Genomic DNA, 212,870 nt, shown 5'->3' on the forward strand with positions numbered 1-212,870 from the left:
AGAGAGACAGAGTCTTGACTAGAGTGCCATGGCCTTTCAGTGTGGACAAGTCCTATCCCAGTATAGCCTGCCTATGACTAGAGGCACAAGTGTTCATAAATGTTGTTCTTACCATCTATTCTATGGCAATGAGGAGAGGGTCTTTGCTCTCATAGGCTGTCTTTTGAGGTGGCCTTTTGGTCTGAGGACACCTCTTACATCCATGTTAAAAATTTATTCTAGGGGTGGCGCCTGTGGCTCAAGGAGTAGGGCGCCGGTCCCATATGCCGGAGGTGGCAGGTTCAAACCTAGCCCCGGCCAAAAACCACACACACACACAAAAATTTATTCTATGGGCGCCAAGCCCATAGCTCAGTGGTTAGAGCGCTGGCCACATACACCTGGGGCTGCTGGGTTTGAACCTGGCCAGGGCCTGCTAAAAACAACAGCGACAACTACAACAAAAAATAGCCGGGCGTTGTGGCAAGCACCTATAGTCCCAGCTACTTGGGAGGCTAAGGCAAGAGAGGTTGCTGTGAGCTGTGACGCTATAGCACTCTACTGAGGGTGACATAGTGAGACTCTGTCTCAAAAAAAAAAAAAAAATTTCTCCATGATGTAGCTCAGGCCTGTAATCGTAGCACTCTGGGAGGCCCAGGTGAGTGAATTGCTTAAGCTCACAAGTTTAAGACTAGCCTGAGCAAGAGAAAGACCCCATCTCTAAAAAATAGCAGGGTGTTCTGGTGGGCACCTTATAGTCCCAGCTACTTAGGAGGCTGAGGCAAGAGGATCGCTAAGCCCAAGGGTTTGAGGTTGCTGTGAGCTATGATGCCATAGCATTCTACTGAGGGCGACAAAGTGAAACTCTGTCTCAAAAAAAAGAAAGAAGGAAAATCCCTAGAAAATCCCTTCCCCAAGAAAGGAAGGAAAGAAGGAAGGCAGGCTTATTGGTTGAGATAAACCTCTTTACAATGACAAAAATGGTGACATTTTATAAATTTAAAAAAGAAAGGCTTATTGGATTGAATTGCTACTGGAATGAACATACTTTGAAGATTCCACTTGTCAGTAGCCAGACAGTAGGTCGTTTGATTTGAAAAAACGTTTATATTTGGGCCGGGAGCGGTGGCTCACACATGTAATCCTAGCACTCCGGGAGGCTGAGGTGGGTGGATTGCCTGAGCTCGCAGGTTTGAGACCAGCCCAAGACACAGAGAGACCCCATCTCTAAAAATAGCTGGGTATTGTGGTGGGCACCTGTAGTCCCAGCTACTTGGGAGGCTGAGACAAGAGAATCGCTTGAGCCCAAGTTTGAGGTTGCTGTGAGCTAGGACGCCATGGCACTGTATCAAGGGCAACAAAGTGAGACTCTGTCTCAAAAAAAAAAAAGAAAAGAAAGAAAGAAAAGAAGAAACTTTTATATTTGAAAAGGAAGTTAGAAATCTCTCATCCTGGGTGGCGCCTGTGGCTCAGTGAGTAGGGCGCCGGCCCCATATGCCGAGGGTGGGGGGTTCAAACCCAGCCCCAGCCAAATTGCAACAAAAAAATAGCCGGGCGTTGTGGCGGGCGCCTGTAGTACCAGCTGCTCGGGAGGCTGAGGCAAGAGAATCGCGGAAGCCCAAGAGTTAGAGGTTGCTGTGAGCCGTGTGACGCCACGGCACTCTACCCGAGGGCGGTACAGTGAGACTCTGTCTCTACAAAAAAAAAAAGAAAAGAAATCTCTCATCCGGACTCGGCGCCTGTAGCACAGTGGTTATGGCACCAATCACATACACTGAGGATGGTGGATTCGAACCCGGCCTGGGCCAGCTAAACCACTGCAACAAAAACATAGCCAGGCATTGTAGCGGGTGCCTGTAGTCCCACCTACTTGAAGGCTGAGGCAAGAAAATTGCTTAAGCCCAAGAGATGGAGGTTGCTGTGAGCTGTGACACCATAGCACTCTACCGAGGGGGACAAAGTGAAACTCTGTCAAAAAAATAAAAAAGAAAGGAAAGAAATCTCTCATCCTAAACAACTGTCCTGTTGTATCCATGGGAAGATCAAATAGAAAGAAGAATATAAAAAAGCCTTTTGGCTAGCCTTAGGAATGCCCTTAACAAGATTAAAAAGTAGAAAATCAGGCCTGGAACCAAAGTTAAAATCTACATCCCTCCATAAAGTCCCCCTTTTCACCCTCTTATACTCTACTTTACCCCAAATCCATGTTCTGAGCTGGTACAGTAGCTCACATCCTAGCCTTGTGGGAGGCTGAGGCAGGCGGATTGCTTGAGCTCAGGAGTTGGAGACCAGCCTGAGCCAGAGTGAGACCCTGTGTTTAAAACATAGCGGGGCATGGTGGAAGGCACCTGTAGTCCCAGCTACTTGGGAGGCTGAGGCAAGAGGATCATTTGAGCCTAAGAGTTTGAAGTTGCTGTGAGGTATGACGCCATGGCACTCTACCCAGGGTGACAGATTGAAACTCTGTCTCAAAAAAAAAAAAAAAAAAAGCCCATGCTCTGACCTGCTAGACGATCTTTTAGATCTCTGGGCCCCTAACATCCCTCCCCCAAATATGGCAAATTACTCAGCAAATTTCCTTAAATCCCTAAAACTCCTGACTTCCCCCAGAAAATCCCTTCAATGTCCACCTGCCTGCTATAACTTCCCTTTCTATGCAAGAAGTTTAGAGAGCAGCTTAGCCTGATATACAGGCTATAAAGGTTGCTTATGTAATTGCCAATAGCCAGGAAGAAAATTTGGCAGAGGCTCCAAGAACATGCAGTGAGGCTGGCTTTGCTGTCCCTTACAACTTGTACTTCTCAGGGTTCTGGAATCAAAACACGCTAGCTCAGGCCTTCCCTTGCAATGCTCTTTGTGAATGTATCTGGAACCTCCACCCAAAAGGATTCATGTCCCCTGGCCAGTCACAGATCTTTTGAACCACAAGGCCCTTTTATCTCTACTTTCAGAAGATCCTACCAAATTTAGAGAGGACCTTGAAAGATCCTCTCTATTCATAGCTATTCATAACCCCATTCATCTGACTCTCAACTGGCTTTTAAGGGTGTTCTTCCCACTTATGACTGTATTGTAGTTATATGCCAAGCCAGACAGCCTCATAGGGAAAATTCCTACACTGGGAACTGGTGGCCAGAAGCCCTCCTGGGCCTTCCTGCAAAGGGCCAGGAAGTGACACAGCCAGAAGCACACATTCCTGGTCCAAAAGGAACCAATGTACGATAGATGAACTGGTCTAAAGTTAACTTGTGCACTCAAAGGCAGCAAAAATTCCAAAGACTTTATGGAATGCTTCATACTGACTTTTCAAAGAGACACAGTATTAAGCCCCAGAACACAGAATTCTTTCGATTTCCACTTTTGTTAGAAATTTTCTTCTTGATATGAAGAGGCAAAATAGTGTGTTAGGCTGGGCTTATAATCTCTTAGCATTATTATAAAAGCAACTACTCCATTCTTTAATGCAAAAAGCAGAAGGAAAAAGGAATTAAAATCAACAATCCTGCTTTGCAAGTTGAGTTTTTATAAAAATAGAAGTTTGGGGCGGCACCTGTGGCTCAGCCGGTAAGGCGCCGGCCCCATATACCAAGGGTGGCGGGTTCAAACCTGGCCCCGGCCAAACTACAACCAAAAAATAGCCGGGCGTTGTGGCGGGCGCCTGTAGTCCCAGCTACTCGGGAGGCTGAGGCAAGAGAATTGCTTAAGCCCAGGAGTTGAGGGTTGCTGTGAGCTGTGTGAGGCCACGGCACTCTACCGAGGGCCATAAAGTGAGACTCTGTCTCTACAAAAAAAAAAAAGAAAAAATAGAAGTTTGACTTTCGGAGTAATTCAAAGTTCACCCATTTTTCTCACCAAGCACATAACATTCCCTATTTATCTCAAGAAGTTTGTAGATAGTGTAAAATGCCAGGATATCAGGTGAACAATTGTCCTGCACTTAAAGGAAAGGAAATCTTTGATTGATTGATTGATTGATTGTCTCACTCCGTCGCCTTGGGTAGAATGCTGTGGCATCAGCATGGCTCACAGCAACCTCAAACTCCTGGTCAGCTTCCCAAGTAGCTGGGACTACAGGTGCCCACCATAATGCCTGGCTAATTTTTCTATTTTTAGTGGATACAAGGTCTTGCTATTGCTCAGGCTGGTCTCAAACTCCTGAGCTCAAAGGATCCTCCTGCCTTGGCCTCCAAGGTGGTAAGATTCCAGGCATGACATTAAAAAAAAATGGAGACTTTACATCCTTCATATTAACCTGGATGGAAGTGGAAGACATGACATTAAAAAAAAATGGAGACTTTACATCCTTCATATTAACCTGGATGGAAGTGGAAGACATTATTCTTAGTAAAGCATCACAAGAATGGAGAAGCATGAATCCCATGTACTCAATTTTGATATGAGGACAATTAATGACAATTAAGGTCACGGTGGGGGTGGGGAAAGGGGAGAACAGAGAGAGAAAGAAGGAGGGAGGGGTGGGGAAAGGAAGAGCAGAGAGAGGGAAGGAGGGAGGGGGTGGGGCCTTGGTGTGTGTCACGCCTTTGGGGGGCAAGACACGATTGCAAGAGGGACTTTGCTAAACAAATGCAATCAGTGTAACCTGGCTTATTGTACCCTCAATGAATCCCCAACAATAAAAAAAAAAAATGATTATAGGCATGAGCCACGGAGCCAGGCCAGGGAAGCTTAATGAACAATCTCCTAGGACCCAAACATGCTCAGAGGGTCTCTTTCTGCCACTGATTGACCAGGTCAACACATCCTCTGTCATATCTAGAACGGACCTTACTTATTATTTTTTGAGATAGTCTCACTCTGTGCCTTGGGTAGAGTGCCCTGGCATCATAGCTCACAGCAACCTCAAACTCTTGAGTTTGAGCAATCCTCTTGCCTCAGCCTCTCAAGTAGCTGGGGCTACAGGCAACCACCACCACACACGGCCAATTTTTCTATTTTTAGTAGAGCTTCAGTTTGGCTGTAGCTCAGGCTGGTCTCGAACTCCTGAGCTCAGGAGATCCACCCTCCTCAGTCTCCCACAGAGCTAGGATTACAGGTGTGAGCCACCATGCCCTCCCTCCAAATAGAGGATTTGGAACTGGCTTTCTTCACTGGCATGATTTTTTCTACCATCTGCTTGGAGGACTTATCTTTACCCCTCACCTGTAGCTCCATTTAATCTGTCAGTCTCTGGGCAGCCTATTTGCTCTCTCTCTCTCCCTCTTTCGTTTTTTTTTTTTTTTTGAGACAGAGTCTCACTATGTCGCCCTCTATAGAGTGCTCTAGCATCACAGCTCACAGCAACCTCAAACTCTTGCTTGGGCTTAAGTGATTCTCTTGCCTCCACCTCCCAAGTAGCTGGGACTACAGGCGCCCGCCACAACACCTGGCTATTTTTGTTGTTTTTGTTATTCTTGTCGATGTTGTTTAGCAGGCCCTGGCAGGGTTCAAACTCACCAGCCCCAGTGCATGTGGCTGGCGCCTTAACCACTGAAAACGGGCACTGAACCAATTTACTTATTTATTTTACAGTCTTACTTTGTCACCCTTGGTAGAGTTCTGTGGCGTCCTAGCTCACAGCAACTTCAGACTTGGGCTCAAGTGATTCTTTTGTCTCAGCCTCCCGAGTAGCTGGGTCTACAAGCACCTAAAATGCCTGGCTAGTTTTGGAGATGGGGACTAGCTCTTGCTCAGGTTGGTCTCTATTTGCTCTCTTAACACCTATTATGCCTTTCTTGTTTGTGATTTCTCACACCCAAATCTTAGGTAGAAATTTGTTATATAAAATAAATGCCACTGGACTTGGCGGGTTCAAAACCAGCCCAGGCCAGCTAACCAACAGTGGCAACTGCAACAAAAAATAGCCGGGCATTGTGTCAGGTGCCTATAGTCCCAGAGTTTGAGGTTGCTGTGAGCTGTGATATCACAGCTCTATTGAGGGTGACATAGTGAGACTGTCTCAAAAAAAAAAAAAAAACATTAGGGGCGGTGCCTGTGGCTCAGTGGGTAGGGCACCAGCCCCATATACTGAGGGCGGCGGGTTCAAACGTGGCCCCTGCCAGACTGGAACCAAAAATAACCGGGCACTGTGGCGGGTGCCTGTAGTCCCAGCTACTCAGGAGGCTGAGGCAAGAGAATCACCTAAGCCCAGGTGTTGGAAGTTGCTGTGAGCTGTGACGTCACGGCACTCTACCGAGGGCAATAAAGTGAGACTCTGTCTCTACAAAAAAAAAAAAAAAAAAAATTAAGGCCGCTGTATGCTGGAGTAAAAAGGCAATTTAATTTCTTTGTCCTCAGATGAAACCTCAACTTCCTATGTTCCCTAATGGAGGCCTACCTGAATATAAATTCCTCCGAAAAGAACACAGCCTAAGATATGCCCCTGATTAGTCCTTGGGCCTCACATGAAATGAAGTTGGATTATACTGAGTGTATAACCTGTAAACTTTGCCCAGAGAAGTAGTAAACCTTTCCCATCAGTACCCAGTACCCTCTTCAGATGCAAAGTGAGGACAGACTCTCTTTTATAAGAGAATGTTCTTGCCTTTACTTAATCACCCTGAAATACTCCAATCAAATCCGTTAAAAAAAATGGGAGTCAGGAGTTGGATTCAGAAAATAATGAAATCTACCAATTTGCAGAAAATCCAAGGCCCCAAAGTGGGTCTTTTGTAATTGTTCACACCCCTCTAGCCAATGTTTTCACCCCGATTTCTGCTGACACGGCTGGCTCACAGTCACTGACCTCTCTGCTCAGCTTTCTTTTGGAACCTGTTATGCTCCAATTCACAGTTGCTCTTGGCATTTCTGTTTAGAGGAAAACAATGAACATGGACTTACACAGCTCAGGGGTCCTGTGAATCCCCCTCCAGTGGTGCCCGACCTTTTTTCTTCTCCGCCACACTTTGGAAAAAGAATTGTCTTGGGCCACACATTAAATCTAAAGACACTAAGGAAAGCTGATGTGGAAAAGAAAAGAAGAGAAAAGAAAGGGAAAGGGCCTGTGGCTTAAGAGGCTAAGGCGCCAGCCACATACACCTGAGCTGGCGGGTTTGAATCCAGCCCGGGCCCGCCAAACAACAATGACGGCTGCAACCAAAAAATAGCCGGGCATTGTGGCGGGCCACTGTAGGCCCAGCTACTTGGGAGGTGGAGGCAGGAGAATCGCTTGAGCCCAGGAGTTGGAGGTTGCTGTGAGCTGTGACGCCATGGCATTCTACCCAGGGCAACAGCTTGAGGTCCTGTCTCAAAAAAAAAAAGAAAGAAAGCAAAGAAAAGAGAAAGAAAATGTCCGTGCATAATTTCCGTGATATCTGCTACCACAGATTAACAAAAAAATTCCTCACATAATCCTCCTGTAGCCCATAGGTGGCAGGTTGGACAGCCCGGCTGACTAAACTTCAGTAGATGCAAATAGCTGTTACTTCCTAAGGACATGAACTATCTTGGGGCACTCAAAAACTTACCCCCAAAATGCCTTGAGTCACTTTTGTGTATCCCTGTCCCCCAAACAAAAAAACAGCTATGTTGGTCCCGAGGGCAGCTAGCTCTTGCCACCCTCAGATTTATTTTGCTACCCTTGCTAAGTCTCCACCTGCCCCATCCAATATCCTATCTCAGTGTTCACATCCTGGCTGTCAGAGGTATTAACTGCCTTTGAAGCCTTAATACTAGCATTTTCCATGCCCTCTGCTCTCACCTAATTTTCACAAACCTGTGAAAGTTGATCATGAATTGGGTCATAAATCAGAGTAGCTGCTCCAAAATTTGAGTTCACAAGCCCAGCTGCTGACACAGGCTGACATTAACACTGAGGCCAAGTTTACCTTTCAGCAGCTGCTAAAACTACCTAACTGGCAGGGACTCCAAGGCTTGGTTTGCCCACCACTGTCCTCACTGATCAGAGCTGCCTATCTGCTCTAGGGCCAATGATAATCTTCCTTTCCTTCCTTTTTCTTTTTCTTTCTTTCTTTCTTTCTTTCTTTCTTTCTTTCTTTTTCTTTCTTTCTCTCTTTCTCTCTTTCTCTCTTTCTCTCTCTCTCTCTCTCTCTCTCTCTCTCCCTCCCTCCCTCCCTCCCTCCTTCCTTCCTTCCTCCCTTCCTTCTTTCTTTCTTGGAAGAAAACAGCATTTTCTTTCTCTCTCTCTCTCCTTCCTTCCTCCCTTCTTTTCCTTTCCTTTCCTTTCCTTCTTTTTTTCTTGGAAGAAAACAGCATTTTCTTTCTCTCTCTTTCTCTCTCCTTCCTCCCTTCCTTCCTGTGCCCTGGGTAGAGTGCCATGATATCATCATAGCTCACAGCAACCTCAAACTCTTGGGCTCAAGAGACCCTCTTGCCTCAGTCTCCCAAGTAGCTGGGACTACAGGCATCTATCACAACACCTGGGTCGTTTTTCTATTTTTAGTAGCGATGGGATCTTGCTCTTGCTCAGGCTGGTCTCGAACTCCTGAGCTCAAGCAATCCACCCACCTTGGCCTCCCAGAGGGCTTGGATTACAGGCATGCGCCACCCTGCTTGGCCCTGTGAAGTTTCTTTCAAGACAATATGTAACATTTCTCTTTCTAATAAAACTCCCAACTTTCTCTTTGTTCTGTGGACAGACTGAGGACCCACAAGTCTATGTGCATGCCCCAAATTGCAATTCTGCAATTCCCAAATAAAATGTTTAGAGACTCATCTCTGTATTTTATTTTGCCTTCAACAAACCTTTCTGCCTATGTTAGCATGAAGATTATGGGATTACTGCAGGTATTCTAGGGCAAGCTTTCACCTCCAGACATGTCCTGTAGCCTATTTCTCACATCAGTTGGACCCTGTGGCAGGACAAATCTAGGATTCAACTCTTAGGCCCCCGTCCACCACCAGGCTGCCCATGAGGTATCGGTTCAGGCTTTACATGGTCACGAGAACCCATCTCTTTCCTGAACAACAGACACCTGTCACTGGGCCCTATTAACCAGTCCTGCCCTCAGCTTATATCCGGTCACCACCTTTCTTGTCTGGCTGCTCTACTACCCCTCCGTGGGCATGGGCGCCCCCTCCAGTCCACATGATGCCTTGCAGCTAGAGGGCAGTTTCAAAGGCAGAGAGGACACCCCCTTAGACGACCCTGCCATTTTGTAGCAGCTCCTGAAGGTGAAATTTTAGAGGAAACGTAAAAACTGGCTATGCCTCTCTCCCGTGGAATGCGAGAGGCATGCTCTCTGCCCACTGCGAAGTCGGCACCAGCTGCTGCATCCACAGCTCTCCCCAGGGCTTGCACACTGGCCTCAGGAAGAACCGCCACTGTTTACCCTAACTCCAGATAGGCCTTGGAGTCTGCTACGCAATGGCACAGACTGGGAATCCCACGGATCTTTGTCTCCCTTAGCACTTACTAATGGGGGTGTGCACCAAGGCCACCCTGTTGCAGGTGTCTCACCTCCCTGCTGAAATCACAGGACCAACAAGGCTGCTAAATGCACACTTGAAAACAGACAACCCTAACCTTTCTCCATCCTGTTTTCAACCTGCTGATATTATCATCAGGCAAATGCACCACATTATGAAAAAGACAAATACCAACGGATTTCAAACAGCTATCAGATGAATTATGCTTTGGGAAAAATGGACCTCTTGTGACCCCTTCTTTTGACCTTTGGTTTGCACTTTATCTCCCATTAGATGGGACATACGAGTAACAGGGGACAGTTAAGGAACTAAAAGACAATTGGTCCTGCTCTGGCATGCACAAAATTTCTGACCAAATTACTCCCTGATGCACTGTTTGTGAATGTTACCAAGTTTCTGGAGGAAAACAACACACTTGAGGAAATCCTCCAAGACCCACACGGCCTCTTATGGCACCTCAAATGGATTTATAGATTCAATCCTCTATGGATTAAATCAGACCGAGGAACAGCAGCAATAAATATAAATATTTATGTTATGGAGCCCTGGGCTCACTGTCTAATACACAAGGAAACTAATACTATGGTACTGTCTTTTGAGAAAAGAGAAAGCTTTCTTTTAAGTCAACTGGCAAAGGAGACAGGAGGCAACACTCAGACCTGTCTCCCCAATCTGGAGGTGGGGCAAACCTTCTCGGCATTTCTAATTAGTGCCAGGTGCTGCCAGGGCAGCCAGCCGTGCTGTCAGGCTGATGGTCTCCACACTTAGAACGTTAAAGCTTTTTCCTGTTGCCCATGCTTGGGCTCTGTGGCTTGCAATTTTGGCACTACCCCATCTGAAACACCTTAATCAGATTGAGCTAGTCCTGAGGTTACTTTTATAGCAGAAATATACCACTTACTTCCAAAAACTCTAGGGGCTTATTAAAATGTGGTACCATCCTCAATCATTGGGGCAAACGGAACATAAATTTCTATCAGCTTAGCACCTGCAGCTCAAGCGGCGAAGGCGCCAGCCACATATACCAGAGCTGGCGGGTTCGAATCCAGCCCAGGCCTGCCAAACAACAATGATGACTACAACCAAAAAATAGCCGGGTATTGTGACGGGCGCCTGTAGTCCCAGCTACTTGGGAGGCTGAGACAAGAGAATCACATAAGCCCAGGAGTTGGAGGTTGCTGTGAGCTGTGACGCCACAGTACTCTACCCAGGGTGACGGCTTGAGGCACTGTCTCCAAAAAAAAAAAAAATCTATCTATCTATCTTTTTTTTTTTTTGAGACAGTCTCAAGCTGTCGCCATGGGTAGAGTGCCATGGCATCACAGCTCACAGCAACCTCCAACTCTTGGGCTCAAGCAGTCCTCTTACCTCAGTTTTTTGTATTTTTAGTAGAGACCATATATACACATACACACACACACACACACACACACACACACACATATATTTGAGACAGAGTTTCACTGTGTTGCCCTCAGTAGGGTAACCTCAAACTTCTGGGCTCAAGCAATCCTTTTGCCTCAGCCTCCCAAGTAGCTGGGACTATAGGCACCCACCATGACCCTGACTAGTTTTTAGAGATGGGGTCTTGCTCTTCTCAGGCTGGTCTCTAAAAACATAAAAAATATATATATATTTTTTGAGACAGAGTTTTACTATGTTGCCCTTGATAGAGTACTATGGTGTCAGCTCACAGCAACTTCCAACTTCTGGGTTTAAGTGATTCTCCTGTCTCAGCCTCCCAAGTAGCTGGGACCACAGGCGCCCGCCACAACACCCGGCCATTTTTTTGGTTGCAGTTGTCATTGTTGTTAACCTGGCCCAGGCTGAGTTCAAACCCACCAGCCTCGGTGCATGTGGCTGGCGCCCCAGCCACCAAGCTACGGGTGCTGCCAACATAAAAATTTTTAACATAGGTTATATGTGGGGCTCCTGCCTGTAATCCTAACACTCTGGAAGGTTGAGGTGGGAATACTGTTTAAGCTCAGGAGGTCGAGACCAGCCTGAGCAAGAGTGAGACCCTGTCTTTACTAAAAATAGAAAAACTAGCCTGGCATGGTGGCACATGCCTGTAGTCCCGGCTCCTCGGAAGACTGAGGCAAAAGGATCACTTGAACCCAGGAGTTTGAGGTTGCTATGAGCTACAATGTCACCAAGGCACTCTACCAAGGGTGACAGAGTGAAACTTGATCTCAAAAATAATAATAATAATTAACATAAAAAGAACTTTAGGAAAAAATTGGTCAGGAAAGTGGACTTAAAGGTTAGAAGCATAACCCCCTGCCCTTATGAAAAGTCCAAAATCTGGACTACTCCAAACAGGAGACATGACTTTGGAAACATCGTGAGACATCATAGAAAAACTGCCCCCCAAACTGAGGTTTGGAGTCAAGAGACTAAAGAATGACTCAGACATGTCCAGCTTGGTGAGTTAGGTGAGTTTATTAGAAGTTTCTTTCAAGAGCACTTGCTCCTGGTTAAAACAGGAATCCTCCCAGCACTCACTCCTGGGCAGCTGCAGAAGTTCTCTGGAGAGTGAGATTCGTACCCTGTGGTGTTGCTTTAAATCTCTTCCTGGCGAGTGACTCAGAGCTCTCACGGTGTGGCTCTTGCATGCTCACTTTGAAACAAACCAAGCATGCACAGAACCATCCTCAGGTGCCTTCCCACAACCTCTGTAATGTTAGTGACATAATTCTCCACTCGGTGGAGATTTTAGTATTACGATTAGCTAAAGGGCATTAGAAGTCGCTAAAGTAGTTCCAAAGCAGTCAGAGCTGGTTTCCATCAGTTGCCTCCAACTCAAGAAAGTGCTGAGAGGCTCATCTCTAGTGCCTGGTCACTATCTTTGGGCATTTGTTTGTCTTTGTGTAGTGGGGAACTTATATTTTTTTTCCTCACATGAATTAACCCCTACTTTTCTTTCCTTTTTTTTTTTTTTTTTTTTTTTTTGTAGAGACAGAGTCTCACTGTACTGCCCTCGGTAGAGTGCCGTGGCGTCACACGGCTCACAGCAACCTCTAACTTGGGCTTACGCGATTCTCTTGCCTCAGCCTCCCGAGCAGCTGGGACTACAGGCGCCCGCCACAACGCCCGGCTATTTTTTTTTTTTTTTTTGTTGTTGCAGTTTGGCCGGGGCTGGGTTTGAACCCGCCACCCTCGGCATATGGGGCCGGCGCCCTACTCACTGAGCCACAGGCGCCGCCCTTTTTTTTTTTTTTTTTGAGGCAGAGTCTCATTCTGTCACCCTGGGTAGGGTGCTGTGAGCTATGACCTCACCCAACACCCAACACCCACCTCTTGGACTCAAGGGATCCTCTTGCCTCAGCCTTCAAAGTAGTGGGGACTATAGATCCCCACCACAATGCCGGGCTAGTTTTTCTATTTTTAGTAGAGATGTGGTCTTGCTCTTGCTCAGGTTGGTCTTGAACTCTTGAGCTCAAGCAATTTGTCTGCCTTGACCTCCCAGAGTGCTAGGATGATAGGAGTCAACCTCCTGACCTGGACGAATTAACCCCTTCTCAAATACCCTTTGGGTGCCCTGTGCCTATTTGGTTGAATGAACATGGAGACTTGAGTGAGCATTTTGGTGCCATGACTACCTACTATAGAAAAGAACCCACTCATGTACTTGGAGCACATCGCCAACAGGTAAAAGGGGCATCTCCACGCCAACAAGCCTTGTCCTCTCTTTTGACCAGGAAAATGTGTATACATCAAGGTTTTTAGAAGAAAGCACACGCTGTCACCTCAATGAGAAGGAACTTATAAAGTACTACTGGCCACTTACACTACCATCAAAATAAGATAGATCCTCCTGGACTCCCATGAACTATGCCAAGTTAGACCCAGATAATCATTCTCAGGACACTTGGAAGACTATTCTACGGGAGATCTCAAACTGAGAATTTCCAGAGCCAGTTCCTAGACTCCTGAAGCAGATAAGGCCATGAAATAGACAGGTTTTTCCTAAGACCACAGATCAAGAATTTATCTCCATTTTCGTTTTTCTTTTTCTCTTCGCTTTAAATCCTCCTGCCGGGGCCAAGAGGCGCAAGAAAGGGGGACTCCCTTGACCATTTAACTGAAAGCTCCTTTTCTCTCATTACTGAAAAGGCTAACTGGAGACTGCTTGTTCCATACTCTGTCCTATTTTCTGTCTGATCTTCCACTGTGGACTCTCTTTCAGACTGTAACTTACTTCTACTAATCTTTACTGTTTTTTTCAACAAGTCAAGCACAAACCTTGCACCCCTTTGCACCAGTCTTCCAGAGTCTAGCCATGTCAATGTGATGACTGGTTATGACAGTATCTAATAGGACAAAATAACTTGAGCTAGGTTTTGTTTCTGACAATGTGAGAACTTACTGAACCAACTACAGAAGATGGATCAACCAAAGATGGTATCCACAACCAAAAAAGCAATTATCTCCTTCTAGTGAGTTAATTTGGCCCAGAAAAACTTTTTTGGAAGCTCAAGAACTGTCCCATGGGGGTCAGGCAAGGTGGCTCATGCCTGTAATCCTAGCGCTAGGAGGCCAGGGCAGGTGGATCGCCTGAGCTCACCAGTTTGAGACCTGCTTGAGCAGGAGTGAGATCCTGTCTCTAAAAATAGCCTGGGGTTATGGTGGGCACCTGCTGTAGTCTCAGCTACTTGGGAGGCTGAGACAAGAGAATTTCTTTTTTTTTTTTTTTCATTATTTAGAGAATACTTTATTAGTATCTATAATCAAACCCATGTAGAGAAGACCTTACATATTAAAATAGTGCATTACCCCTATACAAATGGAAAAAAATTAAGTTTAACATTTCTAGACCAATATGGCTGTTAATTTCTGTACAATGCCAACTCAACACAGTAAACTGGGATACTTTTTCTAAAGTTGACAGCACAGCTAAAGTTTCCAAAATTCAAATTACATTTATATGTGTGTGTGTGTGTGTGTGTGTGTGTATATATATATATATAAAGACCAATAATAGCAGTATGTTATGCATCAATAGCAGCAATAGCTTTTCCAGGCTCTGCAGTCATCTGATCAAAATTATAGATATCAGGCTCAGTGCCTGTGGCTCAAGCAGCTAAAGTGCCAGCCACATACACCTAAGCTGGCGGGTTCGAATCCAGCCCGGCCCGCCAAACAACAACAGCTGCAACCAAAAAATAGCCAGGCGTTGTGGTGGGCACCTGTGGTCCAAGCTACTTGGGAGGCAGAGGCAGGAGAATCGCTTGAGCCCAGGAGTTGGAGGTTGCTATGAACTGTGATGCCATGGTACTCTACCCAGGGTGACAGCTTGAGGCTGTGTCTCAAAACAAAAAAAAAAATTATAGAGACAGCAGCACACTCCATTAAAAAAAAACCTCAGAAAACAGCAAAGTTCTGTTACTGTTGTGGTACCTGGCACCATTTGTGTGTGTGTGTGTGTGTGTGTGTGTGTGTGGTTTTTGGCCAGGGCTGGGTTTGAACCCACCGCCTTTGGAATATGGGACCAGCGCTCTACCCCTTTGAGCCACAGGTGCCGCCAGCACCATTTTTTTTTATTAGCTTCTGATCATCATCTGGAAAAAAAAACATTCTAGAATAACATCATTAAAAACAGCTCTGAGGGCGGCGCCTATGGCTCAGTGGGTAGGACGCTGGCCCCATATACCGAGGGTGGCAGGTTCAAACCCGGCCCCGGCCAAACTGCAACCAAAAATAGCTGGGCGTTGTGGCGGGCGCCTGTAGTCCCAGCTACTCGGGAGGCTGAGGCAGGAGAATCGCTTAAGCCCTGGAGTTGGAGGTTTCTGTGAGCTGTGTGAGGCCACGGCACTCTACCGAGGGCCATAAAGTGAGACTCTGTCTCTACAAAAAAAAAAAAAAAGTTTGAGGACCCCTGGCAGGATTTGAACTCCGGTTTAACCAGATGTCGGGAAGTATTTTTTCTTCTTTATCTTTGTTCTAATCTATGTTTTTCTCTCTGTTTTGCACATTTCTTAACTATCAGCTATTAACCCAAATCTTCCCCCCGCCACTCCCCAGCCATTAACTCAACTTTTTTTTTTTTTTTTTTGTAGACATACTGTCATTCTGTTGCCCAGGCCAGAGTGCTGTAGCATCAGACTTGCAACCTCAGACTCCTGAGCTCAAGTGATCTAACTGTCTCAGCCTCCTGAGTAGCTGAGACTATAGGCGCCCACCACAATGCCCAGCTATTTTCAGAGATGGGCTCTCACTCTTGCTCAGACTGGTCTCAAACTCCTGAACTCAAGCAATTCATCTGCCTTGTCCTCCCAGCTTGCTAGGATTATAGGTGTGAGCCATCACGCCTAGCCCTAAAAGTTTGTTTGTGAGCAACTGGGTCTGTTACCTCTTTCTTTGGCCTCTCAGCTCGTTCAGCCTTAGTGAGTGGTTTGCATGGATTTGTTCACCCTGGAACAGAGAACAATGCAGTAGACCAAAACATGCCACTGGAGGGGAGGCGAAATTTTGCCTTAGCCCTCTTAGATTTTTCTTTTTTCTTTTTAGAATACTAAGCCTGAGCACTAAATTGACTTAACAAGAGTCTGGGAGGCCGAGGCTGATGGACTGCTTGAGCTCAGGAGTTTAAGACCACCCTGAGCAAGAGCAAGACCCCCTTCTCTACCAAAAACAGAAAAACTAGCAGGGCATTGTGGCAGGTGCCTGTAATCACAACTACTTGGGAGGCAAGAGAGTCATTTGAGCCCAGGAGTTAGAGATTGCTGTGAGCTATGACACTACAGGGTGACAGCGAGATTCTGTGTAAAAAAAAAAAAAAATTTTTTTTTTTACTTACCAGAGATCAACAGGAGAAAAACACACTTGGGTTCTTTAATGTGGGTTTACGTGGCACAGGAGACTTCATAAGGAAATGAAAGACAAAGGCACAGAGTTGAACACTTACATACTGAACTGGACAAAGAGCAGTAAATTATGGACCTGTGACAAGGAAAAGAGGTTTGGGCTAGAGCAGTTAATTGGGTAGGGAAATGACTAGAAAGATAAGGGTGGTTTCATAAGGTTTGTTTTTACAAGTTTCTCTGGGCCTCAACTTCCCATTCGTAATGATAAGAATGATCCTTTCCTTCTGGTACAGGGCGGGCATCTTTCACATGGGAATTTCATCTCCTTTTAAAAAACAGAAGGAAGGTGCTATGGTTTGAATGTTTATGTCCCCTGCAAAATTCATGTCACGAATCTGACCCAGGTTGGAGTCTGTTGTGTCTCAGGGCCTGTCGTGTTGACATCTGGACACCTCCAGCTTCCATGTGTCCCTGTCAGTCTGTGGGAGCAGAGATGCCTGGGAAATGTCTGATAAGGAGGCCAGTAATTTGGCTTTGGCAGCTGTAAGACTTAGTTACATCATCTGACCAAATTAGTCCAGATTTTCAGTTTACCCATATATAATCTTTGGGTTTTGGCAGCTCAGTTAGGGGAGCAGTTGAGCTACCTCGGTTTGCATAGGGCCAGCTTGGGAGGCAGCTGTTAAATCTGGGGATTTGGCAAGTATTTATACCATGAGAGTCAGTGCCAGGACCATCTGTGACCTTCGTGAGAAGCTTGAGGATGCTGCCTGTAGAATCAAGCCACAGGGTATGATTGCAATATCACCTTGGCCTGCTGCCTAGGAAAGGTCCAGCACCATGCCTGCTTTCAATGTAGAACATTCCCTTCTAACAACTGAGCAAAGGATAGTCCTTGCATTCCCACAGAGCTGTTCTTATGTCCCATTAACTCCCCTACAGTAGAGTAACATTGTGTCCTTGGTTGTGGATGCCATACCCAGGAATCGATCCATTTTCTGGAGTCAATTAGGTGCTCACATTGGCAGGAATAAAAATTAGCTCAGATTATTTTGCATGATCTAGTTGTTGACATAACTGCAATCAGATGATTGGTAATCATAACCAGGATTTAAAAAACTGGTGCAAGGGCATGTTGGGTCTGCACTTGACCTGCTGAGAAAACAATGAGGGTTAAAAAGAGGGAGAGCCTGGGGTAAAGGATCAGAGGGAGGACAGGACAGATTGAGACAAGCGATCTCCAGTCAATCTTTCAATAAAGGGCCAATAAGTGAAGGAAAAGAAGAGAGAACCTCAGTTAAAAGAGAGAGTTTTTGGGGGGGTTTTGAAGTAGGGAGTCTTAAAAGGGTAAGAAAATTGGGAAAACTAAGTCTCTAGATTCAGGATCTTGGGAAAAGCTGTCTATCTTTGATGCATCTATTTCCAGGGACTTGGAATTGACCCTGGAAATCCTTAAGTTGAAGAACACCTGTAGGGATGATCTCTAATTGTCCTGAAAATGCTGCCCTTGGTCTGGTTTGGCATAGCTCATGTGACTCCAGAAGAGTTTTTTTTAATTTTGATGGCAGCACAGGTAATCAGCAGCACTTCCTAAGGTCCTTCCCATAGAGATGACAGGATATATTTTCTTCTAAAACCTTTGATGTACACGAGACCTCCTGGCTGAAAGGGATGACAAGGCTTCCTGGTTGGCAGAGGCCATGCTTCATCTATCTGTTGGTGATATGCTCCACGTATACTAGTTAGTTCCTATATATATCTAGTCTTAGTATCAAATTTTTCACTAACAACATAATGATTCATAACTCACCCACGACTCACCTAAATGTCCATTCAATTCAGGAATGGAAGGTTTAGACCTGTCAGTAGGCCCAGGGCACTCAAAGGGGGTTAATCCATGTTTCCTATTTGAAGTATTCTGGATTTTTATAAGGGCCAAGGGTAATGCTTCTGGCCATTTAGGTCCAGTTTCTTGGCAAACTTTTCCTAAACTTGTTTTATTTCTAAATTTTTACCTTCCATTTGACCTGAGGATTGGTGGTGGTATAGAGCATAAATGTTGTTTGTTTGTTTATTTGCTTAAGGAGGCATCTTGCCATGAAGTTTAGATTCAGAGCCTTCATGGCCATGGTCAGGCCTTTAGGAGAACAAGGAGTCTGTGAGAGTACCCTGCCTAGTCTGGCTACAGAGTGATGGTCATCAACATAGGAAAGTGGAGCCTGTGGGTGAAGGAAGGCTACAGAGTCTAAGTCAGCTTTTAAGGACTTGGGCAAATGTTGAAGGGATATGTAGGAACCCTGAGCTGTGCCAGTCCGGGTTCACTGTTTCCTTCTAAACAGAAATGTCAAGAGTAACTGTCAATCAGGGCGTTAACAAGTTCCAAAAGAAAACTGAGCAGAGGTCAGTGACTGTGAACCAGCATGTCAGCAGAAATTCAGGTGAAAAGGCAGGCTTCCTGGCTCATGCCTATAATCCTAGCACTCTGGGAGGCTCAGGTGGGTGGACTGCCTGAGCTCAGGAGTTCAAGACCAGCCTGAGGAAGAGCAAGACTCCATCTCTAAAAGTAGGTGGGTGTTGTGGCAGACACCTGTAGTCCCAACTACCTGCGAGGCTGAGGTAAGAGGACTGCTTGAGTCCAAGAGTTTGAGGTTGCTGTGAGCTATGATGCCACAGCACTCTACCAGGGTGACAGAGTGAGACTCTGTCTCAAAAAAAAAAAAAAGACAGCCTACTAATGATATTAGGATATTGGGATGGCCTACAGTAGGGGCAATGAAATTGGTTACCCAAAGACTCAAAGCTTGAGTAGAATCCGAGCTGACAGGTAGAGATGAATCCTTTGAGTGAATGAATGATGGAGAAATACTTACCAGTGTCAACAAAAAAGCCCAGTACCTGGGAGGATGGGTGGAGGGAGGGTAATTGGTGGTACCACACCTACATACATTTTACAAGGGTATGAGTTAAATCTACTGAGTGTAGAATATAAATATCTTAACACAATAACAATTATTATTATTTTTTTTATTGTTGGGGATTCATTGAGGGTACAATAAGCCAAGTTACACTGATTGCAATTGTTAGGTAAAGTCCCTCTTGCAATCATGTCTTGCCCACAATAACAATTATTATTATTATTTTATTTAGAGACAGAGTCTCACTTTATTGCTCTCAGTAGAGTGCCATGGCGTCACACAGCTCACAGCAACCTCCAACTCCTGGGCTTAGGTGATTCTCTTGCCTCAGCCTCCCAAGTAGCTGGGACTACAGGCGCCCGCCACAACGCCTGGCTATTTTTTGTTGCCATTTGGCCAGGGCCGGGTTTGAACCCGCCACCCTTGGTATAGGGGGCCAGCGCCCTACTCCCTGAGCCACAGGCACCGCCCTTAACACAATAACTAAGAAAATGGGGTGAAGGTTATGTTAACAAGTTTGATGAAAGTATTTCAAATTGGGGCGACGCTTGTGGTTCAAAGGAGTAGGGCCCCAGCCCCATATACCGGAGGTGGTGGGTTCAAACCCGGTCCTGGCCAAAAACTGAAAAAAAAAAAAAAAAAAGAAAGAAAGTATTCAAATTGTATATAAAACCAGCACATTGTACCCCATAATTGCATTAATGTACACAGCTATGATTTAATTAAAAAAAAAAAAGAAGTCCAATACCTAATCCTTAGTATAAGTTTATCAGTAGGGCCTGGGGTGGAACTGGGGAACCCTTGACCCCATCAGTGGATGAGGTACAATCCCACAGAAGGGGAAAAATGGACTTCCTGTGGGGTCTAGGTTCTTGGGACATTTTTTTATTTTCGAGACAGAGTCCCACTATGTCACCCTCACTAGAGTGTCATGGCATCACAGCTCACAGCAACTTCAAACTCTTGGGCTTGTGCGATTCTCTTGCCTCAGCCTCCCAACTAGCTGGGACTACAGGCACCTTCCACAACGCCCGGCTATTTTTTGTCACAGTTGTCATTGTTGTTTTAGCTGGCCCGGGCTGGGTTCAAACCTGCCAACTTCCGTGTATGTGGCTGGGACCATAACCACTGTGCTACAGGCACCAAGCTGGACATTGTTATATAAGCTTTCCTTTCTTTTGCATGCAAGACAATCGTTTTTTTAATAGTGGGTTTTGAAGTTCCTCAGAGTCCTGCCTTTGTTTTTGCAAGTATGAAATTTGCAAGGCAAATACAGTACAATTGATTTTAATTCTTTTTCTCTGCAAGATGTTTCAAAGAATTGTTAACTGCTTCTACAATGATGCTTGGAGACTGACCTGTCCAGCCCATGACACCCATATTTTGGATTTGCCTCTTTATCTGAAGGTCACTATGACAGTTTTGAGACAGACTATGTTATAGTCCATTGTTTCACTTCTAAGGAACACAGTTGACAGTGTCTTTTCTGATTCACTGGCACAAGTTTCAACTACTTGGCTTATTGGTATTGCTGAAAGGGCTTCATTTGTTTCCATCTGTGTAGATTTTTTCTTCAGAGGACCTAGATTAATGTGACAATCTAGATGTTATATTTCTTGATTTTTGAAAGTTTTCAAAGTTTTCAAAACTTTTGTAATGACCTATGTATCAGGGAGAGGATTTTCTATCAAGGCAGCAATTAAAAGATTTCTATGATATACTTTAAAAAAAAAAAAGATTTCTATGAGGGGATGTCCAACCTTTCTTTTTCTTTGCTACACATTGGAAAAATAAGTTTTGTCTTGGGCCACACATTAAATAGACACACCAATTTGCAAAAAAGGTCCCTGAATACTTTTGTGATATCTTATACCACAGATAAGCAAAAATATGTCCTCACAAAATCAGCATGTGGCCTGTGGGCTGCAGGTTGGACATCCCTGTTAAGGTGTCTGTGTTAACATACTGTACCTTGGGAAATCTTATATAAGGCATCCAAAAGGCCTTAGGCTGTTTACCTTCCTTCTGAATGCAGAATTCAACCTTAGACCAATTCCACCTTAGGGAGAAAGATCTCAGTTATTGCCCCTATCAGGCCCCAAACATCTGCCTTTAGGTGATCTATTTCTTGGTCAATGTAGGATTCCCTGGGAGAAATTGTGGCCACTGGTTCCCCCTTCAGGCCATGCTGATGACTACAGTATGAAGGGCACCTCTTAGTAGCCAGTCAAGATTTCTATGAATGGGGCTGTCAGTGGCCTAATCATTCTAACTCCTCTCCATATTTGGCAGAATCTTCTCAAAGTTGGGGCAAGGGGCTTTGAAATTTTTAAAAATCTGCTGCTGTCCAGGGGACATGAATTCTCTGTGGTGGGGTCCTGGTTACATTTGCAGGCATCAGATAGGCAGGTCTGGAGCTGACAGATTGGATTACTGAGCCCTGGGAAGCAGGAGGTATTGACCTAAGAGGAAGAGGCTGAACCATATTTATCTGGGCCAACTTTGTGGACTGCAGCCCCAGACATCCTTCCAAGATGCCTCGGGGAGTGTTCTGGAGAACAAGAAGTTCAAGTTTTTAAAGAAATATGGACAACCAGGTGCAGTGGCTCATGCCTATAATCCTAGCACTCTGGAAGGCCGAGGTGGGTGGATTGCTTCCACTTAGGAGTTTGAGACTAGCCTAAGCAAGAGCCAGACTCTGTCTGTACCAAAAATAGAAAAAAAAAAGGGGTGGGGGTGGCCAAGGTGGGTAGATGGCCTGAGCTCAGGAGTTTGAAATCAGCCTGAACAAGAGTGAGACCCTGGGGCAGGGCCTATGGCTCAGCGAGTAGGGCCCGGCCCCATATACTAAGGGTGGCGGGTTCAAACCTGGCGCCGGCCAAACTGCAACAAAAAAATAGCCGGGCGTCCTGGCAGGTGCCCATAATCCCAGCTGCTCAGGAGGCTGAGGCAAGAGAATCGCCTAAACTCAAGAGCCAGGTTGTTGCTGTGAGCTGTGACGCCATAGTGCTCTACCGTGGATGACAAAGTGAGACTCTGTCTCTTTTTTTTTTTTTTTTTGTAGAGACAGAGTTTCACTTTATTGCCCTCGGTAGAGTGCCATGGCATCACACAGCTCACAGCAACCTCCAACTCCTGGGCTTAAGCGATTCTCCTGCCTCAGCCTCCCGAGTACCTGGGACTACAGGCGCTCACCATAACGCCCGGCTATTTTTTTGTTGCAGTTTGGCTGGGGCTGGGTTTGAACCCGCCACCCTCGGTATATGGGGCTGGCGCTCTGCTCACTGAGCCACAGACGCCGCCAAGACTCTGTTAAAAAAAAGAAAAAAGAAAAAGGGCGGCGCCTGTGGCTCAGTGAGTAGGGCGCCAGCCCCACATGCCGAGGGTGGTGGGTTCAAACCCAGCCCCGGCCAAACTGCAACCAAAAAATAGCTGGGCGTTGTGGCGGGCGCCTGTAGTCCCAGCTGCTCGGGAGGCTGAGGCAAGAGAATCGTGTAATCCCAAGAGCTGGAGGTTGCTGTGAGTCCTGTGACGTCATGGCACTCTACGGAGGGTGGTAAAGTGAGATTCTGTCTCTACCAAAAAAAAAAGAACAAGACCCTGTCACTAAAAACTAGCTGGGCCTTGTGGCAGGTACCTATAATCCCAGCTACTTTGGCACAGCACTTTACTCAGGGTGACAGAGTGAGACTCTGTCTCAAAAAAAAAAAAATATGGGTGGTGCCTGTGGCTCAGTCGGTAAGGTGCTGGCCCCATATACCGAGGGTGGAGGGTTCAAACCCGACCCCGGCCAAACTGCAACCAAAAAATAGCCGGGCGTTGTGGCGGGCACCTGTAGTCCTAGCTACTCAGGAGGCTGAGGCAAGAGAATCGCTTAAGCCCAGGAGTTGGAGGTTGCTGTGAGCTGTGTGAGGCCACAGCACTCTACCAAGGGCCATAAAGTGAGACTCTGTCTCTACAAAAAAAAAAAAAAAATATATATATATATATATATATATATATGGACAAATCAGGACGGGGTGATTACAAAAGTTGTTTGTCAGAAGTCCCTTTTGGTTTGCAAAAAGAACACTGCTACTTGTTCTTTGGTTTGTAGCAAACATTGTTCATTGTTACTACTTGACATCAGTCTAGAGCCCACATAACACCTGGCTTTAAAAGGTAATTTTTAGGCTTGGCGCCTGTAGCTCAAGCAGCTAAGGCGCCAGCCACATACACCAGAGCTGGAGGGTTCGAATCCACTCTGGGCCTACCAAACAACAATGACAACTACAACCAAAAAAAAAAACAGCCGGGCATTGTGGCAGGCGCCTGTAATCCCAGCTGCTTGGGAGGCTGAGGCAAGAGAATTGCTTAAGCCCAGAAGTTGGAGGTTGCTGTGAGCTGTGATGCCACTGCACTCTACCCAGGGCGACAACTTGAGGCTCTGTCTCAAAAATAAAATAAAAGGTAATTTTTAACTATCAAATGGGAATGATGTTTATATTATTACTTTTTTTTTTTGAGACAGAGTTTCACTCTGTGGCCTAGGCTAGAGTGCCATAGTGTCATCCATCATGGCTCATGGCAACCTCAAATTCTTGGGCTCAAGTGATCCTCCTGTCTCAAGGCTCCCAAGCAGTTGGGACTACAAGCACCCTCCATGATGCTTGAATAATTTTTCTATTTTTAGTAGAGACGTGGTCTCACTCTTGCTCAGGCTGATCTCTGAACTCCTGAGTTCAAGCAATCCACCTGCCTTGGCCTTCTAGAGTGCTAGGATTACAGATATAAGACACTGTACTCAGCCATGACCTTATTTTTAAATAAATTAATATTTTGCCTCCTGTAATTCTAGCACTCTGGGAGGCTAAGGCGGGTAGACGGCTTGGAGCTCAGGAGTTCGAGATCAGCCTAAGCAATAGCAAGACCCCATCTCTACTAAAAATAGAAAAACTGAGGCAAGAGGATCACTTGAGTCCAAGAACTTTAGATTGCTGTGAGCTATGACGCTACAGCACTCTAGTTAGGCCCCTAGAGTGAGACTCTGTCTCAAAATAAAAACAAACAAAACTGGCGGCACCCGTAGTTCAGTGGGTAGGGCACCGGCCACATACACTGAGGCTTTCAGGTTCAAACCCAGCCCAGACCAGCTAAACAACGACAATTGCAACAAAAGAATAGCTGGGCATTGTGGTGGGTGCCTGAAGTCCCAGCTACTTGGGAGGTCGAGACAAGAGAATCGCTTAAGCCCAAGAGTTTGAGGTGCTATGAGCTGTGACACCACATTACTCTACCCAGGGCAACATAGTGAGACTTTGCCTCAAAAAAACAAAACAAAACAAAAACCCACGCAAAAACAAAAAAGTAAAAATTCTGAGGCACCGGGGTTTAGGACTTTTAATAAGAAATTTTTGTGGCCACAATTTAATACCGTAACACCCTGGCCTTCAAGAGTCTGTTCACTACAAAGCAGCAAGCCCTTGTGGCTCTTGTGTCATTCAGGGGATAGGTCAAAGATCAAGGTGGGGGAGATGTGGTTGGCTTGCTCCTTTTATTACCAGGATCTGAGTGGCTGCTGCTCTTTTTTTCTTTTTGAGGTTGCTGTCAGCTGTGACACCATAGCACTCTACCAAGGGTGGCAAAGTGACACTCTGTCTCAAAAAAAAAAAAATCCTTTAGCTGAGTTCTGCTGGAATTTCTCTCCCACAGACTATGGGCATAATGAAGCTCCTTTACACTACTAAGGTGGGTTTGGTTCATTTGTTACAAGGCAACAGGACTCAGAATGCTGTCAGGTCACCTCTGTACCCTCAGGGACTTCTCAACATTTTATGTTACTCCTCAGACCAGGCTTCTTTCTCTCCCACCATCTCTCCAAGTTTGGGTTTTAATGAGAGTTTTACTCCAAGGTTAAACTGAAGGAAGGGAACCAACAAGAGGCCATGTTTGTTCATCACTTTATACTCTTGAGTGCTTTTTAGTTTTAGATTGTGAGCTTAAATTCAGTTGCTCTTAATCTGCTGTAATTTTTTTTTCTTTAGAGACAGAGTCTCCCTTCATCACCCTCGATAGAGTGCTGTAGCATCCCAGCTCACAGCAACCTTCAACTCCCGGGCTTGGACAATTCTCTGGACTCAGCCTCCCGAATAGCTGGGACCACAGGCACTGCTACAACACCTAGCTTTTCGTTGCAGTTTGGCTGGGGCTGGTTTCGAACCTGCCACCCTCGGTATATGGGGCCAGCACTCTACCCATTGAGCCACAGGCACCGCCCATAATTAATTTTTTTTTTTTGTAGAGACAGAGTCTCACTTTATGGCCCTCGATAGAGTGCTGTGGCCTCACACGGCTCACAGCAACCTCCAACTCCTGGGCTTAAGCAATTCTCTTGCCTCAGCCTCCCGAGTAGCTGGGACTACAGGCGCCCGCCACAACGCCCAGCTATTTTTTGGTTGCAGTTTGGCCGGGGCCGGGTTTGAACCCGCCACCCTCAGTATATGGGGCCGGCGCCTTACCGACTGAGCCACAGGCGCCGCCCCCAATTTTTTTTTAAATGGATCTTTGCTCTGTCACCCAGGCTGGTGTGCAGTAGCATCCTGGGCTCAAGCAAAGAAATCCTCCTGCCTCAGCCTTCTGAGTAGCTTAGACTACAGGTGTCGCCCCCAACCTAGCTGACTTTTCTATTTTTTGTAGAGGCAGGGTCCTGTTATGTTGCCCAGGCTTGTCTTGAACTCCTAGCCTCAAGTGATCCTCTGGCCTCAGTGTCCCAAAGGGTTGGGATTGCAAGCACCTCCCACCACTGCACCTGGCCTTAATCCGCTATAATTCTACATGGCCTGAGTTGAACGTGTATTTCCTTGCTTCAGCCAAAACCTGCTCTCAATTCATTTCTATGCTTGGAGTTTCCAGGACCATTCTGCAGGGGCAAATCCAAACCCCCATCAGAAAGCCTGAAGGCAGGCCTGTGGTTATTAATTCTCCAGGGAGACCTCCCCCACCCTGAACCCAGTCTGAGATGGGTAAATTTCCCAGCCATAGTTCTCTGGCATCAACCAGACTTTTTCCTGCCAAATTCTTTCACTGAAAGCGTCAACTTCTAAAGGACCAAGTTTTATGCAGAGACTGGTTTCTTTCCAAACAGTCTGATCAGCTGTGAAAACCCAAGACCCTGCGTGTCTATACTGGCAAATACTGTCAGGACAACTAACTGAAGCTAACTTTGCAGGTTTAGCCCAGGAGGATTCCCATGGTCCTCTCCTTACCTCAGCTGTACATTGAAAAGAAGGAGTTTTGATTTCTGAATTAGTATCTCTGCATATTTTTCAGAGACAACCACATTGCAGAAGCACCAGTCTCAGAATCTCCTTCACAAAACACACATCTAATAACGTCATTCTCCGCTTACTGTTTGCTCAACAAAGACCAAAAAGGATTTTTTCTTTTTCCCCCCAAATTACTTCTCACCTAAGAATCTTCACCTGGCTTACAAGCCCTCCTTCATCGGGCCCATACTTACCTCCCCACCTCCACTGCTCCTTCTGCTTCAGGCACAGCATAAGTCACTTTACATTACTGAAATAGATCATGCTATAACTCAGGGCCTTTGCATATGCTTTCCCTCTACCTGCAACTCTTCTATAGCCCACTCCCATTTTCGCCTACTTACACCTTTCTGGCTCAGCTCCTACATCACTCATTATCTCCCCTGAGAAGCCACCCAACCTTTCCCTCCCCCGCCTAGGTGAGACAGACCCGAGTTACATCTTCATAAAGCTCCTGTACTTCTTCGTGGCTCTAATCACAGTATCAGGAAAATTATATCTACACTATCAATTGTGATTATGAGAAAATTTTATTACTGTCTCCCCCACTGGCTTGTGAGCTCTGTGAGGGCAGAGGTTGGCTTCTGTAGCCCTAGAACCCAGCACAGGCCAGGTACCCCAAACCGTGTGTTGAACTAAAGAAATACAAAAAAAATACAGAACCAGGGCAAAAATCTAGGGGCCCTGATTTCCCGACTGTGACTTCACCTTCAACAGGAGGACTCAGGACCTTCTCTTATAGAGAAATCACCAACCAAACCTTCCCTAGCGTAGATGAGGAGAGAAGAGGAAGTGACCGAAGAGCTAAATGTTTAGGGTTTTAATGAGGCTGCCATGGAGAGCTCTTCCCCACTTCTCCATCCTGGAGGCTCAGGGCTCAGCTTTAGGTTGGGACAGGGGTGTAGGAATACAAGGCTGGGGAGAGGAGAGTGAACATGAATGTGGCTCAGAAACTAGAGCTGGGACCACAGAAAGGAACAACTAAGAAAAAATAGAAAAAGGATGCAAACCCTAGCCCCTGAGTCAAAAACCTCAGGCTTTTAGCATCCAGGAGCCAAGATATTGAAATGGGAACATGTCCTTCTTACCTGCAAAGTGGTGTCAATCTGAGGCCAAAGCACCAGAGGGGGGCTGAATTTTGGCTCTAAGTGCCTTGAAGGTTGCCACTTTAGGTCTGGGGAGTTAGGAGGGGGCAACACCTTGGCCTAGAGCAGTGGTTCTCAACCTTCCTAATGCCACGACCCTGTAATACAGTTCCTGTGGGTCTCGAACCACTGGCCTAGAAAATTGAGAAGGAACATCACCTTGGCCTGGAGGAGGATCCCTTTGGGTCGGGAAGGAGCATCCTTTTGGGCCTGAGAAAGGAAACTTATAGGCAGGGAGTCTGTGGAGTCCAGAATCAGGTAGGTAGCACACAGTATAAGCAGCACAGAAAAAGCAAAACCTACCCTAAGGATGAACTCAGCAAACAATTAGGCTGAGAGAGTGGGGTAAGCCCAAGGAGGAGGAGTTAGGAGAGGCAGAGCAAGAACCAGAACAGGAGACGAAACCACCCTAAGGGAGAAAGTTCTGGAAGTGGAGCTAGGACCAGAAGGGTAGCCAAGGGAGTGAAGGAGAGTCCCATTCAGCGGTTCCTGTAGTAAGAACTAGAAGCCTTTGTGAGCAGAAAACCAAACTCAGAAAGGCAGCACACAGGGAAATGTGCATGGCAAGCCTCTGGGTGCAAACAGATGGAAGAGCACTTATTTACCAAGGGTCAGAGCCAGGCCCCAGTGCCACGTACAGGGTCAAGACCACTTGGAGGAAGCACATGTGAGGGTAGTGGAGAGCTGGTTTCCACAGCAGAGTGTGAACTATATCCAACACACAGTACTATCCAGGAAGTGGGGTTAGGTCCATGGGTGACAGCAAGAGAGTAGCTGGGGGTGACAAAGCCAGGTCCCAGAAGCAGCAAGGCCTAACCCCAAGTGGCAGAGTCAGGTAGGGAAGGAGTCATAGGTAGGCTCGCGGCCCAAGGTCTTGCTCAGGCTCCGTCCCCGGCACTCCGCGGATGTCCGGCAACAGGCGGCAGCCAGCCACAATGTCCAGGCGTTCGGCCAGCGCGCAGAGGTCCCCTCGAGCCAGGCGCACGCTATGGGCCGCAGCTAACCCTGTGGCCTGGGCAGCCGCCAGCCTACTAGCCAAGGCAGCCACATCGCGGCCCGCACGGCGGTACACGCCGCTCACGGCGGCCGCCACATCGTGGTCCAGCCTTGCCTGGCTCTCGGCCAGCCGAATTTGCAGCAGCGAGAGCGCAGGGGCAGGTGCTGGGGTCTCCTCCATGGCCCAGGCCTCCCCCGCCGATTCCCGCTGCACCACAAGCGGAGGCAGGTCCCTGGGCGCGGCCGTGGGCTCCGGGTCCGGGTCTGAGTCGGTTTCTGCGGCCTCCCCAGCCACCCGCAGCCCTGTGGGGCGGCCGCGCGTCGGACCCCAAGACCCCAGGTACAGCTCTTCCTCCGACGAAGACGCGGAGAGTTCCGAATCCGTCTCGGCCGCCTCTCCCGGCACCACAGTCTCTGGCCTCCTCCGCGGCCTCCGACGACTACCCTGGGACGCCATGGTGCCGAGCTAGGGCAGAAGAGGAGCACAGGACAGCATGAGAGACAGGCGCCTTTGGTGGTTAAAAGGCACAAGACTTAGATTCCCTGCTCCTCCCCTGATTTTCTTTTCTTTTTTTTTCTTCAGTTTTTGGCCGGGGCTGGGTTTGAGCCCACCACCTCTGGCATATGGGGCCAGCGCCCTACCCTTTTGAGCCACAGGCGCTCCCCACCCCCTGATTTTTTTTTTTTTTTTTTTTTTTTTTGGTTTTTGGCCGGGGCTAGGTTTGAACCCGCCACCTCCGGCATGTGGGACGGGCGCCCTACTCCTTGAGCCACAGGCACCACCACCCCCTGATTTCCTTAACGATTTGGGGCCAACTGTTAATCCCTGTCTGGGCCTCAGTTTCCTCTTCTATGTAAACTGGGCGATGCAGGGTGGGTACTGGACGCCAGGTTCTTCGTTGTCCAGACCGAGAAACTGAGGACCAGCTCGATCAAGGCTCCGGGGCCCGAGTTCCCAGAGTCCCAAACTGAGTTATTTCCAAATTTGCCCCCTAGCAGATGCCTTACCCTAGTCTACACGGTTCACCAGGCCTGTCTCGGACCCAGAAGTACGTGGGCTGATGAGCTACTAAGGGACCAATGCCAGAGTCACAGAAAGTCCAGCTGGACTCCGGGAGCGGCAGGGGCCGTCGCCGAAAACGTACCGGGTCACCGAAGATCCGAGCCTGGGGGATCCGCTTCCTGGCAGAAGTGCTACGTCTTAACCCTGGGAGGGAGGGTTGCGGTCCCAGCCAATAGTGGAACGGGTTGGGCGGGCTTGGATGGCCCAGTCACCTGGGGTAGTTGGGTTACCAACCCGGAAGCAAGTACTCAAAACCAGATTTGAGGGCGTGCGCTCACAAGAGTCACATGAACGAAGGTATCGCCAGTAGAAAAGTGATTGGGCTGGCTTTTCCGGGTTGTGCCGCCGGGAAAGTCTATAGCGGACTAAAGTTTGAAGTCCCGAGATCGCCTGGGTTACCCATGATTTGGCCAATGGGAATGCTCGAGGACCCGGAAACAGGGCGGTAACAGAGGTGAGGGCGGAAGATGCTGTCACGTGTAGCCAATGAAAGGTGGAGTAGGCCTTCCCCCCTCCCACCACAAGTCTCCAGTGCTCATGCGCACACCGCGTGAGCTCGGAGAGGGAAGGCGGGGTTAGTCTCAAACACCCAAAGAAGCAGGAGTAGGCGGGCTCATGCACAGACACAGAGACGGGGCTTGCCCAACCTGGCCAATGAGAATAGGAAGCGGTGTTTAGGTGCGTGAGGCCGGCGCATGGCGGATGCTACGCTGTTCGAGTTCCTGCACGCGGAGATGGTGGCGGAACTGGGGACTAGCTATCCCGACCCCGACCCCGGTCCGGGGGTGAGCGCCGGGACCCGGGGGGAGGAGGCAGGGGCCGCAAGAGGAAGGCCTCAGGGAAAGCAGAGAGCATGTCTGTCGCCCGGGTTCGAACCCCAGTCCCGCCTGTACCTCGCTAGGCGACCTTCTGGCTCTGGCTTCCTCCTCTGTAATGTGGGGGTCGCTACAGTTCTGGGCTCGCGGGTTCTAGAATTGAGCTAGATGACTCAGGGTAAAGCACCTAGCTCAAGGCATGAGTAAGCGGTTAGTAATTATAATCTATTATTGGACGTGTACTGAGGAGTCGCTTCCACCACTCACTAGGTGTACGACCCAATTGCTTAAATCGTTGTGTGCCTCAGTTTCCTCTTTTGTAAAATGAACATCGTAACAGGTACATAAGCCTCAGGGCGGAACATTTATTCATTCGACACTTACTTAATGAGTATCTATTGTATTCCAGGCCCTGTTCTAAGACGGACAAAATCCGTGTCCTCCTAAAGCTTACATTTGGGAGGAGAGTCAGACACTTAAGTTGAAATATGCTATCAGCTAATGAGACGTTCTATAAAGAAAACTTGTAGAGTCAGGGAAAAAAGAGGGATAGGGTAGTCGATGATGGGGAAAAGCCATTCTGCCAAAGAGAAGGAGCAACAAGTCCCATAGATAAGTAGGGTGAAGGGCACACCAGGAAGAGAGAACAGTAGTGCAAATCCCTAAGGTGGGAGCATGTTTGGTATTTTAGAACTTGGTCCTTATGAAGAAATTAAATGAGTTAAAACTTTAAAGCACTTGGGCGGCGCCTGTGGCTCAAGGAGTAGGGCACCGGCCCCATATGCTGGAGGTGGTGGGTTCAAACCCAGCCCTGGCCAAAAACCACAAAAAACAAAACAAAACAAAAACTTTAAAGCACTTAGTATAGTACAGTGTATAGCACATAGCCCTCAAAACAGAGGAACTCCTGTTATAAAATCTTTTATTAGGGGCTCCACCTGTGGCTCCGTGAGTAGGGCACTGGCCCCATAAACTGAGGGTGGCAGGTTCAAACCCAGCCCCGGCCAAACTGCATCAAAAAAAATAGCAGGGCATGGGCGGCGCCTGTGGCTCAGCGGGTAGGGCGCCGGTCCCATATGCCGGAGGTGGCGGGTTCAAACCCAGCCCCGGCCAAATTAAAAAAAAAAAAAAAAAAAAAATAGCAGGGCATTGTGGCAGGTGCCTATAGTCCCAGCTACTTGGGAGGCCGAGGCAAGAGAATCGCCCTAAGCCCAAGAGTTGGAGGTTGCTGTGAGCTGTGACACCACAGCACTTTACTGAGGGCGACAAAGTGAAACTGTCTCTAAAAAAATAAATCTTTTACTAAGAAGGAGTGTGGGGAATTCCAGGGAGTAGATGCTTAATAAATGGGTACTGTGGTCATGTTTTTTTTTTTCCTATGACTATTGTTGTCATCTATATGCAAGGCATTTTAATTGGCTCAGGTTTCCTTCCCAAATTAGGAGCCCTAGGGAGGGTGTTCTTGTTATCATCTCGATGTACAGATGCTTCTAGACTTAAAATGTGGTGATGTAAGTTGTAATAGCATAAGTCAAAAATGCATTTAATACACTAATGCACCTAACCTAGTGAACATCATAGCCTAGCCTGCCTTAAACCTGCTTGGAACACTTATATTAACCTACATTTGAGCAAAATCATCCAACATGCCTATTTTAGAATTAAGTGTTGAATATCCCATGTAGTTTATTGACTACTAGTACTAAAAAGTGAAAAACAGGATGGTTATGGGTACTCAAAATACAGTTTCTAGTAAGTTAAACCACTGTGAGTCAGGGACTGTTGTTTCTTCTGCGTTCTTTCATTCATTCATTCATTCAACAAACTTACTAAGACTACAAAGGGCCAGGCCCTCCTGTAGGGTCTAGGGATTACTTGGTGAACCATACAAAAATCCTTGCCCTTCTGGACCTTTGTTACAGTGAAGGGAGACAGACTAGTAAAATAATTGAGTAGTTTCTGGTACATTGTATAGCTGCTAGGAGGAAGATAAAGCATGGTAGAGGCAGGTGCATTGGCCTTGACTTGGGAAGGAGTAGCAGTGTTTCAGCACCCCATGATTCCTGGCTCTCAAACCAGAAACCCAGGAGTTTTCTCCCTCACCTCCAGCCCTCCAAAAGCCCTGCCCATTCTGCTGTCAACATGTATATCATCCCCTTCCCCTACCCTTGTCCAAGAACCCTCTTCTTTGTCCCTCTGAAATGAATCTGTTCTCTCTTCTTTCGATTCAACTCATTTCACTTGTCTTCACTCACGTTGGCACCGTTTGATCCTTCAGATGTTGGGTCAAATGTCACTTCCTCAGGGAAGTCTTCCCTGACCCCTAGTCGAGTTTGGGTCTCCTTTAGACATTGTTACAGCCCCCTTCTCCAGTTTTTCCTTGGTAGCCTTCATCACAATCAATAAGGATGTATCAGTATGATCTTTTGATTTATATCTGTCTTCCCTGCCAGACTGTGTGCTGCATATGGGCTGCTCTGAGGTATGTGTTAATCACCACCTGTATACTCCAGCACCTAGTGGGTCCTCAGCATGGATCTGTTGAGGAAGTGAATACAGATCCTATGCTGTGGAGGTTGGGTGAGGGTGGAACTGGGATTCCTCAAGTATTATACCTATAATAGTTGCTATCACATATGAGCATTTCCTGTTTGTTCTCATGGCTTCACACTGTTCATTTCATTTGATCCTCCTAACAACTCAGAGAGGTTGGCATGATCCTCCCTGCTTTGTAGGTGAGGCTTTGATGGAGAGAGTTCCTTGCCCTCAAAGGGCAGAGTGGGGAATGTAACCAGGCCTCTTGCCTCCAAAGCCTGTGCCCGCCGCAGAATCTTGCTTGCTTTTCCCAGTGTGTTTTCCCTGGCACTCTCCAGGAGGATTTTAATGGGTTTCTGTGGTCAAGCAAGTGTGGGAAAGACTGGCTTACTCAGCCTTGCTCACCACAGGGATTTCAGAGCATATGGATGTGCCTGGGACTTTTGGGCAGGGGTGCCCTATCCAGTTGCCACTGGGGCTTCTCATGCTGAGGTCCTATACCAGAGATTCTGATGGAATCAGTTGGGATATGACCTGGGCCTTTCTCTTTAGTTCCCGGCCCCCTCCACCTCTCTCTGTTCCTTCTCTTTGGTGTAGCAAGCATCCTTCTGAACCAAATGCAGGCCTCTTGTTTCTTGGGTATTTACTGGGTCCCCAGAACAATATTTTGTCTGATTTACTCTTCAGGATAGGCCTCTGAGGTGGATGTTATTGTCCTGTTTTATAGAGGAGGGACTGCAATTTGAGAAAAGAAGGGCCTTTCCTGTGGCCACATAGTGACAATCATAGGGAAAATTAGAATTCAGGCATCTGGCTCCAGAGCCTGTGGGTAGCACCAGGTCTGCCCGTCTCCCACCAACTCCAAAGCTCCTGGAGGACAAGGATGGTGGCTCCTACATCTCTGTCCCTACACCACCAGTATCTGTGGCTTCAGAGTGTCTGACTTTTGCAATCTCTATCCCCTGCTTGGTATGGTGGTTACTACACTAGCTCAAATGGGTCACAGGTTGTTCAGTGGAAGGCTGGCCAGAGAGGCCGGGAGGACAAAGGAACTGTTTTCTTTTTGGCTGGGGCTGGGTTTGAACCTGCCACCTCCAGTACATGGGGCCAGCGCCTACTCCTTTGAGCCACAGGTGCTGCCTCAAGAAATCTTTTTTTTTTTTTTTGGCCGGGGCTGGGTTTGAACCCACCACCTCCAGCATATGGGACTGGCGCCCTACTCCTTGAGCCACAGGCGCCGCCCAAATATTTTCTTTTTTTTTTTTTTTTTTTATTTTTATTTTTTTGTAGAGACAGAGTCTCACTTTATGGCCCTCGGTAGAGTGCCGTGGCCTCACACAGCTCACAGCAACCTCTAGTTCCTGGGCTTAAGCAATTCTCTTGCCTCAGCCTCCCGAGTAGCTGGGACTACAGGCGCCCACCACAACGCCCAGCTATTTTTTGGTTGCAGTTTGGCCAGGGCCAGGTTTGAACCCGCCACCCTCAGTATATGGGGTCAGTGCCTTACCGACTGAGCCACAGGCGCCGCCCAAAGGAACTGTTTTCAAAGCAGGAAAAGCCTTTGGAGAAAGAGGTGCGGTGTCCCTCCTTCAGGAGCTTTGAAGATAAGGGTAGCCTTTGAGTAAATTCCTCTGGTGCTATCATCCACTGTGGGGAGACCCTGGCAGGAGGACCAAGAACAGCTCTGCCAGCCCAGGCCTTGATCCCCCACAGCCCAGAGAGTAGGCATAGTCAGCCGCTTTGGGGGGGCATTGGGTGGATGGAGCAGCTGTGTCTGGCAAAGGAGACCTGGGGCTGCCGTACGGTGCTGTGCACCCAAGGCAGGGAAGCCGGAGCTGGCTGGAAACTGTGGCTCTGTATGGGAGCCGTGAGAGCCGTAGAAGAGTTTATAAACTGAGGTGTGTGCCCTGGTGTGGTAGCTAACACCTGTGATCCCAGTGGGAGGCTGAGGAAGGAGAATGCTTGAAGCCAGGAGTTTGAGAACAGCCTAAGCAACATGGTGAGACCCTGTCTCTACAAAAAAATTTACAAGTTGCCTTGTGTGCCTGTAGTTTCAGTACCTTATCAGGATGAGGCAGGAGAATCCCTTGATATCAGGAGTTCCAGGTTATAATGAGCTATGATTAGGCCACTGTACTATAGTCTAAGTGACAAAGCAAGATCCCATCTATTTATTTTTATTTTTTGAGACAGAGTCTCATTATGTCACCCTCGATTGAGGGCTGTGGTGTCACAGCTCACAGCAAGCTCAAACTCTTGGGCTTAAGTGATTCTTTTGCCTCAGCCTCCCAAGTAGGTGGGACTACAGACACCTGCCACAGTGCCTGGCTAGTTTTCAAAGATCGGAGTCTTGCTCTTGGTCAGGCTAGTCTCAGACTGAACTCAGTCAGTCTACCCACCTCAGCCTCCCAAAATGCTAGGATTATAGACATGAGCCACCATGCCTGGTCTCTCCATGCTTTTCTTATGGGAGGAACTACGATTGCTCCTTCCCTGAGCCGCCCCCACCCCCACCCCCAGGAAATTAAACAGAGTGAGCCTCTGCCTAGGAGGCTCAGAAACAATCTAGGGGGCAGGTGTAAAAGACAGGAAGAGCCCTGCTCATGGCCCCCACTGAGTACCTCCTGCTTCAGTCCAGAATGTTCTCCATCGTCTCAAACTTCTCAGGATGTGTGTGTGGGGGGGGGGGCCGGGGTTTGGTGGGCTGTGCATCCTCCTTGGAGCTCTGTGGCCTTTTCTCTCCAAATATGTGAATCTTCCTTTAGTTCAGGACATTTTTCTCTTATCTCTTCTATTATCTTCTCCATTGTTCCTTAGGTATCCTGTGGGCACTTAGATGTCTGTGTGACTTTCTAGATCATTTCTGTGCATCTTACAACTTCTGTTTCTTTTTTTTTTAACTTCATGTTTTGTTTTGTTTTCTCACCAAGCTGGGGGATGTTATCTGTCTTACAGATTCGTCTATTATTCAGCTCCCTTGTTAAAAAGTGTTTATTCTGGCCACCATATAGTTCATTTCCAGGAACTTTCCTTTGTATCTGATTGTTCCTTCCTGTTTGGAGGATGCCATTAGTACCGACACTATAAGGCTTCTCTAGGGTTCCCCTCTCTTCCTTGCACTATTTGTTTCCCTGGTTGTTGTGTAAATCAACACAGGAGGCAGCAATGGGGTGAGTCCCAGACATGCACTGACTCTGGGCCAGGCTGTGACAGATTCATATGAATGGGCATGTTCCTGTCTGGCCGTCCTTCTGTTTTTAAGAAAGATAAACCCCTAATCTCTGAAAAGCTTTTGCAGGGACATCTGTCTGTTGGGGAGATAGGCTGTGATGAGGAGACAGGCAGGTGGGAGCTGCTTCTCCCTTCCTCCTCCGCCCTTTCTGCCCTGTCTCTTGCTCATCCTCTGCCCTGCCCAACCCTGCCCAACCCGCTTCCTCTTTCCCTCCCTTCTGCCATTATTCCCCACAGCCCTGCCACTCCCAGACTTTTCAGTTCAGCAGATATCCAGTTGGCCCCTCTGGAAGGCTGGCTACAATGGGGCCAACAGGTCTCAACAGTGTATTGAGCTGCTGCCACATGCCAGTCACACCACCACTGTGAACAGAGACTGCTGTTAGCCCCATCACACTCATGTGGAAACAGAGGCACAGGGCAGTTAGGGAACTCCTCAAGGTCACGCATCCTTTCCACCCCCCCCCACACACATCCTTTAAGTGGTAGAGCCGGGATTCAAACCCAGGCAGTCTGAAGTTCATGGAAGGAAAACTTAATCTTGCTGGAAAGCCTTCCCAGACTTTCTTCCATGCTCATGGTCTGAGCCTTTGAGGCCACTGTCCCTGGCTGCCACCTAGTCTTGGGGTGCCTTCCCGGGCCCCTGCCTCCTGCTACATAGCTCCTCCTCCTCCTCCAGAGTTGGTGCAGATGGGCTTTCTGGGGAGCATGCCCCAGGCCCTCCGGCACCACTTTTCTCCCTCTTGGCTGTTAACTGTTGTGAAACCACCCTTTGCATCCTTAGTCCTTGCTACCTCTAACAGGAAGAGGACTGTGTCTGTGGTTCACGGTCTGGCATTAAGGCAGCATGTGTTATGCTGGCCTTGGGTTGGCCGCTCTTGCCTACAGGGAAGAATGCTGGTCTCCAGGGTCGCCACCCCCGTCTCCCGCCCCCCACTTCTCTCTAGCCCACCCTTGTGGCTTAAACTTCACTAAGAGGGCTGCATTTCTGGGAGTTGGGTTTTCCCTGGTGGGTGCTACCTGGGTCCTCTTGCATTCAGTGTCACAGCACTCCTATCAGGTTGTCACTTGGCATCCTCTGGGCACCTGTCACCCCCACCAGGTATAGGAGATGACCTCTGGTGGACATCCAGGAAATGTTTGTGGAATGAATAAGGGACAGCAGAGTGTCCTCATGAGCAGGGACGCAGATGCATTCCAGCAGAGCACAGCCTGGGCCCTGCCTCTAGGAGGTGTCCTTGAGAAGGGAGGTGACAGGGGAATGGCAGCTCTAGATAACAAGGGCTTGCCCACTCCGGGCTGTGCCAGGTGCTGGGGTATGTGCCCCCAGAGCAGAGCTTCCACCTGGGGTTTTCCTTGCAGCCAAGGGTGTCATCCCTCATCACCCAGGCTGTCTCCTCATTTGGCAGACACAGGGTGTGTGAAGGACGATGGTGGCAAGGCTTCCTGAGCCTGGCCCAAAGTGCTTGGCTTACATTGACCAGCCCCTGCCCTCATGAGGCTTGCAGGGGTTCCCTGCTGTGAACATTTTCCTTTTTTTATGCACAAGGAGACTAAAGCATGGACTGTTATCCCCTCCTTCCCAGGTGCTATACCTGGTAAGTGTAGGTGCAGATCTGGACCCAGGTAGTGGCTCGAGAGCCCTTCACTCAAGCCATGGACAGTTCTGCTGTGAGGAACCCATGGCAGAGACCCGTGCCATTGGGAGGATGGTGGCTAATCCACCCCCCACACACACGCTCCACACTCATCTCCTAAACATCCTTAGTCATCAGACCCTCCCCTGAGCCCTTCCTGTATGGCCAGCCCTGCTGTGCTGAGGAAGGCAGATGGTGATACCAGATACACAGTGGGCCAGTGCGGTCTGACAGGAAGCCGTGTTGTTACCCAGCGGGTGAGACCTGACGAGGGGGCCAGGCAGAGGAGAGGGGCACCCTGGTTTGCAATGTGGGTAGCCTCTCTCAGACCCCCATTCCCAGCACCCACTGCCAGTGGGCCTCAGCCCTTGTAACCTCCATGATGCTCACAGCAGTGGTGGGTGTCATCCTGCCACCTCCATCTCAGGTGTGAACACCCCTGGGTCCTTAACCCTGAGCCTGTTTCCAGGTGTGAAATGCAGTTGAGTTTAAACCAGAGAGTTTACAGAAAGCACTTGACACAGTATACAGCAAGTCCTCAAATGTTCATGAGAAAAATCAGTTCCCGGGGCTGCTGTCTGTGCAGTATGCACAGGTTCACTCCCCCTGCTCCAGTGTCCTCCCACATCCCAGAAGTGTGCCCTTCAGTGAGTCGGCATGGCTGTGGGGCCCCATGTGAGTGAGTGGGCGTGAGTGTGCCTCATGATGGGACAGTGTCCTGCCCAGGGTCAGCTTCCCACCTGGCCCCCCTGAGCTGCATGGACAGGCTCTGTCCACCCACAACCCTGAACTGGAATAGGTAGGTGAATAATCATCTGACTTTTATTCATTTTTCTTAACTGTATGTATAGTGCACATGTATTTCAATGTTTAGTATCAGCACTGTTTGGTCTTTATTTAGAAGTTTGGTAAAGTTTTTGTGACCAGAAATATGCCATAGAAACTTCACTCTGGTTTATATCAATTAGTCTGTGGCCAAAATTGGTTTCATTTCCTGGCCTTTTAAAGTTGCCATGATGACCCTAAGTGAGGACCTGCGTCCTCGATCCTCGAATCTTCACTTTGGTCAGCATCTCTTCACCAAGCACCTCCCGTGCGCCAAGCCCTGTGTTGCCTGTTGAGGGCCAACGTGAATTGGTCAGCCTGGGTTCCCACCCTCACAGGGCTGTGTCCTCAACCACTGACAGCACAGAGTAGCCAGGGCTGGGGTGGAGGACCCCATCCCTCAGAGGGAGACAAGGAAGGGTCCCAGGAGTTGGCAGAGGGAGCAGTGAGTGGAAAGGCCCAGAAGCCTGAACCTTCCTGGCCACGGGCAGCAAGTGTTGCAGGGGCAGAAGACAGGGCGGTGGAGGGTGGCAGGAGCTAGGGAGTCTGCATGAAGCCCACTGCGGGGGTGGGACACCCTCTCTGGAGCAGGAGTGGAATGGAGAATTCCCATCTGCCATTCAGATGGCTTCCATTGCTCATGTGAGCTTGGAGGAAAGAAGACTGCAGTGGCCACTCCTCAGGGAGGTGGTGGTCTAGGGACAGAGAGGAAGGAGTGGGAGGGGCTCAGGCCTGGTGACTGCAGCTCCTGAGAGGAGCCAGTGGGAAGGCAAGCTCCCCCACTCCAGGGTTCCCTGCTTCTGATCTGCTGGGCTTTCTCCCAGGAGGAGTATGGTACCACAAGCATCCTGGTTGTCCCCATTCTGGACCTCCCCTTCCCCAGCTTATTCCAGGTAATTCAAGTAAAAGAATCTACAAACTTCCTCTCCTCCAGCCAAGCTGCCCACACACAGGCATGTGGACAGGTGCCAAGTGCAGCCTTCCTGCCATCCCGCTGTGGTGCCTGGCAGTGCCAGCACAGTCCCTCCCACTGTGGACCCTTGCCTGCCTTCCCCAAGTCCCTATGTGTCCCTCCCAGAGATCTTGGCCAGCATCATAAGGCCTGATGCTCATAGCTGACTTCCAAACCCCCCTCCCTGAGGCCCAGCCAGCCCACTCACCATAGACCCTTGGGCAGATCACCTGGAGGCTCTCAGGTGGTTACAGTGCCTACCTCAAAGGGCAATGGAAGGGATCACACTGAAGGTGCTTGCAGTTCCCGATAGGAGAGTTGACAAGCAAGGGGACAGGGCCATTGCTGCTGGGGCAAAGGGAAGCCAGTCCTGGGGCCAATGATGGGTGTTGGACATCCTGTTTGGCCTGCGGAGGAGGCTGGGGAGCTCTCTGAAGGCCCAGCCCTGTGCAGGAGCCCCCCGCCTTCATGCCCAGGGCTTCTCACTCCTGAACTGACAGACACCACCAAGTAGGTCTTGGGACTCCCTTGCAGAGGTTCCTAGCTGAGCCTGTCTTCCCTGATCTCCTAGGGACAAAAGAGGAGCCTCTCCATCCTGGAGGGCATAGGCTTCCGCGTGGGCCAGGCTCTGGGTGAGAGGTGAGACCTGCTCCTCCGGCTTTCCCCAAACCTGGGCTGGCAGGGGCAGGGATGCAGGAATCAGCCCTCTGCCCTCTTCCTCACTCCAAGGCCCACCACACACACCCCATCCCAGGCCCAGCTTGGTGGCATCAACCTGGCCCTAGTGTCTGCCCCTGCCCTTCCAGGCTGCCCCAGGAGACATTGGTCCTCAGGGAGGAACTGGATGTCCTCAAGTTCCTGTGCAAAGACCTGTGGGTTTCCGTGTTCCAAAAGCAGATAGATGGCCTCTGCACCAACCACCAGGTGGGTGTGCCTGGTGCCTCTCCCTGTTCTCTCGCCACCCCACAGAAGTTGAAACCAGGGAGGGCCGAGCCCTGCAGGAAAGTTGCTGCCCACCTGTTAGGGACCCGCCCAAAGTGGGAGACAGGAAACCAGGTTCTCTTCGGCAGCCGTAGCCCCTCTCAAGTTCTCTGTCCAGTCCTCTGAGGGAAGCTAAGAGGCTGCAGAGAGGCTACTTCTGCCAAGACTGAGTCCCTGTGTGGGCAGAAGGCTGCTGGTGGCAGCAACTGCCTCTAGTGACACCACTTGTCTCCAGCTGACTGGAGCTCCTGCAGAACCACTCCAGGGGCCAAGTCCAGTTTCTCACCATGACCCTGGTGGCAGGGACTTTTCACCAGGAAGTCTTGTGGCCAGAGGGCAGGACCAGCACTCCCCCTCCGCTGTGCCAACCTCAAGCGGGGAAGCCTCAGGGCCTTCCCCAGTGGTGGTTTTGAGGCAGGAGTCCTTCTAGATCTCAGCACAATGGGGCTGCTGCTGGATTCTGCCTTCCCTTGCCCTCACTGCCAATGTATGAACCCAGCCCCCACTAGCCTCTCCTTTGCCCCCAGGGGACCTATGTCCTTCAGGACAACAACTTCCCTCTCTTCATCCGGATGGCCTTGGGCCCACAGTATCTGGAGGAGGCACCCAAGGTATGGGGTGGGGGCACCTCACCTACACTCCCTTCCCCTGGATACCAGCTCCCCCAGTGAAGCCTTCCCCCAGGCCCAAGCCCTGGGTGCTGGCCTTCCCTCTCTCCCCACAATGGTCTGTGTCCCCTGCCCCAGTTCCTGGCCTTCACCTGCGGCCTCCTGCAAGGCACCCTCCGTACCTTAGGCTTCGAGAGCTTGGTCACCTCCTCCGTGGCAACCCTGCCTGCCTGTGAGTCACGGGGAAGGGCGGATTCTTCTCATCTTTGAATGTGCTAGGGGCTCCAGAGCTCTCTCTCCCTGCTCCTGCGTGGGTGCCAGGAAGGCAGGCCCAAGCTGCCATGCCCCATTTTACAGATGAGGACTTGAGGGCCAGACAGCAGTGCAGGCCCATTTGTACTGTAGCCCTGGCTGCTTTCTTGAGGGGTGCCATCCCTAAGGAGAAAACTAGAGATTTATAGCATGTCTGCCCAGCATGAGAGCCCAGGGGGACACATAGAGGTCATCCTAGCTGATGCTTTGGTGGGGGCTGGAGACACCCAGGCCACATGGTGCTGCAGCCTGCCTGATGGGGTGTCCTGCTAGACAAGTTGGAGCCCCATTCCAGCTGGGGGCAGCCACCTCCCCCAAAAGCCTGCAGCCAAACCACCTCCCCCGCCCTCACTCTGGGTTCCCCAGGCTCGCTCAGGGGGGACCTGGGGCCCCAGCAGGCCGGCCCCTCCCCATGCCTCCACAAATGGTTTCTGTGCCTCTAGTTATTACACAGCCCTGAGACGCAAGCCAGGTGGGCGGGAACACCAACCCCTTTAGCCATAAGGAAACTGAGGCCCAGCCCAGGCCACCCAGGCTGTCAGTGGAGGGCAGCACGAATATCTCCAAGATGTCTGGGTGCCTTCTACCTCTCCCCCAGGCCACGGCCTCAAGCTAAAGCCGGTCCTTCTCTTCCAGGTAAGTTCCAGGTGGTGATCCAGAAATCCTGAGGCGCCCCAGGCTGCTGCCAGTCGAGCCTCACAGCTGCCTTATCCCTCACACCCCCCACACCAGGGGACAGCATACGCCTTGGCCCAAGGCCCCCCAGCTGCTGCCTTTGGGGCTGGTGCTGGGGCTGCCAGGCTCTGGAGTCACACATGCTCAAGAAGTGGGTGTCAAAGGGAGGTGGGAGCATCACAGGAGGCAATAAAGGTTCTCTGTGTGGAATAAGATGCGAAGGAGGTCATCTAAGGAGCGAATGTCATAGTCCCCCTGCAGCTCTCTCACCCTCATGGGCCCCTTCCACTCCCAGCTGTGGCATGAGTCCTTGAGTTTGCCACCTCCCTTCCTCTACACCTGGCAGGGGGAGGGTGGCCCCCATAGCAGCCTCACTGTCTCCGCTGTGTCAACAAGTCTGAGGCTGCCCCCTGCCCAGCGGGGTACACAGAACCCAGCCTATCCCTCGGGAGCAGGGCTGGGCATGCAGAGTACAGGCAGGGGCCAGCTGGGGCTGCCAGGGCTGAACACAGACAGCGGGGACAGACATCCTCTTCTCTCCCTCCACCCCCCAACATGCGGCAGACACACTTCATGTACCTGGCAAACGTGAATCCATCCTGCCCGGCACTATGGCCTAGCTGCCTGTCCTTGGGCAGTACTGGCTTTTCTGCCTTCACCCTGCCACCTCCTCCCTCTGCCACCTCCTCCCTTGTCTGCACTTACAGCATCTGGGGTGTCACACACCTGGACTTGTGCCTGGGCTCTGCCACTGCTGCCCCATGAAGGTAAGTACCCTGGCCTCAGAGCTATAAACCAAGGCTGGGGTAAGACCCAAATGCAATGAGGAAGGGCCCGTTGCTTATAAAACTCCCAGCAGAGGGGGCGTCTCCACCTCTGTAGACTGGTGCACACGCCTTATCGCCTGCCACCTATGCTGCTGTGCCCCTGCTGTGTCTTGCAGCTACCTGGCCTCTGCTGAATGACCTCCTTGCCCCTCAGGCAGCCTTGGACAGGCTCATCCTAGTAAAAGTTTTGAGTTGTTACTTTGGGACACACTTCCCGGGTCCATCTGGATCCCTTCTCCAGGTGCTGGCATTGCCCAGCACAGAGCCTGGCACTCAGGAGCCTGAGCAGGTTTCCTGAGTGGATGGAAGTTACTCGGCTACATAGCCTGCTCTGCAGGGGGAGTGGGATTGGCGTGGAGGTTCACTGCAGACTCACTCCATGCTTAGACACACCACCCTGCCTCCCTGAGGGACCCGGTGCTTGGGGAGATTTGAAGGATGGTGGGAGGAGAGACAGAACCTGTCCCAAGAGGAAGAAAGCTGGCCCTCAACCGTTGGAGGCAGTGTTTGGTCACTGGGCAGAAGCCCTGGAGGGGCACCTGCAGGCTGGGTGGTCCCTTTGTCTTGTTCCATGTCGCCTCATCCTAGGCACTGTATCATGGTCACCTCCCCTATGCCCAGCTCTCGGGGATGTGCCTGTTTACCCCACACGCCAGTGTTGGGAGCCAGGCCCTGGGAGGGGAGGGCCTCCGTGGCACATCATGCCCCTCTCTCTGAGCCCCACTAGCCCTTACCTCTTAAGGGGCATCTGCAAGGGGACTTGCACCTAGTGCCTGCCCTGTTGGCAGGGGCAGAGCCTGGGGCACCAGCCGCTGCCAGCTTTCAAATCTCCACTCTGCCCATGTGCCCCAGGGTGAGGGACTTCATGTCTCTGGGCCTCCTTTTCCTCATCTGTTGAGTGGGCATCATACCCTCCCCACTGGGCCATGGTGGGGAAGAAAGGGAGCATGTGTGCTGTCATCATCTTTCTATGAGAGGTGGCTAGAGCAACACCAGGTAAGTGGGTCAGCTGCTGCCTTGCTGAGTGCCAGGCTTGAGCTAAGTGGACTTCCACCTAGTTCCTCCTGACCATGAGAGGCACACGCCAACGCCGGCCACTCAGCAATGAGGAAGCTGAGGCTCAGAGAAGTGAAATCACTTGCCCAAGGTAACACACCTGGGGGAGCTGGCATCTGAGCTCTGGACTATGTCCCTCCTGGTCCCAGTGTCCTTCCCCACCCCTAGCTGAAGGGCTGGGGGCCAGCCTGACAGACCCCATGCAGTGCTGTGTGTGAGGATCTGCAGGCAGCACCGTGGGCCCCATCTCCATCTTTCAGTCCTCGAGAGCAGACAGCACCAGGCTGGGGCGTGCTGAGGAAGGGGCGGGGACAGGTGGGCAAACCAGTCTGGCAGGCAGCTCAGCCCAGGCCTCCCTCGTCTGGGCCTGCACTGACGTTTTGGTCCGGCAGGGCTGGCACGGGAGCTCAGTGGCGGGGCAGGGAGCTGGGGCCGCAAGGCCACTATCAGGTACCAGGGACCTGGGACTGGGGAGGAGGGGTGGTGGGTGGGCACCCAGTCCTCACCACCCCAATTCCTTCTACCCCTTGGACTCCCCCATCCCTCTCCCTCTACAGCATCCTTCCCCTATCCTGCTCAGTTCTTCATGGATAAAACCCTGTACACCCCATCTCGTCCGGGTTTGCTGAGTCTCTCCCCAAATTAGATCACTGCGATTTCATTGCTCCCCCAGAACTCCCTTCCCTACATCCCTCATTGCCCCTCCAATATACCCAGCTCTGAAATTTCAGTCACCCCATATTCCTGGCTGCTCCCCAATTCACCTCACTGGTTTTGTATCCCTTTAAGCCACATCAGCCTCCCACCCCCAGAGTGCCCCCATCTTAGTGCCCCCTAGTGTCACTCAGCTGCTACTCCAGCTCCCCCATTTCCCAACTTCCCATTTCTCACATTTGCTCAGCACTCCCCAATGTCCTAGCTCATCGGAAACCCAGAGGCTCCCAAATACCCGACCATCCAACCCTAAATTAACCACCCTTCCTCTATCCTGACACCCTCTTCCCCACTGTACCCTAACAGGCACCTACCCCAGGAAGGTGACCCAAGAACCCAACCAACATCTGGGATCAAACCTCTCGCCTATCCAAGCTGTCCTGGGGCAGGGCAAAGACCCTGGCCTCAGTTCTGCTGTGTCTGCCCAAGGGGGCAGGCGACTGAGCCTGGCCTCCCTCTCCTGCCCCAGGAGCAGGTCCCTCAAACCCCGCTGCCCTGCTGCTATGTACAAGCACTACAATGTCCACTTCACCAAGGGTGCCCAGACTCCCACTGAGTGCAACTTCTTGGACCCAGAGTTGGGGCACCAAAAAGGTAAGAGTTCAATTTTGGGGTGGGTCATGGCAGGCTGAAAGACCTGGGAGGAAGCCTTCTGGATGGAAGCTCAAAAGGAGGATCACTGTCACCAGGAGAGAAAAGCCACTAGCACACCCCACAGAGGCATGTGCACAGTAGGGCTGGGGCTGGGGCTGGGGGAGCATAACCTGGGTGCAATCAAAGGGAGGAGCTGGAAGGGCTGGAGATGGAAGCAGGGTCGTCCACCTGGCCTGGCCCTTCCCCCAGTGTGGGGACAGATCCGCCCCCCTACCCAGTCTGGGAGGCCACAATGCTATGGGAGTGGGGAGCAAAGAGGGAGCCCCACACTGTCTGAATGAGATGGGGGGTTGAGTTTCTGGTGGTGACAACAGGTGCTCCTGCTCAGGGTGGGGAGGGGGCAATTACCTCCCATTAAGGCTGATTCAGACTCCTGAGGGCCAGGCAGGTGCCTGAGCCTCCCTGGTCAGCACCCTTCCAGTCAGCTTGGCTTGAGCCCAGGGCCGAGGGTCCCCTTCCCAATCCCTGGCCTATCCCCTCTCTATGGCCACCACCCATCACTCTGGTCTCCTCTGATCAACGAGGCCAGCTCCCATTGGATTCCTCCCAGCCAACTACCCTGCACTAGGGGACCCCACCAGGGACAGCTGACCTCAGGCAGCACACTCTCGCCATCCCCCTTTCCCAGCTGAAATCCTGCCCCTCTTTCCTCCTCCTCCTTCCTGTGCACAGATCCTGCCTCCTCTCATCTTTCTCCTCACCGTCCATGTGACTTCTTTGGGGCCTCGGAGGTTCCCAAGAATGCTTCGGCCCCAAGCTCCACTTATACACATGCTGGTGCCACTCAGGGGTCATGGACCAAGTCCAGTTACCCCCCACTTCCTTCCTTCTAGGATACTGTCATCAGTGGCGCCATGACGCAGCGGCCCCTCGAGTCCACAGGCCCTGTCAGTCACCTCCCAAGTCACGCTGGCAGCTGGCTTACCACTGCCAACAGGGGGCAAGTGGCAGCTGGCGTTGGGGTCCCCAGCCCCCTGTCCAGCAGCGGCGGCAGCCTCAGCTCCCACCTCCCAGTCCCCTGCGGCAGCGGCTCTGCCCTACTGAGGGTGCCCAGAACGGGCTGCCTGCCCCCCGGGGACCAGCCAGCGCCCCCCAGCCACTCCCCACACCCACCACCTCACCCACCGTGGCACCTGTCATGGCCAGCAGAGGCCCAGCCCTGCCCTCAGCAGCCGGCGCCCTCCTGGAGCCCAGCGAGCCCACAGATGTCCGGCCCCTGCCTGCTCCAGCAGCCTGCGGCTCCTTCACCTCCTACGGCTCCGGTGCTTACCCAGCCCTCCTCAATGGGCTCCATGCCTGGCTCCTGCTGCCTTGTTTCCCGCCTGGGCATCCTGCTTCCTGGCTAGTGCCTTGGTCCTGACCCATCATCCCACACTCTGGTTCCTGTCCAGGAGGGCACTCACCCCGATGCTGGGTCCCAGGCCGGTTGCCTCTGCTTCACCTGCTGGCTTCCAGGCCAGGCCTGTCCACAATGTCTCTGTCCTGGGCTGGGCTGCAAGGGCCTGCCTCTCCCACTCCCTCTGCCAGCACCCCGGGGCTGCTTTCTCTCTTCCCAGTCCTCCTTCCCCAGGCCCAGCAAGCCACAAGGGACGTGGGCAGGCGGCAGTGGTGCATACCAGCTTGCTGGCCAGCTCTGGTTGTGGGGGAGATAGACCAAGTGTGAAGCTGCAGCAAGAGATAGCAGCTGGGAAGCAGAGGATAGTCAGTGCTGGGAGTGACCCCCCACTCGTTCATTCATTCATTCATTCCGTGACTAGGTCCTGAACGCCCATGTGTGTGTCAGGCATTGTTCATGGAGCACAACAGGGGGCAGGGCCAGCTCAGAGCTCTGTCTCCATGGAGCTCACATTCTGCTGGGGGCAGGGGCAGGTGGGAGAAAACAAATTAAATAAGAAGTGTGCCACCGATGACAACCACATTGGGGGACTATAAGGGAGGGAGAGGTGATGAGGTGTGTCAGGGTATGCAGATTAAACAGGGTCATCAGGCCTGGCCTCATGATGGCGGCATTTGAGCAAAGACAGCTCAGCAGGGTCATCAAATGCAAAGTCTAAGGTGGCATGTTCCAGGGACAGGAAGAAGGCCATCACTTTGGCTTTTCCCAAGTGAGGTAGGAGCCATAGTCAGTTCTGAGTGGAGAAGGAACATGAGCTGACTCAGGGCCTACCAGGAGAACAGGGTGCAGAGGGAGGGTGGAAGCAGGTGGCTCAGTGAGCAGGCAGGAGTCCAGGTGAGAGGTGCTGGCAGCTTGACCAGGGTCATGTGCAATGGAGGTGGGGACACACAGCTGGTTTCTAGGTCTGGTTTGAAAGTGGAACAACAGGGACAGGATCTTGTCATTGGAGCCCCCGCCCATGATGCTCATTTCACGTGCAGAGAAACAAAGTCTGGAATGAGATCCATCTGCCCACCACTTCAGACAACCGGTCCTGAGTCTTCTGTCTGCCTTTGTGGCTCTGCCACCAGGCATGGCCTATTGCCTGCAGGCGACCAGGTCTTTCTGAAAGTAGGCTGCACCATGAGGCCAGCCTGGCACTCCCCATTACTGAATCCTACCTTTCTGGCAGCATAATTTCAGGTCCAAAAAGTGGACCTGCCCTCTGCCTCCTGCAGAGTGGACATTGTAGAGCTTATGCATGGTGCCCAGGGCCCCACATGGCCCTAAATGGCCATTCAAGACAACAGCATTGGCTGAGGGCCTGGCACTGGCCAGACCCTTTGGCATCCCTGCTCCTTGGCGTCTCTCCCACCCACCTCTTCCAAGGAAAGCATGGAGCCTTGCAGAGGCCTCTGTCTCAGAGGCCTCTCTGGCAGAGAATGGTGGGGCTATGACTGGAAGTTGGATCTGTGCACCTCTCTCCTGAGCCTGGGCTGTGGTGGGATTTAGTGACTTGTGGGCATGAGGTCATGGTGAGGAACAGAGGTCAGGTAATGGATGGGCAGGAAGCTGAGAGGAGCTGTGGCCCTCAGGGTCCCGCCATGGTGGTGGCAGCCTAGCAGAGTAGGCAGAAATTGAGTAGTATCTTAGTACCAAGGGACTCCTGTTCCAGGAAAGGCCCTTGGGATCTTTCTGGGGAGGATCACAGGTTGGTGGCCAAGCCTGGTGATCTAGAGCCAAGGCAGCCAAATTCCCATAGGTCTGGGGCTGGGAAGTGTCCAGCCTTCCAGCCTCAGCTTGGCAGGTCAGGTTAGATCCTTCTGTAGGCTCCAAAGAGGCAGATCTAGCCCTGGCGGTGGAGGCTGCTGAGGGCCCCAGAAACCTCTGTTACAGGGTTTGACCTGAGTCACTTCGCAGGGACCAGGGAGGGGATGCTTGTGCAGGGAGAAGCTGAAGGCAGGGGCTGTGGAGGACAGACGGGAGGAAGTAGGTGCCTGGCAGCTTCACTGATTCAGTTTCCCCACCTCAACCTCTAGACATACTGACAGAGGATGATGTCTACTGCAGCTGCCTAGCAAAGACTCTCTGCCACGTGCCTGTCCCCGTGACTGTGGGTTTCTATGCCCCCTTTGGCTGCCGCCTGCACATGATGCTGGACAAGATCACTGGTGAGGACCTGTGTGTGTTGAAGGTTTAGGGGAAGAGGGGACTTAAGGAGGAAGAGAAATGGAGCAGAGCCTCTGGTCTCTACCCAGCTCCAGGCTTCCCTCAGACCCCCTTGCCCTGAAGCCAGCCTGCTCCAACCCAAGCACCCCAAACTTAGCAGTACCCAGGTCCTTCCCTGTGTCCCCCTCTGCCCCTTGTTTCTGCTCCACTGGCCTCCTGGCCACCAGTAAGTCTCGCTTCCTTCCATTGTCCCCCTACCCAAATCTACTCCAAGGAATTCTTCTGAAATACATATCTGGTCCTGACCCTCCCTTGCTCAGAGCCTTCCATGCTCCCCAGCACCCTAGGGAGAGAGCCCAAGTTCCCCACTGAGGATGCAGGCTCCTACCACACCCTGATGGGCTCTGAACCCCCTGAACACCCACTTCTCCTCAGCCCTGGTCCTGTGGTGGGCACTCATCAGTCACCTAACAGACAGGTGTTGATTGAAAACATGAGCTAAAACCCTTCCCAGCTGCTCTGACCTGGTTCACCCAGCTGGAGCTCAGACCGTGGCTCTGAAGTGTGGCTGGAGGGGCAGGGGCCACTGTCTTCCTCTGCGTGCCCAGCCCTGGTAGAGGCCAACAGCCTTTCATTCCTGAGCACCTGCTAAATGAGTCCCTGTCCTGCCCCTGTGTTGCCACAGAGGAATGAACAGACTCCTGGCAAGAGAAGCGATTAGGATATAAGGAAAAAAGAGACAGCATTATGGGGGAGTCCTGCTCTGTGCTGGCTGACTTAGACGCTCCCATTCACTCACTGTGCTCAGAGATGGATCCTGCCCTGATTTCTCATGCTCTGTTCTCCCAGCATTCCCCCAGCACCTCCTGGATGCTCAGGGGACACAGCAGTGACCAAGACAACCAGCATCCTGCCTCCTGGGGCTCACCATCCACACAGGGGTGACACAGTTGTCCTTAAGACAGTGACCACCCAGAGTGGGAAGAACCGAGGGCCCTTGCAGGAAGCGTTCCCTGGAGAAGGAGCAGTAAGCCCAGAAAATCAGAGCAAGCTTGTCTCCTGCTGCCTGCCATTCCTCTTGGCTTCTCTCATTCACTCATCCCTAGACCCGCCCCACCTCCCTTAGAGCCTACCCTACTCTACCTCAGGCCTCTGGACCTGCCTCCTGCCCCTTGCCCAGTCCTGGCTCTTCCTCGTGTCCCTTTTTGCCTCATCCCATCCTCTCTCCTCTGAAGACTACCCATTCTTTTTTTTTTTTTTTTTTTTTTTTCAGTTTTTGGCTGGGGCTGGGTTTGAACCCGCCACCTCCGGTATATGGAGCCGGCAACCTACTCCTTTGAGCCACAGGTGCCGCCAGACTCTACCCATTCTTGACCCCCAGCTTTGTCCTTAGGTAGCTTCCAGTCCAAGCCCGACTCCAGGCCTCTCCATGCCGGGCCTTTTGCACCTGCTCCCAGCTCTGTAGAGGTGCAGGGGGGAGAGCTGGCTGGGGCTCACCTTCTTAAGTCTTAGTTCTCTGTTCAGTGCCAGGGGTTTCCCTGGGAGCACCCCACCCCCTCCTCCGCTGTCCACGTTATTAACCCCCTCCCCGCCCCCACAGCGCTGATGCAGCAAGAGGCGGTGCAGCGTGAGACCGAGGAGCTGCAACGTGTGCAGTGGAGGCCGCGGCCAGTGAACGGCTGGAGCGTCCCGCGGCTGCTGTGGTACCTGGTGTTCCTGCAGCCGATCATCACCGAAGTGCACCTGCGGCGCAAGAATGTGAAGTTTCTCTTCATCCGCTTCAGCGCCTGGCAGTATGCGGGCACCGACAAGCTGTGGGCCGGGCTGGTGACCACGTTGTGCGAGGGCATCCGCCATCACTATGGTGCTTTGCCTTTCAGCGTGTACTCGGTGATGGGCAAAAAGCCGGTCACCACACAGGGCTGCTGCCAGCGCGAGTGGCACTGCCGGTGCCGCGTGTGCCTGGGGCTGTTGGGGCTGCTGGTGGCGCTCGCCCTAGGTGTGGGCCTGCTCTACCTGTCCCTGGGCGGCCACGCGCCAGGCCACGGGGGCGCGAGCGGCAGCCTGCTCAAGGTGTTCGGAGGCGCGGCCACCACGCTTTCGGGATCGGGGCTGCTCATGGCTGTGTACTCAGTGTGCAAGCACCTGTTCGTGAGCCAGCGTAAGAAGATCGAGCGTCTGGTGTCACGCGAGAAGTTTGGTAGCCAGCTGGGCTTCATGTGCGAGGTGAAGAAGGAGGTGGAGCTGCTCACCGACTTCCTGTGCTTCCTGGAGATCTACCAGCGCCGCCGCCTGCGCGTGGTGCTCGAGGTCACGGGGCTGGATACGTGCTACCCGGAGCGCGTGGTGGGCGTGCTCAATGCCATCAACACCCTGCTATCCGACAGCCACGCTCCCTTTATCTTCATCCTGGTGGTAGACCCCAGCATCTTGGCCGCGTGCCTCGAGAACGCCGGCAACATGAAGGGGACGGCGGACAATGGCTACCTCTTCCTCAACCGCACCGTCACGCTGCCCTTCTCCGTGCCGGTCATGGGCCGCCGCACCAAGCTGCAGTTCCTGCACGATGCTGTGCAGAGCCGCGACGACCTGCTGTACCGCGAGATCACCGGAAAGCTGCTGTCGCCGGCTAGCGGGAGTGGGGGTGGCGAGGGCGCGCAACTCCTGGCGGTGAAGACACCGGCGGGGACTGCGTCCACGCCGCAGGGCCACATCGACGCCGAGGCGGCGCGCCGCATCCAGCAGGCGCTCTTCTGCCTGCACGACGAGCGCGACTGCCTGTACGAGTACGTGCCCGATAACGTGGTGTCCATGCGGCGCATCGTCAACACCGTGCCCATCACCGTGCGCCTACTACAGCAGCAGCAGGGTGACTTCGAGGGCCCCACGCCGCGCCAGGCCGTGGCTTGGGTCGTGCTCGCCAACCAGTGGCCGTGCCGCCTCAGCTGGACGCTTCAGTGCCTGGAGGACCGGCAGCAGGCCGGGGGCGCGCCCGAGGGCCGCGTGCGCCTCTGGGACGTATTCCGCGACAACAGCAGTGAGCTACACACCATGACCAAGGCGTTGCGGAATGTGCTCGATCTGGACGGTGACCCCGAGCTTTTCCAGCGCTTCCTGGGCGCTGACTTCCCCTTCACCGTGGCCGAGGCGCAGAGCCTGCTGAGCTGCACGGTCAACCTGGACCACTCCATCCGCCGCCGCATGGGCCTCATCCGAGCCGTCAGCGCGCTCAAGCCGCAGAGCCCGCCCAAGTCTCCTACCCACAACGCCCTCCACGCCGCCAACGGAGCCGCTGTGGGAGCCTCCCGGGCGCCCTGGCCAGGCCATGCGGCAGGACATGCCAGCGAAGCCCACCAACCCTGGGACAGGGCCCGTGGGGGCAAGCCAAAGCCAGCGGCCTGAGCACACTTCCATCCAGAAAATTCAGGCTGGGTGGGCCTGGAATGCGGGACTTCACCTGCCCACTCGCGGGCGGAAGGGGCCGGACTGGGTCTAGGATCCATCCAGGGTCCGAATGAGGGCTGAACCTGTGAGGAAGTCATGGGCAGTTGCCTTAGCAATAGGGCAGTATGTGATGTCATTGTCTGGAAACAGGCCCCTAACTAGCAAGGAGGTCAGGGTTCAAGTGCAGTAAATGAAGGAGTAGAAAGCCCTGGTTTGTCTTTATGTCCTGGGTCTCCTTGGCTTAGTGGGGTCTAGGGACTAGGTCTGCTCTGTCCTGCAGCCTACTTCCTCCTCAGGGAGCCGGGCCTGAGCTGTGCTGGCTGCCTCAGCTGCCATCCCCATGGCAGGTGGGGCCATGGAGGTGGTGGGCGAGGCTTCAGAGGCAGAGGATATGAAGGGTGGAAGGGCCAGGTTGACTCAGGCAACAGGGAGCACCCAGTCCTCAGGGGATCCCGGTCCTAGTCCTCACGCCCTAGCCTGCCCCTCTGTGAACAGGGCAGGAGTTGGCATTTCCAAGGGTGGTGTCCCTGGTGGCCTCGATAGACGGCTGTGTGCCTCAGGGTGGCTCTGCCCTCAGCATAATGGATTAATTAGGCATCATTGGCACCTTAACCAGTTGGGGTGGGTGGCACTGCCGCCCCTAGACAAGTAACCATCTATAAGGTGCCTGCTTTAGGGGTTACTCCAGGCCTACCCAAGGACCACTGTTTGGTCACTGACACTGAAACCCCCGGTCAGCCTCTTGATGAAGACAGGGAAGTTGAACAGAGGCACTTGGGGGACACATAGGGTCTGAGCCAGAGCCAGGCAGGAGGGGTCTTACTAGGGCTGGAGGTGGACCTGCCCATGTGACTTATCACCTTTCCTGTCCAACACTGGGACAGAGACCTCGGATGGGGTTGTTGCACCTTGGTGTTGCACAGTTCCCCATTGGTCAAATATTTAGGTACATAGGCTTGCGGGGTGCATGGATCTAGTGTGTGGAGGCACAGGCGAAGGCCATGAGCCTTCCCAACACACCCCGGGACTAGAGGTCAAGGGTGTGACTTCTGAGCGAGAGCCCTGAGGGCAGATGGGATAACTTGGAAGGACCCAAGAGCTCTGCAAAGGCACCCACCTTTCAGGTCACGGGCGTCTGGGGCCATGGGGCTGACATTTCTTAGCTCCAAGTCTAGGCACAGCATCCATGTGTGGCCAAAACCAGCCTTCAACTCTCCTGGTCAGTAATTATGTTGCAAGTAGACACAAGTTGGTGGGAGCCCCCTGTGATTTTCCCTGGAACTATCTGGGCAGAGGTACTGGTTTTCACCCTTGGCATGGCTAAGCAGGGGTGATAAGCCTGGACCTGCCAGGAGATGTTTCCTAACAGTCGGGGAGAGCTGCCCAAGAACGAAGCCACCAGAGGGAGAAATGTGGGGTCTCATGACACTGGTCAGTGTCTCTGTAAATGTGCTGTTGGGGCCAATATATTTCTCTTCCCTTTTGCCTCCCTTAAGCCAGTTTCACTTGGGTTTATTTCTTACCACCTACCGTTCAGGCTGAAAATAAATTTTTACTCCTAGTACCAGGAGTGGGGTGCTATAAGAGACAGACACTAATGCGTAGACTTGGCTGAAGGGGAGGACTGAGGATCCCCACATCCCAGTAAGAAGCTCCTGCCACGTGGTATGTATAATCCCAGCACTTTGGGAAACTGGGGCAAGAGGATGGCTTGCTTGAGCCCAGGAGTTCAGGGTTACAGTGAGCTATGACTCCGACCATGTGCCTCTAAAACTAGAGTTTTGGGAAGAGTGTGCAAACAAAAACAGCAAGTCAGAGTGGCTGCGGTGGCTGGGATAGCGTGCTGCCCACCACGGTGCATGCTTTCCTCTCAGGTGTGGAGCTTTTCTGGGAAACTGCCCCCAGGGGAGATCACAGGACTAGTTTTCACCAACAAGGGAGCATGAGAGATTCCTTCCCCTTCCCCACCCTGGCAGTGAGTTAAGAAGTAGATGTGCCTTCTCCACTCTCCTGCTTCATCTGCCTGCTGCTGGGTGCAGGGGCTCCTGAGGTCCTGGGGGGTGACAAATCCACAGGAGCTTAAAAGGGGCCTGGGTCCACGAATCACTCAAAACAGCTGCCTGTCACTGTGAACACCCACATGTGACAATAAACATCTGTGTTAGGGCATCGAGAGCTTTAAAATTTGGTACAGTGTCGAGCTAAGTAATAGACCCCTTGTGTCTTCAGCAAAGGCTACCAAAACCTGACATGCTTGGGTGATACTTGGGAGACTGAAGGGAAATGGAATACTTGGCAAAGGGGCTCCCCTCTGCCTCCATCAATCCAGAACTCCTGAAAGAGAAGCAGGAGCACTTCAGAGCTGGTGTGTGCCTTTCCTGAGGCTGCTACAGCAAAATCAACAGACTGGGTGGCTCAGAACAGATGTGTTGTCTCATGGTTCTGGAGGTTAAGTCCAACATCAAGGGGGAATCCTTCCTTGCCTCTTCCCAGGTTCTAGGTGTCACTGGTCACCCCAGGCATTCTGTGGTTTGTAGATGCACCTCTCCAGTCCTTTGTATTCAGAGGTCTCCCTGTGTGTCCAAGTCCCCCCCCAACTTTTTTTTTTTTTTTGCAGCTTTTGGCTGGGGCTGGGTTTGAACCGCCACCTCCGGCATATGGGGCCAGCACCCTCCCCCCCTTTATTTTTAGAGACAGAGTCTTATTTTGTCGCCCTTGGTAGAGTGCTGTGGCATTACAGCTCACAGCAACCTCCAACTCCTGGGCTTAGGTGATTCTCTTGCCTCAGCCTCCCGAGTATCTGGGACCACAGGTCCCTGCCACAATGCCCAGCTATTTTTTTTGTTGCAGTTTGGCTGGTGCCCTAGTCACTGAGCCACAACACTGCCCCCAAGTTCCCCTTCATACCTGGTCACCAGTCATACTGGGTTAGGACCCATACTAATTACCTCCTTTTAACTTATCTTTGTAAAGATCCTATTTTTTTTTTCTTTTTTTGAGACAGAGTCTCACTATGTCGCCCTCAGTAGAGTGCAGAGGCATCACAGATCACAGCAACCTCAAACTCTTGGGCTAAGATCCTATTTCTAAATAAGGTCACTTTCTAAGGTACTGGAGGTTAGGACATGATTTTTTTTTTTTTTTGGAGATAGAGTCTCATTTGCCCTCAGTAGAGTGCCATGGCATCATAGCTCACGGCAACCTCAAACTCTCGGGCTTAAGTGATCCTCTTGCTTCAGCCTCCCAAGTAGCTGGGACTATGGGTGCCTGCACAACACAGCTATTTTTTTTTGTAGTTGTCGTTGTTTAGCAGGCCCCAGGCTGGGTTTGAACCTGCCAGGCCCGCTGTATGTGGTTGGCACCCTAACCACTTGATTTTTATTTTTTTCTCAGAATTGTCCATGTCAATTTTATTTTGTTTTTGAGACACAGTCTCACTCTGTCACCCTGGACAGAGTGCAATGGCATCATTATAGCTCGCAGCAATCTCAAACTCCTACTTTTAGTAAAGATGGGGTGTCACTCTTGCTCAGGTTGGTCTTGAACTCCTGAGCTCAGATAATCCTCCTGCCTCTGCTTCCCAGAGTATTGGGATTACAAGTGTGGGTCACTGCACCCAGCCCAAACATACCTTTTCTTTTTTTTTTTTTTTTTTTTTGTAGAGACAGAGTCTCACTTTATGGCCCTCGGTAGAGTGCCGTGGCCTCACACAGCTCACAGCAACCTCCAACTCCTGGGCTTAAGCGATTCTCTTGCCTCAGCCTCCCGAGTAGCTGGGACTACAGGCGCCCGCCACAACGCCCGGCTATTTTTTTGTTGCAGTTCAGCTGGGGCTGGGTTTGAACCCGCCACCCTCGGTATATGGGGCCGGCACCTTACCGACTGAGCCACAGGTGCCGCCCAAACATACCTTTTCTTGTTGGTGACACAATTCAACCCCTAACCATTGGAAAGGTCCATTTTCTCCCCTGGTTGAATTCACTACATGCAAGGGCACGGGCAAGGGTTTCACAGCAGCTACCAATGCAGAACCCCAGCCCATTACAGGAACTACAAGAGGGGCAGACAAGCTGAATCCCCTATGATCCAATCCCTGCCTGAGGTGGAAGCAGAGGGACGGGGCTGGGTGAGCACCCGACACAGCTGTCCCCACTAAGATAATGCTGAACTTCATGGCAAAAAGCTAAAATAACCAAAGGCCCACTAAGCTCTCTGGGGGTCTCGACTGACAGATTCCAGCCAGGTGAAGGACTACAGTTTCTCAGCACTCTGAGGCAAATGCCTCACGCTCCACAGTCTCACCCAGCTAGCTGGATCCTGGACAGCAGGCTCCTCCCACAGGGCCACAGTCAGCAATGGTAGGCCGCTGCTGCCCAGAGCTTGGATTCAGGAATGACAGGTTGACTGCACAGTTGTCTCCCTCCCCCCCTAAGGGATGGAAAGGGTGTTACAACTGGCTGTGCTGTACAGTTTCCCTGGGCTACTTGCCCACAGAGAGTCTCAACTATGGTTGTCCTACAGAGCAATTAGGACACTTGTGCAAGTGACTATAAGGCAAACCAACAGGGGAGAGGACTTCTGGGTTTGTGCAGGAGTTGAATGACATGGGGGTTCTGAAGGGCAGCTGTGTTTTTCATGACCTTGCCACAGCACCTCCATCCACATTGGCCACCCACACAGGAAAGAAGGGGGTAGGTGGCCCAGGCCTTTCCCATTAGCTGGTTGTCTCATTCTCAACGGAGAAACAGATCTCTGAGAGATGCTCATCAGTGCCCCCACTGCACCCAGACACGTGCTGTGCTGGGGAAGGGAAATAGGCTGCCTAGACAGGCTCCTGGGGCTGGAGGGGACAGGCTGGGATCTGCTCTCCTTGAGCTGTGGCAAAAGAAACACCTCTGACCCTGTATGCCACATCCAGCACCCTGACAACCCAGACCTGAGCTGTGAACTACTTGAGGCTGATCTGAAGAAAGGGTGGGTGTTAACAGGGCTGTCTGTGGCCTAGTGGGTGAGACCCCAGACGCACAGGAGGCTGGGGGCGGGGGGAAGCAGCTCTACCTGCCCAGCCTGCTGCCCACTGCCCTCCCTGCTGGGGACACCCAGGATCAGTACAAAGCAGAGAACAGGCAGATGGTGATCCCAGCTCTGGTTTATTAGAAAAGGTGTGAACAGAGTTGCACCAACAGGAGTGGGTCTACCCTAGCCCTCTGCCCACCCCCTCACCCCCACGCTCCCACCCACCCTTAGGTTGTAGTGCCTCTCAGGGCGTAGCCTCAAATGGCCTGAGCAGCAGGGTCCCCAGAACCCCAGTTGCTGTCCGCCCCAGCTCCCTGATAGATTTATTGCACTTAAGAAAAAGAAAGCTCTGATCCTCTGCTCCCACCCCCCCACCCCACGATACCCCACCCCCTGCCCTCACCCTGTCTGGGGCTGTTCTATGAATTCCAACTACCACCATCACTCACCGGCCCTCCCATGCCATGTTGCCTGCCTGGTCCTGTGCCCAGGGCCACTGGGGGACCATCCCACCATCATCCACGACTCCTGCCCTCAATAGGGCAAGCCTGGCTGACCAGGCCCCTCCAGAAGAGCTTGGTCTCGTGGCCTGATGTCCCTGGAGACCTCCTCCTCCTCTCCACCCCCAGCCCAGAGTCTTCGAGTGGAGGACACATAAATAGAAGTGCTCAAGTCAGGGTGGGGAGGGCCACTCCCTGTAGCTCCTGCACCCCTTGTAGTGTTGCCGTGGGGTAGGAGGTCCCGGGCCTCAGGTTGGCTGGGGGTAAAGGTGAGCAGATTCTCATGGCTCTGGCCTCAGCTCATCGAAGACCGATCAGAAAAAAGGAACTTGGGAAGAAAGGATTGGGAGAGGGACTGTCAGAGCCAGGGGGTGTCCCAGATCCCTCCCTAGTTCTCTGGGTCCCCTGGCTCCCCCACCTCACCTAAAGTGTCACAGTGTCTCCTGCCCAGATTCCTGACTGGCTTCCAGAAGCAGCTCCTCGAGCTCCTTCTCGTTCTTGGAGCAGCTCAGTTCTGTGTGGGAGGATGGGCCAGTGACCTCTAGTCAGGTGGCTGGGATGAGAGTGCAGACACCAACCCACCCCGCCAGCCCTGCCCAAGCCAGACCTTTAGGACAGCAGAGGGCCCAGGTACCACTGACACTATCAGACTCAAGACAATACACCTTAGACGTCCCCCCTTCAGGAGAGCTCTCAGGACCCAAGGGAAGCAGGGTGGGACCAAAGACCAACCCCACTTAACTTGTCCCTGCCCTGGAAGGACCACTGTAAAGAGGGGGAGACTGAGGCCCACCAATGGGCAGGTGCTTGCCTGGGGTCACACATGGCACCCTTGTCACCTTGCCCCAGAGCCCCTCACCATGTTCCAGGCCGCAGCTGCCCCCCTTGGTTTCAGGCCCTGGGGGTGGCTCTGGGGGCAGTGCGAGGGCAAACTCAGGCTTCAGGCCGTTGGGCAGCAGTGGCCCTGACTGAGGCGGCTCCGGCTGTGGCTGCGGCTCAGATGACCCTGGGTCCTGGGTGCCAATGGCTGGTGGTAGAGCAGGTGAGGCAGGTAGGGAGGTCAAGGCAGGTAGGGAGGGAGGGATGGGGCATACGGGGAGGTCTGCCCTTTCCGGTGGACTCTCCACCCGGGTCACCACAAACACCTTGTGGCCCCGGCCTGGGCTGGACACAGAAATGCGCTGCTCAGTGGGGGAGGAGGGGCTTCCTGGGGGGCTCCTGTCCCCAGGGCCCAGGGAGTCCGTGGGAGGCACCAGGGCAGGGCACGGGGCTGAGGGACTCTGGTCACCATCGGCCTCATCCCTTTTCCCGTCCTCTTCCTCCTCATCTTCCCCATCAGAGTCTGAGTCTGAGTCTGAATCTGGGCTGGGCCCAGGACTTGGGGCCCCGTTCTGTGCCCCGGCAGTGGGCTCATCTGTGGGCTCCTGGTGGCTGGGCTCCTCGTCAGGCTGGGGCTCAGTGATGGTGATCTCAGGCATAGAGGCCGAAAGCTGCAGCCGTGTCTCCTTCTCCTCCCGCTCCCGTGCCAGCACGAAGTTGCGCTTGCAGCCGTTCTGGATCTCTGCCAGCAGCGCCTTCTGCGTCTCAATGAAGCTCTTCACCTGCGAGTGGGCAGGCCTGGCTTGCAGCCATTCTGGGTCTCAGGGCTGCCCCGCTGCACCCCACCCTAACCTGCCCGCCCACCTGTTACCCAGGGCCCAGAGGAGAGCCCCTGCTCACCGCCTCCTTCTTGGGCTCACGGTCAATGTCCAGGCGCAGCAGTGAGTGGTTCACCTTGAGGGCCAACGATAGTGCCATGAGCCCGCCCGTCTTGATCTCGTTCTCCCGAAGATCCAGTCTCAGGAGGCGGGGGCTCTCGGCGATGAACTCTGCCACCGCCACCGCGCCTGCGGGGGGGGGGGGATCGCAGGGGCTGGCCACGGGCCCCATGCCTGGCTGGCCACCCCACCGAGGCCACCGGCCTGCTCCCTGGCCCCACGCCCTACCCTCGCACGTGAGCTTGGTGGAGGCCAGGCCGAGGCGCAGCACACTGCGGTTGCCGATGAGCCCGTTCTTGAGGTTGCGTACACCCTCATTCCCAATGGGGTTGTAGCCCAGGTTCAGCGTCTCCAGGCTCTGTGTGTGTGGCTAGAGGGGATGGGGTGTGAGGATGAGGGGGGTACTCGGTGGTAGAGGAAGGACCCAGAAGGACAAGTCAGGAAAGAAGCTGATAGAAGAACCAAATGTGTGCTCTTTCCTCAGCAGCGCTGGCCCTACTGCAGGCCTAGAAGGGCGGGATCCGTCGGATACTTCAGGTCTCCCCAGTGCCAGGGCCCCTGTCCACTCTCACCCTGCCATGAGCCCAGCCAGGCCCCATCCCCCAAAGCCTGGGCTCCCTGCCCCTGTTAGGGCCTCTCAGCTCCACACTTAGGCTCAACCTAGGGCTTAGGCCTATACTAAAGTGTCCTTAAGCTCGCACTTTGGGTGATTATTATCCAGGTTCTGGGCACAGGGTGCTCGCCCTGAGATTTTCTATACCTAGTTTGCTTTAAATATTTCATAATTTAAAAGCCGAAAATCTACTGAAGGCTTCCAGAAATACTAAGTTTGTAAGCAAAAGCACTGTACTGGTCTATCATGTTGGGTGTATGAGACGATTAAAGGGCTCTTTTCCTAGGAGAAAATGGAGCACAGAAACTGAAAGAGGGACCAAACAGGCTGAGAGTTGAAACGGTCCCTGAACTTGCAGGATGGGCAAGACTAGAGCTGTGACAGCTGGTAGACCACTCTGTTGAAAGCTGGTGGCAGGCACCGACATGCCTCCCTCCCCTCTCCTAGCTCGACTCACCAGCGTCATACCCAGGAAGGCCATGCCTGTGTGTGTGAGCTGGTTGTTCCACAGCACCAGGGTCACCAGCCCCTTCCTCTGCTCCTTGAGACCCTCGCAGATGTAGGCCAGACCTGGGGGAAGCCCGAAGTCAGAGCCCTGCCTGTGGCCCGGGTGCTTTCCAGGGGTTAAGGGGCAGGAACTCTGTCCTCATGCCCTGCCCAGTCCCATAAGCACTGGGGCTGCACCCAGCTCCCCTGACCCCTGGGCCAGGAATGCTTCTTCTCCAGCTAATTTAATTTGATCTCTGTACAAATGCAGCTGTCCCCACTTCCCAGCCTCAGCAGCCGCTCAGCCCTGCCAGCCCCATGCTGCTTCCTTTTTGTCCAGCGTACATCTCACCACCAGACAGGCAGGACAGTTTACCAGTTTACCCTGTGTCTCTAGACTATCGTACACACTCATCAGCAGGGCTCTGTCTCCCTCATGGCTGTGAATGGAGTGCCCAGAAGAGCCATGGCCTGTGGTAGGGTCTAGGCCTCACTGACCTACTCTGCCCCCTTTGCCCCTTTCTTCAGTCAAAGTTTAGGGGACTCTCCTTCCCTGTGCTCCCCCACCCCCAAATACAAAATATCAAACATCAAAGCTCCTTCCCACTTCGGGCCTTTGTATTTGCTGTTGCTTCTGCCTAGATTCTCTTCCCAGAATTTTAAAATGGCTGGTTCCAGCCGGGTTTGGGGGCTCACACCTATAATCCCAGCATTCTGGGAGGCCGAGGTGGGTGGACTGCCTGACCTCAGTAGTTTGAGATCAGCCTGAGCAAGAGTGAAACCCATCTCTACTAAAAAGAAAAACTAGCTGGGTGTTGTGGCGGGCACATAGTTCCAGTTACTTGGGAGACTAAGGCAAGAGGATCACTTAAGTCCAGGAGTTTGAGGTTGCTGTGAGCTGAGTACCACTGCCTTCTACCCAGGACATCAAAGTGAGACTCAGTCTCAAAAAAAAAAAAAAAAGGACTGGTTCCCTTCTCAGCCCCCAGATCGTGGCCCAGTCCCTCCCTGGGGCACTGTTCTCTCCCTGTATCATCTTAAAACACCTTTCAGTTCACCCTTTAGCCTAACAGTGTTGTTTCCTTGAAGGCACTTTTCGGATTATAATTATTCATTCTGTACCTCATCTCATGCTCCAGATGTCAGCTGAGCTGTCCCCTCCTCCAGGAAGCCCTCCCTGGGCCCCTAAACTGGCTCCCTCGGCCCAGCCTGTCCACTCTAAGTCATGACTGTCTAGGGTGGGTCTATCTTTCCCACAGGAATGTGAGCCCCAGGACAGCGTTGGGATTGTCTGGGCCACATCTGTGCCCCCAGCACCACCCAGTACAGGACTGGGCACAAAGCAAGTGCTGCGTGACTGGTGTTGGTTGGGAGTGGGCAGGCCCCATACTCACCTGAATCCAGCACATGGTTGTTGCGGAGGTCCAGGATCTGCAGGGAACAGTTGAACTTGAGCAGGTTGCCCAGCTGGGCCGAGTCCTGCAGGCCGTTCAGCTTATTGTCGGCCAGGTATAGCTCCCGTAGGTTCATGTTCATCTTCAGGGCCGTGGCTGGCAGGGAGTGGGTGTGTGTGCAGTGACTGGCTAGGCCACCCAAGAGACCCAGTCAGCAGCCCCCGCCCACCAGCAGGTCCTGCACGCCCTAGGGCTCACCAAGCAGCATGAGGGGCCGCCCTGATAGGCTTGAGTTCTCTAGGTGCAGCACGGCCAGGCTGCTGCGGATACGCAGGGCCCGGGCCACGAAGGGCGCTGAGTGGTCCAGTAGGGGCGTGTTGCGGGCGTCCAGGTATTGTAAGCAGCTCGTCTGGTGAAGCAGGTGTGGAGACACTGGGTCAGGCCTGGCACCAGTGCTCCCTAACCTGGGAGCCTGGCCATCCCACATCTCAGTGAGTGGCAAGGCCACAGCTGACATCTGTACCTGTCCAGGGTGGGTCTATCTTTCCCACAGGAATGTGAGCCCTAGGTGCCATTCACAGCTGGGGAAACCATGACTGGTGAGGGAGGGCTCGGCCTGGGGTCCTGTCAGTGTGGGAGGCAGGACTGGTAGCAGCCAAGCTCCCTGACTCCTGTGTAGCAGAGAGGTTCCCCAACAGCCCCCTCCCTCCCTGGGTCCAGCCTTCCCACATGTGAGTGAAACCACAGCTACCTCCAAGGGATGGTAACACAGAGAGGAGGGGAAATACACCTTATACAGAAAGGAGGGATGAGGATGGGTCTTGGGGTACAGGGTGCCTCTTGGCCCCATTTTCCTATTGTCTAGAAGATAGGCCCAGCACCCCCACCACAGCCCACACCCTGGAGCTTGTGGAATCAGGGCCTAAGAGCTGGGTACCCAGGAAAAGCACCTAGACTGTCTGTTCCTGACTGAGAACTCTGGAAGTGTGAGGGTGGGAGGTGCCCACCTTGCGCATCATGTGGGCGGCAGCCTGCCAGCCCCGGGTGCCAATGTGCTTGTTGAAGGAGATGTTGAGGTGGGTGGCTGACTCATAGTACTCGATCATGTCAAAGAGGGCTGAGGCACCCTGCAGGCAGAAACACAGGGGATTGAGGCTGCTCTGGGAGAGACATGTGGCCCTGACACAGGGTCTGACAGAGCGATGAGAGGTTCTGGGTAGCAAGAGAGCGTCACAGGAAAGGAAGACAGGTATAGACAGGACATCCAGCCCAGGAGGGAGGGGCTGGGCCATGGCACCACGCTCTTAAATCCAGCTGTGTTTGTGGCAAGATGCAGCCTGCACCTGTGGGAACCAACTCATCTCCTTCATCTGCTGGTGCCAGCCTGTTTTCCATCATTGGCCCCACAGAGTCCTGACTGATGAGGCCTTGGCATCTCTGGGCCCTGGCCTCAGTTCTCTAGGGACTCTTTCCCCTGGGCCCATGGGATCTTTCCCTGAGGCCTGGAGCCTAACACCCTGGATGCCTGGGAACTCCCAAATCCTGGGGAGGTGAGGACACCTGGGCTTAAACGGGAAAGGTGCTTTTCAGAATGTTTCTCAAACCTACCCCTCAGGCACAGTAATCTCCAGGGTAGGATCCTAAAAAGGCCCCTGGTAGCCATAGGCCTCTCCACACTCACAACAGATCCCCAAGTCCTCCCCCGACCTTGCTGATGAGAATGGGCCATGGGGGTGGGGATGGGGGGAGGGCGGCAACATCCCCCACCCACTTTGGTCACACTGTGTGTCCCTCTTGTCCTTTAAGAGGCCCTGCCCCTCAGCCTGCATCTAGGGCAGCGGTTCTCAACCTGTGGCTCCCCTTTGGGAGTCAAACGACCCTTTCATAGGGGTCGCCTAAGACAATCTTGCATATCAGATATTTACATTACGATTCATAACAGTAGCAACTACAGTTATGAAGTAGCAACGAAAATAAGTTTATGATTGGAGGTCACCATAACATGAGGAACTATATTAAAGGGTCACGGGATTAGGAAGGTTAAGAACCACTGGTCTAGAGGGGTCCCTCCTCTCCCCACCCAAACCTCAATTGAGGCCAGGGAGCTGTATGCGCGGTGACAGGGCCACTTACATCTTCGTCCAGGTTTGTCTGCTCCAGGTCCACAACCTTGAACTGTAGCCTCTTGAAGACCTCTTCCAAGGCCTCACATGTCTTATAGTCGAGCTTCTCACCTGGGAGGAACACAGTGGCCATGCAGATGTGTGAGATATGAGCTGTGCAAGATAAGGGCTTCAGGCCAAGGGAGGCTGGAAGTGTCCTCTGCCCACCAGCTGCTGCCTTTGGCTGGGCTGGGCTTCAGAGGCCGCTAACCCCCAGGCAGGCCCACGCTCACTCCCTGCCCTTGGACCCCCCTCCAAAGAGGCTCCAGCCCTGCCCAGACACACACCTTTCAGGTCCAGACAGTCGATGCGGTGTCCAAGGTCTGTGAACTCCTGGGGCAGAGCAGACAGTGGTTAGGAAGGAAGACACCTGAAGAAACCAGGTCAGCCCCCGATAGTGGAGCAGCAGAGGCTCTAACTGGCTGCTATTCCTAGTGTCAGGTCGTGTTCAGTGTTGGGGGTGGGGTCTGGGGGAAGGTGGCTTAACAAAGGCCCAGAGAGCATCCATTAGATGGACCTGGAGTACTGGGCTCCGAGAGCAAGACAGCTCTGCAGGGCCTGAGAACATTTAGCCCTGAAGCTGAGCAGGCCTGGCACACCCCTTCTGCACCAGCTGGACAAGGTAAGGGGGGTGGGCTCCAGGTGCCTCCGGGGGTCCAGGCAGGGGGAGAACCAGGGCAAAGGCTAGGAAGCTGGCAGAGCAATGTGGCTGTGGACCTGTCTGAATAGTGACCAACCCTCTTGCAACCCTCACGGAAAAGGCTAGAACACTAAAACACCAAGCAGTCAACAGGGGGGCTCCCGGAGAATGGGGTTCAGGGCAGGAAATGAGAAGTGGGTTTTGTTCTTTATGTTTGTAGTACTTTTTTTTTTTTTTTTGTAGAGACAGAGTCTCACTTTATGGCCCTCGGTTGAGTGCCGTGGCCTCACACAGCTCACAGCAACCTCCAACTCCTGGGCTTAAGCGATTCTCTTGCCTCAGCCTCCCGACTAGCTGGGACTACAGGCGCCCGCCACAATGCCTGGCTATTTTTTGGTTGCAGTTTGGCCGGGGCCGGGTTTGAACTGGCCACCCTCGGCATATGGGGCCGGCACCTTACCAACTGAGCCACAGGCGCCGCCCTGTGGTACTTTATTTTTTTAAAAACTCAGAGAATATATGTATCTTACTTTTGGAATTCAGACTTTTAACAATAGATTTTGTAATGTAGACTTGTAAGAATCATATACATGGCTCTTCCCTGGGGAAGAAAATTCCTTTTGGGGCTGACAGATACTTGAATTTTTCTTTCCTTTTTGAGACCGAGTCTCACTATGTTGCCCTCAGTAGAGTGCCGTGGCATCACAGCTCCCAGCAATCTCAAACTCCAGGGCTTAAGCAATTCTCTTGCCTCAGCCTCCCAAGCAGCTGGGACTACAGGCGTCTGCCACAGCGCCCGGCTATTGTCTGTTGTAGTTGTTTAGCTAGCCTGGGCCAGGTTCAAATCCGCCACCTTTGGAGTATGTGGCTGGTGCCGTAACCACTGTGCTATGGGCGCTGAGCTGAATTTCTTACTTTATATAATTCTGTACTGTTCAAATATTTATGAAAAGTCTGGCCAGGCGTGGTGACTCACGCCTGTAATCCTAGCACTTGGGAGGCTGAGTTGGGTGGATTGCCTGAGCTCACAGGTTTGAGACCACCCTGAGCAGCAAGACTGAGACCCCTCTCAAAAAAAAATAGCTGGGCGTTGTGGAGGTGCCTGTACTTCCAGCTACTTGGGAGGCTGAGGCAAGAGAATCTCTTAAGCCGAAGCGTTTGAGGTTGCTGTGAGCTATGATGCCATAGCACTCTACCAAGGGTGATAAAGTGAAGAAAGAAAAAAAAAAAAAAGGCCGATTTGTTTTACAATTGAGCGGACTTTCTGCTGAATTGTAGGGCCAGGCTAGCAGGGGTGGAGAACCTCGTGCAGCCTTCTCCCGTGGGGGTGGGGGAGTGCTACCCCAGGGACACCCCCCTCCACCCAGGGAGCCCTACCCCTGCTGCCCTGTACCTGGAGCTGCCTGAGGAGCTTGGGGATCTGCCTGCAGTTCAGCTTCTGGCAGGCCTGCTTGTAGGCACCGATGACCTCGTCCACTGTCACATTCTGGGCTGCAGGCACAGGGGACCCAGGACTGTGATTCTCTATGCCCTCCTGCCCCCAAACATTCTCTTCTTCAGTCTCCCACCACCCCTAGGCTGACTGAGCTGTCTACACTTTGAAGCCCCTTGCTGGACACTGCTACCCTAGCAAAGGTACCCGGGGCACCCCACACCTCACCTCCGCTCCCTGAGGACCTGCACATAGGTACCACACAAGTAACAGCATATAGCCTTTCTACTTAACAGCTATCTCCCTGACTAAAGTAAGAGCCCCAGGAAGGCAGGCCAGGGGCTGTGCTGGTCACCACCATGTCCCAGCACCATCTAGCACAGGGCCAGACACAGACTAGGTGTTCGGTGCCCGCCCCCCAGATGAGAGAACATATCCTTACTTTGACCCTATGCAACTAAGCTCAGAAAGATAAAGAACTTGCCCAAGTTCATTATTACTGGTATACAATGGAGCTGGGATTTGAAATCCACTCTGCAATGCCATGTGCCTCTCAGAATCCCCACTCCTGAAACACTCCTTGCAGCTTCTCAGGGCCAGCCCTCCTGGCCCAGGACACAGAAGCAGAGTAGACAGGACCTGGCCCCAGGTACCTCTGGGCAATGAGCCCACAGAATGAAGTCATGCAATCCAAGCCCAACAGCTGCACAGCATGTCCTTGGAAGTTCCCAACCCAGAAAGTAAAGCTGGGCTTTCTGTCTGCACAGATTTGTCTTTTCTGGACGTTTCCTAAAAATGGATCTAAACACTATGAGGCCTTCTGTGGTTGGCTTTTCTCATTGAACATAATGATTCTGAGTTTCAGTTCCTTTATACAGTTGAATAGTAATTACTAGCATTTTGTTTATCCATTCCTCAGCTGACAGATTTTGTACTGTTTCCAGTTTTTGACTATCAGAGCTTGGATTTTACCCCAGGGTAGCCAGGCTATGAGCAAAGGAGGGAGAAGATTGGGTCTGGCCGTTATACATAGATCTTCCTGGGGCCAGCAGAGCAGAGTGGGCATGGAGGAGACAGGGTGGACAGGGAATGGGGGGCCTATCCTCATCCTGTGCCAGTGGGAGCCCCTGTGGGAACTTCCAGTAACCATCTCCCTGTGGACTCCTTCTCCACTCTCCCACCAGGATAGGGACCATGCACCCCAGTCACAACAAGTGCTGTCCCATCTTCTAGGGGAGAAAACTGAGATCTAACAAAGTCTAACATTAGGCTCCCAAAAATCCTCTCTCACCACTGTGCTAGGGCGGGAAGGTGCTGGAGGAAAGAGCCAACAGAGCCCAACTGTCAGGCTCCCAAGATGTGAGGCCCATCCAGCTACTCTCCCCAGAGGCGAGGAGTGGTAGGAGGGGTGGAAACAGAGGAAGCAGAGTCTAAGAGGAGCTAGAGGTAACCAGCAGCTTTTCGGGTGCTCTGGCACCCCTCCTGCAGACAGAGAGGGAGCTCTCTGACAAGGGTCCATGTGGTTGGTGGCCCCAGCGCTCTAATGGGGAAGGCAGCCCTTGGGACTAAAGCAGCCACCTCAAGGAGTCCAGCCAACCCCCCCAACCCACCCCCCACCACATGCCCTGCTCTTTATCAACAGGGGTCCAAGAACTTGAAGGAGTAAATTCTTAATTTTCACTAACCGAAGTGACATTAACATCTCCTTCCTATTAATACAGGCCCCCCCCCCAAAAAAAAAGAGGAAAGAAAGAGCATTTTGTAGCCCCTGAGACTTTGTCATCAAGGGAAATGACAGTTGTTTTTACATAAGTTATTAGAGATTTTGAAGCCCAATACTACCTTGAAAACAGTAGTCATTATAGATGCTGCTGTAACCTATTCTTTTATGTCAATGAGGAAGAGCATAAATGCTAGATTATAATTTTTTTTTCCAGTTTTTTGGCTGGGGCTAGATTTGAACCCACCACCCTCAGCATGTGGGGCAGCACCCTACTCCTTCAGCCACAGGTGCTGCCCTTTTTTTTTTTTTTTTTTGAGACAGAGCCTCAAGCTGTCGCCCTGGGTGAAGGGCCGTGGGGTCACAGCTCACAGCAACCTCTAACTCTTGGGCTCAAACGATTCTCCTGCCTCTGCCTCCCAAGTGGCTGGGACCACAGGCACCCGCCACAACGGGCCCGGCTATTTTTCGGTTGCAGCTGTCATTGTTGTTTGGCAGGCCCAGGCTGGATTCGAACCCGCCAGCTCAGGTGTATGTGGCTGAGCCACAGGTACCGAGCCTAGATTACAATTTTTTAAGTACTTAGCTAACTATTTTAACTGGCATCATCTGTAATCCTATTTTATTTTTTGCCTTTAAAAATCATCATTCTGCTGGCCATGGTGGCTCACACCTGTAGTCCTAGCACTCTGGGAAGCCGAGACAGACAGACTGCTTGGATTTAGGAGTTGGAGACCAGCCTGAGTAACAGTACAACTGTCTCTACTAAAACTAGAAAAACTATCCAGGTGTTATGGTGGGTCCCTGTAGTCCCAACTACTTGGGAGGCTGAGGCAAGAGGATTATTCAAGCCCAAGAGTTTGAGGTTGATGTGAGCTATGATGATGCCATGCTACCCTACCCTGTGAAACTCTAACTCAAAAATATAAAAAATAAAAATAAAAATCATTGGCCGGGGCCAGGCATGGTGGCGCACACCTACAATCCTAGCACTCTGGGAGGCCAAGGTGGGAGGATTGCTTGAGCTCATGGGTTCGAGACCAGGCTGGACAAAAAGCGAGACCCCCTTGTCTCTACTAAAAATAGAAAAACTGAGGCAAGAGGATCGCATAAGCCCAAAAGTTGGAAGTTGCTATGAGCTATTATGCCACAGCACTCTACACAGGGCAAAACAGCTTGAGACTCTGCCTCAAAAAAAAAAAAAAAAAAAAAAAAAAAAATCATCGGCTGGGCACAGTGGCTCACGCCTATAATCCTACCATTCTGGGAGGCCAAAGTAAGTGGACTGTCTGAGCTTACAAGTTCAAGCTGTTGTGTGACCAGAGACGCGAAAGAACAGTAGCTTTGCCGCGGGTATAAACTTGCTCCTGCGATTATTAAGGATGATCAAGAAACAGACTACACAGTATGGGATGGCGTGTAGATATGTTTATTTCTAAATATTATCCTACCCTGCTTGAGCCAGAGCGAGATCTAAAAACAGCCTAGCACTGTGGTGGGAAGAGGCTGAGGCAAGAGAATCACTTAAGCTCAAGAGTTTGAGGCTGTGAGCTGTGATGCCAAAGCACTCTACCTAGGGCAACAAAGTGAGACTGTCTCAAAAAATTAAATAAATAAAAATAAAAATCATCATTCTGGGCTTGGCGCCTGTAGCTCAGTGAGTAGGGCGCCAGCCACATACACGGAAGCTAAACAAACAAAGACAAATGCAATAAAAAAAAAAATAGCCAGGCGTTATAGCAGGTGCCTGCAGTCCTAGCTACTTGGGAGGCTGAGGCAAGAGAATTGCTTAAGCCCAAGAGTTGGATGTTGCTGTGAGCTGTGATGCCACAGCACTCTAATGAGAGTGACACAGTAAGACTTCGTCTCAAAAAAAAAAAAAATCATTATTCTGAGAAAGGATCCGGAGGATCTACTGGACATTGAAGGTAAGAACAGCTGTCCTAGACAGACACCTGTGTCAATAAAGGACTCCCAGGCCTAGGCTGAGCTGGTCATATCAGATGGGATGAAGCAGGGCTGCTACTGTCATTACTAGCAGTTCTCAGCATCCTAGGAAGTTTGCAGGAAACAAAAGACTCACAAGCAACCTCTCAAACTGCTTTAGGTCCTTCAGTGTTTAGCTGTGACAGGACTCCTCCAATAACCTTCCCGGACTGCCCAGGCTAGGTAAGGCTCACCTCCCTGGCTCCTACAGCCCCTGGGATCCCCCCCGCCAACCTTGTCCACTGGGTCATTACTCTTTGAGGATGGTACTGTCTCCTGCAGTGAATTGTGAGCTCAGAGAGGAAGGCCCAAGCTGTCTCGGTCACCTTTGTGTCCCCATCACAGGCTTGGGCTTAACAGTAGGTATTAAAACATTTGTTCCACGAATAAGTAGACAGTGGAGGATGGGAGGTACTAGAAAAGAGAAGAGGTGCGGCCCCCAGGGCCCCAGGCCACCAACCCTATCTTCCTTTCATTAGCTTTTCTACCTGCAAAATGGAAAACAATCATGACCCCTGAGGTTTCTGAGATTCAATGCCTAAGAATGGGTGCACCAGGGCCAGAGACAAGTTTTGGCAAGTTCACTTCTTCCAACCCAAATCCCAGTGTTTTGAGATGTGGGGAAGAGAGGAACAAAACAGGTGAATAAGCCTGACGAAATAATGGTCTGAGTTCATCTGGAAAAGAAGATCCATAAGGTAATTGTGAACCAAGAAATGACTGGATAGGAGAGGGAGGAGGTCTTACCTTGCCAGATATTAAAACACTACCCTTTATGGGTGGGTGCAGTGGCTACTGTCTGTAATCCCAATACTTTGGTTGGAGGAGGTCGGAGGATCACTTGAGCCCAGGAGTTTGAGACCAGCCTGAGCAACATAGCAACCCCATCGCAACAAAAAGTTTTTTTTTTTCTTTTTTTTCTTTTTGTAGAGACAGAGTCTCACTTTATGGCCCTCAGTAGAGTGCCGTGGCCTCACACAGCTCACAGCAACCTCCAACTCCTGGGCTTAAGCGATTCTCTTGCCTCAGCCTCCCGCGTAGCTGGGACTACAGGCGCCCGCCACAACGCCCGGCTATTTTTTGGTTGCAGTTTGGCCGGGGCCGGGTTTGAACCCGCCACCCTCGGTATATGGGGCCGGCGCCCTACCGACTGAGCCACAGGCGCCGCCCGCAACAAAAAGTTTTTAAAAATAAGCCGGGCGTGGTGTTGCCTGCCCACAGTCCAGATACTTGGGAGGCTGAAGAAGGAAGATGAACCGAGCCCAGGAGTTCGAGGTTGTTGTAAGCTATGATCATGCCACTGCACTCCAGCCTGGGTGGCAGAGCAAAATTCTGTCTCAAAAAAACAAAACAAAACTGAACTGAACTACCTTAAAGTGGCATGGTAATAGAACAAGCCCAGATTGACTGATTAAAGTACAGAAAGGTGAGTCTAAAAGCAGAGATGAGTTTATGAGAATTTACTGCCAGATAAATTGGCAGATTACATTGCTAGGAAAAAAAAAAAAAGATTATTTAAAACACAAGCTACTTTGAAACAATCAGGGCTAACCCCTTGGAAGGGCTGAGTAGTAAAATTAGATCTCTTCTTCAAAATACATTTCAATGAATTAAATAGCTAAATGTAAGGGTATGTGAGTATATATATGTATATAAAATGAAAGCACAAAGTTGAAGAAATACAACTGAATAGTTAAATAACCTTGACAAAGGAGGACTATCTGACCATTAAGGCCACCAAAGACAGAAATCATAAAGGAAAAAAGAAGTCAACAGATTTGACCCAATGGAAGTTAAAGTTCTGTAAAAAATTGTTTTAAATAAAAAGGAAAAACAAAATTAAAGGTACCATCAGAAGAATATGAAGAATTTTCCTGCCACCCAAGCACTCCCATCCTACAGACTGTGTGCCAGCTGTTTTCTCTAGGAGCACATCAACCCTCTGTGAAGCAGAAAGCCATTATCAGGGCCAGGCCCAGCCTCATCTGTCCTGTGTCAGGACACTCCGCCAGACAGTGCTGTGTCACAGCCCAAGTGACTTTATGGCTTGTGTGGAAAGGGTCACACGATTCTGAGTGTCTTGTCTGAAAAGGCAGGAAGCATGTGTCAGTCAGTTTCCAGGCAAAGTCTCATAACAGGGAGGGTTCCCAGGATCCGGGGGTGGGTGGGTGGGGAAGCCACAAAACCCCCATTTCCCAGGCAGGGCTGAATAGCCATGGCAGTACCATACCCCTTTAAGCACCCTACCAGGCCAGGAGTGGTGGCTCATGTCAGTAATCCTAGACTAGCACTCTGGGAGGCTGACGTGAGTGGATCATTCGAGCTCAGGAGGTTGAGACCATCCTGAGGAAGAATGAGACCCCGTCTCTACTAAAAATAGAAAAAAAAAAAACTAGCTGGGTATTGTGGCTGGCACCTGTAGTCCCAGCTACTCAGGCAGCTGAGGCAGAAGAATAGCTGGAGCCCAAAAGACTGAGGTTGCTGTGAGTTATGATGCCATGGTACTCTACCCAGTCATAGGACTGGCCAGGGAAGGTAGCTGAGAACTAAGCCAGGCTTGGGCACGAGTGTGAGTGTGAGTGTGGGGCCAAAGGTCAGGGCTCAACCCAAGTCCATGTGTTCCCTCAACTCTAGCCCAACACTCTGAAAAGCCAATTAAGCAGGGGCTGGAATCCAAGTGGCTGTCAGAGAACAGAGGTGGGGGTGGGGGTGTTTGTGCACACTCAGGTGTGTGCGTGCATTCATGTGTTGTGGGGGGATCTGCCAAGGGAACAGGTTGGCACAAGAAGGTCCAAGTTCCTACGCTCGGTCTGCTGAGGCTGTGAAAGGTGATCGAACCACCTCTTTCCTTCTCTGAGAGGGACTCTGTAGGTCTCAGGAGGTAAGAGACATGACAGCATCCTCGGAGTAGCTGGCACCGACAGCACAGTGCTGGCTCTCAGTCAGCAGGAGACACAATTGGAGAAAACATGCTGCTGCTGCTGCCACCAACAGCCACTTACAGGTGTCAGGAACTTACACCGTGTGAAGCAGAATGTGAAGGACTTTCCGTGCACAATTTTAGCAGCCCTATGAGATGGGCATTAATAGTACTCCCATTATGTAAGGGGAAACAAGGTCATAGAGTCAGGATATCTGCCCAAGTCCCTTAGCCAGGCAGTAGCAGGATTGGAACACATACCCAGGCTTGTCCTGCTTTGAAACCCACGCCCGGCTTAATTCTCAGCTACCGTCCCTGGCCAGAGGAGAGAGGGTCAGGGGCAGAAGAAGGCTGTGGGGAGGCCAGGAGTCGGGGCGGGATGGCAGAAGGTGTGAGCTGAGGGGATACGCTGTCAAGCCCAGGTGGGCGGGGCCTCGCTGCCTCAGGGATGGGGCTCTGCCATTCATTCCAGAACTTGGTGGCCAGTATCCCAGGGAGAGGCTGAAGTATGAACAGAGCCTGCTTCCCCCCCCCCGCCCACTGTGGCCCTCACAAATGAACAGAGAGAATCCTGATGCCAGGCATCAGGTGACAGGCAGAGAGATGTCTGTCTTTGTGTTCACACGCAGGTGCAAGGGTACCCACAAGATGCAAGGACAGGTTGGGCACCGGGGGGCAGGGATAACCCAAGCCATCTTTGTCCGTCTGGAGCTGGGGTGGGAGGGGGGGAAAGTCATCCTAATGGGAGTCTGAACACTAGGAAGCAACAGTGTGTGTGGCAGGGGTGTGTGTGGTGGGGGAGGGAGGGAGAAGAGCAAGAGAGCACACTCTCAGAGGATGGAGGCAAGATGTCCAGACCAGCCTAGAGCAGGAATATTTAGGCCTGTTCTCTTAACAGCCCTGCTGACCTCAGGCTGGAGAAAACTGTCCCATGCCCCAGTGGCCATCATATGAAATGGAGGCTTTCGGAGTTGGGTTCAGAGTGCATCAGGCTCCAAGTCTCGAGTCCCAGTTAGGGTCCAGGGGTCCAGGGGCCCAGGGGCCCAGGTTTTCACAAGTCTCCATGTGACTCTGATGGCAACCACACTCAGGATAAGCCTACTTTGCAATGCAGGTACTATTTTGGAATGAATGTAAAGGAGCCAGAGGTATACTGGCAAATGGAGAGAGAGGCCCAGCAGTGGGGCTCAGGTCTGTGCCTTCATTCCCCCGACACATGAGGACCCCTGCAGACAGCAAACAGCAAGAGCTGTCCCTGAGCTAACAGAGCAGCAGGTAGCAACCTCCACAGAAGTAAATGTGACAGGGTGAGTAACAATTACATGTTCCTAAGAATAATAAAACATTATATAGTCCAGTTCGGGGATAGAGGGAAGCAGGAGGGGGGAGGACATATGGCAGAGGGAGGGAGGGCATGAGGAGGGATCTCACGTTATGTGCATTTTGTGAGGGTGTGTAACACACCTCCTGGGTGAGGGGCTCTTCTATAAGTAGAACTTTGCCCTGGAAGGGACAACAATGTAACCTAAATATTGTACCCTCATATATATTTTTTTATTGTTGGGGGATTCATTGAGGGTACAAGAAACCAGATTACACTGATTGCATTTCTTAGGTAAAGTCCCTCTTACAATTGTGTCTTGCCCCCAAAAGGTGTGGCACACACCAAGACCCCACCCCCCTCCCTCTCCCTGCTTTTCCTCTCCCCCTTCTTTGTCTCTCTGCTCTCCCTGTCCCCCATCGTGTCATTGTCATTAATTATCCTCATATCAAAATTGAGTACATAGGATTCATGCTTTTCCATTCTTGGGAAGTTTTACTAAGAATAATGTGTTCCACGTCCATCCAGGTTAATACAAAGGCTATAAAGTCTCCATTTTTTTTAGTGGCTGAATAGTATTCCATGGTGTACATATACCACAGCTTGTTAATCCATTCCTGGGTTGGTGGGCATTTAGGCTGTTTCCACATTTTGGCGATTATAAATTGAGCTGCAATAAATAGTCTAGTGCAAGTGTCCTTATGATAAAATGATAAAAAGGATTTTTTTCCTTCTGGGTAGATGCCCAGTAATGGGATTGCAGGATCAAACGGGAGGTCTAGCTTCAGTTCTTTGAGGTTTCTCCATACTTCCTTCCAGAAAGGTTGTATTAGTTTGCAGTCCCAGCAGCAGTGTAAAAGTGTTCCCTTCTCTCCACATCCACAGTTTTGAGATTTTGTGATCTGGACCATTCTCGCTGGGGTTAGGTGGTATCTCAGGGTGGTTTTGATTTGCATTTCTCTAATAATTAGGGATGATGAGCATTTTTTCATGTTTATTAGTCATTCATCTATCGTCTTTAGAGAAGGCCTTTTTTTTTTTTTTGCAGTTTTTAGCTGGGGCCAGGTTTGAACTCACCACCTCGGGTATATGGGACTGGTACCCTACTCCTTGAGCCACAGGCGAAGCCCTAGAGAAGGTTCTAGTCTTGTCTTTTACCCATTAATATATGGGATTGTTGGCTTTTTTCATGTGGATTGAGTTCTCTATAGATCCTCATTATCAAGCTTTTGTCTGATTCAAAATATGCAAATATCCTTTCCCATTGTGTAGGTTGTTTGTTTGCTTTGGTTGTTGTTTCTTTAGCTGTACAGAAGCTTTTCAGTTTAATGAAGTCCCATTTGTTTATTTTTGTTGTTGTTGCAATTGCCACGGCAATCTTCTTCATGAAGTCTTTCCCCAAGCCGGTATCTTCCAGTGTTTTTCCTAAGCTTTCCTTGAGGATTTTTATTGTTTCATGCCTCAAATTTAAGTCCTTTATCCATCTTGAATCTTTTGTGAGTGGAGAAAGGTGTAGGTTCAGTTTCAGTCTTTTACATGTGGATATCCAGTTCTCCCAGCACCATTTATTCAATAGGGAATTCTAGTTTGGTTTATCAAAGATTAGGTGGTTATAAGATTTTAGTTTCATTTCCTGGTTTTCTATTCAATTCCAAATGTCTATGTCTCCATTTTTGTGCCAGCACCATGCTGTCTTGACCACTATGGCTTTGTAGTACAGCCTAAAATCTGGTATGCTGATGCCCCTGGGTTTGTTTTTATTACTAAGAACTGCCTTTGCCATACAGGGCTTTTTTTTTTTTTTTTTGTAGAGACAGAGTCTCACTTTATGGCCCTTGGTAGAGTGCCGTGGCCTCACACAGCTCACAGCAACCTCCAACTCCTGGGCTTAAGCGATTCTCTTGCCTCAGCCTCCCGAGTAGCTGGGACTACAGGCGCCTGCCACAACGCCCAGCTATTTTTTGGTTGCAGTTGGGCCGGGGCCGGGTTTGAACCCACCACCCTCGGTATATGGGGCCGGCGCCTTACCGACTGAGCCACAGGCGCCGCCCCATACAGGGTTTTCTATACAAAACACAGAATCATTTTTTGCAAATCTTGAAAGTACAATGTTGGTATTTTAATGGGGATGCATTGAATCGGTAGATTGCTTTGGGAAATATAGACATTTTAACAATGTTGAGTCTTCCCAGCCATGAGCACAGTATGTTCTTCCATTTGTTAATATCCTCTGCTATATCCTTTCTTAGGATTTCGTAATTTTCTTTATAGAGGTCCTTCACCTCTTTTGTTAGGTCTATTCCTAGGTATTTCATTTTCTTTTTTTCTTTGTGGTTTTTGGCCGGGGCTAGGTTTGAACCCACCACCTCCAGCATATGGGTCCGGCGCCCTACTCCTTGAGCCACAGGCGCTGCCCAGGTATTTCATTTTCTTTGAAGCTATGGTGAAGGGAGTTGTGCCCTTAGCCTCTCATCTTGACTGTTATTGCCATATACAAAGGCTACTGACTTGCGGACATTGATTTTATATCCTGAGACATTACTGCATTTTTTGCTGACTTCTAGCAGTCTTGTGGTTGAGCCTTTGGGGTACTCTAAGTATAAGATCATATCTTCAGCAAAGAGGGTGAGTTTGACTCCTCTGCTCCCATTTGGATGCCCTTTATTTCCATGCCTTGCCTAACTTTATTAATCTACCCTCATATTAATTTGAATAAAGTTTAAAAATAAATAAATAAATAAATGTAACAGAGTGAGAGCAGGGAGGGAGTTGAGGAGCTGGGGTGACATGGGATGGCCACCCAGTAGGCCTTGATGAGGACTTTACTCTCATGGGAGACGGGGCCACTGGGTTGGAGCAGAGCTCCAAGGAGGACTGTGTTCTGTAGAAATGGGGGTCCCCTCTAGACCTCAGGTGGAGGGGACATGATTGTACCCCCCAACATGTGGGTAGTCAGGAATAGCACACAACAGGCAACGAGGGAGGCATTCCCTGAAGTGCCCTTCTATCTTGGATGGTGACAACCTCACCCAACCCTTAGTTTTGTTATTTTTTGTAGAGACAGAGTGTCATTTTACCACCCTCGGTAGAGTGTCATGATGTCACAGGACTCACAGCAACCTCCAGCTCTTGGGCTTACGCGATTCTCCTGCCTCAGCCTCCCGTGCAGCTGGGACTACAGGTGCTTGCCACAATGCCCAGCTATTTTTTTGTTGCAGTTTGGCCGGGGCTGGGTTTGAACTTGCCACCCTCCATATATGGGGCCGGCGCCCTACTCACTGGGCACAGGTGCTGCCCCTAACCCTTAGTTTTGATAGCTGAATTGCAGTCTGAGGCAGGAGAGGTAAAGACCCATTGTACTCTGCCCAGGGGAGGTGGGGCATGGCAGGGTTACTACCTACACCATAGGCCCAGGCATTCCCCTGCTTGGCACCCTGTTGGCTGGGTCTTGTGCTGCCTGGACCCTACAAAAGACCCCTAGCCACGCCTAGAGATATCCTTTTAATATCTATCCCCCTTTCGAATCAAGGCTCACAGAGGTGGAAGGAGCAGAGACCAAAAAGCCCAGGTCTGACTTAAAACAAAAACAGGTACACCATCCTATCAGGAGTTGTGACATTTTTCTTAAATGGCCAGACAGCAAATAGTTTAGACTGCAGGACAGTCTGTTGCAACTACTCAGTTCTGCCCTTGTAGCATGAAAGCAGTAATAGATAGTATGTAAACAAATAAGCACAGACATGTTTGGATAAAACTTTATTTACAAATTGTGGCTTATCTGGATTGCAGTTTGCCGAACTCTGTCATAGATGTTTTTGAAAAGATATACAAGAAACTAGGTGGCTGCTTTTAGAAAGGTAAGCTGGGAATGCTTAAGAAAGACAGGGAGAGAAACTTACTTTTCTCTATGTTATCTTTAAAATTTTTTTATTGATACATAATAACTGTACACATTTGGGGGTATATGTGCTTTTTAAACAGATGGGGTCTTGGTCTATGACCAGGCTATAGTAAAGTGGCCCAATTACAGCTCACTACAGCCTTGAGCTCAAGTAATCTGCCTCTACCTCCAAGTAGCCATCACGGTCCCTTTTTTCCTCAAGTTGCTAAGGCTAGTCTCAAACTCCTGGGCTTAAGAGATCCTCCCACTTCAGCCTCCCAAAGTGCTGGAATTACAGGTGTGAGCCACTATGCCCGGCACATGTGGTATTTCAATACATGTGTACAGCGTATAATCAGGGATTAGGATATCCACCACCGCAAACATTTATCATTTCTTTGTGTTGTATCTCTACATCCCTTTTTATATCTTTTGAATACTAAGGCACATACCAGTACAGTCACGTATCACAGAACACCTTAGAAGAGGGCGAACCTGTAAGACTGTAGCACTATCTTTTTACTGTACCATGTCTATGTTTAGATATGTTTAGATACACAAATACCATCGTTTCCAATTGTTTATATATTCAGTATGGCAACATCTGGCTTCTGTACTTAGTCTTTTTTTTATTATTATTATTTTTTTTTGTAGAGACAGAGTCTCACTTTATGGCCCTCGGTAGAGTGCCGTGGCCTCACACAGCTCACAGCAACCTCCAACTCCTGGGCTTAAGCAATTCTCCTGCCTCAGCCTCCCGAGTAGCTGGGACTACAGGTGCCCGCCACAATGCCCGGCTAACTGTACTTAGTCTTGAAGGTCAACGGGGGAGTTCTGACCACAAGGGTACCCAGGCTGCTCTGTGCTTAGGAAGATTACTATGGAGACAGCTTGACGGCATGAACCAGGAAGCCTGCAGGTCAGGGAGAGGAATGCAAAGGTCCTGCAGGGAACTCTTCACTTTGTGAAACATGCTCTGAAGTGCTCCTTGCACAGGACACTGCGAGCTGCTCTTTATTTAACCCCTCCTCCCTACCAGGCATTCTGCCAAACACTTATGATTGATCTTTCCTCATCACAGTCTTGCAGAGTAGAGATTTCCAGCCCACTGCCATTGTGCACAGGGGAGACGCTCTTCTGTGGTCACATAGATGGGAGGGGACAGAGGAAGGCTCAAATCAGGACTATCCTGGTCCTGCCTTAGTGCCCTGAGGTCCTCCCCCCCCCCCCCCCCCCCGCCCCGGCTTCAGGCTGGTCAGACAGGCCGTGAGGGCCCGGAAATGCAGCCTTCTGCAATATCCAGACAGGGAGGCTGCTGGCAGGCTTTGCTTTCTCTTTGGTTCCCAGAATGTGGACAACCAGTCCCTCAGCAGAACCATCTTCCTGGGTATCCCTAGGGTGTTCTCACCCTTGGAATAACCTGCCTCCCCCATTCCTCAAATAAGTAGCCACTCATTCCCATGTGCCAGCCTGTCCCAGAGCCCCCTGCATAGTCAGGGAGACAAACCCTGAAGCAGTAGCAGAATAGCATCAAGGCCTGATGACGATGGTCAGCCTGCAATCTGAAGAGGACGTGGTACCTAAAAACTCTCACAGAGTCCTTGAAGGGTGAGATGGCAAAGAATGGAAAGGCAGGCAGAGGGAACTTAGTGAAGAGTATAGGCAGGAGACTGCCTGATACCCCCGGGCAGGGAGCTACACAGGGCATCAGGGGTATGTGAGAAGGGTCAGCAGGGAGTCTGGTGGGCGGGCAGGACCTGGCTACCAAGCATGGGAAGCAAAGCATGTACCAGGGACAAGACCAGGTTCAGGATTATGGAGAAGGGGCTGATATAGCAGTCAATGTCCCAGTCCTTGTCAATGATACAACCATCTGGACACAATGCCTCAAGGCTTTTGCACCTGCTGTCCCTCTGCCCTGAGCATTCCTCTACCTCAAATTGCATGGCTTCAGGCGGCGCCTGTGGCTCAGTGAGTAGGGTACCAGCCCCATATACTGAGGGTGGCAGGTTCAGACCCGGCCCCGGCCAAACTGTAACAAAAAATAGCCCAGCGTTGTGGCGGGTGCCTGTAGTCCCAGCTACTCGGGAGGCTGAGCAAGACAATTGCCTAAGCCCAAGAGCTGGAGGTTGCTGTGAGCTGTGATGCCCCAGCACTCTATGGAGGGCAATAAAGTGAGATTCTATCTCTAAAAAAAAAAAAATTTCCATGGCTCTTTCTCTCCCTGCCTGCAGGTCTCTGGGGGAAGGCCCTCCCTGCTCACTCTCCATAAAATCTGCTTCGTTATCTATGCAGCATCTCTCCTGACAATGAGGGGAGAGCAACTGACATTTGTGTTCACTGAAGAATCCCCAGAAGGGGGCGGTGCCTGTAGCTCAGTGGGTAGGGTGCCGGGCCCCATATGCCAAGGGTGGAGAGTTCAAACCCAGCCCCGGCTGAACTGCAACAAAAAAATAGCCGGGCATTGTGGCAGGCACCTGTGGTCCCAGCTGCTCTGGAGGCTGAGGCAAGAGAATCGCCTAGGCCCAAGAGCTGGAGGTTGCTGTGACGCTACAGCACTCTCACGGACAAGGTGAGAGTCTCTAAAAAAAAAGAATCCCCAGAAGGGTCTTTACTGGTACACTGTAGGTGCTCAAAAAAAAATTTTTGTTTGTTTGTTTTCGTTTTTTTTTGAGACAGCGCCTGGGTAGAGTGCCGTGGCATCACAGCTCACAGCAACCTCCAACTCCTGGGCTTAAGCGATTCTCTTGCCTCAGCCTTCCAAGTAGCTGGGACCACAGGCACCAGCCACAACACCTGGCAATTTTTTGGTTGCAATTGTCATTATTGTTTGGCAGATCGGGGCTGGATTCGAACCTGCCAGCTCTGGTGTATGTGGCTGGCGCTTAAGCCGCTTGAGCCACAGGCGCCCAGCCTCAAAAAATATGTTAACAGAATGAATGAACATAAGCCCTCTCCATACTCAGAAACACAGGCACGAGTCCCTGGCTCAGCCCATGGCCAGTTGAGCAAACTCAGGGAAGGTCCCTTCTCTCTACAGTAGGTTCCCGGTGCCCTGCACTCAGGCGGTTCCACACTTCTTCACTGGTGGCTAGTTCCCTTTGGCACTCCCACAATGTCACACCTTCTCCCACAGGCTGGGGATGGGAGAGGGACAGGGTCACACAAGTCTTCCTGGGGCCTGAAATAGGGTACAGGCAGGAGAGTGCCCACAGCTTTCCATAGGAGCCCGGGCTTCAGAGGCCTCAGCACCTGTGCAGGTGCGATGCTCTGTCTCTATCCCTGCATAACCACATGTCTGCAGCACCACCTCCAAGCCATTCCCACACAGCTCCACACAGAACCAGAGTGAGAGGAGCCCTCAGAGACCATACAAGGCTCAATTCAGCCGGCATCTCGAGGCCAGGCTTTTCTCATGGGGGTATCCTTGCTGAAGGGGACCCCAGGGCAGGCTGATGTGTACTCAGACCAGGTCTCTGAATCCAACCCTGGTGAGCAGCCACAGGATGATGTCCACAGAAGCACCTACACTACACAGGTGGCTACCTACAAACCTCTCAGTTCCTTGCTGTGAGAACCCCTGGACGTGGGTGGCAATATTCACTATGTAGCACTGGTTGGTTTTCTTTGGGTGGGGGAGGTGCTTCAGCCTCTAACCTCCTATGTTTGGGGAACTCCCTACCTTGGGACCCCAGTGGCCTCATTCCTGCCCATTCTAGACCTGGTTCTCCTCCCTGGTGACACTACCCACCCACTCTTTTGCCATGAATCCTGTTTACAACTGGGACCCATGGCTGACACACACAGTGCCTCACACATGGGGAGATAGAGGCCTCAGGACCAAAGTCCCTCCCAGTCTTCACTGGGAGTTTGAATTCTGGTCTATGCTTCTTACCCCCTCCCTCTAGCCACTGTCCTGAATTTCCAAACACTGATAATTCCTACCCCCTTCCCTGCACCCCCAGAATCCTTTGTACTCAGCAGAGAATGATGGGAAAGGGAACAAACACTGCTCGCGGCCATCCGTCTACAGTGCTCTGCAGGTGCAGCTATCACTTCGTGCCTACTCCCAGAGTAAGTGATTTACACACCTAATCTCCTTGATGCCTCCTAGCAGTCCTGAGAAGCAGAGATTATCTCCCCAAGGTGAGGCTTTGGGATAAGAAATGGCCTGAAGGACATGTTTCTCTTTCAAAGGCAATTTGGCATGACCAGTCAAAAGTATAAATGCATATGCCCTTTGATTCAGCAGTGCTCCTCCTAGAGAGTCACTCTACACACGCACTTGCAAAGATCCAAAATCATACACATAGACGGTTAGTCACTGTGGCACTATTTGCAAATGCAGAACTGGAACCAATGCCAATATCCATCAACAGGGGACCAGTCAATAAACCACTGTTCATCCATGTACTGGAATTCTCTGCAGCCACAGAGAAGGAGGATGCTCTCTGAACCAACAGGTAATAATAACCAAGACACATTAAATGAAATAAGCAAGGTGCAGAACAGTGTGCTTGTAAATGCTACCTTTTATGAGATAAAGTGGGGAGATTAAAATCTGTGCTCACTATTAAGAAGTAAACTAACACAGGCTGGGCATGGTCGCTCATGCCTGTAATGCTAACACTCTGGGAGGCAAAGGCGGGTGCACTGTCTGAGATTTGACACCTGCCTGAGCAAAGGCGGGTGGACTGTCTGAGATTTGACACCTGCCTGAGCAAGAGCAAGACCCCATCTCTAAAAATAGCCAGGCATTGTGGTGGCCTGTAGTCCCAGATACTCGGGAGGCTAAGGCAAGAGAATCACTTGAGCCCAAAAGTTGGAGGTTGCTGTGAGGTATGATGCCACAGCACTCTACGGAGGGCAACAAAGTGAGACTCCATCGAAAGGAAGGAAGGAAGGAAGAAAAGAAAGGAAAGAAAGAAGAAAAGTAAGAAAGAGGGCGGCGCCTGTGGCTCAAGGAGTAGGGCGCCGGTCCCATATGCCGGAGGTGGCGGGTTCAAAACTAGCCCCGGCAAAAAAAAAAAAAAGAAGAAAAGAAAGCTAACACAAAGATGGAGTAGCAAATAAAATAGCCCAGAAGCTGGGAATGAAGGCCCACAGCTCCTTCACTGGGCTTACTGGCAGCCCTAAAGCTATCTCCCAGCTAGTGGTCTCCTCCAAGCAACTGGGTACAGAGTGCCAGGGAGGTGGGGTGGGGGTGGAGCTGTACTCTGAGCACCACACCCAGCCACCCACCATAGGTGGAAACACAAAAAAGCACAGCCCCAACCTGGCTGCCCTCCCAGCAGTCTCATCAGGACCTAGAATGAATGACAGGAGAGTACAGAAAGCGGCTGCCTTGAGGCTGAATGTTTCCACCATTTCAGAAGCAACTCAAAAAAATGTATAGGTAAAAAATGTGAGATACCTTAGATTTGCTGCAAAATAATGGGGGTGAGAGCAACATGGAGGGACAGATTGGCCACTAAGCTGGGAAAAGGGTTCATCAGGCTTATCATATTTCTACTTCTATATGCTTGAAAATGTCCATTAAAAGAACAGTAAATGGGGCGGCACCTGTGGCTCAGTCGGTAAGGCGCCGGCCCCATATACCGAGGGTGGTGGGTTCAAACCCAGTCCCGGTCAAACTGCAACAAAAAAATAGCTGTGTGTTGTGGCAGGTACCTGTAGTCCCAGCTACTTGGGAGGATGAGGCAAGAGAATCGCTTAAGCCCAGGAGTTGGAGGTTGCTGTGAGCTGTGTGATGCCATGGCACTCTACTGAGGGCCATAAAGTGAAACTCTGTCTCTAAAAAAAAAAAAGAACAGTAAATGCCTGTAACCCTAGCACTCTAGGAGGCTAAAGTGGGTGGACTGCTTGAGCTTAGAAGCTCGAGACCAACCTGAGCAAAGCAAGACCCAGTTTTTTAAAGAGTGAGACTGTGAGACATCAGAGCTGGCAAGTTCGAATCCAGCCCGGGCCTGCCAAACAACAACAACAACTACAACCAAAAAATAGCCAAAAACTTCATAAATGCATCAATGTACAAAGTTATGATTTAATAAAAAATATTTTTTTTTAAATAGCTGGGCATTGTGGCAGGCGCTTGTAGTCCCAGTTACTTGGGAGGCTGAGGCAAGAGAATTATTTAAGCCCAGCAGTTGGAGGTTGCTGTGAGCTGTGATGCCATAGCACTCTACCCAGCTTGAGGCTCTGTCTCAAAAGAAAAAAAATTTTTCAAAAGCAATTAAATGACACACCACACCCCTCTGTTAAAAATGGCTTTTATCAAAAAGGCAAGCAATAACAAACACTGGTGAAGATGTGGAGAAAGGAGAACCCTCGTACACTGTTAGTGGGAATGTAAATTAGTGCAACCACTGTGGAGGTTCCTCAAAAACCTAAAACTAGAACTACCATATGACCCAGCAATCCCACTGGTAGATAGCCAAAGGAGGGGAAGTTAGTATACTGAAAAGATACTCTTGGCTCGGCACCCGTAGCACAGTCGTTACGGTGCTGACAACATGCACCAAGGCTGGTGGGTTCAAAACCGGCCTGGGCCAGCTAAACAACGACAATTGCAACAAAAAAAATAGCTGGGTGTTGTGGTGGGCGCCTGTAATCCCAGCTACTTGGGAGGTTGAGGCAGGAGAATCACTTAAGCCCAAGAGTTAGAAGTTGCTGTGAGCTGTGACGCCAGAGCACTCTACCAAGGGTGACATAGTGAGACTATCTCAACAAATAAAGATACTCTATGTCTGCATTCCCATGTTTACTGCAGCACTATTCACAGGAGGCAAAATGTGAGATCAACTTAAGTGTTCATCAATGGATGAACAAAGAAACTGTGGTGTATACACACAGTGGAACATTATATAACCACAAAGAAGGACAACAGCTGCCTCTTGGGTTGGGCGTTCATTTCCAACAACAAAGATGTGACTGGGAACCTACGTTAAGTGCAATAAGACAAATACAAAAGGTGAAATCTAGCATGTTCTCATATGCAGGAGCTAAATATTAAAAACAATCTCATGGAGACAGAGTACAGTGACAGTTATAAGAAGCTGGGAAGAGGGCGGCGCCTGTGGCTCAAGGAGTAGGGTGTCGGTCCCATATGCCGGAGGTGGCGGGTTCAAACACAGCCCCGGCCAAAAACAAACAAACAGAAAAAGCTGGGAAAGTAGTGGGGAGAAGGGATAAAGTGGGGATGTTTAATGTGTGCAAAAACTAGTGAGATAAGAATGAACATGTGACAGGAAAACCAAGTGATCAACACTATAATCAACACTAGCTGAGGTATACTAGAATAACTAAAATTGGCCAGGCATGGTGGCTCACGTTTGTAATCCTAGCACTCTGGGAGGATTGCTTGAGGTCAGGAATTCCAGAGTAGCTTAAGCAAAAGTGAGACCCTGTCTCTACTAAATACAGAAAAACTAGCTGGGCATTGTGTCGGGTGCCTGTAGTCCCAGCTACTTGGGAGGCTGAAGCAAGAAGATCTCTTGAGCCAAAGAGTTTGAGGTTGCTATGAGCTATGATGCCACGACACTCTACCCAGGGCAACTGAGTAAAATTCTGTCCCAAAAAACCCCAACACAATTATAGTTTTTGTAGGGGGTTTGGTTTTGTTTTAGTTTGGAAAACAAAATCCTCCACAAAAACTATAATTGTAGAATTGGAATGTTCCTAACACAAAGAAATGATAAATACTGGAGGTGATGGGTATCCCAATCAAGATTAATTTACATTGTTGGCCTGTATCAAAACATCATAGGTACTTTATAAGGATGAACAACTGTATGTACCCACAAGAATGAAAAAAAAAAAAGAAACAGGCTTGGCGCCCATACTACAGTGGTTATGGTGCCAGCCACATGCACTGAGGCTGGTGGGTTCAAATCCAGCCCAGGCCAGCTAAACAACAATAACAACTATAACCACAAAAAAATAGTCAGGCGTTGTGATGGGTGCCTGTAGTCCCAGTTACTTGGGAGGCTGAGGCAAAAGAACTGCTTAAGTCCAAAAGTTTGAAGTTGCTGTGAGCTGCAACACAGCAGCACTCCACTGAAGGCAACAAAAGTGAGACTGTGTCTCAAAAAAAAAAAAAAAAAGAAGGCGGCACCTGTGGCTCAGTGAGTAGGGCACCGGCTCCATAAAACAAGGAAGGTGGGTTCACACCCGGCCCCAGCCAAACTGCAACAAAAAACAGCCGGGCATTGTGGCGGGTGCTTGTAGTCCCAGCTACTGGGGAGGCTGAGGCAAGAGAATCACCTAAGCCCAGGAGCTAGAGGTTGCTGTGCGCTGTGACACCACAGCCTCTACAGAGGGCAATAAAGTGAGATTGTCTCCTTAAAAAAAAAAAAAAAAAAAAAAAAAGAACAAAACCAGTTAAGTCTTTCATGACAGCCTCGTTTCTAAAGAAGCCTGGTCCAGCCATGGTAACAACCACCCTGGGTGGCTCCCTAGGGCCTGGCCCAGAAGATGCTCAGTGAACTCTGGCTAAAAGAAGAACTTAGGCCTGAGGCCTGCACCGTGAGGGACAGGACAGCTAGATGGAGGGCTGTCAAAGGCTGAGGCACATTGTGAGGAGGTGGCAGGAACGTGGGGCTCCCAGAACAAGCCTGTAACTGCAATGTCTCGGTGTTCAGCGGGGAGCCCATGACAGCTGACATTTACTAAGCTGTTATTTTAGGCAATCTCTTTATGTGCCTCACAGCACCCCTGGGAAGGGGTGTGACCAGGACTCCCAACCCAAGACAAAGAATAGGAGGTCCAGAGAGGCAACACACCCTAGGGAACCTCCCTCTTTCACTGCTGGGCCACTAAGGCCTCCAAATCAGCTCCACAGCTGCTCAGCTTCCAGGAGGAAGGCCCTGAGACACCCAGGCCCACATCAATCACAAGCCCTGAGGACCTAGGCTTTCCATCCACTCTGCCCCTAGGAAACTCCCTTCACTGAGAGACAGGAAATTCCTCCTGGGTGCTCTGGGGGACAGTGGCTGGGTGCTGGGAGGCCTGGACATAGAACAGAGGTGGTGACACAGCCCAGATAGAGGAGAGGGTAGCAGAGGCCTCTGCCAGCATGTGGGAGCCCAGGCAGGGGTTTCTAGCTCAGCCTATTATGAGAAACCTCTGCCTATGACTCCTTGGGGACAATGAAGAGGCACCAGTTATGGGTTATTCCCCCAGTGAACAACCATTCAGACCCCCTTCCACTTCCACAAGCCTCTCAGTAACTCACAGAGACAAAGCAAGTACAGATCACTTAGGGGCTGGAAATGGTGGACTTGGGAAGTGCCATCTTCCTCAGCAAAGTCTGGCTCATCAACTGACAGTGTACGTGACTGGTGTCAATGATGACAATAACAAGCATCCACTTACCAAGCCACATGTACCTGCCAGGTGCTACTCTAGGACTCACTCCACAGCCTCACTCTTGCAGCCCTGTCTACAAGCTGCACTGGGCCTTTCCTTGGGCAGCCCCTCTGGCCCACGCCTGCCCAGCCTGCCAGCCTGCCAGGGTGGAGGAGCTGAGACTACCCCAGGCTGGGTTTCCACCTCCAGCTGGTACTTCAGAACTGCATGCCCAGGGTGGGTACACAGGAAACCTGGTGGGGACTAGAAGGGACACTCCCTAAAGATCACCGCCTCTAAGAAAGGAAAACCACCTCCTATGCAGTTCCTGCCATTCACACATGAGGCAGGCACATGAGATTATAGTGGCCATGCAGAGGAGCAGGCCGGGCTCTGCCACCATCTCTGCATGGTCTGTCCCTGCACTGAGAGTGAAACTCCAGCTCCTCTCACCAGGATGAGGCCTCCCAGATGCATTAGGTTCACGGTCCTCTGCTGGCCACTCACATGTCTCCCCAGCAACCCTAGCCACTCACCCTTCCTGCCTCCCTGTCTGCACCTGCTCTTGCTTAGCTCAGAAAGCTTCCCCTGCACTCCCCTACCTCTTCCCTTAGCTGACTTGTCATTTAGGTCTCAGTTGAAATGTTACCTCCCCTGAGAAGACTTCTCTGACCTTCTAAAGGAGCACCCCCTCACGCACCCAAGTAACTCTCCATCCTGCTCGTCTGTCTCCTCACAGAACACATCCCAACCTATAAGAATCTGTTTACTTGCTCATTCTCTGTCCTAGACCAAGAGCTCCCTGAATCTAGGGACATCTCTGTGGTGTCTCAAGTAAGCTTCTGTGAATGAATGAATGTATTGGCTCTGTGAAACGAAGACAGTGTCCACCCTTCCCTTCTCCCCAGAGAACCAGGCGTGGAGGGAAAAGAACCCACACCATGCCCTGGAAATGAAGCCTGCTCAGGAGAGGCGGAATGGCCTGGTCCTCTCCTCTGAGCCTCATCCCCTCCCCAGGCCCACTGAGAAGCTGAATCCCCCAGCTTCATGGGTGAGAAGAGATGTTCTCTGTCTCCTCCTTGGAGGGAGGCAGCACAACTCAGGGAGTGGGTGCTGCTGCCACGTGTGCCAGCTGCAGTGGGTGGGGTGAGCTGGGCTTATCTAACCAGCCAGGAGCAGGGCTCCAGACCCTGGGCCTCAGGCAGTGATGTAGAAAAGGCCAGCCTATGCGAATGTGCAGATGGCAGGTGCCATAGGCCTGCCTCCCCCTCCCACTCATCCTGACCTTCCAAGCAGCTTGTCCAACTAACGATCCTATTACAGCAACACATGTGGTCAGAGCTTTCCAAGTCTCTTAGGACAGAAGGAATAAGGCAGATCGTGCATGACTTTCCTCATGCCATGGAGCCTCACACAGAACAGGAGCATGATGAAGACAATGGTGCATGTGGATGCAAGGGGATGTCAAGGCCTTAATCCCAGGGTCCCCAGTTGCACAGAATATACTAAGCACCTGAGCCCCACCTATGTGACCGGCAACTTTTATTATTATAAGCAATAATAGCAAAGGCTTACATATGTAGGCTTACATATTACAACATATGTTGTAATCCAACAACACAAAGAGGTAGGATTTATCATTCCCATTTTCTTTTTTTGTTTGTTTGTTTGAGACAGAGCCTCAAGCTGTCGCCCTGGGTAGAGGGCCATGACATGACAGCTCATAGCAGCATCCAACTCCTGGGCTCAAGCAATGCTTCTGCCTCCGCCTCCCAAGTAGCTGGGACTACAGGCACCTGCCACAACGCCCAGCTATTTTTGGTTGTAGCCGTCATTGTTTGGTGCGCCCGGGCTGGATTCGAACCCACCAGCTCAGGTGTATGTGGCTGGCGCCTTAGCCGCTTGAGCCACAGGCGCCGAGCCATATCATCCCCATTTTCAAATAGGGAAACTGAGGAACGCATCTAAGGTTACACAGCCAATACAAGGGCAGAGATGGGATTCAAGCCTGAGCAGTCTGTGGCTCCACAGTCCCTGCTCTAAACTATACCCTTGCCTGTCTTTCTCTTCACAACCACAGGTTGGGGTACAGCTACCCCTCTTCCGCCCTTTCCAGAGGAGGAAAATGAGGCTCAGAGAGATGGAGCATTTGCCAAAGACACAGCATGCAGCCTGGCCCAGCTTCAAAATCCACTTCATCAGGCCTGGGGCTGGGGGTGACTGTGCCACAGAGAACAGTTTGAGGTGTCCGATATTCTTATCTAAGCAAGGTACCACCAGCCTTGCTACCATATTCCCTGTCCTAGCTGTCCTTACTTTCTTCCAAACCCTTCTCCTGGGCTGCATTGTGCTGTTTGCTTGCAGGCCAACTTGTCTCTCACAGGTCCCTTTATGGACAGTGAGCCTGCAAGGCACAGCCAGGTGTGTCTTGGCCACTGCTAAGACGTCCCCTGTACAGTGCTGGGCACAGAGCTCAGTACTGGAGGAACAAGTGCCTGCACCACTAAGAAAACACAACCAGTTCTGTGGTGAGTGGAGATAATGACATTCACAGAACACAGTGCTCAAGACTGTCCCCTAACCCAGAGCTTTCTACTGGGATGTAGGCGGGGGTGGGGGTGGCGTTCCTTTGTGGCTTCCATGAGCCCCCGGCTGGAAGGGGCTCCTCAGAGGGATGTGCACATCTGAGGATACTGGTGATTTTCTGCCTCCTGAAATGAATGTACCTTCTCAACACATGAAACAGAATGACCTACTGACAATATGGCCTTTTGGAGCCAAACCATGTGCTTGGTGGTGCCTACTTGGGATGTCTGCAGAGCCCAGCCCCTTGACAAGGAAAATGGAGGATCTTACCTAAGCCTGTGTGTGCCACCTGGGTCACAGATCTGGACTCAGTGGTCCCATTCTGGCCACCAGAATGGCCAGCCTAATGTCAGAAAAGTTTCTAAGTATTAGAAAGAGGAACAAGGAGTGCATGTGGTGGGGAAAACAGGCATCCTGGGACCTGGCAGAGGCCTTGCATCCATCCAGTGAACTCTCTCATTCCCCTCCTAGGACACCAAGTGGATTCTGGCCCTGGAAACTCAAGAGACCCCACCATTACAGGCAACGGACACTCATGGCTGAGTGTCCTCATCTGAAAAATGGAACCAATGAGGCCGAGACAGACATACACACACACTTCTAGAAGCAGCCACCAAAATCACAGCTAGCATGGGGCTGGTGCTTGGTAAACAGAAGCTGCCATCACGGCAGCCAGGCCTTGGCTCTTCAGCAACACCTCAGAGAGTGGGTGTGGACAAGCAAAGAGCAAACACAATACCTGCTCCATGCAGAGGCTCACCAAGCACCAGTCCCCCAGCTCAGAAATACTGGTCACACTCCTTAGACAAATATTTACTCAGGGCTGGGCACCTGAGGGTGCAAAAATGAAGACCTAGGGACACATAAGCACCAAGAGTGGAAAGTGGCAGGAGAAAAGAACTGAGGAAGCTCTATGAAATGGGGCAACAATTCTACCTACCTTGTGGGATATGGACCAGACAGAACCACTTGGTGCATGCAGAGGGCTCAGTGCCCTGTCTGGCACACAATGTGTATTCTGCCAACACTAGCCATTACGATTCTTTTTTTTTTTTTTCTTGAGACAGAGTCTCACTTTGTCACTCTTGGTAGAGTGCCATGGTGTCAAAGCTCACAGCAACCTCAAATGCCTGTGCTTAAGCAATTGTCTTGCTTCAGTCTCCCAAGTAGCTGAGACTACAGGTGCCTGCCACAACGCCTGGCTGTTTTTAGAGACAAGGTTTTGCCCTGGATCAGGCTGGTCTCGAACTCATGAGCTCAGACAATCCACCCATCTCAGCCTCCCAAGTGCTGGGATTCTAGGCATGAGCCACCATGCCCAGCCCACGATTCTTGCTGTTACTGATCTGCGGGACTCCAATGGCCCAAACACAGCCCTAATTGCTCCTCTGGGACTCTAAGAAAACTGGCCTTGTCCATTTGTGTAAGAATTTACACAGCTTACTGTCCTCACTTGCTTCAGAACACTTAGGCTAACACTTGAGTTCAGAGGGCTGGATGGGTCCACCAGCAGCTCTGCACTGAGGGAGAAGCGTGCAGTTGGGCAGTGACTCTTCTGTGAACTGCTAAGGGCAGAGGTTGTATTTGCTCCCTCTGTCACAAAGTGCACCACAGGTAAAGAAATCCTGGGTGCTCAGGCCTATAGGAAAGTACTGGGCCTTGGGGACCAGGCCCAAGTCCAATAAGAATTAGACAATGGAATGTATTTCTTCCTCTTAATCCCACCTGCCTCAAGAGTTAATATCTCAACAGTAACTCACTGAACACCTGCTCAGTACTTTGCGTGGAATGACGCTGGGGTCACAGTGTCCAAGACAACCCTGGTCCCTGTCCGCACGGGGCTCCCAATCCAGTAGGAGAGACAGATCAGCCCCAAGACAGTGACAAACCAGAGGGCAGGACTGGGGAACTCAGGACAACACCTAACCCGGCCTGGGAATCAAGGGAGAACTTCCTGGAGAAGGGGCCATCTAATGCCACTGGCCACTGGGAGGCAGGGACTCTGAGTCTCATTTACACCACCACCCCCTCCAAAATATAACTGACACACAGCAAATTCTCTGTAAGTACCTGCTGAAAGAAAGACAGTGGGAAGGAGACCCTTGAAGAATGAGTAGGAGTTAGCCAGGTAAAAGGAGAAAGTTTGGCATTACTTGTGAAGCTGAACATACCCATCAGCTGCATCCAGCAATTCTGCTCCTAGGTCTAGACCCCAGAGAAATTCTTATTCACATCCCAGGTGCTGTGTATTGGAAAGTTCACAGATGGCTCAGCGCCTGTGGCTCAAGCGGCTAAGGCACCAGCCACATACACCTGAGCTGGCGGGTTCGAATCCAGCCCGGGCCCACCAAACAACAATGACGGTTGCAACCAAAAAATAGCCAGGCGTTCTGGCAGGTGCCTGTAGTCTCAGCTACTTGGAAGGCGGAGGCAGGAGAATCGCTTGAGCCCAGGAGTAGGAGGTTGCTGTGAGCTGTGATGCCACATCACTCTACCCAGGGTGATAGCTTGAGGCTCTGTCTCAAATAAATAAATAAATAAAATAAAAAGTTCACAGATGCACGATGAGTAATCTGAAAACTGGCAAGAGCTCAAATGGCCAGCAGCAGCACAATGGCCAATCTCAGACCACACACTGTGAGGCAGCCTCATGGATGGAACTGGGAAGCATAATGTTGAGAGGAAAAGCAAGACCCAGGAATCCACTCACAACACAAGATGATTTTTATAAATCAAAAATGAACAAAGCTAAACACTATGTTTTCCAGCAAACATGCACAGATGATAAAACTTTAAAATAATAAAAACAGGGAATGACAGTCACAATAGTCAGGATGGTAATTACAGAGCTCTGTGCCCTCCCCACCTAGACAGCAGTAGAGGTGAGTTAATGGGCAATATTGTCATTCTTAAACTGGGAGGTAAGTTCACAGATCTTCATTACATTACATTTTAAGTTACATGTGTGTTATATATATATTCTAAAAACCAAGAAAACAATGAAATAATAATTTTAAAAACAAAAGAGAGGGAGAAAAATTATGCAACAGAGGGAATAGTACATACAAAGGCTCTGAGGAGAGAGCACTCACAATGCCTTTGGAGAACCGAAGGTCACAGTCAGAGTCAAATAAAGCAAACAGGCAAGGCAAATAGGCAAAGGACTCAGCACAGAGCTGGGGACACCGAGGTACGGACGAAAGGTTTGCTCAGTCACTTAGTGGCTCAATGCTTCCTAAAACTGCCACTCATGGAAGTCCTAGATTGGGCCAGGCTCAGAAAAGGGTGGTCTCTAAGAAAAGTTGGTGCCCATCAGGGGATAGCCAACCCTCCCAGAACCAGGCAGACTATTTTGGGCCACCTGCTTTAGGCTTCTGGTCAGGGGCAGCAGATTACCAGCTGGACTCAGAGGCTTTGGAGGTATTTTAGTTTGGAATTTTATTTTTATTATTTTTTTGAGACAGAGTCTTACTATGTTGCCCTCTTGGGCTTAAGCAATTCTCTTGCCTCAGCCTCCCAAGTAGCTGGGACTATATAGGTACCTGCCACAACACCCGGCTACTTTGTTGTTGTTGTTGTTGTAGTTGTCATTGTTGTTTCATAGGCCAGGGCCGGGTTCAAACCTGCCAGCCAGCCAGCGCCTGTGGCTCAAGCAGCTAAGGCGCCAGCCACATACACCTGAGCTGGCGGGTTCGAATCCAGGCCAGGCTAGGCCTGCCAAACAACAACCAACAGCTGCAACCAAAAAAATAGCCGGGCATTGTGGCAGGTGCCTGTAATCCCAGCTACTTGGGAGGTGGAGGCAAGAGAATCGCTTGAGCCCAGGAGTTGGAGGTTGCTGTGAGCTGTGATGCCACAGCACTCTACCCAGGGTGACAGCTTGAGGCTCTGTTAAAAAAAAAAAAAAAAAAAAAAAAAAAACCCGCCAGCCCTGGTGCATGTGGCCAGCGCCCCAACCACTGAGCTATGGACACCAAGCCAAGTTTAGAATTTTAAATCAAGTAATAGTGAGCTATTGACTGGTCCAGCAAAGCCTCCAGTGATAGAAACCAGCTACCTGAAACTTCTTACTGCCCACCTCACTTTTCTCATCCATAAAAAGCAGGTAACACTCCCAACCCTCATGAGGTCTGTTTGGAACAAAAGGATGTATTTATTTATTTATTTATTTATTTTGAGACAGAGTCTCATTATGTTGCCCTCGGTAGAGTGCCATGGCGTCACAGCTCGTAGCAATCTCAAACTCTTGGGCTTAAGCAATTCTCTTGCCTTAGCTTCCCAGGTAGCTGGGCCTATAGGCACCCACCGCAACGCCCAGCTATTTTTTTCTTTTTTGTTACAGTTGTTGTTTAGGTGGCCCACGCTTCAAAAGGACATATTTATTAATTCATTCTTTAACAAACAGCCTGGGCTGGGCAGACAATGGTGAATAAAACAAGTCTGGTCTCTGCCCTCAAGGACTAATTGCTAGAAAGATAAATCATACAAATAAAAATTACAAATTAAAAGAAAAGAAAGTATGTTATAAGAAAAACAGAGGAGGCCGGGTGCAATGGATCACACCTATAATCCTAGCACTCTAGGAGGTCAAAGCATGTGGACTGCTTGAGCTCAGGAGTTTGAGACCCTCTACTAAAAAATAGAAAAACTGAGGCAAGAGGATTGCTTGAGCCCAATAGTTTAAGGTTGCTGTGAGCTATGACACCATGGCACCTTACCAAGGGTGATGGAGTAAGACTCTGTCTCAAAAAAAAAACAACGACAACAACAACAACAAAAAACAGAGATATAAAATGTGATTGAAGGGAATAGTTAGAAAAGACATATAAGATAAATTGGGGTGGGGGGTGGGGCCTTGGTGTGTGTCACACTTTATGGGGGCAAGACATGATTGCAAGAGGGACTTTACCTAACTATTGCAATCAGTGTAACCTGGCTTATTGTACCCTCAATGAATCCCCAACAATAAAAAAAAAAAAAAGAAAAGATAAATTGTGGTATACGTACACCATGGAATATTATGCAGCCTTAAAGAAAGATGGAGACTTTACCTCTTTCATGTTTACATGGATAGAGATAGAACATATTCTTCTTAGTAAAGTATCTCAAGAATGGAAGAAAAAGTATCCAATGTCTCAGCCCTACTATGAAACTAATCTGTGGTTTTCATATGAAAGCTATAACCCAGTTATAACCTAAGAATATAGGGAAGGGGGAGAGGGAGAGGAGGGAGGGGGGAGGATGGGGAGGGAGAGGGTGATTGGTGGGATTACACCTGCGGTGCATCTTATAAAGGTACATGTGAAACTTAGTAAATGTACAATATAATTGTCTTAACACAATAACTAAGAAAATGCCAGGAAGATTATGTTAACCAGTGTGATGAAAATGTGTCAAACTGTTTATAAAACCAGTGTATGGTGCCCCATGATCGCATTAATGTACACAGCTATGATTTAATATTAATAAAAAAAAAAAGAAAGAAAAGACCCATAAGAGAAAGGAACATTTAAGATGAGATCTAGAACAACAGTTAAGAGGTTCAGCGCCCATAGCACAGTGGTTACGGTGACAACCACATACACCAAAGCTGGAGTGTTCGAACCCAGCCCAGGCCAGCTAAACGACAATGACGACTACAATAAAAAACAGCCGGGTGTTGCGGAGGGGACTATAGTCCCAGCTGCTTGGGAGGCTGAGGCAAGAGAATCACTTGCCCCCCAAGAGTTTGAGGTTGCTGTGAGCTATGACACCACAGCACTCTACCCAGGGCAACATAGTTAGCCTCTGTCTCAAAAGAAAAAAAAAATTAAGAGTCAAAAATTCATTTGTTCCTTCAAATATTTACCTAGTGCCTCTTCCATGCCTGGCACTATACCTTAGGTGCCAGGGCTGCAGCAGTGAGTAAAACAAACATTCCCTCTCTGGGAGCCTACACTGGGGGAGCCTACATGGGTGGCAGCAGGGTGTATGTGTGTGTGGAAGAGAAGAGTGTGCAAGACAGTAAGCAAATATGTAAACAGGTAAATAGTAGTGACAAAGAGGTCATGAAACCATTCCAGACAGAGGAAAGCGCCAGTGTAAAGGCCTGGCATAAGGATGTTAAAGCATCCAAAAGAGTGGAGGGGCAGCTGAGGTGAGGGTACAATTGGGTGGGTGCCAGATCCTGCAGGGCCAGAGAATAGTTCTCTACAAGGATCGGGAAGCTACTGGAAAGAAACAACACAAGATAAATAGGACCCTCACCCACAGGGTGCTAAAGACACAGCAACCATGGCTGTGGGAAACACAGGAGTCCAGGCTCCTGATGAAGCTAGACCAAGACAGGGCTGTGCTGGCTTCTGCCCCATCTGCAAATGAGTGCAACTTCAGCAAGTGATTAATGACTCCGAGTGGCAGTTTTCTCATCTACAAAATGAGGGACTTCCACCAGCTCTACCAGGCCGCTGGGCCCGGTGCTCAGCAAACAGTGGCTCCAGTTGTGTTTACAGGGTACTCTCTATAACCCGCTGTCTCTTGGCCTGGACCAAGCCACCACCCCTTGTACACTGCAAGGTGCTTTCCCTCCTACACTGCAGGGCCTCCAGGCCCAGGTCGACACGACTTCTTCTGCCTTCTCTGCCAGGCCTAGCCCAGCACTCCACCACCCCTGGGTTGCCCAGGCTGAGACAGGGGCTTTGCTATGAAAACCTAGTGAAATAGCAAAGGAGAAAATGCTTCTTTTAAGGAAAAAAAAACAAAAAAAGTTGCTTCTTTTTAAGTGATGTCCTGCTCCCCACTTCCTCACCTTTCAGCAAGGCAAATGACAAATGACGACAAATATACCTGGATGATAAAATTCCATTTATCTTCAGTAGAGTCCTCACAAAAGGTCTCAAAACAAAAATGGGCAAAAGACATTAAGTAGCAACTCCCAAAAATATATAACATGTTAACGAGAGACAGGTTACACAGTAGTCAAAAGATTGCCCACTAAAATAAGACGCCATCTTAGCACCAAGACATCAAAATGCCAATAGTATTCATTCATTCATTCCTTCAAAAAATATAGAGTTACAATGGTTGACTACAACAATAGCACCATGGCCCTTAAGTGCAGTGTGAGCACAGACAGTATCTGAGGCTTGACATGTTCCTACTCTTTGACCTAGCAAAATCACCTTCTAGGAATTTTTTCTGAGAAAGACGCCCATGATGAACATAAAGATTCACGGACAGGGACAAACATCACTGCATTATTTATGCAACTGCAAACTGGAAGGGACCTAAATGCTCAGCAATGCGGAAATGGCCAGAACAAATTCCACCAGCCCAATGATGTATTTTAAATCATGCTTAAAAAAAAAAAATAGGAAAATGAAGTGAAAAAACAGGATATTCAACTGTATTTACAGGATCTTTGCAGCTTTATTTTTATCTATCTATGGCTATGTACCTAGCCAAAGCAAAGAGATGGGAAGGAAATACACCAGCAATTACATATTATAAATATCCCAGGTGGTGCAAATCATGTATCTGGAAAGTCCTGCATCTGGAATATATATAGAACTCTTTCAACTCAAATAATAAAAGGATAAACAACTCAATTTTCAAATGGGCAAAAGAACCGAACAGACATTTCTCCAAAGGTACACAAGTGTCCAAAAGTGTTTGAAAAGTGCTCCAACAACATCAGTCGTCAGAGCAACACTTATCTAAACCACACCAACATGCACTTCACACTTTACTTCGCTAGGATGGCAGCGATCAGAATAACAGCGTTGAACCTCAGATATTGCTGAGGGCAATGTGAAGTGAGGCAGTCACGTTGGAAAACAGTGCGACTCAAACAGTTAAACAAATTCCATGCTTAGAAAGAAAAATAATTGTGGCCTTTTCAGTGTAACCTGGCTTATTGTACCCTCAATGAATCCCCAACAATAAAAAAAAAAAGAAAGGAAAATATATGGGTGGCACCTGTGGCTCAGTGGGTAGGGCACCGGCCCCATATACTGAGGGTGGTGGGTTCAAACCTGGCCCCGGCCAAACTGTAACAAAAAAATAGCCGGGTGTTATGGCGGGCACCTGTAGTCCAAGCTACTGGGGAGGCTGAGGCAAGAGAATCACCTAAGCCCAGGAGTTGGAGGTTGCTGTGAGCTGTGTGACGCCACAGCATTCTATCAAGGGCAATAAAGTAAGATCTGTCTCTACCAAAAAAAAAAAAAAAAAAAGAAAGAAAGAAAAAAAGAAAAATATAGCTGGGCACAGGGGCTCACGCCTGTAATTCCGGCACTTGGGACACTGAGGCGGGTGGATTGCTTGAGCTCAGGAGTTCAAGAACAGCCTAAGCAAGAGTTGGATCCTGTTTCTAAAAACACCAAGGCATTGTGGCGAGTGCCTGTAGTCCCAGCTACTTGGGAGGCTAAGACAAGAGAATCACTTGAGCCCAAGAATTTTGAGGTTGCCGTGAGCTGTGACGCCATAGTACTCTACCGAGGGCGACATAATGAGCTCTATCTCAAAAACAAAACAAAACAAAACAATAAAACCAGCCTTAGTGCCTGTAGCATAGTGGTTACGGTGCCAGCCACATACACTGAGGGTGGTGGGTTCGAACCTGGCCCAAGCCAGCTAAACAACAATGACAATTGCAACAAAAAATAGCCAGGCGTTGGGGAGGGCACTTGTAGTCCCAGCTACCTGGGAGGCTGGGGCAAGAGTTAAGCCTGAGTTTAAGGTTGCTGTGAGCTGTGATGCTTCAGCACTCTACTGAGGGCAACATAGTGAGACTCTGGCTCAAAAAAAAAAAAAAAAAGAAAAGAAATAGAAATAGAAATTCAAGTATCTGTCAGCCCCACAAGGAATTCTGTTCCTCCAGGAGTTGGAGGTTGCTGTGAGCGGTGATACCATGACACTCTACCAAGGGCGACAAAGTAAGACTCTGTCTCAAAAAAAAAAAAAAAAAGAGAAGAGTCAAAGTGTTCTGCCAAGGTACTGATGCCTTTCCTTAGTAACAGCCATCAGGACAGCTGTGAGCATGACTGCAAACCCCTTCTCCCAGCTCCATGAGGGGTGTGAGGAGAAAATGGAGGCCCAGGCTACACAAGGTCACTCAGCTACATGGCAGAGCTGGAGATGGAACCCCGGCTTTCCCAGATGCCACACCTTCTCTACTAATAACAACTTCACAGCAAATCACTGTGGGGCACCCAGGTGCACAAGGTAGGTCTCTTCACATGACCTCCTCAAATACTCCCCTCAAAGCTAAAAAGGTGGCCAAGGAGAGCAGCAGGAACCCTGAACAGAGTGCTAGTGCCAGCCCACCCATGGATAAGGACATTCTCTCCCTGGCCAGTAGCCTCATCTGTAAAATGAAGTTACCCCTCCACTCGGAGACGAGGAAGAGGCCTGTGCTGTCCTGGAATATCTTGACTGGGTGGGTACTAAGTACAAGCATTTGGACCCAACAGCTGGTGGTGACGCATCAAGTCAGATGGCCCCATGGCTGATGCCTGCTCCCCTCACTGTCCTTGGGTGTCTTCTGCTGGGATCAGACAGATCAGGCTCCTGTCAGACTTGGGAACTCTAAGGGTCCATGAGGGCACCACCTCTGGGCTCTGCTTGCACCCTCCCCCAACTCCATCCCAGTGGAACAACACTCACTGAACACCTGCTCTGCACCTGGAACTGAGCTGGGGATACAGCAGGGACTGGGAGACCCCCAGGTCTGCCTTCCTAGAGCTCTAAGTCCAACATGGACACAGACCCCAGACAGGAAAGACAGACAGTAGGCAGAGCTGGGGTGGGGGACGAGAGAAGCTCAGCACTAAGGTCCCAAGTGCTGAGTTCAGGCACAGAAGGAAGGCAGCTCCCCAGGGAAATGGAGCAGTGTCTAGTCATTATCATCAAAGTAGGCAGAACCAGGCCAGGATTCCAAGCCCATGACAAAAAGAGATTCTAGAGCAAGGATTGATAGGGAGAACAAAGAGAAAGGAACCATGGAGGCTTAAGCTGGGCAGCTAGTGGCTGGCCACCTCTGACACCTGTGACACATCTTAATGTTGGTTGGGTTAGAGAATGAGGTCACAATCACAAAGGTAGAAAGGAAGATCAGTTACCAGAACCTCAGCTCCTGCCCCATAACAGGGAAGAAGCTCCGAGGTCCAATCACTCCCCTAAAATGGTGGGGAATCCCACACAGAAAGATGGAGGAACAGACACACAGTGAGAAACATCTTGCTGCACAGACAGGACAAGTGTGCTGGCCTATGGTCCACAGCAAGTCATAGCAAAGATAGGTCTACGTCCTAGTTCCTTCTCCTCTCTTCCTACTTCCTTTCCCAGATCCAAGGCTGTGTGAGGGCAGGGACTATCCAGCTTGCTCGGGGCTAATGCTAGGAGAGCACTGCACACACAGTATAGGCACTGGGAATTCAGTGGCACCAAACCAAACCCATTCCCATCTTGTGATGCTTACAGCTAGGGGCAGGAGAGAGCCATCAGCAGGCCTACAGAAGGCCAGGTGGCTGACCACCTGATAGGGGAACCCAGACAGAGGGCCAGGAAGGAAGATTTGTTGACATCTGAAAGGTAAACTAGAGCCAAGGGCATGAGCAAGGCCAGCCTTCCAGGATAGGACGTGGAGAACTCTTTGCATGTCTAGGACTGAAGGAAGCCACTGTGGCTTGAACTTAGCAAGGGTATGGCAAGGTGATCCCAGCCTAGTTCAGGGAAGGAGGCAGGGGCCGGGTCATACCAAGCCTCTTAAGCTGGTGTAAAAGGCAGCAGGGAGGGGGGGGTGCGGGGGTATCATGAAGCACAATTTGAAACAGGAATGGCAAGGTCTGTTTTTTCAAGAACACGGTGGCCTCTATGTGGACAGCACAGGGAAAAGGGGAGCAGTAAGGAGGCCCCTCCACCTGGGGTAGGGGGAGCAGCAAAGTGGGGCAGAATAGATGTTTGCTGGCAAAGAACATAAGAATAAATGACTTAAGGATCAGAATCTTCCCTCCTCCTCACTCTGCTCATGTCCCCTGTATGTCCTAACTCCAGGGCCTGGATTACAAGGCTCCCAGGGTGCCCATCCTGGGACTCCACTTTGCCTGGAGTCCCTGAGGTTCCTGGACGTGTTTTGTGGTTTAGTTCCTCCTAGAAGCCAGCTGGACAGAATGCAGTCCCTCATGCAGCTTCTGGATCCAGTGAGGGGAGACAGACCCAAACAAATAACAGTGTGAAGAGGTGCCATGGGAACATGGGAGAGCAGAGCAGAGCTCTGGGGACTACAGGAGGCCTTGCTGAAGACATGATGTCTGAGGCAGCTTGGAAAGAATTAGCAGGAGCTGTCAGGAAAGGCAGAAGCTGAGCAGAGGGCACCGTCGTCTGTGGGTTAAGAGGGGGCTGGGCATCCACATGCAAAGAGCCTCCTGCACTAGGGCAGGGGTGTAGACTTTGTCCTCTGGTTAGAGGAGCCCTGGGAGGCTTTCCTGGCACAGGGTAGATCAGAACCATTCTTCTTGGACCCAGGCTGCAGGGCTTGAACCTGGACCCTCCCCCTGCTATCTAAGTGGCCCTGGCACTCCTGTGAGGCTCTGCTTCCTCCTTCTTCCCACTGTCGCAGATTAAATGAGAAAATGCACGTAAATAGCTTAGACCTGGTAAGGGTGCCATAAAAGGGAGCTGTGAACATCACCAGCAGCAGCAGGAGACAGGACCACTGCAGGGGGTCACTTCCCTGGGGTTTTCTTTCACCTTCTGGCAGCCCCACTCTCTCACTCCTACCTCCCTCTGGGGAACCAAATGAGTTTAGCCATGACAGTGCTTTGCTTTGCTTTGCAAAAAGGGGAGGCCTGCAGAGAACACGGTTCTCTGTTACACTGCTGATGGCAGCTAGAGAAGGCTTGTAAGACGATGCAGGTAGGAAGAGATAGATGTGAAGGCAGCAAAGGAGTCTGACCCCTGTAGGTCCCATGTGCCAGACAGCAAGAGCCGCCCTCCCCACTCAACCAGGGAAGACATTCCCATCTGGAGTGCAACCCCCCACATTCAGGGGAGCCTCCAACCACAGGGCTCCCACCCCAGGCTTCTGGTCAGAAGGGAGCAGAGTGGCTGCTGGCAGACATTTCCAAACCTCCACCTTGAGGCAACAGCTCAGTGCCAGCTGCCTAGAGGAAAGGAAGGGATGAGAACAACTTTGGAGTGCCTACTGTATACCTCTATCTACCACCAATCCATCCATTATGAGAGCCTGCCAAGAACGGGCACCACCCTTCTGGGGACACAAAGGTGTGATGGCCTGGCCTTCATGGAACTTCCTTCCAACAAAGTAAACATAATCAAGCATGATAATCTCTGCAATGCCTTTTGGCATACAGCCTTTGAACTCCTTTGTGTCTCCCACCCACATGAAACTGAAAGGCCAGACCCCTGACCTCCTGTGCTGCAGCCCAGGAACCCTGTGTGGCCTCAGCCACGGGAGGGAGGGGTACTCCAAATCTACTCTGGTTGTGGCACCTTTCTCTAGCTCAGCACTGGAGTCAGAGTGTGCTCCGAGCTGTGTAGGTCCTAGGCCTGGTGCTCTAGTCATCCTAGACATTTTAAAAGCTTTGAAAGAGACTCATGTGCCCAATGGCTTCATAAATGGGAATCTGGTACAGAGAGGTCAGGGGATAGATAGCCTGAGCGTGGAGGAGCTGAAGTCACACTGGGGTGGATTACCTTATCAGCGGTCCTCAAACTAAACTACAGCCCGCGGGCCACATGCGGTGGTGTGATTGTATTTGTTCCCCCTTTTGTTTTTTTACTTCAAAATAAGATATGTGCAGGGTGCATAGGAATTTGTTCCTAGTTTTTCTTTTTTTTGTAGAGACAGAGTCTCACTTTATGGCCCTCAGTAGAGTGCCGTGGCCTCACACAGCTCACAGCAACCTCCAACTCCTGGGCTTAAGCTATTCTCTTGCCTCAGCCTCCCGAGTAGCTGGGACCTAGTTTTTTTTTTTAAACTATAGTCCGGCTCTCCAACGGTCTGAGGAACAGTGAACTGGCTCCCTGTTTAAAAAGTTTGAGGACCCCAAATATCCTCACTTGCCCCTTATAGCCTGGAAAACAAGACTGTCATTTCATCTCACTTTCTGAGAGAAGGGAGCCATGTCAGGCTTGTGGCAGTGCACGCCCTCATCCGACTTTACCAGTCTCTTACTGAGCCCTGTACTAGCTAATTACTGCTCCAGCTGCTTTCCAAGTATAGATTAATTTAATCCTCAATCCCTATATAAATTGGGATACTGAGGCAAAGAAATCGAGTCACTTGCCCCAGGGATTAGTGCCTGGTGAGCCCTTGTACTGCCTCTCCTGTTATTACCATCTTACAGAAACGAGAGGCCACAGCGGGATCCATGTTCTCCTGGAAACTCTTGGGCCAGCTGTGTTTTGGGATTCAGAATTTTCTGGGTTTTGGGCGGCGCCTGTGGCTCAAGCAGTAGGGCGCCAGTCCCATATGCTGGAGGTGGCGGGTTCAAACCCTGCCCCAGCCAAAAAAAAAAAAAAAGTTTAAGCCAGAATTTTCTGGGTTTTATAAAAGTAATAGAATACCTAAATTATGCTAAGTTCCTAGAGGAATCTGGGTGAGTTTTTAGACCTTTCTGGATCTGGTGGGGGGAAGGCAAGACTCGACTTCACAACCCACATGCTTCATCCACACACTTACAGGAGCAAAATGTCCTGGGCAGGTCAAGGATGTACTAGCTGTGGAGAGAAGGAGGGAGGGGCTCAGAGACCAAGGAGAGAATGGATGGAAGAAAACTGTTCCCTCTGCGGTGTTACAGGAAACACTGGTAATGGGAAAGAAAACCTTCTGGTGGCTCGGGTAGCTCAGCGGTTAGGGCGCCAGCCACGTACACTGAGGTTGGTGGGTTCGAATCCAGCCCCGGCCTGCCAAACAACAATGACAACTAAAAACAAAAAATAGCCAGGTGTTGTGGTGGGCGCCTGTAGTCTCAGCTACTTGGAGGCTGAGGCAAGAGAATCACTTAAACCCAAGAGTTGGAGGTTGCTGTGAGCTGTGACGCCACTGCACTCTACCCAGGGTGACAGCTTGAGACACTGTCTCAAAAAAAAAGAAAAGAGGGCAGTGCCTGTGGCTCAGTCGGTAAGGCGCCTGCCCCATATACCGAGGGTGGCGGGTTCAAACCCGGCCCCGGCTGAACTGCAGGTGTTGTGGCGGGCGCCTGTAGTCCCAGCTACTCGGGAGGCTGAGGCAAGGGAATCGCCTAAGCCCAGGAGTTGGAGGTTGCTGTGAGCTGTGTGATGCCATGGCCCTCTACTGAGGGCCATAAAGTGAAACTCTGTCTCTATTAAAAAAAAAAAAAAGAAAAGAAAAAAGAAAACCTTCTGGTGGAGGAGAAGGTTCAAAAAAATTTGATAACCTCATCAACAAAGTCAAACGTCAGCTCATCAGCTATTAGCCAATTTGGAGCCATGCAAAATTTAGAGCCTATAGGCTCCTGGCCCAAGACCACCTCCCTGGCTTCCTCACCCTAATCACACTCCATTCATGACACTACTCCCCCCGCCCCACAGCTTCGGTTAAAAAACACCCATCATCACCCTTCTTTTTTTGGAGATAGAGTCTCACTTTGTCATCCTGGGTAGAGTGCCGTAGCGTCATAGCTCACAGCAACCTCATACTCTTGGGCTCAAGTGATCTTCTTGCCTCAGTTTTTCCTTTTTCTTTTTTTTTTTTTTTAGTAGAGACAGGGGCTCACTCTTGCTCAGGCAGGCCTCAAACTCCTGAGCTCAAGGTATCCTCCCGCCTTGGCCTCTCAGAATGCTAGGATTACAGGCGTAAGCCACCGGGCCTAGCTACCAGATATCCCTTCTAGGAAGCTGTCTTTGTTCTGCCTTCTCACCCAAGTTCTCCCCAGTCACAGTCCTCAGAACCTGGTTTGAAAGAATTGTTTACTGTGACTTCAATGCAGGCAGGGACCAGGCCTGTCTTCTGCCCCAAGCCCTAACACCTTGCATGGCCACAACACGCTGAATGAATGACTGGTCATGGGGTCACCAAATCACTCGTGTAGCAAGAGTGAACACCTACCAAGTAGTACCAGACTCTGTGTATCACAGGAAGAACACATCCCAAGGGCCAAGGGTTGGAACAAGCAGCCAATGCCAAGGACAGAAGAGCAGCATGGACCCCCCAGGACTCTAGAGCTATCCAAGAGCCACAGTGAACCCTCTCCTGAGTGCCTACTGGGACAGGTCCTTTTCTCCCTCTACTTTTTGTTTTTGAGACAGAGCCTCAAGCTGTTGCCCTGGGTAGAGTGCTGTGGCATCACAGCTCACAGCAACCTCTACCTCCTGGGCTTAAGCGATTCTCCTGCCTCCGCCTCCCAAGTAGCTGGGACTACAGGCGCCCACCACAACACCTGGCTATTTTTTGGTTGCAGCCATTGTTTTTGTTTGGCGGGCCCGGGCTGGATTCGAACCCGCCAGCTCAGGTGTATGTGGCTAGTGCTTTAGCTACTTGAGTCACAGGTGCCGAGCCTCTCCCTCTGCTTCTTATCCCTGCTATAACCCTAAATTGTTATCTCCACTCTATAAATGGTTACCAGCTACAGATAAAGAGACTACCTTGGCCCACTGGCCCACTGCACTGAACACAGTCACCTGCCTAAGCTCATGCGGCCAGTACACAGGCTCCTGAGCACGTCTCTAGAGCTAGACTGGTGGGATTTGTTTTCCAGCTCAGCCACCTACTATGTGACACCAGTTCAGTTACTCCTCTCTGGGTCTCCATTTCCTTTCCTCAGCTACAAATTGGGGCAAATGGCCCCTACCTCCCGGGGTGGTTGTGAGATATAAATAAGATAATTCATGAAAGGCAGTCACCTGGCACTGGTGACTCCTAAGGTCACTCAAAGGGCAGGAACCCAAACCCCCATGTTCTCCTGCAGCAGGTTGCCTTCCCAGCTTGAATTTCTGCAGTTACCTTAAGTCAGACATTTCAATGCTTACCTATCCATTTGCGCCAAACCAAGTCTTTGAGGTCAATGACAACTACCCTTGAGACAAGTCTGGAAGGCAGGCTTGAGATTGAGAGCTGAATGGCAGAGCTGGGGAAGGGGCCCTGAGCACAAGGACAGCAAATCTGGTTGTCAGAACCGCCTAGCAAGCGGATTCCTGGCCTGAGTGCCCAGCGATCTGCTTCAGCCACAGCCCGCCCAGACCAGGGCATTTGGCTCCATGATTCTTAGTCCTCTTGGAGCTGGATGTGCCACGATGCCTCACTTCCAGAATACACACATGTGCTTCTGTGGACTCACTCAGCAACTATTTACTGAGTGCCCAGTGGGTGCCAGCTTTGCACACTCTTTCTGGAGGTTCAGGATGGATGCTAAGCCTGCCTGGAGATGAATGAGGAAGAACCCCCATCCTGGCACCAACTGGCTTAACTACCACAAAAAAGTTTCTTGCAAAGACCTCTATGGGGTATTAAATCTGAGGAGAAAAAAACTTACTTCTTCCAACATTTGTCTAGTGCCCGAGACCTCCTGTGTACCAGACTGGGGTCACAGGGGGTAACTCACATACCGTCTTTATCCTTAAAGGGGGATATTCGATGCAAGCACAAATAAAGAGTCAGAGGTGTAAAGAATAAGGGCAGCCGCCTGCACATGTGGGCACCAAGAGCTGCTGAGGGGTGGCCATGTGCAAAGGACCTGGGACGGCAGAAAGCAAGCACTCACCCCACAGTGCTGTTAACCTGATCCTGTCCCCAAAGGGAAGAGGGGTAGGGTGGTGGAGCCCATTCTACAGAAGAGACTCAGGCCAAGTGAGGAGATGCAGCTTGCCTAAAGTCATCAGCTGGTTTATGGAGAAGCTGGAGCTAAGTGTGAAATCTCTCTCTCTCTCTCTCTTTTTTTTTTTGGAGACAGAGTCTCACTTTGTCGCCCTGGGTAGAGTGCCGGGGCATGAAGGCTCACAGCAACCTCAAACTCTTGGGCTCAAGAGATTCTCTTGCCTCAGCCTCCCGAGTAGCTGGGACTATAGGCACCTGCCACAACCCCAGCTATTTTTAGAGATGGGGGTCTCCCTCTAGCTCAGGCTGGTCTCAAACTTGTCACACCCGGTAGAGTGCCGTGGCATCATAGCTCACAGCAATGTCAAACTCTTAGGCTCAAGAGATTCTCTTGCTTCAGCCTCCCCAGTAGATGGGACTATAGGCACCTGCCCAGTCCCATCTGGACCCCATGGGGGTCCAGCTATTTTTTTGTTTTGTTTTGTTGTTGCAGTTTGGCCGGGGCTGGGCTCAAACCGGCCACCCTCAGCATATGGGGCCGGCGCCCCACTCACTGAGCCACAGGTGCCACCCTAGGGTCCAGCTATTTTTAGAGATGGGGGGTCTCACTCTAGCTCAGTCTGGTCTCAAACTCATGGCTCAGGCAATCCGTCCACCCTGGCTTCCCAAAGTGCTGGGATTACAGGCATGAGCCACTGCACCTGGCCTTCAAGTGTGGGATCTTGGTACACTTTCTGATGCTAGTTGGCCAGGATATGCTGATTCAGTTTTAGCTCAGAGTGATTGACCCTGGTCATCCAGCTTGTAAGAGACAGGGCAGCCCTGGAGCTGGAAGCCCTTCCCAGACCCTGTCAGGGCACTCATCTTGGGGAAGTGGGCCTCTGAGAGAAAGCAAGATGCTTGGGGTGGAGTGTGTATAAGAGGAATACAAATGCCCAGAAGGAGCAGGAAACTAATTGCTAAGGGCTATAAGAGTGGTGACAACAAAACCAATAAGAGATCATGTGCTGAGCATTTATTTACTATGGATCAGACACTGTGTCACCTCACTTAATCCTCACCATGACACTATGAGGACATACTACTGTCAGCTACATTTTATACACAGAAAAATCGAGGCACACAGAGAACAATTGGCCAAAGTCACACGGCTGCACAGGGGCAGAGTCTACTTGCCAACTCCAGCAGCAGGAGGTAAAGCTGGGCCCAGATGGAAATCTAGGCAGAGGCATCAAGGCCGCCCCACTTGGCCCCATTCCCTTCTCCCCAGTGACACCACTAGGTATGCTAAAACAAGCCAATTCTTTTAACCCAAGGCCTCTTCCACCACTGACAAATGTATTACTACCTGTCAAACCAGTTTTAAGAACTAAATTTGCAGCTGGTTTCAATAAGAACAAACATTGTATGGTATGTCCACACTCTTGGACCCCTATTTAAGAACACCATGCCAGTTGGGCATGGTGGCACACACCTGTAGTCCCAGCTACTCAGGAGGCTGAGGCAGGAAGATCACTTCACACTGGGAGGTTGAGGTCAACCTGAGCAACGTAGCAAGAACTCATCTTTGATAAAAATACAAAAAAAGAAAGAACATCATGCCTCCAACAACCCCTCCAGCCCCCAAAGTTCAGAGATGTTCATGTTTAGGCCCCCTTGACCCTGCAGACACCTCCACTTTACACAAGGAGTTTCCTAATGGGCACTCCACCCCTCATGCCTCAGGACTGATGGTTAGGGGGTGGGGAGTGAGTCACTGGTAGGACTAGAGCAGAGGGAGAAAAGTCTCCTAGCCTGTGGCTGGTGTCATGTGCTCTTGATCACAAGTCCTCTCTCACACCTGCCTCCCAAACCCCACAGAGTTCAGCTGGAACTAGGGAGAGCAGCTGAGCAATTCTGAGCTGGTCATTCTTGCAATTTAGTCTGGAAGGGATCCTGGTATGAGGCCAACCCTGGCCGTGAGAGCTGGGCCCATAGGGTCTACCACCATGTGATGGGGCTGTGTGCAGCCGGCTAGCACCCACGTGCCCAGCCTGGCAATACCAAAGCAGCCTCTTCCACTCACGATTTCCACCCTGCCTCCTCCCCAAGCTGCACTTCCCATCCACGCATACCTGGCTCTGGCTGGCTGTGGAGACCCACCCCCACCATTCATCCCCCACTCTCACACATGCTGGGGAGTCTACAGGGAGGGACCACTGTCTCTGTTTTACAGATGAGGAAACCAACTATGCTCTGCAAGAACTTCTGTTTGGTGGAGGCCACAGAGAGATGCTGCCACAGCTGGCCTGGAAACCTCCTCCCCCATTCCAGGCTGCTCAGCTCCCTCAGAGGACACTACCACATGGCTCCCAGACATGTCCCAGTCTCACACACCCACAGCACTCATTCAACAACCATCCCTGAGTGTCCCTGAAGGTGCTGGGGAAAGTGGAAAAGAGAACAGACTCAGCGTGTGTTCTCCCATATTCCTATCGGGGAGAGACCATCACCAAGAAAGCAAATAGGCAACATAACATCAGATTGCCCCTGGTGCAACAAGGAAAATAAGCAGTGCCTGCAGCAGGATACTGTGTGAGGCGGGACCCCCGGGATGGCTTGAACAGCTGTAGGCCTCAGACCCTCCCTCACAACCTTCCCCCACCCAGATCATCTTACCTCCAGCAATCCCCCTACTCTGAGCCTTGCTCTTGCCCTCAGGAAGATACTTCAGAGGTTCCATCCAGCTGGGCTATGTCCTAGTTCCAGTCCCTGGCTGTTCCCTACTACAAGGGCAAAGTTGTGCTGGGGGTGCCCCGGTCCTCTAGAGCTGCTTTCTCCCAGTCCTGGGCCTCTCCTGTACCTCCAGCCTGGGCACTTTCCCCATTTCTACCATGGCAGGGCAGCTTCTGGATGACAAAGTCCCTCTCAATTCAGATCCACCAGATCTTCTATCACCCCTTGGCCTTGGAGTCATGCCACCTAGCAGGTACCAGATGGACTCCTCCATCACCCACTAGATCCACAGCTCAAATGACACCTCCTGTGTCTCCCCATGGCTTATACAGCAATGCCAATAAATCTCCCATCTCTGTGCCAAGACCAACTAATACTTCCCTGCAACTCAAGACCTCTGGCCTCTTAACTAGTAGCCCCTTGTTCCATGATTCCTCTTCACACCCTGGTTAACCCTCCACCTCCTGCAGCCCCAAGGCCAGTCACCATCTCCACTGTCCTCCCAGACACAGAGATTATTACTGGCTCCTTAGCATTCACAGGCCCTTGATTCTTCTGTCCTACAAATCTCATTGCCCAAACTTCACAACTTTAGCAAATGACTCCTCCCCTGCCCAGGCCCCAAATCACTCAACTCCCCACTGCCAGGCCAACTCCTCAAGCCCTCGCCCCAGCCAAGATGGACCAACTGCTTCCAGCCCAGCCTATGTCATTACCTCTCTGCCCCAGACCTACCACCACCTCCTCCAGAATGTGAGTCCTAACCAGTCCTTACTGCCACACTCTAAACTGCTGGGAGTGACAGACTCCTCCAGCCTGTAAGGTGTCACCACCACTACCCCTTATCCAGGCAACTCCTCCAGACTCTAAAGGACCCTTTTTCTTTCTTTCTTTCTTTTTTTTTTTTTTTTTTGAGACGGAGCCTCAAGCTGTTGCCCTGGGTAGAGTGCTGTGACATCACAGCTCACAGCAACCTCCAATTCCTGGGCTTAAGTGATTCTCTTGCCTCAGCCTCCCAAGTAGCTGGGACCACAGGCACCTGTCACAACGCCCGGTTATTTTTTGTTTGTAGTTGTCATTGTTGTTTGGCAGGCCCGGGCTGGATTCCAACCCGCCAGCTCTGGTATATGTGGCTGGCACCTTAGTTGCTTGAGCTACAGGCGCTAAGCCAAGACACCCCCCCCCCAACTTTTTTTTTTAGAGACAGAGTCTACTTCATCACCCTCAGTAGATTGCCGTGGCATCACAGCTCACAGCAACCTCCAACTTCTGGGCTTAGGGGATTCTCTAGCCTCAGTTTCCTGAGTAGCTGGGACCACAGGTGTCTGCCTCAATGCCTGGCTATTTTTTGTTGCAGTTTGGCCAGGGCTGGGTTTGAACCCTCCATGCTGGGTATATGGGGCTGGCGCCCTACTCACTGAGTCACAGGTACCACCCAGGGCCCTTTTTCTTAATGGGCATTATTCCTTCCCCTCAAATTCTTTCACTGCCTCTCCAAAACTACCCATGAAAAACAAACCCCCCAAATTTCTCTGGAAAACAGCTGCTATTTATGTGGTAGAACTTTACAACGACTATCTTGTTTAATCCTCACAACTATCCCAAAGTAGAAATTAGCACCTCCATTTGGATAGGAAAAAACCCAGGAGGCTTAAAGAGAAAACTGCTTACTCAAAGCTACTCCTGGGAACCTGCCCTTTACCCCCCAACCCTAACCTGTGCCTGACTCTCCAGTGCCCTCACCCTTGACTCTTCAGCCCACAAACTGACCATCTTCCTTTTCCCTCACCTTAGGCCCACAAACCAACGGCCATCTCCACCATTCTCCTGGAAGCTTCTGAAGCAGCCATATCTAGAGCCTACGCCATGAACTAACTCCCCTACACCAGCCCCTGAAATGACCAATGCTGCCTTGATAACAACTGGACTTCATGAAGGCTCACCCTAGCCAATCGCTTTCCATACATGATTTTATCAGGTCCTCTCCTAAACCCTGTGGGAGGAGTACTGCCATCTACTTTACAGATGGGAAAACTGAGGCTCAGGGAAGTTAGGTAACCACCCCGAGGTTACCAAGCAGCTAAGTGGCAAAGTCAGGATTTGACCTGGGACCTCTGCTCTTGACCATCTTCCTCTCTCTCTCCAGGTCTTTCCCATTCCTGCCTCTGAACTCCCAGGACTGGAGACCAGGCAATACTGCCAGGGCCCATTCTTACTCTTCCCTTCTTCAGCCCCATTTCCCCAAGCCATACAACCCAAAACTGATCACCTATCCCCGGGGCCTACAGCCCAGGGACTTGGCTGGCTCCTGATGCCAGAAGTCATTTAACCCCTGTCTCTTTATTATTATTTTCTTAGACAGAGTCTCACTTTGTCACCCTCAGTAGAGTGCTGCGGCGCCATAGCTTGCAGGAACCTCAAACTCTTGGGCTCAAGTGATTCTCTTGCCTCAGCCTCCCAAGTAGCTGAGACTACAGCTCAAATGACTACAAGTGCCCACCACAACGCCTGGCTATTTTTTTTAGAGATGGGTCTCGCTCTGACTCAGGCTGATCTCATATTCATGAGCTCAAGCGATCCACCTGCCTCAGACTCCCAGAGTTTTAGGATTACAGGGGTGAGCCACCGAGATGGCCACCCCTGTCTCTTTAACAATAACTAGCCAAACTGGCATTTATGACGGGCTCCCCATGTATTCTGTTTACAGATATTGTTTCCCACCCTCACATCAGAGCTAACAATTCTTCTACTAACCACAGAGTGGCAACAGTTCCTCCTTTCCCCAAGGGCAGACAACCAATTTACACAAAACTATGGCCAGTCTGATCCCTCTCTTCACAAGTTCCCCAGAAAGAATGATAGACTAACTTCTCTCTATCTGCCAAGTGACTTGCCAGCCCCCATCCCTTCAGCCACCTTTTCAGCTTCAGCACTGACCTAGCCTTCTTCAAATGGGCCTAAAGTCCATGGACTTGACCTCTCTCCCAACACCTGAAGCCACTAAACTTCAATACTCTCAACTGCTGACCAGAAACTCCAATTCTTGACTTGATAACTTTCCCCACCTCCTTCTCAGGAAGGAAAGAGAAAACTCTTTCATTGCCAGGCCCCAAACTTCCTCTGCTCCTGAAATACTGACAACCTTCTTTCTCCTTCCCTTTTTTTGAGGAGGCAGTGGCATGCAGTGCCCTTTCTTCTTAATACCAAGATATAACACTGCTTCTAACTCCCTCACCCAGATACAAATTGACCATTAGCTCTGCTCCTTTTCTGAGTTTACCTTTATTCCGCTTTACCAATTTATTTCCAGCCACATTATAGGTTTACTCTCCTCTTCCTCTCTTCAGCCAAGAAAGTAACCAACAGGACTACTCTTTACCCCTAAGCTTGCAGACCAGCAATTTAACTTCCTTCTACCCCCATGCGTCCCTCAAACTCTCCAACTGCCCATCCAGCACGAACGTTGATCCCTCTTCCTCCTGAATGCTTTCTCTGGGAGAACTATGAACTCAAATGCTGTCACCCTCCCAATCTCACAAACCACCAAACTTTCGTTAATTTCCCATAGTTTTCAGGATTTAAGAATTGTTCTCTGTTGAATCCTAAAATAATCATCCTAAGCGTCTGGGGGAAGGACAGACACCAGATACTTGTCACTCCGCCCAACTCTAAATAACTAACGACTTGCTCCTGAAACCATCATTAGGTGTAATTTATTGAGCGGCAACTCCGAGCCGGGCCCTGCACGGATCCTTCCCGATTCCCAGGTCCCTTCCAGCCCGCCCCCGCTACACCGCCGTAGGTACCATGTCTCCAGGGGTCTTTGGGCTCCACTGCTCCGGACACTATATCCTCGTCGGACGGGAATGTAACGCGCTTAGCTGCAGCCTTGAGGCGCCCGTCGGCTGGGGGCGATGCAGGGCTAGAAGACCCGGCCTCGGCGGGGGCCTCCCCCGCGTCACAGTCCGCACCCGGTCCGGGCGGCGCCTCCTGCGGCGGGATCTCCATAGCCTCCGCCGCCGCCGCCGCCGCCTCCTCACCGGGGCCCTGGGGACATGCCCCGGGCCCCGGACTTGTCTCTCCGGACCCGCCCGCCGTCCCAGGGCATGGGCTCCGCCGCTGCTTCAGGCGCCGCCTCCGTCCGCTCTTCCAGTCGTCGTAATCGTCGCCGCCTGGAGCCCAAGCGCGCCTCCGCCGAGCCCCGCGCGCGGCTGCTAGTTCGCAGTCGCACTTTCGCTAAAGGCCGGCGAGGTCGCTGCGCGATAGGAAAAGCATAAAATCGATTTCTGTTGTTTTCAGATTGAGTTATCTCATGGGTGATATGAAGGGGTACACAAAGAGCAGGAAGAGCCACGGTAAAAAGAAACGTGAGCAGCGAATCTGCAGAGCCAGAACTGCAGAACATGAGGGGAGGGGCCCGGTGGACGCCGTCTCCCAGAGCAGCGCGCAAGCGCCAACCTCGAGCCACCCCACAACCCCCCATGTCCCCGCCCCCCGCCTCAATCTGGGTACCTGTTCATCAGGCTCGCCCACATTCGTCACAAACCCAGGTAATGGAAAAGTGAATAGGGAGGATAGAAACGAAAACACCTGACGCTAGGTTAACTAATGAGGAGAGGTAAAGAGATAGGGAAGTGGAAGGAAAGGCGATAGGAGTTGAGTAGACTGTATGAGTGCAGGGGATGGATGCTGAAAGAGGACTCTGTCTGGAGACGAAGCCTCGGCACCCCTGCTAGTCTCTAGTCCTCCATTTGTAGAGTGCAGGTACATCAATAGCTCTCTGTATCTGGGTAGCGTTGCATAAAATGTAATTTTATCTAAATTACAATATTAAAATAAATAAGAACTCTCCATGGGGTAGAAAACTAGAAGGAAGGGCGGCGCCTGTGGCTCAATCGGTAGGGCGCCGGTCCCATGTACCGAGGGTGGTGGGTTCAAACCCGGCCCCGGCCAAACTGCAACCAGAAAATAGCTGGGCGTTGTGGCAGGCGCCTGTCCCAGCTACTCGGGAGGCTGAGGCGAGAGAATCACTTGGGCCCAGGAGTTGGAGGTTGCTGTGAGCTGTGTGATGCCACGGCACTCTACCGAGGGCCATAAAGTGAGACTCTGTCTCTACAAAAAAAAAAAAAAAAAAAAAGTAAAAAAAAAGAAAACTAGAAGGAAAAAATTCCAAAGACGAGAGACGAATCTGCCAACCAAAATACGGGGTGAGACGGCCGATCACCAAGGTCGGAACGTACTAGCGCGAGCTCGAGCACGCCCCCCCAAGCCTCCTTCGAATGCTTAACTTTAGCCTGCGCCCTTTCGCCACGCCTTCCCAGCCCACCCAGCACCCCGACAGAGGCGGGGCTGAACCCTTGACAGGAGACATGGGGCGGAGCGAGCCACGGTGTTGCCAAGGCAACACGAGAGTTAGGCCACGGACTCGTCAGAGGTGGCGTTGTGAATGGGCAGATGACAGCTAAGCTCTTGCCCCATTCAACGGCATCCGACGCCGCACTTTCGCCACTGAGAGGTAACCTCATTTTTCCTTAATGGAAGGCTTCACTTATATTCTGAACTTGAAGGGACTACTAAAGGGGGCAGAAACTACTTCCTTTTTAAACGATCTGCTGAAAGATCACTAGTAACAAGGGGTTAAGTGAAGCTAGTGACGTAGACAGCCATGCTACAAGGCTAGAGCAAACGGAGAAAGGGTGAAGCTTCACCCTAATCACTAATCTTCAGCCCTTTCTCAGCGGCACCGCCGCACAGGGCCCGACCATTCACCCCCGAGAGGAAAAGGAACTGTTATCTTTCCTGCGCAGTCTTCACCACCCAAAAGGGGCGAAGAGGGAGGGGAGCCGGTGGGCAGCCACGTGACGCAGTAGGAGCCACGCCCCTGGCCTTGTAAAGGCACGTACCCACCCACCCAAAATAAAATTCTGTTCATATCTCCTAGTCCTGGTACGCAGGTTGGCTCCAGCCATTCCCCAAGACTAGAGGCTGTCCACCTTTCTCTGGGCTTCTGTCTTTGTCCCAGCTCCACTGGATTCAGCCCTTGGATAACCCTTCTACCAGCGGATAAATACGACTCCATCCTCTTGGGTATACTTAAAGAACAAAAAAAAGCAACAAAAACAACAGTCACGAGTGGAATTTTCCTGGGATAATTGATTCTTTAGCAGGAGGGGGGCATTGGGGAGTATATTCAGGGGGCTGGACTTTGCAATCTCCTCAATAAGCAATGTCTCTGCAATTTGCCTTCCCTTATTCTTCCACCCACAAACCCCAGACTCCCAGTCTTCAGGAAATGGCATCAGGCCCATGTTTCTGTAGAGTTCGGAGTTCTGAGAGGTAGAGCATTCCTTTCAACGGGATCTAGAATTCCCAGGGTCACAGATTTTTGCTGACTAGTTCCTTGAGGTCTCAGGAATCCAAAGTTGCTTGGCTCAAAATTCCAGGGGAATTCTAAGAGGCCCAAAGTTCCTGGCGCAGGAATATTTAGAGGCCTAGGATCTTCAGGCAGACAGGTGAACACAATAATAATCTTTATGGCTTGAAGGTGTATGAAATAATGTCACTACATCGGAGCAGCGCCTCAGCCTGCACACCTATGGGAGTCTGCAGCTGTGACACATAGAAGTTGGCTACGTCCAGGTCGGTAGCTCCAAAGTGGGCAGCCACATGCACACCTTCGTGCAACGTGAAGCTCACCTGACAACCCACCATGGCCAGCAGGCTGCGGAGGTAGCGCTCTCGAAGGATAGCTCGGGCCTGCTGTTCCTGGGATTCCAGAGATTCTTGAACTATGGGACACTCCTGGATTTCAGGAATCTTGGGATTCAAGGGGGCCCTGCGTCCATCAGGGGCAAAGCCACGGCTCGAGCCATCAGGGCCCCGGGGGAGCCGGAGCACAGGCACAGGAATGGTCAGAGGAGTCTGCATTGTCCTGGCTGTTGAGTGAAGAAAAAGGGTAGGAAGCCATTAAATGGGGAAGGGACTAAAGGAAGAGGGAGGTATGGGAGCAAAGGCTAGTCTATCAGTCATCTCCATTTAACCTGATTTCCGGTGAAAATCAGATGGAAATTCTGTTTCTTCCTCCTAAAAATAGGCCCCATCCCTCCCCCAGTGGCTTAGGCCAAAAACAAAGTGCCACCCACAGAAGAACAGGAGCCTCCATAGGTGGGTGTACTGGGTCATGCCTATAATCCTAGCACTCTGGGAGGCCAAGGCGGGTGGATTGCTTGACCGCAGGAGTTCAAGACCAGGCTTAGCAAGAGTGAGACCCCATAGCTACTAAAAATAGAAAAACTGGCTTGGTGCCTGTAGCTCAGCAGCTAGGGAGCCAGCCACATACACCAGGCTGGAGGGTTCGAATCCAGCCTGGGCGGGCCAAACAACGACAACTACAACCAAAAAACAACCGGGGGTTGTGGCGGGCGCCTGTAGTCCCAGCTACTTGGGAGGCTGAGGCAAGAGAATTGCTTAAGCCCAAGAGTTTGAGGTTGCTGTTAGCTGTGAAGCCACAGCATTCTACCAAAGGTGACATAGTGACATAAATAAGAAAAACTAGCCAAGTGTAGTGGCATATGCCTTTATTCCCAGCTACTTGGAAGGCTGAGGCAAGAGGATTGCTCAAGCCCAAGACTTTGAGGTTTCTGTGAGCTATGATGCCACAGCACTCTACCAAGGGTAATAAAATGAAACTGTCTCAGAAAAAAAAAAAACCCAAAGACCATGAACCCGTGGAGGCAGGAACTTTTGTCTGCTTTTATCACAGCTTTATCCTCAATTCCAGGCAATATTTGCCAAAAGAAGGAACCTAGCCTCCTCTCTCTCACATACACAACCCATCCAATCCCTTAGGAAGTGTTATTTTCCAAATAGAGTCTCACATAGGAGCCACCTTGAAAGGCCTTGAAAGGGTTCCCACTGTCCAAATCTGGAATGATTTGAATAATAAAATAATGATAAATTACAGATTATAACCCACTGGATAAAGGAGAAATCCTGAGTCCATACTAATTAAAAACAAATGAATAAATAAGTACAAAAAGGAGAAGGGAAAAGCATTACTATAGAATAGCAAGTAAATAATGTAAAAGGAATAAGGGAGTTGCAAAGTTATAAACTGATGCAAAAATTTGTACATAGCTGGCTCCTCACCTGTAGCTCAGTGGTTAGTGTCCTGGCCACATACACTGAGGCTGCTGGGTTCAAACCCAGTCCGGGCCTGCTAAACAACAATGACAACTACAACAAAAAAATAGCTGGGTATTGTGGTGGGCGCCTGTAGTCCCAGCTACTTGGGACTTAAGCCCAAGAGTTGGAGTTTGCTATGAGCTTTGACACCACAGCACTCAAAAAATAAATAAAATAAAAATAAAATTTGTGGATCGAAGTTTGATGAGAAATACGGTTTCTACGTAGTCCTAATATACCTCCTCATAAGATATTTATTCCCTGTAAAGGGTAAACAGTAATTTATAGTGGAGAAACCTGGTAAACACCCTTAATTTACTGATCAAAGCCAGCATCTCCAGTAAATGGATGCTGAGAAAGGGCACCACTTTATGGTATTTCTGCCAAAAATGGATTATCTGGGGGAAACTCAAATTGAAGGACATTCTACAAAACAACAAAAAAACCCAGATTCTTCAAAAATATAAAGGTCATAAAAGACAAAAAGACAAAGAAAGGCTAAGAGGAACCTATATATACTATATATAGATATATATTCATTCATATCCTAATACTTTGCACACACACACACACTGCCAACATCTTGGTGCAGCCATGTCACTGCCTGCCTGGATTGATGTACTCAACTCCTCAATGGGTTCGCTGCTTCAACCTTCACCCCCAGTTTGTACCCCACCCCCAGCCAAGAGCCCCTGTTAACACCAGAGTCAGATCACATACCTCCTCTTTCAGAGCCCTCTTGAGGTTTCTGTTTTGCTCAGAGACAAAACCAAAGTCCTCACCACAGCCTTCAAGGCCCTATGAGCTCTGGGTCCTGCCAGCACCCTCTCAGGGAACTATATGCTTGCTCTCTTCCCCAAGCCATGCTGGCCTCCCATTCCTTCTTAGGCTCCTGCCCTGGTGAGTCCCTGTAGATGCCGGTATCCCCTTTCCCTCAGTCAGCTATCACCAAGGCAACCACCTTGCTTTTGCCACTGCTGGGGCCCCCAGCTCCTAGAACACTGCATGCCATAAAACCCAGGCTCAGTAAACACTGCTCCTGCTCCAGTGAGAATTAATGGAGTGGCCCACTTTAGTTGTGTGACCTCAATCAACAGTTTCCCCTTCCATTGTATGTAGAAATAGTACCAATTGCTGCCTATGCTGATATCTGGATTCAACAGGCTCCTGCAGGACAGGACTGGTACATAATGGATTCTCCATACTGTTTACTGCTGTATTGCTGTGTGACTTGGAGTAAACTACTTAACTGCTCTGTGCCTCTGTTTCCCTGCCTCACAGGACTGGCAGAGGAACTAAATGAATAACCAACATACAATGTTTAGTACATGCCTGGAACATATTAAGCATCATGCTATGATGTTGAACGAACATAGAGAAACACTGACCTTGTGGGTAGAACTAAGAGAGGAGAAGCTTGGTTTCATGAGGCTAAGGCTGCACCAGTCACATCTGTGGCTCAAGTCCCTTCCTAAACCTCAGGAAGGTTAACCAAGGTGACTGACAAGTATTGGGCCCCCAGCAGCCTGGGGCCAGACAGAAAGCAGATGATCAAAATTGCCCTTTTTGGCCAGTTAACAGTGGCTCACACCTATAATCCTAGCACTCTGGTAGGCCGAGGTAGGTGGAGTGCCTGAGCTCACAGGTTCCAGACTAGCCTGAGTAAGTGCGAGACCTTGTCTCTAAAAATTGTGGTAGCTGTGTGGTAGGTGTTGTGGTAGCTGTGTGTCTCAGTTACTTGGGAGGTTGAGACAAGAGAATCACTTGAGCTGAAGAGTTTGAGATTGCTGTGAGCTATGATGCCTCAGCACTCTACCCAAGGTGACAAAGTGAGACTCTGTCTCAAAAATAAATAAATAGGGTGGCTCCTGTGGCTCAGTGAATAGGGCGCTGGCCCCATATACTGAGGGTATGGGGTTCAAACCCAGCCCTGGCCAAACTGCAACAAAAAAATAGCCAGGCGTTGTGGCGGGCGTCAGTAGTCCCAGCTACTCCAGAGGCTGAGGCAAGAGAATCACCTAAACCCAGGAGTTGGAGGTTGCTGTGAGCTGTGATGTCACTGCACTCTACCAAGGGTGATAAAGTGAGACTCTGTCTCTAAAAATAAATAAATAAATAGATAAATAAATCGACCTATTTTTCCTTTTTTTTTGTAGAGACAGTCTCACTTTACTGCCCTCGGTAGAGTGCCGTGGCCTCACACGGCTCACAGCAACCTCCAGCTCCTGGGCTTACGCGATTCTCTTGCCTCAGCCTCCCAAGCAGCTGGGACTACAGGCGCCCGCCACAACGCCCGGCTATTTTTTTTGTTGCAGTTGGGCCAGGGCTGGGTTTGAACCCACCACCCTCGGTATATGGGGCCAGCGCCCTACTCACTGAGCCACAGGTGCTGCCCTATCGACCTATTTTTCTTTCTTTCTTGTTTGTTGTCTTTTTGTTTTTGTTGTTGTTAGGTTTTTTGGTTTTGTTTTCTTGACAGCTGACATTTTTATTGTTAGGCTTTTCCTATCTCTACAGCTCAACTGTGAACTCCTTGCAAGATAGAACCCTGCAGAGACATAGGCCAAGATTGTGGAACAGTATTTCTTTCTCTCTCTGGGCACTAGTGACATTTGGGGCTGGATAATTCTTTATTGTGTTGTGTAGGGCTGTCTAGTGCACTGGTGTAGGGTTTTAGCAGCATCCCTGGTCTCCACCTATTAAATGCCAGTAGCTTCCACTCTTCGACCTGTGACAACCCAAAATGTCTCCCCTGGTGGGTATGGCATGTGAAATACATCTCAGTAAAGTTTTGTTGGCCAGGCATGAGGGCTCATGCCTGTAATCCTAGCACTCTGGGAAGCTGAGGTGGGTGGATTGCTTGAGCTCAGGAGTTTGAGACTAGCCCAAGTAAGAGCTGGACCCTGTTTCTACTAAAAATAGAAAAACTGAAGCAAAAGGACCGCTCAAGCCTAAAAACTTGAGGTTGCTGTGAGCTATGACGATGCCATGGTACTTTACCCAGGGTGACAAAGCTAGACTCCATCTCAAAAAAAAAGTGGGCGGTGCCTGTGGGCTCAGTGAGTAGGGCACCAGCCCCATATAACAAGGGTGGCGGATTCAAACCCAGCCCCAGCCAAACTGCAATAAAAAAATAGCCAGGTGTTGTGGTGGGTGCCTGTAGTCCCAGCTACTCGGAAGGCTAAGGCAAGAGAATCACCTAAGCCCAAAAGCTGGAGGTTGCTGTGAGCTGTGACACTACAGCACTCTACCAAGGGAGATAAAGTGAGACTCTGTCTCTTAAAAAAAAAAAAAAAGTTTTGTTGTTTTGTTTTTTAAAGTATCCATAAATTATTAAATGTCCTCTAACTGCTGATAAACAAGTTCCATAGAGGAAAAGGAGAATAAAGATGGCTATGAAATATTCTAATGTCACTAAGAACCAGCAAAATGCAAATTAAAGTTACAATGCAATAGCATTCTTGACCTCTCAAATTAGGGACAATCAAAAAGGTTGATAAGGCATTGTGTTGGTGAAGCTGTGGAGAAATAGAAATTCAAATCCTTTGTGGCTAGCGTATCAATGAGGATAGCCTCAAAGAGAGGCAATTTGATAGTATCCAGGGAAAGAGAAAAAAAAGTCATTTAGCATTTCTATCTGGGAAGAAAGAAAGATGTCACCTTTTGCAACATTTCAATTCTATGCCATATATTTGTGTATTCAAAATGATTTTTTAATTTTTTTTTTTAGAAACAGAATCTCACTTTGTTGCCCTTGGTAGAGTACCGTGGCATCACAGCTCACAGCAACCTCCAACTCCTAGGCTTAGGTGATTCTCTTGCCTCAGCCTCCCAAGTAGCTGGGACTACAGGTGCCCACCACAACGCCCAGCTATTTTTCGTTTGCAGTTTGGCCAGGGCCAGGTTGGAACGCACCACCCTCAGTATATGGGGCCGGCGCCCTGCCCACTGAGCCACAGGCGCTGCCCAGATTTTTAAATTGTAATGGTAGGAAGGAGGAGGCATATTATAATGCTTCCATGCCCTTTGGAAAAAATGTTAGAAAGAGCTCTCCTCGTCAGGAATCTGAACCTTGTCACCCATTCTGCGTAACTAGCTGCCAAGTCTTCCTGATCTGACATCCCCACAGGTGACCCAAATAGAATCCTTCTTAGGATAACAGATAGGATGGGTCAGCAAGCTAAATACAGTAGGACCTCTATAAGTTGACCACCCAAGGGACTGTAACTGGTCAACATAAGGAACTAGGCCTACTGCACTGACATATATATGTGGTGCGTGTCTGGTCTATGAAAATTAAGTCAACTTCAGGAGGTGGTTAATGTAGGGAGGTGGTCAGCTATAGATGTTCCACTGTATATAATTTTCACACACAAAAACATTTTCAACCACTTAAAAAATGGCTGGGTGGCGCCTGTGGCTCAAGGAGTAGGGCACCAGTCCCATATGCCAGAGGTGGTGGGTTCAAACCCAGCCCCGGCCAAAAAAAAAAAACACCAAAAAAAAAAAAAAAAAATGGTGGCTGGATGTGGTGGCTCATGTCTGTAATTCCAATACTCTGAGAGGCCAACACGGGAAGATAATTTGAGACCAGGATTTCAAGAGTAGCCTGGTCAACACAGCAAGACTCTCTACGCAAAAAAAAAAAAAAAAAACTTTTTTTTTTTTTTAGATAGAGTCTCACTCTGCTGCCTAGGATAGAGTGCTGTGGTGTCAGCCTAGCTCACAGAAACCTTCAACTCTTGAGTTCAAGTGATCCTCTTATCTCAGCCTCTTGCCTTCCCTGAGGAGCTGGGACTATGGATGACTGCCACAATGCCTAATTTTTCTTAATTTTAGTGGAGATGCAGTTGTGATTGTTTATGTATGTGCTGCCTGTTCTACCACATGATGTACGCCTTTGGGAGAGGGGCATGTCTGATTACTTCCCAACTCCATCCCTAGCCCCAATTAACATAGCGTATCAGAGGAGATGGCTGAGATGCCCTGGCAAATGGGGTAGGGTAGGGGCTCAGTATATTTGTTGAAAGCATGCAAAGATTCCCTTATTCACATTATCCACATCTATCATGAAAGCACTGGCTCTGTGCATGGCCCATGTTCAGCAGTCTTGGGACACACCTATGACTGAGACAGCATGATCCTGCCCTCAGGAGTTCATAGTCCAGTGGGGGTCACAGACCTCTCCCCAGAAGGCGATGACCCAGAGTGGGCAAGGTCAGAATGAAGGACCGTAGAGGGGACACCTGGCCCAGCCTGAAGGGCAAAGAGTGATTCCCAAGAAGGCAGCTCAGAAAAGATCCCTATGGGGCGGCGCCTATGGCTCAGTCGGTAAGGCGCCAGCCCCATATACCGAGGGTGGCGGGTTCAAACCCAGCCCCGGCCAAACTGCAACCAAAAAATAGCCGGGCGTTGTGGCGGGCGCCTGTAGTCCCAGCTGCTCGGGAGGCTGAGGCAAGAGAATCGCTTAAGCCCAGGAGTTGGAGGTTGCTGTGAGCTGTGTGAGGCCACGGCACTCTACCGAGGGCCATAAAGTGAGACTCTGTCTCTACAAAAAAAAAAAAAAGAAAAGATCCCTATGATAAGGTTACATCTAAACACAGGTCTGAATGAACAAAGACCTTTAGCTATGCAGGGATGTGGGGGGACGTACTCCAGTCAGAGGGGAGAGGGGACAGCATGTACAAAGACTGGGGAAGGTTGGCTTTGGGGCACAGCATGAAAGCCAATATGGAGGAGGTAGGAGCAAGAACAGATCGGACGTCTATTCTGAGACTGGAGCCACTACTAGGGGTTCTCAAACTACAGCCCGCGGGCCACATGCGGTGGTGTGATTGTATTTGTTCCCATTTTGTTTTTTTACTTCAAAATAAGATATGTGCAGTGTGCATAGGAATTTGTTCATAGTTTTCTTTTTAAACTATAGTCCGGCCCTCCAATGGTCTGAGGGACAGTGAACTGGCCCCCTGTTTAAAAAGTTTGAGGACCCCTGCAACAGTTCTGAGCAAAGTGACAGGACTTGGCTTAGGCTTTCACAGGACCTCTCTGCCTGCTGCACAGAGAACAGAAAGTGGGCAATAAAGGCTCAGTGCCTGTGGCTCAAGCCGCTAAGACGCCAGCCACATACACCTGAGCTGGCGGGTTCGAATCCAGCCTGGGCCCACCAAACAACATGATGGCTGCAACCAAAAAATAGCTGGGCGTTGTGGTGGGCGCCTGTAGTCCCAGCTACTTGGGAGGTGGAGGCAGGAGAATCGCTTGAGCCCAAGAGTTGGAGGTTGCTGTGAGCTGTGAAGCCATAGCACTCTACCCAGGGCAACAGCTTGAGGCTCTGTCTAAAAAAAAAGTAAAATAAAATAAAAAAAAGAAAGTGGGCAACAAAGAGAGAAGCATAGAGCTCAGTGAGGAAGTCACTGAAATGGCCTAGGGAGAAACATATGGTGGTGCCTTGTACAGGGTTGGGGAAATGGGGGTGGAGCGAAGTGAGTAGGTTAGGGTACATTTGGAAAGTTGAAAACTATTTCTGTGGATAAGAGGTATAGATTGGGAGAAAAAGAAGCCAAAGGAGACTCCAAGGGTTGTTTCCTGATGGGGAAGACCACAGTGAAAGAAATTAAGTGATATTTACATTTTGTAATTTTTTATTTATTTATTTATTTGAGACTTGGGTCTTGTTCTGTTGCCCAAGCTAGTGCACTAACTTCATCATAGCCCACAGCATCCTCAAACTCCTGGGCTCAAGTGATCCTCCTGCCTCAGCTTCCCAAGTAGCTAGGACTACAAGCACCCACCACAACGGCCAGCTACTTTTTCCTAGAGATGGGGTCTCCTTTTGACTCAGCCTAGTCTTGAACTCCTGAGTTCAAAGGATCCTGCCCCCTTGGCCTCCAGAGTATTATGATTACAGGTGTGAGCCACCACACCTGGCCTACATTTTCTAATTTATCTGACCACTGTCATTCCAATTTAGTCAAGCCTTACTAGCCTCTAGGGCCCTCCTTTAATCTAGTTACCAGACTTTTTTTTTTTTTTTTGAGACAGAGCCTCAAGCTGTAGCCCTGGGTAGAGTATCGTGGCCTCACAGCTAACAGCAACCTCCAACTCCTGGACTTAAGCTATTCTCTTGCCTCAGCCTCCCAAGTAGCTGGGACTACAGGAGCCCGCCACAACACCTGGCTATTCTTTGGTTGTAGTTGTCACTGTTGTTTGGCAGGCCTGGGCTGGATTCAAACCCCCCAGCTCTACTGTATGTGGCTGGCGCCTTAGCAGCTTGAGCTACAAGCACCGAGCCAACACCAGAGATTTTTGAAAAAAACATCCTAGTCTCCAGAATTAGTACTTAATGAAGGATCAGAATTAAGCAAAGAATTATGTTAAATCTTATAATTACATTAAGTTATAATGAAACAAAAATGAGGGCCAGTGTAGGGACTGGTTCCCTACATCAGGAAAAGAAACAAGAAGGATTTATTCCTATTGATGCAATCATCATATTCCAAAAGTGGGAAGTGAAGTTGGAAGACAGCAAATCATTTGCTGAGTACAAAAGAAGAAACAGACTCAGATTGGTCTGACAAGGAGTAGAGGCACTCACTCCTGCCCTGAGGGGAGGCTTCTTCCACCAGCACAAGGGACACCTAGGAGGTTTTGGAGCCAAGGTGTGACTTGATAAGAAACTAATTTGAGAAAGGTCACACAGGGTGTGCCCAAGAAGGTAAAGGCAGGCATTATCCATTCTCCCAGATGACCTGGCTCCAGGGCCCTTTACCTTAAATCTTCAAGCCAGGGATTTACTAACGTTTCAGAAAAAATTGTCCAAACCCATCCCCTACTATCCGAAAAACTAGTCCATAAGCTCAAGACCCCACTACTTGGGTCAAAGATAGGTTCACAGACCTCCCTTCTTGGGGCCTCCAGACTCACAACAATATGAAAATGCATCAGCTCAGTGGACAAACTGCAAGGGTGAGTAGGGAACCAACTGAGTTAACTGAGTTAACAGCTAGGCCCCCTGACCTATTTAAACAAGGTGTTGACGTGTCCACACACACACCCCTCGGCTCCCCCATCTTGATGCAAATTAGTTAAATGGGGGCCATCGCAAAGGATCAAAACTCCAAACCAAGAATCCTTCCCCTCCCCTTCGCCTCGGGGTAGGTCAGTTTTCTTACAATTCCGCTCTGGCCGCCCATTGCTCTCCTTTTCTTATACTAAGTAAGTCCTCCAGGCCCCCAGGCGTCCACTCCCCACTCCACCCAGGGCGTGGGGACTGGACACATCTTCCCCCGTCCAGGCTCAGATCGCACAAGCGATTTCTCCTGGGAAAGGCGGGAGTCTGGGGACTGCCACCGTTGGGGCTGTAATTCTTGTGGCCGTTATTGTTTTCCAGAGGGAGAGGGCCGCATTCTGCCTTCTCCCTGCTTCCGCCCCTACCCGCGTGGGACCTTCCCGCTGCCGGTGTTCGGGACCAGAGTCCCTGATACAGGCGTTCCGGGCCAAAACGTCCCCGTTGCCTATGTTGCCGGTGCGGTCCTGCCTCTTCTGCTACTCTGGGCCTTGCACGGGTAGAGGCGTAGCGGGTCGGGGAGAGGGAACCTGTTCACTACAGCCCCGACCACCACCTACTCACCGAGGTCCACGGGTGCTGCAGCCCGCACTTCCGCCTGCGCTCCCACTGCAGAGGCCCGGGCGGGCCGGGAGCCGCGGAGCCTGGGTTCCGGCCGCATCGCCGCCACTGCCCCAAGTGGTCTTGGGCCGGCTCACAGGCTCAGAGCTAGCACAGTCCGGGTAACCACCCAGCTGGCAGCTTTGCGGAAAACTGTTGTCCGATCCCCAGCCTGGGAGTTGTGGTGTCTGGCATGCTCACTTTAGGGAGGAAGAAACTAAGATTAAGAGAGGGGAAGACGTTCGTCCATCTGACGTTCCTTATGGGCACAACTGGTCTTGTCACCCTCACTCTCCCAAGAACACACACTCTTACCCCCTCATCCCCAGTCAAAACCCCATCTCCTCCACATGAAAACTAGAGATCATGCTTTTAGCAGTAGAATACCAGGAAAAGGGCTTTAAACGTAGTGGCTGGGCTGGATCAGAGGCCATCATTTCATCCTGCAGCCCCATTTTACAAAAGGGGAAACTGAGGCCCCGAGTGAAGAATGTGAACCTTGATACTTTGTGCCTAGTCAGGATTTCCTTTCTCAGCAGGGCATGGAGGCTCAAGCTCTTTTTTTTTTTTTGAGACAGAGCCTCAAGCTGTTGCCCTAGGTATAGTGCCTTGGCATCACAGCTCACAGCAACCTCCACTCTTGGGCCTCAAGCGATTCTCCTGCCTCTGGCTCCCAAGTAGCTGGGACTATAGGCATCTGCCACAACACCGGGCTATTTTTTGGTTGCAGCCGTCATTGTTGTTTGGCCGGCCGGGGTGGATTCGAACCCACCAGCTCAGGTGTATGTGGCTGGTGCCTTAGCCGCTTGAGCCACAGGCGCCAAGCAGAGGCTCAAGCTTTTAATCCTAGCACTCTGGAGACTAAGGTGGGAGGATTGCTTGAGGCCAGTAGTTTGAGACCAGCCTGATCAAAAGGCCAGGAGTTTGAGACCAGCCTGAGCAAAAGTGTCAAGACCCTGTCTCTACAAAAAATAGAAAAATTACCAGGGCTTGGTGATGGGTGTCTGTAGTCTCAGCTACTCGGGAGGCTGATGCAGGAGGATGTCTTTAGCCAGGAGTTTGAGGTGAGCTATGATGACACCACTACACTGTAACCTAGGCTACAGAGAGATGGTCTCAAAAGGGTTGGGGGGAGGGGTTTACTTTCTCTATAGAGGGTTGCAATTAGGCAGGGACTCTGTGGACTTCTGCTTTTCCACGGCCTAGTGCCCAGCACATGGTTAGGTGCTCTGCAAATACCAGTTGAAAGAATGTCAGGCACACAGTTGAAGCTCAAAAATGTGTGTTGACATGTTGAATTAGAAGGGGCTATGTTTGTGAACAAGACAGACTCCCATCTTGCCTCTCAGAACCTACATTCTGATGGGGGTGGGAGGGACAGAACAGGGTGTAATGAGCAAATATATAAGGAGAATCTTTTAGGACTTGATAAAGGTGATGTAAAAAGATAAAATAAGGCAATGTAATAGAGGATGGCACGGCTGGGGGAGCTTAAAATTAGCTGATCAGAGGAGGTGGTATTGAAGAAGAAACCACCTCAGACAACCTCCCCTAACTCCTTTGACAGATGGGGAAACTGAGGCCCCAGGAGGCACTGGAGACATATGGAGGTCATCTGAGTATAATTTGCAAGGCCTCTAGCAGGGTGGGGCTACTTTAGATAGTTGGTCAGGACCTTCTGCTCTCAGGACAATTGAGCTCAGACCTGAATAACAATATGTGGAACTCCAAGAGATCAGCATCTGAAATCGGCATCTGGGCTGAGGACACCTGGGGGAGGACAGACTTCTAGCCCTGACCTCAGGGGGCTTACATTGTGTGTGTAGGAGGACAGTCAACAAACAGTTCTATGCCATAATGAATGTGGTCAGTGCCAGGAAGAAAAGAACACTTGTAAAAGATTAAGGGTGGGGCAGGGTGTCAATGCCACTTCAAACAATGAGCAGAGAGAACTGCTTAGAGGAGGGAAGTTCAAGGGGGCCTGAGTGGAGGCGGGTGAGTTGGTTAGTTATTTGGTTTTATTTATTTATTTATTTATTTATTTTTGAGACTGAGCCTCAAGCTGTCACCCTGGGTAGAGTGCTGTGACATCACAGCTCACAGCAACCTCCAACTCCTGGGCTTAAGTGATTCTCTTGCCTCAGCCCCCCAAATAGCTGGGACTACAGACGCCGGCCACAACACCCAGCCATTTTTTGGTTGTAGTTGTCATTGCTGTTTGGCAGGCCTGGGCTAGATTCAAACCCACCAGCTCTGGTGTATGTGGCCAGCACCTTAGCTGCTTGAGCTACAGGCGCTGAGCCAGCTATTTGGTTTTTTTTTTTTTGTAGAGACAGAGTCTCACTTTATGGCCCTCGGTAGAGTGCCGTGGCCTCACACAGCTCACAGCAACCTTCAATTCCTGGGCTTAGGCGATTCTCCTGCCTCAGCCTCCCAAGCAGCTGGGACTACATGCGCCCACCACAACGCCCGGCCATTTTTTGGTTGCAGTTTGGCTGGGGCCGGGTTTGAACCCGCCACCCTCGGTATACGGGGCCGGCGCCTTACTGACTGAGCCACAGGCGCCACCCCAGCTATTTGGTTTTAATAGCGACTCAGGGTCTAAGGACACAGTATGTGTATATGATAACAACCTTTCTCTGCTCAAAATCCTCCCAATGCTCCTATCTCAGTAAAAGCAAAAGACCTTAAAATAGTCAAAAGATCCTTCCAGATGTGACCTGCCCCCTTCTTTTCTCTCTGCATTCAGTCTCCCACCCATTTTCCCCTCACTTTCTTTGTTATTCCTGAATGCACAGGTCCGCTGTCTGGCTCCCTCATTTAACTTTGTCTCAGTTCCATCATACCCTTTCCGGGAATTGGAACTGAAGCCCCCCACTTCAGTAACCCTGTCCCCTCTCCTAGCTTTATTTTGCTCCATGACACTTAGCATCAAAGGCACTCTACCTTTTACATAGTTATCTGTTCATAGTGTCTTCCCACAGTATAAAGTCCGTGAAGGTAGGTAGGGGTTTGCTGTATTCTCAGTGCTTAGACCAGAGCCTATTGCACAGGAGGCGCTTAATAAATGTTTGCCGAATAAATTCTTACTGCAATGCATTTCATGAAATAATCCAGATAACTCTTAGACAGCTATTAAGAAACGTGGCCTACTATTTTTCTGCGTGTGTGTGTGTGGTCATCCTGTGCCTCGGTTTCACCAGCCCTAAAATAGGGTCAAGAATAGCTAAATTCCTATTCCTTGTGGGAACTTGGTGTCATTAAGTTTGGTCACTAAGGCCAAACGCAGAGGGCACCGCCGAGGATTGCGTTTGGCTGCCAGTGGAGCCCCTGCGGGGCCGCTCCGTCCCCTCCCTACAGGCCCCGCCCCAGTGGGTGGAGCTACGGGCCCGGCCAGCACGTGTAAGAGTTCGCGGCGGGTCGCCGCAGTCACTCACCTGAGCGCCTCAGACTGAGTGTGCACCGTACACGCGTCCTCCGCTCGCGCGTCCTCCGCACGCCCACCAGCCTGCCCGCTCGCCCACCAGCCTGCCCGCTCGCCCGGCCCGCGACTAATGTCCCGTCGCAAGGTCGGCAGCACGCCCCGCCGAGTAGACCCCGAGCCCGCCGCCAACCCAGACGACGAGATGGAGATGCCAGACCTCGTCATCGAAGTGAAGCCGGAGCCAGACGCGCGGCCCCTGCAGGCCCCATGGCCGGGGCCCTTTTCTCCCAAGGGGATGTCCGCGCCTGGGCTGTTCGGGGGCGAGCCCCGCAGCTCCCCTGGCCCCATGTCCACTGGGGCCGCCCTCCTCGCTCTCGGCGCGCGGAACCCATGGGCCTTGTGGACACCGCTGTCTCCTAACCCTCCCGGTGAGCGCTCAGCTTCCCTGCTCAGGGTCCCAGGCCCAGCCTTCCTTCCCTTTGACCCTCGGGTGGGACCCCCTTTCTAGGCACGGGCCCCTGGTCCCTCCTTATCTGCTTTGCCTGGCCCTCCTCCCCCAGTACCCCTTCTGACCTTCGGGTTTCCCCTGTCCCTCGGAACCCCCAGCCCCCATCCTGGCCCCACCCCACGCTCACCACCCGCTTCCTCCCAGCAGACCGCCAGCCTTGGACCGACAAACACCCAGATCTGTTGACCTGCGGCCGCTGCCTGCAGACTTTCCCGTTGGAGGCCATCATTGCCTTCATGGACCACAAGAAGCTGGGCTGTCAGCTCTTCAGAGGCCCCAGCCCCTGCCAGGGCTCAGGTGAGTGAAGCCGGGCGCAGCCCCCACCCCCACCCCCAAGTTCAAGAGCTGGACTTCCTGCAGGAGAGTGGGCTGAGCTGGACGGCAGGGCACTGAGCATTACTTCCCCTTTCTCCTCACCGGGTGCAGCCTAGGCGTGGCCAGGGCCTGCCTAACCTAGGACTGGGACTAGTGGTGAGAAAGGGGTGGCGGGGGCTGGGCAGGGAAGGAGGCCGCCCACAGGGTGTGGCCAGCCCCAGAAGACTGGCCTGGGGATTTGCCACACACACACACACACACACACACACCCCAATCTAGTTTCACTTCTCCTTCCCCTTGGCCAGAAATAACTGGCCAGGTGGCTGGACCAGGGTGGCAGTATGGGGACCTCTGGGGAGGGCAGCAGCCTGGGGGAGGGGGGCGGAGGCCAGTTGGAAGTGAGGGTTAGTAACCACCCCAGCCATCTACTTATTACTTCTGATTGAGGTACTGGTACTGTGGTTTAGAGCAGGCAAGGGGCTTATGGCTTCCCTCCTTGATGGAATCTCCCAGCCCTAGGTGCTGGGAAGCCCCTGGTTGGAGTCAGGAACCAGATGCTGGACATTTGGGTTCCTTTTCTTGGGAGGGAATTAAAACCCTTCACATGGTGTTTGACCCACACTGAGCTTTTGGTCAGCATTGGCCCTGGAGCTTATCTACTTCTACGTATTTTCGGCCTGTGGCCCATGGCCTCCTGGGATTTTTGAGAAACGGAATTATTCAGGGCTGCGCCAGGGAGGGTCCATCTAGCTATGAGAGAAAGGAGGGGCTGTGATTGAATCAGCTTTAAAGCTGGAGCAGGGAGGGTAGCTTGTGATGGGATCACTGGAATAAGACACTTCAAGACTTGGACTTGTAGAAGTGTGGACACTTTGGCATCACAGGCTCAGTTGATGTTTATTCAGAGCTTATAGGGACCAAAGCTCTCAGCTATTCCTTATTTGAGGTCACAACAATCCTGAAAGGGAAAGGACCCCTAAGATCCCCATATTCTAACAGTTGAGGATCAGTGAGAGACAATTGTTGCCCAGGGTCACAAAACTTTATGGAATTTGAAAAACCTAAAGGCAAGTACATCTGGGAAATATCCACTAGAGGTCAAGGGTCTAGAGAATACAAAATCAAATTGTCCACCCCAAGGAGGGTAAGCCTGGGGAGCTCTCAATTTGAGATCCATGCAGAGGACAGGAGACTTAGGTCACTACCCCACCACATTATTGGGTGGCTGCTAAGTCTTCTTGGAAGCTATTTTTATAATTTTTATTAAACGAAAAATCTTTTGAAAACTTGGTCTCCACCCCTCCTCCCCCAGGTGTCTGGTTTTAAATCCCAATGCTGCCCCTTTCAAGTGGTGTGATCTTGGGAAAGTACCTGTGCCTCGGTTTGCCCATCTGGAGGTCTCATTTCTTGTCCTGAAGGAAAAGTCGAGTGAGCTGAGGCATAGCACAGCCCCTAACACATAGGAAGCACTCATTGAATTTGGTTACCTCATCAGCAAGGCCTTTCCTGACACCCCCAATATAAATAGCATTCCTCTCTGTCCCTCACCCCAATTTAATGGAACTGGGTTGGGTTTTTTTTTTAAGATTTTCAAACAGGGCTTGGAGACTGTAGCTCAGTGGGTGGAGTGCTGGCCACATACACCAAGGATGGCAGGTTCGAGCCCAGCCTAGGCCTGCTAAACAATGACAACTACAACAACAGCAACAAAATAGCTGGACGTTGTGGCAGGTGCCTGTAGTGCCAGCTACTCAGGAGGCTGAGGCAAGAGAATCGCTTAAGCCCAAGAGTTTGAGGTTGCTGTGAACTGTAACACCACGGCACTCTACCAAGGGTGACATAGGTGAGACTATCTCCAAAAAAAAAAAATTTTTTTTTTTTCAAACAGAAATACACACACATTTTCTTTGCTCAGCCCTCCATCCAACATTAGCTTCCTGGTCCTTCCAGGACAATTTTTTGTCCATTGTTACTGCTGAGTCCTTGTGTCCCCCACAGAAACTGTCCACCTGGCTGCTATGAACTGTGGCTATTACTTCCGCCCATCATTGCTAACATCCTGCCCCCTTTTCTCTCTAGAACGTGAGAACCTGAAGGCTTTGAGCTGCCTCCGCTGCGGCAGACAGTTCACAAGAGCCTGGAAACTGTTGCACCATGCCCAGTGGGACCATGGACTCTCCATCTACCAGACGGAATCGGAGGCCCCAGAGGCCCCACTGCTGGGCCTGGCCGAAGTGGCCGCAGCTGTGTCAGCAGTGGTGGGGCCAGCAGCTGAGGCCAAGAGCCCCCAGGTGAACAGCCTCAGCCGGCGGAGCCCCACCTGCTCTGTCTGCAAGAAGACCCTCAGCTCCTTCAGCAACCTCAAGGTGCACATGCGCTCACACACAGGTGAGCGGCCCTATGCCTGTGACCAGTGCCCCTATGCCTGTGCCCAAAGCAGCAAACTCAATCGCCACAAGAAGACCCACCGGCAGCTTCTGCCTCAGAGCCCCTTAATCGCTGACACCACCCAGGAACAGGCCTCTGCAGCCCCTCCGGAGCCAGCTGCCCATGCCGCTGCCCCAGCCAGCATCCTCCCCTGCAGCGGTGGTGAGGGGGCAGGAGCTGCTGCTACTGCAGGCATCCAGGAACCTGGGGCTCCTGGCAGTGGGGCTCAAGCAGGTCCTGATGGGGACAGTTGGGGAGCTATCACCAAGGAAGAGAGAATTGATCCTGCAAACAGTCAGAAGACATCACCCAAGAAGACAACTAAGTCAGTGGGCAAGAGTCGTGGGCCTGGGGGCAGCTGCGAGTTCTGCGGGAAGCGGTTCACCAACAGTAGCAATCTGACAGTGCACCGGCGCTCACACACTGGTGAGAGGCCTTACACCTGTGAGCTCTGCCCCTATGCCTGCGCCCAGAGCAGCAAGCTCAACCGCCATCGCCGCATGCATGGCCTGGGGCCAGGCAGCACCCGCTTTGAGTGCCCCCACTGCTGTGTGCCCTTTGGCCTTCGTGCCACCTTGGACAAACACCTGCGGCAGAAGCACCCTGAGGCTGTGGAGGAGGCCTGAGCATGGGCATACCCTCTCTGTAGTCCTTGGTACATGACTATTTTGACCACCCTTCTGCAAGTAAATTGTCCTTATTTACACGTTTGGGCTCTGGCTTTCTTGGGGTGTCCGAGGTGGGGCAGGAGGCTTACCCTCCTTGGGGTGGACAGCTGGACAGACCGGTTTGGAGTGAGGAGAAAGGCTAGCCCCCAGTGCCTGGAGCATAGCAGGACTGGCACGGAAAGCCGCGCTCCCGGTTTTTGGTGTGGGTGAGGCCAGGGCAGGGGCTGAGGCGAGGGCGGGGAGAGGCCTGGACCTGTCACCAGAGGCCCCTGGGCAAAAGAGCCCATATGGGACATGATGAGTCCACACCCCATGTCCACATCTGTGGGCAGATCTGGGCCCTTTTCCCACTGGATTGTGCCCCCTGCCTCCAAAGCAGGCCTCACTGAGCCGCAGTTCTGATTAACCACAAGCTGCTATCTAGATATCCAGATGTAGGCAGGACTTCCCACACCGGCAACTAGCCTGTCAACCCATCAACTGCCCTTTCCAGCTGGCGCTGCTGGCTGGTGGCACTGGGTCTGGACAGCCCTGCTCTAACCATACAGAAGATACTGAGGCCAGGTGAAGGGAATTAAATAACGTTTGATTTTATTTCACTGAAGATAAAACCAGCAGCATCACAGCGTCAGTCCCACTCCTCACCCCATTGTTCCCTTCTCTTTTGCCTAATGTCGGTAATGGGGGCTTCTGGATCGGGACCTTGAGCGCCTGGAAAGAGAAAAAGAGGGGCCCCATGAGGGTGGGGCAGGAAGCAGGGTGCCTTGCCGAGTACACATGCACCAGCATGCTGGGGGTAGCCAGGCCTCAGTGATCAGGGGACTCTGCTGTGTAGGGAAGAAGGGATGGATGCATTCCCAGATAGGAGAACTGCCCCTCTAACTGCAGAGTGTAGGGTGGGGAGGGAAAAATTAGCACTAGGATCTCCCACCAAAGGACAAGTGTAATTTCTCAGGGAAGTAGAGGGTCACCCTAGAGTGGTGCTGGCTTCCTTACCTTCGAGAAGAGCTGTATTCTCGACCTGGAAAGAAAAGAACCAGGTGGAGACAAAGCTCGTATCCAGGGGCCAGGGACTCTTCCCTGACCTGGAGTTGGTCCTTGAAGTTAGACTGTAGGTGTGGTCCCCACTAAGGCTACACTGGCACACCAAGTCCATTGGCTGCAACCCGTGCTCCTCACTAGCCCACATAGATGTGCTAGGAACAAGCATTTCTTCTAATCCCTGCAATTACCTTGTGACTAATGCAATCATATTGTGTGTGTGTCTTAAGAGCTTTAATTTATGTAAAGCTAATGTGGAAAATGTACCATGGTTGTTTGCATGGTTATTTGACACTTTTTAATGCCCCAGAGCCTCCAGCCTAGGGGGACACTTACTGTAGCGAGGTGAGGGTGAGCGGCTTTGCCGGCTGTACTGGCGCTCCCATTCCTCTCTCTCCTTTTCTCGGCGCTCCCGCTCCCTGCAAGGGGATGGGGTGAGCATCTAGTTGGGAACACTGAACTCAGGGTAGTCCAAGTAAAACAATAAACCAAAGAGGTAGGTACTGCTATTGTCCACATTTGGAAATGAAGACAGTGACGTTCACACACACAGGCTGGCAGTCAAGAATTGAATCCCAGTCTACTCTTTCTTTTCTGCGGTTTTTTTCTTTTTTTTTAGGCAAGGGCTGGGTTTGTACCCACCACCTCTGGTATATGGGGCCTATGGGGCCGGCACCCTACTCTTTTGAGCTACAGGCTGTATCAAACTCACAGGCTAAGTGCTTGACTTCTACCAGAACGACCAGGATTAACAACCTGACACCTGCATTTACTGGGTGCCTTTTCCACTCCTGGCCTTGATCTTGCTGAACCCTCCCAATAAGCCTGGGAGGTGGGACAATGAACAAACAACAAAGGCAGCAAGAGCTTGGAGGCTGGAGGAGCTGGGAGGTCTTAAAGGCAGGAGCTAAACTGGGATGGAGGATGGAAATTGAGGGATAGAAGCCAGGGAGGTGGCTGGGCATGGCCCTGAGGGCCAGGCAGGGTTCCGACTTTCATCCACCCACAAAGGGCCTGAGTAGGGTTCTAGCTGGCAGCAGGTGGTGGGAAGTCCAGGCAGCACAGATGCAGCAGGTGTGGCCACAGTACAGGGAGGCGGGGGACAGTCTTACTTCATCCGGATCTTGCGCGCCATGGCTCGAAGCTCATCTTCTCGCTCCTGTAGCAGAGACGGCCATGAGGGTGTGGCTGGCCCAGCACCCCACCTGCACCCACCCCCTCACTTCCCACCGTTACCTGCCGCTCATGTTCCTGCTGTATCATCTTCTCCTGAGCTGCCTTTTTATCCGCCTTGACTGTAGGAAGGAACAAAGCAGCTGAAGGGTGCCCTTAAGAGCCCTACTTCCTAAAATGAGGAAGCTTAAGCTCAACCAGACTGGCAAGACCCCTAGCATGGCAGCAGCAGAGCGGGATGCAAACCCACTCTCCCCAAAGTGCCTCCTTGGCTAAGAAAGGGATCCCCGAGGCAAGGGCTTCTACTTGTTTCCATGGATGAGAGCTGGGAAGACCTAAAGGAACAGACGGTGGGACATACACTGCCTGTTCAGCGCCTTCTGCATCCTTAGTTTCAACTTCTCCTGCGGCGTCAGCTTGGGCTAGGGAAGGGGGAGAAGAGGTGGGAGAGGGGGTGGGTGTCCTGGAGCTCCCACAACCCACCTCAGCCAAGAGCCTGGGACTTGCAGGCACAAATGTGGGGAGTAGGGGCAGGTTGTGGACACCTGCCATTGAGGCTCTGGAGCCCTGATGCACAGTGAAGAGGGGAGAGGGACATGATTTCACATGGGGCAAACCCCTCCTCTCCCCCCTCAATCCCTGGGGCTGGATAACCCGGCCCACCCAGGCCCCCCTGCAGGCCCACCGGGCCCAGTTCTCGGGCACTGCTGCTGGCGGGAATTAGACGGGCGAGTTCCAAATTCTTACTGACTTTGGCAGCTCCTGTCTCTTTACCAGCGGCAGGTTCGGTCCTAGGGAGAGGAGCAAAGGGTAAGCTGCTACCCTACCCCTACTCCACAGCCACAACACTACCCTCAGACGGACAGCCAGCCCCCTCAGGGAGCAACTCTGTTCCCTGTCAGAACCCTCAGGACAGGTTCACAACTCCACAGATCCTCCAAGACAGGGCCATATCCCCCTCAGACCTTCTGGGATAGGACCAAGTTCCCTTCAAAAAGGAAACAGTTGAGTTCCCTCTCCCCACCTGAGGGGACAATCCTCTGCTCCCAGACCTGCCCTGCTCACTTTTTCAGCTTCTCGCCCACAGCAGGGGACGCCACCGGCCTGGTCAGCTTCTCCCTTGGGGGTGATGGCGAGTGACTCTGACTGCGGCTGTGGCTTCGGCTGTGGCTATGGCTGTGGCTAGGGCTGTGGCTCCGGCTGGGGCTGTGGCTCCGGCTGCGAGTCAGACTGCGACTGCGGGATGGGCTGAGAGACCAGCTGCTGCGGCTGCGGCTACTGCTATGGTGCCTGGGGGCCCGTCCGCCCCGCCTATAGCGGTCCCCTGAGCGAGAGCGGCTCCTGAGAGTACAGTGGGGCAGGAGGAGGCTTGTGAAACTCCAGGGACCCCAACCACACCCTTCCCCTGGCTCCAAATCTATAGTCCTCTGTGAAGTCCCATGCACCTGGCAGGACCTGCTAGACTTCCATTACTTTCCCTCAGGAGTCCCAGAGCTGCTCCCCAGAGCACCTCAGTCCACAGACATAGAGAAGCTGCACCCATAACAGCTGCACTTCATGCAACTCACTTCTTTCTCCTCGCTAGACATCTACTTGCTCACTTTTGGGAGGTGACCTCTGGGAGGGCAGGATGTAGTTGGCTGGCTTCCTTTTTAGGTACTATGCTTAGCTTAGGGCACAAAGGATTTCCAGGGTGACTCCATCCTGCTGGGGTCCAGGGTCCTGACACCCATGGAGACCACCCCCTTGCCCCCACCAGTTCTGGTACAGACCCCCAACTTCCAGTTTGGGGACATGTAACCTACTCAGGACACTGGTGAGACACTCCAGCAAGGGCTCCTCCTCAGACTGGTACTGGAGATGTAACCAGGCCCCACCTCCCACCTCTAGCCTTTCTATCATTGCCCTGGGTAAGGCTGCAAAGGAATGACCTAGGACCCGATTTCAGACCAACAATGCCTCTGCTTGTGCTCTCTTTGGTTTTGACAAAATTTAAATTTCTTGTCAATATTGAGAAAACCAGAGCTGTTCTTTGAAAGTCCACACCCACAACTTCTCTTGACAAACTGCAGCTCCAAGGTGGGCCCCCACTGGAGGGATCAAGTACTTGCCAGTTCAACAGGATCCACCTGGCCCCTCTACTCTACCTGCCAGACCTTTGGCAGCTGACATTGTGACCCATGCAGAAATCACACAGGTAATATTTCTGATGGCAGTAATAGCACCTGGCCTGTGCAAGACCCTGCCCTGAGCGCTTTACATGAATTTACTTGTCACACCTCTGCAACAACACAGAGAAATGGGTGCCATCATCACCTCCATTTTACATACAGATAGAATGACAAGGCCCAGGGAGTTCATTCACAAGGCATGGTCCACACCCTGGCAGGTGGTCTGCAGTCCTGTGTTCCTACCCACAGAGCTACCTGTCTGACTGAGAGCAGCCCTAATGCCAGTAGTCACAGGGAGGGATGGGGAAGGATGACTTGGCCCCACAGTGCTCACCTCTAACCCTGCCCTCCTGAAAAGGGTCATCTTGACTTTCCCATCCCTCTCCACTGGTCCCCACATGAGTTTCCCAGCACTCAGGGCCCAAGTCCTTTACTGCCAGCTATAGAACACCCTGTGGCATCTGTGTCCTCCCACTCCCCTCAGCCTGGGCCTCCTAATGGCAGGGACAGAGGCCCCCGTGACAAGAGATGCTCAGTGTCTTGGCACCTGTAGCACAGTGGTTATGGCGTCAGCCACATACACTGAGGCTGGCAGGTATGAACCCGGCCTGGGCCAGCTAAACAGCAATGGCAACAAAAAAAATAGCCAGGCGTTGTGGCAGGCGCCTGTGGTCCCAGCTATTGGGAGGCTGAGGCAAGAGAATTGCTTAAGCCCAAGAGTTTGAGGTTGTTGTGAACTGTGATGCCACAGCACTCTACTGAGCATAGCATAGTGAGGCTCTGTCTCAAAAAAGCGATGCTCAGTCTCCTCTCCTGACCATGTCCCTGAGAATAGTGACTGGGCTCCACACCCGCTGTCACCATGTTTGGTACTTGCTGAACAAAATGGGCACACCTACGCCTTCCCCATCAAACCAAGAACTTCCTGAGGAAAGAGCAGTAAGCAATGCTCTCCTCTCAGACTGGCACTCTTGGAGCCTGGTGGCCAGGTCTTCACCCTCAGAAGATGCTCTCCTGAGAGGGAAACCCATGCACCCCCACTTGCACACACCTGCTTCTGCGCCGAGGCCCATAACCACCACGCCGGGCAGGTGAACGGGAGTAGCGGTGTCCGTCTCGGGACCCTCCACCTGAGTGTCGCCGGCTGCGGGACCGGGAATAACGCCTGGAGCGGGACCGGGAACGGGACCAGGAGCGGGAGCGGGAACGGGCATGGCGGCTGGAGCGGTAGTAGCCCCCACCTCGGTGGGAGCGGGAGCTGGAACGGGAGCTGGAGCGGGAGCTGGAGGTCCTCGAGGCAGAAGAGGAGGAGGAAGAGGAGGAGCGGCGGCTGCAGGTGGGGCACGGAGGGCCAGTCAGCACAGGACTGGGCCATGGCCCCCCTCTGCCCCAGGTTCCCCCCATGGTGGCCGGGGCATAGGGCGGGCAGCATGAGCGTTACCGACCGGGCACTGGCATTACGTCCCGGGGCAGGGCCGCCAGGCTGGGGGAGTGCGGGGGGCTTCCCTGTGGTGGCCCCTGATGCGGCTGCGGCAGCTGCGGCTGCGGCTGCCTCCTCATCGCTGCCCCCAAAACTGGTGATGAACGTGATCTTCTCTTCACGGCCTGGGGTTGGGGAGCGGGAACGGGAGCGGGACTCAGAACTGGACTCTGAGGGCGACCTATAGGGCAGGGAGGAGGAGGCTCAATTGCCAGGCACCTAGAACTTTCCCACCAGTGAACAAAACATATGCAAAGCAACAGAAATTATAACTACAGGGCACAGAGAGGGCCCTTGCCTAATAACCAGGAAAGGGACTGACAGAAAATTTCACATGGCTGTTAAAATGAACAAGCACATCTCTATATTTAACATGGACAGTTTTCTTCAATAAACAGGGGAAAAAAGCAAGTTCTAAAATATTAAGTGTGGTAAATTCTGTTTTTATAAAATAAAAAGAAACACCTGACATCTCTAACACTTTCTTTTTTTTTTTTTGAGACGGAGCCTCAAGCCGTCTAACACTTTAATTTCACCAAAAGCCATGTGTGGGCTCCATGCCTGTAGCTCAAGCGGCTAAAACACCAGCCACATACACCAGAGCTGGCGAGTTGGAATCAAGCCCAGGCCTGCCAAACAACAATGACAACTATAACCAAAAAAGAGCCGGGGGTTGTGCCAGGTGCCTGTAGTTCCAGCTGCTTGGGAGGCTGAGGCAAGAGAATTAATTGCTTAAGCCCAAGAGTTGGAGGTTGCTGTGAGCCATGTTGCCACCGCACTCTACCCATGGAAACAGCTTGAGGTTCTGTCTCAAAAAAAAAAAAAAAAAAGCCATATGTGTTCTTTCTCCTAGCTTTTACCAACAGCCCCATGAGGCAGATCCCACTCTCACCCCCATTCTGAAGTGAGAACTGTGCTTAAAAGTGGCACAGAACCTGGATAAAGGGGTCTGGGGTGAGGCTGAGGCCAGGCCCCTCAAAATCCCCTGCCCCGAACAACTGCTCAGCCACCTCAATGCCAGGAGACAAACTTACATGCCTAGCCAGGCCATTCTGCTCCTGTCACTTCTCACTGGTTACTTCTGGGGGGTGGGGGTGGGGGGCAGCGTTGAGATTCAAGAGACTTTGGATTTCTAAGTCACACTTTTTTGGCATGTATGATCATTTTTACAAGACTGCATTATGTCAGGAAACAAAAAGACCAAAAAAAAAAAACCCTGGGGAAATAGGCTAATAATCTGGCAAACACAGAATGGTTCCAACCCAGAATGTATCATGCAATCTGTGACTTTGGGGTGGCCCAGTGGGGTAAACCCCTAGCCCTACCTTACCACCCTTGCTCTGCCATCAGGGGATTCTGTGGGGACTTACCGCTTGTAGGGATCGTAGGTGGGGCTATCTCGGCGGGCATAGCTATAGAAAAAAGAGTGGAAGCGGGACAAGTAGGGACTTAGAACCTGAGTAGATTTGGAGATGGACCAAGCCCCCCAACCTGCGTGCCCAAGGCCCAGCACCAAGCACAGTGGGGGGAGGGCTACCAACCTTGCCTTGACTCCTCCACCTACCTTAGATCTATCCAAAGCATGAACCTTAGCCCCATCCCACAATGTCTCAGACCCATCCTGACTCAAAGGAACGTAATTTTCAGTAGCCTTGGTTCTGCTTGGCCTCCTGGCCTTAAGACTGGACCCATCCCTTCTACTCTTGTTTCCAGTTCTAACTGGGTCCTGGCTTTTTACTAATGATGACGACAAAACTAAAACAGCTATAAACGGACCAAGGGGTTGAACAAAAAATAAATAAATAAAACTAAAATAACTACTAATATCCTAATTGCTTACTACGTGCTATGCATTAAAATGCTATTATATCTATTAACTCAATGGCTCTTCATAACTTTCTGGTATGGGTATCATAATTATTCACACTTCTGAGGAAGCTGAGGCCCAGAGTGGTAAAGTCACTTGCCCAGTGTCAAACAGCTCATAAATGAAAGAGCTGAGATCCAAACCCAAGCCGTATGGTCCCAAGCCCATGCTTTCATGCCCTACCCTGATGGTGCCTCTAAGTTGAGGACAATTACTGGGAATCAGTGCTACTCTTTTTTTTTTTAGAGACAGAGTCTCATTTTGTCACCCTCGGTAGAGTGCCATGGCAGCACAGCTCACAGCAACCTCCAGCTCTTGGGCTTAGGAGACTCTTTTGCCTGAGCCTCCTGAGTAGCTGGGACTACAGGCACCTGCCACAACACCCACAATGTTTTTTTTCTTGCAGTTTGGCCGGGGCCGGGTTCAAACCTGCCACCCTTGGTATATGGGGCCAGTGCACTACTCACTGAGCCATAGGCGTCGCCCCAAGTGCTACTCTTTAATGAACATTTTCCACATCACCCCTAATCCGAAACTTACCATTTAAGCCTCACAGCAATTCTGAACCACTCTCCTTTAACAGAGAGGTGGCAAAAAGAAGCATGGATTTGTATGGGGTACCAGGCCTCAGAGGTACTCTCTGAGAACTCCTGACCCAGGCTGGGCTCTCCCCTCCCTGCCAGATTGCCTCATTCAAACCTGTCCCAAGACTTCCATATGGAAACTGGTTTAGCCCTCTCCCCTGGCAGGTGACAGTGCTCCATTTTCTAAAGGAAGAAACTGAAGCTCAAAGAAGGGAAGTCACTTGTTCCAATCCTGACAGAGAAGTAGCAGCCAAGCAGCAGAACTGGATCAGAATCCAGGGCCAGGCCTGTGCCCTCAATTCTCTCAGCCATTCCTGTCAACAGCCTTATGCCACCTCCATACTGACACCTGGGGAGTCCAGCGAGGGACCAAAGTATAGCAGGGTGAGGGGACCGACTGGCAGGGAAAGTTGTCCACATGTCCCTCAAAACCATTCCTACCTCTAAACCTTCACTCAGGCCATTTATTTCCCCACTAGAAGACTCACTCTTTCCTCAAGCCACAATCTGCCACCAAAGTTCATTCCTGGGCCCTGAGCCCTGTCCCCTATCCTCAGAGTCTTCCAAGACTAATGCTGGCAGGGTGGTGGTGTTCAGTGGAGAAGCCCTACCTGGGCGGGCTGATCTTGCGACCCCTAAGCCGCTTCTCACGAAATTCTCTCCGCTGGCGCCGGGAGCGACGGCCCTGGAGTAGGGTAGGTGCCAGGCTGGTGAGGGGTATGCTCTCCCTGAGCTCCACCCCTGCCCCCTTCCACTCCAGCCCAGACCTCACCGAGTACATAGCCTTCTCCTCCTCAAGGGCCTTGGCATGTTTGATGGCCTCTGCCTCCTCCTTGTCTTTCCGAAGCATCCTGCAGAGGGGGATGAGAATCACATGGCAAAGAGACTGATCAGTAGGTGAGGGGGTGCTAGCTGAGTCATCAAAGGTGGTGAGGGACCCCAAGTCACCAGGAGGTAAGGGACCACATACCACACCTTGTGGGCGCCTTTCCTTTATTCAATACAAACTACTGAGCACATTCTGTGTGCCAGGAGCTATTTTAGGTATTAAGAATTCCGCATAGGCTGGGCCCAGTGGCTCATACTTATAATCTTAGCACTCTGAGATGCTGAGAGAAAAGGATCCCTTGAACAACATGGAGATCCTGTCTCCACCTAAAATAGAAAAATTAGCTGGGTGTCCCAGCTACTTGGGAAGCTAAAGCAGAAGGATCACCTGAACCTAGCAGTTTGAAGTTGCTGTGAGCTAGGCTGACCCCACAGCACCTTAAACGGGGCAACAGAGTGAGACTCTCTCAAAAAAAAAAAAAAAAAAAAAAAAAAAAAAGAGGGGGAAAAAAAAATAATTCAGTACTGAGCCTGACAAAGAACAAGACTCTGTCTCTACCAAAAATTAGTCAGCTGTGGTGGTACACCCCAGTAGTCCTAGCTACTCAGAGGCTGAGGGAGGAGGATTGCTTAAGCCCAGGAGTTTGAGGTTGCTGTGCTATGACAATGCCACTGCACTCTACCTGGATGATGAAGTGAGACTCCGTCTCAAAAAAAAAAAAAAAAAAAAAAAAGAGGGGCCCTGGCGCTGTGGCTTACACCTATAATCCTAGCACTCTGAGAGGCCAAGGTGGGTGGACTGCCTGAGCTCACAGGTTCAAGGTCAGCCTGAGCCAGAGTGAGACCTTGTCTCTAAAAACGGCCGCATATTGTGGCAGGCTCCTGTAGTCCCAACTACTCAGGAGGCTGAGGCAAGAGAATTGCTTGAGCCCAAGAGTTTGAGTTTGCTGTGAGCTATAACACAGCACTCTATTAAGAGCAAAAAAAGTGAGACTCTGTCTAAAAAAAAAAAAAAATGAATTTAGCAAAGCCAGGTGTGGGAGTTGGTGCCTATAATCCTAGCACTCTGGGAAGGCATGGCAGGAGGATCCCTTGAGCTCAGAAGTTCAAGACCAGCCTGAGTAAAAATGAGACCTTTTATCTCTACTGAAAACAGAAAAATCAGCTGGGCATCGTGGCAGGCATCTATAGTCCTAGCTCCTTGGGAGGCTGAGGCAAGAGGATGACTTGAGACCAGGAGGTTGAAGTTGCTGTGCATTAGGCTGATGCCACAGCATTCTAGCCTGTGCAACAGTGTGAAACACTGTCTTAAAAAAAAAAAAAATTCAGCATTGAAACAAAAGAAATCCTCACCTGCATGCGCTTACATTCTAGGGAACAAGACACACAATGACTAAGGTAATAAAAAGCATGGCCTATTAGATCGTGCTAACCTTGACTGGAAAAATAAATCATGGAAGGAGAAGAGGGCATGCCAGGGAACAGGCAGAGGAGGCTGCACGTTTCAACAGGGAGGTCAGTAAAACCAGAGAACAGGACAACTGAAAAGGAACCTGGTGGAGCAAGTGCACAGACGCCGGATAGTAGGCCCACAGGTTGGAGTAGACCTTGGCCATTTGAGGAAAAAGGAGACCATGGAGGCTAAATGGGGGGACATGTGAGAGCAAAAGGCCCAGGCAGGTAAGACCTTATGGCAGTAGTGAGGATGTTGGCTGATCCTAAATGAAGTGGAAGCCATGGAGGGTTCTCAGCAGAGGGTGCTATGTTCTGACAGAGGATTATTTCTGATTCACTGCTCTGTGAGTTGAGACTGATCTTTGTTATATGTTCTTGTGAGTAAAAATCTCAGCACAGGAATAGAGGCTTAACCAGCCAAGGGAAATGAGCCAGGAATGAAGCCTCCCCACTAGGGGTCACTATCTACCAGTCCCAGGAATTGAGCTTTGGGGTCAGACTTGCTCAAGTCACACCAAGGACAGGGTAGGTAATTTTGGGTGCAGCCTCGGTTTCCGCACAAAATGGGACCACAAATACCTTGGACTCAGGGGCCTGGTATGGGTAAAGTTCTGAGCCTAGGGCCAGGCACAAAATGCTCATAAACAGGATGGCTACTAGTGCCTGGACAGTAACAGAGATGCCAGGGTGGGGCCCACAGAAGGGGGAGGGGTGTTAGCAGGCAGGCCTCACCTGACAAAATCACCGTCGGCCATGCCATAGGTTGTGGCCTGTTTATTGAGGTCTGCCACCTGCTCCTGGTTCAGTTCATCCACGTCCACCTCCACATCTGCACCAAGAGAAAGGCTGTCAGGAGCTAAAGCCAAGTGAGTAAACAGGGAAGGGGCAGTGCCCCAAGAGCTCGAGGTAGACAGGGGCACCCGCCAGACTGGAGGAACCTTCAGGGAGGGGCTCCATCAGGTCTGGCTCATCTTGCATCCCCAGCTGGCATAGGGCTTGGTGAGAGGTGAGCACCGCACGAGGTGGACAGAAGGGGCTGGGGGAATGGGACATGGGAGAAGGGCAGATGGATGGATGGACAAGTAAGTGAGATGTGTGGAGGCAGTGGCATGAGAGGAGTGAATGGGGGACAGACAGATGAGGGTTGAAGATCCAGGTGGGTAGCAGGCAGGGGTATGGGTTACAGCAGTTTAGGAGCTGGACATGTGATGAACAGTGAAAGAAGGGGTGGAGGAGGTAAACATAAGCTCTACTCAAGGATAAATAAAGAGCTAGATGGTGCAGTGAGAGCAGGATGAGGAAAATGAAGACACCTAGGAAGTCTGATCAGCAGGTAGGTGACAAGAGGTAAACAGCAGAGTGGGGGAGGGATGTATGAGTAGATGCTGGGGGGGATAAGGAACAACTCTGTAGACTGAAGGATAAACACTTGTTTTCCAGTGGGAAAAGAAGAGAGCTAGAAAGAGAGCCAGAGGAAGGACGGCCCAAGCAGAAGAGAGCAGAGCCAAAACCCAGATGGGGACATAAAAAAACAGTGCCCTAGAAATGAGAAATTAGGCAGAAAGAAATACAGGGAGGGAGGCAGGGAATAGAGGAGACCACGAGTGAGATAGGGAGGAAGCAGGAGGCTGGAGCATCCTAGAGCAAGGGAAGGAGAGAGAGAGGGCCGGTAGCGCAGGGTACCCCACAGAGGGTGAGGGACGAGACACGAAAACGATGCCCAGGGACTGTGGGAGGGGAGGGCAGAGAGGGAACCCCACCGATGTCGGGGATGACCTCATCTTCATCCGAGTTGCTCTCCTCCTCAGCTGGTGACTCCTCCTCCTCCGGCTTCTCCACTGCCTTCTCTACCTCGGCCACTGTGCTGTCCTCGTAGGTGTAACCAATGGAAGCCTTCTTCTCTGCCAGCCTGTGAGGGAGAAGCCAGTGAGCCAAGGCAGGGCCCAGCAGAAAGGAGGCAGGCAGGCCCTGCACATTGCCTCTGGAGCACCATGGTACCTTCCCTTCAGGCTCTCCCTCAGCCTATGACTCTGCTCCTGCTGCCCCTCATCCTTCATATCCCAACTCCAAAACCCCATCTGCTAGGAAGTCCTTGACTGCCTCCTCAGGCAGGGTCAGTACTGTCCTAAGTTTCCTCGCCCTGCCCACGTTGGGTCATTACTACTGGGGGACAGGTCTGTCTCCCCCACCTAGACTATGAGTCCTGTGAAGGCATGGCCCAGAGTTACTCTGAGCAACAATGTTCCCCAGTGCTGCCTACAACAGAGCAGGGCCTGAAGAGCTTGAGCAGGACCCTGAGGCTGGCACCATGAATGAGGGTCAGCGTCTTCAAGAAATTCCTAGTACAGTCCTGTGAAAACTTTTCAGGTGAAGGAGAGCAGCCAGCAGTTAGGGTCACAAAGGGTAGACTCAGGAGCATGAGACGGCATCACTGAGGGAGGCACCAGGGCCCTGCGCCTAGGGCTCTAGGTGGAACATCAGTGGCCCCAATGAGAAAAAAGTTTAACCCTGGTAGGGGGAAGAGCACAGACAAGGGTGGGGGGATGAGGGAGGAGGGTAATGTTCAGTCAGAGGAGGGCCGACAAGAGAGAAGGGGGACTGTCCAATTGTTGCTCTTTTGAGATGGCAGTTCAGGACCACCTTGCTCTAGGGGTGCTCCAGGATAAGGCCCCCAGCCCCCAGCCATTCCTTGAGGAACATGGTTTTGAAAAGCCACTCTCCAGAGTGACATCAATGGCTGCTGACTGCACACTTACAGCGTGGTTGGAACTAGGACAAAGGCTAGCTCAATCTGTAGTATTCCTCACAACTGCAGATAGTGGGGTCCCTTGTTAGCCCCATTTACAGGAGAATAGCAAAGCTCAGAGGAAAAGTCCTCTCTTAGGTCTCCCATCCAGGACTCAATCCCAGGCCATGTCACCACAGGGCCTGCATCTCCCACCACTCCACCAGTTGCCTTCAGCAAACCCTGCCCCCACCTGCTGCTGCTTCCTCCTCGAAACGCGGATTAACTGAGCACCTACTTGTGACAAAGGGGGAGCCTCAGGAGCAAGAGGGAAGGTGTCACTGAGGGAGGCACCCAAGTGAACACCATGCTGGACTCGAGAGGCCATGCCCCAGGAGGCTCACAGCCCCCCTCCCTCCCTCATCCTGCTCCCCAGACTCACTTCTTCTTTTCATCCTCACTAGGTCTCTGGAGGCCTCCGTACAACTCATCAATGTAGATCTGGTACAGGCACTGTTCCTCGGAGACTGCAGCGAGCGGGAAACACAAGGTCAGAGTGGCTGGGACACTGGGAATTCAAAGAAGAATGCGGGGACGGCGGGTGGGGGGAGAATGCAACCCCAGTGCAGCAGAGGGCTGAGTTACCAGTTCCAGATAACCACAAACAATGTCTGCTAGGACACAAGCAACTGTAGCTGAGCCCTGGCTATACCAGTTAGTCTCTGGGCAACCCTGGTCAAGTGACTCATGCCTCAGTTTCCTCTTCTGCCAAATGGGACTCAGGCACTGCTACCATAATCACTGTTATGGAGGCCTGGGGCTGGACCCTTTAGAACTATTCACCTGCTCCTGAGTGCTGGATGCCATCAGACTGCATCAGTCACTCCACTGTATGCCTCCCTGTGGTTCAGTTTAAGTTAAGTGTGGCTTTGGATGACAGGCTTTCTCTCCGCAGGTCTCAGCTTTTCTATCTGTAATGTGAGGTGGATGGCCTGGGTGGGCCTAGAGGTGACAGATGCCCGCTTCAGCAGACATCCTGATTGCTCTCTTGTCTACAGTGCCCAGCTGTGGACTCTGCTGACCTATCTCACACAGCTGCCTTGCTCTCCCTGCTCCCTCCATATAAACCTCTCTGTTCCACCAGTGTGCCCACCTCACCCCCACAAAGCCTCTGTGTACGCTGTTCTCTGCACTGTACCCTCTCCTCTTGAGGAAGCTCCTGTATACTCTTCACTAGCCCCAGCCTCAGCAAAGGACCGCTGTCCTATTTTTCTCAGAGAAGAGTGTATTGTCTATCCTAACACTGCCTTAGTTTATCTACCATCACTCACATGGTAGATAGCTGCTGCCCTCTCCCCTCCTATACCACTCATCACAGAGCACTCCCTGACTTTCCACAGGTGCTTAATAATTATTTATGGAAGCAAATAAATGAATGTAGAGTAACATAAAACTAAGGCAGACCCTGGCCCTGCCACCAAGAATCACTGTGGATTTGGGTGACAGTAAAAACAATAGTGACGATGAAAAATTTCCCCGTTTCTAAGTACTCACTGATGATTAGAATTTTTGGCATCTTCTGATTTAAGAGATGCAAAAGAGTTTACCTTAGAAACGAAGAAACATGGGACTAGCAAATCCATATTGAGGGCTGACGGTGCCAGTCTCAGTGCTGGGTTTTATTCACATTACCTCACTGTGCTCTCACAACTACCCCAAGCAACAAACTATTACCACCACTCTTCTCAGCAGATACCAAGACCCTCCGGGTAAGGGACTCATGTATGGACAAGCCCAGCAGAGAACTCTCTCTTTCCCTTAACTCCACTGGGAAACTCTGAGAGGAGGGATCTCAAGCCTTCTTGATAAGTGAGTTAAGAGCTTTTCATCAGGAGACAGCAGCAGTGAAGGACACAGGGGAGAATCCCTGCTCCTTGGACATGGTGTCTCCCTCACACACTAATCGTCAACATACTTGTCTATAAAATGGGCTGTCACTTCTATCTTGTTAGGTGGTTGTGCAGAAATTTTTTTTTTTTTAGACAGAGTCTCACGATGTAGTCCTGGGTACAGTGCCGTGGCATCACAGCTCACAGCAACCGCAAACTTTTGGGCTTAAGTGATTCTCTTGCCTCAGCCTCCCAAGTAGCCAGGGCTACAGTCGCCCACCACAATGCCCAGCTATTTTTGTTGTTGTTGTTATAATTGTCTTTGTTGTTTAGCAGGCCCTGGCCAGGTTCGAACCCACCAGCCCCGGTTATGTGGCTGGCACCCTAGCTGCTAAGGTATAGGGCACTGACCCAATTGTGAGGCTATAATGAGATAAAACATACAAAAAAGCCCAAGTATGGTAAGGTTAAGCCCAGAAGTCTCCCTGAGTCTGCATTTTCTCTTTTGTAAAGTGGCAATAAGGCTGGGCTTAGAGAAAAATCCTGGACATACAATGAATGCTCAACAAATTGTCATAGATCAAGGAGAAATTTCTTCTTCAGAGTTGATCTGATTCATGTAAACTGAGTAAAGTACACAGAGATAAAAAATGTGCTCCTGCTATTCTCTACTTTTTTCCTTAAAAAAAAGTTTGTTTTGGGTGGCGCCTGTGGCTCAGCGGGTAGGGCGCCAGTCCCATATGCCAGAGGTGGCGGGTTCAAACCCAGCCCCGGCCAAAAAAATAAAAATAAATAAATAAATAAACGTAAAAAAAAAGTTTGTTTTTTTTTGCCGTTTTTGGCCAGGGCTGGGTTTGAACCCGCCACCTCCGGCATATGGGGCCGGTGCCCTACTCCTTTGAGCCACAGGCGCCACCCTTTTCCTTAAAGAAAAAAAAAAGATCACAGCGGCTAGGTGCCTATAGCTCAGTGGCTAGGGCACCAGGCACATACATCCGAACTGGCAGATTTGAACCCAGCCCAGGCCTGCCAAACGACGACAATTACAACAAAAAAATAGTGGGGCGTTATGGCGGGTGCCTGTAGTCCCAGCTATTTGGAAGGCTGAGGCAAGAGAATCGCTAGAGCCCAAGAATTTAAGGTTGCTATGAGCTCTGATGCTATGGCACTCTACCCAGGCGGACAAAGTGAGACCCTATCTCAAACAAAAACAAAAAACAAACAAACAAAAAAAAGACCACAGAGTCAGAGGGCATGGGATATGGAGGTGATCTTTTTTTTTTTTTTTTTTGTAGAGACAGAGTCTCACTTTATGGCCCTCGGTAGAGTGCCGTGGCCTCACACAGCTCACAGCAACCTCCAACTCCTGGGCTTAAGTGATTCTCTTGCCTCCGCCTCCCAAGTAGCTGGGACTACAGGTGCCCGCCACAATGCCCGGCTATTTTTTGGTTGCAGTTTGGCCGGGGCCGGGTTTGAACCTGTATATGGGGTATATGGGGCCGGTGCCTTACGGACTGAGCCATAGGCACCGCCCCTGGAAGTGATCTTTTTTTTTTTTTTTTTTTTTTTTTTTTGCAGTTTTTTGGCCGGGGCTGGGTTTGAACCCGCCACCTCCGGCATATGGGGCCAACGCCCTACTCCTTCGGCCACAGGTGCCATCCTATGGAGGTGATCTTGTAGGACCATCTCGTTCAGCAGTTGTACCCTGTACTGATTCCACAAAGACAAGCCCCGAAGGGAAAACATGACAGAAAGAGTCCATGACAGAGCTGGGGACCAGAACCAAGGCCCTTTAATAAAAAGTACTTAGATAGGGCGGCGCCTGTGGCTCAGCGAGTAGGGCGCCGGCCCCATATGCCGAGGGTGGCGGGTTCAAACCCAGCCCCGGCCAAACTGTAACAAAAAAATAGCCGGGTGCTGTGGCGGGCATCTGTAGTCCTAGCTACTCGGGAGGCTGAGGCAAGAGAATCGCTTAAGCCCAGGAGTTGGAGGTTGCTGTGAGCTGTGTGATGCCACGGCACTCTACCAAGGGCCATAAAGTGAGACTCTGTCTCTACAAAAAAAAAAAAAAAGTACTTAGATAAAATTTTTCTTCAGAAACTTGTCAAGGTCATCCAGGTTCCACGGGCCCCAGGCCCATTCCTCACTTTCCCTGCAGATTACTCACTGCCAGCAAAGTCGTTCTGCACCAGGCCCCGGTAGCGCTCGTAGTTACATTTCCGCTCGTCTGACTCTTGTTCTGGGGAGCTTTGAGGGAAGCAAAATCCTAAGATCAGAGGGAGGGTGTAGATCCCACCGCGGGCCAACAAGAAGAGAAACGAGGCACCTGGCTTGGGCTCAGAGCCAGGGGGAGGCAGTGATTCTTTAAATCTCAGCTTCTCATATGGGAAGGGGCTGCCCCCATTATGCACACTTCCAGGCTGGGGATAGAATAGGTGTGGATGGATGTGACTCCCTGCCTGGCAATCCCTTGGGGAGGTAGCTTACATGGTGGTGAGCAGTGGGGGTGTGTAGTCAGGGATGTGGTCCAAGTGGGCACGAACATCGAAGCGGTCAATCATGTTGTTGGTGTCCCCCTGCCAGGGCATCCTGAATGGAGGATGGAAACAGGAAAGCAAAAAGTTCAGTGTACCTCTTCTCTCCTACCTCAAGCTTGGAAGCCTGTTGACCTGGCCCTCTTATCCCATATCATGGCCCTTACCCTCACCCCCTCAGCTCTGTTCCTTAAGTTACAAACCTCCCAAATCCACATTCAGGCTCTTGGGACCCAGAAGAGGCCAACAGTCTGACTGTCCCTAAGGATACCAGGACCCATTCTCACAACCAAGGTAGAGCAGAGAATATAAAACCAGGTCCTATGGCTGGGCGCGGTGGCTCAGGCCTATAATCCTAGCACTCTGGTAGGCCAAGGCAGCTGGATTGCCTAAGCTCAGGAGTTCGAGACCAGCCCGAGCAAGAGCAAGACCCCATCTCTAAAAAATAGCCAGGCGCTATGGCAGGTGCCTATAGTCCCAGTTATCAGGGAGGCTGTGGCAAAAGAATTGCTTTGAGCTCGAGCTCAAGAGTTTGAGGTTGCCGTGAGCTATGATGCACCACACTCTACAGAGGCTGACAAAATGACACTCTGTCTCAGGAAAAAACAAAAGAAACAAAACAAAAAAAACAAAAACAAAAACAAACAAAAAAAAAACAAGTCCTAGAGGCCACTTGAGAGGCCCCAGTCACCCTGCAAGACTCCTCTCTGGCAACATAGTCTCTACTTCCTCTGAAGCCCTGGCCCCACTCATTTCCCTTTAAGTTTTCCAACCACCACTGCTACCAACCCCACCTACTCTACTTAGCTTCTGTGAATGTCACCTTCACATGTAGGCCAAGCCTTCCCTGTCTTGGAGTCCCCAAATCTGTCCATACTCCAGAGTCTCTGTTCCTGACCCTACACCATCCTTTGGTCCTTTTGACCCCCGACCTCTAAGTCATAGATACTACCCTGACCCCATGTGAGTCTTACATGTTAACAGGGCTCTCAGCAGCCAAGGCAACTGCAGAATCCAAGTGCACCTTGCAAGCTCGGCCATGTACCTGCAGGAACTGGGCTGGGTCCTTCTTCTGCAGGAGTGGACAGGATGGAGGTCACCACCTAGACAAGCTCCAAACCCCACCATTCCCTACATAACCACGCTGAGGTTAACCAGGCCCTACCTGAAAGATGAACTAACCTGCACCCCTTCTAGAGACAGGGGAATCATTTCCTCCCAAGCAAGAAGCTCTCAAGTCTGGCTCCATCTTCTGCACTGCCAGTACTGAGACTTCTCTCCCTAAAATATTTTCCCCAACTCTTTATCCCCCACACCAAGGGCCATTCATTCAGAGCCAGCTGTGAGCACTTCAGCCTGGACCAACATCTATGATACCAAGACTGTAGATGCTCACAAAGAGATGACCAACATCATCAGTCATCAGGGAAAGGCCAATCAGAACCACAAGATAACCACTTCATACACACTAGGAGGCCTAAAAGTGAAAGGACAGCCAATAACAAGTATTGACAAGAATGTAAAGAAATCAGGTTCTTCAAAGAGTTAAACAAAGAATTACCATATGGCCCAGCAATTCCACTCCTAAGTATATAACCTAAAGCACTGAAAACAAGTATTCAAACAAATACTTGCATCCTAATATTCACAACATTAGCTTTATTCACAATAGTCAAAGGTGGAAACAACCTCAATGTCCATAACGGTGAACAGATAAACAAGATGTGGTACATAATACTGTGGAATACTACTTGGCAATAAAAGAATAAATCAATGACACACACTACAACATGGATAAACCCTGAAAACACTGTCCTAAGTTAAAGATGCCAGTCACAAAAGGCTATACATTGTATAATTCTATTTTTATGAAATGTCCAAATACACAGGTTCATAGAGACCGAGAACAGAGTAGCAGCTGCCTAGTGCTGAGGAGTTTGGGGATGGGGATTGACTGTTAATGGGTAAAGAGTTTCTTTGGGGGGCAATAATTTTCTAAAATTTCATTGTGGCAATGGTTGTATAACCCACACTTTAAATGAGCGTATTTTGTGGTATATAAATTACATCTCAACAAAGTTTTAAAAACAATCCCCTAAAAGGGTACTACTATGGGGAAGCTGTCCCTGAATCTATAGCCCTCAGGCCAGAGCCCTCATATGGGGTGGTCACAGGTCCAAGTCACCACAAGAGTGTCAACAGCACCAGCACCTCCCACCACTGAAGTTCATGAGAGCTGGACCTTGGCAGACCTCTAGCTGAGTGCCATACCAGAGCCACAAGAGGGGCTGCTGTGCTATCCATTAAATCCTGACCTAGCTCCTGACAACAGGTACTGAGAAGGAGGCCCACCACTTCTGAACCTCATGCACTAGCAGGTAGCATCGCCTCTTGTCTGGACCTCCTGGCAGTAGCCTCCTCCCAGGGCCCTGCTCTAGCCTTGTTCTCTACAGCAGCCAAGAGGATTTGCTAAAACCCACTAGACTGCTGCTCCTATGCTGCTCAGACTTCCTTCCCCACTCTGCTCCACGCCCACACCCCTGCCATTCCTTGAACACTCCAGACACGCCCCACACTCTGGCTCTGGCTCAGGACCTCTGCCTCTATCTGTAATGCTCTGGAGCATGGTTGCTCCCTTTTATTTCAGAGCTCCTTGTAGGTTTCTTTATTGACCCTATATAAATAGTTCCCCCACAAGCCTTATTTACCCTAGCTCCTTAACCCCACTTCTTTTCTTCAGAGCATCTACCACATGTGACACTGTATCTTATATTTATTCATCGCCTGTCTTCCACACTGGAACATAACGCTTGTGAGACAGGGATCTCTTTTATTCACTGCTGTATCCCCAGGGCCTTGAACACCGCCTGGTCCGTGCCAGATGCTCAGGAACACCAAATGAAGGGAAGAGAGAATGCATCCTCACTAACACATGGGGAGACTGAGACCCTTCAAGAAGTATCAGCTTCAAGTCCCCAAGATGCTGCACTTCCCCACTCTGTCTCCATAGCCCTCAGCCAGCAGAGAAGCAGGTACAGCTCCCTGTTGGAAGGAGGTGAGGACACACACTAATAGCCATAGCTAATATTCAGCTTTTAATTCCACACTCACTGCATGCTAGGTGCTGGGCTGTTAACATGTTGCACCTGAGGCTGGGAGCAGTGAATCACGCCTGTAATCCTAGCACTCTGGGAGGCTGAGGCAGGTGGATTGCCTCAGCTCACAGGCTTGAGACCAGCCTGAGCCACAGTGAGACCCGTCTCCAAAAATAGCTGGACACTATAGTGGGTGCCTATAGTCCCAGCTACTTGGGAGGCTGAGGCAAGAGAAATCGCTTGAGCCCAGGAGTTTGAGGTTGCTGGGAGACAAAGTGACAATGTCTCAAAAAAAAAAAAAAAAAAAAGGGCTTGGAGCCTGTAGCACAGTGGTTGCGGCGCCAGCCACATACACAGAGGCTGGTGAATTCGAACCTGGCCTGGGCCAGTAAACAACAATGACAACTGTAACAACAACAAAAAAATAGCTGGGCGTTATAGCAGATGCCTATAGTCCCAGCTACTTGGAAGGCTGAGGCAACAGAATCACTTAAGTCCACAAGTTTGAAGTTGCTGTGAGCTGTGAAGCCACGGCACTCTACCAAGGGAGACACAGTGAGACGGTCTCAAAAAAAAAAAAACAAAAAAAAAAAAACAGTGGCGCCCGTAGCTCAATGGTAGAGCGCCAGCCACATACACCCAGGCTGGTGGGTTTGAATCCGGCCAGAGCCAGCTAAAACAATGACCACTGCAACAACAACAACAACAACAACAACAACAAAAGAAAATAGAGTGTTGTGGCACCTGTAGTCCCAGCTACTTGGGAGGCTGAGGCAAGAGAATCGCTTAAGCCCAAGAGTTTGAGGTTGCTGTGAGCTGTGACGCCATGACCCTCTACCCAGGGTGATAGCTTCTTCTCAAAAAAAAAAAGTCACACCTAAAGAAACTGAGTCTGACATATGCCCAAGACTGCAGGTCCAGCAGGGGTGGCACTGCAGGAATCCAGCTCCTCAGCCTGTGCCTTACCCACTTCCCTTCCTCCCTTAGGGCCCACAACACACCCTGCTCCTCAGCCCTATGACAGTCCCCCACAAGTTTAAGGACAAGATTCCACCACACTTCTGAGGTTGCTCCACACCAAATGCCCAGTTCTCATAGCCACAACTCATGGCACACCATTTGCAGTACAGCATTCGGTAGGCACAGAGAAAGCGCTGGCAGGGTCAGCATCACAGAAAGGAAAAAGGATTGGGCTAGGAATAAAACCCAGAGTCTAAGGCCTGGCTCTGTTGGAAGATTCTGGAACGTCAATGAACCATACTAAAAGACAAGCACGGTGCTAAGTGTGTTAGGTACACAGTCTCACTCAAACTTCCCAACCATGGGAAGTTCTTATCTCCCTCTCTTGAATGAGAAAAATGAGGCTCAGAGCAGTAAAGCCCACCTGCCTAAGATCATACCAGTAATAAGCAAAACAAGGATTTGAACCCAGATGAGCCTGATTCCAAAATTTACTCTTTTTTTTTTAAGAGTAATTTTTTTTATTATGGTAAAAAGCACATCACAAAAATCAGCCAGGTGTGGTGGTGCGCACCTGTAGTCCCAGCTACTAGGGAGACTGAGGCAGGAAGACTGTTTGAGCCCAGGAGAGCTTGCAATAAGCTATGATAAGGCTATTGCACTCTAGTCCAGGCAACAGTGTGAGCCTGTCTTTAAAAAAAAAAAAAAAAAACAGGCCGGGCACAGGGGCTCATGCCTGTAATCCTAGTACTCTGGAAGGCTGAGGCAGGTGGATCACCTGAGCTCAGGAGTTCAAGATCAGCCTGAGAAAGAGAGAGACCCCCATCTCCAAAAAAAAAGGGGGTGGGGGGCACCTGTAGTCCTAAGTACTTAGGAGGCTGAGGCAAGGGGATCTCTTGAACCCAAGAGTTTGAAGTTGCTGTGAGCTATGATACCTATTAGTCAGGAGGCTGACAAAGTAAGACTCTTTCAAAAAACAAACAAACAAAAAAAACACAACAAAATTTATCATCTTAACCATTTTTTAAGTGCACATTACAGCAGTATGAACTATACACACCTGTTTGTACAACAGATCTCTAGAACTTTTTCAATCTTGCAAAACTGAAACAAAACTCATCAACTCCCCTTTTCCTCCTCCCCAGCCCCTGTTAACCACCGTTCCATTTTCTATTTCAAAGGATCTTTTTTTTCTTTTGTAGAGACAGAGTCTCACTTTACCACCCTCAGTATACCTCATGTAAATAGAATCCTATAGTACTGTCTTTTTTTGACTGTCTTACTTCCCTTAGCACGTCCTCAAAGTTCATCCATATTGTAGCATATGACAGGACTTCTTTTTTTGAGAATGAATAATAATCCACTGTGTGTACACATTTTCTTTATTCATCCATCAATGGACATTTAGCTTGCTTCCACTTCTTAGCTATTGTGAATAATGCTGCAATGAACATAGATATATAAATATCTCTCAAGATCCCAAATCCACTCTTAACCACTGGATTACCCTGCCTCTAGGATCAGATGGGGTCAGAGGAGTTCATGAAATCTTTCATAGCTTCATTCATCATTCATTTCATTGTTCAGCAGGCTCTGTACTGGGGCTTAACAGTGACCGAAACCACTCTGGCTCTCCTCTCACGAACTCATAGTCAGTGTGAGGGGACAAACCTGTCCCTACACAGTGGCAACCTAGAGTGGGCAGTGCTGAGACAGGGAGCCCAGGGGAATATCTGAACAAGCCTGAGGCTTCCTGGAGGAGAAGACACCTGAGCTGAGACATCTTTCCCACTTTGATATCAACAGGGGATTATGTTTCTTTGGGGGGGGGGGCAGATTACGTTTCTTTATCCAAACCACTGATTTAAAAAGTTGACAAGGGGGGGGCACCTGTGGCTCAAAGGAGTAGGGCACCAGCCCCATATGCCGGAGGTGGGGGGTTCAAACCCAGCCCCAGCCAAAAACTGCCAAAAAAAAAAAGTTGACAAGGGGCTGGGTCAGGTGGCCAATATGTAATCCTAGCACTCTGGGAGGCTGAGGTGGGTGGATTGCCTGAACTCAGGACTTCAGCCTGAGCAAGACCGAAACCCCATCTCTAAAAATAGTGGGGCGTTTTGGCAGGTGCGAGTAGTCCCAGCTACTCTTCTGTAGTCCCAGCTATTCAGGAGGCTGAGGCAAGAGAAAAAAAATCACCTGAGCCCAAGAGTTTGAGGTTCCTGTGAGCTATGATGCCATGGCACTCTACCAAGGGTGACAAAGTGGGACTCTGTCTCAAATAAATAAATAAAATAAAAATAAAAAGTTGACCAGGACAGAAGCAATGATGGAACCAGAGTCAGCCTGGGACTAAAGACAGGGAAAGCAGGAACCAAGGACAAACCAGGAACAGAGAAACTAGCCAGGTCTGGATATGCTCATCCAGTCTACCACAATCTACCTCCGCTTCTCCAACACTTGCCTACAGCCTCTGCTCTCAGCCCAAGCATGAGCCATGGCGCCTCTCACAGCAGCCATCAGCCATAGTTCAGCCACATGCCACAGCTGGGCAGCTCAGATCTGAATGCACAACATGTTCACATACAGGGATAATGGCTGCTTGTACAGGCCTGCACCACAAAGCACGCACAAACACTTGCTCTTTAAGCTCTTCCTCCATCATCCAGTCAGAGGGGCTGGTTACTATCACTGCCCTAAGGGGAAAATATAGCTCAGGAAGCAACCCTGCTAACTAGGAAGGGAGTCTGGAGTCCCAACTCCAGGCTTCTTTCCTCTACCCCATCCAAGGATCAGGATCCCAATTCCAGCTCTACCCAAGAGATAACATTCACTGAACAATAATCACGCTGGCCAGGCCTACACTTCGTGCTCTGTGTGTTCAATATCCCATAGCCTTGTGAGGAAGGAGCTCTTCTCCATTTGCGGAAAAACACTAATTAGTGACCAGGATCTGCTCCTTTTCTTTAGTGGTAATAGAACTTCTAATATAGCTAGTCACAGTCACCTGGAATAAAGTCTCCACCTCTTAGCCTTCCTAGCAGCTGTGATCATGGGACTGCTTTCCAGTCAGAAGGATGAGTGGAAATGTTATGGGAAAACATCTGGAGTACAATGGCATCATAGGTCAAAGCAACCTCAAACTCCTGGGTTCAAGAAATACTCTTGCCTCAGCCTCCCACGTATCTGGGACTACAGGCGCCCACCACAATGCCCAGCTAGTTTTTCTATTAATTTAGTATAGATGGGGTCTCACTCTTGCTCAGGCTAGTCTCCAACCTCTGAGCTCAGGCTATCTATCTGCCTTGGTCTCCCAGAGTGCTAGGATTACAGGCAGGAGCCGCTGTAACCAGCATTCAAAACTTTAAATGGTACCACAAGTATGTTTGCCCCCTTTTCCTTCTCCTTCTTCTCTGCTGGATGGAATGAAGACATAAGGGCTAGAGTCTGAACAGCCCTCTGAGACCTTGAGATGACACCAGAAAGAGAAGCTGTGCAACCTTGAGATGACACCGGAAAAAGAAGCTGTGCAACCTTGAGATGACACCGGAAAGAGAAACTGTGCACAGGAAAAAAACCGAATCAGAGGGTGCTCCGGTTCCTGCATAGAAGGGGCTACCCCTGGGCTTTTCTGTGACTAGGAAATAACCTTCTGTCTTGTTCAAGCCACTGATGTTTTAGTTCGCTGTTCTTCACAGCCAAACTGCACATGCGATATCACTCCACATGCAGAAAAGGAAACTGGACTCAGGGAGATATCCGCTAACCCTCAGATAGTAGGTAAGTTGGTAAGTGGAGTAGCTAGAATTTGAACCCAGAGCCTTCTGTCTCCAGACTCTAAGTACCTAACCATGATGATATTTTGCTTCCTGGCTTTGTCACCTTGACTTCACTTTGCCTTTCCAAACCTCCATTTCCACAGGATAAGGCCCAGGTGAAAACTTAGAGAGGTAAGGATCAGAAAGTCTGGATTATAATGCCAGCTTCACCCTCTTGCTGTGTGACCAAACTGTGCCTCTCAAAGCCCCAGTTTGCGCCTCTGTAAAACAGAGATACGACCTTTTAGTCTGGAATATGGCTTTAATAAGAGATGCATACCAAGTATTTAGCACAGTGGTTAATACAGAATTGCTCAATAGCATTAGCTATTAGCATCACCTCTAACAAAGCAATCATCAATACCCACCAGTTGGGCCTGTTGAAAGGACTAGAATGAACCAAAGTAGCAAGTACTGGGCGTGGTACGTTGGGCCATAGGCACTTAATATGTGGTGCCTATTAATTCCTGAGAGCTTTTTGTTGTGTTCCTGGTCCACTGCTGGGGCCTCAACTATGACCAATACAGACCCAGGCCTTGCTCTTGTGGTCACGCTGGTGTTATTCTGGCATCACCAGAGATGAGCTCTCTCTCTGGCACAGTGGTTGGCAGAGAAGAGTTTCCTCTTCTCTGAAGAGTAGTGGTCAGAGCAGTCTGTCTCAGGACTGACTATGGGGACTGGAAAAAAAACTATGCACCAAAAGCCTTCTCACATGGCCTGGTGCCTGCTAAGGATTGATGAAATGGTAACTGCTATTATTGATATTGTTTTACTCATCTATTCTGTCCATCCATATTTGAAGAGGACTATTCTGGAATATTAATACTTAGTCCTCAATCTCACAAAGCTGAGTGTACGCGTGTGTGTATACACATACACACAGGTTGAGTATCCCTTATCAAAAATTCTAGGAACCACAAGTATTTTGGATTTAAGATTTTTTTCACATTTTGGAATAATTGCATATAAATAATGAGATATCATGGCCTGACACGGTGGCTCACACCTGTAATCCTAGCCCACTCTGGGAAGCCAAGTCCGGTAGATAGCTTGAGCTCACAAGTTCCAGACCAGCCTGAGCAAAAGCGAGACCCCCATCTCTACTAAAATAAAAAAACTAAAAAAACTGAGGCAAGGCAGTGTCTGTGGCTCAAAGGAGTAGGGCACTGGCCCCATATGCCAGAGGTGGTGGGTTCAAACCCAGCCCTGGCCAAAAACTGCAAGAAACAAACAAACAAACAACAACAATAACAAAAACTTGGTTTTGGGCGGCACCTGTGGCCCCATATAGTGAGGGTGCCAGCCAAACTGCAACAAAAAAATAGCCGGGCGTTGTGGCGGGCGCTTGTAGTCCCAGCTACTCAGGAGGTTGCGGTAAGAGAATCGCCTAAGCCCAGGAGATGGACATTGCTATGAGCTGTGTGACGCCATGGCACTCTACTAAGGGTGATAAAGTGACACTGTCTCTACAAAAAAAAAAAAAAAAACGATCTTAGGCAAGAGGATTGCTTGAGCTCAAGAGTTGGAGGTTGCTGTGAGTTGACGCCCCAGCACTCTACCCAGGGAAACAGCTTGAGGTTCAGTCTCAAAAAAAAAAAAAAAAAAAGATGGGCGGCACCTGTGGCTCAGTGAGTAGGACGCCAGCCCCATTTACCAAGGGTGGCGGGTTAAAACCGGGCCACAGCCAAACTGCAATAAAAATATAGCTGGATGGCTGGGCGGCTTGGCACCTGTGGCTTAAGCGGCTAAGGCGCCAGCCACATACACCTGAGCTGGCAGGTTCGAATCCAGCCCGGGGCCCACCAAACAACGACGGCTACAACCAAAAAACAGCCTGGCAATGTGGCAGGTGCCTGTAGTCCCAGTTACTTGGGAGGCGGAGACAGGAGAATTGCTTGAGCCCAGGAGTTGAAGGTTGCTGTGAGCTGTGATGCCACAGCACTCCACCCAAGGCAACAGCTTAAGGCTCTACCTCAAAAAAAAAAAAAAAAAAAAAAAAAGCTGGGCATTGTGATGGGCACCTGTAGCGGGAGGCTAAGGCAAAAGAATTGCCTAAGCCCAAGAGCGGGAGGTTGCTGTAAGCTGTGATACCACAGCACTCTACCGAGGGTGATAAAGTGAGACTCTGTCTCTGGGGGAAAAAAAAGGTAATAAAAATAAAATAAAATAAATAAAAATTTTGTCCATGAAACAAAACCTGTGTTAAGTATTTATGTGTGGAATTTTCCATTTGTGCCAGGGTATCACGTCAGAATGAAAAAGTTTCAGATTTTGAAGTTTTTTGGATTGGAGTGCTCAAAATACATAGTGGGTACGTGTGTGCATCTCAAGTGTGTTAAATTCCACAAAAGGAAAGAACGGGGAACTATGATGGCATTTATAAAAGACACTGACTAAGTCAGAGGGACAAGACGAGACTTCTCTGAGGACGGAGATCTGAAAGATGAAAGTTAACAGGTATGGGAAGAGGTCATACAAAAGTTCTGTGGCCCGGAAAGTACTTCTGTCAACAGAAGAATAAGGAGGCCAAAATGACTTGTGCAAAGGGAAGAGGCAGAAAGTAGAGTGGCATGAGTCTAGAGGAGGGGAAAAAGACAAACCATGCAGGATCCTGAAGGCTATGATAAAGAACCTAGGCTTTCTCTCAAGGGCACTAAGGATTCATCTAGGAACTTTGAGCATTACAGGGTCAGCTTTGTGCTTTAGAAAGACCTATCTGGCCCCTGTGAGGAAGAAAGACTGGAGGAGATGGGACTAAAAACCAGGAGGCCAGGGCAGAGATATAGTATAAACGGGAAGGTCTATACAGTTCTCATCTAACAGGAGAAAAGATCTAGTAAACAAGGGCCATTTCAAGCTGAGATCCCAAGGACAAGTAGGAGCTAAATGGGTGAAAGGAAGCATCACAAGCCAAAGCCCTGCGGTGGCAAAAATAGAAAAATGGCCAGGTGAGTTGCCCCAGGATGAAACTGAGAGGCCAGACAGCAAGGGCCTTCTAAGGCCAAGGATGGAATTTGGTCTTCTCTCCAAAAGCAACTGAAACATCAAACAGGAGAGGGAAGTGGTTGGATTTCATTTAATGAATATTGATGGCACTCCTATGGTGTGCCAAGCCAATCCTCAAGAGTAGCTGAGCTCTTCTAGACACAGAGAACATAGCAGTATGTGAAAAAGAGAACATTCTGGAGGTGGCCAGTCTTATGTGTGGACTGCTATGGGAGTTACAGAGATTTCTCTACTTTTTTTTTTTTTGATTTCTCTACTTCTTGTTAACACCACGTCTGCACTCTGAGGCCACACCAAACAACATGGTATGCTTTAAAAAACAGAACCCCTCAAATTCTTACTAGTGATGATGCTCAAGAAACAATTCATGAATATACTCCCGAGAAAATACTCCTCTTGTCCTGGCATACATTTCCAAGCCCAAATTTTACAAGAATGACCAAGGCTTCACCCTCTGGAGCAGTGGTTCTCAACCTTCCTAATGCCCCAATGTACGTTCATTATTAAAAAGGGGTTGCAACCCACAGGTTGAGAACTGCTGCTCTGAAGGATCTCCTAATCCCAGATGTAAAGCCAATAGGCCAGGTACTCACGATTTTTTCATAGTACTCCCGCCTCCGCTCTGCTCTCTTCTTGTAGTCCACCATCATGCCTCGAAGCTTCCGCTCATGCTTTCGAGCCTCGTGCCACATTGTGGTGAGGCCAAGCCTGGGGCCTCAACCTGAAGGATAAAGGCACCTAGAAACGTCAGATGGGCTGTAAAAACCCTATGGACAGAATCAAAGTCCTCTAACAAGTTGGGTGATAGAGATGATCCTAAACAGCACTTCTCTCTGCTTCAGAGAGTAGAAGTAAGGCTGTAAGACTGTAAGCCAGATGCTCAAGTGCATCCCTGACAACTCTGATCCAGTAGGTTAGACATTCTGAAAAACCCTGAGGTGATTCTGGGTGAGCATCCCTGGGAGAGGTGTCCTGGATTTCCACATGCTGAAGTCAGGAATGAAAGTTCTGAAACAGACTCAGCACCTATAGCTCAGTGACTAGGGTGCCAGCCACATACACTGGAGCTGGCAGGTTCGAATCCAGCCTGGGCCTGCCAAACTGTGACAACTACAACAAAAAAATAGCCAGGCATTGTGGCAGGCGCCTGTAGTCCCAGCTACTTGGGAGACTTGAGGCAAGAGAATCCCTTAAGCCCAAGAGTTTGAGGTTGCTGTGAGCTGTGATACCAGAGAACTCTACCGAGGGCAACATAGTGAGCTGTCTCAAAAAAAAAAAGCAAGTTTTGAAACAAAAGCAGTATTTTAAGTAAGGTCAGAAGGCACCTGAGGTGTCTGAGCACCTAGGGCTGGAACTCAAGCAAAAGGGAAGTGTTAAAAATGCTTCCACCAGGGGCCATATGTGGGGGGTGGGTATGAGCATGGGCTGCAGAGAGATACGGTTGAAGGCAGGTGGAGAAAATTTGAGAAAAACTGTATGTAAACAGTATAGTGATAGGAGGTAAGGGTCGAGGTCCGGTAAAAGGAGTGGATGGAAGATGATGGCGCTTGATGGAGGAGAGGGAAGAGGGGGTGCATGTTGTAAGGAGAAACTAGAGTAAAGCTGAGGTCTAAATAAGGGATTTGAACAGGGGAGTGAGGAGACAACATGCATGTTAAAAAAAAAAAAGCCTGAGGGAGGCGGAGCTGGCTGACGAAATGGGGTGGGGTGAGTTTGGGGGCAGAGCTTGTGGACATGGCTGAAAACAAGGTTGCAGCCAAAGATTTTGGGCTGCTTTATTATCTTTTTTTTAGAGACAGAGTCTCACTTTGTCGCCCTCGGTAGAGTGCCGTGGCCTCACTGCTCACAGCAACCTCCAGCTCTTGGGCTTAGCGATTCTCCTGCCTCAGCCTCCTGAGTACCTTGGGCTGCTTTTTATGACAAGTGAGTGGGGCTGTGACACTGGCCAGCCCCAGGCCGAGTCCGACGCGGGCCCACGGCGAAGACTTGGGGCGCGGCCTGAAGCCCGTCAGGCCGAAGGGGGTGAGGAACGAGCGGTCCTCGGGACCAGCAGAGGCCCACAGCAGCATGAAGAAAGCCCGAAGCAAGGGCGAAGCTGGGCTGACGCCCGCCTGAAAACCACAGGGTTGGGGCCCGCCGCCTGCACTCACCGGCTGATCGCCGCCTCCCACCGCTGCGCTCGCGCGCGGCCGCACCGGAAGCGGAAATGAGAGACCGCGCCAAGGGGAAGGGGCGGAGTGTGGTGGAGCGCTGAGTAGCGCACTTCCGCCGATGCGGAGGCGGGGCCTGGAGCCGAGGGGCGGGGACTAGAAGGAGTAGGGCGGAGACGCGGAGCAGAGAGCCGAACTTGAAGGTGTTGCTTTGTCAAAAGACCGGGCTGTTTATCAATTAGAGGAGAGACGAAAACCCCAAAGCTCAAAAACATGTATTTATTGAGAAGAATTTGAACAACCTACCCCCCCACCCTCAAGTCTTAGGAAGAGGGCCGTTATCTACCCCTTCCTCCCATATGTACAATTTTTTCAGAATCCGGCCGGAGAAGGTGCCAGCTGAGGCAGCTTTAAGAAGCAAGTGCACGGGAGCCAACCCCCTTTTTCTCTCCGGACTCAGTTTCCTCATTTATAATAATGGCTTAAAGGGAAACTCGTGCTACGGAGCTTCTCGCCAACGCTTAAGTGTTCGATTGAGAAGCATGAGGAGGTCGGAAGACTAAACAGAGGGCGGCCCAAAGGGATGGTGGTGCTGGACGTCTTGGCTGAATTCACATAGCCCCGCCACCTCCCTCCCCACCCAGAGCCTATCCTCTAAGTGCCGTGGCGCTACGTGGCTTCAGGTCCCGGGGACAGGAGGCCGCCCCCAAAGGCCGCCTCGCGGTACTGGTTGGGGAACATGTTGCTGCCCACAAGGCTAGCGGTGCCTCCGTCCCCAGGGCCCTGGGCCTGGTACGAGTCCAGCGTCAGCGGCTCCGGGCCCGGGGGCTCCCCAACCGCGGCTGCTGCACCCCCGCTGCCCGCGACAGCGCTGGGGAGTGGCGGCACAGGGGGCAGCAGGTCCAACATGGTGAAAAGCGTGGGGGCCGTGGGGTCGTAGGCAAAGCCGTCGTCCAGGAGATCAGGCCCACCAGGGGGCTCCAGGCCAGGCAGTGACACACCGGGGAAGAAGTCTGTGTCCTGCAGCAGGGCTGAGGGCGGAAGGTACGGACCTACCGGATGAAAAGAGAAGTATGCAGAACTTTAGGGCCAACTTCTGGCCAGAACCCAACCTGAATGTCCAGCCCTAAGCTAAATGTGTCATCAGGATGCCTCCTTGTGAGAAGGGACTATCACTCTTTTCAGTAAATAAACACAGGCAGGAGGGAAAGTAAAGTCATATACAGCTGTGGAGTTGTGGAACCAAGGTCTAAACCATGACCCTGCAGCTCTGCAGAGAGTTTTCCCCAAGGATGAGAAAGGAAAGGAGCCTCCAAGCCCCCTAAAATACAGAGACAACCCAAAACCCAAAAAGTGAAATCTTGTAAACACTCATTGGGCATTGATGGCATGAAATGTTGCCCAATTAAAAAACAAACAAAAACACCTCCACACCATGGGAGACCAAAGTTGGGAAGTTGCCAGATCCCAAATTGCAAGGTAAAATAAATGTCATAACAAAGTCACTTTCTGGCTCAGCCCCCATAGCACAGAGGTTACCGCGCCAGCCACATAGACCCAGGCTGGTGGCTGGGCCAGATAAACAGTGACAACTGGAGCCAAAAAATAGCTGGACATTGTGACAGGCACCTGTAGTCCCAGCTACTTGGGAGACTGAAGCAAGAGAATCACTTGAACCCAAGAATTTGAGGTTGCCATGAGCTGTGTCTACTGAGGGCAACATAGTGAGACTCTATCTCAAAAAAAAAAAAAAGCCACTTTCTTTTTGAAACAGGACAAACTTCATCAGTAAAAGCTGATTACCCTTAACTTAGAGACATAGAAGCGGATGGATTGCCTGAACTCAGGAATTCCAGACCAGCCTGAGCAAGAGGGAGACTCAGTCTCTAAAAATAGCTGGGCATTGTGTCAGACGCCTATATCCCCAGCTACTTGGGAGGCTGAGGCAAGAGAATCACTTAAGCCCAAGAGTTTGAGGTTGCTGTGAGCTGTGATGCCACAGCACTCTACCGAGGGTGACAAAGTGGGACTCTGTCTCAAAAAAAAAAGACATAGAGCTACTGGGACTTTTTCCTAACCTTCCTTGCAGCTTGATGTGATGATGTGACTAAGTTCTGGTAACTGGAATGCGAGTGAAGCCATGATGGCTGAAGCTTCAATAGCCACCTTGGACCATGAGATGGAAATGAAGAATTGAAAATGGCAGGAGCTGGGCGGTGCCTGTGGTTCAGTGAGTAGGGCACCAACCCCATATACTGAGGATTCAAACCCTCATATGAGTTCAAACCCAGCCCTGGCCAAACTGCAACAACAATAACAAAAAATAGCTGGGCGTTGTGGCGGATACTTGTAGACGCAGCTACTTGGAAGGCTGAGGCAAGAGAATTGCCTAAGCCCAAGAGCTGGAGGTTGCTGTAAAAGCTGTGACGCCACAACACTCTACCAAGGGCAATAATGTGAGACTCTGTCTCTAAAAAAAAAAAAAAGAAGAAGAAAATGACAGGAGCTGGTGACTTGTGTATATGCTAGAGCAGTGGTTTTCAATCTTCCTAATGCCATGGCCCTTCAATACAGCTCCTGTTGGTTGCTGTATTGAAGGGCCCACAGGTTGAGAACCTCTGTGCTAGAGGGAAGAAAAGAAAATAGCAAGAGCTTGGGTTTCTGATAATCATGCAGCCACCACCACCAGACCATCCTTGAAAGACCTCCCTGCTCCCACAGAACCACTGCAGTATGACCTCAGGCAAGAGACTTAGGGTTCCATTTCCTCACCTGTAAAAGGAATGATAGTGCCTATCTCATAGGTTAAATGAGTAAATAGACACAAAGCACCTGAGCGCCTACCATAAAGTATCTGTAAAAAGATACTAAGAGAAATCATAGGTCAGCATATAGTTGTTTAAAAGGGCAATGAGAGCCGGGCTTAATGGCTCACACCTGTAATCCCATCACTCTAGGAAGACAAGGCAGGTGGATTGCCTGAGTTTAGGAATTCAGGACCAGCCTGAGCAAGAGGGAGACCTCATCCCTACTAAAAACAGAAAAAAAAAAAAATTAACTAGGTGCTGTGGTGGATGCCTGTGGTCACAGCTACCTAGGAGGCTGAGGCAGGAGGATCACTTGAACTCAGGAGCTTGAGGATGCTGTGAGCTAGGCTGATGCCATGGCACTTTAACCTGGACAACAGAGCGAGACTCCATCTCAAAAATAAATAAATAAAAAGGCCGGGCCCCCCCCAAACAACCTGACACACCACAGGCACTGAGAAAAAAAAAAAAGGCCGGGCCAAGTGGCTCATGCCTATAAATCCTAGCACTCTCGGAGGCCAAGGCGGTAGATTACCTGAGCTCAGGAGTTCAAACCAGCCTGAGCAAGAGTGAGCCCCATCTCTAAAAATAGTGGCATTGGGGCAGGTGCCTGTAGTCCCATCTACTTGGGAGGCTGAGGCAAGAGAATTGCTTGAGCCCAAAAATTTGAGGTTGAGCCATGAGCTATGACACCATAGTACTCTACCAAGGGAGACACAAGTGACACCCTGTCTCAATAAATAAATAAATAAAAAGCCAGTGAGGTTATGTATGTGATTAGGCTTTTTTTTTTTTCCAGTTTTTTTTTTATTTTTTGGTCAGGGCTGGGTTTGAACCCGCCACCTCTGGCATATGGGGCCAGTGCCCTACTCCTTTGAGCCACAGGGGCCACCTGTAATTAGGCTTTTCAAAGGAGCCCCTGAGGCTCTGAAAGGCAGAATAATTTAGCAAAGGTCACACAGCCAGTAAATGTCCAGGGGAGATTAGGACCTCCTTTCTGTCTCAAGAGCCCTTGTTCTTCTCATTTTATGTTGCTGGCTAAGTGGGTGAGTGACTGGCCTAGTGGGAGCTCTTAGAGGGCCCAAAAAGGTCAGAAAAGCAGGACTACAGCTCACCCTTGGCCCACCCCATGAGGCAGGTGCTTGCCTGGAGCCAGGACCTACCTGAGCCATGGCTGGGCAGGAACTGGTCCAGGAAGACTGGCTTTTTCTTCCGCCGTTTGCTCTCGATGCCATGGGGATCTGCAGGAAGTCAAAGATGAGGACCCCATCAACCCAACAGCCCTTTCTCCCTGGCTGGGACCAGCGGAGGAGGCAGTAGGGTCAGCCCTCTCTCCCCCCAGACTTGGGATAGGTATGGAAAGAAGCAGAGGGCACACACCAGAGCTGTTCAGCTCCCCGAGAACATCAGGCATCCCCCGTTTCCGCTTCTTATCCACGCCATAGCTGTCTGTTCAGGAGATACCAGGGACATGCAAAAAGTAATCCATCAATAATAACAATTAATTAATGACCAATTATACAACCATTTAGGAAGTTATTGAGCTGTTCAGATTTATGAACAACCAGAACAAACAGATACCCACATCCTAATTAAATAAAAGCCACACTCACTTCCAGCCACACTGGCCTCTCTGTTACTCCTGGAGCACCCCAAGCACAATCCTGTCTCAGGACCTTTGCATGTGCTATACAAGCTGTTTAAAACAGTCTCCCTGGGCCAGGCTCGGTGGCTCATACGTGTAATCATAGCACTCTGGGAGGCTGAGGCAGGTGGATTGCTGGAGCTCACAAGTTCAAGACCAGCCTGACCAAGAGTAAGAGCCTGTCTTTACTAAAAATTAAAAATAACGGAGGCAAGAGGATTGCTTGAGCGCAAGAGTTTGAGGTTGCTATGAGCTATAATGCCATGGCATTCTACCCAGGGTGACAGCTTGAGATTCTTTAAAAAAAAAAAAACAGTCTCCCTGGCCAGGCGCAGTGGATCACGCCAGTAATCCTAGCACTCTGGGAGGATGAGATGGGCGGATTGCTTGATCTCAGGAGTCCGAGACCAGCCTAAGCAGGAGTAAGACCCCATCTCTAAATAAATAACCAAGCATTGTGGTGGGCTCCTGTAGTCCCAGCTACTTAGGAAGCTGAGGCAAGAGAATTGCCTGAGCCCAAGAGTTTGAGGTTGCTGTGAGATGTGACACCACAGCACTTTACCGAGGATGACAAAGTGAGACTATGTCTCAAAAAATAATAATAAAATTAAATAAATAAATAAAACAGTCTCCCTCATTCCCACCACTTACCACTCAGACATCTTTCTGCCCTTAATTTAGCTGTCCAATCCTCCATAAAACTTTCCCTGACCCTAGGACTAGGTCAGGTACTCCCTTTGAGCAATCTAACACCCTCAAGTAACTCCATTTCAGTTCCTGCTCCCTCTGGGCATCCCTGTGTGGAGATAGACTGTTTCTTCCCCCTCCATGGGACTGCAAGCCAAATAAGAGCAGGGCTAGGAATGGTCTTAGTTACTGCTGTGTCCCCAGCCTACCTAGCATGGGGCCAGGCATGAGCAGGCATGCTGAGGGGATGAATGACTAAGTACTCCCCAAATGCCATGAGACTGGTAATATTATTTCCATTTTTCACAGGAGGAGACTAAGGCTTGGAGAGGCAGAGGTCACACAGCCAGGGAGCAGCAAAGCTAAAATTTGAACCCCATCTGTGTAGCTCCTCGCCTGTATTCTACTTCTTCCCCTTCCTCTTCCTCTTCTGATTCATCCCAAGCAAGGCCAAAATCCTAGTCTTTGGGGCAGTAGGTCACCCTGGGTTGCTGTGGTTACCATGGTCCCGAGGCAGGTATGTGAAGGGCAGCGGCTCGCTGCAGACCCCATCAGTGAGTCGCTGCAGGAAGACATTTACTGTCACAGGCTCGACAATCTCCAGGTCCTCATAGGGTGGCGTCTTGAACACAATGGCAATCTGGCGGTGCACATCAGCCTGAGAGAAGTCAGCTCGGCCTTCCCAGGAGGCTGTGCTGAACACCACTGATATGTCCTCTGGCAGGAAAGTGGGGATATCAGCTGAGCCAGGACATTTTGCCCACTGAGCCCCCAATATGTTCAACCTCCCCCAAAGTCAACACTAACATTTCTGAAAATAAAATATCACAGTAGCAATAGTAGCAGCTTTCTTTCTTTCTTTTTTTTTTTTTTTTTGAGACAGAGTTTCACTTTGTCCTTTGTCACCCTGGGTAGAGTGCCGTGGTGTCATAGCTCACAGCCCCCTCAAACTGTTGGGCTTAATTGATTGTCTTATCTCAGCCTCCCAAGTAGCTGAGACTACAGGCACCTGCCACAACGCCCTGCTATTTTTTTAGAGACAGGGTCTTGCTCTTGTTCAGGTTGGTCTCGAACTTCTGAGCTCAGGCAATCCACTTGCCTTGACCTCCGAGAGTGCTGGGATTACAGTAGTAGCAACATTCTGTTGAGCACCTATTGTGTGCCAGTCATTAAGTGGTCTATATGTTTATATAAAATCTCATTTAATACTTATAACAACTTAAGTGGTCAGTAGAATTCATATCCCAGACATATCCAGGGGCTGGGCACGATGGCTCATGGCTGTAATCTTAGCACTTGGGGAGGCTGAGGTGGGTGGATTGCTTGAGCTAGGATTTCGAGACCAGCCTGAGCAAGAGTGAGACACTGTCTCTACTAAAAATAGAAAAACTAGTCAGGCATTGTGGCAGGTGCTTTAGTCCCAGCTACTTGGGAGGCTGAGGCAAGAGGATCACTTGAGCCCAAGAGTTTGAGGTTGCTGTGATCTATTGACTCCACGGCACTCTACCAAGGATAACAAAGTGAGACTCTGTCTCAAAAAAAAAAAAAAAAGAAGAACTGTACATGAATTTTCATAGCAGCACTATTCAAAATAGCCAAAAAGTGGAAACAAACCAAATGTCCATCAGCGGATCAATGGATAAACAAATTGTGCTATGCCTATGTGACAGAATATCCTTCAGCCACAAAAACGAATGACACACTAATACGTGCTACAATGTGGATGGACCTTGAAAGTACTATGCTAAGTGAAAGAAGCCAGATGCAAAAGGCCACATAATTATGATTCCATTTATGAAATTCCCATAGAGACAGAAAACAGATTAGTGGTTGGCAGGAACGAAGGGGAGAAGGGAATAGGAATTGACAACTTAAGGGGTCCAGTGTTTCTTTGTGCGGTGCCAAAACATTCCAGAACCAGATAGTGGTGGTGGCACAACATTGTAAATGTACTATATGCCACTGAACCATACACTTTTTTTTTTCTTTAGAGAGAGAGTCTCATTTTATCACCCTTGGTAGAGTGCCATGGCATCACAGCTCACAACAACCTCCAACTCCTGGGCTTAGGTGATTCTCTTCCTCAGCCTCCCAAGCAGCTGGGACTACAGGCACCCACTACGCCTGGCTATATTTTGTTGCAGTTTGGCCGGGGCCAAGTTCAAACCCACCACCCTTGGTATACGGGGCCAGTGCCCTACCCACTGAACCACAGGCACCACCCTGAACAATACACTTTAAAATGATTTTAGACTGGGCACCCATAGCTCAGTGGTTAGGGCACCAGCCACATACATCGAGGCTGGTGGGTTTGGATCTGGTCCGGGCCTGCTAAACAACAATGACAACTGCAACAAAAAAACAGGCATAGCTGGCTGTTGTGGTGGGTGCCTGAAGTCCCAGCTACTCGGGAGACTGAGGCAAGAGAATCGCCTAAGCCCAAGAGCTGGAAGTTGCTGTGAGCTGTGATGCCACAGCACTCTACCGAGGGTCATAAAGTGAGACTCTGTCTCTGAAAAAAAAAAAAAAGAAAAAAATAGCCAGGCATTGTGGCAGGTGCCTGTAGTCCCAGCTACTTGGGAGGCTGAGGCAAGAGAATTGCTTAAGCCCAAGAGTTTGAGGTTGCTGTGAGCTGTGATGCCACGGCACTCTCCCGAGGGCAACAAAGTGAAACTCTGTCTCAAAAATAAATAAATAAATACTGTGAGCCATGGCTGGGCATGGTGTCTCATACCTATAATCCTAGCACTCTGGAAGTCCAGGCAGGAGGATCCCTTGAGTTCAGGAGGTCAAGACCAGCCTGAGCAAGAGGGAAACCCTATCTTTACTAAAAATAGAAAAACTAGCTGGGCGTTGTGGCAGGCACCTGTAGTCCCACCTACTCGGGAGGCTGAGGTAAAAGGATCATTTGAACCCAGGAGTTTGATGTTGCTGTGATCTACACTGACACTGTGGCACTCCATCCTGGGGCAGCAGAGTGTTACTCTGTCTCAAAAAAAAAAATGCAAGGGTGGTGCCCATAGCTCAGTGAGTAGGGCGCCAGCCACATACACTGAAGCTGGCAGGTTTGAACCTGGCCCGGGTCGGCTAAAACAACAATAACAACTGCAACAAAAAGAAAAATAGCCAGCCATTGTGGCAGGCACCTGTAGTGCCAGCTACTTGGGAGGCTGAGGCAAGAGGATCACTTGAGCCCAAGAGTTCGAGATTTTTGTGAGCTATGATGCCCTGGCACTCTACCGAGGGCAACATAGTGAGACTTTGTCACACACACACACAAAAAAATGCAAAGGATACAAAAGAGATATACATAGTAAAAGGGAAGGCTCCCTATTGCCCATTCTCCTGTCAGTAAATCCTGAGTGTAAGGTTTGCTGGTTTCTCTTAAAGCCTATTTGAGGAAGGGACATATGAAAAGATGTGAATGAAGCAGAGGAGGTATTTTTCTGGTCCTTTGCTTTATCCATACCACACCACAATGGCAATAAGGCATTTACTTATGCAATTCCACCATTAATATCAGAGTTTCCCAGCTGGTAAGCTCTGGAATGGCACTACCTAGCACACAGCACAGGCCAGCACAAACAGGCCTCTGTCTCTACAGGATAAGTGAATGGGTCACTTGACGACTGAATGAACCAATCAGCTGTGTCTCCCTGACTCCAAAGCCAGAATTCTGGATTCTTCTGCTTCACTGTCCTGCTTAACTAACTCTTCCTCACCCTCCCAACCTCCTAAGCTCCCTTGCAACCCCTCTGAGCCACCAGACCCACTCTGCCTGGGCCTGCTGCCCCAAGCCCCTCACCTTTCTGCACCTTGTCACATAGCAAGTAGAGCTCTTCGCCACCCGTGCATGGGCCGCTCTCCTTGTTGATTCGGCAAATCCGTAGCTCTGATGTGTTTGTGGACTCTGGGAAGTAGCAAGAGGAAGAGATGTAAAAGATAAAATGAGAATTCAGTCACTGAATCTTTTTTTTTTTTTTTGAGACAGTCTTGTTTTGTCACCCTCAGTAGAGTGCTGTGACGTCATAGCTCACAGTGTGGCATCATAGCTCACAGCAACCTCAAACTCCTGGGCTCAAGCAATTTTCTTGCCTCAACCTCCTGAGCATCTGGGACTATAGGTGCCTGCCACAAGGCCCGGCTATTTTTATTTTATGTATTTAGTTTTCTTTTGTAGAGACAGAGTCTCACTGTACCGCCCTCGGTAGAGTGCTGTGGCGTCACGCGGCTCACAGCAACCTCTAACTCTTGGGCTTACGCGATTCTCTTGCCTCAGCCTCCCGAGTAGCTGGGACTACAGGCGCCTGCCACAACGCCCGGCTATTTTTTTTTTTGTTGCAGTTTGGCCGGGGCTGGGTTTGAACCCGCCACCCTCGGCATATGGGGCTGGCGCCCTGCTCACTGAGCCACAGGCGCCGCCCGGCCCAGCTATTTTTAGAGACAGGATCTCGCTCTGTCTCAGGCTGGTCTCGAACCTGTGAGCTCAGGGCAATCCACCCACCTCAACTTCCTAGAGTGCTAGGATTATAGGTGGGAGCCACTGCACCCAGCCTTTAGTCACCAAGTCTTTCAAGGGGTGCCCACCCCATGCTATGGAGAAGTGGGGAATAAAGAAGACAAACCAAGTCCTCCTGGAACCTATGGTCTAGGTGGAGAAAAGATACTCAGAAGGGACAGGTTAATAAACAATGGCCAGTCCTCCATGCTGAGGTCCAGTGAGTGTCTATCCAAAAAAAAAACAATCCTTCAGGCCAGGCACAGTGGCTCATGCCTGTAATCCTAGCACTTTGGGAGACCAAGACAGGTGAATTTCTTGAGCTTAGGAGTTCAAGACTAGCCTGAGTGAGAGTGAGACTCCATCTCTACTAAAAATAGAAAACCTAGCCAGGCATTGTGGTAGGCACCTGTAGTCTCAAGTACTGGAGAGGCTGAGGCAAGAAAGAGGATTGCTTGAGCTCAAGAGTCTGAGATTGCTGTGAGCTATGATGATGCCACGACACTCTGCCCAGGACAATACAGTGAGACCCTCCAAAAAAAAAAGAATCCTTCAAATTGGTGGAGTCAGGGGTCACAGAAGATTCCCAAAAGAGGATTAATGGCGTAAAAGGTAGTGGACACCCTTCATCTCAGTCATAAGGATTGCCAAGGGTTGAGACCACTTCCTATCCCAGAATGATCATGTGCCCCAGACCTGGCCAATCAGAATGATCATGTGCCACTCTCTCTGGCCATAGCTGATTGCTTGGAGACTAGCATATGACCAAAACCAGGCCAATGAGAGACAACCCTAAAACTTTGAGCAAAAGTATTGGGCAGAGCCTGTAGCTCAGTGGGTGGGGCGCTGGCCACATACACCAAGGCAGGCGAGTTCAAACCCATCCTGGGCCTGCTAAACAACAATTAACAACTGCATCAAATAAATAGCCAGATGTTGTGGCAAGTGCCTATAGTTCCAGCTACTTGGGAGGCTGAGGTAAGAGAATGGCTTAAGCCCAAGAGTTAGAGCTTGCTGTGAGCTATGATGCCACAACACTCTACTAAGGGTGACAAAAAAAAAAAAAAAAGGGCAAAAGAAGTTAAATGGGCTAGGCCTGGTGGCTCAGACCCGTAACCTGTAATCATAGCACTCTGGGGGGCTGAGGTGGATGGATTGCCTGAGCTCACGAGTTCAAGGCCAGCCTGAGCCAGAGCAAGACCTCGTCTCTGGGCGTTGTGGCAGGTGCCTGTAGCCCCAGCTACTTGGGAGGCTGAGGCAAGTGAATCATTTAAGCCCAGGAGTTTGAGATTGCTGTGAGCTATGACGCCACAGCACTCTACTGAGGGTTACAAAGTGAAACTATCTCAAAAAAAGAAAGAAAAAAAAAAAGAAGCAGCAGCAAGAAGCTTTGGGAGTGGAGGAGAGTTGCCAAGTGGGTAAGATATAAGCATAGAGCTACACACAGCCATGGGAGAACCCTGCCAAAAATGACTGTAGCAAGGAGGAAGCAAAGCTGAGAGACAGAAAGAGACAGATTCCTAATGACATCAGTGAGGTCCTGGATACAGCCAGACCTGAAGCACTGTGCTACCTCTGGCCTTTTTCAGTCAATGAAACAAATTCTTTTTTTTTCCTTAGCCTATATGAGTTGAAATTCTATCACTTACATGCACAAAAGCCCCAAGTGAATTAATATTACTCCCCATTTCATGTTTATTAAAGTCAATATTGGGTGACTAAGGGTGGTGTCTGTGGCTCAGCGAGTAGGGTGCTGGGCCCATATACTGAGGGTGGCGGGTTCAAACCTGGCTCTGGCCAAACGGCAACAACAAAAAAAAAAATAGCCGGGCATTGTGGTGGGCACCTGTAGTCCCGACTACTTGGGAGGCTGAGGCAAGAGAATCGCGTAAGCCCAAGAGCTGAAGGTTGCTGTGAGCTGTGACCCCACAGCACTCTACCAAGGGTGACAAAGCAAGACTCTGTCTCTAGAAAAAAAAAAAAAAAAAAGGTGGGTTTAAACACAGCCCAGGCCAAAAAACAAACAAACAAACAAACTTGAATTATGGCTCAGCGCCTATGGCTCAGGCAGCTAAGGCACCAGCCACATACACCTGAGCTGGCGGGTTCGAATCCAGCCTGGGCCCGCCAAATGACAATGACGGCTGCAACCAAAAAAAAAATAGCTGGGCGTTATGGCGGGCGCCTGTAGTCTCAGCTACATGGGAGGCGGAGGCAGGAGACTCGCTTAAGCCCAGGAGTTGGAGGTTGCTGTGAGCTGTGATGCTATGGCACTCTACCCAGGGTGATAGCTTGAGGCTCTGTCTCAAAAAAAAAAAAAAAAAAAAATATATATATATATATATATATGTAGTGACTAAAACCTAACAGTTATTCCCAATCCTCTCATCCATACCTCTACAGAGGTTGAAAAATCTAACACTTGCTTTCCGAGACTATCTTGCAATTCGGGGTGGCCATGGGACCAAGTTCTGGCTAATGAGACATAAGCAGATCTTTACCAAGGGTATTCTGGGGAATATATTATGTTCTCTATAAAAGAGAGAGAAATTTACTCATGCTATTTCTTCTCTAGGGCTGCCTAGTATAGTTGTATGAGTTCTGCATTCTATACTAGGAGGACTCATTTTCATAGGCTATATAGTAAATGCTAATCCCTAGAAATTAGTAGTGTATAACCTGAACAACCACACAGGATTACACTGCTCAGCCCATGTCTTAAATACTGATATGATGCCTTGAGCTATAAAGGCCATCTCATGACCATGAGTGAAAGATCAAGAGGATCACAGAGATGCAAAACCAGTGCCCTGATATTGCTGAGCAGCTGATTCAACATGAGGAAACTGCATGAGACAAATAAAAAATAAATGAATCCTTCTTTGTTCAGGGATTGTAGGGGTGATTTCTTTTGTCCATTTGTTTTTGTTCTTGTTTTTATATGGGGGAATTTCTGATACCTGCTGCCAAAGACAATCCTAATGGACACAGCACTCTCAACTCACTCTTGTCATAGACAGGCTCAGAGAGCACAGGATCCAGCCGGCGCATCTGTCCCTGCTGGTCCCGATATGTGGCCTGGAAGCAGATTCTCACGACATTCATATCCACCTCCTGATGGTTCTTCAGGGACCCAGCTGTGGGGAGGAGATATGGGAAGGCTGTGGGTAGGGGGTGGAGACCCTGTTGGGGAGGATAGGGGGACAGGGAAGGGATGAGTCTGGAGGAGACAATGGGTCCTGGAGAGGTGAGAGGATGGGGGTGGGCGGAGAGGGCAAGGGGCTCAGGAGGATGGAATGTCAGGGCAGGAGCAGAGGCTCACCATTGTAGGGGTCAATTCCCAGTTGAATCTTCCGCTCAATGGCGGCCTCAATCTCCTTCTTCCTCACACACTGGATGCCCAGGTTGTTAAAGCTAAATGGAGGGAGATGGGGGAAGGAAAGAAGTACTCATGAGGGGATAGGTGTGGCCCCAACCTGCTCCTGCGGGCTCCGACAGATGCTGCCACAGGACCCAAGTTCTCAAGGACTGAGACACCCAAGGCCCAGAGGTCCCAGCCTTAGAGAGGGTCTGGGGTTTAAATGTCTCAATATTTCATAAGAAGATCTGGGAATACTCCTTAATTTTACCACATGAGAACACCAGCCAACCTCATTTATAATAAGAAAACTGCAAATGAGGGTGGCGCCTGTGGCTCAGTCGGTAAGGCGCCGGCCCCATATACCGAGGGTGGCGGGTTCAAACCCGGCCCGGGCCAAAACTGCAACCAAAAAATAGCCAGGCGTTGTGGTGGGCGCCTGTAGTCCCAGCTGCTCGGGAGGCTGAGGCAGGAGAATCACCTAAGCCCAGGAGTTGGAGGTTGCTGTGAGCTTTGTGATGCCACAGAGTCCCATAAAGTGAGACTCTGTCTCTACAAAAAAGAAAACTGCAAATGAAACACCAATGAGATGCTTTTTTTTTTTTTTCAGACAAGACTCTCACTCTGTCACCCTCTGTAGAGTGCGATAACATCATAGTTCACAGCAACCTCAAACTCTTAGGCTCAAGTGATCCTCTTGCCTCACCCTCCAAGTATCGGGGACCATAGGTACCTGCCACAATGCCAAGCTAGTTTTAGAGACAGGGTCTGGCTCTTGCTCAGGCTGGTCTCAAACTCCTAAGCTCAAATAATCCACCTGCTTCAGCCTCCCAGAGTGCTAGGATTACAGGCATGAGCTACCACACCCATGCCGTAAGATGCCTTTTTCTTTTTGGCATTCATCAAAATAGCAAAGATCAAAATATTTAGACTATGAGTTCTACAAGAAGTAGAAGAATACAAAAGATTTTGAAAATAAAATGTTTCATAATTTCTAGTGCTGATGAGGTTGTGTAGAATCAAACACTTTCACGCACTGCCAGTAGACCTATAAATGACATAGCAAGGCAGCAATCATTCATTCCACAAATACTACCTGAGCATCTACTATGTGACACATAACGTGCTAGTGCTGAGGATACAGCAGAGAACAGAAGAGACAAAATCCCTGCTCTCATGAAACTGACATTTTCACTGAGTTTATAAATCACTAAAATTATAAACATATAGACTTGAACCCTGCAATTTCATTTCTAGGAATTTATCCTAGAAACAATATATACAGAGGGTGCCCAAAAAATGTATACACATTTTAAGGGATGTTATCTATGTATTACTTTTTTTTTTTTTTTTTTTTTTGTAGAGACAGAGTCTCACTGTACCGCCCTTGGGTAGAGTGCCGTGGCGTCACACGGCTCACAGCAAACTCTAACTCCTGGGCTTACACGATTCTCTTGCCTCAGCCTCCCGAGCAGCTGGGACTACAGGCGCCCGCCACAACGCCCGGCTATTTTTTTGTTGCAGTTTGGCAGGGGCTGGGTTTGAACCCGCCACCTGCGGCATATGGGGCCGGCGCCCTACTCACTGAGCCACAGGCGCCGCCCTATCTATGTATTACTTTTAAAAGTTGAATTGAAGGTACCATTACTGGCCAAATGTACCTAGACAAGCTATACACATCCATTTTACCCATAACTCATACACTTTTGGGGAATGATTGATTTTACTTTGAATAAGATCTCTTATGATGTGGAAAAACTGTATTAAAATTGTAATATTTATTACAATCGCCAAAATGTGGAAACAGCCTAAATGCCCACCAACCCAGGAATGGATTAACAAGCTGTGGTATATGTATACCATGGAATACTATTCAGCCATTAAGAAAAATGGAGACTTCACATCCTTCGTATTAACCTGGATGGAAGTGGAAGACATTATTCTCAGTAGAGCATCACAAGAATGGAGAAGCATGAATCCTATGTACTCAATTTTGATATGAGGACAATTAACGACAATTAAGGTTATGGGGGGGGGAGCAGAAAGAGGGACAGAGGGAGGGGGGTGGGGCCTTGGTGTGTGTCACACTTTATGGGGGCAAGACATGATTGCAAGAGGGACTTTACCTAACAATCGCAATCAGTGTAACCTGGCTTATTATACCCTCAATGAATCCCCAACAATAAAAAAAAAATTGTAATATTTAATAGCCAGACATTGTGGTGGGTGCCTGTAGTCCCAGCTCCTTGGGAGGCTGAGATAAGAGGATCACTTGAGACCAAGAGTTTGAGGCTGCTGGGAGCTGTGATGCCACAGCACTCTACTGAGGACAACACAGTGAGACTCTGTCTCAAAAAAAAAAAAATTAATTGATTAAATAAATAAAAGAAAATTTCAATACCCAAGTGACATTTGTCTTTTGCAATTACAAGAGATACAAGATATAATACATAAGATAACAAATTGAGTATTACAATTTTAATACAGTTCTTTCCTTTCTTAAAATGTGTATACATATTTTTGGCACCCTACATGTGTGAATTACTGTGTGTGTGTGTATATATGTTTATAAACCAATTCATTACAGCACTGTTTGTCATAGAACAACAAGAGATTGGAACTAACATAGCTACCCATTAACAAAGGACTTATTCAATTAACTGTGCACATCCATACCCACACATCCAAAGCCAATAAAAAGGACTGGGCAGCTCTGAATGCATGATCAGAACTGATCTCTAAGATGCACTGTAACATAAAAACAAGGTGTAAATGTCTACTAAAATTTATAAGGAGAGGAAAAATATATATGTATATATTTGCTTGTATACATATGCATAACACATCTTACAGCTGTTTCCAGGAAAAGGTATTGTTCACTAGAGGACCAAAAATGGAAGGAAATTTATTTTTCACTGAATGTCCTTTCTGAACCTTTTATTTTTGATTTATTAACAATATATAAATTGCCCAGGCATGGTGGCTCATACCTATGATCCTAGCACTCTGGGAGGCCAAGGCAGATGGATTGCCTGAGCTCAAGAGTTGGAGACTAGCCTGAGTAAGAGTGAGACTCCATGTCTACTAAAAACAGGAAAACTAGGCTGGGCACAGTGGCTCACGTCTGTAATCCCAGCACTCTGGGAGGCCAAGGCAGGTGGATTGCCTGAGCTCACAGGTTTGAGATCAGCCTGAGCCAGAGAGAGAACTCATCTCTAAAAATAGCCAGGTGTTGTGGTGGGTGCCTGTAGTCCCAGCAACTTGGGAGGCTGAGACAAGAGAATTGCTTGAGCTCAAGAGTTTGAGGTTGCTGTGAGCTATGATGCTGCGACACTCTACCGAGGGCAACAAAGTGAGACTCTGTCTCAAAACAAACAAACAAACAAACCAGGAAAACCATTGCTTCTCCACCTTTTGGCTAAGACCGAGTGTAAAAAGAGAAAAACTACCTGGATGTCATGGTGGGCACCTGTGATCCCAACTACTTGGGAGGCTGAGGCAGGAGAATCTCTTGGGCCCAAGAGTTTAAGGTTTACGGTTGCTGTGAGCTATGATGATACCATAGTATTCTACCCAGGGTGACAGAGTGAGACTCTGTCTCAAAAAAAAATGTATATGTATATACATTTTTCTTTCACTTTACTATACATATATATATAATATATATATATATGTATAGTAAAGTGAAAGAAAAAGTAGGCCTTGCAGTTAGGTCAGGTCTGGAGTCAAATTCCACATCAGCCATTATCTGTGCTCCTTAACCCTCTGAGCCTCAATTTCCTCCTCTACAAAAAGGGGACAAATGGGATGTCTGTGAATGTCTATGCAGCAGAGCAACAGGTCTAGGTGAGCCTCTCCTCTGCCTCCAGGCCTCAGTTTCCTCATCTAAGGGATATAGTGGGGAAGCTTGGTTGCACTGCCACTAGCCCTAAGGTTTCCCTGAGTGATCTATCTTCAGCCCCTCAGAATCTCCATGACCAAGGGTGAGGGTTTAGGGGTGAAGGGGGGTGGGTACCTGTGCCGAGGGCTGACGTGGGGCCGGAGCCGCACCCTGCAGACGCCGTCAGTGCAGTCTTTCCCCACGAGGCTGTGGGGGTGGACTCGGTGAGGCCAGTCCTTCCAAACCAGGCACGCAGTCACCTCCACCTCCCGCAGCCCTCCACAATCCCGGAGCTGCAGGAAGACAGGTGCTTTTTGGAGGTCCCATTATAGACACCTGCACCCATCCGAACTCCCTGGGGCCTCTCTGGGAATAGCCCAACTGTCTCCCCACTCCCCCACCAGGATGATGGAGGAACACTGAAGACCCTTCTCATATTGTAAGCCAGAAACTTCCAACCAGTGGCCTGCACTTTCTTTGGCCACTCAAAAAAAGAAAATTTTTTTTTGAGACAGTTTTACTATGGTGCCCTCGGTAGAGTGCCATAGCGTCACAGCTCACAGCAACCTCAAACTCTTGGGCTTAAGCAATTCTCTTGCCTCAGCCTCTCCAAGTAGCTAGGACTACAGGAGCCCACCGCAACGCCTGGCTCTTTTTTGTGTGTGTGTGGGGTGTTGTTGTTATTATTGTTGTTGCAGTTGTCATTGTTGTTTGGCAGGCCCAGGCCAGGTTCAAACCCGCCAACTCTGGTGCATGTGGCTAGCACCCTAGCCACTGAGCTACAGGCGCCGAGCCAGCCACTCAAATTTTTTTTTTTTTTTTTTTTTTTTTTTGGTAGAGACAGAGTCTCACTGTACCGCCCTCGGTAGAGTGCCGTGGCGTCACACGGCTCACAGCAACCTCTAACTCTTGGGCTTACGTGATTCTCTTGTCTCAGCCTCCCAAGTAGCTGGGACTACAGACGCCCGCCACAGCGCCCGGCTATTTTTTTGTTGCAGTTTGGCCAGGGCTGGGTTTGAATCCGCCACCCTCAGCATATGGGGCCGGCGCCCTACTCACTGAGCCACAGGCGCCGCCCCACTCAAATTTTTTTAAAAATTGGATGCACATAGGCTCTCCAAGTACCCACAGATAACTTGCTAATCACAAAGAAGAAAGGCACCATTACAGTGAAGAAACGCTGTGGACATCACCTTAACCAGGTAATCAAGCTCAGCAGCACCAATATTGGGACAAAATTTGAGTTGGGATGGAATGCTCTGGGAAGCATACAACATCACCTTTCTTTTTTTTTGAGACAGAGCCTCAAGCTATTGCCCTGGGTAGAGTGCTGTGGCATCACAGCTCACAGCAACCTCAAACTCCTAGGCTCAAGCGATTCTCCTGCCTCCGCCTCCCAAGTAGCTGCGACTACAGGCACCTGCCACAACACCTGGCTATTTTTTTGGTTGCAGCCGTCATTGTTGTTTGGCAGGCCCGGGCTGGATTTGAACCTGCCAGCTCAGGTGTATGTGGCTGGCACCTTAGCCACTTGAGCCACAGGCGCTAATCCAACATCACCTTTTTGATAGTACACACAAACACACACACACACACACACACACTCACACATATATCACCTTAATCTAATCTCCAGGAAACATGACACAAACCCAAATTAAAAGTCACCATGTCAAAATTTTAGTGTTCTTGGCCCATCGTGGGGGCTCACGCCTGTAATCCTAGCACTTTGTAAGGCTCAGGCTGGAGGATCCCCTGAGCTCAGGAGTTCCAGACTAGCCTTTACTGAAAACAGAAAAACTAGTGGGGCATGGTAGAGGGCATCTGTGGTCCCATAAACTCGGGAGACTGAGGCAAGAGGATTGCTAGAGCCCAAAACCTTGAAGTTGCCATAAGGTATGATGACACCATGCACTCTACCCAGGATAACAGAGTGAGACTCTGTCTCAATAAAAAATTTTTTTATGGGGCAGCGCCTGTGGCTCAGTCTGTAGGGCGCCGGCCCCATATACCGAGGGTGGCAGGTTCAAACCCAGCCCCGGCTGAACTGCAACCAAAAAATAGCTGGGCGTTGTGGCGGGCGCCTGTAGTCCCAGCTACTCGGGAGGCTGAGGCAAGAGAATTGCTTAAGCCCAGGAGTTGGAGGTTGCTGTGAGCTGTGTGAGGCCACGGCACTCTACCAGGGCCATAAAGTGAGACTCTGTCTCTACAAAAAAAAAAAAATTTTTTTATGGCTCCGCACCTGTAGCTCAAGCAGCTAAGGTACCAACCACATACACCAGAGCTGGCGGGTTCGAATCCAGTCCAGGCCTGCCAAACAATAATGACAACTACAACCAGAAAAAAAAAAAAAATAGCCAGGCATTGTGGCGGGTGCCTATAGTCCCAGCTACTTGGGAGGCTGAAGCAAGAGAATTGCTTAAGCCCAGGAGTTTGAGGTTGCTGTGAGCTATGACACCATGGCACTGTACCAAGGATGATAAAGTGAGACTCTGTCCTTAAAAAATTAATAATAATAAAAAAATAAAAGGGCAGTGCTTGTGGTTCAAAGGAGTAGGGCCCCAGCCCCATATACCGGAGGTGGTGGGTTCAAACCCAGCTCTGGCCAAAAACTGCAAAAAATAAAAAATGAAAAGCTTTGGGCACCACCTGTGGCTCAATGGAGTAGGGCGCCAGCCCCAGCCAAAAACTGCAGAAAAAAAAAAAAAAGAAAGAAAAGCTTCTGCAAAAAATAAAAATTTTCTTTAGTGTTTTGAAAGATAATAAAAAGATAGTATCACATTGGGGTTAAAAAAAGAGTAAATACGTGTGGTGCCTCTGGCTCAGTGGATAGGGCGCCAGCCCCATATATGGAGGTGGCGGGTTTGAACCCGGCCCCAGCCAAACTGCAACAACAACAACAAAAATAGCTGGGCATTTTGGCAGGTGCCTGTAGTCCCAGCTACTCGTGAGGTGAGGAAAGTGAATTGCCTAAGCCCAGGAGTTAGAGGTTGCTGTGAGCTGTGACACCACAGGACTCTACCAAGGGTGATAAAGTAAGACTCTGTCTCTAATAAAAAATAATAATAATAATAAATAAATAAATAAATAAAAAGGAGCAAATTGGGGCGGCACCTGTGGCTCAAGGAGTAGGGCGCTGGTCCCATATGCCAGAGGTGGCGGGTTCAAACCCAGCCCCGGCCAAAAACCACACACACAAAAAAAGGAGCAAATAAATTCAAAGTCAACTCTGGTGCCAAAAAAAAAAAAAGGAGCAAATAATATATTTTTACATAGGTAGTAGGTACATACATGTAAAAATTCATAAAACTGTACCCTTATGATTTGATCAATTATAACTCAATTTTTAAAAAAAGTCTGAGCACAGTGGCTCTCACGTACAATTCCAGTGCTTTGAGACAAAAATGAAAGGACTGCTTGACCTTGGGAGGTTAAGTTTACAGTGAATATGATCCAGCCACCATGCTCCAGCCTGGGCAACAAAACAGGATTCTGTCTCTAAAAACTAAATTAAATTTAATTATTATTTTTATCTTTTTTTTTTTTTTTTGCAGTTTTTTGCCAGGCTGGATTTGAACCCATCACCTCCAGGTCTCACTCTGTCACTCTGGTAGAGTGCCATGGCATCACAGTTCATAGCAACCTCAAACTCTCAGCTCACAGCAACCTCAAACTCTTGGGCTTAAGTGATCCTCTTGCCTTAGCCTCCCAGTAGCTGGGACTATAGGCACCCACCATTATACCCGACTATTTTTTTCTAGAGACAGGAGTCTCGCTCTTCCTCAGGCTGGTCTCGAACCTATGAGCTCAGGCAATCCACCCATCTTGGCCTCCCAGAGTGCTGGGATTACAGGCATGAGCCACCGAAGCAGGCCTTTAATCATAATCATAAAGGAAATAGGGGCAGGGTGCCCTGGCTCACGCCTATAATCTAGCACTTTGGGAGGCTGAGGCAGGTGGATTGCCTGAGCTCATAGGTTAGAGACCAGCCTGAGCAATAGCAAGAGTTCATCTCTACTAAAAATAGAAAAATTAGCAGGGTGTCTGTGGAGAGGCCTGTAGTCCCAGTTTCTCAAGAGGCTGAGGCAGGATTGCTTGACCCCAGGAATCTGAGGTTGCTGCAAGCCTATGCTCAGTGCTAGGCTGACGCAATGGCACTGTTGAGTGAGATTCTGCCAAGTAAATAAATAAATAAAGGAAAGAAAGAGGAAGGAAAGGAAAGGGAAAGGGAAAGGAAGGAGAAAAAGCAGCCAACACCAGAATTCTTGCTCAGCTATCACAGGCTAAGCAGCCCCTTTAGATGGAGCCACACCCACTTGGTCACTTGTTTACTTGGCTTCTCTCGGTCACCAGCTGAGCCCTGCTGGTGTGGAAGACCCTATGAAACCTGAACTTTTAAAGCCCAAACCTGCAAAATACAATTAACCCCACCAGGCACTGTGGAAGATGCCCATAGTCCCAACCACCAGGGAGGCTAAGGGAGGACAATCGCTTGAGTCCAGGAGTTTGAGGTTGCCGTGAGCTGCGATGACTCCATGCCTGGGCAACAGAGCTAAACTCTGTCTCAAAAAAACACAAATGAAAAAAAAAAAAAAAACAACTAACCATTGAGTCAGTGGGGAGTGCTGCCCTTTGGGGGAAATGGGATATCCCAGGTGCCTTTGGTTGACACCATAATGGGGACCATTTCACATAAGTAGTATTTTTCCCCATAATTTTAATATCCACTGAATTTTCAAGGACTGCAACCACATTGACATAAGACTGGATTTTGTTTACATCGAGAGTTGTTCACCACTTTGAAAATCGTCTCATCAATGGCAACCCTGCGCATGTGGCATTTAAGTCCTCAAGTCCACGCGGTGGGTGTGGCTATACTCTGCAGCCACCGCATTAAGGAGGAGTCTATAAACAACTGCTAGCTTCATTTTGTAACCTGCAGGGCTATGCTCAGCATTTACATATTGAAATAAATGTGTTTTTATATGTTGTTGGGGTTTTTGTCTTATTTATTTATTTATTTATTTTTTGCAATTTTGGCCAGGGTTGGGTTTGAACTCGCCACCTCTGGCATATGGGGCCAGCGCCCTACTTCTTTGAGCCACAGGCACCACCCCGTTTTATTTGTTTTTTTGAGACAGTGTCTTGCGCTGTTACCTAGAGCTAGAGTTCGATGGCATTAGCCTAGCTCACAGCAACCTCAAACTCCTAGATTCAAGCAATCTTCCTGCTTCACCCTCCAGAGTAGCTGAGACTACAGGCACCTGCCACAACCCCAGGCTAGTTTTTCTATTTTTAGTAGAGACAGGGTCTCATTTTTGCTCAGGCTGGTCTCCAACTCCTGAGTTCAAGGGATTTCCACCACCACCCGGCCCCCACCTAGGCCTCCCAGAATGCTAGGATTACAAGCTTGAGCCACTGGGCCTATCCTATACATTGTATTAATTTCCTTTTATTTCTCCTTCATATTTGGGCAATATGGAGTTTGGGGGTGACTATGAGTGGAGGTAGGTAATAGTGTCTTAAATTTCCCTGAGGCAGGTGGGGTGTGGTTGCTCACACCTGTAACCCTAGAACTCTGGGAGGTCAAAGCAGGATTACCTGCGCTCAGGACTTCCAGACCGGCCTGAGCAAAAGCCAGACCCCATCTTTACATTGTGGCAGGTGCCTGTAGTCTTAGCTACTTGGGAGGCTGAGGGAGGAGGCTCTCTTGAGCCCAAGAGTTTGAGGTTACTGTGAGCTAGACAGAGGCCTCAGCATTATAGCCTGTAGACAACAAAGTGAGACTGTCAAAAAAAAATTATTTTTACCCTGAGGCAGATAGGATTAAAACCATTCATTTAACCAGCTCCCCCCTAAAATATTAAGTGAATCTGAAAAGCTCAAAGCCAATGGTCTCAGGGTTCATGCAAACTTCAGAGCTGAAAGCTTTTTGAGGTATCACTTGGGATCATGAAGAAAATACTAAGCTCCAGAGTACGTTAGGTTTGGCACCAAATCCAGGCTCTACCACTGGCCATGTACAGTATAAGCTTCTCTGTTCTCATCATTCTTCTCTGTAAAATGGGCATCAGTAAGCATGCAAAGTGCCTGACAAACAGATGCAAAGTCAATGGTGGGAATAATCAGAGTAAACTCACTCTGTGCCCCTGAGCAAGTAACTTATCCTCTATGAACCTCAGTTTCCTTCACTGAAAGATGGGGATAAAAATCCTGAATCCAAATATAAAGACAAGTCATCCCCTACTGTTGGGCATTTATTGTTCTAACTCCTTGATATCAAAATCAACCCTCAGCCAGAATAACTGCTTGGAAAGACAAAGAAATAAAAATTTGGGGAAGACACGGTCTCAAAGTATTACTTCACAGTAATTAGAATAACTTACTAATTATAAAGGGAAAGCTGTACCTTTATTATGGGGAAAACTGGTGGTCATCACTTTAACCTCAGGATCTCCCTCAGCATCACTGACATTGAGACAAACTGACATCCCATGTCCTTTGATGTGAGACCCTGAGAAGGCCACAGGATCACTGCTGAAGTATTTTTGCCAAAATCCCAAACCTGATCTAATCTGTAAACAACCTATAAGCCAAAAACATGCAATATTCTGCAAAATATCTGTCCTGTTCTCCACATTTATGTCATTTAACACAAAGAGAGATTGAAAATATGATCCAGGGGTGGCGCCTGTGGCTCAAGGAGTAGGGCACCAGTTCCATATGCCGGAGGTGGCAGGTTCAAACCCAGCCCCGGCCAAAAACCACAAAAAAAAAAAAAAAAAGAAAAAGAAAATCTGATCCAGGTTAAGAGGCACCAATGAGATTCCACAACTAAATGCAGCATATGACCCCAGTTGGACACTGAACAAGCAAACAACAGCTATTAAGGAAATAGGAGGGACAATTGGGATAATTAGAATATGGACTTAATATTAGGTGACATCCTTATATGAACATTAAGATTGTAGATCCTCAGCTGCTCGGGAGGCTGAGGCAAGAGAATCACATAAGCCCAAGAGTTAGAGGTTGCTGTGAGCCGTGTGACACCACGGCACTCTACCCGAGGGCGGTACAGTGAGACTCTGTCTCTACAAAAAAAAAAAAAAGATTGTAGATCCTGGGCAGCGCCTATGGCTCAGTGAGTAGGGCACTGGCTCCATATGCCGAGGGTGGTGGGTTCAAACTTGGCTTCGGCCAAACTGCACCAAAAAAATAAAATTAAATAAAATTAAATTAAATTTTAAAAAAAGATCATAGATCCTATGTTGTAGAAAAATATCCTTGTTCTCAAGAGATACATACTGGGCTCGGAGCCTGTAGCTCAAGCAGCTAAGGTGCCAGCCACATACACCAGAGCTGGTGGGTTCGAATCCAGCCTGGGCCCACCAAACAACAATGACAACTACAACCAAAAAAAGCTGGGTGTTGTGGTGGGCACTTGTAGTCCCAGCTACTTGGGAGGCTGAGGCAAGAGAATTGCTTAAGCCCAAGAGAAGAGTTTGAGGTGTGATGCCACAGCACTCCACTCAGGGAAACAGCTTGAGTCTCTGTCTCAAAAAAAAAACAAAAAAACAGATACATACTGAAATCATTTTGAATGAAGTATCATGTTGTCTCCAACTTATTTTCAAATCTGCCTTTATAAATGTCTATATATATATAGAGAGAGAGAGAGATAAAACAAATATAGCAGAAGACATCCAGGTGTCCATGGAATTCTTATATATTTTGTTTAGCTTTCAAATTTGTCAAAAAAAGAAGTTGAGGCCCAGGCATGGTGGCTCATGCCTGTAATCCTAGCACTCTTAGAGGCCTAGGTGAGAGGATCACCTGAACTCAGAGTTTGAGGACAGTCTAAGATGGAGACCCCCGTCTCTAACAATAATTTTTTTAATTAAAAAAGGAAAAAAATTGGCCTAGACACAGTGGTTCATGCCTGTAATCCTAGCACTCTGGGACAGTAAGGCAAGTGTATATCTTGAGCTTAGGAGTTGGAGACCAGCCTGAGCAAGAGTGAGACCCCATCTCCAGTAAAAATAAAATAAAATAAAATAAAATAAAAATACAAACACTAGCTGGATGTTGTAGTGCACACCTATAGTCCCAGCTATTTAGGAGGCTGAGGCAAGAGGATTGCTCAAGCCCAAGGGTTTGGGGTTGCTGTGAGCTATGATGGCACAGCACTCTAACCCACAGTGACAAAGTGAGACTCTGTCTCAAAAAAAAAAGTTGAGTCATAAAAGTTAAAAAAAAAAACAAACCTCAAATTGGAAAAAATAGACAAAATGCTTGAAGATAAATATGGGGCTATAAAATTGCCCCTTGATACACCACAATTGCCACATTCCTAAATATCCAGGGAGTAGGAATATACATTTCTAAGTAAATCATTCTTTTTTTTTTTAAGTAAATCATTCTTTTAACCAAAATGTCCTTCTGACCACATGCTGCTTTGAGCCACAATGCCTGGAGCCCAATCAAATAACTACAACAACTTAGCAGCAGCAAAGGAAGCATGCACACCAATGCTGGGCACTGCTCCCCAAGACCTTCCTAGTGTCCTGCAAGGACAGAAACTTCATCCCCATTTCACAGATGAGGAAACAGGTTAAAAGAAACAATGGATTGGCCCAAATTCACACAGCTGGTAAATGACACCTCACACCCAAGTCTTTTAGATCTTACAATCCAAACTTGTTTTTTTGTTTTGTTTTGTTTCGTTTTGTGTGAGACAGAGTCTCACTCTGTTGCCCATTCTAGAGTGCTGTGGCATCAGCTTAGCTCACAGCAACCTCAAACTCCTGGGTTCAAACAATCTTCCTGCCTCAGTCTCCCCAGTAGCTAGGACTACAGGTGCCTGCCACCACAACCAGCTAAACTTTCTATTTTTTCTCTATTGCCCTAGGTAGAGTGCCCTGGCGTCAGAGCTCACAGCAACCTCAAACTCTTGAGCTCAAGCAATCCTCTAGCCTCAGTTTTTCATTTTTAGTAGAGACGAGGTCTCACTCCTGATCAGGTTGGTCTCAAACTCGTGACCTCAAGCAATCCGCCCTCAGCCTCCCAGAGTGAGAGTGCTAGGATTACAGGCATGAACACTATGTCTGGCCCAACTTTTTTCCTTTTTTAATTAAAAAAAAATGTCTTGGGCGGCGCCTGTGGCTCAGCGAGTAGGGCGCCGGCCCCACATGCCGAGGGTGGCGGGTTCAAACCCAGCCCCGGTCAAACTGCAACAACAAAAAAAAATAGCCGGGCGTTGTGGCGGGCGCCTGTAGTCCCAGCTACTAGGGAGGCTGAGGCAAGAGAATCGCGGAAGCCCAGGAGTTAGAGGTTGCTGTGAGCCGTGTGACGCCACGGCACTCTACCCAAGGGCGGTACAGTGAGACTCTGTCTCTACAAAAAAAAAAAAAAAAAAAAAAAAATGTCTTTAGAGATGGGGGTCTCCATCTTAGACTGTCCTCAAACTCTGAGCTCAAGTGATCCTCTGGCCTAGGCCTCCCAGAGTGCTAGTATCATAGGCATGAGGAACCACCCTTGGCCCCGATCCAAACTTGTAGCCACTATGTTGACTCCTTCTTCCAGGGTTGGGGGAATAAATGGTTGTTCTGCAAATCCCCCAAATAAACCTATGAGTACAAAGCTCATTGAGGAGAGAGAGAGAATGAGAAGACCTTCCCCAAGGGAAACATGGACCTGGAGGGGAGGGTGAGAACAGGTGTCTCAGAAGTGTTTGAGGCCTCAGCTCGGCGCCTGTGGCTCAAGCGGCTAAGGGCCAGTGACATACACCTGAGCTGGCGGGTTTGAATCCAGCCCAGGCCCGCCAAACAACAATGACGGCTGCAACCAAAAAATAGCCAGGCATTGTGGCGGGAGCCCTGTGGTCCCAGCTACTTGGGAGGCTGAGACAGGAGACTCGCTTGAGCCCAGGAGTTGGAGGTTGCTGTGAGCTGTGATGCTATGGGACTCTACCCAGGATGACAGCTTGAGGCTCTGTCTCAAAAAAAAAAGAAGTGTCCGAGGCCTCACGGGTGAGTAGGAAGTGATGAGGCTGCAGGAGGGAAGTACTCCAGGCAGGAGGAAGAACATGGGCAAGAGTCTAGTGGCTGGAGGCAATGAGCAGGGAAGGGCTGGGCAGGAGGGAGCAGCAGGATCCTGACAATAATAGGAGGCAGAGCCGGGCACAGTGGCTCATGCCTATAATCCCAGCACTTGGAAGGCTGAGGCTGGTGTATTGCCTAAGTTCACAGGTTCCAGACCAGCCTGAGCCAGAGTAAGATCCCATCTCTAAAAAATAACCAGGTGTTGGGCAGCGCCTGTGGCTCAGTGGGTAGGGCACCGGCTCCATATACGGAGGGTGGTGGGTTCAAACCCGGCCCCGACCAAACTACAACAAAAAAATAGCAGGGCGTTGTGGCAGGCACCTGTAGTCCCAGTTACTCAGGAGGCTGAAGCAAGAGAATCGCCTAAGCCCAGGAATTGGAGGTTGCTGTGAGCTGTGTGATGCCAAGGCATTCTACCCAGGGTGATAAAGTAAGACTCTGTCTCTTTAAAAAAAAAAAAAGAAAGAAAAGAAACAGCCAGGTGTTGTGGCAGGTGCCTGTAGTCCCAGCTACTTGGGAGGCTGAGGCAAGAAGATCACTTGAACCTAGGAGTTTGAGGTTGCCGTGAGCTCAGACACCATAGCACTCTACCAAGGGTGACCAAGCGAGACTCTGTCTCAAAAATAACAATAATAACAACAACAATAATAATGATAATAATAGAAGGCAGGGTTGGCCTTCCTCCTGAGGGCCAAGGAAGGGTTTTGAACCTGGGAAAGGAGCAGATGCATAATTTAACAGCTTTAACAGGACACCTGTGGCTGCCTGGGGTGGGGAGATTTGGGAAGACTGGAAGCTGATGGCCAGCCAGGGAAGAGGTTGGAGGCCAGGAAGCATCTGGGGCCAGGACTCAAGCTTGGCAAAATGACTAATGTACAATTCAGTTCAATCATTATTTGCACAAACATCCAGAAGCTCACGGGGGCTCCATACTGGGGAGATGTAAAGAACCAGACCTTTTGGCTCGGCACCTGTGGCTCAAGTGGCTAAGGCACCAGCCACATACACCTGAGCTGGTGGGTTGGAATCCAGCCCAGGCCTGCCAAACAACAATGACGGCTACAACCAAAAAATAGCTGGGCGCCTGTAGTCCCAGCTACTTAGGAGGTGGAGGCAGGAGAATTGCTTGAGCCCAGGAGTTGGAGGTGGCTGTGAGCTGTGATGCCACAGCGCTCCACCCAGAGCGACAGCTTGAGGCTCTGTCACACAGGCTGGAGTGCAGTGGCACAATCACAGCTCACTGCAGCCTCAAACTACTGAGCTCATTCAATCTTCCACCTCAGTCCCCCGAGTCGCTGGAAGGTTATTTGGCAATAGCCACTGAATTACCTTTGACCAACAAATTCCACTTCCAGAAGTTGTTTGAGAGACACACATGAAAGAAATACAGTTAACATGCTGTGTAATGGTAGACCAATGATGGTCCCATAAAATTATAACTCCCTAACTTTACTGTACCTTTTCTATGTTTAGATATGTTTAACTACACAAGTACTTACCATTGTGCTACATTTGCCTGCAGTATTGAGTACAGTAACATGCTGTACAGGGTCGTAGCCTGGGAGCAACAGGATTTACCATACAGCCCACATGTGCATAGGCTCTGCCGTCCAGGTTGTGTAAATACACTCTATGATGTTTGCACACCAAGGATATTAATGACGCATTTCTCAGAACACAGCCCTATCTTTAAGCAGCATATGACCAAAATAGATAAACCAAGTTGTTCTCTAAAGCCCTGCTTGTAGTAGCACAAAACAACCTACATGCCCGCCAGTAAGAGATTTGCATGGTAAATTATCACATCCACAGAAAAAAATACAGTGGTGAGAGAATCAGGCAGCTTTCAACAAACTGATGAGCTGAACCCCAAGATAGATCCTTAAGTAAAAAAAAACCACAGCATAGACAGAAAGGAGAGAGCGTGCTCCCCTCTGTACGAAAAGGGGGATAGTATATATGTCTGTACATATTTGCTAGTAAATCAGACAATACTCTTGGAAGATACACCCTGGGGACTGAGGACAGAAGTGGAGGACTTCTGTTCATTTTATTTTATTTTATTTTATTTTATTTTTGAGACAGAGTCTCACTTGTTGCCCTCGGTACAGTGCTGTGGCGTCATAGCTCACAGCAACCTCAAATTCTTGGGCTCAAGCAATTCCCTTGTCTCAGCCTCCCGAATAGTTGGAACTATAAGTGTCCGCCATAACACCTGGCTATTTTTAGAGATGGGTCTCGCTCTGGCTCAGGCTGGTCTCAAACCTGTGAGGTCAATCCACCCACCTCGGCCTCCCAAAGTGGTAAGATTATAGGCATGAGCCACCATGCCTGGCCCTTTTGTTCATTTTAATTTAATTTTAAATTTTAGTTTAATGTAAATTTTTTTTTTTTGGATACACAGTCTCACTTTGTCTTCCTTGGTAGAGTGCTGTAGCATCACAGCTCACAGCAACATCAGCCCCCTGAATGGCTGGGACTACAGGTGCCCACCACAACACCCTGCTATTTTTAGTGACGAGGTCTCACTCTTGCTCAGGCTGGTCTTCAACCCATGAGCTCAGGCAATCCACCTGCCTCAGCCTCCCAGAGTGCTAGGATTACAGGTGTGAGCCACTGCATCCATCCTTAAATCTTATTTTTAAAAAGATTTTTTTTTTTAAGATGGAATCTCAGGCTGTCACCCTGGATAAAGTGCCACGGCGTCACAGCTCACAGCAACCTCAAACTCGTGGGCTTAAGCAATTCTCTTGCCTCAGCCTCCCCAATAACTGGGACAACAGGCACCTGCCACAATGCCTGGCTATTATTATTGTTGCAGTTGTCATTGTTGTTTTCACTGGTCCAGGCCTGGTTCGAATCCACCAGCCTCAGTGTACATGGCCTGAGCTCTACCCACTGAGCTATGGGTGCCACCTTTTTTTTTTTTTTTGAGACAGAGTTTCACTATGGCGCCCTTGGTAGAGTGCTGTGGCATCACAGCTCACAGCAACCTCAAACTCTTGGGCTTAAGCAAGTCTCTTACCTCAGCTTCGCAAGTAGCTGGGACTATAGGTTCCCACCACATGCCCAGTTATTTTTTGTTGGAGTTGTCCTTGTTGTTTAGCTGGCCCCAGCCGGGTTTGAACCCACCAGCCTCAATGTATGTGGCTGGTGCCATAAGCACTGTGCTATGGGTGCAGAGCCTTACGTGTATAGCACCGGCCTGTTACGTATATACCAAGGCTGGTGGGTTTAAACTAGGCCCAGGCCAGCTAAACAACAATGACAACTGCAACAACAACAAAAATAGCCAGGCGTCATGGTGGGCCTGTAGTCCCAGCTACTTGGGAGCCTGAGGGAAAAGAATCACTGAAGCCCAAGAGTTTGAGGTTGCTGTGAGCTGTGATGCCATAGCACTCTACCCAGGGCAACATAGTGATACTTTGTCTCAAAAAAAAAGAAAAAGTTTTGAAGCATAACATATGATTCAAAACTTTAAAACAAAACAAAGATATATACAGTTGAAACAAAATCTTACCTATACCTTATCAATATATCCAGTACCCTCCAAAAAGTAATCACTTTTGTTTCTGTTTTTACTGCCAGAGGGTCTATGTATATGTACAAGTAAATACAAATAATATTCTTATTTTTTTTCTTTTTTGGCCGGGGCTGGGTTTGAACCCGCCACCTCTGGCATATGGGACCGGCGCCCTACTCCTTGAGCCACAGGTGCTGCCCATTTTTTTCTCTTCTTTTTTTTTTTTTTTTTTGGCTGGGGCTGGGTTTGAACCCACCACCTCCGGCATATGGGACCAGCGCCCTACTCCTTGAGCCACAGGCACCACCCCATTTTTTTCTCTTCTTAACACAAAAGATAGTAAATGATCTATGCAAGGATCTGTGCCAAATTGTTTTTTTTTTTTTTTTTTTTTTTGCAGTTTTGGCTGGGCTGGGATCGAACCCACCAACCCTGGTGTATGGGGTTGGCGCCCTACTCCTTGAGCATTGCCCCCAGTATTTTTTTTTTTTTTTGGAGACAGAGTCTCATTCTATTGCCCCAGGCTAGATTGCCAAGACATCATAGCTCACAGCAAGCTCAAATTTCTGGGCTCAAGTGATCCTCTCACCTCAACCTCCCCAGTAGCTGGACCTACAGGTACCTGCCACAATGCCCAGCTAATTTTTCTATTTTTAATAGAAACGGGATCTCACTCTTGCTCAGGTTGGTCTTGAACTCCTGAGCTCAAGGGAGCTCAGGTTGGTCTTAAACTCCTGAGCGCAACCTCCCAGAGAGCTAGGATTACAGGAGTGAGCCACCCTGCCCACTAGAAAAAAAAAATTTTTTTTTGAGACAGAATCTCAAGCTGTCACCCTTGGTAGAGTGCCATGGTGTCACAGCTCACAGCAACCTCCAACTCCTGGGCTAAAGCAATTCTCTTGCCTCAGCCTCCCAAGCAGCTGGGACTACACAATGCCCAGCTATTTTTTAGTTGTAGTTGTCATTGTTGTTTGGTGGGCCTGGGCTGGATTCGAACCCACCAGCTCTGGTATATGTGGTTGACGCCTTAGCCTCTTGAGCTACAGACACTGAGCCAGAAATTTTTTTTTATTATTAATATATCTTGATGATACTTTCTCATCAATACCTAAGGACCACCCTTATATTCTAAATTTTCTCTATTGAGCTGTACGTATTTATATTTATCTGCACACGTGCACATACACAGATATATCTGTTACAGCTGTGTAGATTCTGATGTGAATATAGTCACAGTTTAGATCACTAGTTCCCTACTGACTAATATTGAATTTCCAAACCTTGGCTATATAACTAAGGCTTCAGTGATAACCCTGTACTACCTCCTTTTCACTCAGCTGTAGACATATATACACAACAAATTCCTAGAATAAGAGTGGCTGAGGCAGGGTGCAGTGGCTCATGCCTGTAATACTAGCATTCTGGGAGGCCGAGGTGGGTGGATCACTTGAGCTCAGGCGTTCAAGACCAACCTGAGCCAGAGGGAGATTCCTGTCTCTAAAAATGGCCAGGCATTGTGGTGGGCACCTGTAGCCCTGACTACTCAGGAGGCTGTGGAAGAAGCAGAATCACTTGAGCCCAAGAATTTGAGGTTGCTGTGAGCTATGATACCACTGGCAGTCTACCAAGGACAATAAGTGAGACTCTGTTTCAAGAAAGAAAAAAAAAGGGGCTGTCCCTGTGGCTCAGTGAGTAGGGCATCGGGCCCCATATACTGAGCGTGGCGGGTTCGAACCCAGCCTCGGCCAAAATGCAACAAAAAAATAGCCAGGCGTTGTGGCAGGTGCCTGTAGTCCCAGCTACTTGGGAGGCTGAGGCAAGAGAAATCACCTAAGCCCAAGAGCTGGTGGTTGCTGTGAGCTGTGACGCCATAGCACTCTACCGAGGGCGACAAAATGAGACTCTGTCTAAAAAAAAAAAAAAAAAAATGAGTGGCTGGGCCTAAGAGTAATGACGATGATAGCAATAACACTAATAATACCAACAGCTTGCTCATCTCTACCACGAAGTACTTTTACCATGTAAGAGGAGGCCCTTGGCATGTATAATTAACTTAGTCCCCACCACCACCCCATAAGGCTAGTTATTATTATCATCCCATTTAGCAGAGGAGAAAATTAATTAAGGCGCAAAGAGACTAACCTGCCTAAGGCTGCACAGCTAGTAAATGGCAGAAGCAAATTCAAACCCTGGAACACTGATTCTTATGTACACCCTTGTGAACCAGGAGGCTACCATCCCTTTATGAGCAATAACGATTTTGCTAGATAAGGCCGAATTGCCTGAATAAGGATGCTCCTTTGAACCTTTTGGATCCAGAGTGAGGTGATAGTGTTACTCGGCCCAACAATAGCAACAGCAATAATAATAACCATCATCAAATATATGAATAAATCCATGGGCATAAATCTTGGGTATGGGCTAAGGCCCAGCCCCAGATGCCCCGGGCCCCACCTCGATGGAGGGCAGCGTCTTGCTGGCCTCGGTGCTGCTCTCCCCAAGGATGCTGCCTGCCGAGCGGCCCTCGCACTCGTAGCGGAAGCGCATGCCGCGCTGCTTGGGCTGCTCAGTGATGACCAGGTGCGGCCGCGGGCCAGGGCCCGGGTTCTGGGGAACGAGCCGGCCCAGAGGGCAGCCCCAGGGCGGCGGCGTGGCCGGGGGCGGGGGCGCCGCGGGGCCCAGGGTGACTGTGCTCAGCGAGGCCGCCCCACGGGATACCAAGCGCGGCAGCCCCTCGCCCGGGCCCAGCTGCGCCCCCTCCAGGCCGAAGCCATTCTCCTTGATGTACTCGTCGATGATCTCTGTGGGAGAAGCAGAATCACAGGGTGACTTGCGTTACCCCTAAGACCTTTTCCATCCCACTAATTCCTTCAAGGCTTATTTCTGGCGGGCGGGGCGCAGTGGAGGCCTCAGCTCCTACCACAACAAAGGCCCTGTCCCAGGTGAAGGGAGGGGGATTGATGTGCTCCCACTTAATGGGCACAATGTGGGGCGGGTAATGTGGCATACCTCCTGTGGGGGGGGACACAAAAAAACAAGGACCATACCTAACAAATACAAACATTGCAACCTAATTCTTTGAACCCTCCAATTAACTTGAAATTAAAAAATAAAAATAAAAATAAAGGTGGCGCCTGTGGCTCAAAGGGGTGGGGCGCCGGCCCCATATGCCGGAGGTGACGGGTTCAGACCCAGCCAGGGCCAAAAACTGCAAAAAATAAATAAATAAATAAACATAAAATTAAGATAAACAAATAAAAATAAAGCCCATGTCCTCGTTTTGGCCAACAGCCGCAGTAGCCCCCAGTTGCTGAAGCCGGGGGTCTGCCCAGTTCCTTCTTTTCCTTAGCCTTCCACTTCCACTCTCCTCCCTAATACTCCTGAACTCACCCACTCCCACACCTCTCACCTGGACAAAGATAAGAGCCACCTAACAGGTCCCCCGTCTGCATCTCGCAAGCTTAACAAGAATAATAGCTGCTCTGCCCTAGCTATCCTCATCTCGGAAAGTAGCACTGCTAGCCACCCACGCTGGACTTTGTTGCTCTGGGTAGAGTGCTATGGTGACATAGCTCACAGCAACCTCAAACTCTTGGGCAGAAGTGATCCTCTTGCCTCAATCTCCCAAGTAGCTAGGACTACAGGTGCCAGCCATAACGCCCAGCTATCTTTAGAGGCAGGGTCTCGCTGTGCTCAGGCTGGTCTCAAAATCATGAGCTCAGGCAATCCACCCACCTCAGCCTCCCAGAGTGCTCGGATTACAGGCGTTAGACACCATGCTTAGCCTGCAAGGTTCTTTTTTAATTACTCATGATCTGTTACATGTACATGATGTACATGATCGTACATCTGTTACGTCCAAGCCATGAAGTTTTTCTACCACTGTGCCTCTACTTCAAAAATATATTTACTTTCCCACCACTTCTCCCCACCCCCATGGCAGCCATCCTGGTCCAGCCTTCATAATCTCCCATCTGGACTACGTCTCCCTGTGACCACCCAATGGCCCCACTCAGTCCATTCCTCACATGCAAATTCCAGAGGAATTTTGTTAGGTCTGAGCTTGTCTCTCCTCTGCCCAGAAGCCTCCTGTGGCTCCCATCTCCCTTAGAGCCAAAGTCAACACCTACACCACTTTAAAAACTTCCAAAACCTCCATTCATCCCAAAAAACAAAACCCCACAACCCCTCACCTTGGCCAGGAGCCTTGTGGGAAAAGGTACCTACTGCCCGTGGCTTCACCAGCCCCACACCCGTCTCTCACTCTGCTCTAGCCTCTCTCTGTCTCTTGTACCCACCAAGCCTGGTCTTCAGGGCCTTGAACTTGTTCCTCTAACTGTTTTTCCTTACCTTTCCCCATTCAACCTGTGGTGACTCCTTCCTATCCATCTGGTCCCAACTCAAATGTCACCTCTTCAGAAAGGGCATCCTCCCCTGGCCATCTCTCCCTCTTCCTATTTATTTCCTTCACAGCCCTTAGCCTAATCTAACATTACCTCATTCATTTACTCATTTTCCTCCGTCTCCCCTACTCAATTATTAACTCTATGAGGGCAGGGACTTTGTTTTTTTCATAGCTGTATGCTGAGTGCCCAGCACAGTGCCCAGCATACAACCGGAGCTCAGTAACTGTCACAGAATGAATGGACAATGATAGCAATAGTAATAATAACACCAGAGGCAGCAAACATATGCTGAGTGTTTTCCAAGTGTCAAGCACTGCTAAGCACCTTGGGGGCAACTTCATTCAAATCCCCCTACAAATCCTGGAAGTCATACCATGACACTCCCTCCCCACAGAACAAGGAAGGCCAACACCCCCCTCTATGAGCTCTTGGACCCTTTAGCCTCCCCGCAAACCTGCCTCGTGGTACTCACCCAGTTCATCTGTGGAAGGAAGAGAAAGAGAAAGGTGAGGTCCAGAATGAGGTCAAGACTTTTCATCCTTGAAGAGATTCCCCAATGCTATGACCCTTCCCCCTTCTTCCATCCTGGGAAACCCTAGGCTCTGACTCACTGGGATGCCAACCCCAACACTGACCATCCGTTCCCTTCATCTCCTAATGTTGGAGTCCCAGCATCAGGATATTTTCAAACTAAGCCAAACACTTCCCAAAAATCATTTAGACCAGGGATTATGAAGTCTTTTTGGGAATCTGTGGAAAAGCAAAGTGTTTTACCACCAGATTCTAATAAATTGTGGGGGTAATCCCTTCCTAAAGGCCATGCTAGCCTCCTGGTGGTCATTGGCAGATGTCTGAAGATCCAAGGAGGCTGATCTGAATCCTAGCAGCCACCTCCTGTGCATCTTGGTCCAGTCCTCCAGCAGCGCCCACCCAAAATCTTATTCATTTCTGCTTCCTAAGGGAGGCCCCTTTTCACCTCCCTAGTAAAGCTCAGCCCAGAAAGGGGCTGTGAGGAATCACAATCAACCTCCTGTCATCCAACAGACAGGATGAAGGGAAGCCCTGAGGCAGCAAGCCTTGGGATCCCACAGAAGAGGGGGCAGGTCAGAGCCAGATGCCCCACCCAGACCACTGGCTGGGGATTTATCCCCACAGACCTGCCCGGCTGCTAGAACAGTCTTCCTCCTGCATTCTCAGGGAGTGGCTTCTGGCGGCCAGACCTTTGCCCCTTGTGAGGCTGTTTTCTTGCACCCTTTATCTCATGTGGTTATGAAGTGGATATGGTACCAGGGTCCTCACTGAGCAGATAGGGATACCAAGGCTGGGATAAAGAAAAGGAGGTCACTGGCAAGGCCAACGTCAAGTCACCTCAACATGGAAAATCCTTCTTAGGCTTCTGTCCTAGATGAACCTGAGGACCCAAAGATAAATTACACTTTGTCCTGAGCTGTCAGGAAGCTTCTAGAATGCAGGAGGAGACTGAGTCCCAGGTGGCAGTAGCTCGAGCTTTGGATTGATGGTCTCAGTTCAAACCCTGGCTCTGCTGCTTACTAGCTGAGTGGCTTTGAGACTATTACTTAACTTCTTTGTACCTTGGTCCCTTCATCTATAAAATAGGCACAATAATAATCCATACCTCATTGGGCTTAAATTATTTATTTACTTTTATTCATTTTAATTTTTAAAAATTGAGACCCAGTTCTCACTCTGTCATCCATGCTGGAATACAGTAATATGATCACAGGTCACTGTAACCCTGAACTCCCAGGCTCAAGTGATCCTGCTGCCTCAGCTTCCCAAGTAGCTAGGGACTACAGGCATGGCCATCATGCCTGGGTCTTGCTATGTTGCCCAGACTGATCTCAAACTCCGTGGCCTCAAGCAATTATTCTTCCTGGGCTTCCCAAAGTACTTGGATTACAGGGGTAAACCACGGCTCCCAGCCAGGGTTAAATAATTTAAATAATACATAGGAAGCACTTAAAACTACCTCCCAGTAAGTGCTGCACAAATACTGGCTGCTATTAGACAAGATGTTGGAAACCATTGTTTTATAGATGTGAATAAATCCCTTCTTCTCTTGAAGTCTTCGTTTGTCTGTCTGTAAAATGGGGAAGTTGGAAAGCATGGTTTTAGAGCATGGATGTAGAGTCACACAAAGTTGGTTTGACTCCCAACTGTCATTCACTGGGGATGTGGCCTTGGGCAAGTCACTTAACCTCTCTGAACCTCCTCTACAAAATGAGATTTGAGCTCCTACCTCATGTGCTTACATGAGTATTAAGGAACACACAGGTAAACTGCTTAGCACGGGATCTGGCCACTCTACACCTTCCTTATAGCTTAGGTAATTTTTTTTTTTTTTTGAGACAGAGTCTTAAGCTATCTCCCTGGGTAGAGTGCAGGGGTATCATAGCTTACAGCAACCCAGAGGTTGGGCTCAAATGATCATTTTCACCTCCCTAGGCTGAAACGATCCTCTTGCCTCAGTTTTTCTATTTTTAGTAGAAACAGGGTCTTGCTTTTGCTCAGGCTGGTCTCAAACTCATGAACTCAAGCAATTGCCTTGGCCTCCCAGAGTGCTAATAGGGGTAAGCCACTGCGCCCAGCCTACTTAGGTAATATATATATATTTTTTTTTTTTTTAATTTGGCCGGGGCTGGGTTTGAACCCGCCACCTCCGGCATATGGGACCGGCGCCCTACCCGCTGAGCCACAGGCGCCGCCCCTTAGGTAATATTTTTATTTATTTATTTTAGAGACAGAGTCTCACTTTATCACCCTTGGTAGAGTACTGTTGTGTCACAGCTCACAGCAACTTCCAACTCCTAGGCTTAGGCGATTCTCTTGCCTCAGCTTCCCGAGTAGCTGGAACTACAGGCGCCTGCCACAACGCCTGGCTATTTTTTGTTGCAGTTTGGCTGGGGCTGGGTTCAAACCTGCCACCCACGGTATATGGGGCCGACGCCCCAGCCATTGAGCCACAGGCGCCACCTGGTAATATTTTTATTATCTGAAGTTCTCTTTCATTTTTTTTTTTTTTTTAGAGACAGAATCTCACTTTGTTGCTCTTGGTAGAGTGCTGTGGCATCGCAGCTCACAGAAACTTCCACTTCTTGGGCTTAGGTGATTCTCTTGCCTCAGCCTCCTGAGTAGCTCGGATATTTTTTTGTTGCAGTTTGGCCGGGGCTGGGTTCAAACTTGCCACTCTTGGTATATGGGGCCGGCACCCTACTCACTGAGCCACATGCGTGGTCCCCTGATGTTCTCTTTCAGCCAGAAGGTGTTAGGAACTTCCTTTCTTTATTCAAGGCTCTGCTCAAATGACATCCCCCCAACCTTCTGCACAGGTTTGCTACCAATCAGGGGCAGCCAGGATGAGCCATGTGGTAGCAGATGTGAGAGCAGAGCGCCTATGTATGTGCTGCCTCAGGGTCTTTGCATGATCTGCTGTCTGCCTAATGCTCTTCACCCAGTTCTTTGCATGGCTTTCTCCTCCTCCTCCTCCTTTCCTGGTCAAATATCATGTCCTAGACAGATCTTCCTTGACCACTTAATTCAAGATAGTTCCCAGGACCCCTATTCCACTTAGTTGAAGTTAGGTCCCTTTTTTTTTTTTGCAGTTTTTGGCCAGGGCTGGGTTTGAACCCACCATCTCTGGTAGATGGGGCCAGTGGCCTACTCCTTTGAGCCAGAGGTGCCATCCTGGTCCTTTTGTTTGATACTTTTCACGTCACTGATTAGAATCTGACAAGATGGGCGGCGCCTGTGGGTGGGGTGCTGGCCTCATATGCCGGAGGTGACGGGTTCAGGCCCAGCCCCAGTCAAAAAATGCCAAAAAAAAAAAATAATAATAATAATAAAATAAAATAAAATAAAATGTGGCTGCCTTTAAAAAAAAAAAAAAAAGAATCTGACAAGACCTCACAGTATGGTGATTCATAACTGTCTCCTCCTATAGACTGAAAACACTAAAGATTAAGGAGCATGGCTGCCAATCCTCCTTGTATCCCCAGGGCCCAGCATGTGTCTGGCCCATCAAAATGTGGGACATTTTCCTTACCACTCTGTCTCATTAGTTTTTCCATCCTGGTGTTAATATTATTGACCCCAATGTTTCTTCATAGCCCTTATCACCTTTTATACTTTTTTTAAATTTTGAGACAGAGTCTTACTTTGTCACCCTTGGTAGAATACCATGGCATCTAGCTCACAGCCATCTCAAACTCTTGGGGTCAAGTGATTCTCTTGCTTCAGTCTCCCAAGGAGCTGACTACAGGTGCCCACCACAACGCCCAGCTATTTTTTCGTTGCAGTTGTCACTTGCTTAGTAGGCCCAGGCCAGGTTCAAACCTGCCACTGTAGGTGTATGTGGCCAGCGCCCTGCTGACTGAGCTATAGGTGCTGCCTATTATTATAATTATTTTTTGAGACAAAGTCTCACTATATCACCCTCGGTAGCGTGCCGTAGCATCATAGCTCACAGCAACCTCAAACTCTTGGGCTTATGTGATTCTCTTGCCTTAGCCTCCCAAGTAGCTGGGACTACAGGCACCTGGCTATTTTTTTTCATTGCAGTTGTCATTGTTGTTTTAGCTGGCTCGTGATGGGTTCAAACCCACCAACCTCAGGGTATGTGGCTGGCGCCCTACCCACTGAGCTACAGGTGCTACCATCCCAGCTATTTCTTTTTTTTTTTTTTTTTGAGACAGAGCCTCAAGCTGTCCCCCTGAGTAGAGTGCTGTGGCATCACAGCTCACAGCAACCTCCAAATCCTGGGCTTAAGTGATTCTCTTGCCTCAACCTCCCAAGTAGCTGGGACCGCAGGTGCCCGCCACAACACCTGGCCATTTTTGGGTTGTAGTTGTCATTGTTGTTTGGCAGGCCCAGGCTGGATTCAAACCCTCCAGCTCTGGTGTATGTGGCTGGCGCCTTAGCTGCTTGAGCTACAGGCGCTGAGCCAACCCAGCTATTTTTAGAGACAAGGTCTCCCTCTGGCTCAGGCTGGTCTTGAACTGGTGAGCTCAGGCAATCCACCTGCCTTAGCCTCCTAGAGTGTTAGGATTACAGGCATGAGCCACCATGCCTGACCTACCTTTTATACTTTTGAATTTTATTTATTGTTTATATGTCTGCCTCCCTATCTAGGTAGGGAATCCCATGAGACAGGGCCAGGGCTGTCCTCAGCACTGCCCAGCATAGAGTCAGGTACAGAACAGGTGCTCACTAAATATTTATTGAATGGATGATGTTAGAAATTACTCACTTAAAACCAAACAGCTAGGGCTCAGGCCAGAAAAGTCTCAGCCTTGCTCCTGCTCAGAACCAGCACTTAGGCAATACCTGTCCCCACTGCTAACTCCCACCTTTTCACTAACCCCTAAATTTTCAGATCTGTTGAAGAACCTGCAGCACCTTCTCCATGGCAAAGCCAGCATTTCTGGGACCTGTTTCAAGATTCTACCTCTAGAGCAAGGCCCAGACCCAGCTAAATAGATTCACTGAGTACTCACAATGATAGGACTCTGCCCCTGCCCTCCAAATTCCAGAAAATTTATAAGAAAGAAGGTCATAATTTGGCCAAGATATTGCATTTCCTTAGGCAGCATTAAATTTTGGCTGAGAGATCTTATAGATCAGTAGTTCTCAGCATCTTTTGGGAACTTACTGAAAATATAAAATCTTGGGGTCAATTCCAAACCTAGTGAATCAGAAACTGTAGAGGTAGGGCCTAAAAAAAATCTGTTCTATCAAGCCCTCTGGGAGTTATTTGGATGCACACAGTTTAGGAATCACCATTGTAGGTTAATAATAATTATTATAATTATTTGTTATTTACCACTAACAGGTAACCTTATTGAGCCTTTACTGTGGGCCAGACACTGCTTTGAAAGTTTACCTATATCAACTCATTGAATTCTCTCAATCACCCTGAGAGACACTGATATTATGCTCATTTTACAGATGCGGAAAACTGAGGATCGATTGGGGAAGTGACTTGCAGACATTTACACAGTGGGGCGGGGTGGCAGCAGCATATAAACCAAAACCAAAGCAAGCAGGATGGCACTCATTACCCTCCGCCACACTACAGTGAATCTCACCTGGCACGCGTAGGTGGTTAGTTTTACCCGTCAATCTCCTAAGCACTCAGAAGGTAGGGACACCTACCATCCATCCCCTAGGCAGGCGTCCTCAAACTGCGGCCGGCGGGCCACATGAAGCGGTATGATTGTATTTGTTCCCGTTTTGTTTTTTTACTTCAAAATAAGATATGTGCAGTGTGCATAGAAATTTGTTCATAGTTTTTTTTTTTTTTTAAACTATAGTCCGGCCCTCCAACGGTCTGAGGGACAGTGAATTGGCCCCCTGTTTAAAAAGTTTGAGGACGTCTGCCTAGAGGGACCATCCATCCAACGGGCAAGGAAGGACACAGCCCATCAGGAGAAAGCTGAGGTGGACCTCAATGAACCCTCCCCCAGACAGAGGCATGCCCATGCCCTCTCCACAAGCCCCCCTAACTCCTTTCTGCACTTCCATGTGGGCAGGGACCTTGGAGGGCTGCTCACCTGTGGTCCTGGATACGGTCAGCGAGAGCGAAGAGAGGTCAGTGGACCCTGCAGATAGAGGAAGGTACGTCTTAGAAGGTGACAGGGGGCAAACCAGGACCAGAGAATCTCCCAAGCCTGGCTATTTGCTTTGAAATGGAATCGCCTCTGGGAGATTTCTCTTTCCACAGACTCTCTCAAGCCCCGCCCCTTTCGAGCAATTCCCTCCCTCTTATCGCCCCCAGGATCTGGCCATGCTTTCTTCCCTAACTGTGGACAGGTCCTGGCCATTGGTTTCTGTCATTCACCCCCAACCTTCATTACACTTACGCCCTGCTCCTTCTCTCCCTAAGGCTGGGCCTGGAGGACCCCTTCTCAACCCGTTAGAAAAGTCCCCACCTCCTTCAGGGTCAAGCCCGCCCCCTTTTCCCTCTGGAGGCAAGTCCCACCCCTTCCATCCATTCTCTGTCAGGCCCCACCCTCCTTCTTTCAAAAGAGGCCCCTTCCTTCTCTCTGCCCGAGCCCCGCCCTGTCCCCTTCGCTCCCTCGAGCTAGGCCCCGCCCCCTCATCCCTCGGATAGGGCCCTGCTTCCTTTTTTGCTTTAGGTCCCGCCCTCCTCTCGTCGGCACAGTCGGTCCCGCCCTTTCGCGAGCCAGACTCCTCCTTTTCTTCTCTCTCTGAGCCGGGCCCCGCCCCCGTCCCCGTCAGAACAGCTTCTGCTCCTCCTTCTCTGAGTCAGGCACCGCCCCTTCCCCCCCCTCTCGAAGTCGGGCACCGCCCCCTTCTTTGCCTCAGGGCCAGGCCCCGCCCACTTCTCACTCTACCTGGGGACGCCTGGGTCGAACCTTGGGTCGGACCCCTTCACCATCTTATGCCTCCTTTCTACCCTCGGATACAGTGTCTCTACAACACTCACACTCCCCCCGCGAAACCCCTAGACTCCTATAGGAACACCCAGACTATTCTGGGACCTACAGGTCCTTTGCATCTCTAACCTCGCCCCAGACTCCTTTCGTGAACCCCGGCTCTGCTTACCCAAGGGCCCCAACTCCGACGCAGCGGGCGGTCTGGCTACTCGGCGACTCGGCATGGCCCGGCCAGTGGGGACGGATGGCCCGGAGGCCGTCCCGGACCGAAGCACGCACGCGGGCAGGCCGGGCAGCCAGGTGGCACCGTCCGGTGGACGATCGCGGGTCAGGCCAGCGGCGCAAGGGCTGGAGCCGCAGGCCGGGCTGGACGCGAGGCGCCCGGGGCTGCGGGGGGCGCCGGGCCGGGTTGGGCGGGCGGCAGGCGGGGGCGGGGCAGTGGAATTCCCCGGCGCCACCGGCCTGCGCGCCCATTGGCCCGCACCCTGTCGTGACGTCACGCCAAGGGGAACGGGAAAACCCCACGTATCACGTGATACAGGGGGCGGGGCCGGCCGGGAAGAGGAGGCTGGGCGCTCCGGAGGGGTTGGGCAGGCGTCGCTGCCCATTGCTCCGGCCGAGACAACTGAGGCTTGTTTAGGGCCACTCACGCCGTACCCACTGAGCAAGCTTCCCATCCTTGGTTTCCTAGTGCGACTTGAACCTGCTTTTTCTCAATCTGGAAGGATCGCAAGAATCGAAGAATTGCAAGATTGCCAGGGCTCTACATCTGTCATTGAAAATAACGATCTTTATGAAATCTCCAGGTATAGCACTACCTCAGTTTCTTCAACTGATAAGATATTTAGTGAACATTTAAAGCTAGAATGTCAGCTTCAGGATTTCTGTTTTTGTTCCTTGTATCTTCAACACCTACAACAGGGCCCGTAACATAAAATAAATGTTAAGTGAGCAAGGGGATGGATGTTTTATTTATTGTTTTGTTTTCTTCCCATCCTGTCTCCCAATCACCAGCTGTGTGAACTCAGGGCAACTGACTTCACTTTGTCTCTCTTAGCTTCAGTTTCCCATGTGTAAAATGGGTGTAATAATAGGATGGTCAGGGCTGTGCCTGTGGCTCAATGAGTAGGGCGCTGGCCCCATACACGCAGGGTGGTAGGTTCGAGCCCGGCCCCAACTGCAACAAAAAAAATAGCCAGGCGTTGTGGAGGGCGCCTGTAGTCCTAGCTACTTGGGAGGCTGAGGCAAGAGCATCGCTTAAGCCCAAGAGCTGGAGGTTGCTGTGAGCTGTGATGCTACAGCACTCTACTATGGGTGATAAAGTGAGACTCTGTCTCTAAAAATAATAATAGGATGGTCATAAGGATTAAATAAGATGATAATAATTGAAACTTGTTTTTGAGACAGTCTCACTATGTTTCCCTTGTTAGAGTGCTGTGGCATCACAGCAACCTCAAACTCTTGGGCTTAAGTGATTCTTTTGCCTCAGCCTCCCAAGTAGCTGGGACTGCAGGCACTGGCCCCAAGGCCTGGCTATTTTTTTGTTGCTGTTGTCATTGTTGTGTAGCAGGCCCGGGCTGGGTTCAAACCCACCAGCCCTGGTTCATGAGGCCAGCACCCTAACCACTGAGCTACAGGTGCTGAGCTGAAACATTTTTTTTTAACTGGATCTTGATCTGTTGCTCAAGCTAGAGCGCAGTAGGGATCAGCCCAGCTCATTGCAATGTCAAACTCCTGGGCTCAAAAGATCCTCCTGCCTGAGCCTCAGGAGTGGCTGGGATTATGAGTGTGCACCACCAAACCTGGCTAAGCTTTTTATTTCTTTTTTTTTTTTAAGTTTTTTATTTCTTGTAGAGATGGGTTCTCTCTATGTTGCTCAGGCTGGTCTCAAAATTCTGGCCTCAAGCAATCCTCCCACTCTGGTCTCCCAGAGCGCTAGGATTACAAGTGTGAGCCACCCCACCTGGTAAGACATGTATATAGTTCTCACAAGTGCCAGGCACTATTCTAACCATGTTACATTCTAAATCCATGTCTCACTTAAACTTTTGTGTGACCTGGGACAAATTACTTAGTTTCTCTGGAACTCAGTTTTCTTAGGTGGGGATAAATGATAGGACATACATCACAAGATTGCTGTGAACCTTTAACTTACAGTTATTACACATGGTGTAGCACTGTCAGGCACTGCTCTAAAAGCTAGGGCCAGAAAAAAAAAAAAATAAAAGCTAGGGCCAGGTTGTGTGAAGTGGCTCACGCCTGTAATCCTAGCACTCTGGGAGGCTGAGTCAGGTGGACTGCTTGAGCTCATGAGTTTGAGACCACCCTCAGCAAGAGCGAGACCCTGTCTCCACTAAAAATAGAAAACTTGAGGCAAAAAGATCACTTGAGCCCAAAAGTTGAAGGTTGCTGTGAGCTATGATGCCAAGGTGCTCTACCCAGGGCAACAGCTTGAGACTCTGTCTCAAATAAATAAATAAATAAAATAAAAGCTAGGGCCATAATAACAATCACCACAGACAAAAAGCCCTTGCTATCAAAGAGCTAAAATCTAAGTGAGGGGCAGGTCGTGCGTCCCTCAGCCAGGAAGGACGCGTTCAGGTTGGCATATCCATCAAGAACAGTGACTACCATGGCTTCCAGTGCTTTGGCCAAACCTCAGATGCGTGGCCTCTTGGCCAGGCGCCTGCGGATTCACATTGTTGGAGCATTTGTTGTATCCCTGGGGGTTGCAGCTTTCTATAAGTATGCTGTGCTGAACCAAGAAAGAAGGCATATGCAGATTTCTACAGAAATTATGATTCTGTGAAATATTTTGAGGAGATGAGGAAGGCTGGTGTCTTTCAGAGCGTAAAGTAATTTTGGAATATAAAGAATTTCTTTGGGCTGATTAACATAGACGTTTGTCACTGACCCGTGTTCCTGAGCTATGAATATGAGTGATAAATAAACTATTAATAAATTAAAAAAATAAAAATAAAAATAAAATCCAAGTGAGGAAGACAGATAGGAAATAGAGAAGCACACATATGTGGTGATGGTGATATTACAGAAGGATAAAGCAGGACCTATGAATTAAATCTGGGGGGCAGTTCAGGTTAGGAAGTTCAGGGAGAATCTGAGAAGGTGGCATGTAAGCAGAGAATGGAAGGAGAGATCCATGTGGATACCTAGAGTACAAAGACTTTGAGGTGGGAAGAAGCATGGCATATTTAGGGAACATCAAGGGACATGGAGTGGAATGACTAATACAATGGGGTTAAGGCCAGAGTGATGGACCCATAAATGAGGACATTGAATAATATTAGTTCGTTTTGTTTTTTTTTTTTTGAGACAGTGTTGCTCTGTCCCCTTGGCTAGAGTGCTGTGGTATCAGCTTAGCCCATAGCAACCTCAAACTCCTGGGCTCAAGTGATCCTCCTGCCTCAGCCTCCCAAGTAGCTGGAACTATAGGCGCCCACCACAATGCCCAGCTAATTTTTCTATTTTTAGTTGAGACAGAGTCTGGCTCTTATTCAGATGGTCTCAACCTCCTGAGCTCAAGGGATCCTTCCACCTTAACCTCCTAGAGTGGTAGGATTGCAGGTGTGAGCCCCCATACCAGGCTGAATTGCCCTCGGTAGAGTGCCATGGCATCACAGCTCACAGCAACCTCCAGCTACTCAGCTTAGGCAATACTCTTGCCTCAGCCTCCCAAGTAGATGGGACTACAGGTGCCCGCCACAACACCCGGCTGTTTTTTTGTTGCAGTTTGGCTGAGGCCAAGTTTGAACTCACTACCCTCGGTATATGGGGCCAGCGCCCTACACTGAGCCACAGGCACTGCCCCAGGCTGAATGTTAATAGTAATAGATGAAGCAAATCACATATGTAGCACTTAGACTACACATGTGGCTCATGGTAAGGGGTGACAAATAGTGGCTTCTGTTATTATAGGACCAGAAGCTTATCTAATTCCCTTCTGATCCTTGCAAATGTCAGGCCTCAAAAATATTTGCTGAATGAATAACTGAAAGGACACATCAGATATCCTCAGTGCTCAGGTTTCTGCTGGGTTGGTGAACCCCATGAAGACAGGCTGTGGGACTATCTTGGTCCCGCTGTATCTGTAGAGCCCACTGGCACCTGGCTACACCCAAAGGAAGTTATTTGTTAACTGCATGTCAGTCTCTCTCCACCAATTTCCAAATGTGGGCCCTCCCAAAGTCCGTATCTCTGGATGTTATCTGTGTGTCCATTTAAGTGAATGCTAGAATTGTTCAAATATGCACTCAGCAAACTTTCTTGGAGCTCCTCCTGTGCACACAGCCCTGTGCTGGGGACATGAGCCAAAACAGCCCTGGCTATGTCCTGATAAGGTCTCTGTCCAGTGGAGACTGACCTGTCCTCAGGGATGACAGAGTGGGCAGGGCTGCTATGAGAGAGGCTGAGGACTTGAGGGTCAAGGAGGGCTTCCTAGAGGAGGGACTCACAGAGGTTAAGAGGAGCTGTGCATCTAGGGGCATGTCCAGGTGGAGAGAACAGCATGGCCTCTAGCTTGAATGTAAAAACCATGCTAAGTTAAAACAAGAGAGGCCAGGTTGGCTGCTGGGGTTAAGGCTCTGCCCAGGTCCCGCTTACCATTGAGGACCCTGGGCTCTTCTCCTGTGGAGAGCCATAGTAGGTTCTTTTCTTTTTGGGACAGAGTCTCACTTTGTCACCCTCAGTAGAGTGCTATGGCGTCATAGCTCACAGCAACCTCAAACTCTTGGGTTCAAGCAATTCTCTTGCCTTGGCCTCCCAAGTAGCTGGACTACAAGCACCCACCGTAATGCCTGGCTTTTTTTTTTTTAAGAGACAAGGTCTCTTGCTCAGTCTGGTCTCCAAGCTGTGAGCTCAGGCAATTCACCCACCTCGGCCTCCCAGAGTGCTAAGATTACAGGAGTGAGCCACTGTGCCCAGCCGCCATGGTAGGTTCTGTGCAGAGAGGCCAGTGACCTATGGGCTCACTGGACAGCGAATAGGAAGTGAAAGGGGCAGGACTGGGACAAGAGACCAGGGAGGACACTGGTTGTGGACCCCAGAGGGTGAAGAGGAGTATGGATCAGGTAGTTCCAGTGGAAGTAAAGAGGTGAGACTCTGAAGCAACTGTGGGGTGCAGCTGATGGGTCTTGCCAAAGGCTTGCAAGTGGGGCTGTGGGAGGCAGCCAGTGACACAAAATGGCATGAGAGCCCACGCCCCTTAAGGGTCTAACTCACCCCACCTAGGTTCCTAGGAGCACATCAGAGAAATTGTGATACAGGGCCTGGGGTTTTTCCAAGGGCACTAGGGAGCCATGGAATGATATAGAGCAGGAGAGGGAATGGAACAGCCTGAAGGATGGGAGGAGACTGCAGTACCCTGCCTGTGTACATGTGGCATGGGGTGTTTTGCACACCAGCATCTTTCTGGTACTTCCCCACAGGGCAGACTACAGGGGGAGGGGGGCTGAAGGAAACTGACATGGTCCTCAGCCCCAGGCTTTCTTTCCCTGCAGCAGCCATTAAGACCATGCCACCCTGGGTGGTGCCTGTGGCTCAGTGAGTAGGGTGCCGGCCCCATATGCCGAGGGTGTCGGGTTCAAACCCAGCCCCGGCCAAACTGCAACAACAACAAAAATAGTTGGGCGTTGTGGCGGGCGCCTGTAGTCCCAGCTACTCCAAAGGCAGAGGCAAGAGAATCGCGTAAGCCCAAGAGTTAGAGGTTGCTGTGAGCCGTGTGACGCCATGCACTCTACCTGAGGGTGGTACAGTGAGACTGTCTCTACAAAAAAAAAAAAAAAACAAACCATTGGGCGGCGCCTGTGGCTCAGCGGGTAGGGCGCCGGTCCCATATGACAGAGGTGGCGGGTTCAAACCCAGCCCTGGCCAAAAAAAAAAAAAAAATTAAAAAAAAAAAAACAAAAAACAAAAAACCATGCCC

General features: G+C 49.9%; 7 protein-coding genes across 17 annotated transcripts; 2 read left to right on the forward strand and 5 right to left on the reverse strand.

Moving 5' to 3' along the window:
* Nucleotides 1–27,193: 27,193 nt before the first annotated feature.
* BLOC1S3 (biogenesis of lysosomal organelles complex 1 subunit 3) lies at nucleotides 27,194–29,927 on the reverse strand. 2 transcript variants are annotated; one of them, XM_053604293.1, is made up of 2 exons: nucleotides 29,675–29,927; nucleotides 27,194–28,995 (listed from the first exon to the last, which is right to left on the reverse strand). In XM_053604293.1, exon 2 carries the CDS (start codon nucleotides 28,984–28,986, stop codon nucleotides 28,381–28,383), a length of 606 nt encoding a protein of 201 aa, XP_053460268.1. In that variant the 5' UTR covers nucleotides 28,987–28,995; nucleotides 29,675–29,927; the 3' UTR covers nucleotides 27,194–28,380. The 2 variants fall into 2 exon arrangements, with proteins under 2 accessions (XP_053460268.1, XP_053460267.1); XM_053604292.1 differs by having other exon boundaries at nucleotides 29,538–29,925.
* Nucleotides 29,928–30,203: 276 nt separating this feature from the next.
* NKPD1 (NTPase KAP family P-loop domain containing 1) lies at nucleotides 30,204–53,933 on the forward strand. 7 transcript variants are annotated; one of them, XM_053604253.1, is made up of 10 exons: nucleotides 30,204–30,377; nucleotides 40,159–40,226; nucleotides 40,373–40,511; nucleotides 41,096–41,179; nucleotides 42,871–42,930; nucleotides 44,439–44,496; nucleotides 45,067–45,354; nucleotides 46,248–46,676; nucleotides 48,829–48,960; nucleotides 50,559–53,933. In XM_053604253.1, exons 1-10 carry the CDS (start codon nucleotides 30,288–30,290, stop codon nucleotides 52,358–52,360), a joined length of 3,150 nt encoding a protein of 1,049 aa, XP_053460228.1. In that variant the 5' UTR covers nucleotides 30,204–30,287; the 3' UTR covers nucleotides 52,361–53,933. The 7 variants fall into 7 exon arrangements, with proteins under 7 accessions (XP_053460228.1, XP_053460230.1, XP_053460231.1 ...); XM_053604255.1 differs by having other exon boundaries at nucleotides 40,394–40,511; XM_053604256.1 differs by lacking the exon at nucleotides 46,248–46,676.
* A 3,878-nt stretch (nucleotides 53,934–57,811) lies between these two features.
* PPP1R37 (protein phosphatase 1 regulatory subunit 37) lies at nucleotides 57,812–113,836 on the reverse strand. Its single transcript, XM_053604261.1, has 13 exons — nucleotides 113,456–113,836; nucleotides 66,364–66,461; nucleotides 64,618–64,663; nucleotides 64,302–64,402; nucleotides 63,176–63,295; nucleotides 62,427–62,577; nucleotides 62,169–62,324; nucleotides 60,746–60,858; nucleotides 59,904–60,045; nucleotides 59,638–59,804; nucleotides 58,778–59,519; nucleotides 58,342–58,432; nucleotides 57,812–58,246 (listed from the first exon to the last, which is right to left on the reverse strand). Exons 1-12 carry the CDS (start codon nucleotides 113,655–113,657, stop codon nucleotides 58,350–58,352), a joined length of 2,121 nt encoding a protein of 706 aa, XP_053460236.1. The 5' UTR covers nucleotides 113,658–113,836; the 3' UTR covers nucleotides 57,812–58,246; nucleotides 58,342–58,349.
* A 1,942-nt stretch (nucleotides 113,837–115,778) lies between these two features.
* Nucleotides 115,779–130,020, reverse strand: GEMIN7 (gem nuclear organelle associated protein 7). Of its 2 annotated transcripts, none has more exons than XM_053604294.1 (3): nucleotides 129,936–130,020; nucleotides 126,463–129,540; nucleotides 115,779–116,584 (listed from the first exon to the last, which is right to left on the reverse strand). In XM_053604294.1, exons 2-3 carry the CDS (start codon nucleotides 126,557–126,559, stop codon nucleotides 116,181–116,183), a joined length of 501 nt encoding a protein of 166 aa, XP_053460269.1. In that variant the 5' UTR covers nucleotides 126,560–129,540; nucleotides 129,936–130,020; the 3' UTR covers nucleotides 115,779–116,180. The 2 variants fall into 2 exon arrangements, with proteins under 2 accessions (XP_053460269.1, XP_053460271.1); XM_053604296.1 differs by having other exon boundaries at nucleotides 126,463–126,698; nucleotides 129,936–129,956.
* On the forward strand, nucleotides 129,533–133,870 carry ZNF296 (zinc finger protein 296). Its single transcript, XM_053604273.1, has 3 exons — nucleotides 129,533–130,350; nucleotides 130,578–130,727; nucleotides 132,825–133,870. Exons 1-3 carry the CDS (start codon nucleotides 130,053–130,055, stop codon nucleotides 133,796–133,798), a joined length of 1,422 nt encoding a protein of 473 aa, XP_053460248.1. The 5' UTR covers nucleotides 129,533–130,052; the 3' UTR covers nucleotides 133,799–133,870.
* A 535-nt stretch (nucleotides 133,871–134,405) lies between these two features.
* Nucleotides 134,406–164,689, reverse strand: CLASRP (CLK4 associating serine/arginine rich protein). Of its 3 annotated transcripts, XM_053604262.1 has the most exons (21): nucleotides 164,611–164,689; nucleotides 163,054–163,181; nucleotides 152,562–152,659; nucleotides 151,541–151,642; nucleotides 151,221–151,300; nucleotides 147,607–147,691; nucleotides 146,200–146,348; nucleotides 145,172–145,268; nucleotides 142,929–143,007; nucleotides 142,768–142,841; nucleotides 141,076–141,117; nucleotides 139,671–139,886; nucleotides 139,277–139,555; nucleotides 137,120–137,395; nucleotides 136,806–136,845; nucleotides 136,416–136,476; nucleotides 136,118–136,176; nucleotides 135,994–136,040; nucleotides 135,218–135,300; nucleotides 134,837–134,861; nucleotides 134,406–134,551 (listed from the first exon to the last, which is right to left on the reverse strand). In XM_053604262.1, exons 2-21 carry the CDS (start codon nucleotides 163,150–163,152, stop codon nucleotides 134,509–134,511), a joined length of 2,034 nt encoding a protein of 677 aa, XP_053460237.1. In that variant the 5' UTR covers nucleotides 163,153–163,181; nucleotides 164,611–164,689; the 3' UTR covers nucleotides 134,406–134,508. The 3 variants fall into 3 exon arrangements, 2 of the variants coding, with proteins under 2 accessions (XP_053460237.1, XP_053460238.1); XM_053604263.1 differs by lacking the exon at nucleotides 152,562–152,659 and having other exon boundaries at nucleotides 164,611–164,623; XR_008382951.1 differs by lacking the exons at nucleotides 134,406–134,551; nucleotides 134,837–134,861 and having other exon boundaries at nucleotides 136,802–136,845.
* Nucleotides 164,690–164,875: 186 nt separating this feature from the next.
* RELB (RELB proto-oncogene, NF-kB subunit) lies at nucleotides 164,876–207,537 on the reverse strand. Its single transcript, XM_053606157.1, has 12 exons — nucleotides 207,099–207,537; nucleotides 206,084–206,131; nucleotides 199,987–199,995; nucleotides 197,563–197,909; nucleotides 181,621–181,778; nucleotides 177,570–177,661; nucleotides 177,253–177,384; nucleotides 173,555–173,659; nucleotides 170,251–170,466; nucleotides 168,798–168,866; nucleotides 168,581–168,658; nucleotides 164,876–165,662 (listed from the first exon to the last, which is right to left on the reverse strand). Exons 1-12 carry the CDS (start codon nucleotides 207,535–207,537, stop codon nucleotides 165,280–165,282), a joined length of 2,076 nt encoding a protein of 691 aa, XP_053462132.1. The 3' UTR covers nucleotides 164,876–165,279.
* Nucleotides 207,538–212,870: the final 5,333 nt, after the last annotated feature.

This window comes from Nycticebus coucang, chromosome 10 (genome assembly GCF_027406575.1).
Source record: "Nycticebus coucang isolate mNycCou1 chromosome 10, mNycCou1.pri, whole genome shotgun sequence".
NCBI lineage: Eukaryota > Metazoa > Chordata > Mammalia > Primates > Lorisidae > Nycticebus > Nycticebus coucang.

Excerpts from the sequence above, each read along its gene's own strand:
- BLOC1S3 (XM_053604293.1), bottom strand. The coding sequence starts at position 28,986 with ATGGCGTCCCAGGGTAGTCGTCGGAGGCCGCGGAGGAGGCCAGAGACT.
- NKPD1 (XM_053604253.1), top strand. The coding sequence starts at position 30,288 with ATGGCGGATGCTACGCTGTTCGAGTTCCTGCACGCGGAGATGGTGGCG. Across the intron at positions 46,677-48,828 it reads CTTCACCTCCTACGGCTCCG|ACATACTGACAGAGGATGAT; the intron begins GTGCTTACCCAG and ends CTCAACCTCTAG. Across the intron at positions 48,961-50,558 it reads GATGCTGGACAAGATCACTG|CGCTGATGCAGCAAGAGGCG; the intron begins GTGAGGACCTGT and ends CCGCCCCCACAG.
- PPP1R37 (XM_053604261.1), bottom strand. The coding sequence starts at position 113,657 with ATGGAGATCCCGCCGCAGGAGGCGCCGCCCGGACCGGGTGCGGACTGT. Across the intron at positions 66,462-113,455 it reads CAAAGACCCCTGGAGACATG|CCCAGAATGTGACAGTGGAC; the intron begins GTACCTACGGCG and ends CTGTGCCTGCAG. Across the intron at positions 64,664-66,363 it reads AGCTCCTCAGGCAGCTCCAG|GAGTTCACAGACCTTGGACA; the intron begins GTACAGGGCAGC and ends GCTCTGCCCCAG.
- GEMIN7 (XM_053604294.1), bottom strand. The coding sequence starts at position 126,559 with ATGCGGCCGGAACCCAGGCTCCGCGGCTCCCGGCCCGCCCGGGCCTCT. Across the intron at positions 116,585-126,462 it reads TGCAGCACCCGTGGACCTCG|CCAGGACAATGCAGACTCCT; the intron begins GTGAGTAGGTGG and ends TTCACTCAACAG.
- ZNF296 (XM_053604273.1), top strand. The coding sequence starts at position 130,053 with ATGTCCCGTCGCAAGGTCGGCAGCACGCCCCGCCGAGTAGACCCCGAG. Across the intron at positions 130,351-130,577 it reads GCTGTCTCCTAACCCTCCCG|ACCGCCAGCCTTGGACCGAC; the intron begins GTGAGCGCTCAG and ends TCCTCCCAGCAG. Across the intron at positions 130,728-132,824 it reads CAGCCCCTGCCAGGGCTCAG|AACGTGAGAACCTGAAGGCT; the intron begins GTGAGTGAAGCC and ends TTTTCTCTCTAG.
- CLASRP (XM_053604262.1), bottom strand. The coding sequence starts at position 163,152 with ATGTGGCACGAGGCTCGAAAGCATGAGCGGAAGCTTCGAGGCATGATG. Across the intron at positions 151,301-151,540 it reads CCCCCACTGCTCACCACCAT|CTCCCCAGAACAAGAGTCAG; the intron begins GTAAGCTACCTC and ends CTTCCCTCAAAG. Across the intron at positions 136,477-136,805 it reads AAGAGACAGGAGCTGCCAAA|CCCAAGCTGACGCCGCAGGA; the intron begins GTCAGTAAGAAT and ends CCCCTTCCCTAG.
- RELB (XM_053606157.1), bottom strand. The coding sequence starts at position 207,537 with ATGGGCAGCGACGCCTGCCCAACCCCTCCGGAGCGCCCAGCCTCCTCT. Across the intron at positions 206,132-207,098 it reads GTCGGAGTTGGGGCCCTTGG|GGTCCACTGACCTCTCTTCG; the intron begins GTAAGCAGAGCC and ends CTCTATCTGCAG. Across the intron at positions 165,663-168,580 it reads CCTGCCCAGCCATGGCTCAG|GTCCGTACCTTCCGCCCTCA; the intron begins GTAGGTCCTGGC and ends TTCATCCGGTAG.